The sequence below is a fragment of the Hetaerina americana genome, unplaced genomic scaffold (genome assembly GCF_022747635.1).
Source record: "Hetaerina americana unplaced genomic scaffold, ioHetAmer1.1.p SCAF_11, whole genome shotgun sequence".
NCBI lineage: Eukaryota > Metazoa > Arthropoda > Insecta > Odonata > Calopterygidae > Hetaerina > Hetaerina americana.
This window is the reverse complement of record NW_027286181.1, coordinates 20045342-20333699: the sequence shown is the minus strand read 5'-3', so window position 1 is coordinate 20333699 and position 288358 is coordinate 20045342. Positions and strand designations below refer to the sequence as shown.

Sequence of the window (288358 nt, the reverse complement as noted above, 5' to 3'; positions counted from 1 at the left end):
AAATGAAAACAAACGAAGAAGTGCTTGATATGCAGAAAGGGGAGGAGAGGGGTTGTTGGAAGGAATCAAAAAGAGGTAGGCAAGATGGGTACAGAGCATTTCGATTGGCTGTGGGATGTTCAGACTTTGATTGAAGGGAGGACGCAGAGCAAGTGATGAAGGGGTAGGAATAGGATATGGATGTTTGGACGAGATGAAGCCTGAGAAGAAGTATGCGGGATTGTAGCAGGGTCAGGGTCGGGTGTCGAATTGTATTTCGTCAGTAGAGGCAAATAAATATATCATAGTTCAGTCTGTGTTCATACAAAACCAACCTAAACCGGCACAAAACCACAAGTAATAATTAAGCCAAAATAAAACTAATGTCCATCCCTGTATTCGCTAAAATTTATAATAATAAATGGCTTTCAAGGCGCCCTATTACTATATTAGTACACTACTGAACCCTAAATATTTGCCGAATTTTCCAACGCCTGGACTGAACCAATATGCACAAGTCACGTGACTTTTGTACGCTTCGACACCAGTGTTGGCACCGTTTCGGGTGTCGCCATACGTTTCCCACCTCTATGTCACATCCCTACCTGTCTTTTTCGGAGGGGCCTGTGCGAGAAGGGTGAGAAGAACCATTTAAGAAAGACTACTATGCTCCTATGTACGTAAAATGGAAGACTAGAGTGGGTGCAAGAGGGAGGGGTGAAAGGGGCGAGGGTCTCAGAGCAGGGAAAAAAGCCTTCCGAAGGGTGACAAAGAAAGAAGCAGGTAGTTGAGGATGGGAACGACCTTGGGGAGTAAATATGGATAATTCCGGGGAAACGGCACTTCGATACGAGTTTAAAAAAAGAAAATATTTCTTTTTTTCACCTGAAAACCCTTAAACCTGAGTGGTAAACGAACTGCAAAGAAATTTTACTTACACCACGCGCTAATTCTGAATTTGAAAAATGGTAGCGAGACCAACGTTTTAACAACCAATACGAATACGAAAAGGTAAAATTGAACACAGTTAAATATCTAATTATTTATAAATTCGAAAGTTAAGCCTAAACTCTTCAGGTACATCACGCCAAATATAATCACTTCTTCCTTTAACATGACTTCCAATCCGGCTGATCTTCCTAAAGACTTCCACTATTACGGATGTCGACATTTACAACTTTTCGGATATCGATTAAATGAAACGAGTGCACGTTACTTTTGCTCAGGCTTCTGCAAAAATTTCCAGAATATTAAAAATATATTCGGTTAAGAAAAACCGTAAGAATTAAATAACTAAATGCCGAACACAATGGCAAGACATCACCGCTGAACTTCATCTAAGTCTCTTACGACCTTTAATTTATGAAAACCTGCGACGCATCTGCAATGTCAAAGACAATATCGTACGAAAATATTTTATTTATTTGAACCTGCTGAATGAATGTGAAGAAAGTTCACCGGAGAGGAAACGTAGAGGAGTGCTTAGGAGCGAACGGATTTGAAAAAGTTTACATCTGACGACAAGTTAATCAAATTAACAAGTCTGTGTGAAAATTCGGCCTCAAAATTGCTTTTTTGGTTTTGCCCACCATCGGATATTCAAGTTTCCAGATCGGATCCAACTAACTGTCTGAATTCCTCTACATTTACCACGTCACATAAGTCTATAATCTGGGCTCGTCATCTTACCCTAAACGGCCTGTACTGGGATCCGTAAGCATTGAAGGATAAGACCTATACGAATCTCCTCTTTACGCCTGTCACTTGGCGTACCACTCGGATTAAAAACTTCAACATCCTTGCCCTTCCCGTGCTGTCTACCGGCCAGACGCCCGAGCAACAGGTGGAGGAAATCCCATCGATCGCTCGGTAGGGAAGTACTTGGCATTAAAAACATAACTCGCAGCGTTGGGCGGAAAGTTCATCAAACGAACAGTGCTCTAACATTCGAATGAAAAAGTAAAGAGAGCTTAATTTCGCGTAAAAATTCAGTTTACCCTCACAGCACACACAAGATCTCATTAAGCGATCTAAAGGGCTTTCGTGAGGATCACAAATATAGTTAAGGTACTTATTATAGGGTTGCTGTTTGAGTATTAAGACTACTCTACCAGCAACCCTAGGTTTTTGATAGATAGAAATACAGAAGTTATGTTAAATTTCTATGTCCCACACAACGCCACATTAAATTAATACGCTAAAACCACAAAAACAACTTCCTGCCACCTTCTAATTTCTCCCAACAGTCTTCCCTTCTCCCTCTACTATGACTACAGCTTCTTCTTTGGCTAATATGCCTAGAAGACTCGCCAATAATAATATTTTTTAGCGTAATATAAACGCATTTAGCGTTTTGTGGCATAAAAATACTACTCTTTACATTTTCTTTTGTTGGGGTTCCGAGGTGAGCTAATTTACAGCACCGATGACCTTTACCTCACTGATCCGAATCCATTCCTAGTCACAAAGTTGATGCGAGGCTCTATTGACAATCGGAAATCCCAATACCATATGCCTTCAACCTTTGTAGGATTTCGTATCATAGGACAATCCTAAGACCATCGACATTAATCTGCAAGAGGACGCGTCTCGACAAGGAGACATTTGTTCAAGGAATTCCAACTCCTACATTCAAGATTATTTACTCGAGGATTTAGAGCACGCCTTAGTTATATCTCTCCTCAGAGATAAAAATTCCATTAAAATCGAGTTTGTTTGAAGCGGGAATCCACACGTGGATCTCAGGCGTACGCATGACGGTGGAAGACACACAGTTTACGTTTGAAAAATTTAATAGACGAGCATCACCTCGCAATCGACGAGAGCCAAACGACTCTCAACTCACGTCGAAAAAAAACAAAACAGATAAACAAAGGAATCGGCATTCGCGCAGGCGCTCTATTAGGACGCGTCTTTTTCAGACGTTTCTTTCAATTTTACATGTTACTTCTTCGTTAGATTCAACTTAATGTCTTTTCACGAATGCCAACAAGTAACGGGTGATGTTTCTCGATAACTAATCAGATCGGTTGTGGATATTGAGTCGCGATGCCAAAATGCATGCCCCTGGATGAATATAAAACCCTAATCGCGACCTTGGAAGGCGATTCTAACATGTGCTGTTATAGTAAAGATCCCCCTTCGAACGTGGTTACGATGTACTATACATCAATTATAACTGGGATAATTTTTTTTAAATAAACCTTGTTTCCATTTCAACCCACATAGTATTTATATGGTTTATCGGATCTTAAATACTCTCCACTACGGGAAGATGTGCTAATATACTTCATTGGACTGTAGTATCACTAAGAGTTGATCCTGACCACTACGTAGAAATAGAAATATTCTCTCTATCCGCGTCAATGGCGATAGTTGCATAGGGTAAATAAGTTTTCACAAATAGAAATGGAATGACTTGACGGCAGAGGAGCATGAAGGAAATAAAGTAAGGATTTTAACCAAAAATATTAGTGAAATTTAGATATGGAGCGTCGTTTTAAATGCCTCGGTACTCGATCGATGAGTCGAGAGGATAAGCGTGAGACAAGTAATTAAAGTAATGGGAAAAATAAATTCGAGAAAAAGGTTAAAGAACCCAAGACGTTTTAGAATTGGATGTGGAAGAGGCTGTTGGGTTAAATTCGACGATAGGAAACGTGGATTGAGAGCGTTTTGACTGGGGACGGAATGTTGAAGATTACGATAAGGGAGAGAACTTTGGGTGAGCGGGTAAGGAGAAGGAATGTTACACAGGAGGATTGAATGAATATGGAATTGAAGAAGGGTTTAGGGCAGTGTAGGGTGTCATGCTGTATTTTGTTACGTGAGGCTTGGAAACGTAGCAGTGGTTAGTCTTTGCCTCCATCAAAGCCCGTAGATTACAGTAAAAAATGATAATAATTACTCTATAAACTATATGCTCTGTTAGTTACCTAGCTAAAGATCAATTGAAATATTAGTTGACCCTTCGCCGTGGTAAGGTAATGAGCTTGAGCCCGTTCCCTGAAGTCTCTCTCCTTTTTAAAACTCTCCTCCACAAGCGAACGAACGATGATGACGAGAAAGATTCGACCCCGTTGCCACGCAACGAAACGTTCTGGGAAAAGGCTCCCAGGTCAGGGGGAGAGACTGATACGGAGATAAATAAAAATAAAGGATCGGGGAGAGGAGGGAAAAAAACAGAAGTACCCACCCGGCCGGTCCGCACTTGACACGGGCTTTCATTGAGTGACCCTTCCGCTAATGCACGGAATGAATAAGACGAGGGATAGAGAGGGGTAAGGAACTCAAAGCAATGCGATAATGCCATGATGATACAGAGATGTCATGATAACAACAATTTAGCCCGCGGAAATATCGAGGTCGCGACGATACATCGACGTGACGACAATGTTCAGGAACATCGATCGAAAAATGTCGATCATATCGAAGCAAATCTAGCGATATCGAAAACATTGAATATTGCCCATCATATTAATCAGTCTGAATACATATTGAACTTCGATAATATACAGTATTTTTAATCGAAAATCAACAGCATTGCCATTATCGAATATCTACTATAGCTTCTGTTAATAATATCACCTCTTTACACCATGTCGAATTTAGTAATACTATATTTTTCACATCGTAAAAATGATCATAATTATCCATATTTAATACCCACAATTTGAGTCATGCCTGCGAATAATACGCTTCTACCTGCGTACCACAAGGATACCATACTAAGAATTGCGGCAACATGGAAGGGTCCTGTGTCACTTCTCAAACTATCCTTTACACGAGCATGCACACTATCAACTAAACTATCTACGAGTACATAGTTCATATCGCGTATCTATTGTCCTAACAGACTTCATTATCATTTATGTCATAGAGACGGTATCCGTCGATATCATCCTGCCATTTTCGAGCCTCGACATATCGGGCCTTGAAAACTATCCATTACGACCACGGGTGGATGTTACAAAATATCGACATGGCGTCGATATAACGCACGTATTAACGCGCATCCCCATGATGATACGAGTGTCAACGTGCGATCGTCTGCGCTGGTAGTAGTGGGATTGGGAGGAGGGGAAGAGAACGGTGTTCGAGGGAGAGTGAAGGAGATATAGTGGGGGAGGGAGAGGCGGCACGTAGCATCTCCGCGGTTTGCGATGCGCACTTCGCTTCGAGAGGTCTCTCCACACTCTCTCAAACACACTCCCCCATACGACCACCTCACTCCCCTATTCCTCGGACACGCAGTGGCCTCCTCCCGATGCCCACGACCAACCTCCCCGTAGCTCGTATTGTACTTCTCTTAGGGTTTGTCACATAATCCAAAATTCCACCTGACTGAACTTCATTGGACGCTAGGGATTTTAATAACACATCCTGTGATCTCTGGAATCATATGCAGGTGATTTGGAATCATTGTTTGATGCTCCAAGATTTAAACACAAAAGAAAATGTACCATTGTAACGTTAAATTGGCCGTTTTTTTATCTAAAGTTACCTTAGCTGGTAGAATAACAATGTGCGTGTTTATTTACATGAGAATGTGTTTGTGTGTGTGTATATATATCTATATAAATATTTATTTATTGAGGAATCTACCGGTTAAGATAGGTTTTGGATGGACAGCTACTAAATAAATATTTTGTGACACCGAACACAACACAAAATCCAGTATCCTACCCTACCTCAGGTCCCTCTTCATCTCTGAGTACTAACATTCTCCCCTCTATTACGGTCTTCAGCATCCCACTGCCGATCAATACGCCCTTCATCCATTTTTCCTGCCTCCTTAGGATTTCTCCTATCAAAACACTCCTCGCCCACCATACCTGGTACTTCCTCATTAACTTTCCTTCCGGTCCATTTCACCTTCTCCATTCTTCTCCACACCCACATTTCAAAAGCCTCCAGTCTACGTCTACCCTCCTCCTTCAATGACCACGTTTCCACGACGTACATACCTGTATTATATAATAGTTTTTCCTTGATTTCTTTGTGCAATTAAAAATACAAACATCGATACAAGATCAATTTTGTTTTCAAATCAGCTAGGTCAATAGGGATACTTCAATTGCGATATTACATAATTCTAGGGTCAAAATTTATCGTCGCCTTGACGATGCGAAGAAGTCTAAAATGACAGCTCAAAAAAGAAGAACTTAAACGGACACATTTGATCGGAGACACGGTGATTACTTGATGGAAACAGTATCTGAGGGAAAAGCGAACGGGAAGAATTAGAGAAAGAAACCCTGGATGAGAGGCAAGGGACAAACAATGAAAGAGACCAAAGAAAAGAAATATATAGACATAAGCTCGTATAAGAGAAGACGTGAGTGGAGAGTCCCGTCAAGCCAATCTTACGTTTGATGGTAAATCATGATGATGACGGTGATAATGTAGACGGTACTACTGTTGTCTATTTAATAATGTGGAAGATATTTCGATATGAACTATAGCCACTGTTTGACATGCATTCTTAAAGTTCATATATTAAAGATCTACGACATTGCAACCTTCCATTTAAATCGATGAAGAATCTAAACCCCATGCGAAAATAGACCCGATGGCTGCACACTATTGATACTCGATGTTGACGATAGAGTTGACATTTTACGATATGATCGACATAGCCCAATAACGATATTTGTCGATAGTATCTAGATAATTTCACTATATGCACTCGCTCTTACCCTATATGATATATGCACTCGAAAATGTAGATAGACCTATACATATACTACAAACCACAATTACTGCCAGGTCAGTTTATTTCGTAGCCACCTCTATATTTCACACACAACGATTGGCGATACTGAAAAATTAATTTTACACTGTTAGTATGGCCTCGAGATACCGATTCTCAAAGAGTTCAGAGTTCGGCATGGGGTATGCATACCGGGGGTTACTGATCATATCAATTATCTCCTTAAATTCTTTTACTCGAAAGTACTAAGCGTAGGATTCAAAGAGAGAGATCGAGAAATCCATTTGAGCAACGGGAAAACCCAGAGCCGAGAGATGTGGGCACTCGGCGGCGATGAATCGAGTTCAAAAGGTAAATCAGCTAGATAAGTCATTTCGTTTTGTAATTCAATCGTAATAATTTAAAAAAATTATTACACTGCACTAAATTTCCGCGCAATAAGTGGAATGGGAACATAATATACTGGTCATTCAGCAAGCAGCTGCTCTGTATGTACGCACTTACGAAGGGTAAGCTCTAAATCCAGGGTATTGGTTCTACACTTACAAATACAATTCTTGTAAATGTTATTAGTGTTATCCAGCATCAGTTTACCGGATCCAGTAATTACACACACAAAATGCCATTTCTTTTACTTAACCTACCTTACTTCCCCATCAATCCCCCTATATTACCGTCTTCAGCATCCTAATGCCTATCAATATCACCTGCATCCACTTATTCCGCATTCAAATTTCCCCCAACAGCCGTGCATTTCTTCCCCTATCATGTCTAGCACTTCGTTTCTTATCCTTTCATTTTTTTCGAATATCTTTATCATTAAATGGAACGGAATCTGTCATTTTCGGGTTCGAGAAAATGAAAAAGACGCGTCCTAACGTAGGGAGACCTACTTGAAGGAGGGGGTGGTTTAGAGTTCTTAAAATAACCGCAACGTTATGGTTTCATTAAATAATGAATTAGAGAAATGCTCATGAGGGGTTTGTGGTCCTTGATCGTCTGTTTATTGTTTTATATTCAGAAAGTAATAATTTAATTTTTGGCTATGCCAACATTACATTTCTCTTAATTTATTTGTCGAGATTTGTCATTTATTTATTATTCCCTTTTTGATGTGTCCCTTTCGATCGCTCTTCCAACACTCCGTTCTAGATCGGTCTTCTGACTATTGTTGCCTCTCAATATCTTGCGTTCACTTTTCCGTTTTCGGATTTCTCCCTACAACATTTGCCATTTAGCTAGCACTTCATCTTATTTTCTTCCCTTTCCGTCCATTTTATTAAAATAATAATAATCCGCAATTTAAGTAAGGTCATTTTAGTTTTATACCTTTCAGTCATTTTAGTTGTATCCACAGTGTAGTGAATAATGTTGGCAAGAGAAATGCAGCTTGTTACTTCGTGAACTTACGGTTGTAATTGCCAACTGCTTACATCACTCAGATGAGGAAAGGTCACATAACTCCGAGTTTTTCCGAGAAATTACGCAGAACATTAGCACAACAATAAAACACAAAAGAAGGGATTTTCTTTGAGTACTCGGGGCGTTTGCAAAATTGTGAACACTGATAATATATTTGTAAATCAGTTCAGCTATTGACTTGGTGGCAAGAAATTTGAAATAAATACGAGTAACCATTGTATCCAAAGCAGGGAAAAATGATAATCTAAGAAGGGTAGAACTACACCAAGTTAAAGAAAGAATATATCACGACGAAATAAAGTAATGGAAATATTTTATAGAACCAAACTGACATATATATATATATATATATATATATATATATATATATATATATATATATATATATATATATATATAATCAAAACATGAACCGTTTTGGGCTAGGAAACGTAATTCCGAATAGAACCAACTTCATCAAAGTTGGGGCGATTACCTCCGGAAAAATTTCACGTCTTTAGGCAATGGTCCAGGCGATTACTTCCATTTCTGTTAATGCAAAAATGAGAATCGATGGGGTTTATGGTCTCAGAAAAAGGCGTGCCCATTAATCGATCCCTACGACAAAATGCTTAAGACCCGGAAAGAATTTCCTCGAAGTGTTGCTTGGATTTTACAGATTTCGAGAAATTTTAATTAAATATTCAAAGAAGTATCAAAATACTATAACCCTAAAGCTGGATACTCAGCTCGCAATTTCAGCAAAAGTTCGTGGAGCACACTGATTCCGTCAATTAGATCTGAATAATGATTAAGCAAGGAAACATATGAACTCGGTAAAATAATAGTGTGTGTCGATAAAAAAAAGGAAACTCCTTCACACCGGTACATACGTCGGGGCATTATATGAGCACAAAATTTATAATGAGCAATGAGCGGAAATCCATATCCATTATTACTTCGAAATACAACATGAACCTTTTCATAAATTATTTTTTTACAGAAATTATTTACAAATGAATTAACATTTGAATTACTTAACAAGTGAATTCAAATTAATTTTTTTAAATTATGCGATGTATCGTAATAAATACATACGGCTATATAGGGACCGAGATGTACGTTTAATTACGATATAGCCAGCGATATAAAATAAATACCAAAAAGATGAAGACGCATAGACATTGCGATATTTTCCGGGTTTATATAACAATATCGAAAACTTGTATAAAGTTTTATGGATCATATGATATGTCAAGTATATCGCTTACTTGCTCATGAAGATAGCATTCTACATAGCGTCTTATAGATTATAACGCCCACATCTGCATTTTGCAAATACCAAGCATAACGTATACTTCCTATATTGTCCGTCTAAAAATCGAAAGCATCGGCCATCGACAGAATAGTTCAATATTTCGAACAGACAATATCAGCATTTTCTTCCATACTGAGGCCGACATCTAGATTGGTATATCGATGTTATCGTATATCGTTTCTATCGTCATGCCTGTAGCGTGCATAGATTATGCCGTAATAACAACGATACCTTTCTTAGAAGATCATTATCGATCCATATTCGTTCCACAAAATTACCAATATCATTGAGGTCGAAATGAAAACAATGTCGTTCAAAAATTTCGATATATCGTCATATCGCCAAGCTCCACCGCGCATCCCTCGAACCCTATGACCCCCTTGCCCTGCGGCACAAAAAAAAATCCTCTACCCCACGCCACCCGCAGAATTCTCCCCCATCCATCCCCATCTCTACCCCCACCACCCTCCTCCCGACTCCAATAAATCAATCGGTGGTAAACCTTGTCCAATGAAAGCGGGATCAATCGGCCAATTGACCAGTCGATGAGCCAATAAAGCCTCAACTTGCCACATGGTTTCTCCCGCCCTCCATCCCCCCCCACTCATCCACTTCCCACCCACGGTCCTGAGCGTCGATCTTCCTCCTCCCCTCCTTAATTCCCCCATCCTCTCCCTCCCTCAGGAGTGCCCCCTTGCCCATTCGACTGGATCGCTTTCCCATGCGCAGCTCCGGGGGGACACTCCCGTTTCCTTGGAATTTGACCCTTCCAGGTCCTTGCGACGGTCCTATAGAACTCCCCGCAACTCCGTGAAGGTCCCGTCCAATCGAACCACGTCACGCGCTCTTCTTTGGAAAGATGATGAGAAAGCGGTCTGCGTTACGGGTCAGCATTAGGAAACGTGGCGGGGGGGGGGGGGGGCCAGGGAGTCGTCCGAATACCCTAGTGACTCTGCGGTAGGCACCATTTACCAAAACCACAGAAACATAACACGAAGGTTACGGTTGAGGTTATTGGTTCGCGGGTAAAATTAAAATATTCGGGGTAGAAAGAGGGGGCCCCCGCTCCAAGACCCCGTGACCTGAAATCGCACAGCAAGCGGGGGGACATCTAGAAGCTTCAGAGGTAAGTTCGTGTAGGGACAACAAAAATAGCTCTAATACGACCTATCTCAAACCGGCATCCCTTCGAGGTGGTGACGAAAGGGCAGTCAGTGCTTCCAAGGTTTATTAAACAAGTTCGACGACAAAGACAGCTGATCGAGCTATATCGTCAATAACTTCCATTTTAAAGATCGACTTTGCCGTCGATTTTGAATGTATACTCCACATAGCATATTGCCAATATAATCCATGAATGTTAACAATATACTCCATATCGATTTTCGACCATATATTCCGTATAGAACTTCGACATTATCGTCCTTATCGATTGTCAACCAAATCTCCCAAGTCGAATATTAACCGTATCCTCCATACGTATATCTATCGACAAAGTCGTCGAAATCGAATATCAACCATAACTTTCCCAAATTTTCAAGTACAGCATTAGGCTAGTACATTTATCATTATCAGTAAAGCATCGAAAAGGTATAGCAATCATGTATGTATATGTAGCAAAAGATTGCAATATTTCATTTTCATATCTCGTGGCGCATATTTTGCTGGAGATTTTTTCGTGTTTGTTCCTAGGTTTAATTAGCTCCCGCGAGACAGACGAATTCCAAATATTTCAGGCACCATTCCCTGCAAAATAATTAACATGTGCTCGATGCATAATAGCTTCATACTTTTTAAGTGCGCAGATATGCAGCTGCGTGACGGAGTGCAACAGATTTGGGAGAAGTAGTTGAAAAGTCGAAAACTGATTGAAAAACAATCCATAAGGTTCCCAGCAGTGTTGGTACATCTACCGGAAAGTGAGGGGTTGCTAATGCAATGGACTCCTTTTTTGAACATGTTTAAGGGCCTAGATGGAATTATGAGGGTTTTAAGGGGCTAAGAGAGCAACTTGACATTTGTACACGAGAGTGGTTGCTAACTTTTGGGCGTCCAATAAGAAGCGTGCGAAAAGGTGCCCATTTTATCAATTTTCATACCTCGCGACCAGCTCACAGGGGGAATTATTGTGTATTTATATATGCGACAGCAATGGTTGCCATTCCACTTGATACCTATCGCACGAAAAGCACGAGACAGAAGTCGTGCAGCCAACGCGACCGGCTACTAATTGCCCAAATAATCCCAAGTGTTCTGTGAGAACCTGTGATCTACCGACACGCTCTTATCGTTTCTTTCGAGACGACGAGTTGGGAGAGCTATATATGAATGTAAAGAGAACACAACCTCTTTAAATTTAAACTAGAGATCTAAGTATTTCGTCAAAGCTCACAGAAATAGAACGGTTTTTTCATTAAGTCGAAATTCGATCATGTCACGTCAGCTAAAGGGTTCTCCTTGTCCTTTACTCACTTCGGTTACAAAGGAAAACGGACGATTAAGAAATTTCTCGCTGATGGCTTTGGAATGATGCCCTGAGCCCTTGTCAGGGCAGGTCACCCAAGCATCCCATGGATCAATCAGTCGACGGGAAAAATTTGGTGCCAAGAAAAAACAATGTCCCCTGTCAAGCGACCCTTTGCGCGTTTAGTACAGTAATTTTCAGGCTACACCTCTAAAAATCCGTTTACAGAGATCAATCAAGAGTTGCCATAGACTGTGAAGTTAAATTTAGCAAACTTTTATGGGTCCGCAGTCATTTTTTTCTATCCTCATCCTGATCACCGATCGACTTTCAAATTTTGTAAATCAAGGTTTTTTTTCGTAGCTACATTCCTAACATTTTTTTGGGGATCATATGTAGTCCTGAGCGCTTCTTTATTGGAAGATAAGAATCGGCCGACAATATTACACCGCACACAATTTCAAAGAAGATCAAAACACTCCCGAATGTTTTCTCAGATGAATCATAAAACTCGTTAAATTGGGGTATAGGAATAACACAGAATCTTTAATTTACATATATAACAAATCCTTGAATAAATTTCACCAACGGAAGACACCATTTAATGTGAAAATCCCGGAAATCCGTCCTTAAAAATAGTAATAAAAATAAACCTTGACAAATCAAGATGAACGAATGACTTTGACGAAACGATGCCGAAAAGAGATGCAGAGATATCGGGGGACAACACGAGAACAAAACTTTAAAAACACGAGGCGGAAAAACAGTCACAACGGCATGATTTGGAAACTCGATGCATCGGGGGTTTAGGGTAGTCGAGCGATTTTTAATGTGAACTAATATATATTATCCCATGGATGAAATTTTTAAAAGTGGAGGAAAATCTAAAGACAGATAGAGATATCAATTCGTGGAGTGAAACGAGAGCGATTGAACTCCCTCTTCTACTTGGGCATCAGTATAACTTGGGATGGAAGAAGCTCGACATACATGAATACAAGAATAGTTCAAGCTAAAGAGCAGTTCATGAAAAAAAGACAAATGCTTTCTTAAAAGAATCTAAGGTTGCAAACAAGGAAGTGCTTCGTCAAAACTTTCATGTGGAAAAAGGCACTCTACGGATCAGAGACGTGGTTTATTGGAAAAGTGGACCAGCGAAGAATACAAGAAGCCTTTAAAACATGTTACTGGGGGAGAATAATGAAGGTTAACTGGACAGAGAAAGTGAGAAACGAGGAAGTATACCGATGAGCAGAAGAGAAAAGGGCCATGCGGAGAACCATAAAATAATGAACGAAAAAAAAGAATTGGACATACATTGAGGAGCAATGGATTAGTCAGAAATTTAATAATAGAAGGGAATATTAAAGGGAATATCTCGAAAAGGAAGACCTGGAGACAAGTTCGTAGGACAAATTATGAAGAATGGCAAACAGAAAAAGGAGAATAGAGGGGGATAGGAGCGAATTGACACTAATTAGAGAAGACAGAGGGCTGGGGTAAACCAATCTTATAATTGAAATACAGATGATTATGGATATGTTTCACCAATGGAACCATTTTTACGTGGGGATAACGCATGTGATCGCAAAAAAAGTTTATATAGGAAACCTTGACACTTCCATATCGACGGATGGGTTTGCATGCCACGATTAGGTAACTCAATACATCGCATCCCGAGTATTCGCATAATCCAGAATTAATTAATTTAAACATTCTATAACTACTTGAGTAAATTTCACCCACCGACGGGAACCATTTCTGTTTGCGGATCTCAACCTCAAAAATAAGCAAAATAAAATAAGAAGAGGAAAACCTTGACAACTTGAGATGGATGGAGGGTTTTCGCGTCAGTGGCATCACGAAAAAATGAGCGACGGCAGGCGGCAATCATAAAAAATATGTATATGTATGTGTATATATATATATATATATATATATATATATATATATATATATATATATATATATATATATATGTATATGCATACATATATATATACACATACATATATATATATATATATGTATATGCATACATATATATATATGTACATGCATACATATATATACACATACATATATATATATATATATATATATGTATATGCATACATATATATGCATACATATATATATATATATATATATATATATATATATATATATATATATATCCCTCCCCGGACTACAACCTTGACGTGGTGGAAGGGCTTGTGCGTTCCGATGACCCCTAGAGCTGTGCTGGCGGGAGTAATAAAAATTGCTCTTGGTAGGGTCACCAATGCCAGATAGGTCGAAGGTTAGGAGCCAGACGAAAGGCAGTCCACGCAGCGTCTGTTCCTCAGTGAAGCGGCTGCAATGGCGTCTGACCCCAGTGGGGCGGCCAGTAAGTGATGGTGTCACGTTAAAAACACTATTGAGGAAGGCAACGGGAAACCACCTCAATTATCATTCCCAAGAAAAATATGATGGACAATAGAGATATTTTGAGTCCTGGCAACCACGGGGCTCGGCCCAATCCGCCGTGTGTCGTGCCCGGCAGCGGGGGAGCCAAGGCTTCCGCGGTCGTCATCCCACGAAACCCTTGCAAGGGAAAACCAGCAGCAGCAGAACCGAAGACGCAGGAGAAGAAAACCAAATTAGTTAGAATAGGAACGTGGAATGTTAGGACAATGATGAGGACAGGGAAATTGGAGAATGTTAAGCGAGAGATGGAAAGGGGAAATATAGATATTTTAGGTCTATGCGAGGTGAGATGGAAAGATAGCGGGGATTACTGGAGTGATAAGTATAGAATAATATACAGCGGTGGGGACGAGAGCCAACGGGGGGTTGCCATAGTATTAAATGAAGAGGTAGGAAGAAGCGTAGTCAACATAGAGCAGGTAACGGATAGAATACTACTAGTGGAGATAAAAGCAGAACCGACGAACTTAGTTATTATTCAGGTATACATGCCACCGAGCAACCATAAGGAAGAAGAGGTCGATAGGATATACGATCAGTTAGAGGACATGATCGTGTGTGTTCCTGCAGGGAAACATTTGATAGTGATGGGGGATTGGAATGCGACGGTAGGCGAAGGAAGAGATGGTGATGAGGTGGGCGACTACGGTTTAGGCACGAGGAATGACCGCGGGGAGAAAGCAGTTGAGTTCTGCAGGAGACAGGGGTTAGTCATCACCAACACTTGGTTTAGAAACCACAAAAGACGCAGGTATACATGGAAAATGCCAGGTGACTCAGGAAGATATCAGCTAGATTATATCCTGGTTAGACACAGGTTTAGGAACAGTGTGATATATTCCCACAGCTTCCCGGGAGCGGAAGCGGACTCAGACCACAATTTAGTTGTTATGAAATGTAGCGTACGTTTCAAAAAGATAAGGCAGGGGCGGCGAGTTAGAAAATGGAATGTAGAAGCATTAAATGGGTTGAAAAGGAAGGAATACAAACAGGCGGTAGAGAAAATCATGGAGGATGGCAAAGGGCTTAGTACTATCGAAGAAAAATGGGAAATGATCAAGAAAGGGTTGTCTTAAGCCGAAAAAGACACTATTGGAACTGTTAACGCTAAAAGGACTAGGAAACCATGGATCACGGATGAGATGATTACAAAGATGGATGAGCGGCGAAAATGGAAGAATATAAATACAGAATTAGGCAAAATGAAGTACAAAGAATTGAACAATAAATTGAGGCGGGCAACAAATAAAGCAAAAGAAGCATGGTGGAAGACGCAGTGCGAGGATATGGAAAGTCTGCAGAGGAAGGGTGAAATCGGTGCGCTGTACAGCAAAGTTAAATCGTTATCGGGAAGTAAGAAAGGAAGAGCTATGTTAGAGATAGTTAGAGATAAGGCGGGTAAGGTAATAATTGACGCAGGAAAGATCCAAGAGAGATGGAAGGAGTATATAGAAGAACTGTATAGTAAAGAACTCAGACCAACAAAGTTAGACATTGAAAAAGAAAATGACGTAGAGGAAGACAGCTTAGGTCCAGGCATACTAGACAATGAGATAGAAAGGGCACTAAGGGAGATGTAACTAAATAAGGCCGTGGGGGTAGATAACATTCCCGTGGAACTTTTAAAATGCTTAGGAAAATGTGGGAGGAAGAGGCTATATGGGCTGATCCGTAGTATTTATGAGGAGGGAATCTGGCTGGAAGACTTTGTGAGATCAGTTTTAGTTCCTATTCCGAAAAAGGTAAAGGCCACGTCATGTGAGGACTATTGGACAATTAGTTTGATATCCCATGCAGCTAAAGTTGTTCTCAGGATCATAAACAAAAGGATAGAGAGAGAGTAGGGCAAATGATTACTTAGGGGATGATAAGTTTGGGTTTAGGAAGGGGAGAGGTACGCGTGATGCCATTGCAGTAATGAGATTATTAATCGAGAGGAATATAGAACACAACCAGGAGGTATTTGCCTGTTTCGTAGATTTCGAAAAAGCGTTTGATAGAGTGAATTGGGAAAAACTAATGAGTATTCTGCAGAAAATAGGAATAGATTGGAGGGAAAGGAGGCTAATCCGCAACCTGTACATGTCTCAGACTGCTCAGGTGCGGGTGGGAAACGGGGAGTCAGGATGGGCAGTGTTAGGAAGGGGTGTAAGGCAGGGTTGCCCATTTTCACCGTTGCTGTTCAACCTGTATGCAGAGGAAATAATCAAAGAGGCATGGGAAGAACTCGAGATAGGAATGAAAGTGGGCGGGGAATTCGTAAAATCAGTTAGGTTTGCTGATGACCAAGCTTTAGTTTGTCAGTCAGCCAAGGGGCTGCCAGCATTGCTGAGTGAATTGGAAATTCAGTGCGACAGGTATGGGATGAGAATCAATATTAATAAAACAAAGGTTATGCGATTTTCTAGAAAGAAAAAGGCCAAGCTTAACATTAAAATAGGAGGGCAAAAACTAGAGCAGGTAGAACAGTTTACGTATCTCGGTAGTGTTTTGGACCAACACGGTCAAAGTAGTAGGGACGTAAGGAGGAGAATTGCGCTAGGAAAAGAGGCTTTCACAAGGAGGAGGGAGTTGATGACAGGGACTTTGAGTAAGGATGTTAAGAAAAGACTCGTAAAAACTTTGATATGGAGCGTAGCTATACGCTAGCGTTAGCGCTAGCGAGCGTACGGTGCGGAAACGTGGTCATTGAAGCAGGATGATAGACGTAGACTGGAGGCTTTTGAAATGTGGGTGTGGAGAAGAATGGAGAAGGTGAAATGGACAGAGAAGAAAACAAATGAGGAAGTACTTGGTATGGTGGGCGAAGAGAGGGGTTTGTTGGGAGGAATTCTATGGAGGCAGGAAAAGTGGCTGAAGGGGGTGTTGACCGGCAGCGGGATGTTGAAGACTGTAATTGAGGGTAGAATGTTAGGCAAACGATGAAAGGGAAGGAACAGGATAGTGATGTTGGACGGGATGAAGGGAGGAAGAAAGTACTCAGAGATGAAGAGGGACCTGATATAGAGTAGGATGATGGATTCTGTGTTTTGTTAGGAGTAATAAAATATTTGTTTGGTAGTTGTGTCCATCCAAAAACCTACCTTAACCGGTAGATTACCTTAAAAAAATATATATATATATATTTTATTTATTTATTTATATACACACACGATAAAACATTCTCTCGCACGCATTTCACACGAGGAGGCGAAGGGGGGAAGCCCTCCCTCCGAAACGGACTTCCGAATTGCACGCACCACCCCCGAATGAGCTCCAACCCTCCCTCGCTCTCTATTCCTCTGCCAATAGACACGCACTCGCGTACCATCAGACCATCATAGTCCCCTGTCCCACCCCCTCCTGCTACACTCCCCTGCCACCTCTTCCCCTTCCCCTCCCCCGCCTCCAACCAACTCCTCCCCCACAAACCTCTGCCCTCCCTCCCGCCCCAACGGAGGAGAACGCATACCACCTCCACTGCCAAGTATAAAAGGTCGGTTCTATTCCAAGACGTAGGCGGCAGCGGCGGCGGGGACGTTGCGAAAGAAGACACGGGGGCGGGAGCGGGGGAGGAGGCTTTCAGGTATCGGGGGAGGAAGGAGGGGTGAACAGAGGATGAGAGCGATGGGAGGGGAGGGGATTGGACGGAACGGAATATTGTCGAAGGGTCGGGAGGTGGGGGGAAGGAAGGGCGGGGACGAGTGGGAGGAGGTTGAGGGGGGAGGATGCCCACGGCGGGGCGGGGAGTGGTTTTGGTGAGGGAAGGGGCGCTCATAAATAGTGACCGAGAGTATCGGAATTATTTCGTAGTAGCCTTGGTAGTAGACAGTAGTAGCAGTAGTAGTAACGCATTTGGTGCGCTGCGCTTCGGGAAGGCTTTAAAAAGAGGTCGTCCCCCGCCGTAAATCTCAATCGCCGTGCCCTAAGCCGCCTGACGAGTGCAGGAGTCCTACGGAACTTCTATTCTCGTCGGTCGTACGATACGATTGCCCCGAGATAATGGTGAAACGCCATTACCTGAGGGTGGGAATGGTGTGAAATCGTCGCAATCCGGGTCGTTGATGTACTTACATGCTCGCCAGAACTGAAAGGAACTTCTGGAACAGTTCCCGCGTCAAGTTTAAATTTCTGATCAGTTTCGTCAATTTTAACTGACGGTACAGTTACGGTGTCTCTGTCGTTAATTCTACAAATTTTTAAACGTTTCAATACATTTTTTTTGAAAATTTTTCAATTTCTTTTCCACAGCGAACAGATTTCTGGCCAAATTCGGGATCGAACTAAAGATGGAGAGAGAAGTCGTCCGGTGGGTGAAAAATTGTTTTTAATGGACAGGTAGATTCACATAATTGTTTGGATGAACTCTGTAGGCAGCCGCTAGAATCTGGAAGATTACATGCGCAACATGGACTAATAGTTTCATCGGTTATCCTAATATATTTAAATCTCCATTACTAGGCATCCTCTGTGTGGAAAACCTACTATCTATCTCCATCCCAGTTCTTTTTCCTCTATTGCCTCAAAGATCAGGTTTCCGATCCACACATCCCAACGCTTGACATCAGTCATAACTGACTTCTTTTTAGGCCATTTATTTGACACTGATTATTAATGGTAACTGACCAATTAAGTATTAAAACAACTGAATGCCCCCTAGTATATATATACATGGTGAAACATAATCGACTCCCTAGTTTTAAAAAAATCACCACAGAGCGCGCAGGTGAATTAGCGGAGTGAAAGTAGTTGCTTCAGCTGGGAAAAACGTCATTTTTAGTTATTACCATGCAGTGGTCTGGTAAGCATCGAGGCTTTGTCGTAGAAACGTTCTTTAAGAACAATAATAGTGTGGTGGCGACGCAGAGGGCGCTGTGGTCTAGCGATGAAGCGCATTTTCACCTCTCCAGCTCAGTAAATAAGCAAAAGTTTCGTTACTGGGTGCCTGACAACCCCCACGAACTTCAACCAAGACCTCTTCATAGCCAAAATATTTCCTTGACCGGGACTTGAGCACCGGATATTTCGACTTATATAAATATATATATATATATATATATATATATATATACATACATATATATAAATATATATATATATATTAATATATATAAATATAAATATATATATATATATATATATATATTCTAGATATTTCAAAATATTATCATTGATAAAAAAGAGAAAAATTAAGAAGGAGCAGAATGAAGCGAAATTGCTCCAGATTAATGTTTAGAAAGTTGCTTTAAATTCAAGTCGATAATGTTTCTAGTCCAGTGATTTGCGGGCAAATTTTAATGTAAAAGCGATGGATGATACTTAATGTTAGAAGATTGTGACATTTGACACTACCCCAATCGAGATAGATTCCCTTCACAGTAGAATAATGAACATATTATCACCCAAAATGATTTCAATAATTCTGCTATTGGAAAGGTGGACAAGTAGGTGAACAGTATTTTCGCAAGAAGCTTTTTTCGGTGCATTTCCCAACGTGGAGTGCCACGCTGGAGGTGTAAAAGTAGCGGTAATTGGATTTATGTGGGTGGTATCGGCCATGTCCCATCGTAAATTACACGAAGTAAACTCCATCACGGGACGAAACGACCTCAGATCCTCGGGATGAGATTAGCACTCACGGCGCATGGCTCTGGCGGACGAGTGCATTGCCCGACGTTCTAACAGGATCCGCTAGTTAAGAGGCATCGATACCTCTTCATACCTCAATGATCCACATCATTTGAATTGGAAATTTCATAAAAACGTGTCTAATCAGGGATGGATGCAGAGAATTTTGATTGGCGATGGAATACTAAAGGCTGTAATACAAGGGAGGATGTTAGACAAGCGAGGTAGTGGTAGGAAAAGGGTAGTGATGCTGTACAGAATTAAAGGATGATGGAATACGATGGAGGAATCGAATAAGTGCTTACTTTAGTGCAGGTTGTCATATTTTGTCTAGCCAGGCGAAGCTTAGAAAATTTAGCGCAATCCGTGACCATTCAAATATCATAAAACGGTAGATTTCCAAATTTCAATACAAGCATAAAGAAAGGGATAATATAATCGTTATATACGAAATAAAAAACTAATTTTGAATCAATGCAAACGTAAAATTTAAAATCCATTGTGACGTATTTTTTCAAATGAACTACACTTGGGCGTGCACATGGAAAGGGATATTGCGAATTACGTCGTAGTTATCAGTAGGGAATTCATAAGTGCAGGTTTCAATGAATGACATGGACGAAGTACTCTATGAATTATAATAAAATTAAGCCCGGATGTCTCTGAATTTCAAAAACGCAGAAGAAAGGAGATGCAGGTCGATGTTGCGTTAAGATGAAAGAACCCAGAACAACTGACATCTTTCTTCAGCTTCGGAAGTAGACTGGTAAGGGAAATAAGCAGCTAGATGGGTGCCAGGGGGATAATTGCGCCAGCGAAGTTATTTATCTGTTTACAACGAAGAGGTAACTACTATGGTCAAAGGCGATAAATATACAAGCAAGGAAAGGAAGTATTCTGGTGGCACTAGATGTACCAGAAACTTGGATCAATGTAAATGCAAACGAGGGAGGAAAATTACCCATAGAAATAATGCTGATAGAGGGGGAAATCATTCGAGTGAAGTACGAGATTCTATGGATCGGAAACGTGGACAATTGTATAAACAAACCGGGAAGGAAGAGAAGCCGTCCAAATACAGTTGATACGGAGGGAATTCATTCGTGTGAAGGATAGAACTACATAGATCGGACTGGTGGAACATTGGAAAAACGGGCCTTCGTAAAATGGGTCCCAAGAGGGATTTTAAAGATGAAATGGACAGATAACTCAAGCAATGAAGAAGTACGCAAGAAATTGAAGCAGGAAACTACAATGAGGAGCACGATAAGGAAAAGAAGAACCAGATGAATTTGGCACACCCGAAAAGGTAACGTTAGAGACGTGATAGAAGGGGGAAACCAAGGGGAAAATGTTCATAGGGTAGGTGAAGAAGGGAACTGGAAGGATGACCTATCAGGAATTAATTTAGCATTAAGTTAAAAGGAGGGTAGAGCTGCAGTATGACGGCTAGCCTTATAGATGTCAGTTTGGGAAGACATGGCATCTTGCTACTTCTTCTCGTTGTGAAGTATTTGAAAAACAAGGAATTTCCGGAACTTAGAAACTCGTAGTCCGCGAGAATAATGGCGAAAGCCGTCCAACAAAGCTACCTTCACTTTAAAGTACTTTGAACATCCAAATTATAAAGGACGAGACTGAAGGACGAGTCTCTTCGGGGGATGAAATACTTTCGTTAAAATCAAATATATTAGGAAAGTTTGTTGAAGACAAACGGAGAAAAAACGGAGCGTATATAATGTAATACATTGGAGACCAATGAAGAATTCACATGGAAAGTGAGTGAAGAAATATTCACCAGTGAAAGTTTCTAAGGGGAGGAGACAATCTATTTTCAAGGAGCAACAGACGGATTAAGATGGTAATGGAACGGAAAATGAACTTGAGAAACTACAAAGGGAGAGAAAGAACGAATTACATAAAGCAGAAAGGAAGAAATGAGAGGGGACATGAGCCTACTGAGAAAAGAAACGTGTTAACGAGGCCGCATTAGCAAATAAGGTGGTGAGATACAGCAGCAACGTATCAGTTTAAATATCGGTTTGGTATTTTTCATCAGACATATCAAACAGCGATGTTACAAAAATATCGAGGATGATTAAAAAAAAGATGCATCGTTGATGTGTGCATCCTCAATATTGTGTAGCGTTAAACAATTGAAAAAAATAAAAATGACAGTAATGAAAACAAAAGTAGGATTTCCGGGGTTGGTAGGAGAAGAGGATCGGTTGTAGGAAGAAATTCGCAGATGGCAGTATGAGTGTGTGCAAATTGGGAGAGGCAATGGAATGCAGATGACTGTTATATTGAGGGGAAAATGTTGGGAAAGCGATGCACAGGGAGGAAATGTATAGCCATTTTGGATGGAATTAAGGGAGGTAGAAAGTAGCTCTTTAGCTCAAGAACGAGCTATTTTAACATGTAGTAAGGGCTAAAGGGATATTTTGTGTCGTGTTTGAAAGAGCTTAAAAGATTAGCCATGCGTAGCTTATGCAGTCTAACTTTACCACCACTGTCGACATATCGCTGACAAATATGCGTCATCAATATAACGAAATATTTCCCATCTTCGATACTAGCCACCTTCATTTCGATGAACGAACCAGAAGATAGGACGAACCCGAGATAAACTGACTCTCCAAAGAGGTAAATCGCTGACGATGCCGCGTTTGAAGGACTGATAAAAGAATACTCCTCAAAACTGCACAGCATTATTTTAGAGATGGCGATCGCATTGGGCGCGTTAACATCAGCGGAAAGCTAGCCCATTACTCCGCTTTGAGTGAGCTATTACGACCCACTGCGAGCCCTTTCAACGAATCCCCCGTCGCCTGCATCAAAATACCAAGGGCACTCACTCAAGGCGTAGATCAGATACGCGCGAAATTTATCTCAGTGAAGTTGGCGTGATCAGCACACAGCCAGCAACCGCCCAGAAAAAAAAATCTGCGAACGTAGGAACGAACTATTATACCTAAAATGTCAAACCACGGGGAGGAAATGATGGCGTCCTAAACGCGCGCGATCCTTCGGTTAATCAGCAAGCCCCAAGCGGACGGTCGCCCCAATGCCCTCCGATGCGGCAGCCTTGGGGCTGACAGCCGAGGTGTGTACCTGCCTCTGGGGGAGGAGAGGAGATGGCGGGTGATTCACGGAGCTTGGCACAGGAGTGGGGGAAGGGGACGAATGGTTCGCGAGGGTGGGAAGGGGGTTAGTGTGTGAGAAGCGGGAGGGAAAACGTGGAAAGAGGATTGCGAAGGAGGGGCAGGAAGGAGCGAGAGCATTTGGATACTTCCAAGATCCTCCGTCTCAAAAGAAAACTTGACCCACTCATCCAAGGTACTATATTCTACCAATAGAAGGTAAGTTTTAGAACTAACTTTTGGAAAATATAATCTTCTACAATAATAGGAAAGTAACACACAATGCAGATCCGTATTCCAGATCAAAGAGAGATGATACTTTTCCACAAAATTTATTCGTTGTGATACAATGCGTTTCACCATGACACGGTACGGACATCAGGTATTCTTTTCACGTATGTAGCTGATGATGCCGTATCACGGTGAAACACGTTGCACCAAACCGAATAAAATTTATGGAAAAGTACGTTCTCTCTTCCATTTGAAATATGGATATAAAACCCTTCCGCGAAGTGAAGCCTGAACCTGTAAGGCTTACACTATGTAGACCTTTTCGTTCCGCAAAAAATACATTTGTTCTTCAACAAGTTTCACTCATCTGTACTCCGGAAGAGTGGTACATGAATTTACACGCTCACCACAACATATACTTAAATATGCTACAGGTAGTGAAGCTAGTTGAAGAATAAATGCATTTTCTGTGGTAAGGCGTCGTCCCTGGAGTAACTTAGCGTCAAGTTCATCATAATAGGAGTAAAAGAATCAAGACTAACTTCGCTGATTCCACTGAAATTGTTATAGCACACAACCATGGTTTTGTTTCAAGGTACTCTTAATTATCACCTTGACAATTTTCCCTTGCAACAAAACCATGGTTAAACATTGGCAACATTGTCAAGGTGATAATTACGAGTACCTTGCAACAACACCATGGTTCAATACAACGAAAATTCCGGCAGAAACTACAAAGCTAGTCTTGTTTCATTTACTCCTGGTATTTTCTGTGGACCAAAACCTCTGCATACTGTGTTACTTTCTTATCATTATAAGAGGTATTAATCAGAGTATCAGCTTATACCGTTCTCTGAGTATCGTGAGGGCTTCTTTTTGTCCGCACTATATTATTTTTTGAATCATTTCTTCATAACTTCTGCCAACATCCATGCTGTCTACTATCTTTCATCCTATAACTCGCTTACTCAACATCCTCCCTCAATCGTCGTCTTTAATATCCCACTCCCTTCCAAAACTTTCTACACTAACTTGTTCCGATTTAAGAAAAAATGGCAATAGCGCAAATTGAGTGTCATGTCATAATTGTTCGTGAACCGTGGTGGTTACTTTGCAATGGAATGATATGCCGGGTGAAACAATCTGTCTCAAAGAATATCATTTTAAGGATGTTTTACACGATGCTTATTTCAGTTGCTGAAATCCGATATTGAATGCAAACGCGGTGCTAATGCTTGGATGAATCTTTTTACACAATCCAATTCCCCTTTCGACTTTTGATTTTTGCAACTGCGCAAACGATTTGTTTTTATTTCGTCGACGACAGTTTGTACGCCACAATTGAAATAGACATTCAGTAGTCCTCATGTCAAATTACATTTTATTTCCGACTTTTTTCTATCGTTGTTCTAGATAAAGCTTGAAATATACATGAATTATTATTTGTAGTCGGCAGTTTAAGGAATATTTGGGTGCACACAGACTACGTACACGGGAAAAAACGATACATTACTTTGCCTCATCCAACAAAAAAAGCTGACATCCGACTTAATGTTTAACTAACCTTACGTATGCTACGGTTATGGGGTTGAAAAATTCTTTAAGAATTCATCATGAATTAAAATTCCCTAAGCATGGTCTTTCACGAACAGACAAATTTTACCGGTAAAATACTTACCTGTAGTTTTAGAACGAACGAAGTTTTAGAACCCGAATTGTTTAAAACAAAAATACACCAAGATGAAATATTCCCACCCTCACGGATGATTAGAAGAAATTTAAAGGAACTGGACCAGTATTTATTTTTCTTGAATAAAATGTTCTCTTGGAAAAAACTAACCAATGGAAAGAGACTAGCATGCACGGCAGTATGATGATGGAGCCTGGTATTTCGACCAAACTAGGATGCATTGACAGGATTATATTACCAAAAGGTAATTAAAGCATAATATCACTGGATCACTTAACTTAAACAAAGCCAAGGAAGTTTCAGCATATCTTACCTGAAAAGACAGAAGAAAAAATAATTAGTAAGTTACCGAGAAATAAATCCATTTTCAACATGATTCTACAAACCTTTCACTGAAATCCAATAAAACGGTGGAACACAAAAACAGGTTTTTCATGGTTTTAATCAGTAAGACTGCATACTTATTACACGCTTATGCTTTATAAATGAAGACAAATATTTGAATTTTTATAATGCAACCAATTCTGTAGCATAACAAAAAAGTCGACATTAAACATGTATGTTCATCGTTTTAAAACAACATAAGACAAAGTAAACGACATTTAATTCAGAAAATAAGATGGTTTGAATTCGTAGAAAACGCATTAAATGAAACGCTAAAGAGGCATAGTAAATAAATACTGCGACAGAGATGATTACACAACCCCTTAATCTTTGTCGATAAAAGGTACGCTTATACAGTGGAAAGCAATCATCCATAGCATTGATTCACACGGCCGTAGTACGTTGAGGATTTTTTGTCAATTATTATTTTGGTAGAAACCCGTTTAAGGAAGGTATCTTGTGGAATGAGACTGGTCATCGTCACATTTCTTAGCTTTGTCTAGAAAGATAACCAACCTGACTCCCTAATTGGCAATGTACCCTTCTTCAACGCCGCATACAGTCTCCATCCTCCCTTCATTCCTACCAACATGTCTACCCTTTTCCGTCCAGGCAAGTGAGGAAGGGTTAGATCTTCCTCGTTCGCATTGCGTTCACCCCTCTATCATAATATTCAAAATCCCATTGCCAATCAAAATTTTCTGCATCCTCCTTTCCTTCCTCCTTTTGATTCATCCCAAGAATACCTCTCTTTTCCCACCATGCCTTAATAACGTATTAATAATGACAAGGATTAGACATAAGCACCGAGAATTCGTTCAAAAACGAATGAGTACGAATCTCGTACAACGACACGCGTGTGTGTATAAAGTGGTTTCAAGGCATTATATTCCAAGTTAAAATCCACTATAGGAAGAATGCTAGGAGACAGATTCATATAAACAGACCCCAAAAAGTTACAAAAATATATCAAATTCATCTCATTTCAAATCGCATCGATGGTTCAGTAGTAGAATGCTCGCGGCCCATGTTCGGTTCTCGGCTGATGCCACTTTTTTCTCCAGCCCTCATTAATTTCTCTCTTCATTTTATTGAAAAAAACATGGCTCTACCAGCATTTAGTCTTATAGATCGTACATGATCCTTGTTACGCTACTGAACTGAGGATATTCAACAGTGAATGTAAAACCTCTCTGCTAAGTGTCGTATAAATCATTTTACAAGATTCTAATCTTTTTATTTTTTGGCGAAGGCGCAAACGCTTCATTCTGTCGAATGCAGTGTATTTGCGCTTGAATTCAAATAAGCATTTAGCAGTCGTCGTCTCGATTCCATCCATCACTTCGCACGAGAAAACAGCTTATCCTGTTAGGCGCAATGTTAATGACCAAACGATTACAATCCCGAAGAATATATAAGGAAATTTGGATTAAAGATTGGGTTGTTCAGTAGAAATAAGGAGAATATGGATTCCTATAAAAATAATTTTGATTCCGGTGCAAGGAAACTATAGTCCCTAGCAATGGCCCTGCTAATCTGTGCTTATTTTGCCGACCCCGGTGGCGGCGGGGTAACGTCCTAGTCTGCCATTCCAAGGGTCGCGGGTTCGATTCCCGCTTGGGTGAGTTTCCCTCCATCTAGGGCTTGGGTGTTTGTGAATGTGTCCATTGTTATCGTTGTTAATAGTTCGATGTAAAGGCCAAAATGTGCTGTTTTCGGACTAATACTGAATAAATAAAATAAATAAATAAAATAAATTGGTTGTTGAATGCAATACAATGCAAGAATCGGATAGACAAAAAGTATCGTTTTGAGAGAAAAAGTATCGTATTTATCTCAGTACGATGCTCTTTTAAGTATACTGATTTCAGGGCCGCAATAAGCATCGTGCAAAACGTCCTTTTGTCAATCTGTCCAATTACTGGATAGTTTTCTTAAGAGAACGAAAAACTACTACGCACGAAATTTCCCGTGGACTTCCTCTCGTTGGCCCTTCATTGTTCTTTTCAATTCTTCCTACTTCTTATGGAACTGGTTTCTCACCGAGGAGGCCAATGCTTGGGTTCGAAGCCTCGCTGTGGGAGGATTATCCAGTAGTATCCCGAATCACACTTGGGCTGCCATTTGGTCAGCACTTAACGTGGAGTACGCCATCCGCCGGACGAGATGTTCGACTGTGTGGTGACCCCTTAGCGGCTTTCTTCATTCGAGTATGCTAATGCGAGCGGTTTCTCTCTCCACCCTTTCGCCCCCAACCCCTGAAAACACTACCCATAACAGATAACCAAATTAACCACTTAAGAGCACAAATGACATTCCGCTTTTAGTGTCCTCCACTAATAATTACTACAATTACTCTTCATACTTCCTACATTGATGTCGCCCGAATACCCAACTATCTTCCTTCCCCTACACCGCTTGCCCCAAGTCCTCCCTTTAAATCACCGGGACTTACGTAATTTTATACTCCTCAATATTTTGTTCAGGCATTTATCCTCCCTTTTTGGATACAATTAGCAATCCAAAATAAATACTTCAATAACTTTATCTCTTCTTAATGTTTAGAGCCGTAACGCACGATTGTGAGGTCATTTAAACATTTTTAATGCAATTAATCAGGTAAAATAAAGATCATTTAACATTTAACCGACTAAACCTTCAAGACGTAACTTGCGGCAGAAAATCCCCAATCAGAATTTGGGGAGACATGCAGCTCCAGAATATGTTTCGCTAGCGATTTTCTCGACCAACAAAAACATTTTATTTTCCCACGTGATTTAAAATTAATAATCCCCTGCCACACACCCTAACGGTGGCTTGCAGGCTACTAAAATATCTAAAAAAAATAATCAGAGGAATCATTTACTAATCAGTGAGGTACAACTGCCGTTTAAAAATCACCATGGCGATGGGTAATGTTATCGTATTTTCAATTTCCATCTCGGATTGAAATTTATTACGAGAAGCTCTACGGGACACCGCGTAAGCTTAAACAAATTGATTAGCTTCAGGCGTGATGTAAAGGAAGTCGAAGATAATAAATAACTGATCGTAGCACTTTCCCACTTGATAAAATTAATTTTACGACCGAGTTTCGATGTATTACTGACCTGATGATGATGTAAAACATCGAAACCCGGTCGTAAAATAAATTTTATCAAGTGGAAAAGTGCTACGATCAGATATTCGCAAGTTTAAAATTGAGAACTACTTACTCAGTCGAAATTTATGTGATTACTTCTATTAATTAGTTATTATTACGAGTACATGTAATTTGGATTTTTCCCCATGGGATCCATGAAAAAACCGCGAGGAAGATATCGATAAATACGCCAGAGCGAAAAGACAAAAGACCCAAGGTAGAAGAAACTCGAAGACAAATGAAAGAAGACAGGAAGGACATCCGATATTATCCCAAGGAAATGGCGAGAAAAAGAAAACTGATGGCAGTAAAGACGTTAATCATTCAACTCAAAGACACAACGGAGAGAGAGGAGTGGAGGATACGTACGGATGAAATGGAAAACAACTTTTCTCCACCCCTCCTCCCTCTTCCTAGATTGGGAGCAAAAAAGGAAGAGAAACGAAGAAGGGAGCAAATGAAAGTCCCGATTCAAAAGCATGAAGTGCAGCAAAGATAGTGGGAAAGGTGGTGAGAAAGCAAAGATATTAAAAAGTGGATGGCAAGTAAGAAAATCGGCAACCAATGGCCTCAATCTCCCTAACGAATGTAAGATTAGAGAGATTGACTGCAGGACAGACAGATTTAAAAGGTCATTTTTTCCGAGAAAAATAAGAGACCAGAATTCTTGTAATCGAAATGCCCCACTAGTCGGCTTGACATAATAAGTATTAATCTACAAGGTAGCGACTGCGCATGGGTATACTAGTATATTTATAAATTTTTTTTGCAGGTTCCCCCCACCTTTCCCCATCCATTTGAAAAACCCTAACACCCTCATCCCTTACCCTTTCCTCCTGGTGCTGCACCCCCTGCCACACACCTTTTTGGTGGCTTGCAGGGTATTGATGTAGATGTAGATGTAGAATTAAGGCGGCGACTTTGATCACCAACGATGCACGCACATTAGTGCATAGATGCATGTTGCCTTTGATTTCTTTTAACATCTCTGAAAGCGATAAGCTATCACCTCAATCACTCAGCTGGATAGCGAAGTCACGATACAAGTAACGCACACACTCTCAGTGATTCCACAACAAATCCTTACACAGTCTAAGCATGCTAGTGAACTCCGTCACCCATAACAGGGCAGGGGATAGGGTTTGTTTGTTTCACTCGATATTCGACCAATTTCGCGGTGGATCTTTCGCTCATTCGACTCCGAGAAACGATAGCGAGCATTGATTCATTCGCCCGGTCGCTCTACCAAGAACCAGCATTGGATCGTCGATCGGATGAATCTGTAAAAGACTCCATGGGAGGAGTGTGGGTGGCTACGCACATGCAGCTGAATCATACGTGCTCGGTTGAACTATTCAGTGAACTACGACTAGAAGAGAACATGAGTGAGAACGTGGTTATTACTTTCCATAGATATCATTAAAACATATAGGTCACCGTTAATTTTCCCTTAGAGTTTCATCTGTAATCGAAGCAATATGAAATAAAAAATTCTAATTTAATTATTACAGGCGAGATATTGATGTCCATAATGAACCGTGCTTTTCCACATATATGAGGACGAAATGGTTAAAGAGTGGGAAGAACGAGAGATAGAAATGAAGTTCGGTAGAGAGTTCATCACATTAGTTTTGTTTGGGGATGATCAAACTTTAGTCAGCCAGTGAACCAAGGGGTTGCAAGCATTGCTAAGCGCATTAGAAAATCAGGCAAATAGGTATGGTATCAAAATCAATGTAAAAATAAAGGTTATTTGGTTTTCTAGGAAAAGAGAACTACATAAATATTTAAATAGGAGTTCAAAAACTAGAGCAGGTGAAACAGTTTACCTATCACCATACAGGGTTCGTCCGGAAAATAAGTGTACTGAGCTCAGGAAAAAAAATTTATTACACTTTTACATATCTTAAGCTAATATTCCTCAAAATAGGACCCTTGTGAGTCGATACACTTGTTCCAGCGGCGTTCCCATTCCTGGAACGCTCCCGCGAAGGCATCATCGGGAACCTCTCGAAGACTCGTCGTCGACCTCTTCTCTGCCCTCCACGAACATCTTGTGCCACCGAAAGATCATGTTTCTGGACATGGCTGACTCTCCGTAAGCCTGGTTAATCATACCGACAGTTTCGGTAGACGATTTCCCAAGCTTTACCGCAAATTTGATGGAAAAACGCTGCTCCAAAAACTTCGGCATCGCGTTCCGTGACGTGGGTCGAGCGTGGAGGTTCGCGTTAACAGAGCTCGTCACTACACCACAGCTCAGAGCCGACTGCCTTTTTCAGCGTCGCTTGCCAAAATACCCCCCTCCAATCGCAGCCCGTCAGAGCGGTGCTGGGCGCGCCTGGAGCGGCGCGCCCAGCGCAGGAGTCAGTACACTTATTTTCCGGACGAACCCTGTAGTGTACTGGATCATAATGGTCAAGGCAAAAGGTACATAAGAGGAAAATACGTTAGACAAAGAAGCTTTCACAAGGTTGATGGAATTAATGATGGGGGCGTTGGGCAACGAAGTTAAGAAAAGACAACAAAACAAAACTAAACTAAACAAAACTTTGATATGGAGCGTGGTTTTGTACAGCGCGGAAACGTGGTCGTTGAGGCAAGGCTTAGACTGGCGGCTTTTTTAAATAAGTGTGTAGAGGGATGGAAAAGGTGAAGTGGACGAAAAGGAAAACATCGAGGAAGCGCAAGGCATGGTGGGATAGGAGGAGATGGACGGGAGAAATCCAAAGGAGAGATGGAAGATGGATCCAGGGCATTATGAATGGCGATGGAATGATTTGAGACCGTGATATACACCTGTAGAGAAGACGACGTTAGGCAAACGAGGAAAGGGTAGGAATAAGAGGCATGCTGGACTGAATTAAGGGAAGGGAAGTAAGTGGAAATACGGGCGGACTCATTGTAGCACAGGATGTCAGCTTATGTTTTGTTAGGACAGAAAACAAAATGCATTGCTGCATCGACCGTGTCTATGCAGAAACCTACTTTAACCGAAGGATACCATAATAAAAGTTTAAAAGATTTAATCATACGTTATAAGTTGAGTTTTACCTCTGATGGATGAAAGTAATCTGGAACTAACTTAAACTACTTCTTTTTAGAAGTTGGTAATCAATTCTTTGTGTCTACGATTGCCAGCCATAGATCTTACCACAACATATCTCGTACGGTGAATATTACTTGGGAGTTGTTGCAGGAATATCCAACCCATCGAAGATATTGCATTTAGAAGTAACACTTAGCATGATTGGTAGCTACGAAATAAAAATCTGATAATTTTACAAGAACCTAGTCAACACAAGGCAATGTCAAGACAGACCAAACTTAAACAACAAAACAAATAAAAAAAATAGACGTCTATTCTACCTTTCACCAGCAATCCTCGACATATCTTTTCATCCGTTACTCGGTTTCAACTATTTGACTCCTCACCAGTGAATTTTCCCAGAGCTCTCAGATGGAGAGAACTTTCCTGTTTTGCCTTTTTTTTAACTTTGAAATTGAAGCTAGGGAATTCAAAATTGTCTGAACATTCAAATACAGATTTTTCCGTTAAAGAAGAGCTTCAAGAGACGGAATAACTTTCGATAAGCATTCCTCAGCTGATATCTATTTTTATCTCGCGCAACAAATATTAACAAACCTTTGGGAGCTTTTTTTTAGCTAAACTATTGTTTCGGAGTGTACGTACTCCGAAATTTCATCATTTTCTCTTTTTCTACGTGCCACGTCTTTGGTGCTCATGACAATTTTCTTTTGAAACGCTGTCAGAAGAGAACGAAGAACAATTTTCCTCTGCACTATTAGTTGAAGCTTGTAAAATTTAGCCTCAGAGAAACTTTTCCCAGTATAGGATGTGCACCCTTTCACCTTCCCCACCAACTATGTGTTTGTATTTTATACGTATTTCTAACATTTTTCCTTAAAATCCTTCCATAAAACCCTCTAAACCATTGTGAATAAGTTTTACCCATTTAGCGGGTCAAATTCAAGCACATATATATGTATATATAAATACATATACTATATATGTAACATTTCGGTAAACATGAATATAATATGTGTGTGTGTATATATATATATATATATATATATATATATATATATATATATATATATATATATATATATATATATATATACACACATGGAGTGTCCTTTCTTTGTGTCTCTATATTCTAAAAATCTACATATGTGTTTTTATATATTTGTGTGTCGCCGAAGAGCGTTCCATTTCGAAGATATTTTATATATATATATATATATATATATATACATATATATACATACATATATATTTACATATATATATATACATATATATATATATATATATATATATATATATATATATATATATATAAAATATCTTCGAAATGGAACGCTCATCGGCGACACACAAATATATAAAAACACAGATGTAGATTTTTAGAATATAGAGACACAAAGAAAGGACACTCACAATTTGTTATTTTACGTTTCGACAGCACGGCTGTCGTCTTCAGAATCTGAAGACGACAGCCGTGCTGTCGAAACGTAAAATAACAAATTGTGAGTGTCCTTTCTTTGTGTCTCTATATTCTAAAAATCTACATCTGTGTTTTTATATATATATATATATATATATATATATATATATATATATACACATATCCGCACCCACAAGTATATCGCAAGGTGTGTACCGGGCGATAGGGCTTAATTAGAGTGTACATATTGAAATAATTTTTTGCTGATGATAATCTGAGTAGTTAATAGCCGGCAGCCTTATCGGAGGTGCTAAGGCAATTAAGCGAACTGAGTGCCAATAGTTGGAAAAAACAATAGTATTTATGCAAAAAAATAATCATAGGCATGTCGGACGGAATGAAGGGAGGAAGGAAGTATTCGGAATAGGAGAGGGATTTACTGTTGTTTCGAGGGTAAAGCTGCGTTTTGTCAGGAGAGGCACAGTTTTTTTCCACAAATGTATTCTCTGTGCCCATCCAAAACCTATCTTAATAGGCAGAATACCTATTATATTTCCAACACCAACTTTAATCAAGCAGCCATTACCTACTTAACGGTAGACTACAGTTTTATTCCTAATTTCTGGTTGAGTATCTGAGCATTGAGTCTGAAAACGTTGCAGGGCACACACAACCGCATATTGTCAGGCTCACATATGACGGTCGTGTACACTTCCCTCGGTAACTACTCTTTACTGTTCATCATTTCTTACCTTCGTATGAACACGTGGATAAATGTTGCAACCACCAGTCCGCGAGAGTGTTATAAGCGCTGTCAACGTGTCGAAAAAATGGAACCCAAGCACTCGAATACACATGTACAGTGTAATGCACCCTGTATGAATCATGCTGAAAGACAAACTTTTTCATGGTACATTCAATTACCCCTTGATGTATGTACGCCTTTATGTGTGATATTGTTTTAGTATTAGAGCTAATCGGTATTCAAATCCATGTATAAACTAATAGTAATGCATATAGCATGGTTAGTGACTTACCCAGCCCCCGTCACACGCGTTTCGGGGCATGAGGTAGATGAAGATTTACAGAAAATAATCCTAGGTCGAAGTGAAGTATTACTATTCCCATGGATACCTAGCTTTTGGTTTGACTACTGAGGTGGGTGCGGATCAAACTCCACAAGCTATTCGATAACGACCAATTCGATATCCTAACAACAATAATAGCAATTTCCACAGCATGAGACATTACCACTTCGAGGAACGCCGGCTGAAAAAACTCACTTCCCCAAATTTTGGACGGCTTATTCGGGGAAAAATAGACATCCTTTTTTTTCTAAAAGCTTCCCTCAAATCACAACCTGGACGAATGTAAACAACCAGGAATATTTGTACAACTCAAAATTAATCCTGAAAGTGAATAATATGGAAACGGGGCAAATATGTTGGATATTTATTTAGAATGGTTTCTACGTTTCGTACATCATTGTTGGGGCGCTGGTAATGATAGGGAAACATCGAAAGCCCTAAAAATAAATGTTTTTACCAATGGGAAACAAAAAAAACCTCTATTCAGTCATGACTACTGTTATTTTCCAATAAATTTCACGTTCATTTTGAAGGAATAAAACTGGAAAAGTCGTGCCAACGACGGGAGAAAGCACCTCCATAGTGTTTTTGTGCTTTTTTTTCTCTCTGGAGCTACGAAAAAGAAATTGCCCCGTGAAACTTCAAAAATACCCCAAAGTCAATTAATTACAGTTTATTCCATTCTATTGCCCTTCGGAAGCCGGCGAATCTGCTGGAGTAAGATGGCACGTGGAGAGGACAGGAGAATGGAGGGCGAGGAGGGGTGGTGGGGCGTGGCGGGGTTCGTTGGGTGGGGGGGGGGGGGGGCAGTGGGGAGGGCGAGTTTCGGATGCGGAGCACAAGGCGAATCCACACGGTCTCCTCTCATCCTCTCCTTCCCGCCCACACAACCACCTTCCTCGCCCACACCCTTCCCCGCTCGCTCCCGCCCTAGCCTTCCTTCCCTTGCCCTCCCCCGCCCCACGACCTCCACCCGACTCCTCTCGCTCCCTTTGGAAAACCGAATAGACGCCGCGAGCCAAATCCCGGATTTTGAGATTTGAAGCACCTTTCCACGCGAGTGAATCGTCAGATTCGAGGGGGAGAGGGGGGGGGGGAGTTGGGAAGAGGAAGGGAGGTTTCTTCCTACATCCGTAAAGAAGGGAGGATATTTTTGAAGACGTGGGAGAGACGGGGGTGCGCGGGGGATGAGAAGGGGGGGACGGGGTTGGAGCGTTGGGAGGAAACGAGGGTTAACGGCGAGTGTATCCATGTTAGCAAGATGCGTAGGCCTCCGTGGGGGGGCTTCTCAGATCTACGAGTCAATTGGCAACGGATCTTTTTTGCAAAAAAAATAAACTATACGGCAAGTGCATCTTGCGCGTTAAGGGAGTCACCATCACAGGCTTTATGCAATTGTGTACTCAGCACAGTAGTAATATGGCGGGACCTTATGCGACTTCGAAGGGAAATGGCATGCGGCATTAAAGAGGGTTTATTGTAATGCAGTGTCAAATTATATCGCGTTGGGCGTGGCTATAAATTGTAACGGTGGTTATTTAATGCGTCAACCCAAAACCTGCCTTAACGGTATATATAATACTATAATTTATTTATTTATTTATTTATTCAGTATTAGTCCGAAAACAGCACATTTTGGCCTTTACATCGAACTATTAACAACGACAACAATGGTCACATTCACAAACACCCAAGCCCTAGGTGGAGGAAAACTCACCCAGGCGGGAATCGAACCCGCGACCCTTGGAATGGCAGACGAGGACGTTACCCCGCCGCCACCGGGGTCGGCAAATAATAATATCGGTGATATTTTCTTGTTTTAATATATAACTAACCGATACACGCTACCATATTTTCTGTGAATTCTCCGGGATGGGTTGAATTGGATAGATCCGACGAATAGAATGTTTTGAGGCGTCACTTTGTGGAGGCGAGTAATAACGGACAAGAAATACTTAGTATTCCACATATATTTTATTAAACACTACCTAGGTTTCGACTTTCAAAGTCATCCACTATCCAAACGGTTCCAATAAAAGCAACCAATGTTATTCTCGTTATAACAATCATCGAACTTTCTCCGATAAGTGATCCTAATGGGTACCCGTGCAGTTTGTGGATCGTAGCGAGTTGAATATTATTCACTGCGTACACTTCCATGTTTCACCTGGATTCCGCCGAGGTAGCGTCAGCGTCACTTCGTGGTCTAAGATGTTCCTCTTAGGATACAAAAACCAATTTTCTTCAAAAGGGAAACATTCACCGGAGAAAAAATTTATTATTAAAAAGTACAGAAAAAATTTGAAAGAAATACCCTCACTTAAAGCCCAACACTTGAAAAGAGCCGATGAAAGAAACTTTTTATGTCGATTAATTTATTCAAAAATAAACGCCTACTTTTCTCTAATTGAAGGCAGTTAAACTAGAAATCCATGTTCAAAATGCTCTCAAATGCTTTCCTCTGAAGGGGAAGTAATGACTTGCTCGACAGAACATTTAGGGCATACGATAAAGAAGGAATAAGAGCGATGTCGTTTATGTATACCAAGCAACAGCGATGCATTAACTGCGGTGTAATAAAATTAGGAAAAAATCCTGATCCATCATGATGCATGCCGCTGGAATTAAAGCGAAGTCGGGCCACTGTTTACATCTAAATACTTGAGAATCCAGGAAAAAAGCGCCGATTTTAACTTGCGAAGTAAACTTCATACCTCCCATATCGCCTAGAAATCGGAAGGCATGCACATCAGCATACCAATCAACGAACATCGATCAAATTTCAAACGAAACGATAGTAAATATTTCCTGGAATTATACGAGATGCAATGGAAGTAAACAGTGAACACTTTTCGCTACATCTTCAAGTTCGAATCATTCGTTTTCTCCCATTAGACCAAGGAACAGGTGTTCGACAAACTTTGAGAAACCGAAGCTGAAGTTAGCACGTTAAGAAAATACGAAATGGTCATTGTGAAATATTCGACATAAGTCTTCAAAATTACTACTCTCCACGACCGTACGCGTTTAGAAAGTTAAACTATTTAACCTTTCCGTAACGCTCAACGCAGAAAAATCAACATTTTGAGGAGCAGGCAGAGTTACAGTAGTGTGAGGGAAATTGGTCTGCTCTCTCCCTTCTAACCCATTCAAACCTCTTCATCAATCCATACGGTCTAAGAATTGCCGCTTCTCTGGCAACGGCGTGGATCATAACCATGCGAAAGACAATTCAACTCAGTCCGATGAGGCTGAACGGAAGGAAAACATCAATGGCGGCTTAAAAATGGCAATCCTTCACACAATCTTCAGTAATCGGCATCATAAAATGCGTAATCCGATTTATTGCTTAGCGAATGAGTGGCCGTTAAGGGAGTGTGTTATGCGAACCGAAATTTTCGAGTCATATACGAATTTTATAATTTAAACTTTTATTATTCATAATGTTGTCCTGCGACACACCTGATTCGAACAATAAACCAGGAGTACGAGAAATGAAAATTCCTAAAAAATAAACAAATCTGTAGATCGGGGTATCGAGGAGGTTAGTTCGTTGGACTGCAGCCCTGCGGGCCAGGGTTTGATTCCAAAGCAATTATTGGACACTTCCAACTTCATAAATTGTTCCATTTTTCGGGTATCAGATCACCATGGGAAACCGCAAAAGGCACAGTGTAAGGAAATGACCCATTTACCCTGTTAATGTGCGAATATCACATGCCGAATGACGCTTATTAAGTTAGTAAGAGGTGAACTTAACTCTCACACACAAAACCAACCTTTATCATTGGGTTCATTTAATGTTGCTCCTATGGAATGGAATATCTGAACTATGATTCTAAATGATCCCGTTAAAACTACGCTACTTATTTTTGGACGCTCCTGATGTCCCATGCGGACTTCCACAATACTCTTCCTCGCATGTTTCCGTTTTCCCCGGGTGGCGAACCATAAGTACACAATCGCAACTTTTTTTTAAACAGATTTTACACTATACTAAACGTCCATGCAGGGACTCAAATCTACGACCAATGAATTCTTTGCTGGAATATTGACCTGAAAATCAATTTTGTTCGAAAAAAATTATGTTTATCACCAGCGATCACATCGCAGCTACCGAATATTGCCTTTCGTGGTTTTCCAGTGAAAACGATAAGAGGTAAATGTGGACAAATCATCGTAATACTAAAGATAAATGTCAAAAAAATTGATGAAACTTTGGAGATGGAAAAATGCTAAGAACTTTACACAATTTTCCTTTTGCAAGTGCGGCGGCGACTTATCTCTCAGCAAATGATTTCGTTACGTAAACCCGTCACTCGATCGCCGTATACACAATGACCGGTGTTAGCGAGTGGATATGAATTTGATACTAAGTGACACTGCTGCAGTTGGCAAGTGAGAAAAGGGAGCGAATTTACCGGTAACATACAACTATTTTTCATGAGCAGCGAAAATTTAAAACCATACTAACTGATTACAGCTGTAAAATATGTAATAGCAAATCATTTTGTGCGTAGTAATAGTAAAGTTACGGGAATTCTGACAATTTCTCCCTCCCACCATGCGAATTTGCAAAAATACACATTTGATACAAAATACCAGCAGTCTACCAAATTAGGGTTGGTTTTCGATGGACTCTGGCAATAAACATTACCAGCAAAATATTATATTATAGCAAAACAAATACTGTACTCCTTATTGCATCCGCTTATGCACTTGCTTCGGTAGGACAGTTTTTGGAATATACAGCTGAGATTTCAGCATCAGTCATCGGTAGTTTTATCACCCTGTCTTTGATATTAGCGAAATGATATAATTTCATAAAGCTCTAGCGTAAAACATAAATGGTAATCGGTGGTAACCACCAGAGTCCGGCACATTTTCCTCATCTTAATAGGAAAGGGCCCGTACATCGCAGTCAAAATCACAGGAAAGAGTCAAGTAATTCATTGGTCAGGTAAAATGCTTCCCTTCCTTCTCCTTTCGTTACAATATAATCCTTATGATTCAGTGGAAAGTTCCCAATCACTTATCAGTCAACCACGACACTAATCCGGCAATCTCGCGGGCGATTCGGCTGGCTGACAGCTACCTCCATCTGCGCAGTCCCAACTGAAACTCACACTAACCCAAATTGATTCCGATACTGACGCCGGTGACAAGGAACAGGACTGAAATATCTTACTTAGTTTCGTTCCCGATCCTTTTCCCGGTTCCATCGGAACTCATTGGCAACGATTTAGAGACGAATAACACACAAAACCAGGTACACTGACAAGACGATTACGAAACGAAATTAATTTTTAAGATATTCACAATATTCCGGACTTTTTCTTAAGTAAAAAAAAGAAATTTAGTTGGCCATTTTAAACTGAAAGCACATCAGAGACGTAACGAATTAATACCTAGAATAAATATCCCGGGTCTTCTCCTTTTTAATTGAAAAACTTCCTGAATAATTTCATAATAATGCCTTCAATTCATGCACTGTATATATTACTTTATTTTTTATGCATGCATACGGTTTTACAAGGACGCGAAAGTTAATAGCAGGTACCTTAATTAAAGATACACAGAAAATATAAGTGAAATATTTCGCATGGAGTGTAGTTTCGCATGACTCGGAAATTTGGTGGTTGAAGCGAGAGAATAAGCGTAGACTGGAGCGTTTTTTTAATGTGGGTGTAGAGGTTAATATAAAAATCAATTGGACGGAAAGGAAAACATACGATGAAGGTCTAAGTAGGGTAAGGAAGGATAGCCAGCTGTTGGGAGAAATTCGAAGAAGTCAGGAGAAGTATATAAAGGAGATGCTGAGTGAAACAATGAGATGTTGAAGACGGTAATAGAGAGAGGAGAATTTTCCTTAAGCAAAGTAGGGGGAGGAAAGGAAATCAGCACATTCAAGTTTGACACAGAATACCACAACACTGAAGAGACAAGTAAAACCAAATAAGTAAGAATGGAAGGTGCAATGGAAGTGGAAATCGTACGTGACAAGAATGGAAGAAACAGAAATATTGCAAAGACTGCAAGGCATGAAAAATAACTAGAAAAAAGACCATTATTGTTCGACTACACATGAGATAGCCAAAGAATTTCGCAAAATAAAGAGGAGAGCATTCAGAAAGGGCTTCGGGGAAGGAGATGAGAAAGATCTCGACAGAGGAGAGTCTAAGTAAAATGCTCGGTTGATACAGTGTATTAACCAATATTGAGGATTAATTGGACACAATTCGAAGCCAAATAATCAACTGAAGACTATAATGACAGACGGGACGGACCGAAACCTTGGGCAAAAAAGGATCGAGGTGTGGTATAAGTATAGGACAAGTGAAGGCTTGACATTTCCACTAATGCCCACAACCGGACTAATCATGAAAAGGAAGAGCCAAACTGCAAGTCATGAGCAAACTACGAAAATTACGTGCAAGAATATAAGTAGAGATTCGACAGAAAACAAAACCGCTTTTGAGGGCAGCCACAAGCCAATCTAAGGACTGATTAACCATGACGATACAGATCACCCGCACAGCGGTCCACGCGGCAGCGATCGTTTGGGAAGGTTGTAAGTACTGGCAAAAATATGTCACCACGCTAGCCAGTCGCGACCCATAACTAATGACACGGCGAAATAGTCGAAAAGTCGAATCGACGAAAGCGAATTGGGACACGATGGTTTTTCCCACGTTCTGAGGCGCATGTGCACGCCTTCGCGGTGGCCATTTCCGCGTGACTTGGCACGACTCGGACTATTTCAGTCGAAATTTCCCGAATGCGACCTGGGAGTAGGAGGGAATGTGTGAGAGAGAAGGGATGGGAGAAGACGCTGGAGGGGGCAAGTAGTGGAGGAGGGATGAAGGGAAAAAGAGGGAGAGAATTTAGAGTGGAGGTGGGTGAGGGGAGGAGAGGGGGAGGACAGGGCAGAGATCCGGACGCGTTACGACAATGTGCTAACGTTAATTACGAAGAAAGTGGGGAAGAGAAATGTCCCAAGTATCTTTTTTTTTCTTTTTTAAATCGCAAGCAGGATCAAAGAAAGAAAAAGCGCTTTGATTCCCTGGCATTGATCTACACTTTAGGGCGATTTTACATGCGTATTTATATCAAGATGCCCCCTAACGGCTTGACTTGTGGAAACTTCTTAACATAAAGCCGCAAGTCTGAAGTGATTTCGTTTCTTCAAGAGAGCACTCAATTTCAGCTCCATTAAATCAAATGATCATGAATTAATCTCATCGTCGATAGTTATCGCAGGAAGAAAAAAAAAAGGTAAGGCACATTGGAAGGAATCATGGGAGATATAATGGGCAAGTATGCGTTAGTGAAGAAAAATTTAATGTTACGTGGGGGTTAGGTTTGCGTCTTGGGCGAGGCAAGGATATTTTACGGGGTGCTAATTTCGTGACCACCCAAAACCTACCTTAAACGATACGCTACCGAATAATAGTAATAATTACCGTAGATTCAAGATTTCTATCTGGTAAGTAATTTAATTTTATAAGACGGGAAGGAAATGCTTCCAACCAAACTGCCGCAAGGCATGCATATCTCACTGAGACGACCAATCGTTAAGCCCAAAATATAGAACTTCCATCATCAAAAATGAAATTACCATTGCCTAACAGGACGTCAAACGGTCAGGATAGGTTTCTGATGGGGGTCAAGGTGTTCTTCGGTGGGACTAAGCACTGCTACATCGCTAACCCCAGCCTAAAACACTTTGCACTAAATCCTAGAAACATGCATTACTATAAACCACAACATATTCAACTTAAATTACTTCCAGCCTCACTTAATTCTTACACACGAAATGTTTTCCCCAATTGCACAAATTCCTTCCCTCTGCATCAAAATCTTCTTCTAACACTTCCCTGCTTCTCAATATTCCCTGAATCCATTTTCTCCGCCTTCTTTGAATTGCTGCCTAATACCTGCTCTCTTCTCTCACCATCCCTGGAGCTTTTGTCTCCATTCCTATCTCCATTCCCACATCTCCCAAGTCTCCGATCTACACACTATCCTCTAGGGCTTAACGTCACACAAAACTACGCTCCATATCAACACGCAAACATTCCACGTCACATTCCCACTAGAGAAATATTTTCACAGAATTGATACCTCGAGGGCACATGTTGAGGGATATGAGAGCAATTTCAAGTAAAATCATCGTTAGATGCGTATACAGGGTTATTAATTTCCGGAGGAAAGTGTTAATATCAAATAGTTAACCAACGAATAAAAAAAATAGCACCGAGAATCACGATGCATATGCGAACATTATTCATTTTACTGTTCCAAAAAATTTAAACCCTAGGTAAAGAAAAACTCACAATAAATGTAGAACGGACGACTCGAGTTGCCTTCTTCGGCGGCACCACATAAATTCTTAGTGTGCGTAGAAATATGCATTCCTTTGCAAATTTCAACATTCATAGAAAACTGTTGAAGAAACAGACGCTCTGATAAGGCGCTTTAGTTCGACCACGATATTTTTCACTGGTTTCTTTTTTAACCATCATCTTTTTAATTGGGTTAATTTCATTTATTGCTGGTATCTGTTGATTGGCGACGGAATGTTGAAAACTGTGACAGAAGGGAGAATGCTAAGCATGCGAGGAAGGGGCAGGAAGACAATTGACATTTTGAACGGAATGAAAGGAGGTAGAAAGTGGACGGGACTGAAGACGGGTTCATTTCATGAGGCATGTCAGATTTTGTGCCCTGTTAAGCGACGCTAAGAAATATAGGGGTGTTATTTTTGTCTCCTAGTTTAAACCGTAGACAAGCTAAAAATGATAATCTATTCGATTAATGGAAGTAGGAAAAAATAGCGTGATATTACAAGTTGATAAGTAGAATAATAGTTGTTATACAACTGTACTTTTTCATTTGGGCTTCAAAAAGTTTAACAAAATTAAATACGACGCCGTAGAGGTCATTTTAATTAAGACTGCCAGTATTCGATCTGCCGAATTACTAAGCCGTAAACGCTGATCACTGATGTTAAATCGAGATCTCTGCAGAATACTACATTCCGACGCAGTTAAACCTTCGCTTCGATTTCCGATGGATCCACCTATCGTGCGGTATCATATTATGGCACAAAACGACGCGGAAGCCACACTCCACTCCCTCTGGACGTTCGACTACAAACGAGATGGAGGGGGGGGGGTCAGAGAACATTTTGAGCACAGCCCAGCCGCCGTTCCGACGAATGGCAGGGGGTAAGCGGCCCCTGAAGATGATGATGGACGTGAATCCACTGATCAATGGACGCCGTGGATCGAGAATTTAGAGCGGAGAAAGTTCGAGGAAGCTGAGTAAGTCGTCGGTAGATGCTTTTCTGAGTGCCGAGTCTTATTATGAGAATCCCGGAAAGATGAGGAAAGATTGGACTGCTTCATTGTGCGGGGGAGGGAGGCGGAGACGGGAGGGAGATGAGTACAGGAGGGCATCGGTTAGATACGGGGTTCAAAGGGCTCGGATAAGATAGCAGCGGCTGCCCTTGCGATGTGAGGAGTGGGGGAAAGGGGAGAAATGCGGGGGAGTATGGGGATGGAGGGAGAGAAGAAGGGCACGGCGAAGAAATGAATGCCGTAGCGAGCGATCGAACTTCTTTTCCTCAGCTCGAAATTTCGATCACTCCCCACTAACGACGACGACACGGAAGACTTCATCGCAAGGCTTAACTGGATCTCGACACGTTCCCTCGGTTTTCTTAAAGACCTATACCCTAAAATTCTTCAGCCGCTCTGCCCGGATGACTGTCTGCTGTCAAACACGAGATTCTTTTCTTACTTAATGATTGAAATCACTCCATTCTTCTAATGTTTTTAAATTCCGAAGGGGTTTTAATTGGGTCCAGGACCTGAACCAGTGGTTGGTATCAGGAACAGTTTGGGTACCTTTGCACCAGGAAATTCCCAATATTTTTTTCTCTAGGCATCGATAGCTCGATACCAATACCGAGTAGCGTTGCCTCAGGCACTAAATTACCCCTTAACGTTCCTGTCCTAGCTACTAATGCCGTGGTACCAGCAGTTTCTTGGCTAGGGGTACTAATAAAAAAACCATAGACACAATCAACCCGAAGGTCGGTTTGGTAGGTGATGGTAGAGTTCACCAGCAGTCCTAAGCCCGACGGCGTGTGAAATTCACACATCAGGGTAGGGGGGGCAGTTCCTTCCTCTGTGCCGGCAATGGTTTCCCGACAAGACCTGGTACCCGAAAAATCACATTGCTTAGGCGAAGCGGAAGGTGCCCAAAGACAAGCCCAGAAATCGAAACCGGAACCAATTCTGTCCTCGCGAAAGCTTCTTTCACCAATGCAACTCTTCTTCTTATGTCCATACTACTTTGACCATCTCCGTCTAGAATACTTCCCAGACAAGTGTTCTACAAGCTCTAGTTTATACTCAATAAATTCGAAGTTTGAATTAGATTTTCTATTTATCGAGAACTAGCTTTAGTTCATTAAGTTTTTTTACCTTGGGAAAGGAGGTTATTTATTTATGGCGACTTTTACGAGTGAAACCAGCGCCTATTCGGAAGTTATTCCCCCAGAATTTCGACAAATATGCCTTCAGTCTGCTGGATGACCTAACTTAAGACTTTCCATATGACATTTAAGGTTTCACGTCTATTTTCAATCAAATGTAAAGCTAAGATATTGCCACCGCGATCAGAATGGACACACCAAACTGACCGAAGAGTATCCCGTCGCTAAGTGACTAATAGTTAATATTTATCTAGTACAGATTCTACTTCCCTCGGAGGCTAGAATTCTAGAAGAGTGGACCGATTAGTAAATTTCTCGCAAACTTTTCTCTTTTAACGTACTCTTATATTCGACTCAAGCCACAGAAAATAACAACATGAAAGCAACAAAATAAACCGAAGTCAACACTAGCATGAAAGATTTTTTAAAATATCGATGCGTCATATGGTCGAATATTCCATATTAGCACGAATACAAAGCAACTTAATGACGCTATTACATCACGAATATCCTTTGCATAATTGAAAATCAAACAAATCAATACCTTCCGCCAGAAAAGTAATAAAAACCGCAGCAAATACACTTTAGATAAATTAGTTCACGTTAAATTTTGCCTCACAGTTTGTCGGGATTGGAATTTGGGATGTCAAATATTTTTATCGCGCATCGGACATATTATTCAAGTTCGGAAATAGGTTAATGCGCAAAGCTTATTTTCGTTGTCCACATCGAATTAACATCATAATAATGTACGACAGGTCCCCATACATTCTACATAAATATTGCATAAGGCTTTAAAAAAATTTAATGAGCACGCTTCACGCGGTTTATTGCATAAAGAGAATATAAAAAAAGGAAGAGATGCCGAAAAATTTATCGACGCGGCAGGGTGGACACGAAAATTTATGTCACCGACCCTCCTTATCTCTCGATTCGACCCCGGAATAACTGGTTTATGATTAACAGGCTCTCGAATTAATATGGCGGCCACTTCGCACTGAGACTCCCATCATTTCGCGCCACCTGTTGAGCGCCGAAACAATTAGTCAGCCCGCCGATAAAACAAGGTAAGGGAGGTAGGGGTGGTCGAGGCTGACGCTCTTCTCCACCTCTCCTCGCCGAACTTGTAACTAGAGCACCCGGCTACAAATACGAAAGCCTCGCGACGAGAAGACATTTATTTGCTTGACTAAGCACGCGGATCCCCCTATCTCTCGTGGAGAAGCGAGGCGGGGGATTGTTGGATTCCACACACAACCAACCAGTCAGTTCGACACACGCTGGTTCGCGAAGTTTAAAAGAAAGAGGGAGAGAGAGACTTGAACGCAAAAGCGATCGCGTTGAGGACAAAATCGTCGTGTCTGGACTCACACGCACGTTAAATGAAAACGTGACGAGGGAGAATCGGAATTTATAGTGACAATACGTTGGTTACGTCTTTGAGCGATCCCACGAGTATATTTTTCTACCAGGTGACTTAAAATTACCCATTTCTATTGAACGTCAGCATCCATGTGGAAAGATTATCAAGAAGTTGCGGTAGGAAGCACATTTTTGGCGTTCTAACAAGCATAGCACAGGCTAACGAGCTTCTGCTCCTTGCTTTTCCGGTAGAATGTGTCGTCTTTTCGACGAACATAAAAAGAAATATACCCAACAAGCGTTTATAAAGAACCAGGAATCGATTGCAGGCAACTTAAGCAAAGATGTAAATTAAAGAATATTAGAAAGCATAAGTTGGCGGTCTTTGAGACGTGGATGAGTAGCGGAATGGAGAAAATAAAATGGACGGTAAGGGCAACAAACGAAGTTTTAGGCATAGTAGGGGAAGAGAGTCGACTTAAGAGAGTTATTTGAAGTAGGCAGGACAAATGTATGCTGAAGACTGTAATAGAGGTGGTAATGCTGGGAAAGAGAGGTAGAGGGAGGAAAAAATATGCATTTTGGAATTAACAGTATGCAGAGCTAAAGAACGAGCTAATGAAATAAGTAGTGTGAGTTCTAAGAATTTTTGTGTCACGGTATTTAGGTGTACCGGAGTGCGTAGTCCCAGAATTTAACAAAAATCTACCCTACGCCGATAGACTATCACCAGAAAATTATTAGGGGAAAAATCAGACTTGAGTGTCGTAATTGTAGGGGTACGTGAGACGCCATCTCATTTCTGATATCACTGTCAGAATGGTGTAATGAAGATAACGAGAACATATTTATTTGCTCCGTCAATTTCTAGGAGTACGACAGAATACAGGGTATGGGGTGTAATTAATGAATGCATTGCAAACACTATGAGTTGAGTTTTGGTTTAAGCGACATATCTGAAAACTCTTTTAAGGGTCAGGACTTCACTAGTAAGGCTAACAGATGAAGATTCAGGCTAAACAGCGATGGCAGGTGGGTAAAATAGGGCCTTCCATTAGCATCCATATTTACTTTGCGAGGCTTATTTACATGAGGGAAACCTAATTTACACTTCCATTAACAGATGCCACTGTCTTAATACAATAAAACAGCATTTTTTAGAATGGTTACTCAGTTGAAGGCGGTAAACAATATTAATTTATTACATACGACCAGTTTAATCACCATTGATACTGAATCACTAACCGCGCAATTGTAGGTCAGATCAAGAATCTACAATAATTACAGAAATTAGTCGAAAGTGGCTTTAAAAACGTAGAAATCTTTTTACAGTTGGAAGTATAAAAGGTGAAGGATCTTGATGGTTCTTCATGAACGGAGAAAAATGCACTTTTGTTACAAGAAAAAATAAATACAGAGTGATTGTAAAGAAATTTGAATTCGAAGGGCTCTCTTTACTTTATCCTCTTGGCCGACGCGTCATCAGCACCAGGGATACGCTCACAAACCGTTTAAACTTATATTAATATTGAAAAAGGAATCCCCGCCAGGCTAGTAGAGGGATTGAACATAGACACGTTTCTCGGATCAAAGGTAAGGTAGATTAAAATGGGAAACTTTATTTAATTAGTTAAAATCAAAATTATTAATAAATGAAAGATAGTTACAAAATTACGTATTATTTATAGTAACGTAGATGTACTTCATTTATTAAAAAAAGGTTTCAACGTTAATTAATAATAATTCCTTGAAACAAAAGCGAAGTAAATAGCTAAATGATGAGAGCCAACTGCATCTGAGTAAGTAAAAAAACGAAGTTTCAATCTATGATTAAAAGGGTTCCAAAATAATCTTCCAAAGGTGGAATATCTGATGGCAAAGCATAAATGAAAATATGGAATGGGGGAATAACATGACCGTAAGATTATTGGAAATATATTCAATCATTACTTATAACTCTCGTGAAATACAGCGAAGCTTCGTAATACACAAAAATAAAACTCGCTTAGTGGAGCGTCTGCTGTGATAATTTATCGGTATTCACTCAGATATTATTTAACGCGTGAGAGTGGGCAGACAATGGAGTCCGTCCAGTATTTCACGCTGATGAAAATTGCTCTCTCCTTCGCATTGCAATTTCATCAGAAAAGTTCAATCATGAAGTTCGAATCCGAAAGGACTATTTTTAAAAATCTCCGATGACAGAAGAACATCGGTTCCTGCATCATTACACCTCACCACCTTCTTCTAACAATTATAGCGACAAGGATCTCGCCCATGGATGCATTAAGAAAAAACCAGCGGCGTCATCTCGAGTTACTGCCAACTCACACAGCGACCGACATAAATGCCACCTTAAATTTTATGATGAAAGAAAGGGAAATGTCCGAGAGTATTTTTAAAGTAACGGATCTCGCAATACTACTCGTGTTTTGCAATCCGCAATGCGAACTGCAAGCGAGCACGCCTTTCCCGGCCAGTTGTTACATGGAGCGCGTTATAACATAACGAGGACAAATTCTGAAGTCCCACTAACTGGACATGAACGGGGCACGACCTCTAAAAAGAGTGTGCTTGAATAGAGAAGGCGGTGCGGCGTTACATACACTCCCTACCTACACACAACCAACAAAGAGCCAAGGACGTTCGAAACGAGCCATTTGAACTAACCGTTTCTCGGTCCAAAGATAGATGGGAGTCCTTCCTCGAACGCATTCCGGCACCGCACATCAAATGCTCAAGGATTAGAGGAACGGGCGAAAGGGTTCGCAAAGATCTGCGCAATCAAACTCCACGCCTTCAGTGCCCTAGTCAAAAGCTGGCGTTCCGAACAGCAGTACGAAAACTTCTGTGCATTTGAGGATTAGAAAATTGACGGATCCGGAACATTCTGATCATTCCAAAGAATGTGTGTGTTGATATTGCCGACCCCGGTGGTGACGGGGTAACGTCCTCGTCTGCCATTCCAAGGGTCGCGGGTTTGATTCCCGCCTGGGTGAGTTTCCCTCCATCTAGGGCTTGGGTGTTTGTAAAATGTGTCCATTGTTATCGTTGTTAACAATTCGATGTAAAGGCCAAAATGTGCTGTTTTCGGACTTATACTGAATAAATAAATATGTATATAAATATACTATAATATATGTTTATATATATATATATTAACTATACTATTAAATTATATTATATTATAAATTCTACTATACATGTATATTATATCAGTCGCAAATTAAACCTTTTCTTCGGTAGAGAGAAGAAGGCTTAACTAACATATATGTATATATTTATATATATTATAGTGTTATACAGCGAAATATATAAATCCAAATATACATATATCATATATATACACATTTGTATTAACACATATATACCTTGAAGGAAAGGCTCACGGATGTGAATATTAATTTAAACGATGAAACGAGATAGCGCCAGCGAACAAAAACACAGTGAAACACAAAAAAAAGGACACTCACACGTATTCCAAGTTTTATGTATGTGTATGCATGTATGTGTTGGTATTCCAGCGGAACTCTTAAAAGGTTTAGGAAAATGCAGTAGGAAGAGACTACATGGACTGATTCGTAGCATCTATGAGGAAGGATTAAGGGCGGCAGACTTTGTGAGATCAAGTGTTAGTTCCGATTCCGAAAAAGGTAAAGGCGACATCATGTGAGGACTGCAGAACAATAAGTTTGATTTCCCATACAGCCAAAGTGGTTCCCAGGATCATTAACAAAAGGATAGAGAGAAGGCAAACGATTACTTAGGGGATGACCAGTTTGGGCTTATGAAGGGGAGAGGCACGCGCTATGCCATTGCAGTGATGAAATCACTGCTCGACAGGAATATTGAATACAATCAGGACGTATTTGCCTGTTTTTTTAGATTTCCAAAAAGCGTTTGATAGAGTGAATTGGGAAACACTAATGAGTATAATGAAGAAGATAGGCCAAGATTGGAGGGACAGGAGGCTAATTCGCAACCTGTACATGTCTCAGACTGCTCAGGCGTGAGTGGGGAACGGGGAGTCCGGATGGGCAGTGTTAGGAAGAGGTGTAAGGCAGGGTTGCCCATTATCACCGTTGCTGTTCAACCTGTATGCAGAGGAAATGATCAAAGAGGCATGGGAAGAACTAGAGGTAGGAATGAAAGTGGGCGGGGAATTCGTAAAATCAGTTAGGGTTGCTGATGACCAAGCTTTAGTTTGTCAGTCAGCCAAGGGGCTGCAAGCATTGCTGAGTGAATTGGAAATTCAGTGCGACAGGTATGGGATGATAATCAATATAAATAACTAAGGTTAGCGATTTTCAAGAAAGAAAAAGGCTGAGCAAAACATTAAAATAGGAGGGCAAAAAATAAAGCAGGTAAAACAGTTCACGTATCTCGGAAGTGTTTAGGAAAAACATGGTCAAAGAAGTAGGGACGTAAGGAGGAGAATTGCACTTGGGAGAGAGGCTTTCACAAAGGGGAGGGAGTTGATGACAGCGACGTTGAGTAAGGATGTTAAGAAAAGACTCGTAAAAACTTTGATATGGAGCGTAGGTATGTACGGCGCAGAAACGTGGTCATTGAAGCGGGAGGATAGACGTAGACTGGAGGGTTTTGAAATGTGGGTGTGGAGAAGAATGGAGAAGGTGAAATGGACAGAGAAGTAAACAAATGAGGTAGTACTTGGTATGGTGGGCGAGGAGAGGGGTTCGTTGAGAGAAATCTTAAGGAGGCAGGAAAAATAGATGAAGAGCATATTGATCGGGAGTGGGATGTTGAATACTGTAATAGAGGGTGGAAAGTTAGGCAAACGAGGAGAGGGCAGGAACAGGATAGGGATGTTGGACGGGATGAAGGAAGTACTCAGAGATGAGGAGGGACTTGTAACGTAGGTTGCTTGATTTTGTTTTATTAGGAGTCACAAAATATTTACTTGGTAGTTGTGTCCGTCCAAAAAAACCTACCTTAACCGGTTGATTAGTTAATAAAATAAATATATATATATATTTATATAAACATATATAACTAGGTCAATATTTTTCCGAACAAGAATCGAAACAATTATACTTTCCTGCATTGTTGCCGCATAAGAGATAACCATTAATACACAGTTGCGTCAGCTGGGAGCGAATAAAAGACGGCTGGAGACTGCCCCCCAAAAATTGTCATATCATGCACCTATATAACACTTATTTCATGAAAGAGGCAGCAGGCAGCGATAGTACAGGTGGAAGATGATTGCTGAATATTTATTCCAATAGATTTTTAAGTTTTAGATGGGAATCACTAAAACATATCGCGTAAATTTCTAGAAATGTTGGAATGAAGGTGGATAATTATACGTATGAGATTTATATCCTCAAAAATCGAGAAGCATTACAAGATATAACGCATTATAAAGACCCGACAACTTTCCAAATGGGGGAAATCCCGCTAAACACCTATAACCATTTGCGGGAAACAACTGGCGCAGTGCCTAGGCTCGTGAATTTTCCACGGCTAAAGCTTCAGTTTACTCACTGCTGATGGTGTACGTAGACAACGCGCGAGACGCCATAGACAACTATTAGTTGTTGTCATCATTATATAAGTTATTTAATATGTTTAAAGACTGGAAGATAACAAGTGGTAGAGAGATCACAAATGGTACCAAACGTTTCCCATATTTATCACACTCCTTACCTACAATCATTAGCCACGTATTCCTTCCCAATCAAGTCGTTCCCCTCGCTGCATCAGCAGCAAAGAAGGAAAAAAACAAAACTCATCCCATACATATACATACATATATATATATATACATACATACACATATATAGGTATATGATACGGTGGATCGCGGTAGCCCAAGTGTTGATCGTTGGACTACTGATCGGAGGGCCCGGGTTCGATTCCTGAGCAAGCCTCTCTGGGCACCTGCATCTCCACCCAAGCTATGTGATTTTTCGGGTACCAGATCTTCCTGGGAAACCATAATCGGCAAACGGAAGGGAACTGGCCCCCATATCCTGATGTTTGAATGTCACACGCCGTCGGACTTAGTAAAACTCTACCATCACCCACCAAACCGACCGAAGGGCTGATTACTGTGTTTATAAAAAAATAAAAATATATATATTTATATATATATGTATATTTATACATATGTATATAAATAAATAAATAAATATATATATATATATATATATACACACACACACATACGCACTTACATGCATAACAACAAATGGGCAACAGTAAGGAAACAGACAGGGGTGGGGTAAATTTTAAACGGGAGATCATTAGTCCCACCCTTTCTTTCAACACGTGAATTCCCAATTAACATTGCTTTCAGCTGATATCGGCCGATCAGGAGCTTTCCTTGATGACCCCAAAGTCGAGTTGGCGAGCACAACTCGTTTCGAGGTCACGGCAGAGTGAGGCAAAGAGGCTAGGATTCAAATGAAGGAAGTGAATCCAATAAATATGTACTCTCAACGGCCTCCAATAAAATACACGCCCAGTATATTCGTTCAAAAGCAACGCAGTCGAACGAAGGCTAAACGAACGGCGTTACCCGCAGGAATATATTATTTTCTTTAATTTCCATCAGTCAAACGAGGGGCAGCTGGTATTTTTCTTTTAAATTGATCGAGACGATCAGCAAGAGTATCTCTTCTAAGAGCTGGATGAAATATTGCGAAAATGATTGCTAATGTGAGCAACGTGCACTTGAGCAATCACCATTTTCATCATCTATTATGTCGAGGGGAACGAGGAACAATTCTCCAACAATTGTATCCGTGCGTCACCTCCAGCAGCTTCCAGACAACATAGGGATGTAAATTCTACCCTTTGTTGCGTATTATTTCATAGTGGAATCGTGCAATTCAAATCGATACCCAAGGGATGAATATTCAGACGGTTGCAATGCAACTTAAGAGGCGAGGATGCTGATGCGAAAATCTGAATAGAGAGCGTGAGGAAAAAATTGCAAAATCGAACCCAATTTAATCGATAATAAAAATACAACAAACTCAACCGGTATTATTAGCAAACGAATCATAACACAAAGAAGAAGACGTGACTAGTTTGAGAAATAAGAAAGTTGAGCTTTTTCGCATAACTATGTAAAATATGACAATCACCAGGGTTGCCCGGGTAGTCCCTATGTGATTTGGCTGGAGGAAGATTTTTCTGACATTGCACTCATCATCTTGGGGGTCCGAAATAAATTATACACATATTATATATATAATATATATGCATATATACATACATATGTATATATATATATATATGTATATATATATATATATATATATATATATATATATATATATATATATATATATATATATGCATATATACATATATATATACATACTACCTTGATCAAAAATTTCCCGGAATTTATTCAGAAAATTAAAAATACAAGTTTATTCATCTAAATCTATATTGTCCCCTTCAAAGTAATCCCCATCGACTGCAACACACTTATGCCAGCGCTTGATCCAATCCTCGAAACATTTTTTATATTCGGTTTTCGGTATGTCCATCAGTGCTTCCTCCGATTTTTCCATTACTTCCTCTCGGCTGCTAAAACGCGTTCCCCGTAATGGTTTTTTAACTCGATTGAACAGAAAGAAGTCACAGGGAGCCAAATCAGGTGAATTCGGTGGCTGTTGGATGGTATTTGTTGCATTTTTCGTCAAAAAATTACGAATAATGATAGCACTGTGCGACGGTGCGTTATCATGGTGCAAAATCCACGAGTTTTCTGCCCACATTTCTGGTCTCTTTCGGCGAATTGCTTCACGCAAACGTCTCATAACGCCCAAATAATACTCTTTGTTTACTGTCTGGCCTTCTGGCAAAAATTCATGATGCACTACACCGTTGTAATCCATGAAAACCGTCAGCATTGCCTTCTTTTTTGACTGAAAACGACGTGGTTTTTTTGGTCTCGGCTCATTTGGTGAACGCCATTCACTTGCCTGATGTCTGGATTGCGTGTCGTACTCATAAACCCACGTCTCGTCTCCAGTAATGATCCTTTTGATGAATGTGGGATCGGATTCAGCCTCGCAAATCATGTCTTTTGCGACGTCAACACGGTCTCTTTTTTGCATGAAATTGAGGTCTTTTGGCACCAACTTTGCTGCTACACGACGGAAACCCAAATCATTAACCACAATGTCTTGGGCGGATCCATAGGCAATGTTCAAGTCCTCCGCTATTTCTCTGATGGTTAATTTGCGGTTATTGACCAACATTTCTTTTACTTTATCAATTTTTTCACCGACTTTCGATGTCGATGGTCTGCCACTGCGTTCATCATCTTCGATTGACTCACGACCACTTCTGAACCGCTCGTGCCACTGGTAAACGACCGTTTTTTTTAGAGAATCGTTGCCGAAACACTTTTCCAACATTTCCAACGTCCGTGCGCCACTAAATCTGTTTTTTACGCAAAATTTAATACAAGTTCGTTGTTGCAAATTTAAATCCATTTCTGCAATTGTAAAAAATCGCCAACACACACAGAGATAGATGTACTCTTGGCTACGTAACTTTTGCAAATGTCAAGTTATGACACTAAGATTTAAAGGGAATATCAACAACAGATGTACCAATTTAAAAAAAAACAGAACTCAAATCGGAACGATGGGAGCGCCACACGGTGGTTATTCCGGGAACTTTTTGATCAAGGTAGTATATATATATATATATATATATATATATATATATATATATATATATATATATATATATCCCCCTCCCCGGACTACAACCTTGACGTGGTGGAAGGGCTTGTGCGTTCCGATGACCCCTAGAGCTGTGCTGGCGGGAGTAATAATTATTGCTCCTGGTAGGGTCACCCATGCCAGATAGGTCGAAGGTTAGGAGCCAGACGAAAGGTAGTCCACGCAGCGTCTGTTCCTCAGTGAGGCGGCTGCAATGGCGTCTGACCCCAGTGGGGCGGCCAGTAAGTTATGGTGTCACGTTAAAAACACTATTGAGGAAGGCAACGGGAAACCACCTCAATTATCATTCCCAAGAAAAATATGATGGACAATAGAGATATTTTGAGTCCTGGCAACCACGGGGCTCGGCCCAATCGGCCGTGTGTCGTGCCCGGCAGCGGGGGAGGCAAGGCTTCCGCGGTCGTCATCCCACGAAACCCTTGCAAGGGAAAACCAGCAGCAGCAGGACAGAAGACGCAGCAGAAGAAGACCAAATTAGTTAGAATAGGAACGTGGAATGTTAGGACAATGATGAGGACAGGGAAATTGGAGAATGTTAAGCGAGAGATGGAAAGGGGAAATATAGATATTTTAGGTCTATGCGAGGTGAGATGGAAAGATAGCGGGGATTACTGGAGTGATAAGTATAGAATAATATACAGCGGTGGGGACGAGAGCCAACGAGGGGTTGCCATAGTATTAAATGAAGAGGTAGGAAGAAGCGTAGTCAACATAGAGCAGGTAACGGATAGAATACTACTAGTGGAGATAAAAGCAGAACCGACGAACTTAGTTATAATTCAGGTATACATGCCACCGAGCAACCATAAGGAAGAAGAGGTCGATAATATATACGATCAGTTAGACGACATGATCGCGTGTGTTCCTGCAGGGAAACATCTGATAGTGATGGGGGATTGGAATGCGACGGTAGGCGAAGGAAGAGATGGTGATGAGGTGGGCGACTACGGTTTAGGCACGAGGAATGACCGCGGGGAGAAAGCAGTTGAGTTCTGCAGGAGACAGGGGTTAGTCATCACCAACACTTGGTTTAGAAACCACAAAAGACGCAGGTATACATGGAAAATGCCAGGTGACTCAGGAAGATATCAGCTAGATTATATCCTGGTTAGACACAGGTTTAGGAACAGTGTGATATATTCCCACAGCTTCCCGGGAGCGGAAGCGGACTCAGACCACAATTTAGTTGTTATGAAATGTAGCGTACGTTTCAAAAAGATAAGGCAGGGGCGGCGAGTTAGAAAATGGAATGTAGAAGCATTAAATGGGTTGAAAAGGAAGGAATACAAACAGGCGGTAGAGAAAATCATGGAGGATGGTAAAGGGCTTATAACTATCGAAGAAAAATGGGAAATGATCAAAAAAGGGTTGTCTAAAGCCGCAAAAGACACTATTGGAACCGTTAACGCTAAAAGGACTAGGAAACCATGGATCACGGATGAGATGATTACAAAGATGGATGAGCGGCGAAAATGGAAGAATATGAATACAGAATTAGGCAAAATGAAGTACAAAGAATTGAACAATAAATTGAGGCGGGCAACAAATAAGGCAAAAGACGCATGGTGGAAGACGCAGTGCGAGGATATGGAAAGTCTCCAGAGGAAGGGTGAAATCGGTGCGCTGTACAGCAAAGTTAAATCGTTATCGGGAAGTAAGAAAGGAAGAGCTATCCTAACAGTTAGAGATAAGGCGGGTAAGGTAATAGTTGACGCAGGAAAGATCCAAGAGAGATGGAAGGAGTATATAGAAGAACTGTATAGTAAAGAACTCAGACCAACAAAGTTAGACATTGAAAAAGAAAATGACGTAGAGGAAGACAGCTTAGGTCCAGGCATACTAGACAATGAGATAGAAAGGGCACTAAGGGAGATGTAACTAAATAAGGCCGTGGGGGTAGATAACATTCCCGTGGAACTTTTAAAATGCTTAGGAAAATGTGGGAGGAAGAGGCTATATGGGCTGATCCGTTGCATTTATGAGGAGGGAATCTGGCCGGAAGACTTTGTGAGAGCAGTTTTAGTTCCGATTCCGAAAAAGGTAAAGGCCACGTCATTTGAGGACTATAGGACAATTAGTTTGATATCCCACGCAGCTAAAGTTGTTCTCAGGATCATAAACAAAAGGATAGAGAGTAGGGCAAATGATTACTTAGGGGATGATAAGTTTGGGTTTAGGAAGGGGAGAGGTACGCGTGATGCCATTGCAGTAATGAGATTATTAATCGAGAGGAATATAGAACACAACCAGGATGTATTTGCCTGCTTCGTAGATTTCGAAAAAGCGTTTGATAGAGTGAATTGGGAAAAACTAATGAGTATAATGAAGAAGATAGGCCAAGATTGGAGGGACAGGAGGCTAATTCGCAACCTGTACATGTCTCAGACTGCTCAGGTGCGGGTGGGAAACGGGGAGTCAGGATGGGCAGTGTTAGGAAGGGGTGTAAGGCAGGGTTGCCCATTATCACCGTTGCTGTTCAACCTGTATGCAGAGGAAATGATCAAAGAGGCATGGGAAGAACTAGAGGTAGGAATGAAAGTGGGCGGGGAATTCGTAAAATCAGTTAGGGTTGCTGATGACCAAGCTTTAGTTTGTCAGTCAGCCAAGGGGCTGCAAGCATTGCTGAGTGAATTGGAAATTCAGTGCGACAGGTATGGGATGAGAATCAACATTAATAAAACAAAGGTTATGCGATTTTCTAGAAAGAAAAAGGGCAAGCTTAACATTAAAATAGGAGGGCAAAAACTAGAGCAGGTAGAACAGTTTACGTATCTCGGTAGTGTTTTGGACCAACACGGTCAAAGTAGTAGGGACGTAAGGAGAAGAATTGCGCTAGGCAAAGAGGCTTTCACGAGGAGGAGGGAGTTGATGACGGGGACTTTGAGTAAGGATGTTAAGAAAAGACTCGTAAAAACTTTGATATGGAGCGTAGCTATGTACGGTGCGGAAACGTGGTCATTGAAGAGGGTAGAATGTTGGGCAAAAGAGGAAAGGGAAGGAACAGGATAGGGATGTTGGACGGGATGAAGGGCGGAAGAAAGTACTCAGAGATGAAGAGGGAACTGGTGTAGAGTAGAATTTAGGGTTGTGTTTGTTAGTAGTCACAAAATATTTGTTTGGTAGTTGTGTCCATCGAAAAAACCTACCTTTACCGGAAGATTACCTTAAAAAAAATATATATCCATATATAAACCATAAAAACAGTAATCAACTCGAAGGTTAGTTTGGTAGGTGATTGTCGAGTTCACTAGGAAACGGTGGCTTGTACCACCGAAAATTCGAAAGCGTGGCAGTTTCTTTTCTAATTTGTGTGTTTCTGTGTTTTTTTTTGATTTTGCCAACGTTATATATATATATATATATATATATATATATATATATATATATATATATATATTGTATGTATGTATGTATGTATATAATGTATGTATATATGTGTTATTTATTTATTTGGGCAAATCCTGATTCACTCTTAAATCCTTCACGCTCTTGATCGATTGCGGTTGGTTTGAATATTCCGATTAAAGCAGAATGAAGCGCGTAACCATCCCTCTGTCTTATGTTTTCGCAATATTTATTGCTTTGCATATCACTTTCTTCTGCGTTGACCTTTGCTTCTTAAAAGGGCATGCATGGGTGAAGACTACGCATGTTCCACAATGGCGGAAAAGCTAAACTTTTTATTTATGATAGTCCCATTGCTGCCGTCCAATTAATATTTGAACGAACTGGAGTTCTAATCGACATTTGAATGGTCCTACGTCGGATGTCTCGCAGGAGTACTAGACATTTTATAATCCCCTTACTTTGTGGAAACTATCTTTCTCCAGGCAGCCGTTCGAAATCCCATAGAAAATATATTAATACAACATTAATTCTTAGTAGGTTTTTTCTACATTTATTGGGCTACTGGTTTCATTGGATTTTGTGGATCACCAATGTGCACAATCTCTATTTGATTTAAATATAAGAATTCAAGCACAATTTCACTGTTTCACTTTCACTTACTATGTAGGAGGAGGCCATGTCATCCCTAACACAGGTATATATTCTTGACACCGGTCCCTTTGCGGGAAATACAGAAGTTACAAAGACTAATGCCAAATCATACTAGGTAACAATGTCTATTACTAATTCAATTAATACCGCGTTGTTCTTAAAGAAGTCTTTCCTCTCTGTCACTTTTGTTACAGAGACTTGTACTCTTCGTTTCTTAAGATTCTCTTCGACCGCGTTTGCCGCTGCCTTCATCCATCTACCCCTTTCTTAAACAAACCATTTTACAATTCTCTCCTATCAACGCTTGGAGATTCAACTCACATTCATTATCCAAACTAGCTTTGCACACTAATATCATGACTATTCATTAGCAGCGCATCTAATCCGCATTCTTCCATGAACCACTTACTCATTACCAACTCTCAATGCCCTATTTTTTCATCGAACACACCCATCAAGTGTGTACCATACCAATACTTGTATATACCTACTATAGTGTTTACTGTCATAGACAAACACTGCCTTTTTTACATGTGCCACACATTATTACACAATTCGTGGGTGAAACTAGGGCAAGTGGAATCCTTCATCTTCCTAGGCAACAGAATAACTTGACATGAAAGTAGTTCGACCGACATCAAATGAAGATAAGCTCAAGCTGAGAAGATGTTCATGAAGAAGAGGCAACTACTATGTTCAAAGAACTTGAGGTTGGACACAAGGAAGCAGTTGGCCGAAAGGTTTGCACGGAGTATGACAATATACGGATCAGAAGCATGGGACAGTCAAAAACTAGGCCAGCCTTTGAAATATGAAGCTGGAAAATAATTCTGAAGATAAAATGGAGGGTAAAAGTGAAGAACGAGAAAGTACACAGAAGAAAAGAAGAGAAAAAGGAACTATATGGAGAACTACGATACACATGGATGGATGGACACTCATTTAGGCACAGTGGATTAGTCGGAAACATTATAGAAGGAAAATTGAAGGGGAGATCCCGCGAGGAAGACCATGCGACAAGTACTTGTACATAGGGCAAATTAGGAAGGACGTAAAACAAAGGCACTATCAGTGGGTGAGGGACTGAATAGAGGAAGATGTAGGGCTACAGTAAATCAAACTTAGGATTGACACCTTGACGATGATACTACTTGTAACCTTTACGCGCGCTATTTGATCTTTGAAGAGGTTCAGAATGAAACAACGGCCTCTTTTACATGTATTTTTCTCGCAGTCTTGTAATGTTCGAGATGATCCATCAACTATCACTGAACTCTGGCGTTGCATGCACGTTGAGCAATCACCCTTGAAACCTTAACCGTGTCCGGAAGAAGCTGTGTTGACGCAGATGATGGTCAAATAATTAATTCAATATTAACACACAAAAATTAACATTAAATCCGTGATTAACTCTAGCTTCGACTAATTACCAGTAAAGAACAATATGAAAATGAACAACCTTTAAAGAAATCTCTCGTCGAGGAACGCCTGACAAAAAAATATCATCCAACCACCAAAACCCGCAGGAACGCAGCAATGACCGCGGGGGTCGCAAGGCATCAAGCAGGGATTCAAGACAGGAAAAGGTGCCGACGAAAGTAATGCATTTCCTTATTTAGAGACGAGGAAGCGGTCGCTGCGGCGTTTCAATCTGGAAGGATAACCGCAACATTCTTCTTCATCCCGTCCCCCGGAATGAAGACCGTGAAGGAGGAAGGAGGAGACCGGAAGAGAGAGAGCATTAAAAAAATAAAGAAATGGCCCACCAGTTAAAAAAAAAGAAATCGCAAAGTCGCTGAATAGATTCGCAACGGCATTAATCACAATACAAGAGGAGACCAACAGATGCGTTAATTAGCGCGAATCAGTTAAAGGGAGAGGTTTTTCGAGCGGCGCTGGAGTGTTCTCGCCGGCTATTAATAGCGGCCGCCGCGATCCCACCCATAAAGCTGTAAAAGGTAATAAAAGAGGAATAAAAGTGAGTGTGCTTTGGGCTGTGAAGGACGCACAAAGGCCGTTGCATTGCTCCAAGCAAAGAGCAGAAGTGAGCGTGAGTGAGATATTGCGATTGGGATGCTGTGGGGAGCTGTGTGCGTGGTGCGAGGGGCGGGGGCCGGGAATAGAAAGGGAGGAGGGAGGGAATGGAGAATGGAGAGAGAGAGAGAGAATGGGGGGAGGGAGAGAACACCCACTCCACTAAAACGGCAGGTTTCACAACGCGAGCTGCACACCGGAGCAGACTATTACAGAATTTTTTAGTTCGATAACTATCGGTTGTTAGGTATTGATCAGTAGGCATCGTTAGTTAGGCATCGCTCGTAAGGTATCGATATTTAGGTATCGTTCCTTATGCATCGTTAGTTAGGTATCGTTAGTTAGATATCAATCTTTAGGTATCGTTCGTTTTGTAGGATTGGTTAGGTATCGCTCTCTATGTAACATCCGCCAGGTATCCTTCTTTTGGTATCCATCGTTAAAAGCCATCTGAATCGGTCGAAAATGAATCTTGACTGAGGAGGAAAAAAGGCCTAAATCTAAAATCCGTCGATCACAGGCGAACAAAAAGATAAACATCACGCGGAGCAGAGAGATCTAAATATAAAAAAGCAAATGCAATCTGATGGGTTCTAAGGAATCGACCATGACATTAGTGCAGGAAACATAAACCAACAAGGAATTTTTCGTTCATAATACTACATACCGATATCTTGGCGGGGAAACGCTTGGAATCACGAACTACTTGAAGAATACAGATAAAACCCTCATAACCAATGTTGACTCAAATTCAATCTGCCCAGCCCAATTTTGATATCATTCAACTCATAAATTACGACGTGAACAAAACTGACATAAAATACGCGTAATATCATCGATCAGTGGGCAGTGGAATGATTAGCATTAAAAAATTGTTCGAAAAGACAAAAAAGCCATTGAGAAGACTTAATTGCGTAACTCTCTCTCTGACTGAGATGAAACGCCCAGGAATGTTACAACCAAAATAACTTGGGAACCAAAGCACGGATCATTTCCCACGTTAGGTAACGAGTGATATGGCGCACATCTTTGTCGCATTTCACCATGCACACATAATCTTATTCTCGTGCAAAGGTCGTGGTGCACCAAATCTCAAGATCATCGTCTTTTTACTCAGGATGCGGAGATATCCAAACCTCCCCGCTAATGGATCTACAAAGGTGTACTGGTGACGTCAAAAAATGACGTCACGCACTTTAGAGGAAAGGGTAAGTAAGGAAAGGGTAGTTTGTCACAGGGTGAAGAAAGGGGAAGAGAGGGGGTCTAGACAATGCACTCAACCTATTCAGCTTCTAATATTAAATCGGTATAAGTCTAGTTGCACTACCATGACTGTGTAAATGAATATATGCCGTCGTGTGAGTGTGCTATTTTAGGAAAGGTATTTGAAAACGAATATTTGGGTTGGTTAATTGACAATTTTAATTTCAATTACCGCTTATCTAAATTAAATAAGAAAGCAAGATGCATGCTACTCCAGTTTCATCATTTTAAGGACATTATAACGACAGTTATGCCGACAATGATTTACCGCGGACTATTAGAGAGTGTCTTGACACATTGCTTGCACTGTGTTCTGTTCGTGTGGAATGGCAAATATCTCAAAAAAGATTAAAATTTGATCATAAAAAGTATTCAATATAATGCCCTTGAAGATAAAACTGAAAACGCCCAGTAGGGAATCGGGATGGTGCGGTAGCTAACATCTGGCTTCTGACTCTAGCTGGCTTCCAACCCGGAGGGCCTGTGTTCGAGTCCCGGAGTTGGCAGATATTTTTCAGGGGTATTCCGATCCCTAATTGAGGTGCTTTGTGGAGAGCACTTTGAGTGAGCACGCCGTCGAATGGGACGTTAAGCCGCGGACCCCTTGGGAGCCTTACGTTAAGAGTAGGCTAATGCCGACGACGGTTTTCTCTTCACCCTTCCTCCTTTCCCATCCATCCCTAACGGCGCAAATGACCTTAGCTGTCGGACGCCTCCCCTTAAAACTACCAACATCAATATTAAGCTTTGCTTAAATGCTAGCTTACAATGAAAATTCAAAACATTTTAAATAATGGAGGTAATTTCACCTACATCTACGTGCATTAAGGTATCGACGGGTATAATAATTCTCTACGCCTGCGAGAAGAGCTGTTAATAACAAGAAGAGAAATAAAATGAAGGTTACATGAAACTATGACAACATTATATGCTCCATAGAATTTTAAAGAATGACATTTTTTTCTCTAAGCTAAGTCGTTTGGAATCATTCCGATGAAGCAAATCATACATAATGCAATCACAAAAACAGATGACTACAGTGATCAAAAAGATCATCAGTCGGAAGACACTGAACCGTTTTTCTCGGTCATATCGCTTGCATTCGGCGGAATCCCGGTAGTCACACCATGTCAATATCATTTTTTTTCAAAGGCCGCGTAAGAGCTTACGAAACGACCCGCGCTAATGACGCACACGATAAAAAGTCACCGCGGACTTCACTTCCACGGTATGAGGGGTGGAAAAACAACGATGCTCTTCATATCTCTCGCAGGCGACGACGGACTGGCTGCATTCTGCGCGCCCCCCTGCCCCCCACAGCACAAACACACATTAGCAATGGGAATTAATGTCCCATATCGTGAACAGTTCACGGAGATGTAGTTCACCAGCTTGCTGAAATAGTCGAACGATCCGTTCAATCTTTTTTTGCGTGATATCTGCACAGCAGCCTATCGGCGAATTATGGACGAGAATTAGATGAAAACGAATAGAAACGATCGTAATTCAAGAAAGAATAAGAAACTACTAATAAACTAAAAAGAAAGAATGACCAACTACTCAGTGATTATAACTCAATTATAATAGGTTTTCTACCGGTTAAGGTAGTTTGTGGATGGACATACCTGTAGCCTACACAACGGTACTAAGATACCTCTCCTTGTCTCTCCTGACAAAAAGCACAACCTGTTATCCGACACTGAAATAAGGCCTTTGATTACGCGTACTTCCTTCAAAAGGGGTGAGGCAGTAGAAGAGACTCCGTAGTCTCAGCCTTGCCCCAAAATAAAGACGATTACCTATCCATTTATCCTCCATTCCACCCAAAATGCCTATCGTATTTCTACCCCTACCTCAATTTCCATCGTTCTCTCCCCTTTATCGCTGACTTCAACATTCAATTTCTAATAAAAAATATTCATTCATCCATATTTCATACAAATTTTACATACGCAAAATATGTCACAATAATAAATTCGACCAATTATAAATTAAGTAGAGTTTCAAAGTTAATATTAATAAATAAATCATGCCAAATTCTCCTAAATAAACAAAATATACCACAGATGGAATTGTCGCCAAGTTAAACACGTTCATCATATCGTGGCGATCTTACCATGACCTATACATATCGGTAAAGAAATAACATTTCTACATGCTAAGATGTAATGCCTAAATGTGTATTATTTTTATTTTTTATATTCAGCTAGGGAGTGAAAATAGTTGGCGAATTGAGGCAGTCAAGTAGGAGCCAACTCCGTAACTAGTACCGACGATGATGTGAAGCGGAAAAATCCGGTCACGTAGTGAACTGATCACTTTTCTCAACGCTGAGTTAGTTCACCTACGTGAATAAGAGTACTTCATTCTCCAATAGCACCTCCCCAACCGGTCCCCAAGCAAAGGCGGTTCCCTCTTCTCGGAGACATCGCGAAATACAGCATCTATGAGGATCTCATTAAATTATTTTAACCAGAGCAAGTTCCCTGGCTCGGAATATAATATTTTGGAGCACTCGCCAACTTTGAACTTTCATCATAGCGACGGTCGGTGGCCTTCGCGAGGAAAATACAACACTCGCAACACCGCTTAACGCAAATAACGATCAAGGTGTTTCAAAGTTTGAGCACACGCGGGAATCATCTTTCACTTTTTATGAACGCAGGTATAATTCACAGCCATTTTCATTCCAATCGGTTCAGAAAACTTCGTCTCGAGAGTGAGTGTGGAAAGTCCGTGATTACAAGCGTTAAAAGGAAAAGAAAGGAAACACTTCGCATATTTCGTAGCACCAAATCCATTAGGAAGTCGCCAGCGAGGAAGCATATGGGAATACTACCATAGGATGACCAAACGGAATTACTAGAGACTCTATCAAGATGACGCACTTGCAGAGAAGTATGAATACATGAATGCGCGTTGGATGGAAGCGATGAATAACCCTTTGCTTCAATTGGTTAACACGTGACAACGACATATGGTATATATGACACAGAGAGGGCTGAAGAAAACTTTGCATTGCCATTCAACCACCCACATAATTATGATTTTCGATGGTCTATCTGTGAAGTTAGGTTTTGCATGGACAGAGGCTGAGAGATTAACCACCATTACACTTTTCTTTAAGCCACACCTATCATGACACAAGGAGCTAGTAACATGGGTGTTACAATCAATCTATGTATGTTCTATCTATCTATAAAATTACCTTATTTACAATAAATCATTCTTCTATTCCGCATCACCTACCAGAAAACTCGTATTGCGATTAGATTTGGAGCCTTCAAAATTATTTCCTTTCGTGTTTCCTTATTCAGGAAACTGTCCGAAAAATGCCTACCCTCTTCTCTTCTCCACCCCGCTCACCCATCATTATCCCTTTTATCACGACCTTCAAGATCCCCTCCATTCACTTAGGACACTTTTCCGCATTTACTCCATAAACTTCATCTATTCGCCCACCCTATTTTAAACACATCCAAATCACTTTCTCCATTCTTAGCCCTGGATCTCAAAAACATCCATAACTACGTTCATGATCTTTTCTCAAAGACTATGTGATAGATCCATAAAGAAAGGCGTTCCATCATAAAAAGTATTAACTATCTTTCCTGCACATTTTTATTCAGCGTATCCGAAATCAATTTACTTCTTCTTCCCTTATCCCTCTTTCACCAACGCAATTCTTCTCCCCCTGTCCCAATCACAATGCTTCTTTACCTCTAATACAGGCCTGTATACTACCCAAATACACTCACACTCCTCCACATGCTCTACGGTTTATTTCCCCACTTAATGCTCGACTTAGCTTTCCCCACCTTTCGAAAATCTCCTTACTTTGGTTTTATTACTGTTGATCACAATCCTTTGATTTCCAGTAAACTTCTCCGCCACCACATTTCCATCGCTTTTTATATTTTTCCTCCGCCGTTCCTATCGTGCATGTCTCATGGCCGCAGGAGAGAGCAGAAACTACATTTAGATGTTTTTATGAAACGCCTTCTTATGTCTAGGCAAGTATCATTTGCAATTACCAGACGTTTCAATGCCGAGACAAGGGACTATAAAAATGAGCACCTCCACGCTGATAAGCATTAAGCTCAGCAGACGGCCGTCTAGCAAAGCGCTGTTACACCAGCAAATAGCGCTAGTTAACGAAGGGTCATTCCTTTTCCATAAAACCAAAGAGGCCGCTCCCACATATCTTAAACTCGCGGCTTCTCCATTTCACATATCGCGTTGGTAACCTAAAACTTCCCATTTCAAGAAGTTCGCTAACAAGTTTTTTTTAAATTTTTTGAACAAATTCAACATTTTCTTCTTTTGATGTACCTAAAATGAGCTTGTTTTAGGATCTCAGTCAAGGAGATGTTCAAGATACACTAACGAAGATGTGGGCTGCATGTTAAATTAATACATTTACATGTAAGTACGAACAGGTTACTCCAATTACACATATTTCAATAGAAATTAAAATTAAATATGGAGGTACAACTTGAAAATATACGTATCAAGAAAAAACCAAATAAAATTCGAAACACTCGTACAAACGTACATATGCCAAGCGACATAACTCGTAAGCGTTCTTTTGCAATTATGCGAGCATAGAAAATTGATGAAAAATTCGACAAAAATCAATGTGATTCTAACCACATAATTTTGGCATAGGAGAATATTTGTCAAGATATTTGTTTTAGAAAATGCTATCCAAAAGTTTATTTACGTTGCAACCTACAAACAGGAACCTAAAAATAAATGAGTTTAACTAATTCTTTAGTATAAATTACTCTAATTCAAACAACGCGGTCAGGGAAGACCTTGCGCCCCAGCCATGAAGGCTAAAATCATGTGGCCAACCTTAATACGCGAATATTTTAAGAATGTTTACGATTATTTTTCCCAGGAAGAAAGAGATGAGAAGCTGGATGACAAGTAATAAGAACATAGAAGTACAAGATGTCATCAGTGAAAGGATAAATACTATCAGGGGATAAATAAGGAAGGTAATTTCGATTGAGGAGTAAATGTATAGCATATTGGGATGCTTAAGACAGCTAGGGAAAGGAGATAGTTGGCAAATAGAGGAAGACTGAGAGAGAGGAAAGGCATTTTCGACAGCATGTAAGGGTAAACAGAAAATAGAATGAGTTTTGATGGAAGTGTGGAGTAAAAGACGTCAATGTTGTAAGGGAGTATCTTGGAGGTCGATGATGATACACAGCAATTTCCAGGTACCATTTACAAACTATATTATCATGTTAGATTAACTAAAAATGCCATAGCACATTTAGAACCTTCCAATGGCATTAATGGATTAGGTTAAATTATACGTACTTGAATTTACCTATGACATTAATGCATTACGCTCGTAGAGTGGAGACGGTTGGGTTAGCGAGGCAGTGGAAGGAAATGATTATCTTGATATAGAAAGTATGACTTAAAAAACTGATTTATTATAGTAGGTGTCCTGATATTATTAAGTGTCGTGATAGGCGGGTCTTTGATATACACCAGTGTCCAGTCCCTGGGAGTAAACTAAGAGCAACCTGTCACCGGGCCGAGTACTCTTTAATAATAATGAACTGACTCATATTTTGTCAACAGAAATGACGTGGTTACCACCCGAATGAATGTTACAAACCAAAAGAAAAAGACGCGAAATATAATATTGATTTTGAAGGTGAAAAAAAACATAGTTAGGCCACTGGTGCGTTTACTTTGCATCCCTAAAGCCAATTCAAATGCGATAATCATTTATACTGACCCACGGTAAACTCACGTATTTCATTTCATTTATAAGTATTAAGAGGAAAGAGATCGTCAGCAGAGGTAATTTGCGCCATTAGGGATAGGTGGGTATTTCGGTAGGTATAGTATCTAGAATGAAGGGAGGAAGTACGAAGAAAACACGGCGAAGCATTAGCCTACTTCTAAACGAGAGGCGCTAAGGAGTTAAACAATTTAACCGATATATCCCGTCAACACCGAGATTCAAACCCGGGCCATGGGGGTGGGAAGTCAGAAACTTAGCCACCGCACCAACCAGAACCCTCTTACTTGCTAACACCCACAAAACAACCTATGTTATTCTTTTACGCTGAATTTTAAACAGCAAAGGCAATCACTAAACTCCGAGGTCTTAGTGAAGAAAAATCCAACCCGATAGCCTTCTCGTGAAGCTCGTCTTGTAAGCTGCTACAGGCGGCATCTCCAGAAGTTTTGCTAACTCTAGTATGACAACCGCGAGGCATAATTAACGGCGGGGTGCTGGCTGGCAGGCAGGCAGTAATTTAGCTCAGTTGGACATATTGGCAGGGAGGTTTTTCCACCAGGACAGTTCGCTAAGATCAACCTTGGGTTAGACATACTTTAGACGGTAACTTTTAGGGAGCTACACGACGAAACGGAGACGACGTGGAATAGAAGGGAGAGAAAAAACTGTTCGTCGCACAGGTCGTCAACAGAAATAACTTTTAAAAGGGTATCAGTATGCGGTGGGAGGATCGGAATGCGACGGAACAAGGGAAGGGAGAGGGAAGCGAGGTTTTGCGGGGAAGGTTGGAGAGACGGGGGAGGAGGGAGTTCTCAAGGAACAAGAGGCAGGGTATGGGGGAGTAGCAGCGGGAGGAGGGGGGAAGAGGGGCAGTGGGGGAGAAGGGACGGAGAAGGAGGGGACCGTCGGAGAACGGTCGAAAGAGGACCCGGGAGTTTTGGCACCGCGAATCCGAGATGCAAAGCGACTCCAACGAGATCGTAAATTCAAAACCCGAATGTTATTAAATACGTCCAGTTTCACCGTAGACAAACTGCGGGTGGCGTTCTTTCTTCTTCGCGCCCTGGCCCAGCTACGAAGGAACCTCGGGCATTCGCCAAGGAGGTCCCGGGGAAATTCCAAGAGTACCAGACAACGACGCCGTCCGTCGCGACGATTTTGCGGCGAAATGATTTCCCTCAGCGGAAGGGCAAGGAAAGGGTTTGAAATGATGTTTACTCACTGGAATAATTACTGAAATCATGATATTCTACACACTTAACGCGAACCTGGAGTCCCCTACGAACCCTTTTTAAAACGTTTCAAATATCCTTTGAGATTAAATTTTTGGGCATTCGCAAATGGTTTTGCTTTGTGTCTTGGTCGGCGCCAGTTTTGATTTAAAAATAATACTGTTTCCGACGCAAAATTGGTGGTCTCATAAAACGCCCCTGCTCATCTGTGATTGGTCCTTGGATTCCTGGATCGGTTATTTAACAAATATTGTACTTATGCCAGTTTTAGGACTGAAAATTCAATTCCAACTCATTAATCGAATGCGATCCTCCCCTTTCACACCTACGATACGAATTAGAATCCTAATTCAATTAACATAATTAAATAAAGTTACCAGGAATCGAAACTGGGACCTTCAGTCGGTAGCCGAGCACTCCACTGAACAACCACAGTGGGGTGAATACCATTTTAATAATTTAAACCTCGCATGCGACCTTCACAGAGTTAGTAAAAACTATCAAAGGTGTTTTAAAATGATTGTCCTGTGTTTTATGTCCCTTTATATCAATTGTTATAGAATTTGGAGAAAAAACTATCAATGGTCGCAGCAAAAACTCTCACATTCCAAAGAAACCGCGGGGGATGCCGCAACAGAAATTTTTAACGGAGTCATCCGCTAATGTGCATTTCAATGCAACAATTTCAGAGTGTAAAAATCATTCGCCTTGATCGGGATTCGAACCCGGATCACTCAATGTCCGGTCGAGTGCTTTAGCCAGTTAAGCTATCGAGACTTCCTCTTGAACTCTGAGCTCGATAGCTTACCTGGCTAAAACACTCGACCGGACATTGAGTGATCCGGGTTCGAATCCCGATCAAGGCGAATGATTTTTACACTCTGACATTGTTGCATTGGAAAACTCTCACGTTTAGATTGAAGATTGCGATGGAGCCCTACGTTTCTAGAATCCTATACGCAGCGAGGGACTTATGGGTAACACGGCGAAAGTTTAATGGATGGTAACAGTTTAGTTACAAAACATCTGCATGGAAAAATAAGACTCCAGTCTATAAAAATCTCCAGTCTCGTGGGACCTCTAGAAAAATGTCTTCGCGCAGTTAATTCTCATGATCACCCCGAGTTTTCCTCTACGAGTTGCTCTCGTTTTTCCTCTTCTCGCAAATATACCATTTACTCTCGAGAGCTCACATTTTTCTGACACAAAAACGTCTGACTGCATTTAGATTGAAATGAGTTTCGCGTCAGGAAGGAGAACGGCCTTAGCACAAAGCAATCTTTATATTTACCATTGAATAAATCCGGTGCAGCATTTATTTCGTAATTTATAATTTTTCAAAGATTTATTTGCAATAAATCCAACACAGCGTCTTCTGAAAAGTGAGGTGATCCTTGTCGATCCCCAATAAAGGGTTTGTCGAGGGATTCGACCGTAGGAAAAGTTTTATTCGCTACATCTTGAAATTTCAACGCAGGCCAATACGATTCGATAAAAGCTTTCTTACAATTAATGATACTTAATCAACAGGAAAATGGATATATCTGACCGCAGCTTTATATCATATAAGCAATTTATTCGCCACATTCATTCAAGTAAAGAATTAGTAATTTAACTAGATCATCTATGTCTCAACGGGTCGCGGTAGTCCAGTGGGTAGAGCGTTGGACTGCTGACCGGAGGGTCCCGGGTTCGATTCCCGGACAAGGCACTCTGGGCACCTGCAGCTCCACCCAAGCTACAGTGATTTTCTGGTACCAGATCTTCCTGGGAGACCATAACCGGGACAGGGAAAGGAACTGGCCCCCCTACCCTGATGTGTGAATTTCACACGCCGTATAGGGCTTACTGGGTGAACTCTAACCATCACCTACTAAATCGACCTTCGGGTTGATTACTGTGTTTATGGTTTTTTTTAATCTATGTCTCCTTGATACACAAAAAGCTAAATCCAAGTTTGAGGCAGCGGTTTAGGAAAGTGAAAAGTTTCAATTGATACATGAAAGATATTGTAAAATAATCTATCTTAAATGCAAAGAAAAATTACATCTTTAAGCTGAGGAAAAAGGATGATCACCATTAGCATAAAAATCATGCAATGCAAACAATAAAGCAATTTACTATCCCTAAAAAACTTCTAGCGCATATTAAGCAAGATAAAATGAATGTCCACTATGCATGGGAAATAAGAAAGGAATAAAATAGCAACTCCTTCGGAAAAGATGCGATAGTGCTAGCAGATGTTCCATATTATACTATACAAATAGATTATTTAAGTAATATCGTCTGCATCGGTCCCGTCGACGATAATTACCCCGACACATCAGCTCCAAAATTACCCATGAACGCCCGGAATGTACAAGTTCTGCCCCAAAAGTAATAGGACTGAGTCGGATAAAAAAAATGCATTTCCCGAATGAATTAATTCACTCTAAAGTCTTCCAAGTAGCACCATTCAGCGTCCACACACCGCTGCCAGCGGGTTTTCCACGCATCGTACAGCTTCCGGAAGGCGGTGCCCGGAATTCTACCTGAGCTCCCTCGTCACGGCCTGTTGTAACGCTCCCACCGAGCCGTGGTGACGTCCTGTCAGCACGGATTTTAGGGAAGAGGAAGAAGTCTGGTGGGGCAACGTTAGGCCTGAAAGCTAGCTGAGTCATGGTCGAGAAGCTCTAGGCAGATCCGCGTGTGGGTTTCCTTTTGTTCGTCCGAGAGCACTCGCGGTACACACCTTTCTCATGCCCATGTTTTCGCTCACAACTGTATGTACATCACTTATAGGGATGCCAAGATCATCAGAAACCATGCAAACACTCAATCTGCGATCCCTGTCCTACAAAAGCCTTCACTCTCCCATGATTTTCGTCACTTTTTGAGGTCGAAGGGCGTCCCGAACGTTCGGCGTCTTCAACATCTTCTCTACCCTCCCGAAATAACCTGTCCCAATCAAAAATACCCGATTTCCCATGGCGTTATCACCAAAAGCTACCTTGAGCATGTCACGAGTCTCTTTCCCAGTTTTGCCCAGTTTCACGCAACATTTGATGCCGTAGCGCTGTTCCAAAAACCGGTTCACGACGGAGTGTAACGGGGTCACGTTATAGAGGTTTTGCAAACGAACGATCCGCACTAACAAATGCTGGGAACCAACTTCCACCGACTTCCCGCCTTCCTTGAGACTCCCCTCCCTCGAACCCAAACAGAGAAACTGCCGCTCGTCCGTCCGTCTCTTGGGGAAAAAATAAGTAAAACTAATTTTGGAACAGTCCTTGTATAAATATATTCCGATATCGCGTCGATACACCGTCATTAAGCACACGACCCCAGTTGGATCGGGGGGCCGTCGGTCGGAATGAATTGCGAGCGGAGGAGACTCGGCGAATGAGAGTCAGAAAGGGTAGAGGGAGAGCGGGAAACGGAAGATGCGTGCATGCGTGAATGTTCGTGTGCCCCTGGGAGAAGGGAGGGGCGTCAGTACTTTATTGCCAATTCCGCCACTCGCGAGCCCCCTCCTTCCACCGACCATCCGGAGGTGTGCACAAGGGTAGGAAGGAAGCCGTCATCATGATGATGCTAATTAATCTGCAGATGGCCTTGCAAAGTTTACTCTTGGCCCGCGGCCATTTCCGCGTGGCCGGGAGGGTGGGTGGTTGGGCAAGAGGAGAGGGTTGAATCGGAGCGGTGGAACATTAATTCGGGGCTGCATTTGCGAGCTGAGAGTGTTTAGACGGCGTATGGGGGGAGGGAGGAGGGTGTGGCGGAGAAAGGAGCCCTCTTCTCCGGGCAAAAGAGAGAAGTGGGATCGGTCGTTTAACGACGAACCGGGAGGGAGGTTTTACCGGGAGGGGGTTGGAAGGAGGCGGGGTCGAGAGTGCCTACAGAGCGCATGGGCGCGGGGGTGAGAGGGAGAGACGAGTGTTGAATGGGACGGCGTCCGACCTCAGGAAAGTGAACCGGAGCGCTATTCGATTATCTCGCGATCGTGATCGGCAGCGCAAATCAGGGTTTCATGCTGTCGACTGGATTGTGAACGGGCTCCCTGGGGGGGCAACAACTTGCTGAGTTGTCAAAATATAATCATCAAAATCAGTATTTCAATTCTAAGTTCATTTTTATGACATCCCTTCCATTCTTCTCTATTCGGTGATTGTTCCCTCACCCCAGGTAGCTTTTCTGTTTTACGTCCTTCTCAAATTGCCCTCTATCCTTGTCTCTTGGGTCTTCCTTTCTGGAATCTTTCCTTCAATTTTCCCTTCCATTATTATGTTTCTAATTAATCAATTGTGCCTCAACGTGTGTTCAATCCATGCAGTTCTCCTTTGACGCAGAGTTCTCCATATTGTCCAATCCTTTTCTGCCCTATATTCGTACCTTTTCCTGTTAATTTATTCTTCAGCATTCGCTTCTAGAAACATGTTTCAAAAGAATCTATTTCTCGCTGGTCCATTTCAGAAGTTCTATCACTCTCAAACGGTAGTTTATCCGTTGATGTAAGAATTCGATGTGCCCACGGACGACACATTGCTGAGCTTTATATAAAATGGCACTCAAAACCGTTAGTAATTGTAAAGTAATACTGTTTTAATTAATAATACTTGCATGCAACAATGCAATAAAACTTGCTTCGGCCTAAAACATTTCCAGCCTCCTACCACTCACCCAACACTCCCAATCTCATCCTACCCCTATCCCTACCTCACTCACCTAAATGTGTCCAATCCATCACGTAAAAATGTGTATTTCATTTGGACGATCCTTGATCCACCTTGGTTGATACTGCTAGATCCTCTTTTATCTGAGAGAAATACCCCCCGCCTCACGCGACAACTCATCCACCAGAACCCACAACGAAATGAAATCAATTTTTTAACACTGCATGCCTTCTGACGGTCTTCATTCCTTCTAAAAAGCCCAATATTTTCCAGTAATACCTCGCTTACTCAACATTCTCTCCTCTAAAACAGTCTTCAACTCTCCATTACCACTCGATATGCTATGCATACACGTTTCCTAACCATTTTGCTCAACAACAGTACCTCTTCCCTTAACTGCACAAAATCATTCTTCGTATTATACTTAATCATAATTCATTCGAAGTATTCCACCCAACAAGGGTTGGTTTTGCACGGACTATAATGGCAAAATATCTTCTACGAATGGCGTAATCTTCCTTTTCTTTTCTCTACATTATTTCTTTCTTAAATTCCTCCAAAATTTGCATTACTTCGTTCTGTCTAAATTTCCCACCCTATTCATTTCTCTACCCTACTTAACCAACACTTTGCCTCGTTATCACATACTTCAACATCCCATTATCTTCCAATGTTTCCATACACCCAAATTTTCAGCCTTTTTCCAATTTCCCCCAAGGCATTCCTATCTACACCAACCCAATTAAAAAGCTTACGGCGTTCGTCTTCCTCTATGGCCAAATTATCTTTACGTCACATACTTCTCAAAAGCCTCTTAAATGTATAATCATATCATTCTTATATAAGACTTTTAAAAACTCGCAGGTTGTCACAGAACAAAGATTCAGTCGCTATCACATCGCAGAAAAAACTAGCATCACATTGATTTACTTAGTAATACTAGCAATACTAAGCATCATATTGTGAAGTATTTTGGACTTCCTAAATACCGCAGCAGCTGCAATTGTAGATTGCATTATTTCCACTATGTGAAATATATTGCACATTTGCTGCTAATTAAAAATTAAGTAAAAATTTACTTTGACGATGCATTTCTGGCGTAGAATCACCTCCTACCACACGCCCAGGAGCAACGTTGAGAATTTAGTAGAAAAGACAAAAATCAGGGAGTATGAGATAAAATTAAAATCGGCGTGAGATAAATGAAGGATTGGACCAATTAATCTTCGGAATGAAAGATGTGACATATTTTTTTTTGAATTCACGATCTTGTAGGAACTCCATCTTCTCGTCTGACGATCTAAGAAATGATTTTGCGGGTTTTATGCCACGCACGCTCACCAGAGATTGACCGAATGGCCTAAAGTGACAGTCCACGACTTCAATCTCTTACATTGCCAGGAAAGAGCACTCTTCCCTGTCATCGTCAGCACAGAACACGGCACAACAATAAATAATGACTGTAATTTTTATCTTTATTTTATATAAATACTTTCAGTCAAAATGTGATAAACTTTCCCAATTTATAAGAGGCATTATAAACTAGAGCAATATTAGCTTGTCATATATTCCCCCTGAAATAAGGAAGTGTGTCGATGAGGAAAATGTTTGATCTAAATGAGTTTCGCTTGGGAGGAATCTGAGTGGAAAAAAGATATATCAGAGATCGACTCTCTAAATGAATGGTTCGTAGAATTTATTGGAGATATAGGTATCAAATGACTGATAAAAATATTGTAACTAGGCAGGATATTAATTTTTATTAAATACTTACTTCAAAACTAAAAAAAAGGTAAATAATCTTTGAAATGTTCTTCTTCTCAAGTTGAACTGTCTTCTGGCAAGTTTCTACTGGATCACCTCCATCATAACTCCGTCCTGAGCATCTTATTTCATTCATTTCACTGTAACTTTTGACATTTCTTATCACCATCAAGCATTCCAATCCTTCCTCTTCACTCTACTTTCTTTCCTTCAATTTTTCACTCTAATTCTCAGCAAGGAAGTTCGGCGTAATATACCTATGATCCAACCAACCACGACGCCTTCCTCTGATTGATTTCTCTCGGTAGTCTTCTTCCCTTTCCTATTCTCACTCGAACGTCCTCATTTCTCCTCCTCATCAGTCCACTTTGCCTTCAGCATTCTCTTATAAAATCACATTCCAAAACTTTCAATGTACATTTCGCATTTATTTTTTAACGTCCATGTTTGACTACTGTAAAACACCACATTCCAGACAGAAAGTTTAGAAAATCTCTTTATTATTTCAATTGGAATCATACTTGCTGCCAAAAGTCCTTTCACCTCTTCCAAAGCTTTCCTAAACATGGACATCCTCCCTGTTACTCCCTCGGTGCAGCTTCACCAAATCCTGAAATGATTTCACTTGCACGACGGTTTTACCTTCCGTTAATTTGTCAGAGATTGTTTATTTCCTACTTACTCTTAACACTTTGGTCTCTCCTATATTTACGCTCATTGCAGATTCTTTCCCCACTCTTACTACACCCTCCATCTTACACTTACAATCGTTACTCTTCCGATTAAAACCTGATCACTCAAACATGACGTAAGAGAACAATTAAAGAAAAGTCATAATATGAAGTTGTGTTCAAGCGTGTTCACCCATCATCATTCCGTGTAGAATAATATTATTATTGATGATCCAATTACATCTACCAACATTCGACGAAACCAGTGTCATTTGCATGGAATTAATAATGAGAGGAAAAGCATTTGAATAGACTTTATGTTTTTATGCATAACAACGTACGGAAAAGCACTGTACCTTCGACGTAAACATCGATTTTCTACATTATTTTAATCAACCCTCCACCTGCACACAAATTTGCCTTAATTTCCACAACTTTTTCCGTCATCTTGAAGATAGATCAAATTCATTTGAAATAAAACGCAATTCTCCGATAATAATGTTGAAGGAATAACATTACCTTCTTAAATTTAATGTGACTATATTTAAAATAACACCTTGCCACATTTATTTTTATCATTTTCTTCGTCCGTTCTGCGAATTTCCCCCCCCCTCCCCCCCTTTATAATGTTTGCAACCACTCACTAAAGGGACGGTTTAATATTCTCCATCTTCCATAGCTTTGCGTGGACCAAATGCGAAGAGATGAATTCATTTAATCCCGCAAATTCAAGGCGGTTGCAATTTTGCGGAGCGAAAAATGACGCCGGACAATTTACTCGATATACGCTCTTCGGGAAGGGGAGAGTGCTTAGAGAGAGAGCGCTGCACCGCGAACGCAGTCCATTCACTTAGAAAACGCCGATTAGGAAGCACCGTGGCGAGCAACGACTCTCGGGAAACACGACTCTTAGAAGGGTGATGGGAGAGGGGGGGGAGGAAAGGGGGGGGGGGAAAGGACTTATAAATCATTCATCGCAATTTCAAGGATGAGTTGATTTATACGTTTAAAAAGGCACGGCTATATTATTACTAGGAAAGGTCACTACACAATTCACGGGCTGCACATCGAGTATGCGTTCGGGAAAAAAACGTGAAACATTGGCATTTCGCCACAGGAATCCACGGACTCATTTTTCATTTGCCTCCCAAGATTTACATTTCCAGCCAAGTTTTTTTTTCATGCGCTGGGGGAGAGGAATGAAAACTATCCCCCCTGGATCAGGCGTCGAAGCGCGACAAAACTTAACGTTTCATTACGTTATCCAAGTAAGTCTACGAAGATGGGCGTATTAAAGAGAAAACACTTTTACCTCCACAACACCCGACGCTCTAGACATAATCCCAATTCACTTAATTCATTGGGGATAAAGCAATTAAGTAATTTTCCACACTTCCAACCTATTCCGCCGTCCACAGTTTCCGCGGCTTACTATAATTTTCAACCGTTGGACATTAAAGCAATCTGTCGAGGACCAACGTCGATAAATTAAACAAAAGTGTGGAAAGTTAATAGGTTTCTGTATCCTTTCAACCACGGAACAACCCAGTATAAAACCCAGAGACCGGTCATTACATGAATTTGCATCGGTGGGTGCATGCACGAGATGAGATTTGGAATGCATTAAAAATTTGCGAGTCGCCAGCGGCATGCAGTTTGAACAGATCGGGGAGAGGAAATTCAATAACGCTTACACCTAACAAAACGTGACGAACATATGCGTCATTTGGTTAAACCTTGCACCCGAGTTACGAAAGGTCTAGATTCAAGTTGCCCTCACTCGCTTTTCCTTCGCGTCCATCTACAATCCCTCGCTGGCCGCTAACGATGCAGGGAAGGGAATTTCGGAGCATCAAAGAATGCAATTTTTTCTCCACAGCATTTTAATAAGGATTCTTGGTGATTGATGTGAGAAGTGGACTCAGACTAAGCCGGAAAACTGTCGAATCAGGAAATATCGTCATCGCAAAGTAACATACTCCTCTCGAAAGCTCCAGAATTAGGCGAAAACCGCGAGATTCGTACGATAAGATGAGTTCCTTGTTATCTGTGCGTCAACAAGTATAATGTGAACCCTTGAAATACCAAATTTTCCAACGTACATAAACGTTGTCTGTTAGACCTGGTCCAATTATGATTAAACACTACTTGCAGTTTTAAATTAGTAAAGTACTATTGTTTGAAATGCCTTAACTTCCCTGGTGAATTGGAGACCAGGATCGTGTCTATTAAGACGAAAATCACCCCTTATCCACAACATTACGACTTGAGTCACAAGTCCTATACCAACTACAATTGAGTACGTATCAAATAAGAGGACTGTTACTTTTCCTTGCCTAGAAGTGTACGAAAAATGATCATTAGTGCCATTAATATGCAAAAAAATTTCTTGTCCATTGTTTTAGCCTACCATAGAAGGAAAGCCTATTTAAGTCAGAAATAGCACAGCCCATTAAGATTAATCGCATGACAGATTGCACAGTTCATAGATCGTTACACTATTACACAGAGCATAAAATGGGGATTTCCTTAAACAAGAGCGTTAAATGCGACCGGGATTATAGGAAAACCATAAGACTAAAGTCAACGTCCCCGTCATCAATTCTCTCCTCATTGAGAAATATTCTCTGCCCAATGCAACTCTCCACCTCATATGTCAGCATAACAAAAATCATTGGGTTGAAGACCTTCTCCCTCTCTGTCCTTGAGGGCTCATATTTTATACCTCCGCACGTATCCACTCGGTTTTTGGTGGATCGCGGGGTGCCAGGTGCATGAGGAAATAGAGGGAATATACGTAGAATGCTAGTGACCTACCACCCCCTGCCACACGTCCTTGCGACGGCTTGTGGGGTATTATGTAGATGTAGATATGTAAATGTGGATCCGAGATATCAGCATCCGATAGCTGAGATTCCCCAGCGAGACTAAAGAGTTACTCTCACGCGTACGACGCTGAACCCGACAGTCCCTCGAACCGAATGAACTTTCCACGCGGGAGCGGAAACAACGGGGGCGAGATTGTCCATTCCTCCCGGACGGCAAGGCGGCAGGGTAAAGGCGGGGGCGAGAGAGACAGAGAAAGAGAGACGGGGCGAGATTCCGCCCTCCTTTAATAAATACGGAGGCGCCAGGATCACTCTTCCGAGGACGCGCCGGTTTGATAGGGCGAAGCGAGAAAGCCCATTATCACCAGTCGAGGAAGTCGTAGATGATACGTTCATGTATGTATGTGTGTGTATATATAAAAAAAACCCCAGGCGGGAGGACCACTGAGGCGGGCGCCGACGACGGAACAGGAAATGCGAAAAGTTATCGAAAGAACGAACGAACCAAATTGGCAGACGGAGAAACTTTGGGGGCGAGGGGCGACGAAGGAAACATTATGACGGGTTTTTCCACGTTAGTTAGCTAGAGAGGAGAACGAGGAATGACTCTTCGCGACGACTCCTATCGGCGCGGTGGTTTCGAGATTGGCTTCGGCGATGAAAACTTTTGAACACAGCGCTCCCAAGGAGAACGAGGGGACATTAATTCCTCAGAGACGCTAGACCTTAAAGAGGTTGAGCCCCACGAGCTCTTAGGGTGATTGCCAGTTACCCAAGGAATGCTATTAAATGAAGAACAATGACCCGAGACTTAAACAACATTCTAAGTTCATGTTTTTCTTCAGGGTGCAAACCTAACTATTTCAAAATGGACCATAGAGAGACAGAAAAAAAGATGGGACTCTTAAAGTCCCCGTAAGAATTTCCTAGACTGGACTTATCCTTTTCAGTTCAAAACCCTGACTATTATTTCTTTATTCGGGTGAAAAACGTATGGATAAGTCTCGATAGCACGGAAAATTGGGATGAGCACGTGCAATTAATTTTGAATGAAACATTTGAATATCATTTCACATTATGGACTGTAAAGGAGAAAACAAATTTGGACGTTGCTCCCCACAGGATATAAAATCGTGTTTTCGGGTGGGCAATACCAACAAAAATTCCACTAGGCGCTTTAATATCTGCAAAGAACGTCATCTATGAATATAGGATGAACCATGCGAATTACATTGAAGTGAGAAATCTACAAATGGACGCTGCTCCCCTTCTGAAATGAAAGCGGGCTACACCGCTGCCTTAGATTGGGGAACACCATTGGAAATTCTAATGCAGGGTTGCCAATTTCTTTTTATATCAAAATTACCCGACTTTTCTATTTTTTTAATATCTAAAATAATGTTTTTCATACATCACCCCGAAAATTTAAATCTACAAGAATTAACATATTCCAATAATTATAGCTTACTTAACAAAATTTCAAACGCTTACTGCCCAGTTTAAAGCCAGACATTCGGCTGCATACAGAGCTTCATGAGGGATCACTGCCTGGTAGCATGAATTCCGAATTGAATTTCCTTGTTCTAGGTATCCAAGATGAGTTTTTGCGCTAAGTTCTCTTCATTGATTCCTGATCGCATCGCCTCTTTGCCAATACATCATCCACTATCCATTCTCCAAGTATTAAAATCCATCAACTTTCTCGATTTTTTCACCCGATTCATTTAGATGACCCTTCAATGCTTGTCATTGACTGAGTCTTCTCAAAGTAGAACAGTAAACCTACTTTACTCGTCTGCTTCTGGAGTTGGGTAATTTGTGTTTGCTTACTTCATTTTAAGGCCCTGAAATGATTACAACGTCGTCTGAGAATATCATGCGATCTCTCTGTATTCATTTACTCTTACTTCGCATTGGAATTTATTCTAACCTCGTGTTTATTGATATGAAAGCCATTAACTTATTCCATAAGAAACAATTAAAAACATAAAGCCTTATTTCAGACACCAGATAAAAAAATTAAACTACAGATTCCTCATAGTGAGATTGGTGATCCTATTTCGTTTTTCCGAGGAAGTATTTCGAAGTAATAAGTAGGGGCGCAAGAGCGTGGGTAGATATTCTCATCAAGCGTCTACCACGACAAATCTGCGAACACGAAGACTATCCCACTCCTTGGGACTTCCGATGACCTACCATCGACGCCGAAAGAGTCGATGATTCGCTTTGCTTTAGTCACCAACCTCCCTCTTGAAATAACGAAATGTGAAATCACTTCCTTGTGATCGGGCGACTTGAGTTTAGAAGCAGTAATCGAAATTTCCCCGTTCCTTCTTATCTAACCACGGGAAAATTGTGGAAAAGGAAAATTCCACCCAGCGGAAACGGATTCATTTTCCAAATTTTTCATCATCGCTCTTGATAAAGATTTAAATACATATATTAATATCGATAATCTACCTTTTAAGTTAGGTTTTGGACATACCTGTGGCATACGTGGGGAAAACGATACACTTCTTTGCATCATCAAACAAAATAAACTATGTTAAACTATTCTTCAATTCTGCATATCTCCTTACTTACTCTGCCTGTCTAACATGTCTATTCTAACTATCCTCACTTGCCTAGAATGTTTTCCCCTCTACAACAGTCATCATACGACATTCCATCTCCAAGCAAAATGTTTAGTATCAACATTTCCTCCCTTCCTGAATGAAATAAAAAAATTACCATAACGTACATGTAATGATTACTTTCTAGATAGCACTCGTAGGTAGATTAGAGATATAGTTAAAATTCTCCATATTTAAAAAGTAATCGTTACCGAGAACTTGGTTACGTTCGTTCATCAAGTCCATCTCACTGGTCTCAGCATCTATTTTTCTAAGTAGAGGTGCATATTATTCTGAAGTGCAATCGAAAATGTCTTTGAAAATTCACCAAAAAAAATATCCCTCGCATGGTCTTTAATTATCACATAAACTTATGTTTTTACGAACGAAATTCTGGAAAATACATTGATTAAACTAGAAATACAAAAGGATGAAATACAAGTATTTCATTCCTCCTCCACGATTATTAGACATTTAAATGAACTGGACCAGTTTTTACTTTCATGAATACCGATTCCTCGCGAAAAGAAAACTAACACATGGACTGCAATTCAAGGGCATGGAAGAACTACCACGCATGGCAGTATGTCAATGGAACGAGGAATTTCGGCATAATTATGATGCATTGACATGATAATACATGTATAACCAAAAAATAATGAAAGTATCATATCACTGGATCACTTAACTTAAACAAAGCCAAGGAAGTTTCAGCATGTCTTACCTGAAAAGACAAAAGAAAATATAATTAGCATGTTATTAAGAAATGAATCCATTTTCAACATGATTTTACGAAACTCTCAATAAAATCCAATAAAACGGTGACATTCAAAAACAGGTTTTCCATGCTTTCAAAAAGTAAGACTGCAAGAGCCTTGCATATTACCCGCTCATGCATTTAATGATTAACTTAAATATTTAAATTTCTATAGTACAAATAATTCCGTAATACAGTGAAAAAGTCGTCATTACATACGCTTGTTCATAATTTTAAAATAAGATTAAACAAAAGAAACGACAATTAATTCAGAAAATAAGATGGTTAAAATTCGTGGAAAACGCACCAAATGAAATGTCAACGAGGCACACGAAATAAATACTTACTATGATGCAACAATTTCAGAGTGTAAAAATCATTCGCCTTGACTGGGATTCGAACCCTTCAAATTTTCAGAGTTTAAGAGGACGCCTCGGTAGCTTAAGTGGCTAAAGCACTCGACCGGATATTGAGGGATCTGGGTTCGAATCCCAGTCAAGGCGAATGATTTTTACACTCTGAAATTGTTGCATTGAATGACACATTAGCGGATGACTCCGTTAAAAAGTTACTGTAGCGGTATCTCCCGCAGTTTCTTTGGAACTTACTATGATAGTGATGTGACAAGGCATAAATCTTTGCCGAAAAAAGGTGAACACGCAAGTCTCAATCACACAGATTACAGGCGAGAGAACAATCGTCATTAATTCACACAGCCATACTAACTTCCTCCATTTTAATCATTATTTAGGAAGCCAAAAGCTAGGTAATAAATCCTTCTTCAACTCCGCATACATTCTCCATACCCGCTTTATTCCATCCAATACGCCAATCTTTCTCAAGGCAAGCGAAGAAGGGTAAGGCCATCCTCGTTTGCCTAACGTTCACCTCTCTATCACTGTCTTCAAAATCCCATTGCCAATCAAAATTTTCTTCAAAATACATCTTCCTTCCTTGCTTCCTTTGGATTTCTCCGAAGATTTTCTTCCCTTCCCCCACCATGACGTAATATTATAATAATAACGAAGATTAGCTATGGGCACTGAGAATCCGTTCAAAAACGAATGAGAATTCTCCAAACGACACGCGTTTATAGAACGTTTCAAGGCGTTACACGTATTCCTACTGAACATCCTCACGGGAGGAATGCTATGAGATCAAGAGAGATAGCGAGTGGTGCGATGATCCTACTACTAACTGCAAATATGATACAAAACAATATTAATTCCACACAACGTCATCGCATCGGTGGTTCAGTGGTAGAATGCTCTCCTGCCACGCGGGCGACCCGGGTTCGATTCCCCGGCCGATGCACTTTTTTTCCCCACCTGTTATCAATTTCTAAATTTCTTTTCTTGCAAAGCATTTAATCTTAAATTATTCAGCAAAGAACTCTTAAAATATCTTTCATTTAATTCCGTCGACGCAAATCCTAAATTCTTCAGCCACGCCATCACCGCATCATCCATTTACTTTACTAAGAAATTACTTCCTTCCAAATAAAAAATCTATTGAATTGCACTCCGATTAGTAATGTACGGGACGAAACGAAAGACTGATATTTTTTTCACTTCATTTCAACCTGAAAAAGTAGGTTACAGACGAGAAATCCTTTCGCTTAAGGCTCCAAAATTCCTTTGGCCTGTTGCCTATGGAAAATAATCAAGTGAAAATAAAAATAAACACAGCAGACGAATGAAAATTCCGAATCGCACAAATGGATGTTAATGCCCTAATATGTAGCATTACGATCCAAATATATTTTCTCAGTAAATTCACTTTCGTAGATGTTTTTGTCTGGAAGAAATCAATAATGAGTGAATTTACCAGTGAACCCGGTTGTGTTCGAAATAAAAAATCAGGCATCGTATTGCTTTTACGCATGGAAGACAATAGCCATTTTTTTCCGACACCCTTGGGGGATGGATGAATCACTAACTTCAGGTTTCATCATCGGCACTCGAAGTGCATCACCAGCCTACGGATAAAGTGAGAGACACGATAGACAGAGAGAGAGATAAATTCTCGCTGAAATACAAAAAAGTACAATCTCGATGGCGACAGAGTGTTAGCCATTGACGTCCAGTTAAATTCAACTCCCAATGTTATTTTAAGGATGGTTCTCCGAATGAAAAAACCCTAGTAATATTCTGAAAATGCCATTGAAGTATCAAGAAAGAGAATTTTTATCTAATGAGAGTTACACTGAAATCCCTTTCCACGTTTACTGTTTTCACAATAATTCCTTAAAAAGAGCATGTTTAAAGTATGCTTTCATGAACGATCATAATGATATCTTCAGTATCAAAAACAGTAAAAATTCAAGTGGTACTCTTCCCTTAAAAGATAATCAATTAAACGCTAAAGCTAAATTTTCGTTTCATAAAAAATATGCACGCCTTCCCACGTTATCTTGGAGGAATACTGTTATTATTAGCAGTATTGTATCCGGTTAAGGTTGGCTTTTGATTGACCAGGGCACCATTCATTACCGCCCTCCTAAGGCAAAACTTCGGGCACAAAATATCGTTAATTCCTACACAACATATTAAAATTCTCGTTCTTTAGCACTAACTACCATCAACCTTTCCATTGTCACACAAAATGCCTATTGTTTTCCTACCTCTAAGTCGTTTGCCCTATGTCTTTCCTCTACGAGTCTTCTTCATTTGCATTTACCACCTTCAGCATCTCATTTCTTCTCACAATATCTCCTTGCATTCACTTGCCCTTACTTCTTCGAATTGCTCCTGAAAACCTTCTCTCATTCCCTACCATGCCTTGAAAGTTGTTTTCTTTCCGGTCAAATTAATATTCTATTCTATTCCACAAACACAACTAAAATACCTCCAACGGACGTTAATTCACCTTTCCTCAACGACCACGTTTCCGAGCCATAAAAACCCACACACCATATGACAGTTTTCACTTTCCTTTTTATCTTTACTTGTGACAGATATCAGCGCGGGGGGATGTCAGCGCTTATTAAGCCTAAACATTTTCGAAGTGGTCTCGTTGAGGGCCAATCAGCACTTGTGCTACGTTTGTCAGTTTGAAAATTGAGGCGTTTCTTGGTTATTTGCTGCCAAAGAACCGTTATGTATTTCTGATAATTCAGTAAGGTGAGATGCGATTGTTTGAGGACTGACTAACCAATTATAGTTTTAAAAAAAACTTAAATGCTGCGGTTGCCAAAACAATTTGGACGGTCCCGAGATATGGGCGTGGCGAAGAAGAATGGGGAAACGAGGTTGAGCGGTGAGGATGTGATATGCTGAGATTTTAAAACATTTGGAGGGCGAAGAGAGGAAGTGGTGGGGGGAATCCGAAAATGGCAGAGAAAGGGGGTGGAGGATATATTGAGAGGGCGGAAATATTGAGCGACAGAGGAATCGCAATAGAAAGGTAGAATATCGGAAAAGCGAGGTAGAGGCAGGAAAAGAATTAGTTTTTAGGACGGCTTGAAGGAAGACAGTAGTTACGAAGAAAGGAAAATGTGAATAATCCGGGGCAAACAAAAGGAAGCCTTCGAGATAAATACAAAATAACAACAGTTGTCATTGAGCGTCCAAAACCTACATTTATACAGGTAGAATGCCTTGAATGAAATGAATCAGGCAACAATCTTTTCCTCTTTTCTGGCTAATCGAACAACTTAGAATACACATGCGAAAGGAATCTACAAGCTCTGCGCATCGCCTCACCTACTGCAATTGCATTAGTAGTAATTTAACCACGCTTCTGGAAGGAGAAGTTTTGCTCTGCTTTTGTGATCCTGCCGAAGTCATCGTTTCGAACAAAAGAATCCCGACAATCGTCACCGCGGCCGACGAACGAAATTAAACGCGGCGACATAAAACAATCGCCGACTGCGGCGCGGTTAATAGTACGTAGTTGCGGGCGGAGGAAATGGGAGGATGACCGGGTGATTCTCGTCGCTCCGAGTCACCGTCCTTGCGTTTCAGACCCCTTGGGACTTCAATCATGGTCACGGAGCTTTTGTCTTCGTAATGCCTTAGGAGCGTGGTTGTTAAAGAGATATGCCAAGGAAAAAATAGCGTCGTCTTTTTTCTTCCCTCCTCCTATTCATCTTCCTCGATTCACTATTCCCCTTTCCACAGAACTTACCCTCACGGCCGCATGTCTATAGAGGAAAAAATCCTATCCATCCTACGGGCACCATCTCCTTGCCATTCTTGAGTAGATGAGAGCGCGAAGGAATCTTCCCCGCAGAGGCAGGCATTCGCTAGGGTGGGGGGAGGAGAGGGGGGGTAAGGTAAAAGTGATTCGATCACTCTCCTCCTCGTCGATTTGAGAATTTTTTCTCCATTTAGGGAATGACTGACTGACTGACTCGAGTTGCCAGGAGGAATGGTGACTCCTCAGCTGGTTATGGACTGCGAACTCGGCAATTGAATAAATGCGCATTTTCATTGTCCGCGACCCCCCCCCCCCTCATCCCTCTGCGAACTACCCCCGTCCGCATTACGATTCGAATTACTTATTACTCGACGCGAATCACCCCGGCGTTCGAGTCACTGTAGACGCAATTAATGCGAGCGAACGGTCGTGCATCAGCGTTTCGCAAGGCGAGATGAATTTCTGGAGACGTCTAGCATCGAGCGCATCGCGGGAAACAAAAGGGGATGGGATAATAAAAAAAAAGAGTCGATTTATTTTTTCCATGCAACCTCACGCGATAAAAGGGACACGGAGTGTTTTTTCTCCGGCGCTTAAATGAGTCAGATCGCACAAAATAGCTTTACTCACTAGAACACCTTTACATCGACCAGTGTTTCCCAAGTAAAAAGTATGAAGTACGTGACTGTAGGATTGAAAAAGACTGAATGTTGAGTAGTTTTATTGAAGAATGTAATGATTTCTTATTATTTAGTTATGCATATAAATTTACGTATTTGTATCTATACCATCGCTCTAACCTTTCTACGTAATTTCTTCCTCACTCTGAAGTGCCATGTGCATATTAACAGGCTTTCATTTAACACCCAAGCATGTTATGATTACATATACATACGTGTATGTATAATTATATATATAATAAATATGTATATATATACACATGCATACAATTCCTCGCACTGAAAGGCCGAACTGAAGAAGGTTTCAGAGAATGTTTGTGTGTGTGTGTGTACATATTAAAAAGAAAAAAAAAAGAGATGTAATTGCTGATAACACTGATTTGCGAATGAATATCTTCCGAAACCAAAAATGAAGAGTTTTATGGCAACGGGGACTGTGGCAAATGAAATAAACATGGAGTGAGTGACTGAAGACGTCAACGGAACGTGCTGAAAAGGATAATCTCAAGCGCATTTTGCAATATTGCATAAGTGAGCCATGAGTTGAAATCCGCCGCCCTTGAACCACTTGTTCTCACCTGATCATGTTCTCGTTCGTTTTCCTCAATCGGTAGCCATTGGTTCCCAAAACATTTTCCCTTATAAAGTAAAGTTAAAAAAATCACAAAATAAATCAAAATCAAAAAACATTAAAAATAAATAGGAATGTCTCGGTGTTATGCACAATAACCCGAAAATATTTTAAGCGCAATTAATGGAAATTGGGGAAATGGTAGTCCAGTGGGTAGAGTTTTGGACTACCGACTGGAAGGTCAAGATTCGATTTCCACGGACACCCCTAGACAACCTCAGCTTCACCAAAGCTGTGCTATTTTGCGGATCCCAGAACTTCCTCTGAAACCATAGCCGGCACAGGGAAAGGAACCGGCCCTGTCACCCTAATGGGTGAATTTCACACGCCGTTGGGCTAATATTGGGTAAACTTTAGCTTGACCTATCAAACCGACTTTCGGTTGATGACGACGGTTTTTTTGACCGCAATGATACTTCAATTGAATCTTTACCGTTCATCAGAGCTCTCTTCAGGAAAAATAAACTTTTTACAGTAAAATTACCTTGTGGAACTTATGCATCATTAGTCGGGTGCCACAATCCACGATTTCGTATCTTTACTTACCGAAAGCAGTAAACTGACTTTTTATTGAGATTTTGATATCACAAACATAAGTATGTTGATCGAATTAGTTTGCAACAAAATAAATAACATTTTGACTCCTCAAAACTCAACGTAGACGTAACACTGAAAGGGAATGCTATTCATGTACATACGTGAATGCTTTACTCGCATATAGTATATCTGACAGCCACACTAAGACCTTTGATGAAAGTAGAATCCAAGGATTAATTTTTAAAAAATACGGCGAAATTAACTAAAAATATTTTTTAAAAGGTGTACATTTGAGATTGTACATTCGCAACACGGAGTCAGATATTCTCCTGTGACATTACTAACTCTCCGTATCAATTGAGATACACTCAATCTATAAAAACAGCCACAGGAAATGACGTATCTAAATCCCAAAGCTAACGGCAGTGAATTTCATAAACTCAACAGCGAAACCGGAGAAACGACATATCAATCGAAATACTACTTAGATACAGATATCTCAAGCAGAAGGGAGAATTAATTGCCGAGGGAAGCAGACTGCAGCGTTTGTAGAAGGAAGCAATCCGGTTCAAAGGCAGGCAAAACCCAACGGCCGCTGAAGGCAAGGCCATCAAGCCTTTTCCTTCGTCCGCCCGATCGAGTGACTCCGAAGCTTCCTTAACTCAACTCATTGAAAACCTACTGACACTTCCCCTATTTCGACACACTATATGAAAAAAAACTTTCCAAATGAGTAACTCAAGTATTTAATGGTGGAGGGAAGCGAAAACAGGTGGACTGTACAAAACAGAAGTGAACGTGATGACTGATATTCCGACGCAGGAGTGGACGAAAAGAGAATCCCATTAAAATTTGGGTGCATAATTTGACCATCACGTGTACATATAAGCAGCGTAGTATTCGATTAAAGTTGAAACTATTTTACTTCCATTTGAGGTAGTAATACCCTCTACGTCATCATTATCATCAACATTTTATGATAATAATCCTAGCAAGTTTTCGCACGATTTTGCACTCGACCACCCTGCAAGTAGATTACCTTCTCGAATTGGACCTATCAGCCAGAGGTGTAACAAATTCATATGAAATTACTTGAGGAGAGGGATATCAAGGCCATCAACCATCAGGACGTTTGTTTTACATGGTATCCTGAAAGCCAACGCTAGGATGTGCGGCAGGGGGTGATTCAACACCAGGCTAGCAACATCAAAAATTGTGTCCTAATTAATAATACCAATAAATATGCAAAGTCATTCAAATAATATATATGAAAAAAACAGAGGTGCAGGCACTATGCCATCAAACCGTGAAGTACTTCTCTACTCATAAGAGTAACAAGGGCAAACAAATACGATTGGATGCAATATTTCGGTGAGGAGATCCTATTAATATGTCATTACTGCCGTACCAATCCTGCATCTTCGGCAGAAAAAAAAGCAAAGCAATTTGCATACCATGCAAAGCATGATATAATAAATTTTAACACCTGTCAAATAACCTTTAGAATGGAGGAACGGAAGAGGAGTGAGTAGCGTTCGCGTTTTGATCGGAGGGTGGCGAATATCAATCCAGGGGATGACCCTGAAAAATCGCATAAAAAACCTAGGGGGAAATTACTGATCGTACAAACGAAGGAACAACAGCCCCACCCTACTCTGAGCGCGTGGATTTAACGGCAATAAAAGAAAATTGATGATCTTAATTATAGTTAGCATCCCGCGGTTATCTGTCCGTCATTTATCAAAGAAGTCATCGGGGTTGAATAATGCAGGCAGTTATTTATTAATATAAGTATAACGTACAGTTGGTTCTTAATGGACTCGGGTAATAAGAACTACTACGAACCCCACCCAATAGGCCACAGGATACTCACAAACCAAACTTGTTATTAAAACATTTTTCAACTCCACCTACTCTCTTTCTTCCTTAAGCCCATCCAATATGATTTAAATTTTCCGCCCTTAAACTCGCTCTAAACTCAACATTCTCTCCTATATTTCAGTCTCCAACATTCCAATGCAAATTTATATTAATTTCATTTACTTCACCAGCACTCGTTGCATTTCTCTCCAAAACCTTCTCCGTTCCTCTGCGAAAGCCAGATACTTCTAATATTTTTCCATCCGGCCTTTAAACTTTTCTCTTCTACTAAAGATATCCCTAAGACTCGGAAATGTCGATTATCCTTTTGTCTCAGTGCCATAAAGATCAACGATATCCACATCAAAGTTTTCACTTGTTTTTCTTCATGTCTTTTCTCCAAGTCCCAGGCATCAACTCCCTCCCTTTTGTTAAAGCCCGTTTATTTGACGCTATTCTTCTCATGACGTCCTTCGTCCAGTTGGGCTATTCTTGTGATTCTAGAACCGTTTAATAACACGCACAGGTTATCCGTGTGCCACACTGGTTTTAATCCGCGGAACAATGTCCTATAATGTCCGGGGAACCTTTTGGAAATTACAGTAACAATAAACGTAGGGTAAGTTCTAAAGGGACAATGAGAGGGAGAGTCATTCACAGTAGTCGTAGGTGATGCGCCGACCTCCACTCATCTCTACACGACCGATGCTGCGACCGGAAAACTGCCCCGGTCACCGGGCGGGACGGCGTGGAGCACCTTCCCCTACGACGTGCACTCCTACGGGAATGGGCAATTGCCTCTCTCGCAGCACGGATTTCGCAGACTGTGGACCCGGGAGGGGGGGAAGGCAACTTAGATAGAAGGGGTCCTCCTCCTCCCTCCTCTCCCCCCACAGCACACGACTCGACTCGGTAGGGAGCGGTAGCTCGAGGATGTCCGGCGGATAAAGTGGTTGCGCGGGATGACACATGACTTGCGGAGGGTGCGGGCCGCAATAAGGGTTGATAGGGTACCGGCAAGTTAGAGGGAGGGGCGGAATGGGGGGAGATGGAAAGGCATACTGCCGTGAGGGGGAAGAGAGGGTCAAGAGGTGGGGCTCTGCGGAGAATGACAACGGACGCGTGTGGCTGGAGATAAGGGAATCCCACACACACGCGCGCGCGCACGCACACACACACAGACGCACCTAAATACGCAAGCCTGAGTACCATAGCGGAGTTGCACGCTCCTTTGTCTCCTGGTTAAAGCACTCTTTGCCGCGGCGGAAGGGTGGCGTTTTTCATTCCGCGATTCGTGGCCGTGGCTCCTCGGTTGGGATCTCTTTTGACTTCCGTCTACATTTCCGCGTACGGATCGCAATTTCTATCTCAGACCCGACAATTCATTAGGCTGTCGCGTTGACCAAACCGTGCTGGGAGGTTGTAGAGATTTTTTCAGGGAGTTGATAGACCAGCGAACAGAGCGTACGAATACAGACCGGGAGCTTCCGGATTCAAGTCCAGGTAACGTAGACGGACTGAAGAATATACTTATCAGAACAACCATCGGTTTCAGTATTACGTGGACACACTGCATCCTAAGAGGGACTTTTTTTATGAATCTAATCCATTTGATACTATACGACTCGGAATATTTCGCGACATCTTCGTGAATTATCATACAGACTCTTCAGGTAATCGGAAACAGCATCTAAACTGAAAACATAGGCATATCTCGGTTTTCCACTTAAAATTTTCTCAGAAAAAACCATACACACAGTTGTCATACCAAAGGTCGGGATGATAGGTAATGATAGAGTTCATCCAATACTAAGCCCAACATCGTGTGGAATACATTCATCAATAGGGTAATAAGGGGGACCAAGTTCCTTTTCCTGTGCCTCCTATGGTTTCCAAAGAAGTTCTGTTAACCAAAAAATCACACATCTTGGGTGAACCTGAGGGTGTTCAAAGGCGTGCCAGGGAATCGAACCAGGACCCCCCAATTGGAAGTCCTTGGGCAGTTCAATTCTCTATCCCAGGACTACCACGTCCCTGACCCTTACATACAAGTATTTGACATTCACAAGTAATCATTCTCCTCTGTAATTTGAGGTACCAGTAGGTGTCAGCTCTTACGTGGCTGGCTGACCATGGAATTTAAGAAAGCGAAATCAATTTTGGGTAGATGAGGGATGGAAAAAATGTGCACACTATAGTCAAGTCCTAAAAAACCAAAAAGGTCATCATTTACTGCTCAAGAGTTTTTATGCATGCGAGGGAAAATACGCAATTACTTAGAATTCTTACGCGCATTTAAGGTTTTCAGTCATACTATACAGGAAAAAACTTCTTTTTTTCGTGAAAAAACGTTGTGAACAAAATGAAATTGTGACGTTATTACTGGAATCTTTGGCAAGAAGGTAGATACTATTAAAAATGCTAGATTATATATAAATATGATAAGCAAGGTTTAAGTTACTAGATAAATATAATATCAAGTGCTTTACGCTAACAGAAAATAATGTTAGTACCACATCGTACTGGTTTGCGGGATCATGACATTAAGTTAGGAGAAATGTCTGCAGGACAGGACGATACAAAATATATCCCTTATCCCCCCAAAAAATCAGTCATCTACAGAGGATGAAACAGCAAGTGCGTAAATTTGAAGATTCGGAGAATTAAATAATATCCAAAACCCGATATTACTCTGATGGCTGGTGACCTAACACCCCCTTCCACACGTTCTTGCAAGGGTAAATAAATTTCAGATTAAGTTTCAGAAATATTTTTATGCAGTCTTTCACACCTATCATTAACGTGCACACGCAATTGCGCTTTCCTAAAGCCATATTTTAATCTTTTTCTCAAATAAAAAAAAGAGGCGTGTTCTCGACGGTTATGTAAACAGACCACAGGGTAAGTGGATATCCGGAATATTTCCGTCTACGGGAAACGCCTCCCGCAAAATCTTTTCCTTCTGGCCTCCGCTTGTAAGATTCAGCGAGGAGGAAACGGTTTCCCTAATCCGGGCGAGATCACCCCTCCAGATAGCGGCGCTGGTTAAGGCCGTCCTCGAGCCCGGTAGAAATGGCGTGCGTTATACGGGAAATAAATTTAAATAAGAATTGAAGAAGTATTTATACTGGTGTTTCTCTCATTCATTGTGGAAGCAATTTCAGGAAGAGGGAAAAACAAATCTTAATATATTTTGGTAAGACGGTACCATTTCTCTAATTTAGTCTCCTTAGTCCGGACCTGCCGTTGTTACAATGGACATTGACTATTTATTGGATTTGGCAAGTTAAAATTGAGAGTTTTAGGCGTTAAACGAATACGGAGGCTGAGATATATTCTGTGACTTATTTAAACCTCTCACGGAGAAGTGTACATTCGTGCATTTGACAGAATCTCTTAGAAAAACTGTAGCGATAGGTAGTAAGGTAGTAAGAGCGGTAGAGTAGCGAAGTAGCGAAGCGAGAGTAGCGAAGAGGTAGTAGGCGAAAGGAAATATTGGAGAGAAAGACAAAATACGTGAAACGGTAGCCCATTGTACCGGGGTTAAACACAAAAAAATTTACACACAAATAATACCTACAAGGATTGGGGAAACTGGGTATATGGCAAAATATACAGTTCTCATCCAATTCAAGACTGTAATGCAAAATGACGACGAATGCCTTTCCAGATAGTATCAGAAAAAACCTAGGCGTTAAATTTATGACACAAAAAGTTATAAATTGACTGCCGATTGACTGTTTTACGTTATTCCATCTCAATCGGGTAATGATATAATTATTTGGTAAAATGTTGAAATATATATATATATATATATATATATATATATATATATATATATATATATATATATATAGTATATATATATATAAAATCGCGGATACGTGGCACTTTCAAAATAGCGCGTTTCGTCCACAAGCCACAAGCATGGATATTTTTTGTCCAAGGAACTGGATACTACTCACAGACGATGATGATACTGAAACGTAGACACACACTCCGTGCTGATCATAGTCTACCGTTCGGATAGCTTATAGATGGACATACAGTGTAACCACCGCTACATTTCTAAGCCTTGCATAACACAACAATTAGTTACACTACATACATGGTGCGGCAGCATAATTTCCCCTTTTCAAACGCAAAACGCTTTAAAAAAGGAACTTATGCCACCGCACCCTGTACTATGACAAACCCAAACTCCACACACTTCCTGTCTTCTTTCATTTCGTCCAACATGCCCACTATCTTATTCTATTCTGCCTCATTGGCCAAGTATTTAACCGTCAACAGCAAAATCTTCAGAATGACATTGACATCCGCAACCATTTCTTCTGCCTCCTTCGGATTTCTCCCAAGAAAGCTCTCACCTCTCCTATAATGGCTATTACTTCTCCATTTCGTTTACTTTCAGATAATTTAACCGTTCCAACTCTTCTCCACACACTCATTTTCACAAACCTTCAACTGAAACTTATTCCACGGCCTCGACGAACAAGTTTCCGAGTCACACACACAACTGCTCTTCAATTCACAATTATCAGCTTCTTTTCTCTACATCATCATTCAAGGTCCTTGCTATCGAACCCCTTTAATCGATGTAAGATCTTCCCTACCAAATGTATTTTTTTTCAATCTTCCAACTACTTTTTCCCATTTATCTCTAGAGCAACTCCTGAGGACGTATTTCTTATAGACTTTCGAAGAGTTGTCCTGGGTATTCAAGGTTTTCCGGGATGTGGATCTTAATACTTGAGTTCCCAATATAAAAAGCTTCCCGAAGCAAAATATACAGGAAAACCCAGACTTTAGATTTCCTGAAGAGGTTTAATGTTCTGTACACCCCAGAACACTAATTTCGATTCGACCCAGAAAATGATAAAATACATTAATGGCGATGGTTAATCAATAAATTTAGCGACCATTCAATGAGATTTATGGAAGTGCATTATTGCCAATGAGGTCCAATTCCTAATCCGCACACACGAGCATAGGTACTAACTCGGAGCGTGTCAGGACTTAATAAGGGTTCCCGACTGGAAATGTGCACTGCATGACACGATTTTCATGCATAGAAAGTAGGATCGACATACGTGTATATGCATTACGGTCTTGAAAAACTCAAAAACGACGCGGTGCACTCCCAACTTATCCCTACCAGGTGATTCAATAATTACGTGTCAACGGTATTGCAAATTATTTCGATTTCTTAATGAAATTATCCTCTACTGAGAAAAACCACTAGAAGTCCCTTTCACAAATCCAGATACAGTGATCTTTTAAAGTACTCGATTTAGTTCACCGAAAGCCGGGGTACGATTTGGGAAATAAAATTATTTTAGTTATTTTTTGCCTCTCATTAATTCAAGCAGCGGAAAGTGGTAACAATCCCCGGAGTAACTGTTTTTGTATTGAGATACTGAATGAAATTAAGGTCAAAAGTATAATATCTCGCATACCGCCTCAGGGGCATGCGATGTTGGTATGACACCCAATGATACATATGAATATACTCAAATATATTGATCAATTTGCTCATATACATACACAGACGTACGCACAATAAACATATTGTTTGTGTGTCTATTCTTATATACATATACAACAAATTATTAACATATATGCTGTTTATATGCTAATAAACGACGAACCGTGCTGTTTTCGGATTAATGCCTAACAAAAATATAAATATTCATGCCCATATAAACAGTGAAATAATGAATAACTGCAATTTAAAGAATAAATTTTGTTTTAAAAATCAAATAATTGAGTACTTTGATCTTGTTGTAACTCTATATCGTCCTAAGGAAGAACGAAACTATTCTATCAGTGACGGTATATACCTGTATGTATGTATAAAATTTGTTTAATGAAAGTAAGAGGGAATGTACACAATGGTTAGCGACGTACAGGGTTTAACACTGCTGAGAAATTACAAAAAAATATTGCGCTAGAAACGACACATCTAGATCACACGAGTTATGGGCACAATAAACGTATGGCCTTAAAACTTCCGGCACGTGGGGTGAACGCGACCGTGTAATTATCGCCGCGAAGCCGGGGAGAAGTTAATCGTCGATAAAATAAAAAACTCAAACGATTTAACGATATCTTTTAATGTACTGATATTAGGACTTTGCAAGAAAATTGATTTTCGCGTCTTACGACAGGTTCTGGCGCATTCAGAATCCGCCACAAAAGTATTACAAAATGGGATATATTGTGAGACATTGGCATGGATAAAAATGTAATCGCTATCGTTTCATCAATATCAGGTGTATGCGCATATTAATATATATTCATTTCGGTATGTATATATATATATACATATTATTATTATTATTAGGTTGGAAACTGGATGGACACAGCTACTAAATAAATATTTTGCAACTCCAGGCAAAACAATATGTGTATATCCCTGTATATATATATGTGTGTGTGTGTGTGTGTGTGTGTATATATATGCGAAGGGGTGGCGGGAAAAATAAATGAAGGACTCATTCCGACTTCTTCTTCTCTCTTCTCCACCACCCCACTCATGCCTCGCATTCCTACTACAAAACGATTTCGCATTCCCCAATTCTTCACCCGCCCCTTCCCGACGCTCCCCCCACCCTCACCCGATAAGCGCCTTCCCGTTCCACCACACACTTACCCAACTCGTACTCGATCCCCTCGAAGCAGAATTAGACCTAATTAACCCCTTTACAACTTAATGTTGCGCGAATAGATACATATACAAAGTACGGTATGATAATAAACGATAAGAAAACAGAGGCCAAGAGGTTTTCTAGAAATAGAAAGGTCATTATAAATATTGAAGATATAGGGCATAAACTAGATCAGAAAAAAACATTTCACTAGCCTCGTAAGTTTTTTAAACGACGTTGGAAAAAGTAGAATGGACATTGAATGAGGGATTACATGCTTAAATTAGTAGTAGTCTACCAAATTAGGGTAAGTTTTTTGAAGGGCCATGGGACTACACATTTATGTACCCCTAAACCCTAACTAACATGCACAAAATATCCTTAAAACCCTATACCAAATATTATAATAGCTCTGCACACGTTCTACCTCCCTTAATTCCATCCAAAATGCTCGTTCTCTTCGTACTTCTTCCACTTTCTCAGCATTCTTTCCGTATAACACTCTTCAAGATCCCATTGTTTATCTGTATCCCTCTACCTCAAAGACCTAGTTTCGGGACCATATAATTCCACGCTCCATATCAAACCTTATGCCAGTCTCCTTTTTAAATTCTTATTCAACGTATCCCTCATGAACTCCCGAGTAATTGTAAACGCTCATTTGCCAAACGCAAATCTTCTTTTGACGTTCCGATCACTCTTCTTACCCTTTATCCAAAACACTTCCTAAAATAGCACTCCACTGCAAATCGTAATTTAACCGCGATTTTTAAAAGAACCACATATTCGCTGTTCTTTTGCCGAAAATATCTTCTGTTTTTTTTTGTTTTACCTGGATTAACAATAAATCGCGATCAACGATGGCCAGATAAAGGGCGGACTGTATTTTTCGCAGTTTAAGAATTCTTTCGGATTTTTTCACCCTAAGACACGCGCTGAAGTGTTGCTTGGTATCCCATTTGGGTATAATGCGGCTACTGACTGGAGGGGCTGGGTTTGATTCCGGGTGGTCTTCGGAAAACTTTATCAACACTGTGATTTTATATGGTACTATATTTTCTTTGGAAACCATATAAGGCATAGTAAAATGAACCGGCAGCCCTACCCTGTGAGACTGTCAAACGCCCTTGGGTTTAGAATTAAGGGAGCCCCCTTGGTTTTAGTTATATCATCAAGGAAAACACCCTTAGGGGTGTTTTCCATCCAACATCACTGAGGTTGCGTGCGCCAAAAACTATTCTTTTCGGTGAAAGTCAACGGTGATAATATCTAAAGTGTGAATTTTACTAAAACAGGCAATCTACAATGGAATTTTAAATGTTTTGCACACTAATCCTTTAGACAAGACGTAAACTAAATCGCTTCAGGAATACTGAATGCACGGCCAGTAAATTGTCGTATTTAGGGATGGAAATATACACATATTCAAAATCCGAAGAAACTAATAGCAAAATAGCCTACATCCCATATCTGGAAATTTTCACGTAAGGCAGAAAATATGTACGGTTAAAACATGATTTCACTGTAACAAGAACTTTTGGGTGTTTAATCTTGGGCGGAGCTTAGAAATGTAGCTGTAACCGTGAATATTATTTCCCTGGGTCCTTCGAAAATAGACATTGACCCAAATATACAGCAGCTAATTTTAGTTGCCAGTGCTACTAGAATTTGAGTAACCGACGGAAATTATACATTTTAGTGACTTTTTGGAGATTAAAACAAAAGCGTAGAACTTCTTTTTTCAACGATTCCACGAAAACTTTGGTTTTTAAAACGATGTGACCGATTGAAGACCTTGTCACTTACTAGAAGTAACTAACTACTTACTAGGTCTTGTCACATTTTCTAGACGAGATGTTGCCATCATTTTTGCAAACTACGTTCTTCAATATACAACTAAGTTAAGCAATATTTGACATAGCATCTTTCATTTAAGCTTATTTCTTGTGTAATGAATAAATCAATAAATTAAAAATGAAGACCAAGGATAGACTACGAGAAGCGAGTAATGGAAAATGTCGGTGCGGGGAGCTTTGAGGTAACTGAGAGATTGGCAGGAAGAGGATATATATAAATAAATAAATAAATATAGATAAATATTCTGTTCCTGAACTGAACTCCTGTGTCCTATCCCTATCCTGAACTGATATAGATTTTTAAAACATAGAAACACAAAGAAAGTATACTCAAATATATAGTTATGACGTTTCGACGGCACGGCCGACATCATCATCATCATCAGAAATATTTTAAGGAAATATTTTTGCATTAGTGATCTGCTTGATTCCTCCTTCCCCACCTCTCCTGTGCTCGTCTTTTACTACCTTGATCAAAAAGTTCCCGGAATAACCACCGTGTGGCGCTCCCATCGTTCCGATTTGAGTTCTGTTTTTTTTGTTAAATTGGTACATCTGTTGTTGATATTCCCGTTAAATCTTAGTGTCATAACTTGACATTTGCAAAAGTTACGTAGCCAAGAGTACATCTATCTGTGTGTGTTGGCGATTTTTTACAATTTCAGAAATGGATTTAAATTTGCAACAACGAACTTGTATTAAATTTTGCGTAAAAAACGGATTTAGTGGCGCACGGACGTTGGAAATGTTGGAAAAGTGTTTCGGCAACGATTCTCTAAAAAAAACGGTCGTTTACCAGTGGCACGAGCGGTTCAGAAGTGGTCGTGAGTCAATCGAAGATGATGAACGCAGTGGCAGACCATCGACATCGAAAGTCGGTGAAAAAATTGATAAAGTAAAAGAAATTAACCATCAGAGAAATAGCGGAGGACTTGAACATTGCCTATGGATCCGCCCAAGACATTGTGGTTAATGATTTGGGTTTCCGTCGTGTAGCAGCAAAGTTGGTGCCAAAAGACCTCAATTTCATGCAAAAAAGAGACCGTGTTGACGTCGCAAAAGACATGATTTGCGAGGCTGAATCCGATCCCACATTCATCAAAAGGATCATTACTGGAGACGAGACGTGGGTTTATGAGTACGACACGCAATCCAGACATCAGGCAAGTGGATGGCGTTCACCAAATGAGCCGAGACCAAAAAAACCACGTCGTTTTCAGTCAAAAAAGAAGGCAATGCTGACGGTTTTCATGGATTACAACGGTGTAGTGCATCATGAATTTTTGCCAGAAGGCCAGACAGTAAACAAAGAGTATTATTTGGGCGTTATGAGACGTTTGCGTGAAGCAATTCGCCGAAAGAGACCAGAAATGTGGGCAGAAAACTCGTGGATTTTGCACCATGATAACGCACCGTCGCACAGTGCTATCATTATTCGTAATTTTTTGACGAAAAATGCAACAAATACCATCCAACAGCCACCGAATTCACCTGATTTGGCTCCCTGTGACTTCTTTCTGTTCAATCGAGTTAAAAAACCATTACGGGGAACGCGTTTTAGCAGCCGAGAGGAAGTAATGGAAAAATCGCAGGAAGCACTGATGGACATACCGAAAACCGAATATAAAAAATGTTTCGAGGATTGGATCAAGCGCTGGCATAAGTGTGTTGCAGTCGATGGGGATTACTTTGAAGGGGACAATATAGATTTAGATGAATAAACTTGTATTTTTAATTTTCTGAATAAATTCCGGGAAATTTTTGATCAAAGTAGTATATGTGTTCCTATCCCTTTTCCTTGTATCTATTTCCATGTGAATCAATATTTGTTCGCCTAAAGGCGGGTTTTCGTGTTTGAATGTGTATGTGTATGACTTGATTTGAAACCAACTTTAGAAATGATGAACAGTAGTGATTTTGAATAATATAAAGACATTATTACCTCACAGTACGGAGTAATGTGTCCGGTTGAAAAATACGGTTCTTTAAGACCAGAATAGGACGAAGAGAACCAGGTTGACAAAAGACTTCAATCCTCCGAGGCTTTGGAGTCAAGGTCGCTACTATTTACCTATTCCCTTGCATGAGCTGAATCCGACGATAGCCGTGATCGTGCACGCGCGACCGTTATCCCTCCCCATTATTATTCCATTGATTTCTCCAACAAGAAATTGAAATTCACTTTAATTCCAGAGACATTAAATATCTCGACGTCACTATCACAAGGTATATATCCTGGAATTTAATTTGTGGCAATTCTCCAGCCTCCCCTGCACTTTGCCAAACTCTTTTGTTTCTTTGTATGATTTTTTCATTCCTTTTCCTCACGTCCATCCGCGGTGGTTCAATCGATTAAATCTCCCACAGTGGCCTCATGCATTTCCTATCCAAAGTCATCATCATCCAGCCACGGTGGGCTTCGGAGTATGATCTTTCGACTTACTATCATTACAATAGTTGCATGTTCGCTCTATGCCAGGAGGTAACATGCATGTTGATTTACATATATGCAACAAATTTACATACAAACGTCACTTGTGTATCCAATGCCATAAATTGAAAACTGGCACGCTATAAAATGAGTGAACAGAAAACAAAAAGAGAGGGAAAGTAAACTGTTGCAGCAAACAGTTGCGGTGCTTTTTACTTAGTTAGGTAGTTAATTACCCATTAATATTTTTTTAAATGTTTTATTAAAATATTTAAATTACTTGGTCAAGGCGAAAATAGTTCTGCAGGTGGACTGATTCAATCCAAGATCGTATTACTGAGGCATGACATTTATTTATATAAGTCCTTTGTGTCCGACATTTTACGATACCTTGTGCTGATGGTTATTCCTTTCCATGAAACTTGATTATTCCACGGAATTCCTTGGCTCATTGCTGATCAAACAATAATTGGACTTACAGCCAAAGGATTAAAGATAATGTAGAGGGCTCGTAGAATTAATGCGGGATGTAAGAGGTGAAGATTAATCTCGAAAACACCAAGGCAACAAGACTCTCAAGAAGAAGAAAGGCTAAGTAATGCATTATAGCTTAAAAGGATAAACTAGCGAAAGTTAAGTTGTTTACATACATAAGCAATATACTTGGGGGATACGGGCGTAGTACGTGTAAAGTTAAGGTATCGCGAAAAGTTCTGCATTGACGAAAGTGGCATTTGCAAGAAGGGAATTAATGAAAGGAATACCATGTGAAGGGACAAAGAAAAAATTAAAAAAAGGTTTTAATGTGAACTATAGAGTCGTAGGATTTCAAAACCTGGTAGCTGACGGAGGGAGATCTTAAATTTAAAAAAAAATTTGAGAAGTAAGATTCGAGAGGAATCGAGAAAATTGCGAAGGAAGGAAATTAAGGACTTAATTAAGTTTGAAATATGATAGGAAAAGAGGTCAAATGGTTGAAAGCGAAAATGAAGGGAGAATATTAAACAAGCAGAGAAGAAAACGCAATTGTATCTACACAATACCCGGCAAACCACAGAGATGGACCAGGGGCGGAGAGTGTTAGCGCAACAGCCACTCATACAGATACATAACGTAGTTCATGTACACATTTTCATATTATTATTATTGGTATTCTACCAGTTAAGGTTGGTTGTGAATAGACACAGCCTACGCAACGGCACAGAGACAGTTCCCTTGCCTTTCCCAAAAAAACACAACCTGATACCAAGCCCTACACTTACGAGGATAGCCTAAAATGTTACCGACCCAACAAATTAAAGACACATTTTTTTCTTTTTTTTCTCCTTTTTCAACATAGTCTCCTTTTAAGTTGATGGACCTCTAAATCAACTAACCTCGCCGAACAGAACACAACCTGACACCTCAAAAATACAATAAACCATTCTTTGATTCCGCATTCTTCCTTCCTTCCGTCCAACATGCCTATTCTATATCTATATTAGCTGTTACACAGAAACACTCGGGCACATACACACTACGTATATTATGTAACAATTACTGCTTGATCAATTCGTTAAATTTAGTCTTTAAGTCAATATATTCGGGCGCTTGGGTTCTATTTTGCTATGAATGCGTACCGTGCGACTGAGGAAGAAGTACTTGAATCCGTTGGTGACGATATCTCTCTTATTCCATCCCGGTGGTCGAATCTACCTTTATAATTTCGTGTCATTATAATTCTCGCGGCATCGCGAGAAAAAACTGACGTCCTGTACTTTCCATAAAATTCCCAAGTCTTAACTGCTCTCTTCATAAATCAAGAGGCTCCCAACCTGATTCCTCCAACATACCCGAAACGCTAACTCAGTTTTCGTAGCAATTTTTGAAGGAACCTAGATAATTTCTTTCTTGAAGTAAGATCTGGTGCTTTCCCGGCGTATTTGCTTGATGAAGTTTTCTCAGGTCTTCCACCGGGTCAGGGGTTCCATGTTGGCCGACGTATCGATGCACGAGTCGGTCAAATTTCTTTCTTCTTTCTCGTTGATTAACGCCCACTACCCCGGATCCTAAATACTTCCTTCGTATTCCAAACGAGGCATAATTTAAGGGTCGTAATACCCCTCTCTCACGTTTGCGTCATATTTTCCTAAAACCCGTGAGACCTGGCGTCTTTAAAGACGAACGGCATATTTTCCTGACCTGTGTGCCCCACGATAAGTAAAAACCTCATCGTCAAACCCACGTATCAGACCTACTCTCAGATACTTCTACTCAATCACATATTTTACTCATCGTATTTCCTTCTTTTCATTCCAAAACTTCAGTGTTGTACATTTTCTGGTATTCAATTCCAACTCCTCTTTCTTTACATCGCTCCAACATCTGGCCTAAATCGTTAAAAAGTAGCACGCAGTCTGCCCCGGTGTCCTCAATTCCCCATTAATTAATGTTTCGTATGCAAATAATCTAAGATTACCTAGGATTGGCAATTTGGACGACATGAATGCAGCTATAAGGTGCTAAGAGCCAAAGCAGGAAATGATGTAGGGCAAATACGCGCCGCGCAGTGCGTCCTAGTCGTTAGGAATCACCCAAAAGCTACCTTTGATAAGTAGATCACCTTGAATGAATGACTCGGTAACTACCAGTGACGCGGCGGTGTAAAACCACACTCCCTTCCTCAATGACAGTCTCGAAGGTTCGATTTACACTTCACCGTAGCGTATTAGTGTCGTACGAGCGATAAGCATACTTCCATGCAATGTCTGTTTCGGTTATTCTTCAGACATCGTAATTCACAATATTTCGTTCCTCTGTCATCACAATTCATTAAACTTCTTAAGCTGCCTTCAGTTTTGGATAAATTGAAGATAGGGGTGGTAGCCAAAACGAACAGAGCATCGAGCTATTAACTTGAGAGCCCGTGGTCATATCGGGGATAAATCTACAAGATACCCTGCTAGCCATGGGTGTTTGGCAGGGCAGGATATTCAATGCCAGCCATGCAACATTTAACATTAAGTTTCCGTGGTTAGTTTCCAATAAATTTAAAAAAAAACATACACGCAGATATAAAAGTGAGGGTCGGTTGATAGTAGAGCTCCCAAATACTCTAAACAATAACCCTTCACCCAATTACTGGGTTCCCGGGAATCGAAGCCCAAGGAGTGTGAAATTCACACATCTGGATACGCACGTATTTTCTTTTTCTGTGTTGACTGTGGTTCCCCGAGAAGTTCTAGTACCAGAGAAATCACATAGCTTGGATGAAACTGAAGATGCCCGGACCAGAGGGCCCGAGAACCGAACCAGGGCACTGCAGTCAGTACTCCAACGCTCTACTACTTTACTGTACCTCAAACCAAGAGACATGTTAATTAAATAATGGAGATAAACTAACTTAAGCCTTAATAATTACGCATTTAAACAAATAATATGATGTAATAACAACCGGAGAGGGTCAACGCCCCTTGGATCTGCGCATGGCTTAAGCTGAAACCACAACCCTGGTGCGAGGTGGTAAACCCACACAGTATTACCACACGGGTGGTGTTCTTGCCCAAGCCAAAGGAAGGCTCTTCGCGGAGAGCGCGCGGTGCTAAACACCCCTCGATGGCCCACCGCCTCCTCCTCTCCCCCATCGCCCACGTACACCTCCCTCTCTCTGAAATAGACTCCCACGCACCTACCTCCTCCTTCCCCTACCGTCACCTCCCACACACTCCTCCACCCCCCCCCCCGCCCGAACCGCCGGGCCGTCCGACGTTCAATCTCCCCCGCTCCCCCGGGGGCTGGCCGCCTCAACCGATTGCTGCTTCTTTGGCGTCCGCCAGCAGTGGCGGCGACGCCCCGCGTCCACTGGCCGCATTCTTGGCACGGACAATTGAAGCGAGAGCGCTGAGGAGCGATGAGATGTCTCTTTCTTCCTCTCCAACCTCTCCCTCCCTCCAACGCCCCCGCTTTCCCCCACTCCTTCCTGCCTCCCCCTTCCATTTGCATCTCTCCTCCCACCCCCGAACTTACGAAGTCTTGTGCAACGGACCCCTAGACATCCTCCACCCAGGACCACGAGATATTCACTTTTTGACCGTCGGCATGCAAGGCATATATTATCTAAATAGCAACGAATATCAATGCATCAGGTAATACCGAGTCAATCTAGCATTACTGAATCGATAACATCGTCTGAATCGAAAATTATCTACCGCGTGATTAAAATCTCACGCCTATCGGATGATATCGATTGCACATGAAAATATCGAGGAAATAGAATAGTATCGAATTCGTCCCTTAGAATCAACGATGCATCGAAACTATAGAGTAATACTGTCTGTATCGACTGATATATGTAGTGTGAGTCAAATAATACTATTTTTGGACCTGGTATACCTGATAGGTATATCAGGCAACATATGAGGTACCCCAGACCGCTGTTGTACTACACAGAAGGCCCCGATTCGATTCAAGGTAAACCCCATGAGGACCCTCAGCCTCACCCAATCTGTATAATTTTTCGGATACCAGATCTTCCTCGGAAACCACAAGCAGGACCCCCTAACCTTATGTGTGAATTTCACTCGCCGTTGGCGTTGTAACAGGTGAGCTCTCACCAATCAAAAACCAACCTCCGGGCTAGTGGTTGTCAGGTGTTATCGAGAGTGAAGAGTAAACACGATCATATCGAATAATATCGAAATTATCGGGTATCGAGCACAAACTTTCAAGTCATCCATATGGTCCATGGTCATATTTTTACCACAGGAATATTTTATTGATTGCCTCAACATAAAAGATTATCGTACAACTAAAACTTTTTCATAGCATCCAGAGTTTCACCCACGGACACATCGATATGACAAATCTGACACGCGACAATGATGTAAAATTTACAATATCGAAAAAATATGATAAATCGTAAGGTCAGAATATTCCTCATATCAGTCGTATCCATATCCTAGTAAACGAGAGCACTATCGACATAATGATGATGATGTATCGATGAATTGGATTCATTGAGTCTCGATGTTTCTTGAAGAGACATCGTGCCGTTAGATACAGAAAAACTTAGAACTCATCTCGATACTTCGTCTTATTGCACACATATACCTCCCTCTCTTTCAGCCCCTAGTTTCACTTTGGAAAAGGCGTCATCACTTCATGCAGGGTCGTGGAAGTACCTTGATCGCATCGCTAACACCGTCATCAGCTGTTGCGATCTCTCGTCCCGCGGCGAAGTTTTTGTCGTACCTAACCATCGATTTAACCGCGAGTCGAGATCATCGTTATGCACGGGGAAACGCGTCACGCATTAATCTCGTTCGACCGGGAGAGAGAGAGAGAGAGAGAGAGAGAGAGAGTGGGAGAGGCGGTGGAGACGCGAACTCGAAGTCTTTGGTGTAATCCCTAACTGCTACACTACCGGGGAGGACACTGAAAGAGCGATTCGAATGGAACATCACTTAGGTACAAGGGAACGGTAGGAATTCATATCTCGTACATACAACTTCAGGCTATTTCGATAATTTTTAAGGTCAACATGAGGTAATTAAAAGTTAAGGTAGGTAATAAATACGTGCATATATTCGTTCGCACTAAGTATTCCAGGAACACAATAAGAAATTAAACATTACTAAAACCATTAACTCCTCGGATGCGGAAGAGAGATGATGCTGATCAATGTGAAGACGCCTTGGAAAAAAATGGTAGAAATCGTTCACCTAACTAGGAGGTAGCATAACGTGGGACGAAAGCCAAGGATATTAAGCTAAGACGTTACAGTCCAAAGAAGAAATTAAAATGATCGAAGATGAAGTATGTAGATCTGGAAGAAGGGGGGAGGATGCATTCATGTAGATTACGGAGAGTACTGAGTGGATCGGAAACGTGGACCAATAGGATATTTAACCAGAGAAGCATAGAATGTGTCAACAACTCGTGCTGGAGTCGGATTTTGAAGATCAAATGGGCAGAAATATATTAAGAAGTATATAGAGGAGTAGAGAGGGCAATAGACTCCAGCGATCAAAGCAAGTTTTTGATGGACTAAGAGACCAAACAGGAATACATTTTTAAGTGACACTAAGTGTATACCCTTGACCTATCTTCATCCCGCCCATCATGCCTATTCTTTTCTCCCCTCTACATCGCTTAGTCGTCATTTTCTTTTCTAAATCAATTTCTACAACAATCCAAAGTTACGCAATATACTCTGCATTCTCCAAATTTCTCAAAAAAAACCTACTCTCTTCCACTACCATATCGCGCAATTCTTTGTTTTTTTTCATTTTTCTCCTTTTAAATATTCCATATTCCTCCGCACCCAAATCTCAAAAGCCTTCAATCCACGCATACACTCTAAATCCAATGACCAAGTTTCCGAGCCACATAAAACTCCAACAAAAATTATAACATTTTTCGCGAATCTCATTGTTTTTACTTTCCATTCCCATTAAAAACTGCAATTCTTGAGAGGGGAAAAAATGTCCCAGTTTATTTCACCTCGGACTTCATAAAGATTTACAAAATTGGAGCAATCGTGATTCGAAAGGTATGGGCAGGTGAGATGATGAAATGGTCGGAGGTGATGCTTCCAGTCCAGACGATGCAAATGAATTCTTCTTTCGCCAGCATTCCACTGAACTTTTAAATCGGTTGCGCAATGCCTCCCCCTCTCTCTCTCTCTCTCTCTAAGTGCTTCGGATTCGATTCGAACAGAGAGAGAGAGAGAGAGAGAGAGAAATGAACGCGACAGTTAATTTGGAAACGCGCGCGAACATCTGGAAATTGAAAAAAAAATTAAGGAAAAAAAGGTTTGGGTCATCGGGACGACCTGCTGACAAGTCCTGGGATGGGGACGGATGGGGGAGGGAGTGGCATTTAGGGAGAAAGGGGATGGAGGGAAGGAGAGAGGGAGGGACGGGTCCCCTGGCCGCCCGTGACGCTAAACGGGATGAAGCTGCCCCCAGACACGGCACACCGTTTACGACGGTCATCGACAAAACCAGTCCGCGCGCCGTAAGAGGTGTGAGAAAACACACGAAGGAATCGTACGGCCAGCACGCCTGGGAACGTCTTCCCTCACTGGACGGACAGGATTTTCCTCCGGAGCAGAAGAGGAAAATTATTTTTTTTTAATATACCCACCATCGGCTTCTCTACTTCATCTTCCACCCCTTTCGTTTGTATTTCCAACAACCCCCTTAAGTCATCCACGTGTCCGACCCCAGAACAAACTCCCATCCCCCCCTCGCCCACTCATCCACATCGTGTCACTGGTCCTTCACCTCTATTCATACAGCTGAACGCATATTTCTTCCTCCCGTCCCCCCGCCACAGGGGGCGTTGCTTTCAGCAATGTCTACATACCCCCCCGGCCCCCCTGTTGAGTGACAACGTATCACTTCATTTTTCTCCTTTTAGATGGTAGGTAGATTTCATTCCCCGTGGAGTACCTACACGGGCCACTCGCGACGTTCTAGGAAAGATGAGTGGTCAAAGCTACCATTGATCCAGTCGTTCCGGGGGTCCTTGATTTTTTTCTAAATAGAGGCAAAATCTTATCTCCTATTTGTCAGGTCAAGTCCAGCTGCTGTTAAACGTCTACATATCCTTAGGGCGGTCCGTGAATAGCCTCAATTTCTTACGTCTTTAAGCAATTTGGCTTGTTAATTTTGGTCCTTTCAGGTTTTCAACAGAGGTAGCGGCAAGACTGATGTTATGGACATGAGATATCATGTTTGGCTTCTGGCAATGATCTAATTTTCCGGTAGTGTAGCTCTTGTTCTGTGGTAGCACTAATTAGGTGAACCGACCGACTGCTGAGATCTCTTGCACCATTTTGGATAGGCTGGTAATTTGGGTAGAGGTAGGATTTTCACGGAATGGAGGAAGAATTCGTGGATAGAAACACATCGATGGCATTAGTCAACTCTTAACGAACTGCGTCAAGGGGGTCACACAATGTAAAACTCCCCATTCGAGAGACGACCTGCCCCACCTGAAGTGCTTCCCACATGACAATTAAGGAGGGTTCGGGATAATATAGCTAAAACATTATGCCACCACCGGAATTTGAACTCAGGCTCTGGCCACATCATTGTTTGGTTCTCTCACTCAAGATCCTTTACTATGGAGCAGTAAGGGCGAGTGCATCTTCCAGTACCTGAAAATACTGCTAACTAAACTACTCGAATTGTAACTTGTAACGCATGTCTTTCAACTATAATTTATCCGTAATGATTTGACCATAATTTACCTGGAGTATAATAGGATAACGAGTTATCATTCCTTGGATAGATTTGCAGCAGCGTTCCAAAAAAACCCTGATCCCCGCCAATCCCTTCGATCCATTATAGTTAATTTCAATTAGGTAATCCATCAACTACTTCTCGTACTTCTGCCTTACCCTTCCTCTGAAGTTTTTTCATCGAAGTTTCCTTCGATAACTGTCTTCAGCAAGCTATCGCGTCTCAGGGTTTGTCCATTTAATTTTTCCACTCTTTCTTGTAAGTTACCCCGCTAGAACTCTCTCCACAAACGATTTTCGAAATAGTTATTAAATTTGTTATCTTCCGTTCATTTTATTTTTACTCATTCTTCTGTAACATCACATTTCCATCGCTTGCAATAATATTTTCTCTTTTGAGGAAATATGAAAACGTAAACGCACCCTTTCCTTGCTAAATACCGCCTGTTTCAAGTTATATTTTTTTAATGATAATTTTTTTAAATACGTATCGTATCGTAGTTACATGCCTCCGCAGAATAATTTGCATTCCACTAAGCGCGCCTAATAACGAACATACGCATGAAAGGAAAACAGCATGGACGACTGGATTTATGCTCACGCCCCCTGCCGGCGTTAAAGGTTACGGAGACCTCGTCCCTCGACCTCGCAGCTGCGTATTACCAATCGGTCACACCTCTGCTCCCGGGCTTTCCCCGTTTCCTTTTATTTCTTCCACTCCTTCTACTCCGAGCGGTGCGGCCAAGTTAGGTCCCGAACGAGTGGGTGGAAGGAGAGAGGATCGGAGGGTGGTGGGCAGAGGAATGGAAGTCGAAAAACTGCATCGCACACGGCGATAGGGAGAAGGCTTCAAGACGATGCCGGGGAAGGCGTTTTAATGTCTCTGCTTTCTCTCTACCCGCGCTCCCTCACTCTCTCGGTGGCCGAGAAACTTGGATGACTGCACGCAGTAACGAGACGGGATCTTTCAGACAAAACCGCGACGAAAACGAGTGAGAGAGAATTATGAGCCATCCCCCTTCACAAGCTCCATTTTGAGTAAAATCACTGAGGTACGAAGCGAAAAGAAAGAGATTCTAAAGAAAACGTTACCGAACATCTTCGGGGATCTTTGATGGCATTACATCTATTTAAAGGTGTATTTTGGACAAACGGCTATTTTCTTTAGCATTTCACTATAAATTTTTCGAGTTTGTCCTATATTATTTCCTTCCTCCGCCCACTTTTTCAGCCTTCTTCAGAATTCCCTCGGGCGAATTCCTCTCACGGCCGACCCTATTAAAAACCTCACGGTTTGTTTTCCTCTCCAACTTGTTAGTTTCACTTATTTTCTCCATTCCTCCTCTCTTCGCAGCACCCACATCTAAAAATTCTTCAAACTACTCTCATTCACGCGACCAAGAGCAATCTTTACCAACCTCTTCCTTGCTTACTAAGCATTCTACATTACATCAGCCTTCAGCATCCCATTGCCAATCAGAATGCTCTGCATTCGTACTTTTTGACTCCTTTGCATTTCCGCCAAATATCTTCTCTGCTGCCCCACCATGCCTAGCACTTCCTCGTTTCTTTTCCTTTCCGTCCATTTCATATTCTCCATTCCTATTCTCAGTACCCCACACTCACCCAGAGAAGGAAGGCTTCGCATTTATGCTTTCTGTGTTTCATATAATTATTCGATTTGTTTCTCTGCCTCTGTGCAACGAAATATATTCTCGGTGACCTACGGTTGCACATCATCTTGGCGACGGCAAAATACGAACCATTGAAAAGAGCAAGAACTCTTCAAGTCCAATTAAAGAAATTAAAATTTGTCGATCAACAGAAACGAGAACGTGAATTTGACATACGATCTCACTTGACGGTATTTGTGAAATATTATGCTGACTAAAATCAAAATTAAATTTGTCGTCAATTCTCGTCTAACCCTAGTCTGACAAAGCCAAAAAACACGATAAAACTGTTAGGTTTCGAAGTCAGAACAACTAGTGTATAATGTGAGAAATTATTCATTCAGTTTCAACTTGAATTAACTTCTCCGATAGCCACCTTTAAAATATAATAAAGTTCTTACATTTTTTTGAGGTCTTCTAAAATCCAATTCGTTAAATCACTACTGGTATTTTCCAGCTTCTTAAATTTGATCTGGCATTCACCCAAGACTAATATGTGGTCCCAACCCACATCAGGGCCAGGACACGCTTCGCAACCTTTAATTTGACTTTTAAATGAACGGACTTATGATTAGAATGAAGTTAATTACGTTAAGTTTACCATTCGCCTATTTGGCGGGATGAAAGAGAAAGAAGAACTGCGATTACTCACAAGATATTCAATTCGACTAAGAAGGGAATCGAGATACTGCGGTGACTATTGCAGGTATTGGCTTCCAATCCCAAAGATTCCGAGTTCGAATTTCGACGGTGACAGGATTTTTCAGTCGTATTCCGTTACCTACGTACTTACTGGGTACTATGCGGAGATCTCTTCAAGTTGAGCACGTCGTCCGCAAGATAGGATATTTTAAATGGTGCGAACCCTTGGTGTCTTTCGTGAAGCTTAGGCTGATTCTGACGCCGGGTTTCCCTCCATCTCTTCTTCCCCCATTCCCTGAATATCCCGCCTCTACCAAAATAACAATGTATTCCAAATAATGCAAATGACCACAGCTGCCGGTCGCCTTCTCATAATAACTACTACTACTCTTAATCGAAGAAGAATCTCTTAACATGAGCGCAATCCGGAATGAGAAGCTGAAGTACGGTCGTCACCCACAATCGCAAAGAAATCAGGTATAACTTCACAATAAAGTGTGACACCTTCACACCGTCCCTTGAAATTACCTCTTACTCAGATTAAGATTACTTTAAGACTTCACAATGCAAAAGAGCAACTTCTTCGCAAATCGTGTCAGCAGAAAATAGTTCATTATTTAATTAAACCCACTGTGAAGTCCTTATACGGAGGAGATATTTTTGGCTCACAGGATGCAGTCCAATAACGTGGCAAAATTCAAATAATCGACGCTCTCCACATTGGAATGCATAATAAAAGCTGGATGGTCACCCGAGGCACATCCAGAGGCTAATGTGGGCGTAGCCTCGACCGACGACCTACATAACCTGCGAGAATTTTAAAAACCGCTTTGCGCTTGATGTAGTATGCATGTACTTAGCTCCCCACTCATTTCTACCTCAGAATGGATACGGTCAACGGCAAGACCGCTTCCGACGACGCCCTAAGGCTGCCGGCGAGAGATATTGTAGGCGGAAACCTACACGGAAGGCAAGGTCTTTCTGTTCTATGGGGACTGTTCAGTCACAAGTTGTTACATTTTATTCGCAGAATTTATTGCGTAAAATTTTAATTTTATGTCATCTTGTTATAGCTTTATGTGTGATACATAAGCGGTGGATCCACGCGAAATAAATCACGAAAGATTAGAATATTCATGATGATTAGGTAGTGTAACATCCGACCACTTACACTGAGTCTGTCAGAAAAACGAATCTCTTTTGAAGTAAAACTTACCAAGGGGTGTAAAGATGTTATCCATGGGTTAAAATTTAACAACATTTTTAGTTTTTAGCATAAACCGTATTTAATTGTAACGTCAACGTGAAGTGCGACTGGCGTCGACCTCTTTGGATAAAAAATATATTGATAATTCTACGAAAACAGTTTTGATTCAACTTTGCAAAGCCGCTCCCTTCGTTAAGCGTTGAGGCAAGAGGCTAAATGGTATAAGTTATCGGAAGTTGATTAGGAGAGATGGAACTACATTGATTGCCAGACCATTGATCGGAAAAAAATCAATTTCCGTTGCATGAGCGGCAGAAATGGAGTACGCGGATGAGGAATCGTTAGTGACGCGGATGAATTTGGGAAGCTATTCGTCGCGTTAACTTCTTGGGCTGGTTAAAAGTCAATGGTAGGGGTTCTCTACTGGGCTTCAAGCATATCACACGGCAATCGAAGGCGTCCGTGCGACGGTTTGGAACGTCGTCTTTCAATCATTTCTGCCAACTTCACCCCCTGCCACACACCCTAGCGGTGGCTTGCAGGGTATTAAAATATCTAATATCTACCTACGTTCTACAACATTTGGACATGCCAATGTGATACACATTATCCTGTGCAACTGTAATATCGTCATCATGGACAAATATTTCGTCCATTTCTCTGACAGATGACAAAATAAGTATATTGATCCGATCAATAAAATAAATATCAAGGAAACAATTTTTTTTAAATAGAGCGATATATCGATTGGACGATGATTAACGTGTACGTGGTATGCAGTCAGAAAGGGTAGAATTCGCATCCAATGCAAGGCGAGAAAGAGAGAGAAAGATAGAGCAGCAAAAGAGTCACGTGATACTCCTCCGTTTTGAGCGACGTTTCAAAAAAATTACCAACGCACAAAAGAGTTTTATAAAATAAATTACGCTAAACAGTAAACTGAGTCGTAAATTTGTAATCATACACACCCTGCGCGTGGAATCGCAAAGTTACTCATTTTATTTCAATGCGCTGTTTAAATTCCATAAATTACGCCGGAGCCAGCAAACTTCTCTTTTATTTGTGCCGGATGTCAGTGATTGATTCGAAGTGTTACGCAATAATGAAGATATAAGCACAGATTAAAAATGTTGCGCCTGCCGAAACCAAAAACTTGATGAAAGAGGATAAGCGAAGATTGGGAAGCTTTTGACACGAGGATTAAGTGAAAAACATGGTGAAGGTAAGCTGTTGGAAAAGAAGATCTGTAGAGGGGGCGTTTCACCGGGCCGAGTAAGAGAGGGAATTATTTGTGGGGGGAGTTAAAAAAAGAGAGGAAAAAAGTAGGTGATATTAGGGGATAAAGGGATATCGAAACCTGTCATACAAAAGGAGAAGAATATTATGTGAATATGGTGGAGAATTGAGGCAACGGTGATAACGTGCTTCGGTGCGGCTACTGACTTCATAACCTGAGAGCGTGTTCGAATCCTGGTGGTGGCAGTGGATTTCTCAGAGGTATCCAGATCCTTACTTGGGGTGCTACGTGGAGTGCACTTCGAGTGGAGGACGCCGTCCGTCAGATGGGACGTCAAATTGTGTGACCCCTTGGCGCCTTCCGTAATTAGAATAAAATGATGCGGATTTCATTCGGCGCCCATGCCAGTTTTTCCCTTCCACCCTTCTTCCCCTTTCCCTGAATGTAGTGTCAGCTCGTGTCTTGTTAGACGAAACTAAGAAATGCAGCGATGCCCCTGTCCAAGCAAGACATTAACGGTAGACCACTCAATAATAATAATAAATTATAATGGTCAAAATGATACCTATTCTCATCATTCCTACCACATTTCCCAACTCCAAATCACTCGGCCGGGCATCGAGCGATCCGGGTTCGATTCCCGGTCAAGGCGAATGATTTTAACACTCTGAAATTGTTGCATTGAATTTCCAAACCTTTTGCCAAGATGCTGTGTGAACTCTAAAGCAGCAACACTACATTGTTGGCATGGATGCAAATCCCCAAACATTAAATCAATCTTCTCCATGCATCTATCCCGCACACGTAAGTTGGTGACATTCTGGACAGTCAGGGTGACTTAGCTGTCCGTCGCCAACCTTAATAAATACCACCACTCGGGGACTGCATGACTGGAGTTAGAAAGTTCCGAGGATGAAGGTGTTCAGATGGTTACTTGCGGAAGCACTTCTGAAGTCCACGAAGATCTCTGTGTGTGTGTGTGCACATAAATAATAATGTTCGACCCGCACCGCGGCGCTCAGGCATTCGAACACCGCACTCCGTTCGCCTCCCTCTCTCCTTTGCCGGCGCCGATGACGTCGCCCGAGTAAATGTTTCCGTTAGCAGTGAAGATCGCCGACGGCCCATCAGATAAGGGAAGGGGGGACCCAAGCGAGAGAGCGAGCGCTACTGAAAGACTGTCTATTTTCAACACTCGCGCGGTGTGTGGACGAGGAGGTCCTCGAGAGGAAAGAGGGAAACGGTGACAATTTCCTCCCTCCTCCCCATTGAGAAACCACCCTCCTGGGCACGCCAGCCCTGCAGGATATCGCGGATTTTTCCACCACGAACGGAGGGAGGGACGGAGGAGGAAAAAAGAGTGTGGGTTTTCCCAAAATACGAAAAAAAAATTATATAATAACCTGGCGCGAAACTTTCTCGTGGGTCGTTGCGCAGGGCAGGAGGAGGGAGAGGTGTTCTCCCATGTGTGGGAAAAGGTCACCGATGTCTCGCCAGGCTCACCTCGGGCGTCGGGGGAAGGACTACTCTCTTTCGTTCGCGAAACGAAAACGAGAGCGGAATAGGTTTCGGGCCAAAGCCCGAAAGGCTGCGGAGGCCTCTGGCGAACGGCGAGCGGCGGCCCACTGACCGAGGGGGGGAAAGTTTTCGGGGCCCGCGAGAAAATTTTTCGGAAAAGCGATTCTTCGAAACGACATTCTCCGTGCGAAAATGCTTCGATCACGGCCAAGCGCAAACCATTGATTTGACAAACTCGAAAGTCTGTCCAAGACCTGACGTCCTTCGGAGAGGATGTTTTTTTGACTGTGCGATGGGCACTTTTTTTATATTATTAAAGGCAGCCTACCGTTTAAGGTAGGTTTGGGATGTACACTGACATTAGTCTAACCACTGCTACTTGCCGAATTCCCACAAGACACAACTCGACATCGTAAAACCATAATAAACCCTCCATCTTTTTCCGAATACTTGATGCCTTCGTTATCCCGTCCAACATGCCTATTCTTTTCTTCCTCCAACCTCGCCTGCCTTAAAGTTCTTCCCTCGATTCCGTTCTTCAAAATTCCATCGCCAATCAAAATGCTCGGCACCCACTTTTCCCAACTCATGTAAAATTTCTCTTTACAACCAAACTTTCTTCCTCTACCATTCCTCCTTTGAACTCCTTCGTTTATTTTCCTTTCAAAGCCATCCTTTTCAACACGCATAGCTCAGCAGCCACCAACCTACTCCTATTAGCTTGCCTCAAAGGCCAAATTCTGCAGTAAACAAAAATAAGCTCCTTATAAACGTTTCCACTAATGGATAGATAATGCCTACATAAAAAGTCACGCCATTCTTTTCGAAGGGATTTCAAAAATCAATTTAGTAGTATTTATCTAATTCACGTGAAGATAAATGCTAGATTTCCTGAATTTCATGTGTGCTACAGTATACTCATATCAGTCGTAGTGTTTATCAATACATACTGCTTTCTAAATTACTAATCACTGGGATAAGCATAAATGTCTACTAAATGAGGTATAATGGGGTGTTTAAGGAGTTTGTGTGAGTGAATGAGAATGTGGAAATAAAGGGAGGGAAAGGGAGGCGAATTAATTGCCCAGGAAAGAACTTTTATTGGATCTGAAATTAACAATGACACGGGCCTACCTAGTTTTTGCGCTTCAACAGAACTGATAAGCTGGGACAATGGGTTCAAAGAGAACCTTAAGGCAACAAACATTAGATTGAATGAAGCTTCAGCAGAAATTATGAATTGAAAGGAGAATTGGGGAAAGGCATACTGAAGGAAAGAGAGCAGTATGAAGGATATTGAAATGGAGAGTATTTCCTGAACATGGGACTTTTTTTGACTTGGTCTATCCCAGAAGGATGAATGGGTGAGGGGCTCACATTTAGCATATGTTAGTTGCGTATCAAATGTTACAATTTGTAATTACGATCATTAGTACATTTTGAATTCATACACACTTGGATGGGAATTCAACTGTAGTTTTTCACAGCTCCTAATAACCAGTACGTTCTACGTATCACGTGAACTTACTCTCAGTTGCCCTGCTATTGTATGCATATCCTTCCCATCTTAGGACTACTTTCATGTCGTCCAAAAAGCATATTCTCTTCCGTCTTCTAGTACGCTTGTCCTACATTCTCCCTTTTTCATCACGCCACTTAACATCCGATCACCTTTCAATTTTTTCCTCCTATCCACGTTCCCTCTCTCAATACGTTTCGCCAGGCAACTTCTTCACTTCCTCTGGCACATTTAGTGCTTCGTCCTTAGCATTAATCTTAATTTTTCTCAATTGCAACGTTTATTTTGAGTCAACAGTCCGCGAAAAAAATAAATCAAAAGGAGAAATGAAATCGAACCATGCAGCATTTTCGGCCGATGACTTAAAAACCTCGACTAAAATTTAAAAATTTCGAATAGGAACGGTGGTCGCCCGTGATGTTTGCCATAGGCAAATCCAACCAACGCGTGTGGCTCCTTTCTGCCGCACACCATATTGGACAAAACCGGCAGCGGTCCTTTCCGAGAAAACAAAAGATGGTCGAAATTTCGAAAACCTTGAGGCTCCGCAGGGAGCGGACATGTCGGTTGGGAAAGAGGCAGAGAGAGAGAGAGAGAGAACAGAAGGCAGCCTGGAGCCATAGTTTCCAACTGCGTCCGTTTTAAATCGTCCCAACGTTTCCAGGCGCTTCGCGACGTTGGACCCGCCGCCCGCGGGGTCGAAGGTCAAGTCTTTTTCCTCGTTTGTCCTCCCCCACCCCACTCCTTCCTCTCTCGGCTTGAACCAGAACAAACGGGATGGGCACGTCTTATCAGCAACTTAGGGAGGAGTTGGGGGGGGGATGTAAAAGTCCCAGGGGGGAATCGTCCTCCGCGGAAGGGAAGAGAAGAGAAGAAACACACTCGAGGCGCACTGCTAGACTTCAATGTGCCCGTCGAATGGTGAGGGAGGAATGAATTGGCTCGCCGGACGAAAATTCAAATTTTGTGTCGGTTGCATCGAAGGCCACGAAGATACTTTCCAAATTCGACAGCTCGAAGCGTTAATTCTTCAATTGTTATCACCAAGAGTGCTGACACATCGCGCAGTTGCCCCTCCCGCCTGCTCTAAGATCAATATTTCGAGAATAACTGTTAATATGATCAGTACTCCAGTCAAGTTATGGTAGGATTGATTAGGGAATTTGATCACGTGCAGCGTGGAGAAGCTAGACTTGTTAAAAGTCTTAATGATGATTAACTTAGCAGTGCATCGATATTATTCGAGGAATGAGTTCCGAAATAATTCACTGAACGAAGGCCAAATTGCAGATTAAACCCCTAGCATAATTTGGATGCATGTCTCTTTGGATATCATTTTTTAATTTATTATTAACACAATCGTACTACGGTAAGAGAGATCAGGCAAATAAAATGAGAGAGGTTAAGCGTAGAAAAAATAGCCTTGAGATGTCATTTTTCCCACGAAGTTTACGGGTTAAAAATTACTGTATCCCGACCGCTCCAAGGGGGGAAAAGTATTTTTATTATTTTCTTTTCTTAGTAGTCGAACATGCTGTGATTAATTCATCCAGCCCTTATTTTATTACCCTACTTGTTACTAGCAGCTCATCTTGCATTCAAAGAGAATTATTTCACCCTCAGATATCGTCGTTCAGCTACCTATACTCATCATGATCTACGTTTAAAAAATTATTTTACACATTTAACTAATAATCAAGAAAAACTTTAATTTTGATATAGCATGTCTTTTGTAGATTAACTAAAACAGGATTTCCCTAAATAACTTTGCAGTTTCCACATAAAAATTTTTTTTAACGTTGAAACTGCAAAGTTATTTAGTGAAACTCCTGTTCGCAATGGATTTCCACAAAGTCTCGGCCTCAACCATCAATCACATAGATTCACTACCTACCATACGCATAGACGATTACTTGCAGGTAGCTGAAAATGTGTTAGATGTTCCTAGACCCTAAAAAATACTGTATTCTTAAGGCTTTACCTTTATTTCTTATTTCTTAAAGATTACTCGCTCTTTTAATTCTCCGCCTCCTTTCTGCTTTCCGTAATTCAATCCAAAATGCCAATTCTTCTCTTCCCTCTACATGACTTTTGCCATATCTCCCATCTATCTACATATATCATAGGCTCTGGCATCCGAATGCTCACTATTTCCTGCATCCAATTGTCCTGCCTGCTTCGACTATCGATTATTACTTCGAGTGAGTAACGTCGCGCAAGAAAAAAAATGCATTCATGCCTCATTAATAGAGCCGAAATGAAAGTGTCGTAGGTGGTATAGGGGAGCATGTCTTGTTCTCTCAGGGGAAATATGGAATGTTATTAAACTATATTTAATGATCGAATATGATAGGGTAACCGACTTACAGAGAGAGACAGAGGAACTTCTGCACGGTAAGGTTTTGGATGGATACAAGAATAACTGCCACTGCATTTCTAAGACTCGCCTAACATGAGTCAACCTGAAAGCTGTTGGTACGAGAAAGAATTTAGGCCGGTCTATATTTTCTCTTTCAAGACTTCAACAGCCACCAATCAAATGCGAGCAAGGCGAGAAGTCGTGTTTATTAATAGCGATAAGGTGAAGGTGCACGAGCTGTAAACAAGGTGGCGATGGGCAGTAATACTGACGAAATACCAATAAATATTATATTCGCGTAGAGGTCGGAATAAAGACGGTACGTAAACTCCTGATAAAGAGGGTACTGGCCGTGTTCGTACTTACACAGCAGCAGAGATAAGAACTTTCAAAAGGTAGCGAGTCAACTGTTCGCTTTTATCAAAGTTGTACCATGCCAATGCATAAGTTGCGTAAGGGCAATGGATAGGTCGCATTGTATTCGACGTACAATCGAACCAAGAAAAACCATAAACACAGTAATCAACCCGAAGATCGGTTTAGTGGGTGATGGTAGAGTTCACCCAGTACTAAGCCCGACGGCGTGTGAAATTCACACATCAGGGTAAGGGAGGTAATGCCTTTCCCTGTCCCGGATATGGTTTCCCTAGAAGATCTGGTACCCGGAAAATCAAATAGCTTGGGTGGAACTGCAGGTGCTCAGAGAGGCTTACCCGGGTATCGAACCCGGGCCCTCCGGTCAGTAGTCCAACGCTCTAGCCCTGGTCTGCCGTGACCCGTCGAACCAAATGCCTATGGTAAATCGCCTCATGTGGCATGGCCTAAATCGGTGGTCATTTACTGAAGTATATCATATCATTCATTATAAAACAAGGCGACACGAGCTACTTAGCATGCCGGCTCACAACATGACAGCCCATCCAATTTTTCTCGGCTCCATGGCAATCACAAATCTTCATCATGCGTTTAGAGACCGGATTTAAACGTGCTCGTCGTGGTTGGCGAAGAGGAGGGCTTCAGAAATTTGTCGGTGCGACGGACATAATATAGCGAGTAATTTTTTATCCACCCCATCCCTTGCTCAACTCAAAACAGTCCCAAGAACTCACCCTGAAATATTATTTTTAAATTTCATTCTTCATCAATATTTCAATCCCAAGATTGATTTACTGCAAGCCCTCCATTCTTTTCTCTTCAACTTTGATTGCTTCATTCCGTGATGGCTTCTCTGTTTAACGTCCTTCTTAATTTGTCCAAGATACTTGTCTCTTGATATTTCTTCATGAGATATTCCCTTCAATTTTCCCATCTATTACGTTTATAAACTAAATGGAATGCCTCAGGCGTTACAGGGAAAGGCACTGTCACCTAACCTGAATACGTAGCTTTCAACGAGCTACGAGACTTGGTCATATATGTGCGCTACGCTCAGTCCATCGATCAACTTCGCCTTGAGACGACTATTTTTTTATGTATTCATTGTCACTTCAATAAGGAGATTATGAATAATATTGAAGAAGAACGGGAGGGTTGAAAGCTCCTTGTTTCATAATTTCCGTACCGGAGCGGTCACGGAAAAAAGGAAAAACACCTTCAAGGTTTCGGTGTGTGGTCAGGTAGGCCTTTTCAACTAGTGCCGTGGCAAAATGTCCGGGAGACACCACGGGGATGAGGATACAAAGCCGTAACTAGACCGAAAGGGTCGATATTTTTAGGGTAAAGGGCGTGACTTGGGAGGAAAAATCATTTCATGAGGTTTTTAACGCAGTTGATAGTCGAAATTTGGGGCTTGGAAGCCCAGTGGATACATTGTTCGGCCCTGAATTCGGTTATCGGTTGATTTGGACAACCGAAACTGTTCGATTTCTGGGGTACCAGATCTTTCCGGGAAAGAGAAGATTGACTAAGGGAAAGGATCTGCTTCCCATTTATACCCCGATGGTTTGATTTCACGCGACGCTGTTAAGGGCTGAAATGCGAGGCGGGCTTTGCCTTCGGATTGATCAAAGTTGATCCAGGCGGTATTTGTAATGCGTGGATAAGAGCTTTCTTAAACGTATCCAGGAGACGAAAAAGAATGCGTGGAACTTAGCAGAGATGAGAGAGCATTAAAAGTAATAACGGGAGGAAAAGCGGGAGGGAGGAACAGAGGAAGAGAATGAGAGAGTGGAGTAACCAAAAACAACTCCATTTCGCTAGCCTGAAGCGTAAGCATTCCTTCGTTTCCTCAAATGCCATGTTTTCCTTATTTTTGGGCACTCGCCAGTTGGAAAAAGATTATGACACAGCAAGAATTATCGAGGAAACTTTCCATTTTAATACGAACGTCAATAAATTCCGCGGACATGGCGATGGACGTAGGCACAACCAGACCTGAAAACCTTTTGGATCCAGTTGGATGGACCACGGCGTCATTTCGAACCGGACGACAACACGTGAAACATATTCTCGAAATAAACCTACGACAGTGATGAATTAATATGGCGACAACCTTGCCCACCATCCCTCCACAACGTGAGCTTTCTACATAGGCATGCTCCCCGGCGTCCGCCCTGAAAGCCATCCATCGGTGCATGGCAGGTGGTGCAAACATCAAGTGAAGGGAAAGTGTTGAGAAGAATTGGATTTGAGGGTGCATCTTATCTAATCCTTTGGGATCACTCATTTTTCGATGAAGAGTACCAAAAAAAAGCCTATTAGTTCTCGCCAGAGATGGGAAGAGTGCCGAAAATAGTAACTGGGCTTAGTAAGAGACACTTCTAAATTTGTAATGAGTTACAGTTATCAGTAACATTAAAAGTACCTACTGGGCACAAATGAAGGAAATACAGAGGGAACGGATTACAGAGGAGGACCTAAGAAGACTAGGAGAAGAAGGTGATGGAAAATTCTATGCAAGCATTTATGAGGGAACGAAGAGATTGGTAGGGAACAGGATGTACGAGGGTCATCCGGAACGTAGTACCCGTTCGTGCCGCATGAAGTGCTGACGACGCGAGTAGCCGATGGACGAGGTCAGATAGCTTCAGTGGCTTGTCTGCCTTCTCTGAGCCAAGTTGCGTGACGCTAGCATTGCCTGTGTTGTTTCTGTGATTGTTTACAATGTTTAAAAAAATTGAGAACGCCGCCAGTTGTGAAGTGAGGGCAGTGATTAAATTCCTCAATGCAAGAAACGTTCGCCCATGTGATATTCATCGCCAATTAAAGGAGGTGTATGGAGACAATGTAATGGACGAGTCGTCTGTTCGGCGGTGGTGTCGCAACTTCAACATGGGGAGGGGGAACACACACGACGATGAGCGTTCGGGGAGACCGTCTGTCATTACAGACCAACTGGTGAGCTCAGTTGACGAATTCGTGAGGAACGATCGGCGCGTCACAATTGATGACATCTGTGAGCATTTTCCCAATGTTTCTCGAACAATTGTTCATGAAATTGTTAAACACCATCTGCATTATGCAAAAATTTGTGCAAGATGGGTCCCTCGCGTATCTCAATGAGCTGGCGGCGAAGGACTATGCAGCAGGAATACAGAAACTTGTCACACGTTATGACAAATGCCTTAATTTGCTTGGAGATTATGTTGAGAAGTAGTTTAAAGTATCCTCTTTCAAATAAAATTTTTTATGTTTGTTAATATTTACTTTTGTGTCTTTATTTCACGAACGGGTACTACTTTCCTGATGACCCTCGTAGATTGGAGGGATGCTAACAATCAATTCTCGGATTGATAACCAAATAAAATGTGTTAGAGTTACTCTCGATAACATTTTAAGAGGACGCCTGGGCGAAGAGCTGTTAGTCATACGAGCTTGGTACACTGATTTAAATAAAAATTTGTAGTATGTACAGCGGTTGAACATTTAAATGAAGATCACTAGAACTGCTTTAAAAATGATTACTAAGTTGTTTAATATCGAAATTATTATCATTTGCTGGCATTTTACAGGTTTCCTATGGTACTTTGAGTTTTTGGGGAAAGATGGTTTAGTGACTCCTGGTTTCGATTTAACACCAACTTTTCTAAAACAGCTAAGCACTGAGCCAAAACTAAGTTCCGAACGTTTTTTTCGAGACAGAAATTAAAAAAAATATCACCAATTACGTAAACGTAATGATTACTTTCTGAATATGAAGAATATATGTTACAGAAAAAGTTAACATTACTGATACCTAAAAAGTAATGGTTACCAATTACTTTTACTCATTAAGCTCACATCACTGGCGGAGACATCTATTATTCTAAGCCTGGGTACATATTCCCTGTAGTAACGTCAGCAAATTTTTTAAGAATTGAATGTATTTACGGTTTTACAAACGAAATTATAGGACATGAATTGGTTAAAACACAAGGGTGAAATCTTTCGTTCCATCTTCGATGATTACTCTAAATCTAAATTCCTCCTACCAGTATACACTTTTCTTGGGTAAAATATTATCATGAAGAAGTAGTTAAAATATTTATTGCCGTCCATGCCCAATGAAGACTACGATGGCATTATGCAAATGAATTACTTAACTTAAACAGAGCCGGGTAAGTTCCAGCATGTCTTACCTGAAAAGACAAAACAGTAAAACAATTAGCATGCTACTGAGAAATGTATACTTCTCTCAAATAATTCTCACTAAAATATTAAAGGAGAAAATCGGTTGGAATTAGTAATATATTCAACAGTTAAGAACAACAAATAAGAAGTCCTCCGAAATGGAGGGAATACATGGTGGTCTGAAAGGTTTCCGACCTATCAAAGATACCAGACATTTTCCCTGAAATTTTCTGAATTTTTTGGGGTCGGAAACTTTTCAGACCACCCTCATATATATTGAGGTTGGCATTCCTCTTTAAGAAAAATATTGATTTGAACTTTGATACACAAAATTAATTTTAATGCATTTTTAAGCATTATACTTGGTTATCGGTGCTCACACAGTTATTCAAGACACATAAAAATCTTTTAATTATATAATCGTGACTTTCTGGTTATTACATCTCAGTAATTACATTGCTGCCCTCTGTGAATCTGACTAGGAGCCGATAGTGATTGCATGAAAACAGCTATTACATAAGTAAATACCCTTGAAGTAATCTCTTTTCAGAGTAGGTGAAGTTTAAAGCGTGATAATAAGTCATTTCATCCACTATTTTATTAATTTTCTTCAAATTGCGCTGACCTAACATACGAATTTCGCCTCTCTCACATCCATGCATTGCTTCATCAGTTCCCTTTTTACTGAAACTTACACTTAAAGTTCATTGTCTTAGGAGTCGTGAACACACTCCTGACTTTCCCGATCTACCCCTTTCTCTCAAAAATCAAATTTTACTTTTTCTTTTTCTCCCATAGTTTTATTATTCAATCTTACCCGTCCTCTCAAAACAAGCAAACGAGTGACGTAAGCTTGCATTAATCTCGAATAAATACGAATGAAAACGATATTGTGTCTATAGATTGGAACATTTGACGAAATATTTTGTGAACGTAGAAGACAAAAGTATTTTTATTGATGCTCATTTAAATTTATCAACAATCAACATTTAGTAAAATGGAAAATTGTGCAAAAAATCTTTAAAGACCAAACATAATTGATATCTGGCATGACAAAGGCCTCAAACCGAAATAAATAAGTCCATATTTCAAAGTCCACAAATTAAAACTTTCTTAATTCTTTAAAAGGAAATATAGCTATTTCTGGTAACATTGGCCGTTTTAAAATAAAAAAGAAAGATAGATACCGTGGATTCGTGATACTGTTTTCAATGAGTTCGTCGCGTAGTTTAACGTCGTGTCGCAACTGCAACATAACCTATTAAATCCAATCGTGAGAGCACTGCTACAGCCATGCGAACCACAGATTTCTCCGCGTCGTTCACGGGAGGAACCGGGTCGCTGACGTGCTATCATATCCAGAAGTCATAGTAGCGGTCGGCAATCAAGAGAAAGATGAATGTTGCAGTATTGGCATTCAGTAAGGGGACAAAGTTTATTTTTCTAGGACTTAAATGTCCTTTGGAAAATCATCCGACGCAATAATATAAATCAAAAGACAAAAATATCTCCATCGCACGCATGAATGAAAAGACTATGAAATATGGAGATTGCGCGCGCGCCCCGGCGGTTGCCTACGACCTCTGTTATGCAAATTGGACAAATACTCCATATAAGGGGAGCGAAAGCGTGAGTTTCAGAGAAGTTATTACTTCTCTTTACGTTGATTTCGTGCATATCAATTCAAAATCGATTCATTGTTTCTAAAAGTTCGTGCCACAAGCTACAAGTGAAGCCACAAGTGTTTTCATAATATCACTGCTCAACGAAATCATATAAATATCCCCTAGAAGTTTAATGAGTGCGATCACAGTGATGCCGTTGTGTAAAACTCGACTAACCGCTGCTAAGAACATGTTTCAGTGTTTGGGTATATCCGAAGGATTGCACGAGTCAAGGCCACATTATTATTTTATTATTATTCGGAAGACTGCCGTTTAAGGTGGTTTTTAGATGGACACATACACCTAAATGTCTTAGCCTCGCCCAAGACACATCCACACCTCACACCAATAAGCCCGTCTTCAATTCCATATACATATATTTTTACCCTTCTTAATCCCATCACGCATGATATACATATTTATCTAAAATTGGTCAAAAGCTAGTCCAAAAACTTGAACATTTTTCCTTACTTAAATATAAAAAAATGCAAAATTTTGTTTTTGGGCAAGCAACTAATCAACAGATCGCTTTAACGTTAAACTGAAAAACAAAAAATTTCCCTAGGAAAATAACTGGTGTTCAAAAAAAACTAAATCTCCTCATGTATCGTGGGACGCGGTTTATATATTTTCCTACTAAAACAAAATTAAATGAATTGTTAAATATTAATTCTTTTAAAATGAGAATCTTGAATTCCTTCATATTTTAAATAATATTTTTTACGAACATACCAGCATCAGCTATACGAGTCCAAGGCCACATTACTATAAAAATAGCGAGGAAAAGGCAGTTGTTGAAACGCTCTTCCACTGGATAAAGCTACAGTTAAAATTGAACTCTTATTTCAGCGTTCATTCTTAGCACTTGCAGCTCGCCTCGTATGCTTAGAGAAGTAGTATTTTGCACTTAGATACACCCGTGCAGGTCAACTGTAGTTAAATATCACCTACATTAGTTGACACATATTGCGTATTGATTGGTAATCAAAGATAAAGGAAGACTTCATTTTGATGCTGCATTCTTGGCTTGAAATCACCGTCTGTCGCATACCCTAGCGGTACATTGCAAGGTGCCATGTAGCATAGCTGATCAAAATATTGATTTCACCTTTGGCTTTTTTTTAGACATCTAGATGTCTTAGGGTGTGCTCAATCTGATTCGCCATTCAGCCATAAAGGGTCCCACATACACTGCAACAGTTGTCAAGTGACACATACAAATTAATTTTTTTTCCACAGGGTGTGGAGTAATCTCGATATTAATGCACTATAAAATTCAATATATACCCTAGGAGAAAAGAAACTCGGACTTGGGAAGCTGGAATCTAGACTCCATTCCACAACGTCGACCACTTTTGAGGCGACGGAGTAACTTCAAAAAATCGCATGGTGATACGTACGTAATGGCACTAACATAATAAGTCGTTAGATGCGGCAGTGATTGACGGAATATTGTGGCGCGAAATTACGGCACGCTATTTCCAGGCGTCCTTGAGACATGCACTTGTATGGGATTATCAAGGCTTTCCAAGATTTAACAACAAAAACTCTCGGGGAATTGCCGGGAAAATGGTGAGACGGAGGGAGATAAAAATAAAGATGCATTCTCCTCCCCGCCCCTCGCCCACAACCATTAAATAAAATGCATCGATTTTTTCCCCTCGTGAGCATGAAGTAACATTATTAAATAGCTATAATAAATAGAAAAACACAACGCCAATGGTAAGTTTATCGATGCCGGAACTGAAGAACGCGGCTAGCATCTCAAAGGTCATTAAAATAATATGGGAACCCACATTGCTTTGAAGCGATCATGGATTATATGCAGTAGTCTAGTGCGCTGGGATAGGTTTTAAATGAATGCCAGCAGTAAGCCCTTCTGCACTAGTGAACTTTTAAGCCCCCATTTAACAGAACGCACCAATGCTAATATTGCAATAACTCTTTCTTTAGCTCTGCATTATTTCCATATCCCTTTATAACATACACAATGTCTAGTCTTATTGTCCATCTGAATCGTATAGCCATCATTCTCCTGTTTCACATGGTCTTCAGCAACTCATTTTCCCTCAGCATGTAATACCTACTACTATTAGACACTGTAGCAAACTTAATCTGTGAAAATTCATGCAAAATTAAACTATTGTTAATATTTGGTAGCATACCGGTTACGATGAATGGCTTTCGGATGGAAACCGACTGATCATCGCTACATTTCTTAGCCACATCTCACAGTATAGTTCAAATTCGCATGACCTCCCTCCATTCTGCTCAACAACCTTATTATTTTCCTACCCTTATCTCGTTTGTCATCCCCTATATCTCCGTCTTCTCCGGTACTCCATCGCCAATCAAAATATCCTGCATCCACCTTTTCAGCTTCCTTTCTCTCCCAACAATCCCCTCACCTCCCCGTTCACCATGCCTGGCAACACTTCTTTGTTTTACTTTCAGGCCGTTTAACCTATTCCATCCTTCTCCACACCCACTTTTCGAAGGCCTCCAATTCACGCCGATTGTCTTGTTTGAAGGATCATGTTTCCACGCCATTCAAAACCACTCTTCATATAAAAGTGTGCACTAATTTTATCATAACATCTTTACTCAACGCCCGGTCATCAATTCCCCCTTCCTTGTGAAACCTTCTTTGCCTAGCGCAATTTTCCTTCGTGGATCCCTAATATCTAGGTCCAAAACACTTCCAACAAAGGTAAACTGTTCTACTTCCTGCAGCTTTTACCCTACAATTTTAACGTTGAACTGAAGTCTTCCTCTTTCTAGAAAAACTTAAAACCTTCGTTTCGTTTACATTCATACTCCATGCATAGAGAACATACTGATTTCATAATGACTTTTGCTAACTGGCTAATTAAAACTTGATCTTACGAATTAAACAAATGTACAGTATTTTTTCGACGCTCTCCTCCGAATGCCGACGTTTTATTCCCTCCAAAGTTTAAATGGCTTAGCGCGATCAAAACGAGAAACTGTAGTCAGTCACTCCACCTCTTTTGAGTTGGCGTTCAATCGCTGAACTGTTGCTTGAGCAGGCAATCCAGTCTCTTAGAGTGAAGGAAAACACTAAAGAGCCCAAGTATCTGATAGCCAATGAATGCGAACAAATAAGCTTTTAGGTTTTCCCTATTCCTCGGCGCACTCAGGGGAAAGGATATTATAAGCATTTCCGAGTAACATTCATTCGTGAATAGACGAATGTGCAAGGGGAATCTAAGATTCATGTCGACAGTTGTTAATTAGAAATATTCGTTTCTGAAGCGACACCGTGAGAAATGCCAACTGTTCTCATCTCCAGATGTCGACTGTTATCACCGGATTAGGATGATAGTGACATAAAGAGTTAAGCAACCTGAAGGGCCCGCCAAATAGATAGCAATAGTAGAGAGGTCTTTCCAATGATTAAAAGGCAATTTTTGTTTCCTTGTCGCTCTCATTCTATTGCACTTAGTTTTCATGAACATTTTTTTGCACTTTATTTTTGATCGTGTTTTAACCATGGGCCGAGAAATACGTAATATGCACCTATTCCTCTTTTCAAATTTTCATCTCAATTTTACTTCATCTTCAAGTTACATATAAGCCTATGAAATTGTCCTTAGGCTAGGCCATTATAGTCTGGTATTTTGCCAGCATATAAAATTCAAGAAAAAATTTGCAATGAGCGCTAGATAGCAAATTCTTCTCATGGACATGAGTTTAGTGATGGTTCCACATACGACTGACGACAAATTATTACTGGTACACACCTGTCTCAATTTTTTTTACTAAGAAAAACTTTATATTTTTACAAATGTATCCACGGATGTGCAAAATAAGCAAAATATCTCGCATTTCTCTTGCTACCACCGCTATGCGTATATTTTGAAACCAAGTTTATCATTGGTTGATTACATTTCCTTTTGACTAGTAATGTAGCATTTCATAAGTATCTCAAACGAGTCGGGACACCGCCGACATATTTGTCGAAGTCTAATCTTAGTATTGGCTTCCCCAACCTCAGATAATATAGAAAGCAGGCGAATTGGGACGCCGATAATCGAAACTCTTACGGCCGAATCAAAATGTATTTAAGAAACTGAGATCTAATGTAAGACTTGTATAGCAAGGCGACTCAAATTCTCGCAACATTCGCAATAACTTATATCGTACAAGACCAGCCAATCAGTAAGCGTTTCCCTAATATTACGTCGCCTAATGGGACCTCTACGTCCAAAAGTTTCTCTTGAACTGACTGAGGGAAAGGTGACTGATGCTCTAAGTTGATTCCGAAGATATCCTGAACTATTCTCTCGTTTGATTCTATGTCAGTAAAACTGTTTAAACTTCCAACGAGGGTACTATCATTTTTGATCACTCGCAATGGCATATGGCCTCCCTTGCAGAGGATGATGATTCGAAGAGCGCCTGTCCTCGCACGTGACTGGGCAACTGGAGGATTTCAACTAGAAAGATGAACATGGGTCATCTATCGCGTAAGGTGTAAGTTCATTTGGCACAACGTGAAATGACCCACTCCTATGCATCTTCAGGGTGAGGAACTAAAAATGGAACATAGATTTCTTGAACAGATATTTAGATGTTGAAAATTGCTTCAAATAATGCTAGTGGAGTACCTAGGGGGTGATTGAATGTGGTGCCCTTAACGTCCTTATTTGAACATATGATTTGTCCGGTCTCCTGGTCATCATCGCTGGATCTCCCCTTAATAATGCTTCTAACAACTCCAATGTACCTCAAGGTGTGATCAATCCATCAAGATCTTATTTGCCGTAGAGTCCTCGAAATTGTTCTCTTAATTCTTCTACGCATACTTCCTCATTCCTCAGTTTGTCTATTTGATCTTCAGCATTTTTCTCAGACACCAAGTTTCTGCCAAGGCTTCCCTTCTTCACTGTTCTATTTTTTCGTTGTTCCTCGTCCCTTATCCGTAGAATGACACGTTCCACATGTTAACTATGTTGCTCCCTGGTTGGTAACCACCGGTTCTTTGAACATTGTAGTTGCCTCTTCTTGGTTTAGAGTAGCGTTTCTCATGTTCTTATATTATTAAATGTGAGCTCCGGTCTTTGCTGTGCGTATGCATGTATTTCCACGGAAGGATGATTGCAGGCACGCGTTCTTGCATCCACAAGGCCGTCGGCCGGGGAGCGGGGAGCCGGGGAAGGAGGGATGTAGACGCGGTGGTAGCTGACCGGTGACGCTAAGTTGGCTCTCACCGTTCTATTCTTGGTGGAGGTGAAAAGTGAAAATGACCGTGTTTTCGCTCCGGAAAGGGCGGTGGAGCGGGCTGACCACCCTAGGGCATGGCGAAGCAAAAACGCAGGGCGCGACCCCTCCCCCAGGAACCCATCCCGCTGGCGACATATCGAACTCGTCCGCGGGCTCTCACCACCACTTCCCCCCCATACCTCCCTCCATCGGCCCCCGCCCCCACAAACTCCAGGCGATTCCTTTCGACACTCGTGAATGCCACCCACACCTCCGCGAGAGATCGACTCCGAAAATAAACTTCCATTCCCTTTCTTGTTATTAGGCCCGTCGATCGATCGGATACCACTTGTCTTTAACCACGACCATCACACCTGGAATCATTCGCATCGGAGATCTGGGATGGGGAGAAAAAAGAGTTCGCATTGTTGATGGATTCGCCCACGACGAGCGGTAGATTTCGCAAGCATTTTTTTGTGTCCGGGACAGTAAATATGAACCATTGATTGTTTTTCAACTTTTGTATTTTTAACACATATGTACTAGCTTAAAATGTGTAAATGTCGAAGCCTGAATCGGCTCACATAGAAATTTTACGTAGTCCATACAAAGACGTTTTCATTCAAGAAAAAAGTGTTGACCTTGTTGCTTTTATTTTTGCAAGAGGGCGTTTTTTAACTTATATTCCTTTGTCCCCTACACTATAAACAGTTCAAGAGCTTGCGTTGTCTAGTCATCAAAGAGGTGGTACAATTAATTTCCGACGGCATTTGAACATCAGTGCATTTAGTAATAGGATGAAGATTGATGTAAAAAAACATACTATTGAGGGAATTGGGCCGAGTGCCATAGATAATATACCGTTCCAGTCCCATAACATGTACTCGTACTACCGAAAATACCGTACCAATACCATAGAATAAAAGAGCTACGTACCAAATAATATATTATTGAGGATTACGAGAAATAGGAAAGCTAAGTTAAACGTTAAATTTAGAGGGCTTTAAGTATAGAATGTGGAACAGTTTACCTATCTCGAAAGTATCTTGGACTAAGAAGGTAAAAGTAATAGAGGCATAAGAAGAAGACTTCGCAACGAAGCAAGGAAGCTCTAACAAGGAGGAGAGAGTTGGCGACATGGACGTTGAGTAAGGATGCTAAGAAGAGCATAGTTAAGACTCTGACAAGGAGCATGGTTTTGTAAGGCGCGGAAACTTGGTCAATTAAGCAAGATGATAGGAGCAGATTGGAGACTTTTGAGATGTGGGTGTGGAGAAGGATGAAAAAGTTTAAATAGACGAAGAGGAAAATAAAAGAAGCACGAGACAGGGTTGGGGAGGAGAGACGATTGTTGAAAGAAATCCAAAGGAGGTAGGAAAGAATGACACAAAGCCATTGTAATAAGCCAAACTCAAAAGAGGCCAATTAAGGCGCTATCTTCGAACGTTCACCTCTTAAATAAGTCTGTTATAAGTCACCTCATAGTAAACCCTATACGGCACGTTAAATTCACTCATTTGAAGGGCAATAGATGGGGGTTTAAATAATGCAACTCCTTTTCCCCCTTGTAGTTTCCCAAAATCAGGAATCCGTGAAACCACAGTGATAAGGGTGTCCAGCGGCCTCTCCCGGAATCGAATCCAGGCCCTCAAGTGGAAATCCAGCTCTCCACTCATTAGACCACCGGGTCCATTATGTACTTATAAAAACACGGGAGTATATATGTGTGTACTTAAACAAATTATATAACTTTGACCATTCATGTCAATTATACTTTGAATTTCTTCATTTTCCTAAATTCAATTCTCCTCTGAATGCGCACATTTTTAAAATACGACATGGAAATCTCTTTGAAATGAATTTATTTTAAATGTACGGCCATGTGAGGAGCAATGATTCAAGAACGAATGAAAAAATATGCTATCCTTACACAAATAGAGGTAGATCACATCGCTTTTCGGCCAAAATGTAGATTTAAAGAGAGTGCGAGAATGTCCGCATCGCACCAAGGTTATCTTAGTTAAGTTCGTGTAAATATCTAAACTAATAAGGCAACCTCGGCGATACACCTCTTTCTTCACGTATATTCACATGGATGGTCTTTAGGAACTTGTTCGCCATTTTTTACCGAAATATTTAGAAATTCAGAAATCGATCCGGCCACCTTGAACAAACTTTTAATCCCCTTGATTACATTACCACTTCTTTTTTACTCCTGAAACATTTACGTCCCACTTCCTTCGAGCATTTCTGAGACTGACTTCGGAAGAACGTTTCGGAGATGAATACCTACTGGAGATCTACTGAGCTGAAAGACTTGGGGACGGAATGCGTCGAGGCTCTGCAGCGAGAGTTTTCCAGAGGCTGAGCGCCAAGGCGATAGGAATATTCTTGCACGAATTGGCCGATTCCATCACCTCTCACGTGCTAAACGTATGAAAACGTCGGAAATGAAAGTTACATTAGCTAAGGTTCACCCCACGACCTTGCATTTTCCGTCTGCCACGTGCTGAATAGATCGGTCTTCGCGACCGGGGGAAACTGATTTACGCGACACGCCGCGGAAGACCGGTGGGCAATGCTCTCAGTAACGTACTCGAAGGTCGACCGACGGTTAGATTCTCATCGAGGTAATAGGCGTCGCCCTACCCTGAGTGATATGTAAACGAATAATGGTAAACTGATTCGAATGAACAATTTATGCGTAATTTTGCTTCGGTCATACACTATATTAACCTAATTACGTGCCAAGCGTCTGGAGCCCTGAAGGGAAGAACTTCCGAATCAATCGAGATACAGACAAGAACCATTTTCGTGAAAATTTCCAATGGCATGTACTCCTTCCACTGAAAATCATGTTTTGGGAGTCACTGGAAACACGAAGCTTACATGCACAATTTAGACTCTTAATTAAATTTTAAACAATGAATCAAGTTTAACGTTGACTTGGATGAGAAGTGGGAGTGGAGACGGATGCCAAAGGTAAAATTGACGGAAAGTGAAACGAATGAAGATGTACTAGACATGGTAGGGGATGAGAGGTGATTGTTGGGAGAAATCCAAAGGTGACAGGAAAGGTGAATTTGGGGCATTTTCTTGGGCGATGGAATGTTGAATACCATGACAGCCTGGAGAACGTTAGAAAATCGAGGTTAGGCGAGAAAAAGCATAGGCCTGTTGGACGGAATGAATGGAGCTAGCAAGTGAGCGGAATTGAAGGGTTAATCAACGAGGGTGGGCTATCACGTTGTGTCTTCTTAGGCAAAGCTAAGTAATGTAGAGGGATCGGTATTGTGTCCATCCAGAATATAACTTAAAAAGGTAGACCAAAGATAATAAATAAAATAAGTACTTTGTTAGGCAATACCACCGAGTTAACGAAATTCGACCGTCAAACAGATTGTTTTACAAAGAATTCTTTCTACCCTGGCACAATTAATAACTTCAAAGGCGTATATAATCACGTACGAAAATTCGAATTACCCGAAAATAAAAGAATATCGAATGCAAATAGTCACGAATAAAACCAATCTATAGAGACCGAACACCCCATACCAAACACTTTTGGGATCGAGATGGTGCGGGGGCTCACGTACTGGCTTCCCACCCTGAGGGCGCGGGTTCAAATCCCGGCGGTGTTGAATATTTTTCAGAGGTATCTCGATCCCTACTTGAGGTGCTTTGTGGAGGGCACTTTGGGTGAGTACGCCGTCCGTCGGATGGGACGTTAAGCCGCGGACCCCTTGGCGCCTTTCGTAAAGAGTAGGCTAATGCCGACGCCGGGTTTCTCTCCACCCTTCATCCTTTCCTGTCCATCCCCTATGGCGCAAATGACCTCAGCTGTCGGTCGCCTCCTCTCAAAACTACTACTACCAAACACTTATGTCGGCTTGAAAGGGAATACGTACAAGATGCGATACGTAGAGGCATCGACATACGGTAGCCATGACTTCAGCCGCACCATTTGCAAAAAACTTTTTGCCCCACAAAGACGACATAAAAATTTATTAAATATTCGATGAATAAATTTAGCAGCTGAGTTAACCTAAACTGCTACGACCGTATATCTTCAGACCGTATGACTTCGTGGATCTTGTCCATGGAGCCTAAATAAAACCATGAAATGCGAGGACGAAAAGACAAATAGAATTTAAAATTATGTTGACTATACATAGAAGCCTTACAATTACTTTCTATATGTTTGGATCTATGAGTCTGTGAACAGCACTATTACATTAATTGTGACTCAATTCAAAATTCATCATTTATATCCTACTTAAGTTCCAAAAAATGCATCAATATCTATGAATTATTAGCAGTTTAATAGGCAATAGGATGTTGAAGACTGTGATAAAGGGGAGAATGTCAGGGCAAGCTAGGAAGGGTAGGGGTAGGATTGGGATGTTAGGATAAGCGAGAAGGAATAGGATAGGGATGTTGGACGGGAGGAAGTAAGTACGCGGAATAGAATAGGATCTTATTTAAATGACAGATGTTAGGTTGTGTTTCGCCAGGAGAAGTTAGTTATTTGTCGTTGTACCATTGTGTAGCTTGTGTCCACCCAAAACCTATATTAACCGGTAGAATACCAAGTAATGATAATAATAATAATTCGAGTAAAAACAGCAGTTTACTGTGAATATACGAATTTTTTTCAAAGGCAACTTGGGAAATCAATCGTCCGCGGTATTAATTTCGTCAGTGCCTTAATTATTTCTTCTCGAGAGTCAACAGTATTGCGCACGAGAATGTTAGTCTAAAAGGTTAACTATAATTATATAGTTATGTTATAGCCCTAGTCAAAGGAGCTTAGGCTTCTAGTCCATACTTTCAGAATACCATGCATGAAGAAAAAATTAAGGACAGAAATGCATTTTTTACGAAGTATACACACACTTACACAGTGTACGCCATTTGAGATTAACAAGGAAAACGCATTCCACCCTTAGGCTATTCAGGAATTTTTCTCGGGTTTCCAACCGGGTCAGGTTTCGGAGTACCGACGTTTCGATGGCTGACTCTGCCATCGTCTTCAACCCTGAAGACGATGGCAGAGTCAGCCATCGAAACGTCGGTACTCCGAAACCTGACCCGGTTGGAAACCCGAGAAAAATTCCTGAATACTATTCGCCGGGAAAGCCTGAGATCCTTCATTACCCTTAGGCTAGATGGAAAACCTCCTAAGGCCATCATCACTCGATCCTATCGCCACAAGCGTTAGATTCAATTAAAAGGCACGAGAAGAAATATTTTACTGGAATTAAACCTTCAAAAACAATAACACTCAATGGAGGGGAGGAAACATTTTACTGCAAGGTTGAACACATTAGAATAGTTGGTAAAACTGCCTTGGGATCAGTTGACCAATAAATTAATGCAACCAGAACGGGACTGAACGAGGGACACGTGCAGACCACAGCCGGTTCCTGATGCAAGGCCAAGAGTACGGGCATGGAGAATCGAATCAGATTAAAGGGAAGAAGGGGTTTAATATTGTGAATAACGTGAACATTTATTTTCAAATACTCTGAATTGATCGCGACGAATATAGTAGAAACCAAACCCCGTATCAATTCGGAAAATTTTAAAGTCTTCCAAAACACACGAGAGAAATTTTGTATCACCTCGATATGCTAATCACGTCGCCATCTTGTTAAATTTACGCATTACGGTAGCGAAAAAAGATGCCATCTCCTTAAAAATTTCGCCATCAGTTCTTTCCTCTAAAACCGGCTTAAATAAAAAATGTCGGTATGGTCATCTTTCTTCAGAGCTACTCGTCGAAACCAAGGTGGTGGAATCCTAGTCTATAGTTCTCTAACAAGTATTTATTTGACTTACCGAAACCGAAACTTTTACGCAACAAACCTTTCAGGAGTGATTCACAACTCTCCCGATAGGTAAAACCTTTTCCTGAAACCTAAAAATATTAATATTAAATGCGTATTCCTTACTTTGTTACACAGTACTAACGAAGTACTAACGCAGGTTGACAATAGGCGGTGAGCTGTTTGGATGTGTGTAGAGAAAGTGCCCTTTTTCATTCACGCCAGTTTGTTTGTTTGGAACGGTTGGCGCCGGATAACTGGGATAAACTAAACAAATCAATAAACGTTTTCCCAATGGAGAAATAGATCTAACGTTTGTTATATTGTGTAACTTTAGTCTCGAGTCAAATTCCCGCGATTTACGTCATTTCTTAGTTGCAGGAATATAATCTCGAGTCCAATTATAAAATACTGGAGAAAATTCGAAGGTTTATAAAAAGGTGGGGACTCCGGTATCCAATTTGGGAATAATTATTGTTTGGTAGTCTATCTTTTAAGGTAGGTTTTGAATGGATACAAACTTAACACTCCTGCATTACTAAACTCCAAGTAACTCTACACAACTGGATACCCTAAGCTACAATAAAAGCTTCCTCAATCCCGCACGTTTTCTCCCTCCATTCTGCCATACGTGCCTTCAGGTCTCCCAATCTCGCTTGGTTAGCATTCTCCCCTCTGACACACAATCTTTAAATTTCCACCCCCATTCAAATATACTTTCCCTATAGACCTTCATATTTTCCCATTTACTTTTATTTTCAAGACGTAAAATAGTCTCACAGATTTTTTATTTAAATCTGAGAACCCAGAGAGAACAAAACAGTTCAACAAGAGTACCAGTAAATGCTTCACTCTCTCGTTCTCTATATTGCTTTGACTTTCGACAAAAAAGACTTCCACAAACCATCCCGCTGAAGTCTTTGGACCGCTCTCATCAACAGTCATATGAACGCGCGGGGAAACACCTAAAAAAGAAGCATCCTCAAGCTTCAAAATGCCGCGGCTACCTGAAAACAAAAGTTACATTCCCTCAAATCATTATAATCATCATACTTTGCCGTACAAACACGAGACACGCAGAGAGAATCGTGCATTCCGTGACATTCATGATCCATAATTAATTCTCCAAGAGCCACTCTCAGCGCTCGCATAATGGAGTCCTTGGCAGCAGGAGCATTATCAAGGGCGAAATATTTATTTTTTTAATCACTACGTGATCTTCTGAGCTCCTCCAAAGGAGGCTCCAAACCTCCTCTTCCTCCCAAACCACTTCCGGTAAAGTCCGACTTCCCCCTGCAGGAAAACTTTCAAAAATGTCACCTCAGTGTAAACGCCTTGTTCCCTGCGCTTAATCAATAACTCGCGAAATTTTTCCAAGCTTATTATGTAAAATGATTTTCATGTGAGGGAAATCTTTGGGACATCAACAGGTTGAGTTTCTTGTATTAATCGATTAAAAGAAAGCTCTCGAAGTGGAATAATCTCAATTCCCAAAATAGAAGATAAGAGAGAATAAGCCTAAATATCATTTTAATGAAATAAACACACATTACAACTCGAAGCCAAAGTTGAAGGCCAAAAATATAAGGACTAACCGAAGCGGAAACTGATATGAGATGGGATATTCGATGAGTTGTCTGCACATTAATAAAAAGAAGGAATGAAATCATTACGAAGGAAAAATAAAAAGAAAAACATACCAGGTGTGGTAAAAAGATATTAAAATTCTATGCTAGTCAGATTACGCCACATTAATGCGTCAAAATGAATATGATTTACAATCAATTAACCTATCATAGAAGGCTGCGTGACTGCAGAAACGTAAAATATTTTTGTGAATACATATACTCGGGTGCGTGTGTATTTATATATATATATATTATATATTATGTATATATTATATATATATATTATATAAATATATTATTTTTATATATAATGTATAACACTTAGCCCTAGTGAACACAGACAAAAACACAGAAACACGCAAACAAGAGACTCACTGACTTTCGAATTTTCGGTGGTCGTAGCCACCTTCATCAAAGAAGAGAGGGATAGAACTCTCTATCCCTCTCTTCCTTGATGAAGGTGGCTACGACCACCGAAAATACGAAAACTTTCATAGTAAACCCTATCAACGGAGTTTCTTCTTTATGTGTGTTTCAGTGTTTGTACTACTGCTAAGTGTTATACATAATTATTCACGTCCGTGAGACTTTCAAAAAGTGTTATAATATATAAATAAATATACACACACAAATATATATATATACATGCATATATATATATATATATATATATATATATTCTATATATGTTTGTGTGTGTATAGATATACATTTTCATACAATTGATATAGTTGAATAACTTATTCAGCCGATGAGCACACAAGGCAGGCTATACTACTAGTCACCCTGGCCACTGAACATTTTACACATCATCATTTAACACGCGACATTTCCTTCTCCTGGACGTATTAGCGCCGTAAGCGATTATCTCCATCGTCAGCAGTCATCAATCCTAGGATTGGTTTGACTTCTAGGAGTGGTCTTCACTCTCCTATCTACTAACCTCGTCATGCCATCATATTTCTTCGTTTTCACGTCTTCCATAACCTGTTTTCACACACCTCATCCTGGAGTCCTCTCTTCCGTGGTTCTCACCCGTCACTTTTCTCTCCACACTTGTCTTCGGTAATCCGTCTTGCCACGAAATGTTCCCGATGAGTTTATCCCCTAGAAATATCTGCATTCCTGTAGGTTTCCATCTTCACTTCACTCACTACTTCGCTTCCAATCTTCCTCTCTCCTCTGCTCCCGATCTCCTAGTCTCACATTCGTAGAGAAACACAGGCCGCGTGGAATATCTAGATGAAGTTTTTCTCGATTTCGTTGGTATGTGATTTGCGGCGTGAGAGGATTATATTTCTCGTATGAGACCTCCTTTGAGTTTGCTACTCTGCTTAATGTTCTGCTTGCATATCCATCCTCGGTTATTTTATTTTCTAAGTGACAACAAAAAGACAAGCCCACTTCTTTGGTTTCTTGACTAATTAGTTAAATACATCTGCAACCTTCTGTTCTGCAATGGTTTTCATCTTCAAGTTGTAATTTTTAACCTTCTTCAAATTGAATTACGTATAAAATGAAAGAATTTAGAAACCCTTCTGCCAGAAAAGTGCCTGAATGCCAGTTTAAAAATAAACAGTTTGTAAAGCGCTTGTGATAAGAGTAATATCAGCAGCTAATAAGATTTATCCACCATTTGATTAATTTTTTAAATTTCACTGGTTTCTTCAGAAGATAATAGAAAATATGCAAAGAAATCGGATTTGCATCAATTTACCTACACAAAAATACAAACTGTTCAATTTAAACAATATCTCAAATAAGGAAAGTGTCAAAATAGAAGGGCTCACTTTGTAGCATAAGTTTCACATGAAAACTCTTTCAATGAGTAGAGGGCATGTCTCCAGCAAAACTCGACACCACACCGACGGATGTAACATAAATCTAAATAAATATGTCACATATCTAAATGACATATTACGCTTGGATCACATTGCACTCACAACCGTTGTGGAATACTTCCCACTCTTTGGGAACAAAAACCATTATATGGCGATTAGACGACAAGGGGGCAAGACACCTACGTATTCACATGATGTATACAGACTGCCTTACCTCTGCGGACTTCTGAGGGACAGGCATAAGCTTAGCAGGCTTAGGAGGAAAAAAAAATCCTTGATGAATATAAAAAAACCAAGTTTATCACCCCGAGGGTCGGTTTAATAGGTGAGGGCAGAGCTCACGTAGAACTAAGCTCAACGGCGAGTGAAATCCACACATCAGGGTAACTAGGAGGGGGCAGCTCCTTTCCCTGTGCCGGTTATGGCTTCCGAGGAAGTTCTGGTTCACGAAAAATCACACAGCTTGGGTGAAGTCGAAAGAGGCCAGAGGCATCGCCCGGACTTGAACCCGATCCCTCCGGTCAGTAGCCCAGCATTGACTAATACGTCCCACTGGACTAATACGCCTTCTCACCACAGATAGGGCAGAAGAATTTGAGACATCTGCGGAGCTGCGATAAAGAAACTAGGGTAGACCAAACGAACAGTGGGGAAATATTAGAATGAAAGGAGAAAAATTATTTTAGGTTGGTGGGACCTTAGTTTGAATGTGCATGTAACCTTTAAGTATTTTTTTATTAGTATTTCCTTATTTGTGATTTAATAAGCTATGAAAAAAGTCCATATCGACTCAAGTCTGGTGATTTTTAACAGAGACGCAAGGTGATAGTTTTTAATCCCGATTCGGTAGGTAAGCGAGGCAACGACGAGGGGTTAAGGGAAAGTAACTTGACTGCAGAACAGAGAGATGTCATCATCATCGTCAGTAATTTACCAATTAAAGGCAAGTTTTGGAAAGTGTCTTAAAGTTGTTATGCATTTCCTATTCCGTGCACTTCCTCGTTTTCCCAAGTTATTTCCTCCTTTAGTTCTTCGTACTTCCTACCTTCCTTCATGACGTCTAAAAAAAACCTATGCTCATCTCCTCCCCACTTAACTAACATTCTCTTCTCCATTACGACCTTAAACATTCCACTTCCCCGAGGTATTTAAGCACACGTATTCTCCACCATCTCTTTCTGTTTTCTTCAGATTTCCCATTGAGCCCTCCTCCCTTCTCCCACCACATCTAAAACAAACATTTAGATCTTTATTTTTCCCTCTCTGGTCAATTTATTTTCTCAGTTCCTCTTCAAAAGGAATGGCGAAATAAGAAATCCTTTTCCAATCCCGAAGTTTGTAACCACAGCAAAACAAAGTGGTAGTTTGAACTCTTCAAGAATAAAATTTTACCGAATACCTATGGTCACCGTGTATGCATACCCCGCCAGGTATCTTCGTGGAGGCTTCCGAGTTAAATCTAGTTCATGTACAGTTCGAACGCCATCCGTGCAAATGGAAAATTTCTGACATCCTTTTCATTCATTCTTTAACGAACCCGGTATTTCCTCACAAACTATTTTCGACAGTGCAAAAATAAAATTAGCTCATATTCTGTTCGCTTTTTTTAATAATTTATTTTCCTTTTGATTAAACTATAAAACCTAGGAACAGCAAAGAACACGGCTTCTTCATAAAAACCGCACGACGACCATATTGTTAGAAAAATTGGCTGTGAGGTATTTAAATGATGGTTCGCTAACACTTTAATGAACTTCCAACTTAAACATCATCATATCATTTATAGTATCCCTCTTTTGAAGCGGTATTATTTAGTAGTCTACGATTTAAATTGGTTTTGAAATGGGATAAACTTAACACTCGTGTGTTTCTTTCTTAGGCTCGCCTAACAGCACACAACTTGACACCGAAGCTACATAAACCCTTCTTCAATCCCACATTCATTTCACCTCCCTTCATTCCGTCCAACGTGCCTATCCTGTCCACCCCCTACTTCGCTTGCCAAACGCTCTCCCCTCTATCACAGTCTACAACATTCCATTGCCAATCAAAATACTCTGCATCCAACTTTCCTTCCGCCATTGGATTTCTCCCAACAATCTCCTTTCCTCCCGCACCAGGCCTAGTATTTCTTCGCTTGGTTCCTTTCGGTTTACTTCAACTTTCCCATCCTTCTCTAAACCCACATCTCAAAAGCCTCCTATCGACGCCAATCATGTTTCAACGATCAAGTTTCCGAGCCGTACAAAACCGCGCTCCATATCGAACTTTTCGCTAGTCTGTTGTTAATATCCTGATCCCCTATCCCTGAGTCCCATACATCAATTCCCTCCGAGTGAAGGCCTCTTAACCAAACGTAATTCTTCTTTTTATGTCCCTACTATTATCACCTTTCTTCAAAACAATACTATGATAGGTAAACTGTCTACCAGCTCCAGTTTTTGCTCTCCTATTTTAACGTTTAATTAGCCTTCCTCCTAGAAAACCACATACCTTTTACCCTGTTTTCATCGATTCTCATATCTCATACTTATCAGAGTAATTTTCTAATGCACTCACCAATGATGGTAACCCTTAGTTCTCTGGTCAAATTGAGCTTGGTCATCTGAAAATCCGCGGTCTTATCCGTAAATTATTTTTACTAATAAATAATGCCCACAAAAGCTGTATTTTAGTAGTACTTAAGCAGTTAAAATGGAGAGCAAGTTACGACTGAAATGATTTTTTTTAAAAAGTACTTCTTGAGACACTTCTTTTATAATTTTTCCGTATATTTGGCATGGCCACTTACGCGTCACTCTCCACGAGCCCCCAAAGAAAGTTTAAGTTGATTAAATGAATGTATTACAGATATTGAGAAAAAGTGATGATTAACAAGCATCATCATGGTTATGAATCTATTGGATTCTGAAGAACTGAACTTTAGGAAAATATCACCGGCCGCTGTAAACGGCGTACTATTCCATATTCAATTTTATACGCTGAACTGGAAGGTGAACACTTTGAAATAAAATAAGGAAAACTATACTCGTAACCACATTAAACTTGATCATTTGAAACAAAATATAATACCACCATTAGTATTATATATATATATATATATATATATATATATATATATATATATATATATATATATATATATATATATATATATGTGTGTGTGTGTGTGTGTGTGTGTGTGTGTATATATATATATATATATATATATATATACACACACACACTCACACACATACGTATGATGATGATTTTTTCAAGGAAACGAAATTTGCTCCTACGACGAGCGGAAGGGGTGAAATTAAATCATACCCTTACTTTAACGCATCATATTAAGTATTAATATTCATTATGGTCTACCAAATCGGCAGTGAAATGCCATTTTTTCAACAAGGCGTAATATAGGCATAACGAATAGATCAAAAAAAATAATACTTAAGCAGCGAACGGAAAAGGTAAATTCACACAGTCGGGACAGGGTTAGGCCAAAGTTAAGGTAACTGGGTCAGAGTTAAATTCCTTGCGTAGACAAGGCAGTTACTTGGGCAGCACTTCTTCTTTCTACCATTACTCCCGAGTCTCACACCCTCATCTCTCCCCCTAATCCATCCTCGCCCAAGGACAAGCGCCCTCGGAAGACCAGCCACTCTCTCTCGCTCGGTCGCGAGCGCGTCCCCAAAATGCCTCCCGATTTCCAAACAGCTGGAAAGACGGCGACGTCCACACATCCGCCTTTCCCACGCATCGGATTCTGGGCTGGGTGGGTGGGAAGGTGTAGAGGGGAGGAGGGGGCCAGAAAACACACGCGCGCAAAAATAATACGCGAACGCAAGAAGTTAGTTGCCCAGGGGGTTACGAGAAAGAAAAATTTTCTAGACTGGGTAGCCTAACCTGTAGCCATTTTCTATCATCATATTTACTGTCACCGTAAGACTTTTTTTATTTCCCTTTCACACGAGGGTTAGACATTCATTCATCTTACGTAAGGTGTTCTACTAAGTAAGGCTAAAAATGGATAAAAATGCGATTGTGAGGAAATCGATCTTCGTTTAAAAAAATAATATTTACGAAGGGCCGTTCACTTTTTGAAATATCCTGATTTTTTCCCGACGAACTGCCACGAATCAGAAAGTTGAACATTCGGTTGCATTTCTACGTAATGCCTCCGTAGACGCACACACATTTTTCCCAGCGTAGAAACTACGACACAAAGGTCGCCGAGAACGATATTGCAAGGGTCAATTTTTGGCCCACAGGAAAACCCAGCTGGACCGTGGCTTCATGAGTTCGTGTCACCGTCCCAATCACCAAAGCTCATTTTCGCATCCATTAAACTAACACCACATGTCTTACACGATCGACGATGAATCTAGATAGTGACAAAGGAAGGCCAGTGGAGAAAAGCGATGACCACACACTGTTCTCGTGCACTAAACGAAGCATTTTTAAGTATTGAAAACGCTTCGTATTCTAGCGACATCTACACGAACCCTTGGCACTGCTCGGTGTAGCAACCAATGTCTTGTATTTATTAAGAGGCACGCATACTGTGAGCTCTACCACATCTATTTTTCTATCTACCCCTATTCCCCAGAAAAAAATTGAGACATCTTAGAACTTGAAGGCACCTACTATTTAATAATAAGCCATGCAAAATTAAATCACCCTAGGAACTTCTAGCGAATTAGTTTATTATTTCTCTTCATTAATTACAGTACAATGTAAATAGCATTAATTTTAACATACCGGATTATTAACGTCTTGTATTATCACATGAGGGGCACTTCACAGCCGTGAGATTCACCAATCCAACATTTAAATCCTGTAGGACGTGCAGGAAGGTTTTGCGAATATCACAAGAGTAACAACATTGGTTATTAATTTTAAAAAATTCACGAATAGAACTTTTTTTTCCTTAAACAATTAAGGAATTAAATAGCTTATCTTGTACTTTTTTTCTCCAGGAATGTGCTTCTAAAAAAACCTGAATGCTTTTACTAAGAGATATATCACCATAATCATTTAAATCGGCTAGTTTCCTCTCATTATTTTAGTCCCGGCATTTTTTTCATTATTCAGAATCTCATTAACTTCGCATTGCTCGGCAATATGGCAGGTGGAAAAGTATTCCCATTTTAGGAAGTGTTTCGGACAGAGGTGGTAAACGTGGAACGCATGTTCGAAAGAGATTTGCAATAAATTAAAAAGACCTGGCAAAGGTTATGTCATTCATGAAAAAAACCAATCATCCAATGGATACGTACGGAGAATAATAGTGAAAACACTGACATGGAGCAGAGCTTTGTACATATCAGAAACGTGGGTCGCTGGCAAGGAGGTAAGTATAGATTGCAGGCTTTTGAAATTAAGAAGTGGAGAATAATGGGATGAGTGCAATGGAAATTACGAAAATAAAAGGTAAAAACTGAGCTTTTGTCATAATAAGGGAGGAGAGAGGTTTTTAGGGAGAAATAGGCAGGTCACACAGATGCGAGGCAATATTGAGACGCGAAGTCGAACCACAAAATCTAATACAGAGTATTATGTTGGGTGAATGAAATAGAGGGAGGTAAAAATTAGGTATGTTGGAAGGGATGGCGGTAGGTAGAACGCATGAGGTGCTTTAAAGAAATGGTTTTATGTAATACGTGATTAGAAGGGTATTTTGTGTCGCGTAAACATGACCTTAGAAGCGTAGCAGTGCTTACTCCGTTGATATTTTACATATCTCCTCGTCCAGTAAACCCATGCTAATAACAACAGATGATCATTCTGATGGTGCGTGCCTGAATGCATGCGCCCCTTATCAAAATCCCTATCCGCAGAGTTCCATGTAGATGAATAAGGACACGGTGACAGGAGGAACCTGGGGGGTAGTGGTCGTGTGGGGAGCGCGCGACGGAAAGACGTATCTCACAAACCTTTCTCAACCTGTTGCCCGGCACCAAGCCGGAGAAACAAAGATTTGCTATAACATCTGTTATCGACGCGACATTTCGCTAAATCTAATCACCTACTCATCTTGATAAATCGTACAACCCGAGAATGATAAGTGATAGCAAACATTACTGCTCCCCCGTTATCACTTTCATGACTCTATCAAGCATTAATCGGTGGCTTGTAGGCAAGCACTATCTAGTGTATTAATACCGGGCATTGGTACCGAGAAATACCTAGGTTTCGTTCCCACGGTACTGATACCGACCGCATCAGTTCCCTCGGTGACTTTCTCTAATAATAACCTAGTACCAGATCCACTAGGCTACCAGAACCTATAATTAGTATCTCAGATACTAGTATCGAGGTACCGATATCTAATTTCTTTCCCGAAATACCAACATGTTTATTAGATTTCGAAATCAGAATCTGAGCCGTAGATTCCCAATCTTTGAGTGTTTCAGATTTTTTATAATATGGACCAAATGTTGGAGCATGGGTAGTCCATGGGTAGAATGCTGGTCTGCTGACCATAGCACCCGGGTTCGACTCCGGGGGAGACCAATGAATATGCCATCAAATTAACCCAAGCACTGCTATTTTCTCGTTATCAGATATCCTGGGAAACCACCTGAGGCAAAGGGAAAGAAATTAGTCACCCCACCCTGTTATTGCGTGAATTCCACACACCGTATTCGGCTAAATACGCTCTACAATTGTCTATAAAACCAACCTTCGGATTGATTACTGTCTCCTGGTTTGGGACCATACTTTAAGAGATACATTAAATGGCCTGTCGTCAATTTTGCTTACTGGTTTCGCGACTCTTAAATAAATATGCTAACAAGGTGGGCCCAGTACGGCCATTTAACTGCTAAGTAGTTAGACAAGAATAACTTTTGTATGATAAAGAGCATTGAAAACCAGCGTCCTGAGCAAGTTTTCAAACACAATCAAATTAGAGCATTGAATTTAAGGTGCTCTATTTACATCCAGGCTAGGCAGATACCGACCGCCAAGTCATCAGATTTCTTTATGACATCGACAGATTTAAGCCATCAATTGGCTGAAATTACGATAATTCGGCAAATGTATCTTAAAGAGTCCTTTTCATTACAAATTGTTTGCTGAAAAATATCGGCTTCAAATTGATAATAACATCCGACATCTAAATATGAAATTAGGTTGAAACCGGTTTTGAGAAGAATGAGAATTAGTTCGCCAATTTTTTTTGTCCCATCCTGCACTAACCTCTTTCACGGGTCAATCTACGAGGACACTGCGTTTCGATTTTTATATTAATTTGGCTTAAATTTATTTCGTGAGCCGAAATTGCTCAACTAACGCTTTCTTCTATTGATCTCAGGCGCAAATACAATCGCGGACTGGTAAACGTGAAATAATAAACCAAACCTTCACTTTTTAATTGCATTCACCTACAAATCGTCCGATGAAGCAAGTATTCTTTAAGATGGATTCAAACATTCTTTTTATCTATGTTCTCTACGGAAGGCTGGATATTGAGAGCGAGCACTTGGCTCTTTCCGAACGGTTAAATTCCATCTACGACGGCTATTCAACGAAGATTTTTTTTGCTTGCATAATTTATGGCGAAAAAAATGTTGCTTAGCTAAACTTTTACCTTAATGTGTAATACATATGCGATCCAAGTTTAACTGGTTTCTTTCCAGTATTGTGTTATCTGCAGCCGTTGCAAATTTAAGCATGTTCAGTTGGACTACGGCAACGATGTAGGTAAACCGCCGCGCTGCATTGAAATGTTTCCTTCGCTAGAACAAACCGTCAGCCGAAGCCTTTACGAGGAGCATTACGGAGAGTTGATTCTCCCCTATAACTCAGTGAGGAAATATAGTCGAATGACTTGGAAAGTACCAATAGAAACATTGAAAATGTCATTGGATTCCCCACACATACTGGCAAGAGAAAAACTACATTTGAAACGTGTTTGTGGTCGTTGAGTTCTGCGAGACCAACTGCGAGTTCGCGATTATCTCGCAAAAATCAATTTGAGGTGCGTTCATCATCCTTTCTATACATAGTACATATCAAGCCCCCCCCCCATTTGACTTCTTCCTTTTACCCAATGTGAAGAAACACCTTCGTGTAAAGAATTTTTGAAGAAGCCAGACTCAGGTGAACTCAACATGTTTCAACATACAATGGCTTAAGGTATCCGGCGTAATAATGGGTTCAAATACACATTAAGCTAAAAATAGAATATAAAATAAAATATCTTCCAGATAAAGTATTGGGATGAAAATGTAATGTTAACTCCACATTAAATAATCTTTGTATTTTACATTTCAAGCATTTTCCATCTCTGTAATTACAAAGTTCATTACAGTGTATTCTTTCAGTTCTGAGTGATGATGCGTGACTTTCATTTAAAATTAAAAAGTTCACGTCAAGAGAGAAAGAGAGAGAGAGATAGAGATAGAACAGGCGTGGTAACTACGAGACATAAGAAGTCAAGGAAGTCTTTATTGCTTTAGCATTACGTTCATGCATCAAATATTTTCAGAGAGAAAGAGGCACCAATCCATCGCGAAATGGCGATTGCTGGTACGGAGAGGGAGAAGAACGATAAAGAGGAACGAGATTTAAAATTGCTGACCTTAACCTTATTTGGAGGGGGGTAGGGGATAAGTTGAGGGGGAGTTGTAACCTCAACAGCGAACGGTGGGCGAGAGATGCATCCGAAAATGGGAAGACACAATCGTTAAGATTCAGTGCGAGAGATCCCTTTTGAAAGTGTAAGATTTTTGCACATGGATTCGCGACCCACCCTCCACTCATTTAGCGCGAAGAATGGAACAAAGTGGTCGGTACTATTAATAATCCGGTGAGTCAGCGGAGATTTCCAGGAACAACCATCGGCTGGAACAGGCTCCAGCACCGCCAAGGGAAAAAGTGGTGGGAGAGAGATAGAGAGAAAGGTTTTCTGCTCCAGTGTGACACGCATTCATCGGTGCAGGAGGGAAAGAAAGAGGGACAAACACAAACGCGCGTACGGGGTTCACGCTTGGGTGCACTTGGAGCGGCGGCTAATCGAGCAAATCGCTCGCATTTCAACCCCGCACCCCCCTCACCCCCTGCGTAAGAAAGCCTCGCCCGAACGAAACGGAATCTAATGCTAATTGTTGCCTTCTTTAAGCTGGAAGAAGTGACGCAAACCCGAGGGAGGAGGGCGTCCTTCCGTTGCATATAGAGTCAAGAAAGGGTATAGACTGACTGCGCATGACGTCACCCTAAGCGACACCAACAACGCTGCTCAAGGATGCCGTTGTCACGTGACCTGCGGCCATTGTCCAGGCGTTGGCAACTCTGGTGCATATTTAGGATTTCCTTTATTTCCTTTGGTTTACTTATATGATTGCCGGGAGCCATTCCACATAATCGATGCTAATGCCAAAGCGGTCGAGTCACAAAATATAAAGAAGTGAGACAAAACACTTCGCGAAACGAAACATTTATTTCACATTGTAAAAGAATTTTTATTATACTAGACTAACTTAAGCATTTCTTCTTAAGAAATCTGTTTATGCGATATATAAATAACGCTCTTCGGTAAGATTCAATTGATTGATGAACGTGATGTTGGTGTGTAATCACTTTTGCGTGCGAGCAATTTTTGAAACTTCGCGCAAAACTAGCCAATGTCACGTGACATCTGTTGTTACCGCTTTCTCTCTCTTTAATGTGCACTCTACTTTTTCTAACTTTATGGTTCATCACTGATCGCAGTTTCGATGCGCCGCGATCGGATTTTAGATGCTCGCTAATGATCCCCGGAAGACCACGGCGAAAAATAATGCGAGAAATCTATATTCTACAGGTATAGCTCCTCTCGTATGCGTTGAGAATTATGCCTCACTTAAGTAGCGCTACTTAGTCATCGTTATTTACATTCTTTGAATAGAAAATATAATGCAAATAAAAATAAAATAGGAAAGATAAGATAAAAATCCATGAATATAATGTAAATAAAAATTCAGGAAAACTAAATTTTTTATAATAAAGAACGGTTAGAAGTAATTTTTCACTACATTTATTTTGCTACCAAATAGATCTATTGTACTACTACTAACTAGATAATTGCTACTAACCGTTCCTTATTACTTTCGAACTCCACCACATCACGCCTGAAACTACTCAATTTGTAAATTTTTGATATTGTATGCCTGGTATTGAGTCACCTTCTGCCACAATCCGAGTGGTGACTTACAGGGAACCATATACAATTAGAAGTTCAGACGAATATGATGAGACCATTACAGAAAATTCAGTGAATCGGGTTGGTGCATTGACTGGTGCACTGACTACTGACTTCCCTTCCACGGTTCCAACCTAGGCAGTGACAGAATGTTTCCTTCTCATCTCCCTACCTTACCACCTACTATCCTGAACTCTAGTGGGAGTGCCATGTGAATGGAATTTCCAAGTTGAGTAAGCCGTCCGCTGGATGGGATGCTAAATTGTGTGAACTCATAGCGCTTTTCGTTAATAGGAGACTTATGAAGACCCCGAGTTTCTCTCCAACATTCACCGTCCACCTCTACCAAATTATCCAACTATCCCTGATTGCGCGAATGAACTCAGACGTCGCTCGCCTCGCCTAATAACTTCAGCTATCAATATAGGTTTCAACTTATAGTTAGGTGCTGTGTACACCGACGTTTTTGGCACTTACTGTTCTGGTAATCGTAGCGAATTGTACCAGGGAAGATGATGTTACCGACTTCTGGTCCACGCCGCACTCTTATTTCTCTAGTTTTACCCGCGTACTTTGATCTACCGATATAATGCGTGGACCCGATGAATTCCTAAGTCGATTTGCATTACAAGTCAATAGGAATTGGATCAAATGTCTAAAAACTAGGGTATTCTCCTCAAAAATTCTCTCTTGGGCAATGCCTTTTTTAAGCGAGTCAATTTTTTTCTCCGGTGACAATGATTTCAGTCCGTCACAATCCGAGAGAATAATGAAATTTTCAACCCGTCACTTCAACAGCTTACCTCTCTAACGCTCTATTAATGATGCTACCTCGCCATAAAAAAAAACTATTATCATTTAATAAAATGTATCACCAACAACAGGGAGACCTGTTTCGAATTTTGGTAAGATTTGTCAGTCATTTAAGTCAGTATTCCGATCTGTGAATGGTTCATAAACCTCATGAAATAAATCTCTTCATAAAAGACAGACCAAAGTTTCGAACTGCTGTAGAACCTCTGGATAACCACAGGAAAGGGATGACGACTCTTAAGCCTCGATTATTACGTCCTTATTTCAGAGCCAGCAAAAATATTTCGAAAGGTAAGCTGATCCAAAAATAATTTTTATCTTGCCTTTGTTATCACCATCCAATGGTACGGTATCTCTGATAATGTTCTTTATTTTTTATATCCACGTACGCACGCATCACACAGGCATTTACTTGTACTCAGGAGCATTGTTTTTTCAGATTTTAGAGTAAAAATTTTACATTATACATAATTGTGTTTCGCAAGGTGTAAATACACAACATAAAAGGTCCAAAGCAAGATTTTCTCAAATCTTGGGATTAAATAATATTATCTGTGCCACTATTTTGGCAATTGTAACGGAAAAGCTCGGATATCACAAATTGTGCGCAAGGTGGGCACCGAAAATGCTTACCGACCAACACAAAAAGCAAAGAATGTTGAGTGGAGGAGAGATTATGGACTGATATCCTCGGTCCCGACCTTGCACATGGCGACTATTTCATCTTTCTGCACTTGAAACAGTAGCTTGGTGGAAAACGGCTTGAAGACGACGAGAAAATTAAGAGTGCCGTTGTCAAACAGGTTCAATTCGCAGGCGGCGAACTTGTACCTGTATGCAAACGGATTAAATTCGCTACGAAGTGTTCTCAAAAGTGAACGGCGATTATATAGAGAATTGAAGCAGGTTTAAAGGACACTAAAACTATCAATAAAAAAGTTTCTAACAAACAAATCTTTTATGACCAATCGTGCATAACACTTCACACCGTTCCCTTTCGGGGTTGCCAGAAAATGGTTGTATTTAGGTCCAGAAAATTTACTCCAACTAGTTTCTTCCACACAGCCTTACCCTAACAAACGTCTTTCGACTCTGTCATATAAAGACGTTTTATCATACGCATTCTCTAGAGACTCCTCTAAACTGTCTTACCTTTAAAGAGTCTCCTCGAACACCTAGTTTATTTTCCATTCTTCCACGTCCGAATCACAAGAGCCTCTAATCTACGCTTATAATCATACCTCGATTACCATGTTTCTGCTCCGTGTATAGTCATGCTATATGCCAAGGTTTCAGCGAGCAGTTTCTTAACGTCTGCATCTACTTAATACCTCGCAAGCTACCGCAAGGGCGTGTGGCACGGGGTGTTAGGGCACCACCCGTAACTCCGAAAAAAACCGCATGCAAAAGCAACAAATGTATACAGTCCACTAACAAAACATGGTATACATTTATGCAAAAACCCATACATTCCACACACATGCAAACACACAAACTACCAACTAACATACACATGCAACTACAAATATACCTGATATCTTTGCAATCTTTTGTTCCGACTTGTAAATTAAATGTTTTTAGTATTTCTAAAGTGACTTCGGTTTCTTACTATTATGGTTCCTGATTGTTCGGGGAAAGAATGAGTAGTTGTAACTATCTGTATTGGAATCTATCTCCTTCATTTTATCTTTGTGGTCTGATCTACCAAAGTAGTGTGGGGCCTTTAGCGTCATCGCTGAATTCGTTTGTCCTGGACCTTTTTTAAAGTCTAAGTCTCACTTGTTCTCTTCGTATTTCGAATGGCTCCCAGCCTAAATCCCCTAAGAGACCTGTCACACTTGTGTTCTTACTATAACAATTTTTAACGAATCTGACGGATTTTCTCTTGACGTTATCCAATTCTTTTTGCCAAATTTTCGCCCAAGAATACTACTACTAAGAATACTAATGGCCGGACGAAAGATTCTCAACAAGTCAGTGAATTTTAACTATAGAGCGTCTATTATTTTGAGAGCCCAACGATGCGAGCGAGATGAAAGCGGACACCCTTTTTTCTTATCGTCAAGTCGTATATACATATGTATACTCTTTCCTATACAAAAGGTCTGCGTCCCACTGATGCTCACACAATAATTACCCTTATTCGAAAAATTCTCATCCATCCGCGACCCTCCACGATGGAAGGCTTGGAAGGAATACTTGGATCGCAAGAAAGGTATTCCTGAGAGCTGATCATTTCACTCCCAATTTGCATCTTCATTTAAGGAGAGACATTAATTTAATTACGAGTGCCGCGATAATTATGGGCACGGCCCTGGCACTATTGGCGGATCGAAAGGCGGGGAGACCGCGGAAGCCAATCAAGAGGACGACGCTAAGAAAGTTCGCAACGAATTCCACGGTGGGGAGACATTAAGTAAGGTTGGAATTTTTCTCAGCGTTTTGACCGTGCTATCTTCCTCAAAATGCTTAATATACAATTGTTTGAGTGTTTATTTCTGATTGTAGCATTAACTGCCATTTGCATATACTTCACAGTCTACAAAGTACTATTGCCTCTCAATATGCCCAATATCCACTTCGTCTTCGCTGACCTTACCTCAAAAACCTTTTCCCTTCCCCTATGCTTGGTACTTAGTTTGTCTTCCTTTCTTTCTAATATATTTTCTCCATTCCTGCCCACTGCAAGTAGTGTTAGTTTGCACTGTACGACTATCCTCCACCTCAACGACCAAGTTTTGGAGTAATAGAAAACTGAGAATCATATCGGTGTTTATAGAAAATATGTATTACATTACACCACTATCTTCTCTTCGCGTCTTTACTTCATAAAAGCTTCGGTTTTCAACGTAATTCTTTAGGTACACCTAGCAAAATTGTCTTCTTACTTATAAATTTTCATCATACATTATTATACACACTTCCTTAATATGTGGAATGCTCGACCAGCCCTAATTTATGTTCTCCAAACTTGAACGCTCCACTTTTCTTAAGCGACAACATAGCCATAGTGTGTAGTTGTTCAGTGGGTAGATCGCTGGGCTACTGATCGGGTTCGATTCCTGGTGATATCTCTAGGAACCTTCAGCTTCACCAAATCTACGCGATTTTTCTGGTACCTGATTCTCTGAGACACCACGCCCGCCACAGTGAAAGGAGACTTCCCTCAAATTATTACCATTATGCGTGAATTCAAAGGCCGTAGAGCACTATTAGGTGAGCTCTACCTTCACCCTGAGGTTTGGTGGTTAAAGCGGCAGGGAAATATGAAACCAAACGAGCCAACATAATTGAAGGAGTACCTGATCACGCGAAAACATGAGAGCCACGGATATATTTTGAGTGTTCGAGGAGGAGAGTCACTTGAAGAGATGAAATCCGTGATTGTACAGGAGGACTGGCCGGATCACAGTGTAAACTCGAGTCGAGGGGAAGGTGCGAATTGGATATTTAAAGCTTTGCTCTGGATCCGCGTCGTCCTGTGTGCAAATCTGAGGTGATCGCGGAATGTCAATGACACGCGTCGGAGGTGCGTGCCAATCCTGCTATCGAGAGAGACGACTAAACCTGGTCGGAGACGATTTGTGGGTCTTAAAATGTTGTTAACTAAGAATGGCTCAAAAAATTAATCAACGTGGTCAGAGGATAATGTGAAGACTTTCGAGACGCGGGTGACGAGACGAATGGGAAAAATGAAATAGACGAAATGTAAAACAAACGAAGATGAGATGGTATTAGAAGAAAGAAAGTCGTCGGAAGGCATTCAAAGAATGCATGAGAGGTAGGTAAGTGTATATTGAAAGTCTATGAAATATTGGAGACAACATTTGTGACGCAGGTAACGTTGGGTAAGAAAGGCAGAGGAGTATAAACGAATTTTGGACGAAAGTTGGACGGAGGTAGGAATTGTGAGAAGTTATGTTTTTCATTATGTGGTTTTATGATAATTCGTGTCGTATTTCAGGGCTCAATCGCCGGGTCTATCCAAAGCCTACCCTAATAGGAAGAAAATAACCCGACAGTTGAATTGATAGGTGAGAGTGGATCTCACCACTCACATCTAAGTCCAACAGCGAGTGAAATTCACACATTATCATGGTACTATTAAGGCGGTCCATTTCCTTACCCTGCGCCGCTTTTGGTTTGCCAGGAGATTTGGCACGCGAAAAAACACACAGTTTGGTTGAATTTGAGGGTGCCCAGAAGCGTCCCCAATAGACTAGAGGGTATAAGACAATCACCCCATCCTCCACCCGGTATTCTAATGTCTCCGGGAATCAAACTCGTGCCCTCCGGTCAGTAGCCCAGCTGTCTACCCACTGGACTATGACGCCTCTCATCAGGTACACCACTGTTAAAAATAAGTGTCCCAGTTGGCCATCCCGTCACCTCACTTCAAGTTCTAGCGCTAATTGGCTTCTAACTCTTCTACACGAATTACCCATGAGTGATAATTACCCATTTTCTCACCGAAACCTAAAGCCCACAGCAAATACTTTATATTCACATTTTGATTATGGCCGAATCTTAATGCTTCCAAGTCCATTCAAGGAGGATTGGGCAGACGTGACACCAGGTTCTTCATTAAACTTTTTCACCCTTTCCTCTTGGCGAGAAATGTAGTTTTGTGGTGCGGACTTCACACCTCCATCAAAGCCTTCGAAACGGGAATGCATTCGGTGAATGTTGGACAAATACGCGGTAACGGTGCAATCCACTCCTAACGATACCAATCGATTTGTCAAGTTAATGGAATTGAGAAGCAGAATCCTGGATAACGTAACGATAAACAGAAATTGACAAAGCAAAATTTGTGTGAGCGCTTGTTGTGCTTGGATCCATCAACAAACTCACCAATCGTGACGAAGATAATGCTAAAATTGTCGGAGATTCGGACGTGAAAAGACAATGGACGGCCTCGTCTGTTGCGGGGATGTTATCTGCTAATCCGTAGATCGCAGATTCGATTCCCGCCTAGTTGGGTTTTCCCAAAATAGAGGATTCCACTCTAGATAAAAGACTTTTTTTTAAAGCAGGATCCGGAAGAAATATTATCTTTTAAAGCAAGAAAGGAGAATGTTTCAAGAACCGAAGACTAAGAAATATATTAAGATAGACAAGAAGATAGAAATGCCTAAAATGTTAACTATGCAACTTCAAAAAATTACGTAAACAGTCAACTAATTGTAAGACAAGTAAGTATTCATAAATCCCAAGAAACTGCGGGAGATGCCGCAACAGTAACTTTTAACGGAGTCATCCGCTAATATGCAATTCAGTGCAACAATTTCAGAGTGTAAAAATCATTCGCCTTGACCGGGATTCGAACCTGGATCCCTCGATGTCTGGCCGAGTGCTTTAGCCAGGTTAAGCTATCAAAATTTCAGAGTTTAAGGGGACGCCTCGATAGCATAGATCCGGGTTCGAATCCCGGTCAAGACGAATAATTTTTACACTATGAAATTGTTGCATTGAAAGTATTCATAAATATCCAGTCTAAATGAAACACATACTTCAAATCTATTAAAAACAATGCAATCCTGATTTACCATTTTTGGGGTTAGATATGTAAAGAATCCCATATAAAAATGCGTCTCGGTTGTTTTAATTGTCCTTATATTGTTTAAATCCCAAAATAAAAGATGAAACCCTATTAGTAATTGCAATGAAATAACGAGTAAAATATATCAGCACGGTTTCAAAGCTTATGGAGCTACTTGAACGCTTAAAGGAAATTCTGGTCACCCAGTTAAAATCAGACGTGATGGACGGATCATTTATGATATGGCCACAGTGTCGGTGGTCATAAAAAAATGGGAGATATCAGTTTTCAAGAGCGCGGTGGGAAACGAGACGGTTGACAATGGACTTTGGAACACGGGAAATGTATTCTTAATTCGGTGGTGTGTCGTTTCGTAAGCAGATTCGAATAGGCCGTGGAGGTTCAAAGCAGGGCGATGTATTTGGACACACCCAAACAAAATAAACCCATTCGGATTTTTTCAAAGGCTACCCTAAACCGGAGAATGTGGAGGAAGCGAGATAGAGGGAGGATAAGATCGGGCTAACTCGACGAAATGAAGGGAGGTAAGACGCAGTGTGTTGATTTCAGGATTTATTGCAATCCAAGGTGTTAGGATGCTTAGTGTCGTCTCGGGCGGGACTAGAATTTAGATGTGTGTACATAGAAAAAAACAACAAAAAAACATGAAGGTTATCATTAATAATAAATTCATTCCGTTGGAGAGCAGCAGAAAGACGATTTAAGTGCACTATACGTATGTGTGGCGACAGGACCAGATTCAGACAACGACAGACAGTGAGCAGGTTCGTGAGATGACTGCATTTTATCAGGAGGTATTTCAGTTCAAATTAATGTCTAGTGCTTGCATAAAATTATTCGAATCGCATCATATTTACGTGTAGCATCGCACGTTCCATAACTCACCATGAAGAGCAGACTCATTGGACAGAACGAAGCAGAACGTTTACCACTCTAAATGAACGCGATGCTTACTTGTTGAGCCAATTGAATGGAGTGTAAAATTCGCTGCGGTCGACCGTGATGGAGATGGCCCGGTAGCGGAGACAGGAGTCGACGCGGGGAGATAAAAAAAAGGAAGTTTGACGACTTATTTGAATATTTCCCGATATCATTCATTTCCTCCGCCTACCTGTTGATGTGCGGTGGAGGAGACTGGGGGAAGGCGGGTCGGAGGAAGTGGATGCGTGAAAGGAGGAGGAGACAGACGAGTATTCCTTATCGATAACGCCTTTTTCCCTTCCATTTTCTCCATTTGAGAGGTCGATGACTACGGAGCGCGTGTACCTCACCTCGGGGAGCCGTGCGAACGGGATGTGAGGGGGAGGGAGGAGGGTGGTGGGGGGATACGTGTATATCTTGGGCGTGGAGGAAAGAGGGAAGCCGGTGGGAGACGATACGATGGGAGAAGAGATTGCGGGGGAAGATGTCGCCCGCCAGTTAAGGCGTTAGAGATAAAAGAAAAATAGAAGAACGAGATCGACGCCGAAGGAAGACGGGAGACGCGGAATTCAACTACTGTCGCTATGGAGTGAACGCGATCCAATTGAAATACCGCCGGGACAAATTGTTCTTCTCTGGAAGACGTGACATAGCAGGCATTGAGCCGTGCTTAATTCACCATTTCCAACCCTGCCAGGTTTGGTTTTCTTAATATACAGGTATATAACCTTCCTTCCGCTTCTTTAAAGATCTGTATGATATAACCCACCCATCTCACGTAATTATCGGCTATCATTTATAAATCAATTAGGATCCTGCATCTAAAAATAAAGAAACGAATTAAGATTTGACACGTGTAATAACGCGTTTTCCACCACGATTACTGATAAATTCAACCACGTTCTAATAGAGAAGAGGATCGCGTCCTTAACATGAAAAAATAAATAGTAATAAATGAGATTCATTCTCAATCCTCTCCCAACACTCGTAAAGAAGCGTAATGAAATGATGCAATGATGCAATTCACTTCCTACCCAAAAAGCCTTACGTAATTAAATGGTAGCCGCTTTTAAAAAGAAACTTATGCCGATCTAAAATTGGTACACTAATCATATAACTGGTACCCTACCATTAAAGGAAGGTTGGGTATGGAGACAATAACTGACAACGGCTACATACCTAAGTCTCGCTTAACACGATATAACGTGACACCCTACACTATAATAAACCTTTCATCAATTCCAAATACTTTCTTCCCCCCTTCATTCCGTCTAACTTGCCTCTTCTTTCCCTCCTCCTATCTCGCCTGTCTAAGCATCCTCCCTCCATCGCAATTGAAATATTGATGCTTATTTAGCGAACGGAACATTACCATTATTTGATTGTCTACCGTTTAGGGTAAGTTTTGGATGGATACGAACTTAACACCCTCACATTTCTAAGCCTCGCCGTAAAAACAAACAACCTGGCATCCGGCATTACAATACACCCTTCTTCCATTCTGTATACTTCCTACCTCCCTTAACCCCGTCCAACATGCCTATCCTATTCCTACCTCTTCTTCCCTTGCCTAACGTTCTTCCCTCTATCACCGCCTTCAACATTCCATCACCAACCAAAATACTCGGCATCCACCTTTCCTGCCTCCTTTGGATTTCTTCCAACAACCCTCTCGCCTCCCCCACAATGCCTAGTAATTCGTCCTTTATTTTCTTTTTCCTCCGCTTTACTTTTTCAGGCCAATTCAATAATTTTCACGGTGAACTTTATGGATCCAGCGCAATATGCAATATGATTAAAGTAACTTTCTGGCGTAACGCTTAGAAACATTTCCATGGTAAAATGATACAATAACTCACTTAACGTCGTTTACACACACATTTATATCACACGATGAGTAACGCTTCGGTACTCACAATAACTATCTACTCTTTAAGGAGTTAGATGAAGTTAAATTTACATTTAGATTTTGTGAAACGATTAAGTCACTTTATTTTTGGCAGTCTACCGTTTAAGGTAGGTTCCGGATGGACATAGAATGGGTATTGCTTCATGTTTTAGCCTCACCGAACAAGGCAACCTGATAGCCCATACTCTGATACACCATACTCCAAGGTATTTTCCCTATAAAACAGCAGTACACACGTAGATAAATAGAAAGGAAGTTTAACGTTTGGACGAATTAGGAAAAGGACACGGAAGCTTGTCTATCAATTCAAAAGTACTTTATTAAAAAGTATTGTACACTGAAATGTGAAGGTGAGAAGATAGGCGAAGTGGGACAAAAAGGAAGGGAGAGCCAGAGGACGAAGTTTCAAGGTATGGTGGGAAAAGAGAGGGAGAATTAGCCACTGGAAATCCGAAGAAGGCGCAAAAATTTGGTGTGGATATTAAGGTGTAGGGTGAGATGGACAATCGTGAGGAATAAGACAAACTTTGTGAATTCACAAAAATTTATTGATACGGTACTACCTGTTTCATGACAGAGGGGACATCTTTAGACCTGAAGATGTCACCTATGTGATGAAACCGGTAGCACCGTATTAATCATTTTTTGTGAATTTACAAAGTTTGCCTTATTCCTCAAGATTCACAGGTTCCCAAGGTTGAGCCCGATACCATTGAAAAGACTGACAATCCATGGAGTCACTTTTATACCAATTAAGCTCACAAGAAAACTAAACATTCAATGTCAGAAGTCATAGTAGGTAAAGGGAGTATACATATACTTAATAAGGTGTCCCGTACTAGATATTTTATAGGCCTATTGGTATTTTAATCATAAAAGGTCTATCTGTGCCCGATGAATTTCCATAAAAAGCCTCTAGCATGCCAATCACTAACAGCAATTTGTAGGCTAAATCCGTCAGTAATTTTGGCTTCCTCATCTCGGTTTGGGATCTAAACTGCTGCGTTATTAAATCAAGCTGTGAGTTTTCTTGATCCCTAAGCTTTCCCCAGGAAAGAGGATTGAAAGCAAAAGAAAAGGAACTAACGGGCCTCCTTACCCTGAATACGTGAATTTCACACCACCAAACGCTCAGTGCCCAGAAACCTCTACCCTCGTTACATTGTGTTTTAGACAGGCTGATTTGTTGCATATTGTCCAAGGTAAAATTTCTCTGCTTCCTGCAGTCATTTCGCAACTGAATTAATAGGTAACCATCAGAGGCGAATCACAACATTATCTCCGTGATCCGGCCGGTTTCCAAGCAGTAATAACCGATTCATCCAGAGAGATATTTTATTACCAAACTCAGATTAGAGACTTTAACATCATCCATGTTATCTAAATATTATGCTATTAAATTATTTTTATTTGCCCATATATGTAAATATTATCATTACATTCAAAAGCCACCCGGATTAGTCATGTGGGGAACTACCATACTCACCTGCTAACCCAACGATCGCGGGTTCGATTCCCACCCCGAAAATGGGTGCTGTGACCAGTCTTGGGCACGGATTCGATGGTATATGGCCACTGGAAAACCTGATGAACAGCTAAAAGTGGTTTATCTGGGTCCAAGGGGCTTTTGGACCCCTAAGGGCGTTCGTAGGGAAAACTAATTGGAGGAGTAAATGAAGGACGACTTTACAGAGTCCACTATTATATTTTTCACGACCATGGTTTCGTTGCCAGGCAACATCATCAGACATTTACGCCTAGTATTAAAGACACACCAAGTAACGCCTGAGACAGTGTGTTACAAAACTAACTGTGATATCTCAACGGTATGAGGGTGAGGTCTTTGAGTGCGAATGTGACGGAGGCGAAGGAAGCATGAAAAGCTTAAGTATTTTAAAAGAAATCTTTAAAGGGATTTAAGTTCCCTTAAATAACTCATAGTGTTTCTTTCGACATTGCCAAACTTGAAAGGGAATAGCGTATGGGTAGGTATATATGTATTTCGATATAATAGCTTCACTCGTAACAGGTTACAGCTAATATCAGACATTGCTAGAACAGGAATCTGGCGAACACTATCTGAGCACCTGGAAACATTAATATATGACATATTTCAATTTAACCAAATAAATACAAATTACATCCTAGAATCCGGATCTACCTTGAGGCCAGTTTAAAAATTCAGCGTGACCATTAAATATAAGATCAAATAAATAGATGAACTACGATAGAAATTAACTCTAATTAAAGGAAGAGCCGTCTTCCACGTATCATCTGGTTTCTTACTCCACCAATCTACTCGACTAATTCCGTATCATGCGATGACGTCTAACTAATGAATTCAATATAACCTTTCCCATGCTGTCAACCTTCATTTTCCGATGCTAACATAATGGTGATGATGGTCTCCACGTTAAGAGAGTTCCGCACCTCATAGCTCAGCGGACAAAAAGGTGCGTGGTTGATGGGAAGAAGAAGGCCGGGAAATTCCCAAGTCGGTGACGGCAATACGTGGAGTGCTAGATTACGACGGCCGGGGGAGAGGAATAATACTATATACGAGGGTCATCCGGAAAGTAGTACCCGTTCGTGAAATAAAGACACAAAAGTAAATATTAACAAACATAAAAAATTTTATTTGAAAGAGGATACTTTAAACTACTTCTCAACATAATCTCCAAGCAAATTAAGGCATTTGTCATAACGTGTGACAAGTTTCTGTATTCCTGCTGCATAGTCCTTCGCCGCCAGCTCATTGAGATACGCGAGGGACCCATCTTGCACAAATTTTTGCATAATGCAGATGGTGTTTAACAATTTCATGAACAATTGTTCGAGAAACATTGGGAAAATGCTCACAGATGTCATCAATTGTGACGCGCCGATCGTTCCTCACGAATTCGTCAACTGAGCTCACCAGTTGGTCTGTAATGACAGACGGTCTCTCCGAACGCTCATCGTCGTGTGTGTTCCCCCTCCCCATGTTGAAGTTGCGACACCACCGCCGAACAGACGACTCGTCCATTACATTGTCTCCATACACCTCCTTTAATTGGCGATGAATATCACATGGGCGAACGTTTCTTGCATTGAGGAATTTAATCACTGCCCTCACTTCACAACTGGCGGCGTTCTCAATTTTTTTAAACATTGTAAACAATCACAGAAACAACACAGGCAATGCTAGCGTCACGCAACTTGGCTCAGAGAAGGCAGACAAGCCACTGAAGCTATCTGACCTCGTCCAGCGGCTACTCGCGTCGTCAGCACTTCATGCGGCACGAACGGGTACTACTTTCCGGATGACCCTCGTACTAACGCTCAAAACACCGAAGTGCGTTGCAACCGCCATATACTGCCGGCTGAGGTTGATTTTTGTTAAAATGTCACACCGACGAATACAAATAGTCATATTATTATATATTACTAGTCTATCGGCTTAGGGCATGTTTTTTATGTACCCTGGCACTGCATACACTACTACTATGCACACATTCACATGACACAAAATATCGTTAAAACCAAAACTATGTACAACAATAACTCATTCTTTGGTTCTGCATACTTTCTACCTCCCTTAGTTTCATCCAAAATAAATAGCCATGCACATGTTAATGCGCAATTGCACAGCATATATCCGGTTTAACTAGGTCTTCGATGAGCAATGCACTGGTTCGCTTCATCATTCGCAGCGAAAACAGCACTCACTTTTACGACGATATCCGATTCGCAACAATATATCAGCAGAGGAAGCAAATCCCGCACATTTTTCAATAAAATGTAATACGATTTCGCATTAAAAGAAGGAAAATATTCATAAAATACATGCGGTAGACACCACCACAACCACAGGTTGAAATTGATGGTGCACACGACTAACCAATAATAATTCTTAAGATTAACTCGTTTACTATTCATTCTCAAAGCAAGGGAAATGTGATACGAATCGGGATATAATTTCATTTTCATGGGTATTCCATCCGAGGATTGGCTCGTACTAGCTCTCTCAGCTATCTTGTTACCCTTCCAATCTATTCATTCCATCATAGTTCCACAGCCCTCACGCCTTCCATTACATCCATCTCGTAATTCATCCTTCTTCTCTACGTCGTCTTTGATTATGGTCGCCAGGAGGCTATCATTCCTCGGGGTGTGTCCAACTACGGGCTTAGGGTAAGTTTTTAATGAACCCTGGCCGTGAACATTCGTACTACTACCACAGTACACGTAAGTCCTAAGTATCAAGACAGAAAATATATCCAAAAACCCCAATTTAACAGTAACGCATTCTTTAGCTCTGCCAACTTGTTAAAGAGCAAAATCGAACTTTTTATTGTTCCACATTACTTTATCATTCTGATTGCATTTTTAACATCTTAGCGCTATACCCAAGGGTAACAAATAATAACTGAATTACATACGTCGGTCGCTCAATTACTCCTTAGAAAATCTTAGAGGTGGCCCTGGCAGAATCGGAGAAGGTTTCCTTCTATTAAGCCTAGTTTCTCAGTAGACTGCAGTTAAAGTCTCAGCTGACGAATTGGTTTCATGGTAGATTGAAACAAGAAAATTTTGCTTATTTAGAAAAATGCAAAAAATGAGTTTCGTGTCATAATTATACACATATTTGAAAGGTTTCAAACAGATCGAAGCTGAGATGGGTGACGTTCATGGCACATCTGTTCCTGGTTTTGCGACTGCTTACCATCGGGTAATGAGTTTAAACGTGGTCGTGCCTCCACAAATGATAAAAATCGTTCGGGACGACCAGTGGAAGTGACTTCCTCCGAAATGATTGACTAAATCCACGATATGGTTTTGAGTGATCGACCAATCCAAGTTCGCGAAATAGTCCAGGCCACAGGCATATCAAAAGGTACAGTATATTCAATTGTGCACGATGATGAAATCGGTCGACAAAGTGATGGCCAAGGTTTTTTGGGATGCACGCGGAATAATCTGCATCGATTACTTGCAAAAAAAAGAAAAAAAACGATAAATGGAGAGTATTACTATGCCTCGTTCTTGCACCGGTTGAGCAAAGAAATCAAGAAAATACGTCCTCATTTGGAAAAAAATACCTTCCTTCAAGACAATGCGGGGGTATTGCACCTGCATTTAATTTTAGTTCGAATTATTAAAAAATCCACCTTATTCACCAGATTTGGCCTTTGTGACTATTTTTAATTCCAAACTTGAAAAAAATGGCTCGGCGGAAAACGATTCACTAAAAACGAGGAGGTTATCGCCAACAGAGATGCCTATTTTCCGACATCTTCCGAATTCCAACTCTTTGGACGACTTTAAAAAGTCGGAGAGACACTGGGAGAAGTGTTACAAGCGAAAAGTGTATTACGTTGAAAAATAAAAAAATTCAACCCAAAATAATATATTTTTCCCTTTCTTTCCTAAAGACTTATTAAGCGACCCGCTTAGGCTAGAACAATAGACAGTTTGGTCTTCATTATACCATTCCAAATCTTTGCCTTCTTTCTACCTCCCTTAAAGATTCCATCATAATTCACATATATCATAATAGGAGTAGTCACGATTCCTTTCATTATTTGCCATTCTACCATTTGAGGTAGATTCGGATGGACACTCACTGACCACGACTAATAATTCTAAGCCTTATACAATGCATAACTAAGGCCGCAAACTAAGGATGATTTTTTCCACTACAATGTTATTATAACCTGAAACGCGTTTCGATGTTACTAGGTTATCTTCAGATGTAAAATACCTGAAGATGACTTAGTATCATAATGTCGAAATATTTTGTGAGTTTTACAAGTACAATGCAAAGGTACACACCTAAGTCAATTACTATCATTCACGAATTTACAAAACTTCGTCGGTCTCAAGTCTGTCACAGTAACCGAGACTCGTATAACGTGGCAAAACGTGACACCTCACGTTAGAATAAACCCTTCAATTCCGTATATATTCCACCTACATTCATTTCGTCCGATATGCCTCTCCTTTTCATATTCCTGCATCGCTTGCCTAACGTTCTACCCCCTTTAAATGATGTAATACCTACTCTTGCAGAAATGAAGCATACACCAAAATAATAAAATGAGTAGCGTATCAAAATTATCAGAGAAGCTAAGTTAGGAATCAATCAGATTAATTATTTTGATTGAATTGGGAGCACGGCTATTAAGCGATGACGTTGGAAATGTATTATTACTCTACTTGGTGTACTACGGTAGGAGCGATCACGTACATTAAATTAGAGAGATTAAATGTAGAACAGATAGATTTAACACGCCATCCAATTAACGGCAAGGGATCATAATAACGTTGCCCGAGAGAGCTAGAGGGGGAATGTAGTTTCATTTTTTCATCCTAAGTAGCTTAGTATGTTGTCTTTAGCCCATCTAACTTACGTTGTTGCCCTTATAGTGACCTACAGCTTTTTCTATAAGCGTGGAGAAGTGTAAGCAAGCATTCTATCAGCGGCTTGCAAGGTACCAAGTAGAAAAAGTGCAGTAATAATGCAACTCACTCCCGCAGGCCTAATGAAATGTTTGAAATGAGAGAAGTCAGAAATATTTACTGAACGCCAGAAAAATCACTTCTTTGTTGGCAACGATGATAAATCTTAAGAACGGAATTTCCGTATTATAAATCGTTGAGATATGAATGCGTAAAACAGCATTCGATTATAACAAGCATCCGGAACGTCTATTCGGATAAGATACCGGAGTTCGTTCGAGTATCGGAAGGTTAATCACTCGTCTTGAACGCCGATTACGAGACGCAGTCTGAAGGCCAAACGCTCACCACTCGGGCAACGCCAATCCTTCCACGACCATCCATCCGCTTGGTACAGCTCGACTGGCTGTTATATGGTTGTACATGTATGTGTATATTTATCCATAGCCGGCAGCAAAAAGACGTCTTTCGTTTGGAGTCGTTTGGCAACGAGTAACAACTCGAAATACGGCATCACCATATTCAAAACACAAATGATTTCTTAGGGGGTCCGAACAGATGAAAACCACTGGAGGCTAAATCGGGACTGAACAGTGGATGTTCCAAGCGTTCCAAAATGAAATGTTCATAGAAGCTCCTTCGTTTGTTTTCGAAACGTTTTCGACTTATTCATTGACTTACCCTCGCATATTAGGGGAGGCGACAGACAGCTTAGGCCATTTGTGCCATTTAAGAAGGATGGGTACGTAATTCAGCAAAAGAAAACCTGCGTCGGCATTAGCCTACTACAAAAACGAAAGGCGCCGAGGGGTCACACAATTTAACGTCCCATCTGACGGACATCGTACTCCACTTGAAGCATTCTCCATGCGGTACTCTAATGACGATACGGCTGAAAAATTCTACAAGCACCGGAATCCGAACCAGGGTCCCCCGAATGGGAAGAAGTTACTGAACCAATCCGATCTCGAAATACCTTAGCGATTCTATTAACGCTGGTATCATTCATTCTCCATGGAGCATATAGAACCTGATTTGGGTTTTCCTTAAAGGCTAGCGATGATGACTAAAAAAAATTTCTCCTGTGAAAACAAGGCGCTGTTCCGCTCATTATTATCACCCTGGGAACCGGTGCAGTGTCGTCATGTCTTCTGGCGCGACGGACGGGAAGTTAGCACCGAGATGAGAAGGGGGACTCCACGCGTTATTTTTAAAGGAAACTGATGAAAACTCTGCAACTGTAACATTAGCAGAAACACTCGCCAATGAACGCACAGACGCGCAAAATTACGGGTGGAAAATCCATACGTTAACTGACCCACTTTCGGACCCTGGTCCCTCCTTGAATGACAAACCAAGTGATTCCGTCAGTTGAGAAGCAAAGATTTCTAGGGTTTTATAGGGGTTCGAATCCCGTACGGTAGTCGTATTTATTTTTTAGCACACGCAATATTCTCTCGTACTTTCGCAAGTTCCGACTGGCAAGGTGGCGTACGCACGAATTCCGAGAGAAAAAAAAGACACGTGTTCGGCGCGTGGGAAAACGCTTCAAGAGTAAATGAACGGAGTGTCAACTGGATTTTTTTTTCGTTCGAGACGCCGAGGGAGGAGAGAGGACCACCACCAATCCCCTCCTCTGTTCCCGGCGGCGACGGGGCGGGAGGGGGAGGGTAGAGATAAGGGGCACGTGATAGGCGCGAGGGAAGGGGCGATGTGAGGAGGGGTGGAAGTTTCCAATAATGCACGGAGAGAGGTGGGGGATGGGTACCTGTGTCTCGGAGGACATTGGAGTGCGGATACGTGAGTGAGAAGCATGATGGCAGAAAAACAAAGAGAAGGAACTTTTTTTTCATGTTGAGGAACTTAATGCCCGATGGGTATCGTGAGAATACGTTACTGTCTCATTTACAAAGCGGCGATTAAGCAGAGAGAGAGAGAGAGACTCTTAATATAAATCAACTGGAAATATTGACTCGGAAATGGCGTGGTGGGAAATAAAATGGGCGTAAAAAACAAGAGAAGGAATTAGGGCGTTTTAGAATGAACTTTTCCCGGAAAGGTATCGCGTGAAATCGCATCTGTTGTAGTCACATTTCCAAAGCTGCGATTACGCACAGGTTTTCTTATGATATTTTTGGAGTGTAAATGTAATAGTTTTGTTTTTTCCATGACAATTATAGATGGTTCCACACGTTATTTTTGGATATACTGCAAGACAGCATCTTCAGTAGTACGGCAAGAGACAAATCTTTTTCTCGTATTTCTCACTGTAAAAAATGTTGTTTCTGGACTCAAATACTGCTGAAATTGATGATGTACATTTACATCTCGGTTAAATGTTACAACGATTTGATAATTATTAGGCGACTTGTTGTACCCATTAAGTCTTGTATTTAATAAGGCAAAATGTGCATGCTTATACACGAAATCCCGAATTCCAGGACTACTATTACAGGACTAACATTACAGGAGAACTACTATTCCGTTTACATTGACTAAATAAGTATGTAAGTTGAAAATTTGTTTTCTTTAATAGGCGATGGCTGTCTTCCCATGCGCAAAAAAACTTCGCGAGTTAAGGTGTGTATAGTTTTACCATTGACGCGATCGATTTTTATAAATTATCTCTCTGCTGCGAACGTAATATCGTTCGTTTATTGGGCAATATTATGATCATATTTCCGTAACTTATGGTGATGATATGATTCAATATTACGTTCAAATAATCATTTATACGTAAGACTAATGACAAGAGTGTTACAAATTCTCCAGATCCTCACGCTAATTAAGCCCGTAAAGACTTGAATCAAAGAATAAAAAAACAATACCATGCGTAAGTATATGTCTCAGACTCCTATCATACTCCAAAACCACTTCGGTTCGTCGCATTAAACCATCGGACGAACCTGATCACCTGAAAACCTACAGAGGGTCAACGAGACGATGACCGTGGGCCGAGCAAATTCGCTCTCAGTGCAGCAGGTGCATACATAAACGCTCGAATCTAACGCCTCCTAGATGCGTCTCGCATCGGAGGAAAGAGAAAGCTCCGCCCCGAGCTGGCATTAACCTCCTACGACGACGCATTGAGGCGCAGATGTTGCGAAAGGGACATAAATGGACCCCGGGAGTCGAATGTAAATGGATCCGGTCATCAGTGCGCTCCCGGGCCCAAGGGTAAAGAGAAAGAGCAATCGATTAACAGTGGAGGAGGGAAGCACGCGTTCGGAGAGAACATAAAAGAGAGGGGGGAATGAAGGGAGGGAAGGAATGAAGAAAACAAATGAAGAATCCTTCGCGCTGCATTTGAAATCCTGATAACGACACAGTAAACGAGTTCGATTGACTGGCTCGACGAGAACCTACGGAAATGATTCGCACGACAGAATTATGAGTGCGCTTTTAATCAACTCTGCTGTTTATCTCTCTCCCTCCACCACCAACCATTTCCCTCCCTTCTTCAGCCCTGGAAACTATACCACGTTGACTACAGAAATGGTCAAATTCTCCAAAATAAATATTCCGGCCGTGATAGTATGGAATTAAGAGAGAGAGGGAGGTAAAAAAGAACAGGAATATTTTTTCCGGGTAATGTTATAAATGCGTTTATTATCAATTATTACGATCAGCGCCCACCATAGTGACTCACTCACCCAAAATATGTTGCAAATGGAATTATCTCCCCTTCCTATGGCAATGGCAAAGAATGTTTAGGACATCCAATAATTTATCTGCCCACCACTCAAGTGAGAGACGGCGATAAACTCTGTCGACGTGGGAGAGGGAATCATGCAACCCCTGACTGAGTCGAAATTTTAAATGGGAAGCTTCCCATTCGTTAATTAGATTACATTTTCGGCGAAAAAAATGCATAAAATATATGCATCGAAATCTTTTCATTCCGACTCACGCCAATAAGCTATTATGGTTTTAACAACCTAACACGCGTATCGCCAGTAAATCGTATATTTTGCAAAATAATTACGTTCACAGCGGGTGCATGCCTACTAAATAGAAAAAATATGACTTGTGAATAGAAGTGAACTTCTGAAATCATTACTTCATCGAAGCGAAATTTGCCTACGCCAGGATATGTACCCAATGGAAATTAGAATTTACCTTAAAAATGTGCGTTGTGATGAATTTTTGGAGAGAGACCATTTCCCTCCAGAACGCCTACTGCATCGGGAGTACCGAAATAGAAAGTGTAGACTCGATTAAATACTAAGGCGTCACCCTCACTCACGACCTCTCTTGCGTGAAACATACACGGGGAATATTTGGACAAGCTAACAAAAAAAATAGGATTTATAAGAAGAGCATTGGGGAAACGTGTTGAAAAGGTTAGAGATAAATGTTATCTTTTGCTCGTTAGGCCTCATTTACAATATGTTGCTAGTATATGCGATCTTCATGAATTTGGAGAGATTGCCAAATTGGATCCCGGGCAGCGTAGAGGAGCTAGATTTGTGAAAAGATTTTTATGACAAACTGAGTAGAGTACTAAGGTACATCCTATTCGGTACCTATCATATCGTACCCCCAATCGCACTACGAGAGGAGATATCATGTCAATAACATTAGAGAGATTAAGTGCAGAACAGATAGATTTACGATGCCATTTTTCCAACGTAAAATAAGGGATCAGAATAAAGTTGTCCGACCGTACTAGGAGGGAAAACCTATCATGGGTCAAAAGTAGTCTGGTGTGAAATCACTCCCTGCCACACGCCATAGCAATGGCTTGAAGGGAACTAGGTAAATAGAATAGAAATAGAAATGCTGTGGGTATGGTATACTAGAGGAGAGATTGTGGTAAAAACAGAAGAGAAGGGAGGGAGTGGGAATAAGTGGTACGTGAAAGAATGTGGATTGAATGAATGTACCGGTAATGGACAAGTATGAAAGAAGTAGGATTCCCTGTTTGCGTCATATTGAGAAAATGGATGAGAGTCGAATGACAAACAGGTATATGAGCGGGGAAAAATGAATTCTTCGAGAGAGTAAGGGCCGAGGCAGAATTCATGGTTGTATATGGTCGAATAGGAAACTATCTGATGTCTCAGGAAGAGAATGTTAGAAGAATACGCATGAAACTATGCATTTAGGTAACGGAGGCGAAGTAGTTCGCAAGGACAGTGCGGATGACTTAGGTCAAATTCAGTGCAATTTCTAAAATTGCCGAAACTGAGTGTTTTTGACTTTGCCCATAACGAAAGGAACCGACGCGAAAAATATATCAGATAAAGCGCAAACATTTGCTTATACAAGGTTATGGCATGTGCTTTAATTACATATGGATATCAATTGATAATAAAATTCATTTAGATCTCTCTATCGCATTGTCAATGGCTTACTTGTGATTTGTCGTCATCGTTTTCGCAAAGAAAAGTATAAAAGAAGAGTCCTACACGGGTTAGCTCCTGTTGACAGAATAGCTAAGAGTCGAATCACCAAATACAGGCTTGAGAGAATAGTGCATGGTTTCACTGATGAAGGGGTAGACCAGGAAAGAACGATAAAAATGGGATATTATCGTAGACTATGAACAAAGGACTCACGAACGAAATAGTACGTGAAAAAAAATGTACGACTACGTCAGAGGAATGTAATTAGAATGAAGTCTAATGGGAAAAATACCTATTAATTTTACATACTGTAATGGATGGAGCCGCATTTTTTTCGTTCGGTAAGAATGAAAAAAAAATATTTCTTTTGTTTTACTTGATTGAGGAGTATGTTTAAATTGCCCAAACACCAAGTTTGTGTTCAAGTGGTTACAAATAAGTATTAGGATATTATTTGAGGGGTTCCAAATAGTTACCGCTGGGCACATTTTCAAATCTTAACATATGTGCGTAATTACTATAAATATTTTTTCGGATTAGTTTATTATTGGCATTCGCCGTTCTATGGTAATACACTGTGGAAGGACAAAACGCATTAAATATATACAATCGAGTGACCACTAGGTATTCGTAAGCAACCTGGATTATTAATATCATCTGGCTCAGACAACAAATGCCCGATAGGTTATAAGACGCAGTATTGGTCTGGTCATTCAAGTTTATAATCGACCTAAGCGGTTACCTTCTGATGTCAGCGAATGGAAACAGGACTTGTTGACGGCGGCATGTTGCATATTTCACGGGTCAGCAAGTATACGATGGAGAGACACAAGTAAGTAGATGGGAATTGACACTAATCGATTTCAAAGAGTGATTTGCGTTCACAAATGACTACGCGAAAGCGATACGTTGATCTGCTGGAGTCATTTTGCATTCCAACGCAGAGCATAAAATACAGGGGAATGTCGAGAAAATGTATGTATTCTATTCATTAACTGTGGGCAGTGGCCCTTTGATCATCGCTCGTAGAATATGTCAAAAGACTTTATGGCACAACTAAATCTTCGAACACTCGTTTTATCTAAATTATTACCAAAGCAATCGATCCGAAGAAATGTTGAAAAATGGGAAATAAATTTAAATAAGAATCAAAGAGGGATTTCTGTTGATGTTTCAATTGTGGACGCAAGTTAAGCGAAAGGGAAAAACAAATCCTTAAATCTTTTGGTCAGACGGTACCATTCCTCCAATGTTATCTCTATTCCCCGGACCCGCCGTGGTCACAATGGAGAATGGTCAGATAGAGAATTTATTATAAATTAGATTCCGCAAATAAAAATTGCGAGTTGCATAGCTTTACAAAACGTAGACATTCTAAGAAGCAACATCAATTTCTTATTTTATGCTGAAATTGGACCAGAAACATTACTTCATGCGGGTATATTTACATTCTGAATTAAAAGAAAGGAGGCTAGCATGCATTATGCGACTTAGTTAAACCTCTCGAGGAGAAGTATCTAAATTCATTCATTCACCTCTACATTCATGAAGTTGGCAGCATCTCTTAGAGAAATTGTATCAACATATAGCAAGAGACCAATCGAGACGAAACATTACTAATGTGTACTGTAAATTCGTGGCACGGTAGTCCGTTGTACCAGATTTTAACTTGCCAAATTTACTCATAAATAGCTACAGGGAAGGAGTTAACAGGGTATATGGCAAAATATATAGTTCTCGTCAAATAAAAGACTGTACTGTCAATTGACGACAAATACCTTTCCAGGTAGAAGTAACGGGGGAAAAACTGCGCAATATATTTCCCAGAAAAAGAAACCAAGGCAGGATCTAATAACTAAACTAACGAGAAGAATATCCAGCCCACACAGATATTCCAGTGAAAGTACAGTAAAAATACACAGTAGAAACGAGAGGAGTGTGCAAAAATCTATTGCAACTCATCGGCCCCGTCTTTGGAGATTATTTGTGACTAGGCATTACACGCGTGGATGTGGATGGGTAATTGAGTGCAAAACATTACCTAACTTAAAATACGAAGCGTTCTCCACAAGACAACCAAGCCAAACGAATCCCCGTATTTGCACTGCAATATTGTGTGTGAGTGGTGCGTTCACGGGCAGAAACAGCCCTGGGGAAGACAGGTTTCATAGACATCACAATAGGTTATCAATCCTGGGATTATTTTGTGACGACCCAATAGGCTATCCTGCTATCTGTCAAATCTCTTTGATAGCCCATATATTCTTGCTGACGTCTTCCCTCACTTGCATCTCGCAACTCATCCTTGAACTTCTTCCGTTGGTCTTTTTTGTGTTTCATTCCACAACGCTTCTCAGGACCATCCTAAGCTACCCGTGTCCAATCAGTTTTCTTCCTGAAGGTGTCTCCTGCCACACCTCTCCTCCCATTTATATCTAGTGGCCAAGTATACCTTATTAATCACTCGGCCAATCCATTTCATTTCCGCAATCTTTAGAAAACACCACGCTTATTTTCCCTACTACTGCATTTCTGTGTTACTAACGTCGTAATGTCACATTTTTTGAAGTTTGAAGGTTTTTATGAAGCGAAATTTATGATATCATCGTCATTAGTAACAGTTTATAGATTTCCTAGCCCACTTGGGCTATTCTGATTTCCACTTTCATCTTACCCTTCCACCCTTAACTTTTATTCTGTGTCCTCGGCGGTCTTATCCTTCCACAGTGACCTGAATGCAACACATTTTTTCCACAATTTTTAAGGTGGGTGCTCTCTCTTGCTCTATTTAAAAATAATATTCCCCTCGTCACCTTGACCTTTGTAAGTCGGTGCTTCGATCTAATCCCTCCACTAGGGACAAGCTTCTGTTAGCTTTCGATCTTGCTTCATTCCGTAGTTTCTGCAAAGGTCGGAGAGACGAAACAAAACCACAGCGATCAACCAGAATGTCGGTTTGACAGGTGAGTAACGATAGCTCTAACCTATGACTCAGTCCTTACGACGTGCGAATTTCAAAACTCAAGACAATAATTGGGGGAGGGGGAAACAGTTAATTACCTGTGCCAACCTGACTGAGAAGATACGTAGTACCCGGAGATCAGATAGGTGAGGAGTTAAGTGTACTGGTTTATTTTTTCATGAGTCATGGTTGAAATTCCGGCGTGGACAGAATTTTTCTTCGGTTTACCAATTTCGGCATTATGATGTCATGTGGGAGAGCACCTCAAGTGAAGTACGCCGTCCGTCGGATGGGACGTTCGACTTTTACCTCTTGGTGCCTTCGGTTATTACAGTATAGGCTTTAGACACTCTTTTCGCCGTTACTAAGTGGAAGTCCTCCATTATACGTGCATAGCGTACAGACAGCAGGGAGACAGGAATTCCACTATTAATATTTATTGACGGCCATGGTTTCGTCACTGTGTGGCATCATCATATTTAGATGCCACAGAGTGACGAAACCATGGTCGTCAATAAATATAATTGTGGAATAGCTGTGTTTCTGTTTTATATACAGAGTATAGCCCAACGATTACACCGGGTTACTCTCCACCCACATTACCCCATTCAATGACAATCCTACTTCCACACAAATAACCCACACCTATTCGTAATGGAACTTAAACATGGAGAGTAGGTTTTATGTGGTGTAGAAACTTGGCCGTTAAGGCAAGAGGATGCAAGCCGATTGGAGGTCTTTTAGATGTGAGATATATAGAATAACTGAAATCATGAAATGGACGAAAAGGAAAACCTAAGTTGAAAATTTTTAGACATGGTAGGTAAAGGTGAAGGAAGGTTGATGAGAGAAATGCGAAGAAGGCGGGGCAAGTGGGTGCAGGAGATACTGTCAGAGGCAATGGGATGCTGTAGACTGTAATATAGAGGGGTGAATGAGGGGAAAACGAGGTAGAGGGAGTAGGAGAATCAGTATCATGGATGGAATCAAGGGAAGTTGAAAGAATGACGCGCTAAATAATGAGTTATTTTAACATGTAGCATGGGGTCAGAGGATAGGCTACTTCATGATAGTTTGGTCTTAAAAGAGCAGTACTGCATACATGTAATCCCACGGTCCAACAAATATTTAACGTACGCTGATACACCAATACTAACAATATTAATCCTTAAAGGCACAAGTGGCCTCACCTGTTGGTCGACTACCTTTCCCAATAATAACACACCTGGTTCTTGACAAAAATCACACAGTTCGGGATAAAACGCGAGAAGGAGTAATCGCAATAGGTAAACGGGTAAGTGGTAGCGAATGAAAGGGAGAAATCGGAGAAAGAGGAGAAGAGAATTCGCAAGGGAATAAGAAAGACCTTAACAAGAGAGGAGGGAAGGTGGTGGGCGGAGAGGGGAAGTAGAGAGAGAAGGGCATTAGGTGAGAGATCGGGTCGAGAGCGAGAGAGCATAGCGTAGTCGTGGAACGATAGAGTGAGGCAGGGAGCCGCTCGGTGCCAGATAAGGCGGAGGAACAGGAGGTGGGAGGGAGGGGGAAGTGAGGAGGGAGGGAGAATAACGGGGGGGGGTGCTTTCGTAACGCCTCCTCCGAACGCGGCATTGAAGAGAGGCGCGGCGGTGCCACAGCGCGACAGAAGAGACAAGAGTGACCGTCTCTCGGCCTCTCTTCCGAGGGGAGGGATTTTCCCATGGCAACGCGAGCGAGAGAGAGAGAGAGGACATGCGAGAGGGGGGGGGGGGAAGATGACATGTGATGGGACTCGATCTGCGCAGCTAAACCTCTTCTTTACAACGCCCCGCTATCTCCGAGGCCCCAAACCGCATTTCCCGCCACGGACAGTTTTTGGCCCCCCTCCCACCCACCCTTCCCTGTTTTGGAGGATGTCTTCACGTCAAAGGACCGCTGGGATCGTTTCGCGAATGACTTGAGGCAGCCAAAAAATGCATCGAGGTTGGACGATATGCGGATCGGATTGATGTGGTGGGTATAATACCATCTTCACACACCCCGAGGTACGAATCCTGCGATTCGCATAGTTTTTCGTCCTTATCCCTATCTTTACTTGAGTGACCCATGGGAATCACTTCCGGGGGAAGTATGTTGTACATCGTATGGGACGTTTTAAACTGTGTGACCACTCGTCGTCTTTAGTTACGAGGGCTGTCATGACAGTAACTGACGTTTCGGCTTAGCATGGCGGTGGATATGGCTAGGGCCACCATCTTGGTGTCTAATCGTCGCTGCACTAAGTAAGCATCCTTCTGTGGTAGTGTGTAGTAGACTGTGGTCCTTATACTTTGCCAACTGCGAACTGCTAAAATGTGCGCTGCAATATTGAAAATCCCGCGAGTTGTGAAGTTTGATCTGTGATTGGGTTTTTACTGGCAAAAAACCACAAGCCAATTGAAATTCATAGTCAACTCTGTGAAGTATACGGAGACGGAATAACGAGTGAAGGCGGAGTGAGGCAGTGGTGCATTCAGTCAAAAAATGGCCGCAACAATGCTCACCACGAAGACCGCAGTGGTGGGTTTAGCCTTGTGGCAGAAGAACTGACAGTAAAAATCAACGAAAAAATTCGAGAATATCGCCGATTAACGATTACGGATCTCTCACTAGACGTGGCTTGCAGCAAAGCGCTTTGACAGCGACGCAAAATTACATACTGGTGTAAACAAGCGGTTAAAATGTAAGGTGACAGATTTCTTCAGAGACGAAATTGAAAAGCTTGTGTATCGTTGTGATAAATGCCTCAATTTGAATGGCAAGTATGCAGAGAAATAGTTTAAGAATATGTCTTTGTATATAATAAAACTTCGTCGTCACTAAATTCACATTTTATTCTAAACGTAAGTTACTTTCTGGATAGCCCTTGCTGACAACTCGCAGGATTTTCTGCGCAAATTTTAACAGTTCGCCGGGAGCAAAGTAGACGGACCATAGTCTACACTCCACCAGATCAGGATATGTACTGAGTAAAGCGACGTATACACCTATTTACTGCCACGCTAAGTAGAAACGTAAGTTACTTCCTTGACAGCCCTCGTAATGGACTAGGCAAATGTCGACGAAGGTTTTCTCTCCATCTATTCCATTCCCTGAAAATCATATCACCCTTCCCTTTTCGCTGATACTTTTAACCTCTATTCATTCCGTACGGGATGCCTAATCTATTCCTTCCCCTACCTCGCTCACACAACATTATTCCCACTTACATCACAGTCTTCTTCGATATTCCATTCTAGGGTCATGTTCGGGTAAAACCATTCTGGTGTGTATTCACCCCCCGCCACACACCCTGGCGGCGGATTGCAGGGTATGCATAAATAAATAAAAATAAATAAATTACCGCTCATTACGCCTAGAATCCACTTTCTCCTGTCTTCTTTTTTTATTTCTCCAAACAGACTTCTGTCTTTCGCCAACCTTGCCTAGCACCTCTTCGCTTATTTTCTTTTCTGTTCATTTCACTTCTTTCCGGCTGGGAGACTCACTGATACTTCCGTGTCCAGATGTGTGTGTTCTTACAACGTACGCCGCAATCTCACGGGGACAACTCGGGGTGATCGCATTGAGAGGCGTTCCCTTCGCCAATCCCCATCGAATGACAGCCAAGTGAATGGTCACAATGGCGCATTACTCATTGGCACCTATGAATGGATAAGTCGGAAGGAGCCACAAATGACTTACTGACGATAAACTTCAAGTTGCTGTAATCACGTTAGATTTTTATTATGGACAGTCCTTCTGTACTTCCACGATAAATTTCTTTCGTCAAATTTATTAGTCCGAGAAGGAAATGACACACTTGACAACACACTTCCGACATTCTATAGCCGAAGAAAAATGTAAAAACTTAATTATATTTTATTTTTCAAACCCAGATTTTCTACAGTTCACTATTCTCATTGATTAGAATTTAGACCCATCGAATTTTATATGATCTCAAATCGTAGAATAACAAATTCAACGATCACTCTGAAGTACATTGGCGGAGGAATGTACTTTCTAGTTTATTAATAGATAATTTTAGGATAAAAAGACCTGCTTCGAAGCATTTAAAGACTTAAGAAGTAAATTTACAGAAATACAAAATCATCGATAGCTCATTTTAAAATCATAATATACGAGGGTCATCCGGAAAGTAGTACCCGTTCGTGCCGCATGAAGTGCTGACGACGCGAGTAGCCGCTGGACGAGGTCAGATAGCTTCAGTGGCTTGTCTGCCTTCTCTGAGCCAAGTTGCGTGACGCTAGCATTGCCTGTGTTGTTTCTGTGATTGTTTACAATGTTTAAAAAAATTGAGAACGCCGCCAGTTGTGAAGTGAGGGCAGTGATTAAATTCCTCAATGCAAGAAACGTTCGCCCATGTGATATTCATCGCCAATTAAAGGAGGTGTATGGAGACAATGTAATGGACGAGTCGTCTGTTCGGCGGTGGTGTCGCAACTTCAACATGGGGAGGGGGAACACACACGACGATGAGCGTTCGGAGAGACCGTCTGTCATTACAGACCAACTGGTGAGCTCAGTTGACGAATTCGTGAGGAACGATCGGCGCGTCACAATTGATGACATCTGTGAGCATTTTCCCAATGTTTCTCGAACAATTGTTCATGAAATTGTTAAACACCATCTGCATTATGCAAAAATTTGTGCAAGATGGGTCCCTCGCGTATCTCAATGAGCTGGCGGCGAAGGACTATGCAGCAGGAATACAGAAACTTGTCACACGTTATGACAAATGCCTTAATTTGCTTGGAGATTATGTTGAGAAGTAGTTTAAAGTATCCTCTTTCAAATAAAATTTTTTATGTTTGTTAATATTTACTTTTGTGTCTTTATTTCACGAACGGGTACTACTTTCCGGATGACCCTCGTAATAGATATAAACGAATGCAAACAAGTCGGTTACCTTTGAGGGTTTCATTGATCATTAAATGAACCATAACATCTTTTTTTTGGCTTAAGTACTAATGCATCCATAAACCTCTTAATATCTTACGAATCTTGCGTTCGGGGAACTTTTTAATGCATGCCTTTCTAGTGAAGAAGTTTCCTCCATTGATGCCAAATTTCGCACTATTCGGCCTTAGCTGGCTACTCACAGTCAGTCTCTCCACAGTAGAAGTACGACAACGTTGGACGATATTCTCGATTATTATTAAATCAATATTTATCGAATGATATGATCCATAACAGAAATTTCAGTCACATAAAATGGACGAAGTACCACCTTTCACTTTCTGGAGAGTAAAATATGAATAAGTGAGATTGAAATCTCAATTAAATAGCATTCATTATGCAGATTAAAATCTTTGCACTCACCGAAGTCACTCGGAGGGATACTGAGAAATCAGAGCACTTTGACAAGCTCATCACGATCAAAGAATCTTTTTGAGCTCAGTTAAAGACGGAGAGGCGAGACACTCGGATATTCAATTGCTGGAAAGGTGATGAGGAAGACCCCCTTAACGAACAAACCTTAATTTTACAGGATTTTTGCTCCTAAACCAAAGGCATTAGCAGAGCCCATTCATTTTCAACAATAGTATGAAGATGTAACGTAATACATCAGTAATAACTACAAAAAATCGTTTCATTTTACGTTTTTTGGAAAAGAATCAAAAATGTCTTCACGTAGATCATTTCATCCCTTGATAACTTCATTTAAAAGAGAGTTTTTCCTTATAAATCACGTTTTAGAGCTAGCGAATTCATATTTCATCATGGTTGATTCTACTATAACAACGGCTACAGCTGTGATTATACTTTCAGATTATAATATTTAGCTTTTCCATTTAAAACCTGAAAGATATTGCATTAATGGGTTACCTTCCTTTTCTCCTGCAAACTCTCCCAATTCATTTTGTTGATCACCTCCTTTAACGCCCTCCTTTTTCCGACATTTTCATATCACAAACATAATCCCTCTTCTATGATGTTTTTAATTATGATTGCAAACATTTGCTTGAAGGGCCCCGCAAAATAAATTCATAATCCAAAATCACCCTGATTTATTGAAGTACGTCTTCCACTTCGCTGTTATAAAAAGAAATTTAGGGTGTTTTAAATAGAATTAAGAACACAAATGGCAGCATATACAAATACGATACAGTATTGTACGATGGATTTAAAGTTGAAGAAAAACATATATTTACGATTATCTATGTGTTAATAGACAAATATATCACCCAGGAGTCGGTTTACATCGAACAATCAAACAGGTCCTTCAAACCTTTTTCATTCCTCCAACAAGGATAGGGTTGGTGCGATGGCTTTACACCCCGAGGGCCCGTGTTCAAATCCCGGAGGTTGCAGAATTTTTCAGTGGTATCCCGATCCGTATACTGGGGTTTCTATGCGAAGAGAACACTGCAAATTGGAGTAAACCGTCAGTCGGAAGGGGCATTATATTTTTCTACCCCTTGGGATTGTCCCTCCTCTTAAATGTAACCCCGACGCCGGGTTTCTCTCTCCACCCTTCTTCCCCCATTCCCTGAAAATCCTACCTCTAACCAAATTACCCTCATATCCCCCTAATGGCGCAAATGACCTCAGCTGTCGGTCGCCTCCACTAATAACCACTCTCTCGCGAGAAGAGAGACAACGAGTAAAAAGATATTACAGAAGTCACGCTACCGTAATGGAGTCCATGCGAACAGTTCAGTCATTCGGTCCGATAAACGAACATATTTCTTCCTCCCCCCGTTTCGACCAAATATGTGTATCTTAACACACGTTGGAACTGGGAGAAAGCAGGGCGCAACCTTTTCTAATCGCGCACGAAGACGCGCGCTCATTTTCTTTTCGCAGCAACGCGACCTTCCGAATATTCCCGAGACGATAATCACTCCCGTCCAAATTGTCTGGGTTTGTCTTTCAACTTATTCGTGAGGGGAGGGGAAGAAACTAGATTCCTGTGTGACGTCAAAGGAGAACCGGCGTCGCTTCCGGCTTGTCACCCCAACCAACCGAGTTTATCACTCCTCTTCCTTATCTCGAATGAACCTGGGAACTCCCAATGGGTAATTAAAATAAAAAACTATACATAACATTGCCCCAAATCAGGCGGCTGCAGATAAAAGTAAGCTGGGAGGATTGAGGAATCCCATACTGCAACGCGATTATCATTCTACTTTTCTGACTGCTGGCGACATGCAATCCGCGTCCGTTACCGGCGATATGCTCGTATTATGAATTGTCTCGGAAGACGAGTGCAAATTCAAATACCACGGGGGGGAAATGCTCAGAAGTGGACTAAGATTCAACATAGATAACCAATATATCCGAAATTTGCCAAATTGAAAAGTTAATGAAGGGAGGGAATTGCCAATTTCTGTAAACTGTAAGGCGAAATTGTTATGTAAAAACAGTCTGTTCTCATTAAGAATTAATTAGTATCCTAAGTACTCGTAAAACAACTTTGGTGCCTGGTTTTCCTACATTCTTAAGAGTGCTGGAGAGACGAGGGTATGGAGAAGAATTGACGACATGAGTTCGACACATGAAAAATTTATGCGAAGTTTCAAATCGGGAAAGGGAAGAGAGGAAGTTGCTGGGGGCAATCCGGAAAGGCCGGGAAAAAGGGTGGAGGATATATTAAGAGATAGCGATATGTTAACGACCATTATGGAAGGCAGAATATTAGGCAAAAGAAGTTATTGAAGGGAGGAAATGAGCGTTTTAGATGGCATGAAGATTGGGTAAGAAGTATCAAGGATTAAAAATTATGTGGGGCAAATAATGTGAAGTTCACGCCACACATAAATGATATTTTTATAAGAACCGTCCAAAATCTCCTTTACATATGTAGTAGATGATGGAGCGTTGGAGAATGGAGATGTTTGTTGGTCAAGACAAACACAGAAGTACTTTTCAGAAGGGAATAATGGTCATGAAACTGCATGGCTTATTCCCAAATCATTCAATAATAATAATGCAGAAGGATTTTTAGATGACGAGTGACATCTAATTTCACGAGCCTAATATGAATGACCCTTTCGCGAATTCCCTTTGTACTATTTTCTTGTAGAGTTAACTTTAAGTAAGTAAGTGTATGAGCCGGCAACTATCAAATTAAATCAAAATTTTAAATTCCTGCTCTGACTCTATGCAAGTGATACATAAACCAGGGCCGGTTTAAAACACTAACGAACTGTGTAGACGGCGACCACGATTATGGTGGAGCCTAAATATTTTAGAATCATTTAAAATATTTTCACCTTGATATTATTTAGTAGTGTAAGGGATATAAAATATTACGTTTTATAAAAAATCATTTAGGCAGTTATTAATTAATTTGATTTAAGCATGAAAATATATTTTATGCTACAACCGTTTCAGAGATTTCTCTCAAGTTACCTATTCACCAGGTTTATGACGTAACTGATTTCAGTAATTCCATAACACTACCACCGAAGTCAGAAGACATTAATTCAATATTACATGAATCTAAATTCTAAGCTAAGGCAAGGCTAACATTTTTTTATCAGTGAAAAATAAATTATCAATTTACCTATTCGGAAACTTACTAACTAACTGACTACGTTCTGAAAGACAGTCAGACCTGCTCCTTTTTTAAAATCTTTTGCACAAGCTCAGCGGCGCGTTAAATTTACACGTCAAGAGTACTGGAGGTTCAGTTTCCTTCCCCATCCACCAAAATTGACAGAAAGCAAGAAGAAAAATGATTCACTCATTTTTTCTGTCAAGGTGGTCTGCCTATTTAAAAGTAGGTTTCGGACGGCCCATAAATGACTACAGGGTTCGTTCCGCAAGTAATGCTATTAAATTTCCCGCGGTATTGGTCGATTGGAATCAAACCACTTAGAGTAGGTGGGGGATACGCTAAGCTTTGCCGCGAAACCGGTCTCAGTGCTCTTCAAGCTGTGGAATCGGCAGGACGTTAGTTATTGTAAACCTCTGCGCGCCGACGGTGTCACGAAAGACCAACCGAGCGGAAATTTCAAGTGAACTATTGCAACGTATTGAAAATAAACCTGATTATTTGGACAACGTCATCGCTGGTGATGAAACCTGGGTTTTTTAATACGACCCAGAAATAAAACTCCAAAGCTCTGAGTGGCACACCGACCAGTCCCCCAAGCCCCAAAAGGCAAGAACGAGCAAATGAAAAGTGAAAACAACGCTCATTGTCTTTTTCGATAGTAAAAGAGTGGCCCATAAGGAGTTTGTTCCTCAAAAACTGACAGTTAACGCTGCCTACTATGTGGATGTGCTGGGAAGACTCCGAAAAAGGGTCATCAGGACGAGAAAAGACATCTCGGCTACCTGGCAACTCCATCACGACAACGCGCTACGAGTCCGCGAGTCCCTGCCCAAACACCAGGTGCCAACGCTGCCCCCCCTTTGGTCCTGACGTCGCCCCAGCAGACTTCTTTTTGTTCCCTCGGATTAAGGCAGCCCTGAAAGGAGCCCATTTTTCGTGCATACAAAAGATCCAATCAGCCGTGAAGAAGACCTTGCGAGAGGTCGCCGAAGACGCCTTCCAGGGCGCGTACCGGTCATAGCAGAGTTGCTGAAAATATGTGTAGAGACTCAAGGACAGTACTTTGAAGAATATTAAGAGTTTTTGTAAATCTGTTCAATAAATTACTTCAAAAAATAAATGCAATAATTTCAGAACGCACCCTATATTCACTTCTAAATGTGGCGATAACTTCCTCTTTCTTTGAACTTAGATTATTTTTTCTTCATTCCTCATTATATTCGCGAACACACAGCCTCATCCATTCCTGCACTAACCCTGTACTCGAAGACGTCACAATGCAATGAAGCCGGTCGTATCACAATAAATTCTAATTCTTAAAATCTGCAAAGTTTGAATACGATTTTAAGCGTATATTCCTCACGCTTGGACTGAAACCATTTGGCTTGAGGATCCAGTCGGAAAATTCAGCGGGAAGATTAGGTAAGTAACATTCAAACTCAACACAGAATCAGCTTAATATCACCGTCAGATTTCCCGAACCGCAGAAAACTGGTCGAATCCCCACGCGTCACCGACCGCGTTACAGGGTAGACCAGTCGACTCCACGAAACTTAAAAAAAAGACGAGGGATAAATCAACCATTTAACGCTCATTCCTCCATCAATCCGCGACTCCCATATCGATCGGGATATGTCGCAATTAAACAGTAATGAAACACGGCATCACGGAATTAGTCGATGACTCGTGCTCCCTATTACGATCACGCGGGGGCGGGAGGGTTGAGGAGGGAGGGAATATTTCCAAAAAGGCGGAATTTTATCTAGAGAATTTGGAAACGAGGGAAGAGATGGTGGATGGGTAAACGGATGGAGTTCAAGGACGCTGACGCGTGGGTCACGTCACGTGCTTCGACGAAAATCTTGCGCTTTTTTCGATTACACCATCGAGGGAGGGAGGGGAGATGGGAGAGGGGGATCGGCATCCCAAGCACAGGAAGAGCCTCAGAAGTGAGCGCGTGTGCGTGTATGGGAGATGAGGCGGTTTCACGGGACTGGCCCAGCGTATAGGAAAAAAGAATTGAAATTCGGGTTTTGAGAAACTTCATTTTTATCAAGAGATTTCTATTGGTATACTGTAGGTCCTCCGCACTGGACGCATTACTGCCACATTCCCAAGGCCTGCCTAGAATGATATCCTTATCACAAGACCCTTACTCCATACACTACAATGCCCTTTTTATACTACATCAATTTCGACATGAAATATCGTTACTATAGTTTGTATTCTACGGGTTAAAGTAGGTTTCGGATGGACAAACCCTACACAAAAATACTCATTAATTCCTTACAACTTGTCTATCCTATCCTCTACCTCTTCCTCGTTAACGTCCTAAGTTCTCCCCACTATCACAGTTTTCATCATCCCACAGCCAATGAAAATTCTATGAAAGAATCATTAACAGTATTTTTTACGTCTTGTAAAAGCGATTTTCAACTATAAAAAAGCACGAGGAACCAAGGCATGACAAAAACTGGGGAAGATCTAGTGGTTGTCATTATTAGGGAAGGTGACAGAGAACTAAGATCACGTGCGCCATTAGGGATAGGTGAGTTAGTAATTTAGGAGGGGATGGATATTCAGGGAATGGAAGAAAGAGGTGCGGAGAGAAACCTGACGTCGGAATTAGCCTACTCTTAACAACAAGAACAAAGGGGTCCCCACACATCCTCAAACTGCATGAAATGGTTCATCGATTCTGAATACTTTCCATATCCCATCATTCCATTCAACACATCGTTCTTATTCCAACCCCTTCGTTGCATGATTAACGTTCTTCCCTCTATCGTCCTTTGGATTTTCTTCGATAATGGCCTTTCTTCGATAATGGCCTTTCTTCCATCACAATGCCTAGCACCATGCAGCAGCATATGTAATACAAAAATTTTATGCTTTTCAATTTTGGTTCAAGGAATTTTCTGACGTCAAAGCTGCAATATCTTGAAATTTTCTTATCCTAGCTCTTCCGAGGTATTACGGAGTGTTAGTGACCTTTTGATTGCCGGTTAATAACCGCGGCCTAATTAAACCAGACAGGAAAAACGATAGGACAACCTGAATTTAAAATAATTAAGCACGAGCGCGCTGACGCCCATGATACCTGACATGCAAAGTTGAAACGTACGTACCTGAGTGTTATCTTAATGCTTTATGCATTCCCTAAAGAGGGTTTTTCTTCACCACCGAATACATTTATTTGCTGCAATGGGGTGCCAAATCATCTGCACCACTAATAAATGTACCTACTAAAATATTATGGCCTGGTGAATTAACATGCCTAGAACTCGTTTGTATTAGTCTAGTCCATTTTATATTTTTAAACAAAATCACGACAGACTCCCAAGTTAATGCTTATTCTCTTGCCTCAACGTCCAAGTTTGAGAGTCATAAGAAACAATACTTCAAACCTAAGTTTTCACAAATCACCATTTACGTTTCTATTTAAAGCCCTTGTACTAAGGTTCATTAACTACCAACTATTTGAATAAGTTTCTTTACCCGAGGTAATTCAAAGAGGAACGTTCGCTCTTAGGTTCTGATTTCATAAGAATAACAACAATGTTCATCGTAAAAAGTATATTAAGGTTTATTATCACATTTTTATTTAATTAATACTTGGCAGGTGTTCTTTTAGGTAAGGTCGTGTGAAATTTCATGCTAAATATGAGTTTTAGTGGTTTTCATTGATGAGGCTGGGTCGAAAGCAGTACTCATTGCAATATCGGTGAAAGTTTAGAAACATTAAGCATTGGGAAACGGGTTTTTATTATTTTAAGGCTTAAAACATACAAAAAGCACTTATTCCAGGTTTATATACACAATTACGCTAAAGACTAACGTTGTGAGAAAACGGGGGCACCACCATGGAGTAAACAAATGAAATGATGCAACAAGGACTCAATCGTTCCCTGGTACCACGTTTTGCTATCGTAAGTCGTTGGCCTTAGTTTTAGTCAAAACGTACGTTGTACAATTAAGTCTTATTTTGCGGAAAAGTGCTCGATCCTTACGCGAAAACTGTCATCATATTCAATCCATTCCATTCAGTCTAGTTCGAGTTAGTCAATCCCGATTTTTGGGTAGCAACATATAATAAATATTAGCAACAGTACCTAGTTTTGGATGCCCATACTATAGCGAGAGCGAAATGATTCTTGGTCATTTTGGAATAATATTACCCATTGACGTCACAGTATGAACATAATACCTAAGAAATAATTCCAGTTGGACGTGATGTCAATAATAATAATCCGCTAATCACCAAAATTAACTTCGCGATTGGTGTAAATTGCGGCTGTATTGAAAAGTGGGTACTTTCATGAACTATTATCAAATCGTCATTTTGGAAAATATATCTGAAAAAATTAAAGAAGAATTATAATAAACTCATCCTACCCGAGTGCTATGCAGTACTTCATACTTTCCCTCCAATGCGAAGGTTATCCTCCTCGTAAGTTATCTTTTGGCAACGCCACACACAATGGCGACACGGTGGCTTGATGAAGACGCGAAGTGTATCCTTTGAAACTAATTATCGGAGTAATAATGTCGAATACCTAAGATGATAAAAATTTATTTTAATGGTTCAATACATAATGCCATCAATTTTAGATTTTGAGCAACATTCATCGAGCCAAACTTGAGAAGTAACACGTGTGTGAAGGGAGGTAATCATTTTCCCGTTATGATAATGTAAATCAGAGTGAAATTCACCCTTTTTCAAACCTGTACGTATATCTTCGTTAAAAGTTCGGTGACCCAAAAATACTTTCAAATTACTCGATAGGTGAATACATACCCAAAATTAGATGTGGCATTAAATGTAGCTAATCGGGAATGCTAAAAATTAGGTTCCTTCTCGTTGCTTTATCTTCGTCTGGAGAAATTTAGAAACGGGCGAACTGTTTTACCTGCTCTAATTTGCGCCCCCCAACTTCAATGTTTAATTAAGCCTTTCTATTTCCTAAGAATCTCATTAAATTCATTTCCTTGTACTTCATACCCACAATATGATGTTGGCAATCGAAGCATTCACTGAGTTGAAAATGTAGACTACAATCTCATGAAAAAATGGTAAAACAAGATGTCCAATAACAATTGCTGAGTCCTTTGTTTTATGATAAGGCTTTTTTGAATTTTCCTCAAGGAATTTTCTCGGCATATGGAGCGTTTTTTTCTATTCTTTAAGCGGCCAACCACTTAGCTCAAGCGTCGACTTGTATATCGGTGTAATTTGACGATTGGCGAGAAGGTGTCATTAAGAAAGAAATGCGGTATTTCACTTGGAATCTAACGGAGCTGGAGAGTTCCTCAAGTACAATTGGTTACCCAGGAATTGATCAAATAAATCATTATTTAATTCAAATATGCCAAATATTTGATTTGTTTTTAAATCATCCTACGCCTTCAAGAAAAGGAATCACCATAAATGAGTAATTCGATCTCCGACAAAATTACAAATAAAATATAACAACTGACCTGATTGAGCTACCAACCACGTCATTGCAATGCATTCACATTACTAAACAGGCATCATAGCACCTCCTTCCTTCATTAGGCTTTTCCATATTAGAATAAAACATGACATGAGCCTAAAGTTGCAAGAATCCCGGAGATGTCAGGATTTAGCAATGGTATCACCGATCCCCACTTGGGATATCATTTGGAAAGAGCTCTTCAAGTGGAGTACGCTGTCCGTCGGAGTGGACGTTAAAACGTGTGACCCCTTGGAGGATTTCGTAAACAGTTAAGTAATGCCGGCGCCGGGTTTCTCTCCAACTTTCCTCCATTCCCTCCAATATCCTAACCCAATCTGAATTATACAACAATTCCAAATGGCGCATACATGTATGACCATAACTGACTGTCGCCTAGCCTGAAAACTATCAACTCCTACTCGGATATAGTATATATGAAACTAACAACATAAAGCTGTTCCGGCAGGCATCCATCGGTGATGGATTATCAGGCAAGCGATCAAACTTCGTGTGTTACCCATTTTCAATCCTTAACTTTTCTCTCCCTTTCCTCACAACACTCCCCTCTTCCCCAACTCACAATCATTGGCCATCGAATGATGTTCATCCAATCTCACAACGTTCTCCGTTTACGCAGTTCGACAATAAACCCGGACCGAACGATTTGGCGCGGAATTTCACGGCAAGTTGCTCTCTTATCACAAGTCGGATCCCCATCTCGAATACGCAGGCGTGAGGGAGGGTTGAAAATAGAAGGGCCGACGCGCGCTTTTGGCAGGGGAGGGGGATTTAGGTGAGGTGGGAGGGAGGGAAGGCAAGAAGGGGGGGATGGGAGGGTGGGGAGGAGAGCAGAGGTGATTTGAAAATCGTACGGCGTGCCAAATGCCAATACACATTTTCTTCATAGGCACGCGCGATCCAACTTGGCGCGCGAGAGTCTGAGCATACTTATATACCAGCCTCAACCGTCCGCCGCACATTCTCGCCAAAGACTTCATAATGGCCATGGATCGAGGCTGCGCACTCTTATTTCGTACCACGTCATAAATCAAGTTAGGAAGCTCGTGCTGATGAGGAAGCGATGGCTAGGGCATCATCTCCTTCCCCTCCCCCGCCCTCGTGGGGAATGAGTGACTCACGGGGTGAATTGTACATCTGAGTCGCCTCGCGGTAATTTTTTTCTTTCTTCCTCCCCCCCCCCACCTCCGTGAACATTAAAAGAATATATTTCCGCATGCGGACATACTCAGACGAGCAGCAAGCAAAAAAAATCACAATGCATTCGGAGGGCGGGAGATACTTTGAAGAAAAATAGTCCTAGTCCAGAAAAGTGGCTGCGAACACATAAAAATACCTAAGATGCTCATTGATTCCAGACATACAGGGTGCGGAAACATAATTTTCTTTTTTATAAAGCAAAACCCCTTTAAAAAAGGTAGTGTTGGGTATAAAAACGAACTGTGTGGGCAAAATGAGTCGCTTTCATCTATCCCTGCAAGCCACCGCTAGGTTGTTTGACAGAGGGTGATTCAACACCAAGTATGCAGCACAAAACACTACGTGTTTCTTAATTTTGGTTAAATATGCGTAAAATAATTCAAATAATTCTGATCATGGTAACTAAATGTGCATGCAACATGGTATCTAAGTTGGATATACTTCTCCATGCTTATAGAAGGAACTGTAGTTTATGAGAAGGGAAATAAATAAAGTTAGATGAGCTAAAGACAACATACTCAGGTACTTAAAATGAAAAAAATGAAGCTGAGATGAGATAACATCTTAAATCTATCTGTTCTACACTTAATCTCTGATTTCATCTACATGATCTCGCCTACCGTAGTACGATGGGGCTAATAATACAATTTCAACATCATCGCTACAGAGACATCCTTCTAATGTATGCATAAGATTTAATCTATGATTCAACCTTCGCTCCATGAGTAGTCCCAACCATTTCGGTACGCAACTCAGTTTACATGGCACCGTTTTACAAATCTAGCTCCTTTAAACGGCACGCGATCTAATTGGCAATCAATTCAACTTCTTAAGGATCCCATATACTAGCAGCGTATTTTATATTAAGTCTAACCAGCGAAAGATAACGTGGCTCTATAATCTTCCCGTCACATCTCCACAATACTCCTCTAATAAATCCTAATTTTTAGCTAGCTTGGCCACATAATCGTATTTATTTCGCACGAGAGAGGTCGTGAGAAAGAGTATAACGCCTAAGTATTCAAACGAGTCAACAATTTTGGTATTAAAAAACAACTACGGTATTTTTTATGCAATAGATGTTCGCAAGAGAGATATTCATATTCCAAAACTTCACCACAACACACTACTTTTTCTAGTCTACTTTTAATTGCCAGCACCAACGTTGTACTTCATTAAGGTCATTAGCTGTAGCCACGTTACGAGTCTCTAACCATTAACCACTGAGGTAATACCGCCGAAGAAAAGCAATATTTTTCGAGATAAAGAAAACAATAAAAGTAGGTTTTGTCTTGACCCCTCTTAATGAAGTGATCAGCCTTCATTGATTGCAATTCAGGGGACCTTAAACACAATTTCACTCAGCGCCCGCCTATTACATTTTACCACCTTGATCTAGCCATTGATAAAATCAGACAGAATTAAGAACATAAAAAATATTCATTATATTTTCCACCTAGAAAAGCGATTGATAGAATCAGACACAGACATAAAGAACAGAAAAAATATTCATGAACAAGATTTTATGTTTCAGGAACAGTATTTAATATGTCTCAGGTGCGTACATTATAAGCATCGAGATATTGTAACACTTCTGGCCAGGACCTTCTGTTTAATGAACAAGCACCTAAATGCTAAAAGCAAAAGTTCTTAACAGGCATTGATAAACTACAGACAATCGCGAAAAGAGATATTTGCCCAAACATTCTCTTTCCATCTTTAATCTTTCCGCAAAGAAATCAAGCCTATCAAATCAATAAGTTACACACGGTAACCGGCTAAAATAGTTCCATAAAACAAACATTAACTAGGTCAACGAAATTGTTTCTACGATGCTTCCGCAATAGCTTCCGCATTACTTCGTTGCTCTTTGCCACCGAAGGACTTCGTTGACCCATCGCTTACGTTGTCTCCTTGAGGAGGCAGTCACGTCCGGTTCCATAGAACGTCTCCAGGGGTCATATGCACATCGAAGGAGTACCCGAAGGAGCATTTAATGGTCAGTTTCTCTCAAACGGTCAAAAATGAGGACCCTTTGCTGGCGTACAGATAAATAACACCCCTATTCAGTACTTGGCACCTGATTACACGACGAGTCTGGCTATTTGTGATACATTGTCGTTCTAGTTTGGCACAGAACGGATTGAGTTATGAGTTTATATTGTAAGCTAGCCATCTCGTGAAAAATAGCTCTTCCCCGACGATCTTAATTTACAATTAATACCCTTTACAAGAATGTTAAATCGCTAAATTAGACTCCAAAATAGTATTATAGAATTAAGGGTTAGACGGATTTTAAAGAATCTTGTTCACATCTTGACAGTTGACTTAAGTGTTCATGGTTGAGGTATTTGTTCTATATAGTATTGATATTTACTTTAGTTCATTATCCCATGTACTAGCATCATGAGACATATCGTACTATGTTAGGTGAGATCATGCCCATCAAATTAGATAGATTAAGAGCTGAACAGATGGATTTAAAATGTAATTTTCCCTATGAAAGAAAAGGGATCTAACTGAAATTACCCGACCTCGCTTGAGGAGGAAAAGTATTTCACGTCAAAATTGGTCTGGTGCGTAATCACCACCTGCCACACACCCTAGCGGTGGCTTGCAGGGCACTATCAAAGTATCAAAATATCAACGGTATGCATGTGGTCTCCGGAGTAGGGCCGATAGCAACCCATACTTTCTAATCCTACCTAAATGGCTTTGCTAACAGTCTCCCCACCACGGTACCAGAACTTTGATTCTCAACAGTTTAGATTAAACGTTCATTAATGTGTAAATTCCCAAACCACAAAGATGACCCCCGTCGTGGTAGCAGTAAGGAAAATTCCCAAGACACTCGAGCAGTAGAGGCTCCGGGTGAACGCGATTTTAATATCGCCCGGCGAGGGACTTTTGTTTGTTGTTCGCTCTGTCCATCTCCTGGCTATTTAGAGGGAGACCTGTTGAGCTCCATCGCTCGCTCCCCTCTTCCAGAGAGAGGGGGGAAGAAAGAGAGAGAGAGATAGGAGTGCGCTCCTGGAATGATGCCCAAATTTTGCATTGATTAACTGCTGCCCGGGATTCGGGGAATCGTTCCATCGAAGAGGGTGAATATATTATCGGATAATTTCCGCCTGTGTTTTGATTGCAATGAGGAACCAACCGCTTAAATTTGCGTTGCGGATTTCAACGCTGATTACGAATAAAAAAATCTCCGCGTTCATTGTTTTTAATTTCTGCGGGGTTCTTCGTTTCGTTTTCTGCAAAACCTCCACTGTTGCTTTTTTTCTTCGGAAACTTTCCTCGGGACGCTACTTGATCGATTTTAATTTACCAAAGTGTTCATGCCTTTGAATTATTTTTTCATGTACCATAGTTCGGCGATTGAACCAACGCTCACATTACCCCTTTGCACTGTTTGTTTCGAAAAACGAACCCGTGGAGTAATTGGTGGTATTCATCTTTACTTACTCACCATTTCATATCCATTGCTGGGTCATTCCATCATGTTAGATGGCCAGAAAAAATACGTTCCCTGTTCACTAACTCCAAGCTGCACGAAACTCAGAATTTTGTTAGTACCTACCTGTAGAGAAAGTGAATCCTAATCCTTTTTCATATTTTTTCATGCTTCCATTTTTAGCTGCAGCTATTGAAATATGTCAAAAAATTACAAGCAGAATGATTTAAATTAGGATCCTCATTTATTTAGAATTTAGAAAATGAGATGATACAAAAAAAACCAGATCTTAAACGGACTAATTATTGGCAGTCAACGCTACCTAATGCAAATGAAACAAAATATGGGAATTACTTCAGCATGCAAAGGCGACACACGAGTAGCTCTTGTCATCCCAAGGCAGCGGTTAAAGAACCTTCCATGGTGCCTCCCTACCATACAACTCCCTAAGACCACTTCCTCATACTGCTTCCAGTAAACGCCACATCCCACGCTGAGGTTGCGCGCTCCACGGAGAGAGACTGCATATATGGTAACCTTGGGCTTGCCCCGTAATACAGCATGATTATGGAGGACATTTCGCAACTGATACTAATCAGCGCAATTTTAGGGTGAACGCACAGAAATTTCTGCTCGGTCGACGAATAATGGAACTGGTTCAACTTTGATGAAATTAAGAATAAACAAAAAAAAAGATAAAGCGCGAAAGGAGGATTTGGCACAAGAATAATAAATATCTGAATTTAAAAAAAAATGAATGCACGGAAACTGAGGGGCAAAATCCAGCAGGAATGTCCAAGCAAGGAGTAACGGTTGGTTAATTAGCGCTCACTTAGTAGTACAGTTTTTTTTGCGAACGTTGATTAAAAAACAAACACAACGTCGGGTTGTTGATGATTACTCACACAAAAATGTTTTTATGCCTAAACTAATGCGACACAAAATGCCTACTAATTTGTAAAACGTTATGACAAACTGAGTAGCGTATCAAAATCATTCGAGCGAAGATAATATTACAGATTAATTCTCTAGCCTCGATTAGAAGTAGATTTTCCAAGTGATGATGTTGAAAATGCATCATTAGTCCCATCGTATCGTAGGGGAGATTATAGTATGTTACTAAAATTACAGAGATTAAGTCCTGAACAGATTGATTTAAAAAGTCATTTTCCCCTTTGCCTGCCCATTTTTCATTTGTTAAATTTAGTATTTCACAATCAAAGGCATCCGTTTTTTTACCATCTAACTACGATTTCCGCAGATTCAAATGGAAAACTTTCATTGGTATTCATAGCTAATAACCTCGTCCTCAGATTTGAGCAAAATCATTTTTGAAGGACACAGTGTTAACATTAACTCAAGTAAGCCTGACTTTACTTGCTTTTGACACGACCCCCATGCAGGAGGAGAGTCATCAATGTCTACTCTCCGTTAGGCGCAGAAGACGGAGAATATGTTTTAAAATTCATTAGAACGCTTATTGGGTTCAAAATATCGTCTTGCAATAGTTTTTGACAGAAAATACTAGCAAAATTAGTTCTTAAACCGCAAAAGAAAAGTTTTGGTCCAAAGTTTATCCTTTCACTCTACTTTTCAGATCATATAATTGACGAAATAAACACTGCTCACTGTATTCCACGTTTTATCGGTCCTTTCTGCATGCCTATTTTGAATTATTATGTGTCTAAGCGTCATGTGTGTGAAGTTAACTTTCTAAGTAGACTCATATGTGCGTTTATTCTGGCCCCTTTAATTAATAAAACATTTAATGACGAATGAGTTAGTGAATTTGTCAGTGATGGTGGTATCTCTTTACATTTTATCTCGGCGATCAAATCTGCGAATATAATTTCGAGCCATAAATAATATCCTCGTTATGGAAAGAAAAATTCAGGTGTCCTATACCTTTCAAAAAGTATTTGTTACCAATCTATAATTTTTCCCGACTATTCGTTTTCGTTGTTTCCGTGATGGTGTTAGAGGCGTTCCTCTGATTTAAAATCATCTAATTTGATCGTTACAGTATCTCCCATTTTTCCTCAAGGCAAAAATACCAATTTTTATAACATACCAAATAAACAATACGGGGTGCTTCGGAATTTGAATTTTCTATAGAGACTCCAAGACTATTTTAGTCTTGGAGTCTGACCCCTCAACACCCACCCATCGTCCCCTCTTCTCCCAAAGGACATTCCCTGAATTCAGAAGCATTGTCTAAACTTTCAACACGGGCATAACTTCAAGGAATTCTACAGTGGACACCTTAAGTGCCCAATTCAAACGGTGCGTACATGCGGGCGAGAGGATGAAAATAAATTATCATTTTTCAATATCATGTAATATTCACGCCGTTGCATTCCGAGGCTGTGTTGAGGGGAAGGCTTAGCAGTAACCCAAACCGCAGGAATCCCGGCAGGTCTCTCCGAAACACGTGTCGAGGGAGGCGAGATAAATACATTGTCTCGAGGAACCGGAAGTCTTTGCCGTCCATCCCTTTTTGCGCGCACATTTCGAATTCTGAACGCGGAAATTTTGGCATTGGTGTGTGGCGGCGAGTTGGGAAAGGGTCGCGTAGTGAGGGGATTCCTGGAAAGGTACCGGACAGGTGGGTGCGACCAAACTGCCCGTTGGAGGATGAATATAGTGAGAGATGACAAAAAAAATAGAAGAGGGACACATTTCGGGTCCGTATACAACCGGAGAAGATCTCTCAATCAGGAACTCTCGATCACTTAATATGGTCGCAGAACCACATTTATTCTGAAATTGTCGTCAAAAATTGCGGTAGATAAGAGGTTAAACCCAAAAGAAAGGTCTCCAATTTTTTATACATAGAAAAATCGTATGTTTTCAACGATTCAAACATCTTTTTAAAGTTTGAAAGTTAACCTTTTTTTCTAGATAATTGCCACTTCGGTAGGTGCATTCTTGTAGGAACTGGGACAGGTTTTTACACACCCATTTCAAACCAGCTCGCCGTCATGTCGTTGAGGAAGCGTTAAACCTTATGTAGAATTAGAGAGAATAACAGTGGATTGTTTAAGCTTTGAAAGGATGCATCAATAATTGAAAATAAACGTTTCTTTCTATTTCTAGAAAAACTACAGACCTTAATTTCGGATATTAACTGAACTATTAACAGTCGGAGCTTCCCAAAACCTAAATCTAACAGTCAGAATACCTTGAATTGAATAGCGAAGTTCCAGGAGTGAAAACGTGGAATTGGGAACATAGTGACCAAATAATGGCACTTCTCTACTTGATTACAGCGTATAATCAACAAGGTTTCTATGCAGTGCATTATCTTCAGATCCATTCACCTGATAATGATTCGTGCCGATAGAACCTGGTCCGTGATACATTTTCATCCTATGACAGTGCCAGTATTTGATCATTACCTTGAATTGAAGTCCAAATGCATTGCTCTTAACCCACTCTTCGAAGTACTTCTTCACTTCTTACTCTATCAAGTGATTGTATTTTGAATATTCATCAGTGAAGCCAGGATTCCATCACCCCCCAATGTTCCTTCATCATCTGCTCCCTTCTTTCATGCCTCACACCCGAAGAAAAGTGAACTCCGTAAGGTATACGTTTTAATGGACCATTTTTTTATGCCTAAGCTAATACTATTTAACATCAGTCGTTGTTTCTTCTGCCATGAATAATGATTCGTAATCCCTATACTGTCCCCATTTTTTTTCAATCGTAAGTGATCTTTCTTCTAAAATTTGGCCGGCACCGGTGGCGGCCTCCTTGTCTGCCAATCCAAGGGTCGCGGGTTACACGAGTATTCCCGCCTGGGTGGGTTTTTCTCCTCCTAGTGCTTGGGTGTACGTGATCGTGTCCATGGTTATCACTGTTGATAGTCCGATGAAAACGGCCACAAAGTGCTGTTTTCGGACTAAGGCTAAATAAATACATAAATAAATGAAAATATAAAATTTCTTCCACATTCTCTAACATCTTCCACCAGTAATGCATGAAGATTATCTTCCCTACTTTTACTAGATGCCAATGCCATGGTTTTAGTCACCATCATACTGAGGTTGAACCGGTTCAAACTCCTCTCTACACAGGCTAGTACACTAATCAGGCTTACTTTCATCTGTGTAAGTAAACCTTACTACTTTCTTCGCAAGTCGTATTATTCTTACCCTTTCTCCATGCATACTTACGCCAATCATTATCCATTCATAGGTCACACTGATTGTCTCCTCAATATAGATATTTAATTTCAACGGAGATAACACATGACCCTACAGTACTCATACCCTTAATTTAGCCGCTTAACCGCTTTCACCAAATCTAATCAACGCACTCTGCTCTCACGAAAGGAAAAGGATCAGTTCGATGAAAATAGTAGCCCTGGGCCAGCGCAAACTTCAAGTAGAAAGGTTGGGGCTTTATCTGAAACTCCCGAGGTCAATGCGTGAGTCAGAGTGATAATTAGCGCCTACACACTTGTAAACCTACGCATTTGTTAACAAACGAACCCTTTTCGAAGATAAAGGCTCCTGCGAGAAAGGGTAAAAGGACAACGGACAAGGATGACCCATCGCTATCAGAAGAAGATACTGCTTGTTTGAGAGTGAATCAGCTTTGCTTTCATCGATGGGTGAATGGAAAATGCGGTTGGATGCAACTTCGAGTGGTACCATAAACGCAAATATATACCTGCGTCAGAAAATATAGCTTTAGCAATAAAAACTGGCGCCCTAATTTGCGTCGCACTATTTTTTAAATCTGGTGTTCCGAGTCAATGAAAGCGTGGTTACGTTTATTATATGCGACCGAAATACTAGATACATAAAAAAACCGCGTAATTTAAGGCTTACATACAGGTAGAGTGATAATGCAACCGAGCGTTCCCTTTTGACGTGGTACCCTGCCAGGCACTAATAGGGTGTGTGGCAAGGGGTGATTACACAAGCGCATATATATTATACAAATATATGTGGGTCGCGGTAGTCCAGGGAGTAGAGCGTTGGACTGCTGACCGGAGGGTCCGGGTTCGATTCCCGGGTAAGCCACTTAGGGTACTTGCAGCTCCACCCATGCTATGTGAATTTTCGGGTACCAGATCTACCTGGGAAACCATAACCAGCACAGGGAAAGAAACTGGCCGCCCTACCCTGATGTGTGAATTTCACACGCCGGCGGGCTTAGTGCAGGGGTGAACTCTGCCATCACCTACCAAACCGACCCTCGGGTTGATTTCTGTGTCTATATATATATTACTATGTCTACCATATATATATATATATATATATATATATATATATATATATATATATATATATATATATATATATATATATTTACAACATATATATAATAGACAGCAATATATATATATAGAAATTTATATATATATATATTAGAATTTAATATATTATAACAAATTTTTAATCCTTGTACTTGATAACCTGCAAGGCTCTATTGCAAGTAGATTTTAAGCGAACGCGAGGCGAGCGAATTTTAAGGCCTACGAGGAGAATTTAAGCGAACATGACTGTCAAACCAATACATATTCTGGTCACAAGTATCGATAATGATGCCACTCGGTTAGAAAAGGTAAGGTACCCATCCAATAGTCAAAGACGGAGAGAAACCGGTAAAAACACAGTCACGTGACCTTGGTTATGCTCTGGTCCTCGGTTCTAGTAATAGTGAACCTTCGGGAAAACCGTCAGTTATTTATCGCAAAAACAACTTTCCAAAGAGAGACTGATTTAGCTACTCTAGTATAAAATGAATACTTAAAATAATCTTCATATCAAACTAGATAAAGACACGCTGGAAGTGGTGGAAGAATTTTGATATGTAAGACAAGCATTAGTAGCGATGGAGAAAGAAGACAGACTGTGGTAGGTAATGTAGTAGAGATAACGAGAATGTCAATAGAAGAACCCTTAATAGCAAATAGTATTCGCAAATTAGGAAGAGGTTCATTGAGGATTTAAGTGTTTCTTAAATGCTGATGAATTAAGGTCCGAGTATTAACGTTGGTTTTGTTTTCATTTGCGAAGCAAGCCAAATGAAAACGAGTAAAAATTTAAAATTTCTTAGAATTAATTTCTTTTTTCATTAAGATGATGCTATACGCATAAGCATCTATGCAAAACATGCCCTATTTTCAAACCCAAAATCCCATCCCTCTCCCACCCGCTTTTTAACTCTCTCCCACCAATTCCCTCCTCTACTTGCACATCTAGCAATGTAGTGTACCTTATGAAGTGCCAACTTTGCCCTGCATATTATATTGGGCAGGGTACCACACCCCTCAATATTAGAATTAACAACCACCGAGCCCCATACAAAAATTCTTCCGTAATTGATATGCTCCCTATCCCCAAACACGTCTCCGAACACAACACTCCCTTTGATAAATGCAATAGTGTATCCATCATAGCATCCCTCCCACCCTCTGATCCTCCACTGAAACTCAAAACATTAGAGCAATCCTTCATCTGGCTCTTGGAATCCTGGCATTGGCCAGGAATCAATATCAGGCATTAATTACTCTGCTCCAAATACTACCTTGATCAAAAAGTTCCCGGAATAACCACCGTGTGGCGCTCCCATCGTTCCGATTTGAGTTCTGTTTTTTTTGTTAAATTGGTACATCTGTTGTTGATATTCCCTTTAAATCTTAGTGTCATAACTTGACATTTGCAAAAGTTACGGTCGGTTTTCGGTATGTCCATCAGTGCTTCCTGCGATTTTTCCATTACTTCCTCTCGGCTGCTAAAACGCGTTCCCCGTAATGGTTTTTTAACTCGATTGAACAGAAAGAAGTCACAGGGAGCCAAATCAGGTGAATTCGGTGGCTGTTGGATGGTATTTGTTGCATTTTTCGTCAAAAAATTACGAATAATGATAGCACTGTGCGACGGTGCGTTATCATTGGTGCAAAATCCACGAGTTTTCTGCCCACATTTCTGGTCTCTTTCGGCGAATTGCTTCACGCAAACGTCTCATAACGCCCAAATAATACTCTTTGTTTACTGTCTGGCCTTCTGGCAAAAATTAATGATGCACTACACCGTTGTAATCCATGAAAACCGTCAGCATTGCCTTCTTTTTTGACTGAAAACGACGTGGTTTTTTTGGTCTCGGCTCATTTGGTGAACGCCATTCACTTGCCCGATGTCTGGATTGCGTGTCGTACTCATAAACCCACGTCTCGTCTCCAGTAATGATCCTTTTGATGAATGTGGGATCGGATTCAGCCTCGCAAATCATGTCTTTTGCGACGTCAACACGGTCTCTTTTTTGCATGAAATTGAGGTCTTTTGGCACCTGCTACTTGCTGCTGCTACACGACGGAAACCCAAATCATTAACCACAATGTCTTGGGCGGATCCATAGGCAATGTTCAAGTCCTCCGCTATTTCTCTGATGGTTAATTTGCGGTTATTGACCAACATTTCTTTTACTTTATCAATTTTTTCACCGACTTTCGATGTCGATGGTCTGCCACTGCGTTCATCATCTTCGATTGACTCACGACCACTTCTGAACCGCTCGTGCCACTGGTAAACGACCGTTTTTTTAGAGAATCGTTGCCGAAACACTTTTCCAACATTTCCAACGTCCGTGCGCCACTAAATCCGTTTTTTACGCAAAATTTAATACAAGTTCGTTGTTGCAAATTTAAATCCATTTCTGAAATTGTAAAAAATCGCCAACACACACAGAGATAGATGTACTCTTGGCTACGTAACTTTTGCAAATGTCAAGTTATGACACTAAGATTTAAAGGGAATATCAACAACAGATGTACCAATTTAACAAAAAAAACAGAACTCAAATCGGAACGATGGGAGCGCCACACGGTGGTTATTCCGGGAACCTTTTGATCAAGGTAGTATATTTTCATCCCCCCTCCACCCCCATCACCTTCTTCATTTTCCCCAACCTTTTAACGCTACCCCTCCAAAACCTTCCCTTCCGAATTCTCTCCCCACCTTCCCCTTCCATCCATCGCTCCAGCCCTCGTATTCCCTTCAGTTCTGTCCCTCTCTTCCTTGATAAGGGTGGTCACGACCACCGAAAATTCGAAAAATAGTGAGTCTCTTTTTTGTGTGTTTCTGTGTGTTTTTGTCTGTGTCCACTAGTGCTAAGTGTTATACATTATAATTAATTATATATATATATAATAAGATACTTCTATATATATATATATATATATATATATATATATATCTTGTACGAAAGTCTCACCGATGTAAATAACAATTGAAACAAAGGAACAAGATGGCGTTATCACACAAAATTATAGAAAAATACATACAAAAAGGACATTCACACGTATTTCGAAATTTTCGGTGGCAATACCACCTTCCTCTGCGGAAGGACGCCATACCACATATTAAAATAACTCAAACCTTCGCTCTGCATACTTTCTAACTGTATTAATTGCACCCAATATGTCTATTCTGTTACCCCCTTCACATCGCGTTCCCAATATTCTCCAATCTATATTACTCTTCAGCAGTCACTCACCATTCAACATTCTCTCCATCCACACTCGCCCTACAGTCTTAGAATTTATCATATCAGCTTTCTCTCTTTCCCTAACATACCTTGAACTTCATCGTCTGCCTTCCTTTCCGCCCAATTTATATTTGTCCATTCTGCTCCAATGGCGCATCTCAAAAACTTCCAATCTACGCTTATCCTCTTGCCTCCCCGACGAATACAAGGACTGACACGTTAATAAATACGAAATAAAAAATAGAAGAGAACAGAGAGGGAAAGAGAGAGATAATGGGAGAGACGGAGAGAGAGGAGACGTGGGCTACATACGTGTCTTTGAAAAATGGTATATTGCGAGGTGTCACGTGACGAAACACCTCACGTGACAAGGCAGCCATCCTATGACACCCTTCCTTCCTCCCCCCCCTTCTCATCCCTGCCACAACTCCCTAGTTTCCCGACCTCCCTCCACCTCCGTTTTCTCCCCCATACATATCCCCCCCTCCCCTACACCATCCGCCACACACATACATCCTACTCCTGGACTCGCTAATTACCAACCGCCGGCGAATGCATTAACGAGAGTGCCGGTCGCAACATCACCACTTTGCGTGAGGCTCTCATTCAACTGTTTTTTTTCCCTCCCCCCCTCCCCTAGTCCATTTCCATATTTTTTGCGCCTAGGCGCAAGCCGCCGCGCCGACCCACAATTATTACTGTCAACAACGATCGGAAGATGGTGATATTTCCGATTCCGCGAACCCTTTTAGATAACGAATGTCTCTCGGATCGGTGTATTTTTTTTTCGTCACAACGCGCGACCGCGTGAAATAATGAAGTTGGCACCCGACGCTGCATGTGCGATGAATATATATATATATATATATATATATATATATATATATATATATATATATATATATATATATATATATATATATATATATATACACACAAACACACACACACATACATATGTATGCATGTGCTCGTATATGTATATATATTTTTTTAAATATCAATTCGGATAATGCTTAATACCTAGTACCTTAACGATTTAACCCATACTTTTGCCTTCGGAAGAATAAAAATTTATAACAATAAAAAAATCTTCCGACCAGACCCATTAAGCAATGTTAACATTTCACGTGCACCGCCATAGTCATTTCGAATGTCTGAAATACACTATCCATTACTTTTTATGGGACTTGTAAGTCAGTTTGTTTGATTATTTCCTATTCCTAGGGTGAGGGAAAGCGATAATATGTGAATTTACTGCACATTGGGGGGGGGGGGGGAAGGTGTGGTAACAATCAATGTCCATTGATTCTAACTGCCGTGCATGTTGTCCATTGCAGTGTACCGCAGCTGTAAATGATCGGGGCGAATTGATCTTTAAAAAAATTTTTATTATGTATAATTCAAGCAGGAATGGTTGACTCCTACTAGTTCAACGTTAATGAGTTGATATTTGAAATAACACTAATTATGCAATTTTACCGATTATTGTAGGTTTTAGGTATACACACTATCCACCGCTATATTTTTTAATCTTTACTTAACATGACACAGCGTGACACCCTATAATATAATAAACCTTCCGTTAATCCCACTTACTTTCTGCCTTGTTTCACTCCGTCCAATACACCTGTATTTTTCCGACCCCGACCTCGTTTAGATAATGTTCTCCCGTCTAAATCACATCTTCCATGCGCAAATGCTATGAGCAAATCATGAACAGTATTTGTAAACTTATGTAACAGAGGTCTTTAACTATTAAACAGCAATAGGAAACAAAGGTTAACAAAAAATTGAAAAGATCTAGTGCCAGTAGTTATTACGGAAGATGACAGACAGCCGTCAGGGATATGTAGGTAATTTAGTAGAGGTAGGATAATCAGGGAATGGTGAAGAGAAGCGTGGAGAGGACCTGGCATTGGCATTAGCCTACTCTTTAAAAACAGGACCAAAGGGGTCCCTAATTTAATGTCCCATCCGCTAGATGGCGTACTTCATCTTAAGGGCAACAGAACCCTAATTAAGGATTGAGATGCCACTGAAAATCCGGAGCATCGGAAAATATTTTGTCTCAAAAAATATTTTTCCCATTTCGAGAACGTAAATTTGCAAGCTTTGTATTGAAATTAATACTGAAATAACTATAAACAGGTAATGGAACAATAAATCAGGAAAGGAAATAACTTTCTACGAAAAAAATATTTTAAATAAATAATTTTGAAATCGCTTTCGAGGAAAGATACTTATTCATCTTAAGGCCATAAATCTGCATATTTCACGAATTAATTTCACATTCCTACCCATGTTGCCATTTTAAACACCCGAGTCCTGAGGTAATATTCTGCGATGAAATATCTCATAATAATGAAACCAGACGTGCCCATACATATGACGGGAAAACTTCAGGCACATTTTTGATTGCAACTAAAAGAGATTTATTCATCGGACTCGATGCATTTAACCAATTAAAACAAAGGCAGATTTTGGACATTGACTTAAAGTGCATTTTCTTAGGCCCCTCATGAGAACTTTCTTTTGTTTGCTCATCACTATTTCTTTATTCATTTATTCATAACTTCTGCCTGTCATCGTAATGTCTTTAATAAAGCTTTATCTCTTCCTCCCTCTACTCTGCTAAACCAACATATACTACAAAGGTAGTATATGTTCGGTTTGTATACGTCCCCTAATTAATTCACAATCTTTCAATATTTTCTCCGTTTGTTAATTATAGTCTGACAATTTAACCAGAAATCGTATCGCGCGAAATATCATCTTCGACCGTTTCAGTCGTGAAAATTTGAATCAGAAACGCATAGAAAAACTAATTTCAGGATTTTAAAATGTATTTTCCAAATTGAATCAGGGTAAACTCCTTTTGAAACCAGTTTTCAACGCAAAATTATCAGGTTTTAAAAACGCCCTCCCCTAACACCACCATGACGAAAGAATCGCAAAAATACCCACAGATGTCTTCATTCTATTTCGCGGAAGAAGAGAGGGAAATTCATTCATCCATCCATCCATCACGACCTACGGCGTCTTGGCGCACGTCGGCGTGGAAGAATAATTGAAAGAGCCTGGCCGACGGAAAGCGAACGGCTGGGTGGACGCCGAGCCCATCGCCGGCCTCCCTCTCGACGCCACCCCGTTTGCACGTGACGGAAGAGTTACCTCTGCACTTCAGAAGGATCCAATCCTTCTCACGGGAGGTTTTCATTACGATAAAGAGGCGTGAGCTGAAGAGAGGGGGGTGGTGGTGTCCGAGGGAGTAATTGGCATGGAGATGAATCGGATTCATTCTCGATTTCCTCATAAAAGAGGGGTAAAATCCGAGGAGGACAAAGAAGGGGGGAAGGAAGAATTAAAGAGAGGGGACTGCAGACGTTCCGCGGTGGCGGGGTGGTCCGATCACGTGCACGCACTTCCAGCGCACAAGATGGTTTAAACTCGAGGGACTAAGAGAAAATATAGGGATTAATTTATAATTAGTTAAAGATACATCAACAGTTAGAGCCAATTAGCACAATACTTCTTCCAGTATCGAATATACATTTCCTTGAAGTCATTCCGTTTAAAATGAGAAACGTTAACCCATTAATTGATAGAAATCGCTTCAGGGTATCAGGAGGGGACGGAGGCACCATTCGGAAATGCCAACCTGGATAAGCATGCACATAAATATATATCCATCGCATCCCATATTACTATTAGGCAATATACCAATTAAGATAGGTTTAGGATGGACACAACTACTAATAAATGCTCTCTTTCTCCTAATGAAACACAACCCAACATCCTACAACTACAACAATTCCCTCTTCATCTCTGTATACTTTCTCCCTCCCTTCATCCTTCCCTTCATCCCGTCCAACATCCCTATCCTGTTCCTGCCCTTTCCTTGTTCGCCTAACATTCTCCCCTCTATTAGTCTTCAACATCCCACTGCCGATCAATACGCTCTTCATCCATTTTTCCCGCCTCCTCAAGATTTCTCCCAACAATCCCCTCTCCTCTCCCACCATACCTAGCACTTTCTCATTTGTTTTCCTTTCGGTCCATTTCACCTTCTCCATCCTACTCCTAACACACATTTCAAAAGCCTCCGTTCTACGTCTGTCATCCTGCCTCAGTGACCATGTATCCGTGCCGTATATAAGTACGCCCCATATAAAGGTTTTGACGAGTCTTTTCTTAACATCCTTACTCAACGTCCCTCTCATCAACTCCCTCCTCCTTGGGAAAGCCTCTTTGCCTAGCGAAATTCTTCTCCTTACGTCCCTACTACTTTGACCGTGCTGGTCCAAAACGCTTCCGAGATACGTAACCTGTTCCACCCGCTCTAGTTTTTGTCCTCTTATTTTAACGTTAACCTTAGTTTTTTCCGGAAAACCGCATATTCTTTGTTTTATCTATACTGATTTTCATCCCATATCTATCTAATTGAATTTCCAATTCACTCATCAACGCTTGCAGCTCCTTGGATGGCTGACAAACTAGAGCTTGGTCATCAGCAAACCTAACTGATTTTACGAATTGCACGCCTGCTGGCACATACATATAGGGAAAGGAACTGGACCCTCAACCCTTTAGTGCGTATTCCACACGCCGCGCCGTCGGACTTAGTATTGACCGACCTTCGGGTTGACTACTAAGTTAATGGTTACACATGTATATACCCACAAAAATACTTACATACACACGTATATGCATGTATTTATATGTCTATACATTACACACAAACATTACTATTAGCAGTAGTCACCCGGATTACGTTGTTTAGGATGAAACCTGGTCATATGCACTACCATACTCTTTAGCATTAACAAACTTAAAATAAAATTGAAATTCCTCGAATAGAGGAATTTAGAACTCGTGCATAAACTTCCGCATCTCCCGCAATGCCATGCGCTCTCTCTCTCTCTCGGACCTACTCGGCCGGACCTGTTGGCGGGAGATGTGGAGAAACATCAGGCGGAAAGCGATAGGTCACCTTCGCCTCCAGGGCACGCCCTCTCCATCCCCCAAGGAGGGGGCAGGCGCCCCGTCCCGCCTCGCACTGTCGTCCGCCCTTCCGCCCCCCAACTCTCTCCTCAACGCACCAAAAACAAACGTCCGCATTCTTGCTCAAAGGGTATGTATACGAAGCGCGGGGGGGGGGGCGAAAATTGATAACCCTCCTTCCCCTGAGTTAAAAAATCTACTAGCACACTAAACTCTTCCCTATCCTCGACATGATGGAAATCGTCCGTCGAAAAAATAATAATAAATACGCATGAAATACATTTTCTCGTCCCGTAGTGTCAAGTGCGCCAAAACCATCTAGTGGACGAAAAGGCCGTAGAAGACCAGCGGAACGGGAAACGCTGGGCCCGAGGCGATATTCCGAGGTTGGTCCGGCCGTGGCGAGCAAACGGTGCTTCTTCAACCGATGGAATTTTCCGTATTCCGGTATTCCGCCGGTCACGTATTACGTAATTGCATTTCAATGTTGGATGAGCCTCACATGACTCGCCCTGACAACCCCAAAGAACCTAAAGCCGCGTAATCACAGTCCTCAAGTCAACATAAATTATATGATGGGGCGAGCGGGGTTTATTAGCCTCCAGAAGTACAAAGATATCCCCTCACGTCGTTCCCGGCAGGCAAAGCAAAAAAATGAAGTATTTTTTTTCAAGTTTTGAAATACGGTATACATCAAATTAAATGCCCAACACCACCTTGCAACAAAAGCACATAACGGAGAAATCCTATATGGAGAAATCAATACTGATCAAATTTCCTTAATTTGTAGTCTTAAGTGCACTCTATCAAATAACGATTACAAAACAACGCCTCAATATATAAGTTTTTATTGACATTGACATGGAAAAAACCCAAGGTTTTGGAGAAGACAATAAGGCAGTTGGAGACTACCACCAGAAAAGGTCTATATTAATTGAGCAATAATACATGTCCTCCCTGGGACAAACTGATATCATGTTTGCAATTATTCAAGAAAATATTATAATACTTCATTATATTATAATACTAGAGAATGCTGGATAATACTAAGATACTAGAGAATACTATAATACAAGAGAATACTATAATACAAGAGAATACTATAATACTAGAGAATTATATTACAATACTCTTCACATGAAAGCACATAGCGCCTCCATTGCTTAAATGATATCATTTAATTTACGTGAAAAAGCCAAAACGGCAATATTTAAAAAAATTGGCGCATTTAAATTAACCAAAATAAATTTCAGAGCACATTTAAAAAAATAATAAGGACCTCTCAGAGTGCTTTGAAACACTATTGACTTCATATCTGTTTTCGACATATGCATGAATGGGTGTTACTTTGATTTCATGACTCTTCATTAACACCCAAGTGACACATTCGACTCGTGTGGTCACGACTGAACCTCCTTAACCCACCTCATCCTCCTTTATCTCCCATTTTTTCTCCTCCCCTCGCCCTGACATGCAATCATTCCACAATCATTCTTAGCCTAACGTAGATGGCCTCGCTAACGAAACGGCGTCGCGACTTCCTCCTTTTCCCCTCTTCTATCGCTTTGATCCTTCATCAAAGCGATAGAAGAGGGGACCTTGGGTCATTCACAGCCTACCCTTACCTTCCGTTACGCCACATCTTTACTTAAGGGATCACCCCTTACCTCACGCGTGCTTCAGGTTTCAGTGAAATCTCCATTAATATACGCACGGTCCTGTAGGCGATCGAGTCCCTTGAGTTCCCATCTAACCCTAACTTTCACCAATCCCTTTCCTCGTCCCTCACCACCTCACAAACATTGGCCACTGGAGACATGCCTAAACAAAATTTTAAATTACCCAAATGATTTGTCTTTTCACTAAAAACCCCGTCACATTCGTTAATTGAATATCTTATTATAAAAACGTCGACTATTCCTTGTCCCGCGTGTTTAATATGATTTTATGTGTATGCGCCTCCTCCTCCCACCCTCTGACCCTCCACGTAAACTCAAAACAATTGAGGAAGCCTTCATCTAGCTCCTGGATTCCTGGAATTTCCCAGGTATCAATATTAGACATTAATTACCCCGATCTGCGCAATTTTATCCCCCTCCGCCCCTAATAACTTCCATACTATCCCCGCACTTCTAAAAATCCTCCTAAATCTTCCCCTCCCCTAGCCAACCTTTCGCCACCTACCCCTTCCATTCATCGCTTCCAGCCATTGCCTTTCTTTTCCTTAGTTCTGTCCTTCTCTTCCTTGAGAAAGGTGGCTGGGACCAACGAAAATTCGAAACCTTGAGTGTCTTCTTTATGTGTGTTTCTGTGTTTTTCTCTTTGTCCACTATTCCTAAATTCATATACATTATTATTCACGTCTGTGAGACTTTCAAAAAGTGTTATAGAAAATAAATATTTATTTATTTATATACATACATATATACACATTTATATATTAATATATATACAGATATATATATATATATATATATATATATATATATATATATATATATATATATATATATATATATCCAAGCTTTAGTTTGTCAGTCAGCCAAGGGGCTGCAAGCATCGCTGAGTGAATTGGAAATTCAGTGCGACGGGTATGGGATGAGAATCAATATTAATAAAACAAAGGTTATGCGATTTTCTAGAAAGAAAAAGCCCAAGCTTAACATTAAAATAGGAGGGCAAAAACTAGAGCAGGTAGAACAGTTTACGTATCTCGGTAGTGTTTTGGACCAACACGGTCAAAGTAGTAGGGACGTAAGGAGAAGAATTGCGCTAGGCAAAGAGGCCTTCACAAGGAGGAGGGAGTTGATGACAGGGACTTTGAGTAAGGATGTTAAGAAAAGACTCGTAAAAACTTTGATATGGAGCGTAGCTATGTACGGTGCGGAAACGTGGTCATTGAAGCAGGAGGATAGACGTAGATTGGAGGCTTTTGAAATGTGGGTGTGGAGAAGAATGGAGAAGGTGAAATGGACAGAGAAGAAAACAAATGATGAAGTACTTGGTATGGTGGGCGAAGAGAGGGGTTTGTTGGGAGCAATCCTATGGAGGAAGGAAAAGTGGATGAAGGGGGTGTTGACCGGCAGTGGGATGTTGAAGACTGTGATAGAGGGTAGAATGTTGGGCAAAAGAGGAAAGGGAAGGAACAGGATAGGGATATTGGACGGGATGAAGGGAGGAAGAAAGTACTCAGAGATGAAGAGGGACCTAATATAGAGTAGGATGATGGATTCTGTGTTTTGTTAGGAGTAATAAAATATTTGTTTGGTAGTTGTGTCCATCCAAAAACCTACCTTAACCGGTAGATTACCTATAAAAATAATATATATATATATATATGTATATATTTATTTATATATACACACATTCGTATATCGAATGACATTTTTTCGATGCAATACATTAATATCCCATTAAATTTCTTCATAGGATTTTACGTTAACTGGATTAAAATGGCCGTCACATTTAAATTATATAGGTGTCTGATGCTCAAGAACTTCTAATTATTAAGCGCACAGCATGAAGCATCCTCTAACCGCCGAAAAATAGAGAAACCTTGCTGCCAAAACTTTCATTTTTCCGCATCCGCCAGCACTTGCGAGTGAGATATTGCCGGGTTGACCTCTCTCCTTTCTCGTTACGAAATCGATCCTACTCTATACAAGAGCTTAAAAAATACCAATGAACAGTATCTCGAGGTTGTAAACGTAAGACTTACAACAGGGAAGGGGAATTGAGAGAGGAGGATATGAGATAAAATGTTTTAATCAGCATACAGCGGATATGCGCCAGGCTGTTAATGAAAGATGACCAGTCCTGCGGTGGTGGAAAAGCGGTCCGAGAACGGAAATACGACGTATTCAACGGATTCGAATCACGCGTTTATGTCCACGACAACTATCACACACAAGACATTTTGAGAAATCGCCGCGTCATTTAAGTCGAAACTGGAACAAACGAGTAGTAAGTCCACTGAATAAGGGGAACCTGGACTATGACTCGTACAAGGATCATCGAGTATTTCCGTCAATTATCAAGTGATTATAATCAATACTAACGACATTAAGAACCAAGGTGATAGGGAAGAGATGATAACTCATGATAACACCAAGTAAATGAGGTTCTCCAAGATTCACACAAGGCTTATAGTGACACTAAACTCGGTGGTCATAAACTAGAGCAGCTAGAGCAAGTCACTTATTTACGAAGCATTTTAGACAAAGCTGGCACTGGGAAAGCATGGAATTAAGTAATGAAATATATAGATATAGAAGGAAGTTGATTAGAGGGTTCATTAGTAAAGATATGCATCATTTAAGGAAAACATTGTCATGAATCGTAGTTTTGTATTGCTTAGAAACTAAGACATTGAATGAGGATTAATCTCAAGGAAGAAGATCCTAAGGCCAATAAAAATAATTACGAAGAACGATTAAAGAAAAATTACGAATTTTATTGGCCTTAGGATCTTCTTCCTTGAGATTATTTCTTTAACAGCCAATAGCTCCACATCTTCCATATTGAATGAGGATGATACTACATATTTTTGCAATATGGGTTTAAATTATGTAAAGTAAAAGAAAATGGACGGTAAGCAAAATGAACGAAAGATTAACAAGAATAGTAGGGAAGGGATGAGGTTTGTTGGGAGAAATCTTAGAGAAGCAAGAAAACTGGATACAGGGTATTTTGATTGACGATGGAATTCTGAAGACTGATAGAGGGGATGACGTCAGTCAAGGGAGGTAGGGGGAGTAATAGGATAGGTGTGTTGGATAAAAGTACTTTTCATAAGCCCTTTTTGTGACAACGCCCAGTTTAGTGAAGCAGGAAGGCAATAATATACGCGCATACCAATTAGACTCTTAAAAATGGAATGGTAAATCAATTTTAGAGTAACTCCATTCAAGTAGTATTTACTGGAATTATTACAAGAGTAAAATATTAAATATCCCTGAATCCTTACGTATTGAAGATCTACCTTGAAAATTATATGTATATATATATATATATATATATATATATATATATATATATATATATATATATATATAAATACATATATATATATATATTATATGTGTGTGTGTGTGTGTGTATATATATATAAAAGCACTCGCGAGATCAATATATAACACTTCAAAAGCACAATAGAACTTAAAAATATTCATAGAAAACACGTAAAAGGACATTTACATTCAACCGGAACCCAAAAATTAAACATATAATCATATAATCCGTTAACTCTCCCCAATTATAAATAACAGCCAGTCCACATCACTTTTATTCCCACAAATATATTATATGTTACATATATAATGTACGTGTATATAAATGCATGTCACACTGTGCACAATTTATTCACGCCCCTCATTAATCGACATACAAAACATCATTCCTCGGGTCATTTTTGGTCAAACTGAATCACAGACCATGACGGGACGCATTTATTGAGACCAGGAGGTAGGTCTATGAGGGAAAGGTCATAGTCTGATTATAGGAGACAACCAAAGGGTGATGCAACGCTAACATTAGAGTGTCACGAGGAGATCGGCGAGCATGGGCGTGGGATGCTATCTTTTGTGATCATAATCCCGTGACTGTCGACGCTTGATTAACTTGACGATGGTCAGTCATCAATCCTGGGATTGGTTTGATTCAATCACTCTGTTTTCTCAGCCCTGTCGTAATTTTTCCGGCCCTTACAATAAATTGGATTGACAGAGGATCAAATTAAGAAGCAGTCCGAAGAGAGAATCCTTATTGAGTAAACTTGCAAGAATAGAGATGGGAAATCAACTGGGCACATCCTGAGGCACGATAACTTACTGAAGACCGTAATTGGAGGAAAGTTGGAGAGAAAGATTTTAGGAGGATTAAGGAGGATCCATGAGGAGCAGGCAATGGAAAATGCCGGTACGGTAAGAGTTGAGAGGGAATGAAGAGATTGGCATGGAAAAGTATATGGACTGGAGAGGTAAAATAAATCAATTTTCGTAATGATGACCCGTGGTAAGGATAGCGAATAAGTTGGCAGACTTGCGTGATCCATCCATCTACTAATACATAACACGACCCTAACAATCACTTACGACATCATTACGTGAATGAATTTTAAATTATTGTTTGAGGATTACGATTCCCTGAAAGACGATATGAAAAATATGGAATATGGATCCATTCGCAGAAAATAAAAATGTACTGTTCAAAAGTTAAGGAAGATTTTTTTCGACCCATGCTTCGATGTCACTTCGTCGTCATCAGGTTTATTATGCTGATAGGTCCAGACTAATATAGCTACCTACTTACTTTTTTCCTTCCCATTTACCCCCGCTCCTTCCTATTTACTCCCCCTAAAAATAACACAACCTACCCCTCTAACAGTCTTGGGAGGAAGCTCTCCAAACTTGTACCTATCAACGTTAAGCACATGATACTGATGAACTTATGTCGAAGCCAAGATCGAAATAAATCTTCGTTAACACATGAACAGCGCATTGTTTATTGCTATGAATCGATCGTGTTCCCCTTCAACAACACATCATGCCAGACTCGACACATTTGATCCATTCAGGTGATGTTCTACGCACATTAATACGGCGCAATACTATACACAATATTTCCACAATTATTTCACACCAACAATAATAAATTAAGCCGTTCAATTCTGAAGTCAAAGGAGGTATCATCCGACCCGTTAAGCTAGCACCTCAAAATGTATCACGGGAAACGCGAAAGTGATTGCAACTATCGTTATTTTACGCATCCCAAATCCAATCTCACGGCTATTACACTGGTTATGCCTCATTTAGTCCATGGTGCCAGTATATGGGATCCTCATGACGTTGGATTGATAGTCGAATCAAATGTTGCGCAGCGTAGACGGGCTAGATTTGTGTCATGACTGAGTCAACTGAGAAGCAAATTAAGATTATCAGAGGAGATAGGTTGGAAATCACGGATTAATTACGGATTAAATCTCTTGCATTATTGGAAGGATGTCTCTTTAGAAATGAAAATTAGAGAGATTAAGAGTACATGTAGAACGGATAGATTTAAGATGTCATATCTCCCACCAACGATAAGGGATCACATTAACGCTGTACGACCGTGCTAGGAGGGAAAAGTATTTTGGGTCAAAAGTACTCTGCTGTGTTATCGACCTCTGCCATACACCTTAGCGGTGACTTGCAGGATACCACCTCTTTGTAAAAGGTTTGTATAAAAAGCATTGGTAACAATTTTTACCTGATGTGTGCGTGAAGTGATGAATTCAGACTGTCGGTTAAGCGGGCGCATGATCGCAGATCGTATTGGCATTGATAACATGATAGTGCACACCATTACAACTGAAAATTTGGCGATGCGAAATACCTGCTCTGAACTCGTCCCGAAGATCTAGACGGACGACCAAGAGTAGAATCGGGGCGTCTGCTTGCGAAGACCTTCAATGGCATCACGACGATTCCCCAACCCCCTCACAGTTCCGACTTGGCACCAGCAGACTATTTCCTATTCCCCAAAAGTGAAATTCTCCCTCAAAGGACTCCACCATGGGACCGTAAGTGCCGTCAAAGAAGCTTGCTCGTGTACCCTTAAGGACCTTCCGGAATCCGCTTACCAAGGAGCTCTCGCGTCGTGGAGGTGTCGCTGGCCAAAGTGTGTCGACGCTCAAGGGGTGTACTTAGAAGAATTTCGAGGTATTGTAGCAATATCTTAAGTAACTCTATTTTTATTAAACTTTTCGCGATACTTTCCATACAAATCATGCATGTATGCTCAAATTAATAAATGACCATTCACACTCCTGGCGTCACAACAAATACACAACCGTCGCAACCGACACAATTGAGTTTTATCATTAATAAATTATTGCGATTAAGTTCGATGCGAAATGCTGCAATTAATATCGGTCATAGCGAGACAAGGGTGGAGGATCTTCTTTCCGTTCCTGGGCCCAAAAGAATCCGGGGATGTCCCCGGAAAATCTCATCCTAAACTGAGTCTTCGTCTCCCGTCGCTGCATTCTCAACTAACCCCCATCCACCCCCATGTGGAACAGATCGAATTTAATCCGCTCTGAGCGAAGAGGCGGAGGATACGGCGGCCGTTGCCCAAGGTCGCCTTGGGTGTATGTGTGTGTGTGTGTGTATGTCACAATGCCCAGAACTGCGTGCCGACGCCGCCCGAAATAGAGACGAGCGACATAAATAATGCAGAAATGCCCTTTTTAGCCATTCACCCTGAACTGAGTTGGGTGGGGTGGGAAGGAAAGGGGTTCCGTATTGAATTTGCGTCCCCAACCGACTCACGACGGCCCCCCTTCGGCTCCTTATAGCTAATGAATTTTAAAAAAGCATTTTGATTGAAGAGCCGCGGTCGAAAAGAGAGAGATACATAACTATGGACGTTGAGACATCAATGATCGACACTCACTGTGCCTCGGGTGACATTCATAATCATATCCCGGGGGGCTATCTCGGTATTACACTTCGCGGTCGTTCTTTTGGACGCATATATCGGCGGTGCAGTAACCCGGCGAGATTCAAAGCGTTCGACTACCTGCCTCGAAGAACCGTTGAGTACGTAGTCTGTGCAATAAATGCGCAAACTGGTGCAGTCTGGCGGCGCGGACTATAACCCGGCCCGCTAGCGGCGCTAGTTGCCTTGGACCCAATGAGCCGTCTGTGCTTGGCGGATCGTCTAGCTGTGCGTATGGTGATAGTTATGTTAGTTTCCGTTGATCTTATTTTTACTGTTTGTCGAAAATGGAAATTGACGAAATCACGGAGAAACGAATCAACATCAAAATTTTTGGTGAAGTGCGGTAAAGGTCATCAAGAAATTACTGAAATGTTGACAGCTGTTTGCAGTGATAATGCTCTGAAGAAAACATCTGTTTTCAAGTGGATTGAGCGATTTAAAGATGGCCGACAAGACGCCACGGATGATGCAAGGCCGGGACGACCTTCAACCCCCTGTGTTGACGACAACATTGATCGTGTGCGGTCTCTTGTCCTTACCGATCGTCGAAAAACTGTCCGCATGATAGCTGATGAACTGATTTTAGAAAAATCAATAGTGCACACAATTTTAACCGAACACGATGGATGGATCCTTCACCATGACAATACACCAGCACATTCAGCATTGATTGTTCGCCAGTTTCTAGCCAAAAATACAATCACTATCCTTGACCATCCTCCTTATTCGCCAGATCTCACCCCCAGCGACTTTTTCCTAGTCCCTTAATTTTTCATGCTGCATGTCTGGTGTTAAATCACCCCCTGCAACACCCTGGTGGTGGCTTCCAGGGTACCATGCAGATATAAAACAAGAAACCATCTCTGGACCGGGATTAGACCATACAGACTCACACATATGGGCACCGTTACCCATGAAAATTATCCAGTCATTATGGAAAGATCTGAAGTCGAATCGAAATCTTTTCTTATTCTCCCGAACACAACCCTTAAAAGCTACAATGGCAGAGATAATCCTATTTCGTCCTAGTTACCCATGGTAGTTACGCCGAAGGGCAAGTTCCAGACGAAAAATCAGAGGAGTCTGCCTTCCAGCAGAAAGGCAATTAAAGTGGTGGGGTCACGTCAAAAACACAAATGAAATTGGCAACGAGGAACCATGAAAATTATTGAACCCACGAAACTATAACGGAAAAAAGTTTAGAATAAGTCCTGGCAACTACAATTTTCGGATGAGTCGCGATAGTAATGTGGACGGTATGTAACTGTCCACATCATCAGCGTATAAAAAACTGTAAAGGAAAACGACAGAATTTATGCGAATCGCACGCTTTTGCTTACCGAGGTAAACACTTAAGCATAACCTTCCATAAGTAATTCCTTTGTGGACTTTAATTCCTTATAGAGCCATTAGAAAATAGCGAAAAGAATTTAATCTTTTGGTGTGGAGTAGTGGAAAGCCCAGTCTTTCGACGGTTGCGTTGGAAAAGTAGATAAGGTTCCGAGGCACGTATAAGGGACTTGATTACCCAGTGAAAGGTGACTTGAGTTTATTTCAACGCCTTGGTGAGGTAGGCAACTTTTATGAGAAAAACGGAGGCTTCAGAGTGAACCAACCGGACTGCATGAGCAGATAATAATACCAAGGGTAATAACAAAGGAGTTGCCGGTGAACAATAAAACAAAAGATAATTAACACACTAATAGGCATAGTTTCCTTTTTTTATTGTCCCTCAAGTGACTCGTTTGATTCGAGGGCAAAAGACAGAGATGACCGGAAATAGCGGAAGTCGGAACCGGCGGATTCGAAATATTCATTCACTACTATGGCAATTTAAAAAAAACCAAAAGTTTTAAAATCATTGGTTCTCGACCATTTCTTATTCTCATAAACCTTTTGCCATTGATCCTTATGCCAACATATTCTCGAAATCAATAACTGGAAAGCACATCTAGGTTCTATAAGCAAAATGATACAGCTGTAAGGGTCCTTAACACACACACAGCAAGGCACATCAGCTGTTCATGCCCTAAACCCGAATTTATTAGTTCCACTTCCCTAGTTAAGGCAGATTTAAGAGGGAACAATGAAAAAAAATTGTACACTTCCTAGCACGCATCTAAGTGGCAATACATACCCTACAACTACACCTTAGAACATACCATTTGACAAGTCTCCTGAGTTGTTTTCTACACATTTTCATATTTCCCCAACAACCAATCGCCGAATATGTACTCCTTTCTGTTTTATCCCTCCAACCCAGTAATCCCTCTTCTATTTCTCTTACAGGCAGTTACCCCTCGTACCCTGATGAAGGTGGTTGGGACCACCGAAATATTAAAGTGAGCCCTTTTAATTTTTATTAATCTTTATAAAACCAATTTTTTAACCATGTTTAAGCGTGTTCATCGAACATGTGTTTGCACGTGTGTTCGTGTGTGTGTATGTATGTATGTAGGTGTGTGTACATACATATATATATATATATATATATATATATATATATATATATATATACACATACATATATATATATACATACATATTTACAAATATATATACATTATATATACATACATATATGTATATACACACATATACATATATATATATATAATTGATATGTGAGAGATCCTGATCCCGGGTTTCAACACTAGAAAGACTCAAGTCCACCCGGTCGCATTCCGAAAGCCGACCTTCAAAATGGTAAATTGGCTTCCTCCTAAATCAATTATGACACCTTCCAATTCGAACGAGGCGAGGAATGAAATAGAAATAAATATTTCTATTGGAGGGTGTTGATACGGAAGAGAGGAATTAAAATAACATGACTTACAGGTTTCCCCTCCCTCCCCCTCCTCTCTTAACCCCCTCACCCTTCATCACCCATGGCACGTCGACGGCGATTGACCTTCCGTTATAAAATCTACCAGACACCGCGGGGGAAGCCACCAAGCTCGCCTCGCTCCATATCGCCATTCTTTCGTCCCTTTTTTTTAACAGCGATACGATTTCGCAAGGGAATGCGATGATAAGCTCCGTAAGTGACTGGCACATTTTCCAGATCTGGCGCGCGGGTCACGACTGAAAAGGATGGCTCTTCGTGATACGGGGAGCGAACCACTCCGGAAGGAATATGCAATAACCATAGAATTTGACCAAGAGTCGAATGAGTTCGCCACTGCAGGGCGCGTGCAGAATTATTACACACGCATTCTTGGCGGAAACGTCTCGTAGCGACAGCACTTATACGTATTCGAGTCACAATCAGCACATAGACAAAACGGACATACACATTCATGGAGATACGCACACAGTACTTAGATAGATAAACTTTTCCACCGGCAATAGTTTTTTTTGCACAACTATACTAACAATTCAACTATTTCGAAGTGTAAAAATCATTCGCCTTGCCCGGGATTCAAATCCGAATCCCTCGATGTCCGGCTGATTGCTTTAACCAGTTAAGCTACTGAGGCGTCAACTGGCTAACGCACTCGGCCGGAAATCGAGGGATCCGGGTTTGAACCCCGATCACGGCGAGGGATTTTTACGCTTTGAAATTGTTGCATTATAATGAGCAATCACAGACGATTCCGTTCAAAGTTACTGTCTCCACATTCCCCGATTACAATGATTCTCATCCTGTACCCATCACACTGATTAACTAATGCAACACGCATCATCCATTTTTATTTTCTATAAAAAAAGCAAAATCTTCATTAAAAATTGAACTTATTTTCTGATTGAAAATTAAAGCATTAAAAAATAAATAAATTTACGCGCGGACGGTTCGACAGACATTCTTATTTCTACGAATACTTTTTCACGATCGCTCGGTTAACTTTGACGCTGTTGTCACATTCAGAGGAGTAATTTGTGGCGGCGGCTTCCTTGAGAAATCTAGAACAACAATGGCTGATCATCTTGCTTAGCCAAATAAGTGTTTTGGTTCAGTGTTTCCATCATATCACATAACCGTATAATTACACCGAGGTATTGAGCTGTTTACACACAATTAATATATCCATACACCTCATATTTAAATGAGTCTAAAACATACTTCTCCTAGGTAGAGTAGGAAAATTTTTTTAAAAATCCACTCTAAGACTGTCTTAGTTTACTATAAGTTATAAAAAACTTGAGACGCACGCGTAGCCCTACGAAACCGCGGGCATATTTTCTTTAGGAAAAGGATATCAAAGCGTAAATTTTAAGGAAATGGGGTACTCCTGAGATAATATAAAAAACTCCAAAAATCACACCTCGGACCTCGATGAGGATGATGAAGGGAGTACCCGGGAACTTTCTAAATTTGACAATTTCGTAGTTGTTGCACGTACGTCATAGCCTCTGAAAATATCGTTTATCTTACACAAATACAGGCATATAACAAGGCTCAAGGGCCAAAAATTTGTCAAAATATCGTTTTCACGTCAAAAGAATATTTCCAGGGTCGGCTATTTCGACTCTTGTTCTAAATACTTGAGGGTGAGAAAATTGTTTCCCTTCGTTCCTCTCTGTGGATTAACCGCCCGGATTTCACAAATCTCGCACCACATTGATTTTACAATAAAATACGATACCCAGATATCGAATTATTAATGTATTATATAACCAATAGAATGATGGTTCAAACAGGCGTTGACATGAGAGATTCTGTGCATTCCCAACGTATCTGTTGGGTGAAATCCCCTCTTCATTGCTGCCGACGTTTCGAAAACCGATTCGCTCATCATCCTCTGGTCGGGTCGGGTCGGAAGCCCAGTTTCTTTCCCTTAGCCGCCTTTGGTTTCCCAGGAATATTTTACACACGTAAACCGAACAGTTTGCGTGAAGCGGGGGATGTTCAGAGGAGTCTCCCGAGATTGAACCCGGGATCTCCGTTAAGTACACAAGATACCTTTCAAACTAAACAGCTGACATATTCTAATGACTATAGTTCATAGTTTCCAATCCAATTCAATACCCTGTAATAAGTTTGAAATTGTGTTGATTGGGTCCGAGACTGATCTCACCTCGTACGCAGGAGCTGCAGGAAAAACCAACTTTTCGTGTTTGGGTTACATACATGTCCTCCTGCGTTCGCGCGTAAACAAAAGCGCGAAGTAATTATCGAAACGGGACACCTCTCTCCGTATGCGAGGGAAAACACACCCGACTTCCGAATCACAGTCGCCCCGGCTGCGGGAACCGTTAATTTATCCAGCGACGGTCGCAAAGAGAGATCCTCGTTATCGCGAGAGTTAACGCTCTTGTTTTTGAGTGCGCGTTGTGGACTCCACAAATCCACGAGAACGAGTCGAACGGTGCGTATTTGAAAAAAAATAAACAAAATAAATGAATGAAACAAAAGAGGGCATCGTGGCCTTTCCTAAGTGGTACGACGTGTGTGACGCCCCCCTCCTTCGCGCGGATGATGTGTGTACCCCGATTCGATGAACTGCCGAAGCCCACATGGCGGGTCCATTATGCAATTTAAAGTAAACAACAACAACGTCGACGACTGCAAGGCATCATACGGGTGCTTTGCGGCCGGGATTTATTCATTTTTTTTAAGTACGGGCCCCGTTTCTCGCGGAAGCGTTTCTCAATCGCTCGGCTCGCGAATATGCTCGTTTAAAAAAAAATAAGAAACAATAATATCGACGTTTCCAATTTTTTTTTTCGAGGTTTCGCACCGCCGGAAAATGTCATCGGGGCCACATTTCGTCTGGGATACGCATTCGGATTATTTCGATGGACTAGGTTCGTTCCGGTCAAACAACTCAGAAACACCACGGCGACGTCCGGCCACTGAGAACGTTCAAATCTCTCAATTCTCAAAGTGTCAAAAGTGACGATCATGTGGACGGAACGGACTTACAAGTCCTGTTATCCATCGATTAAGTTGGCTTGAGTTTAAAACCGAACTCGGGAAACTATTGAGTCACAAGGTGACGACTGTCCGTGGATATGATTGGGCTACGAGCAACAATGCACTGCAACGAAGCCGCGCTGGTCCTTCGGGAATCCGTTCGGAAAGAAATCGAATATTTCAAAACGTCCATTTTTGACGTACCTTTGGCTACACGACTTCGACAACACTTCATCTCTCGTATTTAAAAAAAATTATATTTTTTGAGGAGTCAAATCATCATGATTTCACAGGTTTAGACGGTATTGCGCACTTACTTGACTGGGCCAACTGCTCAAAGACTAAGCTTAAACTACATGGTTCAAGAAAATCGGGATTCATACAGGCCGTTTCGATCACAATCTATTTAGTTGTTGTCCAGGAATACGACTTAAAATCCTTAATAATTTAATTTGGCATATACTTACTGTCCCGTTAGGTCGAGTTTAGAAAATCAACAGTAAATAGCTCCTGAATACAACAAGAACCTACCTTGACCGGTAGATTACCGTTAATGATAATTGTATCGTCAACCCACTACCACCTTCCATATACTAAACCGTGTTTGAGGCATAAAAGTGGATATTCAGTGTGAATTCACCACCTATTTTTTTGAATATCGGTTCCGAATTTTAGGCATTCCCCAAAGTCACCGTTTCATTTGTATGGCGGGTGTACGTTAACGGAAGCAGTCCTGAAAATTCATTAAAAAATCGGTCATAATCGCAAATTCATCCGACGACTAGAGAAAAACCATTTCTGCGGACGCCTAAGCAGAAAACATTAACAAAGAAACTCGCCATGAGATCATGAAATTGAATAATCCAAGTTAGCGATGATTAATTCTCCTATAGCGTTTCAGCGGGAGGGATAAGTTCGGCGAGTGTAAGACGGACGGGTAAAGTATCTGTGTCTCATGAGGGATACGATCATGTGTGATTTGGTTGAGGGCCATCCAAACGTCCAGAAAAAACGACTGGACAAATTAAATTTCAGCATTAGCGAAACTTTCAGTACGTACACTCGGATCTTTCACGAAACTGACCGGTATTCTTTGTATCCCGCATAGTTCCGGAATTAGGTTTGAGGCGATTACCGACAGGTATGTAGCATCGCAAATTACGTTTTTCTTAATTTTTAGTAACCAAATATGCGTAAAATAATTCAAGTAATGTATATCACTATAACTAAAGATTCCAGCATTACGGTTTCTACGTAAGATATACTTCTTTACGCATACTAGAGGAGCTGCTAATAACAAGTAGGACAATAAATAAGGCCAGATGAGATGATGACAACATCCTGGCAACTTGAAATGATATCCAAGGGCTTGGGTGTTTGTAATTGTCATATGATTGTTAAAAGTCCGATGTAAAGGTCACGGTGCTGTTTTCGGATTAAGGTGAAATACAAAAAAAAGGAAAATAATTTCCCACCCTAGTGTGGTCGCTTACAGTTATTCTGATCCATTATCGTTCGTGGGAAAAATGACATCTTAAGTTAATCTGTTTTACACTTAATCTATCAAATTTGATTGACATGATCACTCCTACCGTGGTACGATGGGGCTACTAATACATTTCCAACATCAATACTAAATATACATACTTCCATTTAATGCAACAGATTTAATCTGCAATTTAACTTTCCTTCCGCAAGTAATTCCCACATTAATGTCGCTAATAACATAGATGCGCCTATGTGCTTATCATCATAACGTTTTACCAATCTAGCTTCACTACACATGCTCGATCTAATTTGGCAATCAATCCAACTTCATGAGGATCCCATTTACTAGAAGCATATTCTGCTAAATGAGTCCTAACTAGAAAGATAGTATTGCTTTTAACATTCTCGTCACATCTCCCCAATATCAGACAGCAGTAATCAATAATCGGAAAAAGGACAGTTCTCATATGGAGAATTCAATCAGGACTAATAATAAAAGTTATTCTAATAATTAGCCATTTCCGATTGTAAATTGGCGAAATTATAGTTTCGCTAAATTTGGAAAGTCCCTACTGGAACAGCAACTTGCAGCGCAATGGCCGATTCACCCGAGGTGAAAAGAATGAATAAACACTGTGCGCAAACAAATTTGAATTCGAACGCAGACGTAACGCGCGTCACAGACACAGGGGCGTGTACGCTACAGCGAGTTGCGTATTGGAAACCTTCGGAAGCCGACGTGACCTGTTTTTCGCCCATGCAGGCCGCTGCGCATATATCACGCGCATGGTCCACGCTCATTTGCCTTTCGTGACGTCGAAAAAACTTCGCGCGTTTCCAAAGCGCGCACTACGACACCGAAATCACGCTTACGGTATCCCCCATCTTATTGGTGCCATCGCCACAGCTGCCTCGCGTTCAAGCGCGCATTAGAAAAAAAAAAGAAAATTACGCAAAGATGAAAGAAGAAACGTTTTGAAGCGGCGACGTCATCATTCTCCTCAGTGTAACAATGCGCTGGAGATCCGCTATGACGAAAACATAAATCATGGCTAAAAATATCAACAAAGAACGAGAAAAACCAGAGAGCAGAGGTGAGATGAAGAGAGACGACTCATTGACGATCCATATGACATACATATGGAGCAGAGGAAGTACAAGATAAGGCCTTAAAATAACTTTACACGAAGGAGAAAGGTGCATACGAACATTGATGGATACCCCTACCCACGCTGGGAAGTGAAACTTGTGTATGATATGATAAGCGTCAATGTTTACAACAGGCCCATCATCAAAATTTCAAATCTAAGGGTTGTTTACAGGAGCCCGCTATTCTTCTCTATCCAGCGTCGACTCCCTCACCCCCTGATAGCTTTTCTACTTTAGGTCCGTCTTAATTGTTTTATGTACTTATCTCTTGGCCCCCCTTGCGGCAGCTTCCCTACGATTTGACCTTCTATTATGTTTCAAACCATTCCATTGTGCCTCAAGGTGCATCGAATCCATGTATTTCTTGCAATTCCCTCAATGATTCGAGAAAATGTAATTTAATTGCCTTATCTTGAGAAGTTTCAATTAAGAATGTGCCCACTAGTTTCGTGTTTACATCTGCCTTTGGATCAATGGAAGTATAACTGGTAGTCTAATTTATTTAACAGAATCTGACGATTGTAGTTCTTCTGAGTGAACTTTGGTGCCGATTAAAATTTCGTATAACAACATTTCACATACCTTAAAACAACGCGCATATTTCCTCGGGTCATTCCTGATATGCCATGGCCTTATCCTTCCCATCAAAGAAGTTCGATGTCATTTTCCATTGAGCACCCTTTGTCTGAAGAGAGCTTCAGACAATTCTGGAGTTCAAGTAATATAAAAGTCCTTCGCGAACATGTCTTTCGTTGCAGGCAGTGTAATTTCTTTACTCTTTCGTTTACACGAAAAACTTAACCATGAAAACGCGTTTTTTATAAGCAACGCAAAATATTTCATAGGAAAAATTTCCCATCTACCTACCACACCGCAATCTCGTCCGTAGGCTGTCTACGACGTGAATACTGAAAGACATAGCTAAAGAGGAAGGTCAAGGACGGATTACAAGAGGCAAGAGATGGATGAGATCGATGGAGAACAATATCACGCTTTCTATGATCCTGCCCTAGGAGTGATAACATAGATATTAAGACTGTGAACTTATGACCGAGCATTCAAGGATTACGGCAACGCCTCCTCCATAGATGCATGCATAAACCTCCGCGAAAAAATCCACACGCTTCAGGCACGTGAACAAGAAGAAACAAAGATAAGGGGGGGGAAATTAATCCATAAAACCCTTAACATCCGCTTCCGACGGCTTCATACCACCTCATCAAGATGAACTATTTAAACCCCACATTACACTTTTGCTACCACAAACGTCTTCTAACTATCTTTATTCCTTCAAAAGAGTTCATTCCAACTTTTCACCGGTAAACCCCCAACATTCTCCCATCCATCACAGTAATTAACACTTCATCATTATCTACCAACTTGCCCTGCACCCACTTATCCTGCCTCTTTCGAATCTCTGCCAACCACTTTCTCTCTTCCTCGTCTGTTTTCCTATCAGTCCACTCAATTTTTATCCACTCTTCTCCACACACACATCTAGAAAGACCCCAATCTACCTTACACCTCTACCGTCCGACGATCAAGGTTTGGAGCAATACAGGGTTTTCAAGACTCCTCCGAAATCTCATGAATGTCTCCCGCCAGTGCCGTCATTCAATTGAAACGAGAAGAAATACTCCCGGATTTTAATACTACAGATAAGTGAGTAATTTCACAGTGAAGGCAAAAATATTTCGATCCAAAGGAGAGTTTTTCTAATGCAACCATGAAATCATCCACCCTACTATGAGGGCGATAAAAAAATTCTATATGCATGAATTGGAACAACATACAGAGTTTTCCACATGCAATAAGACTACGACTTGCTTCTGCATATTTTTTAATTTCATTAATTCCATAAAAACTTTGAGATAGAGCGTAGCTATGTACGGTGCGGAAACGTGGTCATTGAAGCAGGAGGATAGACGTAGATTGGAGGCTTTTGAAATGTGGGTGTGGAGAAGAATGGAGAAGGTGAAATGGACCGAAAAGAAAACAAATGAGGAAGTACTTGGTATGGTGGGTGGAGAGAGGGGTGTGTTGGGAGAAATCCTATGGAGGCAGGAAAAGTGGATGAAGGGGGTATTGACCGGCAGTGGGGTGTTGAAGACTGTAATGGAGGGGAGAGTGTTAGGCAAACGAGGAAAGGGAAGAAACAGAATAGGCAAGAAATAGAATAGGCATGTTGGACGGAATGAGGGGAGGAAGGAAGAACTCGGAGATGAAGAGGGACCTGATGTAGAGTAGGATGTTGTTTTGCCAGGGGTCACAAATTATTTAATTAGTAATTATTTCCATCCAAAAACCTACCTTAACCGGTAGATTACCTTAAAAAAAATTGTTTACTTTGTCTGTGGCAGCCGCTCTAAGGTTAGACGTGTTTTTATGAGGTCGGCGATTTTCGTTTGTTATGCTGGTTATCGATGCTGGATTTTGTGTTGTGTTAGGAGTCATAAAATATTTATTTGGTAGCTGTGTCCACCCAAAAACCTACCTTAACCGGTATATTACATAAAAGAATATACATATGTTTGTGTGTGTTTTGATTTACATCTATTCATATTTGGATTTTAATTGTGCGGTTGAGAGGTCTGGTAGTCTCACCGTGAGAAAAACACATCAACAACATGTCTATACCTATCTGGAGGTCCGAGTGACATTTCCAAGTATTCCACGATAAATGGTGGGCGGTAAATTGATCTAATAAGAAAATGGAATTGTTCATGTAAACAATTCTGCGATGACTGCACGGACCACCTTTCTGGAGACAATGAGTACTGTAGCGGGGGAAAATGGACAATATTTGTTTCATCGCAGTTGAGCGAGCTGTGTCAACTGATGACGCATGTGCTAGCACATATCGTCGAAATAACATTTATTTAGCTAATATTCGACTTATAGCTGGCATTTCCCGGTCTCTCTATCGCATTCTAAGAATTGTAACGGCAGTGAAAGTCTGTAGATACTCTAGTCTTAACTCCAAGCTGGTTTAGGACACTGACTATCCTCGTTTAGATCCTAATCAAACACTCGGATTGTGGTATTTTAAAAATAATCCTTAAATGACTTAGGGGTTATATGATCCTTATCACCGTTAAAATTATATAAAAAAAGGATTGAAAAGGCATACACCTGGAAAGTCAATGGCGAATGTCGTCAAAGACTCACGCAAGAAAGGAAAACAAAAAATAAATGTCTACATATGACAGAGGCAAAAGAAGTATGCAAGGATGAGATGAGTATAAAATAAATTTTGTTTAATATATTAGTGGAAAGTGAGTTAGCTTCCAGGTAAACTCTAAAATAGGGAATTTTAGACATTTTTGTTGGGAGGGAGACGGTTGTTGGAAGAAATCAAAAAGAGGCAGGAAAAGTTTATGCAGAGCATTTTGATTGGCAATGGGATGTAGAAGACAGATAAAAAGGGGGGGGCATTGGGCAAAGGGAAGGATTAAGATAGGAATATTAGACGGAATGAAGGGAGAAAGTACGAAGAAATTAAAAAACAATTTATTGTAGTGTGAGGCGTAAAGTTGTCTCTCGTTAGACTAGGGTAAGAAATACATCTGTGATTAGACTGGGTTTATCCAAAATCTATTTTGTATTCCTTTGAATATCTTAACAATAAAAGCGAAATTCCAAAAATAAATACTTATTAAATTTATAAAAAATTAATATTAAAAAATCAAGAATTTATTACCTGCTCCGATGCTTTCCCCGAAAGGAAATGGGCTCGAGGTATCTAAATCAAAGAAACTCCGGGAAATACCGCTGCAGTTACTTTCAGTGAGACACCCTTTGGTAGGCTCACAAAATGCTATAATTTCGCAGTGTAAAAATATGATTCGACTTTACCGAAATTCGATTCCGGAAGAAAAAAAAAAATTGTACAGGTACAGGTTCGGATCCCGGTAGAAGCAAATAATTTTTTTAAAAGGCGGAAATTCGTATTTCTATGGCGTGTCTAATTTTTCGAAGAAGTTTTTCTCCGCCATCATCATATACCAAATGGAGCCCCAAATATCCTAATATTTAATTAATAGTTTTTATAGTTAATATAATAATTAAAGTTAATATAATAGTTAAAGAATTTATTACCTGCTCCGATGCTTTCCCCGAAAGGAAATGGGCTCGACGTATCTAAATCAAAGAAACTCCGGGAAATACCGCTGCAGTTACTTTCAGTGAGACACCCTTTGGTAGGCTCACAAAATGCTATAATTTCGCAGTGTAAAAATATGATTCGACTTTACCGAAATTCGATTCCGGAAGAAAAAAAAAATTTGTACAGGTACAGGTTCGGATCCCGGTAGAAGCAAATAATTTTTTTAAACTGCGGAAATTCGTATTTCTATGGCGTGTCTAATTTTTCGAAGAAGTTTTTCTCCGCCATCATCATATACCAAATGGAGCCCCAAATATCCTAATATTTAATTAATAGTTTTTATAGTTAATATAATAATTAAAGTTAATATAATAGTTAAAGAATTTATTACCTGCTCCGATGCTTTCCCCGAAAGGAAATGGGCTCGACGTATCTAAATCAAAGAAACTCCGGGAAATACCGCTGCAGTTACTTTCAGTGAGACACCCTTTGGTAGGCTCACAAAATGCTATAATTTCGCAGTGTAAAAATATGATTCGACTTTACCGAAATTCGATTCCGGAAGAAAAAAAAAAATTGTACAGGTACAGGTTCGGATCCCGGTAGAAGCAAATAATTTTTTTAAACTGCGGAAATTCGTATTTCTATGGCGTGTCTAATTTTTCGAAGAAGTTTTTCTCCGCCATCATCATATACCAAATGGAGCCCCAAATATCCTAATATTTAATTAATAGAGATATTTACAAACTTGAATATAGCTGAGGGTATTGACGACTACAAAACAATATAGTATCAGTGGGAATGAAAACTAATAGCGTACAGCATTTCCGTTCAACGAAGGGACTCTTTAACTTCACTGACATGAAGTGGAAACAACAGTCACAGCACGATGTACAGGCTTGTATGTGCAAGAGTTTTTTTGCGAACACAGAGTCAATTGAACGTTTTTAACTTAAACCATCCAACCTAAGCTTATGGTCCTTCTTGTTACTAAAATCTCGTCTCTTATGTTTAGGGAAGTATGTCACACTTAAGATGCCGTGGCGCATATACCTGTAGTTGTCACGATCAACATCATTTGAAAAATACATACAGATATAAACAGAAATAATGTACCTGAAAATTAAGAAAAACTTATATGCTTGATGTTGCATGCTTGGTGTTTGAATCACCCGCTGCCACGCGACTTAGAAGAGGCCTGCAGGGTACCATGCAGGAGTAGAAGTAACCTAGTAGCTAATACTAACACACACATTTTCACTGATTCTGCCAAAGTTGCACGATCTCAAATCATTAAATAATTTCGATGAGGAATATTAGACGTCTCAGGAACAGAATAGCACGTGTGTAAGAACGTACGAATCTAACCACGGTGGCAGAAGTATCATAGTAGATTTATGTGAGGCGACCGACAGCTAAGGTCATTTGCGCCATTAGGGATGGATGGGAAAGGAAGGGTGGAGAGAGAAACCCGGCATCAGCATCAGCCTACTCTTGTCGAAAGGTACCATGGGGTCCGCAGTTAAATGCCCCACCTGATAGAGGTTGTACTCAATCAAAGTCCTCTCCACAATTCACCTCAAGTAGGGATAGGGATACCCCTGAAAAATATGTGCTGGCTCCAGGATTTGAACCCGGGCCCTCTCGGTGAGAAGCATGCACGTTAGCCACCGCACCATCCCAATTCCCTCGGTAGCGGAAGCGTATGGAAATGGCAAGGCAGTGAGGAAGATATTAGCGGAAAGGATCAGGTTCCCCAAGCCATTAATCAGGCTTTTTTGTCCCTACCGTGTCCGCACCGAAAGGCGGCGACGTCTATGTATAAATATACGTATTTGAATGCATGCGTACCAAGGATCGATGCAGGGTTGCCAACTTCATCGCCCTAATGCTGCGAACTCCAGTCGTAAAAAAACCTCACTTTGACGAAAACACTGAAACGATATAATGCATTCTGATTCGAAAAAGGCAAACACACGAGAGAGAGAGAAGCAGGGAGAGAGGAGAAAGAAAAAAAACAAATGAGCGGTTACGAAAGCATTAATGTGTTTCGCCGCGGGGACGACTATATAGTCCGGCGCTCCCCCTCCAGCCGTGGGATGTCGTCGGGAGCGGTTTCTGTCCCACAGGCGAGCGCGGATAGAGAGGGACGACCGCCGCGCCGCATCGGCCACCGCGCCATTAGATATAACGCGCATTCCAATAAAGCGCGGCCTTCACGACGAGCCAGCGAAATGAATAAATAAACAAACGAGAATCGGCCAAACATCATCTGGAAATAAAATGAGCTGGGCGCAACGAGGTGGGGCTTCTGTGGAGGGAGGGAGGGAGGGTCGGAAGGGAGTGGTGAGTCTCTCTCTCTCTCTGCGTTAACAAGCCCCTACATCTTACCCTCCTTCATCCCCCTACACACCCCCGGCACCTTTCGGACGCCTGGTCCGCCCGAATGGCCAATAGTTGGCAACCTCCTGACTTGGCGAAAGCTGCACCCGACTCGTCCTCCCTCTCCCGATAGGAAATGAATAGGCAGGGGCGGGCGATTGCGAACGTTTTTGCACGCATTAATGTATCGGTAAACAGTAAAGAGACGATGAAAATAATCCTCTCTCTCTACGTTTTATTTATTTATTTATTTTAATTCAAAACCCCAAACAAACTTTAGTGGAGCTCATGAATGGAACTGAAAAGATAAGCTAAAGAGGCATACGTACGTGGGAGTAGTTGAAATGTATAAACAAAAAGAAGAAATGCTTTAACGAGCAAGGTACGCACTACTCGTTCCATGCACATAAATGTTCATTGGTTGGCGCATGTCCCAAAACACCTTCGATTGGTCCAGCTATTTAGGAGCACCTAAAAACTTTTAATAGTTACACGTATTCATGCTCGAGGCTAACGTTTTAAAACGAGTGCCATTCAAATTAATATTATCTCGTGGTGTATGTTTTGATTTCATCTAACGATCGGTGAAATAAAGAGATCTTAAGTATGCGTGAAATAATTTCCGAATTAAAAGCTCGCTGGATCACTTTAAGCGATAAATAACATATAAAATGATTGAGTTATTTTTACAGTCGCTACATTTTTCAAAGCACACTCTTTAGAGTACTCTGTCGAGAGGTGGAAGGTTAAATTAAACTTAATCATGTCGAAGGACATGAACCTTTGAGTAGATTTGGGTAAACACTTGCGCAATTGAGAAGAATTCTGGCCGATAATAGTTATCATACAAATTAAATAAAAAGATCCTCAGCCAAATATCAATTTTCGAATCATAATAATATATAAACATGAATATTAATGTTATTTCTTATTTGGGGACACATCACGCCAAGACAGAAATGAATAAGGGTTTCAAATTCTTTGCATAGAAAGGGTAAAAAGATACAAAGTAGCATAGGCTGGGTCCGATTTGGATGTACTTTTCTCGAAACGTCGGAAGATAGAGAAAATTGACATTTTCAAAAAAAAAATGTTTGGCTCGGCACATGTTAGACTCAGAATTAAGATTTCAACTCATTCACTTCTTTGAGAGCTAAAATTATTAAACTCGAATTCTTTCTCTAGCTATGATATCATTTACAAATGTATGCCATGATTTATGCCGACAACTGCGCAGAGGTATCGCTAATAGTTAACAGCTGCTGTAAAATTCAAGATCCTCGGAATATTCCTTGAAAAGTTGACTTTATAAGTGCACAATTTTTCCTGCAAACCGCTACTGCGTAATTCGATTTTTTCGGTTTATTTCTTTAAGGGTTAACTTTCAAAGCGCATCAGTTAGGTTTTTTTCAAATAGCGTTCATTATGCCTGGCAAAATCAACACTAATTAACCCAGAGCATCAGCAAAATTGGAAGCCCATAGACGCCACTGCGATGAAGAAACTCCCCACGTACATAAAAAGTTCTATAATACCAATTAAATCCAGTTAGGGCTGTACGGACAAATTGGTCCGGCGAATCCGGGCATGGCTACTAGTACTAAAATAACAATAACGCAGAGTTACTCTATGGATGAACAGAAAAATGAGCCTAACGTGACTACGGAGAAGGAATATTGTCAACAACCCTTTTTTTGAGTACAGAATATAACCAATGCTTGGAAGGCTTGTGGTGTCCGCAAAGTTTCGAGCCATCCGAATTATTTCTCGGGACTGGAAATTGGAAGGAAGATGCGGTGGAGCATCAAATAAGCACATGTAGGCACTCGGCAATATTAAAATACATTATATAACCCCACCGTACGTGGCACTGCGTTCCTATAGTTACCGCTAGAGTGAAAAGCGTCTTCAATACTCTAAATGGCGTCGTTTATTGTACAAGAACGGCGCGTTCTCCACTTGCGTGGTTTAAAGCCAATCGATACTCCAACTGAGTAAGACATCCAGTAATGATGCGATGGGTAAAAAAGATGGGCTGCATTCATGTATGCAACTGTTCAAGGAAGGTCTAATGTATCTTAGTCTACCATTCCAGCTAACCTAAGGCTTGAAATGGTCACTACCTTAACACCCCTATTTTTCTTAGCCTCGGCTAACAAGACACAAACTGACACCCCACACTTCAATTAACTGTTCTTGAATCACGTAGGGGATCGAGATGGTGCGGGGGCTAACGTACTGGCTTCCCACCCAGAGGGCCCGGGTTCAAATCCCGGCGGTGTTGAATATTTTTCAGAGGTATCTCGATTCCTACTTGAGGTGGTTTGTGGAGGACACTTTGAGTGAGTTCGCCGTCCGTCGGATGGGACGTTAAGCTGCGAAACCCTTGGCGCCTTTCGTAAAGTGTAGGCTAATGCCGACGCCGGGTTTCTCTCCACCCTTCATCCTTTCCTGTCCATCCCCTATGGCGCAAATGACCTCTCAGCTGCCGGGAGCCTCCCCTAAATACTACTACTACTCAATCCCGTATCCGTTTTATCTCCCTTAATTTCATCCAACAAGCCCATCTTCCTCCTCCTCTCCCTTCCGATAGGGTCGAGCTTAAAATACGGGAGCACTCGGTCGTGAATGAACGACGTAGATGGATGGCTCTTCCGCGCAGTTCACAGGGTTCGTGTAGAAAGATGTCACTGCAGTGAGATTCACTGACAATACTTAACAATGGTTCACTTTAGCGTAGAAGAACGTTTTCTCCACGGAAGTTGTTTAAAGACAATCGGAAATCATCGTCCAATTGAGTGAGTCATGATGTGGTGATGTAATGGATGTGTATAAACTGTTCGTTCGTGAGTGTTTAACAGTTGAATAAGGCCAAACGTCGTCGTCTGACAACGAAACCAAGGTGTCTCGGCCACGGACCATCCAGCTTTTCCAATGTGGGAAAGGAGAAGCATTCCCATGGTAAAAACGGGTAGGTCTCCAGGAAAATAATGTTAACAAGTAACCGAAGTTTTAACTTTACGCATTGGGTAAGTATTTTGTGACAAAATAAATCAGGAGATCTTAGCTAGATCACATAGCACGCATATATTTTTAGAAGGGATACAAGTATAGAATAGAATAAGTATGGAACATTTCAGGTGCGATGGGGTCTGAACCGAAACAATAAAGTGCCAAAAATATCGAATTTCGTTAAGGCATGGTTTTCATGACGAAAAAAAAATTCTACGTATTCATCGTGGAAATTCAAATGACATAATTGAACATGGATAGGATAATGATTTTTTGTTTTAATTACCTTGCGGAAATAGCATTTTTTACTACATATCACTCATGGGGGAAATTTGAAGCGGGTAGAATGGAGAATAAAAAAATTTTTAAGAGAGAAGGGATGTTTTAAGCGGAGATAGAAGGGAATCTATAGCTTTGGTCGCTGAAGCAAGGAAGTATGTATACTTTTACTTGTTTGCAGAAGGGAGATTTTTGAGATAAAGAAGCGGAGACAGATGGAAAAATTGAATGTACAGAAAGGGAAACACACGAATGGGTACTTGTGCATGTTATGAAAAGAAGAAATGTTTCTGGCAGAAATTCTACAGAAGGAAATTTGGATACAGGGCATATTGGCAAGCGGAATGTTGTATGCTATGATAAAGAGAGGAGAAGGAGTTTGGGTGAGTTAGACGTCGAGGATTACTGGGCATGCTGGGCAGAAGAGAAGTAGAACGTACATGGCGTTTAAATAAGGCGTATCGTTAAGGTGCCTTTGGTTTTCCTGGAAGATGTACATATTAGGTATTCGAGACATTACACAGCTGTGAAGCTGGATGTTTCCAAAGTCACCGGGAATCGAACCGATGCACTCCTTTCGGAATACAAACGCTATCCATACCACGACCGTTATTTCGCAACCGATACTTTCGAGTCATCCTGTCAATTTTTCTTCACGACTAACTAATCCACTTTGGTAGTTCATTCAGTGATTAGACCGAACGGAGAAAGTGTACTCACGTTGACCAACTCATTTGGTTTTATTATAATGAGAAGTCTGCTGGTGAAGATAGGTTTGTGATAAACTCGGGGATAGTGTTCGCTTCGGTCCTTAAAACCGACCAGCACTGCACTTAAAACCGTCTGCACTAAATTAAAACAGACCAATTATTACATCCATATAAAATTACCTCGCTTTTCATCCATACAAAATACTTACATCGCTTGGATTCGTCCTATATGCTCTGCTCCTAGTTACCCATCATTTTTCCCTTGCCCACAACCCTCACTGTCATCTTTCCATCCATCGTATCGTAACTCAATACTCACTCCACCCCCCTTTGCTGATTTCTTTGAGTTTCTCCCAAAAATCTGATCTCTTCTTCAACCATGCCACTTTTTCGCTTTCTTTATTTTCCAGGTCAATTAATTTTTCCCGCCTCCTGCACACGTGTAGGTCAAAAAACCTCCTAGATAATTCTCTATTCCGAACGACCACGTTTCCGAGTCATAAAAAAACTACACACAGCATTTTTTTCTACTTATTCTATTCTCAGCATCAACTTCCTCATCGCTTTCAATTCTTCACAGGGGGATATGTGATTCCATCACTTCTTGTACATTTCATCCATCCATTATTCACGAAACACATTTCAGAGACTTTTTCGGCGAATCCTTATGAAAAACCCGGTTTGGTGCAAGGCCGTGGTTCTTTTGGCAGGGCAGACGAACGTGACGCAATGAATTTTTTTTCGTCAGCATCGCCTCCGGAAAGCCAGTAGGGAAATCGGGCGAGCGGTTGCGGGGAAGCGCCATCTCAAATAAAACGCGCGAGTCCAGGTTTCCGCTCCCTCCGGACGGGAGAGGAAGGAAGTAGTAATGGGAAGGGAGGGGAGGGAGGGCGTTTTGGAATGTCATACCCTTGGAATGGCCGAATCACGGGTGTCTGTCTTGTAGTGAGCGAGGGAATGCGGTTTACAAGACAAAACGCCACCACTTCCTTCCGGATTCGTGACTCGGAACGACCTAATCTCCTCGTGCCACCGACTCAATATAAAGGACGGAATCAACTCAATTTCAGTAAGAGAATTTGCACGGCGATTCCCCACTTAAGGCGACATTGAGTTAGGAATAAAGAGCGTCATTAGCTCCTAACTTCGTCGGAAACGCGATGGCTTAATAGCATTGGAAGGTTCGGTGCGCAAGCTTTCCAACACCCAAGCATATTAGAAACGTAGTATCTACGTTTACGGGGATATTTTAAATGAACGAAACATGATAGGGTTTTCACGACCAAATCCCAGGTTTCGTTCACAAAATATACATTTGAAATGCATGTTCAGAAAATTTTCTAACATTTTGATGAGAATGCAATCATTTCTGAGCTATTTCCAAAAATGCCAAACAGTTGAGGACTTGTCTTTTTAATCTTTTAATCAGGTACATCGCACACTTAAGGACTAGCCCACTAGAAGCATCATTGTCACGATGGCGTATTTATGATTTGAAATTCAATCATCTTAATACCATACTCATAATTATGTACATGTAAATGACTTCTGCACGATACCTACCCCGCGATTTAGCCACGTGACTTTATTAGGTGGTGGTGGTCAATGGCGGACGTGGTCAAACTTTCCCCCATTTCGACCCACTAAGGGTGAGTCCCACTTGGGTCAGTAGTTGTCGTTTTTAGGTGAGGCGGACGACAGCTGAGGTCATTTGCGCCATTAGGGATGGACAGGAAAGGATGAAGGGTGGAAAGAAACCCGGCGTCGGCATTAGCCTACTCCTGTCGAAAGGCGCCTAGTGGTCCGCAGTTTGACGTCCCATCCGACGGACGGCTTACTCACTCAAAGTACTCTCCACAAAGCACCTCAAGTAGGGATCGAGATGCCACTTAAAAATATCTGTCACCTCCGGGATTCTGGCTCCCCACCCAGCGGTGGGGAGCCAGTACGTTAGCCACCGCACCATCACGATCCCCTTGGGTCAGTTATTGTAGTAAATCATTTCGGAGAGGATTTTTCACTGATTCCTATGCAATATTTGTATTTACAACGTACCCTGCAAGCCATCCCTATAGTGTGTGGCAGGGAGTGATCGCAAACAAACCGTATTTTGACCCAAAATACTTTTTCCTCTTGCGCAGTCGGATTCTGCTCCCCCATCGTTCGTGGGAAAATAACATCTTAAATCTATCTGTTCTGCATTTAAATTATCTGCTTGCAACTAAGTCTCTCTTAATTTTATTTACATGATCTCTCCTGCCGTAGTATGATGGGGTTGATAATACGTACATTTTCAACATTATTTCCAAAGAGACATCCTTCCAATTTTTGCACGAGATTAAATCTGCAATTTAACCTTCGCTACGTGAGTGATTCTCAAACTAGCTCCTATAAAGATTTTGATAAGCTACTCAATTTGTTATAACAACAAATACAAATCTATCTAGTCTAGGCTACACGCGATCCAATTCAGCAATTAATCCAACTTCATGAGGATCTCATACACAAATTCCCATTTAAATACCTCCTCACGCAATCAAGTAGTAGTTAGTTCAAGCTAAGGATAATAGTTATGGTGTATTTTTAATTTAATTCCGAATACTTAGTATATCTTTCACTAAATTTGGTCAAGTTTCAAATAAAGAGTTTTCGAAAGTAAACTCGAGGGAAAAGTTCACAGTTTTTTCTTGCAGCGAAATCATGACCGGGGACCGATTTTCTCTACGCCGGAATTACTCATAGTCTCTTTGTGTTCAAACTATCAAATATGACTCCTAGCAGTCGGCAAACGTAAACAAAATCATTAATTTAGCACAAATGCCAGATATGGAAGATAGAAAAAAATCCGAATTACGACAATCAATTTACTTAACTAGATAATTTAAAGCAAATACGCCGATTGTTTTTTAAGTGCTGAGACTCACCTGATAATAAGTACAAATTTTTACGAACGGCATTCCGGAAGATACCCGTGAGCCCCTCCTTCGCAGGAGTTGATTTTTACCTTTGCACGAAACTTCTGAATTTCACTCGGCAGGTTTTCTTACGCCAGGTAAAAATTACTAAGTCCATCGTATTCACTTAGAACAAAGATTACCGGCATCATCTCTCCAGCATAATGATATTATAGCCTTCATTCGCTAACGCTGTAAACTCGTATTATGTTATTGACATTGGACATTGTTGTTTAGAAAGATGGCTGCGAATAAACAAACAATTGAAATGGATGGAAATCAGACATCTTTGGTGCCCGTATTTTAATGGTAATGTCGAAATTTAATTTAAAAATTGTATTTAGAGGTATTTTTTAATTCTGTTTATTTGCTGGCTCAATTTGTATCCTGTTTATTTATTTTTATTCGTGCAACCGTGCACAATGCTTTGTGATGCTAGTCACAAATTAGTTTCCTCACTTCGAGGCTACTCAAAATTTATTGTTTTTGTGCTAATACTTATTAATAGGTATATAACTGATACTTACTCATGAGTTAGTACGATAATTTACTAAACTGCACATGTATACGCGCAGAACGGGAGGAGGAGTTTGTGGCTAGAAAAATGTTGGGATCATTGTTGCCTAGATAAAACTAAAATATCATCGCTCAAATGATATCCTACGGTATTACTAAACAAAGTCTCATTTACTGAAGCAATTCGTCATTTTTATCAGTATTATTAACAGTAGTCCACCGGTCCAGATAGGTTATTCGCCGCCAGGGAATTATTTCACAATTTTAAGACCTACCTTACACGGCCCTAAACATTTGAAAACCTTATACTAGAACCTAGTTGATATCCGTTGATATACGATACATCTCTTACATTTTATATACATCACGTCTTCTTTGAGAGGAAAACAAAAGTTTTACGCGCATATCTAAAACAGCTTATGAAATATGGGTTTGGCGAAAAATGATGGTAATGTCGTTGCATACATGAACATGCAACATCATGACTACCTTATAAATTTTGTCCAGCAATACTGGAGAGATTATCCATCACCTTTTACCTTTAACGGGGTCATCTAATGACAAAAGATTAATATACACTCCAATCAAAAAGGTACATAATACCTTACCCTTCCGTAGGACATACAGGGCGGGAGGGATATGAGGAACTATCACTCCATTTAGAAAAAAAAGAATTGATGGCTCCAGATCTGAGAAATAACTGATATAATCTCAAAGATTGCCCAATTTTAAATTCTAACCGAAGCCGACTATTAGACTTCACGTAACACGGCGTACGCCCAGAAATCCAGAGGACGATTGCTTCACTTCTTACCAAAGAATGTCCAAGACCGGTACCTTATAAAGAAACGATGGGAGTGAGATCGAAAAAAAAGGAATACACCATTCGCGCGCTCTCCTGCTCAGTTCAAGCACTATCAAAAGTGTTACCTGTGAGGGAAATTGAATAGGAAAACGTCAATTACCTGGGTGAGGTCATGCTCGTGACTATAGGTAATATTGGGGGGGGGGAATACATTGGATACCCTTCTCTAAGCAGATTCCTTTTTTCATCCATCTTTGGAAGGCTACCATTTCTTTTTGTGAACACACATTTGCTGTAACTTACACTCACCCCCTAATCGAGACCCTGAAACATTTTTTTTTAGTGTAACCCATCATTTGCCTTTACTCAATTTGAAACTACATTATTCTCATGGAGGATAGCGGTCATTTTTTTTCGTACCAATAATTTATTTTGTATGCAAAAACAACGCCCCATGTAATTATGTTGAAATACCAACACAATTTCTGAAAAGCATCATAGGATTCGATTAAACGGCTACATACATATAACATGGACTTCCGCTTGCTCGCTCTACATATATAATTTCCTCCAACAGTACTTCGCACTTCTGACCGAATTCATTTCGTCCAAATAGCCATTTTTTCTCTCTTCCTTCCTCTAACCAACATCTCGTCTTCCACATCGGACTTTCAACAACCCACAAACTATCAGTTACCAGTATTTCCCCCATCTACTGATTCTACCTTTGTTTGCATTAAAATTTCGATTTATCACCCAACTTAAACCTATAGTTAATAACGCAAGTAAATCGGGTGAGAATGACGAATTTATTACAATTTGCGAAATTCGATGGAGTTATCCCGCGGGAGCCATGGAAACGGTGTAAACATCAATATTTGTGCATCAAATGCTACTACGTTTTATGTACAATCGAATTACGTCACCAAGACGCATTTCACTTTTTGTCTGGTTACATGGGAGTAATCTCGGGGGATCACATGGAGTAAATATTTAATGAAATGACTTGTGAGTTGGGATTCCTATGGATTCATGATAATATAGTTGCAAATAAATTTTGTTTACTGATCTGTTTACTGCTAATTTTGTTTACTAATCAGTGAAATTAATGCAACAAAATGAGGTTTTATTCAATGATTATGATACATATTTTTAGATAAACTTAACTAATAAGCGTAACTAATAATTCACTCACGTGAAATTAAATTTTTATCGATGATGACGAAAGTAAAACTAGATTTCAAATATTGCGAAAAAAACCGCTATTCGCTACTGTAAATCTTGGACACATGTTAGTATTTAATTAAATTAGTACTGACGCTTTTTATCAGTTTTCGTAGTAGGAATAGGTCATAATTTTCAATGAATATATTCACTCATAGTAGAATTTTCCCTGAAGTCAAATTTTGTGTTAGGATGATTACCGTATTAGGGTCCATTAGAAAACCAGTGTGATTGGCATGGTATGAATCTCAATGTAAACAAAAAAATGTTTTTAGGAGGAGGAAGGTTAAGTTAGATGGTAAAATAGAAGAGAAAATATAGATCAAGTAGGAGAGTTTACCTACCTAGAAATTGATTTGGTCCAAGATGGACAAAAAAATACGGACATGAGAAAAAGAATCGCGTTAGCAAAGAAGCTTTCAGGAAAAGGAGAGAACTGAGGAAAGGGACTTAGATTAAGGATAATAAGAAAATACTCGCTAAAACTTTGATATAGAGCCAAATTTCGTTCAGCGCGGAAACATGGTCATTGGATCAAAATAATAGGCGTATGTTGGAGGCATTGCAACCGTGGGTGTGGGGAAAAATGAAAAACGTGAATAAGACGAAAAAAAATAAGCGAGGAAGTGCTAGGCATGGCGGGGTTGGAGAGAGGATTGTTGGGAGAAATCGAAAGGAGACAGGAAAGATGGATGCAGAACATTTTGAAAGGCGATGGAATGCTGAAGACTGTGATAGAGTGAAGAAAGGCGGGCCAAAAAGGAAGCGCTAAAAATAAGATTATAGTCATGCTGACGGGATCGAAGGAAGGAAGTATACGTGATTAAAGAAAGATGTATTGTATTGTGGGGTCATCCGGTTGTACCTCGTACGCAAGGCTAATAAAATGTGAGGGAGTTAAAGCTTGCGTCAATCAAAAACTTCTACTTCAAACCGTGTACCACTAAATAATAATAATAATGTCCCGTCCACGAAATAGCCATCGTATTTAAATGCTTAAACTACGAATCTTTCTAGGGGTCATCAAAATGCACAAGTCCTTTCAGCACGTCAAGGTTGTAGTCCATTGGGAGGGAAAGTGTACTACATATTACAGAGGAAAACTACATGAAAACTTCATCAATATTAAACTATTTTGGATTTTTGGGAATTACCAATGAACGGCTGCATTTTCATCAAATTGAAAAAAGGAGTCTCAACATGCATTTCAATTTTACATATGTTACAACCGTCGAACGAGCATTTAAGCACATTGGTGGCGGCATTTATCTCAAATATTGTGCGTCGGTGGTCCAATCCGATAATGAAATGCACCGATGGTCAGCGGTCCAATCTGCTGATGCAATAATTACCTAGGTACCGCAAAAAAACTTAGGTGTCCTGTACCTTTCAAGAAACCTCAAGAAAGTCTTTCCTGCACTCTTCGTGAATCAAGGAGCTCCCATCAAAATGCCTCCAACAAAACCAATACACACTTAATTTTTTTTTCGAAACAATTTTCAACAAATCTAGCGGATTTCCTCTGAATCTGTTCCAATTCTTCAATTTTGAGTTTTTTCTCGTGGATCGTCAGGAGTCGCAAATGTCAGTGTTATTATTCTGATTGGAGTGCAAATTAATTGATAACAAAAGACAACTGTCATCCGTCGATTGGTGAAAAAAAGTCCGCAAAAATTCATTCCGAATCTCCGATGACTTCGTGCGTCAGTCAGATGGAAGAATATCGATGCCAAAGGCATACGGGCATTCTCACAGATTTCGGGAAACCTTAAGACATGGACGGATTGCTTCATAAAATTTCCGGACGAGGTCCGGATGATGTTTGTGTAATTTTTTAAAGCCGCGAGCAGTATTAGCAGTAGTATGCACTGATTTGAATATAAATAGACTTTCGGAAAACATGAACAAACAAACATTACAGAATAAGCGTCAACCTTCGATTGATCTATAACAATTATTCATCGGGGAAAAAAGCAGTAGTTTCACAGCAAGTTTGAGGATACTAAATCTTAATAAGAATGATGCTCGATTGCTATGGCAGTTGAGAAGAGGCTACGTCATATGATGCGGGGGAAGGAAAGGGAATAAAATATTATTAAGGGTTTTATTGCAGTCCAAGAACCCTGCGTTTTGTAGAATTATACGAGTCTTAGAAATTAAGCAGTGATTCGAATATGTGCCCACATAAAACGGTACGCTGCCATAAATAATTTTCGATTATTTCAATAATAAGCGGTGATTAATCAGAGGCTAATACGTATGGCACTACAACAATAACAGGAAGAAACATTGGGCAATAGCAATCAAAGGGCAATTGTACAAACAGAACACGAAGCGTGATTCCGTGAGGACGTTTTGATATAACGCGGGATAAAATTGGCTTTGAAATTTATCAAAATTTTAGGAGACAGAATTTCGCAGGACAAGTGGATATGCTTACGGTGTTATGAAATGTGTCTTCTCGTCGTCCGATAAATATCGCGGAAAACTACAAAGTTCATTTTTGTCACGGATTATCTAGACAAGGATGAAAGATGGGCTGGCTACTGGCTGGTCTGATAATGTTGTGAGAGATTGGATGAAAGTCAAATATGTTTTTACTATGCCTTGTGTCTTTGCCTTTGAACAATTCGGGTGAATCAACTCACACAAAAACACACACACACACTGCTGGAGTGGTGCGACTTACAATTTTATAAATCTAAACCTCACTTAATTTATCTTTATTCCATTGTTCAGGTATGGTTTTGTTTGTGCGTTGGAATAACAGAGGTAGATCTTAGATTAGAACTAGCACTGACGAAATAAGCGAATTATACATAGCGCAGGTGAGTGATACAATATTATTAGCAAACGTTCATGCCGAACCAACGAACTTGGTCATTGCTCGGATGTACATACCCCCAAGCAATCATAGGGAGGAAGAAGTCGATAGGGTATACAATCAGTTAGAGGACATTATCGCGGGAGTCCCTGAAGGGAAACATTTGATAATGACGGGAACGCGGAGGTAGGCGAAGGAAGATACGAAAGTGAGGTAGGAGACTACTATGGTTTAGGAACATTGAATGACCGCGGGGAGAAAGCAATGGAGTTCTGCTGGAGACAGGGTTTTATCATAACGTACACACTTGGTTCAAACATCACAAAAGGCTTATGTATGCATGGAATATGCCCCCCGGATTACAGAGAGATATCACGGTAGACTATATATTATGGTTAGACAAAGATAAAAGAACAACGAGATTAATTCGCAGTTTCCCGGGAGCGGATGTGGATTCAGATCATAATTCAGTAATAATGAAGTGGCGGATGGAGTGTCACGATGGTCAGGGTTATGGGGGATGGGGCGAGACGGGTGTCCATTATCACCTGTGGTATTCAACATATATTTGAAGGAAATAGTGGAAGAGGCATGGTAGGAAGTAGAACTGAAGATAGGAATTTTAGTTTGTCAGTCAGCCAAGGGATTGCAAACTCTATACTGAGTGCATTTTAAAGTCAGCGCGATAGATATGAGACGAGAATAAATGTAAATAAAACAAACATTATGATGTTTTCGAGAAAGAGATATATTAAGTTAAATGTCAAAATAGGAGTTCATAAACTAGAGCAGACGGAAGTTTATCTATCTCGCAATTGCTTTAAATATTTATTACCTCCATTTTACAACGGTAGGAAAGATCGCGCTAGTAAAATTAGAGAGATTAAGTGTAGAACAGATAGATTTAAGATGTCATTTTTTTTCACGAACGATAGGGGATCATAATAACATTGTTCGACCGCGGTAGGGTCATGTTCGAGTAAAATTTTTCTGGTGCGTATTCACCCCTGCCACACACCCTGGCGGTGTCTCGAAGGGTATAATAAAAAAATAAATAAAATAAAAATGGTCCAAGTAGTAGAGGCTTAAGGAGAAAAATTGCGTCTGGCAAAGAAGTTTCACAAGGTGGAGGGAATTTATGACGGGCTTTTAGCACGGACGTTAGTTGTCAGGTTGTTTTTAGTCAGGAAAGGCTAAGAAATTAAACGTATTTACATATCAAGGAAGAAAATTAGCAATTAAAATTAAACATGAAAAAGTGCGTAGTGGTGTTTTTTTGGAAAAAGAACAATTTCCTCCCGAACGCCGTCTACTGCATCGGGAACACCGAAATGAAATGTGTAGACTCGATTGAATATTTAGGCGTTACCCTAACTCACGATCTCTCCTGGGTGAAGCACATACGGGGAATTTGTGGACAAGCTAATAAAAAATTAGAATTTATCACAAGAGTTCTCGGCAAATGTAATGAAAAGGTTACAACTAAATGTTACCTTTCGCTGGTTAGGCCTCATTTACAATATGCTTTAAATATATGGGATCCAAACAAAGATGGATTAATAAGCAAAATGGATCGCGGGCAGCGTAAAGGAGATAGATTTGTAAAACGTTGCTATGATAAACTTAAGAGCGTATCCAAAATATCAGAGCAGCTCGGCTGAGAATCACTCACGGAGCGAAGGTTAAATTACAGATTGAATCTCTGGCGTAAATTGGAAGGATGTCTCTTTAGAAGTGATGTTAAAATTGTATCATTACCCCCATTGTACTACGGCAGGATATATGATGTCAATACAATTAGAGAGATTAAGGGTAAAACAGATAATATTTAAGATGTCATTTTTTCCACGAACGATAAGGGTTTATTAGGATAACATTGTCCGACCGCTTTAGGGTTAAAAATAGTCAGGCCAAAATCAGACTGGTGTATATTCACCCCCTAACAATGGATTGCAGGGTTCCATAAAATACAAAATGGTAGGACAGATGAATCTGTAGACCGAGAAAATAATAAAAGAATGAAAGCGGCTACAGATACTTTTGAGATGAAGAATATCATAAGTAACAGAAGAGTAAGTTTGAATTACTAAGCCAATTTTTCAGAGGTCAAAGAGGGAATGCAAGGTCATGAGAGTACGGAATATATTAGTAAAAGAATGTTTCCCGACAAAACTTAGTCTCATGTTTTTTTACTTTGCCTAACCAGAAGAGGATTTTATAATTTCGTGGATTCCGATGCAGAAACACGAATACAAGTAAGTACGCACATATAGTTTACAGCAATCAAGCCCACAATCAAACTGAAGTGGCATCGCTGATTAATGGCTAGTGGTTAAAACGGACTCGAATGATCATTTCACACCCAAAAACACTAGTCATTCCCTGAGGAGAGGCCACAATCGGGCACAAATGAGGCCCAAGCTAGGCAAAGGTCGAATCCACTACCCTACTACAAGTACTATACGTATAGGACCATTTCCCTGGAAGGTCGAATACTGAAACTAACCAGAGAGGAAAGTTTGCAATGGGAAAACAGCTCACTTACATGACAAAAGACACGAGCGAATGTCTCTTTTTCGGGAGGCCCGTCACAAAACTTGCTTTGGCTCAAGGAGATGGATATAGGTAGTAGAAATGAATAGCCCTGGGAACTACACCTTTTGAAATTCCAATTAATAAAAAATACTAAACTACTAAATACTTAAACGATATAGCACTGAGCTAAAATACCAATTATATACATCATGAAGCGGAGCACAAGTTCTCTGTATTCTGCGAGACGTTTAAGGATGTAATACGGTCGAGCACGTGACAAACATTCCGACTCAAAGGCGCCAGTCTTCGGAAGAGAGAGAGTGCTTCATTTACCCACAATTCCAATAATCGTCGTCAATAAACATCAACAACAATGTATGGGACGTAATGCGGGCGGACATTTTGGCTTCCATGAGATTTGACGGCTAGAGGACTGGAGAGACGACAGAAAATCGCAGAAATAACTAGACGGCCTTTCCACGGTGCTGCCAAACGTAAAACGTAATTATTTACAAACTTAAATGATTAAGACTGCCCGCCACACAACGTCACTGCAAGGGATCGGCCCTTTTTTTCCCGTTCCAAACAGCACCAGAGGAGTCGTCACAGGGAAGAAAAAAAAATCTCCGTCAAGATATTATATATATATATATATATATATAGTATATATATATATATATATATATATATATATATATATATATATATATATATATATATATATATATATATACGCGCATTCTTCTCAATACGGAGAAATGATTTTTAAACTTCGTGAGCGAAGCTAGGGAACCAAAAACTCATGCCAATACACGCACATCTTCGCGCCACGCTCCTTACACCATCGTGTACGATAGGGAAAGAACTCGTAAAAAAAAATAGGCGAGACGAAGAGTTATTGCACTGCGGACTTCCGTCGTAAAAGATGGTGGCAATGAGAGAAACTGAGACGCATTTTCAGTACCCGCCATCCCGCATGAGCACCGGGGGTCGGTGATTCCTGCCTGACAGTAAATCCGAAAGGTAGTGTAATGATGATTAATATACGAAATAATATGAACATTCTGCTCGAGAAAAATAAAATCAAATTCCTTTTAACACTCGCCTTGGAGAATCTAATTCAATATCATACCCCTCCACACGGCACAAAGTTTAATTAATGATCCATCTGAGACACTTGTGTGACCTCAAACGCGTGTCGATAACGCACGAATGAGGGAAGATTTAAAAACGCAATAAGGGGCGCGAATGACAACTGTTGACAGTCGTAGATACGATCGCAAACTATTCACAATAATTCGGACAGTGACCCAGCGAGAGCAAATATAAGAGTCACGTTCCAATGAAATGTACGTACGTGAGAGGTAAAAACTCCAAAAACGTTCGGGGAAGAGTCCGCCAAGCGATTCAATCAAGAAGAAAGCGATTAGAACGAAATAAATAATTCATTTTTGCGGAAGGACACAAATCGATTCAATAGTGTCAATCGAGGACACATTTTGGAGGAATCGGATACGATAAATATATATCAAGGAAGAGTTTGAACTGAAATCATGTCCTAACTATCAAGACTATTATTATGCTGTTCTTTTAGGGACTTTCTGAGAGTTGTGTCTATATATAAACCATCCGAAATTCCACACAATACGACGTAATATATCCAAAACTCATCACGAGAATCGCCGTGCCTAACACTCCCACGGATGGAAATATTTCGATGACCCAACCAAAACTCGATGAAAAGTCGACAGCCTTTGAGTTAACTGTATTAAAAATTTCACGTACCTTCCAACCAGCAGAACTGTTACTGTCCCCTTTATCCTTGAAGTAGGGGACATTCTGCACCATCCACTCGTAAATCTGCGACAGCGTCAACCTCTTGTCCGGGGCACTCTGGATGGCCTGAGTAATGAGATCCGCGTAGGACATGTTGCCCCACGCATTCCGACGACTCGAGTTCTTCTTGGGGAGCCCTCCCGGGGCCACCGGGGCGCCGGCGACACCGACCGCCGTTGGAGACACGCCGACGGCCACCGCGCCACCGCCCGCCGACACCATGGAAGTCGGCGGGCCGTCCGGCATCACTCCCTGCCCGCCGATGACCCCCATGGTGCCGACCACCACGCCGCCGACCACTACGTCCCCGTCCCCGGGGTAGTTGTCCGGCCTTGGTAAAGGCCATGTGTTCGAGCGGGCCCTCTGCTGAGGCTCGAACCCAGGCTCCACGTCCAAGGGGGAGTCCATCATTGCCACTGCCGTGAAGTCTTCCGCCACACTGATACACACGTATTATTTTTCTCTCTCGTTACAAATTCCTGGCGAACCCACACGAATCACCGTCCTCCTCCTTCGCTGCCCTCCTGTAATATCTCTTCCCCTCTCACTCACTCACCTTATTTATCTTCTTCTCGCCTCTTTTGTTTATCTCTCGTCTCTTTCCGATTCTTTTTGATTCTTTTCTACCACGCGGAGCTGTAAGGGGGACAGGGAGCGGGAAGGCCGGGGGCTTCGGAGGCCGGTTCGCGGGCGATGGGGTCACCGCGGAGGCGACGCATGTCCAGCGAAGCCCCTCTCCTAGCTAAGGGGCGGCACCGAGTTGATAAGGAATAGGGGCCAGGGGGGAGGGGAGGGAAGAAGGTGATGTGGAAAGATTCTTGCACCAACTCGAAACTTATAAACACGACAAAATGAAGAAAAACGACAGTGGATCGAGTTCACCACGACATCCCATAGAAATCAACACAAACAATTGAAGACGCAGGAGACACGCCGGTAACTATGGGGGGGCTTCCAGGCGGCGGGATCGTAAACAAATAGATGAAAAACAACAAGCGGGAGGAATGAAGTTGTTCCGAGGTACGTATTCATGCGAATTCACCAAAGATCCCCACCGACGGATGAAAAAAAAACAAAAGGAAACGGATTCGCGCGTAAAGACGAACTGGAGATCACAACAATTCCACCGTTCACACTCGCGCACTCCAACTCCAAAACGTAACACTGCTCTTGCTTTGGGAGGGGGGAGGATAGGACTGTTTACGCCGGACGACAACAATCGCGTAGCTGCGTTTGAACGCGAGCGTACGTACGTATTCGTAACGTAGTGCACGTGACAGGCTTGCCTCGTCGGGACGGGGTCGGACGCGAACTCTTCGGAACACGATGTGTGACTGCGGAGGAAGAGGTCTCGGCGGCGGAGGAGGGGAGGGGAATGGGCAGAAGCGGGAGGAGGTAGGGGAGGGGAGGCCACTTCCCCTACCGCGGTTGCGCGCGCTTTTCCCCTCCCCTCCCCCTGCACTATCTCTCACACCGTTCTACTCAAAGTCCTCCCTCCCAACTCCTCCCCCGCCCTCCTCACTACTATCCAAAAGAGCTCCTCCACACACCCCCTCTTTCTTTCCCTCGCTATCTTCTCCTCTCCCTGTTCCCCTCAGCATTTCTTCCTTTCCTTCCCGTACCCTCTTCTCTTAACTCGGCCCCTTCCTCCACCTCCTCCTTCTACTCTTTCCCCTCTTTCCTCTCTTCTTTTCTCTCTTCTCTCTCTCTCTCTCCCCCGCCCATCCCCAAGGCAACGAGTCCGAGGACTGCGAGTGAAAGGGTGTGGGGGGAGGTTCGGAAAGGGGCCGGAGGGGATAGAAGAGAGGGGGGAAGAGGAGGCACAACTCGGCCTTGCTGACGTCACTCCCGTATGACCAAGACACGAGAAACGTACACACACACACACACGCGCGCGCGCGCACGCACACTGGCGCGCGCGAACAAACGCACACGCCCGCTACACGTGTGCATGTGAGCCTGACGAAAGAAAATCCAACTCTTTTTCCCGTTGCTTATCCTTAAAAGAAAAAAAAACCCTTTAGCTTCTTCGCCCACCACACGGGGTCCAAGGAAACCTCATGCCACCTCTGGCATGGACCGTAGCACGGCTAATAAACTTCCCTCATAAAACCTTCCCCCCCCGTCTTCGCCTAGTCAAGTCGTTCAGGCTGGTGCAGGCGTACCAAAATAATTAAATGCCCTTCACCCTGTTCACGCAGTTTTGCACTCGGTATTCGTGGTTCCCAGAAATGGCTTTTTTCCGTGTGGGTAGCATGGATATGTTTCTTAACCTTGGGCCGTCATCTCCGTAAAGGCACAGCTGATGACCAGCAGGCTCTGTTATAAGAAGGGCAAGAGAGAGTTATCAAAAGATTCATGACAGTCGAACAGTTACGCTCTAATTATTATTGGCAGTCAACTGTTGAAGTTAGGTTTTGAATGGGCACAGGCTAATCATCGCTAAATTTATTACCATCGTCAAACAAGACACAACCGAACTACCCGCAATACCGCTTACTTGCCTACCTCCCTTCATTCCGTCCAACAAGTCTATCCTATTCCTGTCCCTTCACCGTTTGCCTAGCGTTCTCCGCTCTACCTCACAATCTTCAACATCTCATTGCCAATCAAATTGCTCTGCATCCATATTTCTTGCCTCCTTCGGATTTCACCCAACAAATCCCCTCTCCTCCAATTTCAACATGCCTCGTTTGCTTTCCTTTCTTCCCGCTTCATATTTTCCTTTTCCATCTTTCTTCACACCCACATTTCAAAAGCATCCCAACCAGGCCTATGATCTTGCTTCTACGACCATGTTTCAATGCCGTACAAAATCAGGTTTCATGTCAAAGTTTATCGCTCTCTTGCTGACTCAATATTACTGTCATTAGCAGCCCAATAATGAGAGATACAGGAAGTACAGAAGATACGAAGACCTTGCGAGAGGTCCCCATAGACGAGAGGCCCTTACCGGTCATGGCAGGGTCGCCGAAAAAAATGTGTAGAGGCCTAAGGATAGTACTTTGAAGAATTTCAAGTGTTTCTGCAAATCTGTTCAATAAATTTATTTTAAAAAATAATAGTATTACTATCGGAACGAACCCTGTTGTTTTCTTGATTCAACATATTTTTTTACGTTTTTTAAGCAACAGTCGCGCCAAATTCACTTAGTATGTAATTTACTGGTAAACCGTACGCTTTAAAATTAAGTGTATGAAAGGAAGGAATTATCGTAGACATTTCTTGATACTTGAAGCGTGAATTTTGCCCAAGGGTTTCTTTAATCATTCCGCGTTTCATTACTTTTGATAAGAGGATGGCGTAGCCCGGCCGGGAAGGGAGCACCCTGGGCTACAGACAGAAGGCAATTCCCGAGCACGCATCTGGGCATCCTAAGTTTCACCCAAGCTGCGTGATTTTTCGGGTACCAGTTCTCCACGGGGAAATCATAGACGGCTCAAGGAAAGGATCTGGCCCCCTGATGTGCGAATTTCAAGAGCCGTTTTACTAGGTAAGCTCTATACTTACCTATCAAAAGTTCGGGTTGATAATTGTGGTGTGGTTACACCACGTATCTCGGATTGTTTTCTCCTAGATCTTTTGATTGAATTATGTAAAACGTTCATCTCGGTAACTAATTGAAAAATTAGGAGTCTGGCAATAAGTAAGAGGTCAGCGCAATCTTATCGGTCTCCCGAGACGTCATATCTGACTGTACGACAACATATCTAATGTCTTCGTGGTTCTTTATCAATTCAATGGCATATCAATCAAGCCAGTGCAGTTAATCAAATGCAATGAGAATGATTTCGGTGCATTTAATAGAACTCCTCAGTATCAGTGACTTTAAGGTCCTTGAACAAACGGAAATGCACTCGTCTTTATCTACTTCGCGATTAAATTGTCAAAAGGACAACCTTCTTTTCTAATCTTTTCATCGTAAAAGCCGCAGAAACGATCAGAAACACTCAGGGCAGGGCACGAACATAATGTCATTGCCTAAACTCTAGGTTCATGAATTAGAAAATCTAAAATTTTTACCTGATATCGCTGGAAAAAGGAAATTTACCACCTCGACGACACTTGCGGTGCAAGTTTCGAGACACGCGACAGGCAATACTCGTCGAAGAAGCTCCATTTTTGAGAGCAAGTAAAAGCTTAGGGGACTGAACATATGGGATTTTTTTTGGTGAATATTGTTTCAACTCTAGGTTTTTAAATGGTAGTCAACAGTCTACGCTATGTTTTCGATGGACGAACAAGTTTACCAAGGCTGCATGTCCAAGTCTCACCAAGGCTGCATTTCCAAGCTCACACATAATGCAGTTTATACGTGTACTTCAGGAATTAGGAATACGATCTGCCTTCCATCATCCTGTCCAACCTTCCTCTTCTCTTCCTCCCTACACCCCGCCTGCCTAACATTCTTTCCTCTATCGCAGTCTTCAACATTCCATTGCCAATCACTATGCTCTAAATCCACCTTTCCTGCCTCCTTTTGATCACTCATAACATTCCTCTGTCCTCCTTAACCATGCCCAGCACTTCCTCGTTTGTTTCCCTTTCTGTCCACTTAACCTTTCCCATCCTTCACCAAAAACACTTCTCAAAAAGCCTCCATATCTCCGCACATCACGCTTCTTCAATTATCACGTATCCGGGCCGTGCAAAATCACCATTAAAATCACATTTTTCACTAATCCTTTCTCGGAAACCTTACTCAATGTCCTATTCACAAATTCTGTCCTGTTTTCAAAACCTTCTTTGCCTCACACAGCTCTTCTTCTTATTTTAATATTTCGACCATGTTCGTGGAAAGCGCTTCCTCAATTGTTAAACTGTTCCAGATTTTATGCCATCTGATTTGAATGTGTAAATTGTATGCCCCTGATTTAGCTTTCATTCTGACTTAACTTAACCTTCCTATTTCTCGAAAATGTAATAATGTTTGTTTTTTTAACGTTGATTTTCTTCCCATATTATTTTCTAATACGCTCATTCTAATGACCGTAACCCTTTGGGTGACTAAAGCCAAATTGCTTGTTTAAATTTGGATTATTTTTTTCGTTAATTCCCAAACTAAATATTTTGGTCCTTTCAGGCACACAGCAACACTTCACGTCACATTTAATGGTGGATAACTTGTTTTTGGGATTGTATCATCATCACATCTTAATGTTGACGTATCTCATAATATCTTATACGAAACGCTTTGAAATGTGCCGTCAAAAATTACACAGACTGAATTAATAACTTGATTAATACCTAAGCAAGTCTCAGCACCATAAACGAGGTGTGTTCAGAAAATAACGGGAATTTTTAATTTCGCGGGTTTGGGAAGACCGATTGTCAATTTTTTTTATTATTATGTTGTTATAAATGCCCCTAAAGTATGATACAATTTTCAGCTGCATTAATTGTTTACTTTGTCTATGGCAGCCGCTCTAATGTTAGGCGTGTTTATATACGCTCGGCGATTTTCGTTTGTTAAAAAAAATAGATCAAAGAATTTGTATAAAGCCTTAGTTTCGACGTCATATCCGTAAACCTATGTTTCGTTAACTGTTATAACACGTTTCAGTCATTCTGTGCATCGTCGTTGACTTCACTTAGTGACTCATGAGCTACTTTCATTCGTCGCTGTTTTTGTTCAAAATTCAACAATTTTGGAGCAAATTTTACTGTCACGCGTTTCATACCCAAAATATTCGACAATATTTCATGGCATGAACCAATTCCACATGCCAACATCATCAGCGACCTCTCTGATTATGACTCGGCGATCATTCATGACCGTTTCTTTCACTTTTTCCACGTTTTCATCGGTTGTTGATGTGCTAGGGCTTTCGTCATCTTCAACGTCTTCACGGCCATCTTGGAAACGCTTACACCTCTCGTAAACTCTTTTTTTACTCATAGCAGACTCACCATAGGTATTTGTTAACATCTCACACATTTTTTTACACTTAATTTCTTTTTCTACGCAAAATTCGATACCCATTTTTTTCAATCTTTTTTAACAAACGAAAATCGCCGAGCTCATTAAAATATGAATAACCATAGAGCGGCTGCCACCGGCAAAGAAAACAATGAATACAGCCGAAAATGTTATCATTCTTTAGGGACATGTATACCAACATAACAATATATTTTGACCATGTCTCCAAACCCGTGAAATTTAAAAATTCCCGTTATTTTCTGAACACACCTCGTATACGCCAGAGATGTGCTTGCATGGTGAAGGAAAATCCAAAGGAAAACAAAATGATGTAACTATCACAAAGTAGTAATTCCAGGTTTTATTCATTAAAGTAGACTAGAATAAAGTAGGGTATTTGGAGAAGTTCACGTATTTAGGAAAGCCATTCAGGGGTAAATGGGTGTAATAAAGGGGCAATAGTTGTAGAATTGCATTAGAGAAACAGACATTTGCAAGAAAGAGAAAATTGATGACGGATACACTGAGTAAAGATGTAACTAAAAAATTTATTACCTCAATATGAAGGTTAGTACTTTATGAATATGAAAATCTCTACGTGAGGAAAAAGGATGAGCGTAGACTGAAGATTTGGATACGTCTGAGAATAGAGAAAATAAGTTGAACAGAGAGGAAGACAAACTCTTGAGTTTTTAAATAGGCTGGGCGAAGTTGCTAAGGAAATCCGAAAATGGCAGAGAAAGTGGATGGAGGTAATTTTGAAAGGCAATGAGATGTTGATACAGCCGTGATAGAAGGATGAACGTTTGGTTAGCGGAGTAGCGGATGGAAGGAAGAATAGACTTTTTTATAGACAGCATGAAGAAAGGAATAAAATAATGCGAAGAAAGGGTAACCAATTGCAATACTAAGAAGTAAATCCGTCCAATTCCTATCTATAAATGGGTAGTATTCCTTTAATGGAAGAAAAATCATCCCAGCAATCTCCTTTTATAGCAAATATTGAGCCAATATAAAAGAAGAAAAAATAGGGAATGCCTCTTATTAGACGGAAAGTTGACGAATCCCTGAAAAAATTGAAGGGATAAGATCGCTCAAGGAGTTAATGGAATTCCTGGTGACCTAATTAAATACGGGGGAGGAACGTGATTCATCCAGTTAGGGTATACATGATAACATGCATGAACAAGAAAGAATCCCATTGGATTCCAAGAAAAGGAAGGCAACATGGTTTCAATTGTGGAGAAAAAAAACAAAACGAGATACGAGCAGTACCATCTTCACTCACACTTCTGAAATACTTACTAGAATTATGCACATGAAAGCATTGAAAGCAAAATGAATGGCATGGTTATGGAAGACAATTTCGGCTCGATAAGGAAGGATGGAAAAGGAAAGGAAACATTTTAAGCTTGCATGTCACTTTCTTCTTCAGGACTTCGTAACATTTGCCTTCTTCCATGCTGTCCAAAAAACCTATCACCTTCCGTTCTGTTCTACATTTAACCAACAGCTATCCTTCTATAACAGCCTTCGACATCCTGCCACTATTCCACGTATCCTTTGCACGCTTTTCTGCCTTCTTAAGAATTTTCCCAGCAACCTTCTCTAAACCATTTGGAAAGAAAATCACTTTGTTACCTAAAATACTTCTATCACTGTTCATTACCTACCTGTCAAATGGTGACTTACCATTTAGTAGTTTTCAAAGCGAATATTGCATGCCTGGTTTAGAATCACCCCCTACCGCACGCCTTGGCAGTGGTTCGCATATTATTATGGAGATGTAAATGGAAAAAAAGAAAATTCTCAAAAAATCGCATTTCTTTTTTTAAGGAAGGAATTGAATAGGGTTCGATCGGGAAAGAAAAAACTTTTTGGCGCTTTTTTGGGATTGTTTCATGTCAATGCAACAATTTCAGACTGTAAAAATCATTCGCCTTGACTGAGATCCCAGTCAAGACGAATGATTTTTACACTCTGAAATTGTTGCATTGAAATGCACATTAGCGGATGACTCCGTTAAAAGTTACTGTTGTGGCATCTCCCGCAGTTTATTTGGAATTTGTTTCGTGTGTATTTTCATGGTCCTTAGTTTTTTTCAATATAATTATTTAGAGCCAATGAAAAACTTAAAATAAGAAAGCAACGACAAACTCCCAGGAAGGAAGGAAAAGATGATTCAGGGTTTATTGACTAGCAGCGGAATGTCGAAAACTGTGATTGGAGAGAGGTTAAGATAATTAAGGAGGCTGTGGGCGAATTCACTTTGCAGAATAGTGACTTGTGGTAACTGAATTGCTTCGTAATAGTATTCCACACTTTTCACTCGCAAATTGTAGAAAATTACCAAATGGTTCATTTACAATTGGTTAAAATTGACTTGGCACGTTGGACGGAATCAAAGGAGGACCAAGGTACGTGAAGTTAAAGGAGGGTCTATTATAATGTATAATGTCTGTTTATTGCAATGTGTAGGGCCCGTCGAAAACCCAAAGATATCCCATGGTATATCAGGATCTGTCAGTGTCTTAGGGTTTACCGTCCAAGGATTTCCAAAAAAACTTCCTATAATAAATAAATACGTACCCATTCATTAACAATTAATATTTTCTTATCATTATGCCAAATTCACCGAGAATCAATGGCTCTTTTTATCTTTTTTCATGATGCAATAAGTAAATATAACTGATGTGTTTTGTCTTCCACTATATGAACCGCACTCTTGTCTAAATAGACAGTGTTCTGGTAAGTCTTCTAGGCTCGGGAAGACTTAACAGTTTTATAATATCAAGCACACTATCTCTGGTACATATTAAAATTTAGCCCATCCAAGGAAGAAAATATTTTTTTTTAATTTGACAAAAAAAACAAATATTTTTTCATATATTTATCGACCGTCATACAGCCATTAATAAAATTAATAACTCCTCTGTCACAAGGATATTTCATCCCTTAATAATAACAAATAATCATTTTGAGATTTCAAATATTTCATCATGTTGAGGACAGAAAGTGAATAAATTATTCCACTTTCAATCTCTTATCCATTGGGGGCCTTCCCCAAGTGCCTACTGATCTACCGGGTTCGTAACTGGCCTACCATGATAGCTGAAGCAGGTGGAGTGGAATCACAGACCTGAGCATAAGGGAAAGTTCAGGAGTACGAGCACAAATGGAGTGATGTGTGACTTGTATGAAAAATAATGGCCACGGGTATTAGAGCTTCCTTGAATATTCTAAAACCAGCAACATGTGTTCGAAATAACTCGCAATAATAAGAGTACTCGTAGTTTTCCAGGTTAGGGTAGGATTTACTGGACCATGACACAACAAAATACTGCACTCCTGAACCATAACTAAGATGAAAAAATATGTACTCCCAATACTATATATTACCATAGCTCATTTTTTATCTCTGTATTCTCTCTACTTCCCATAACTGCATCCAATGCCGACTCATGTCTTCCCTCTATCTCTCTCTTCCAGCATTCTCCCTTTTGTATCACCATCTTTAGCATCCCATTACTAATACCCTGCATACATTTCTCATTCTTGCATTCCTGCATTCTTCTATTTTCTACCTACAGCCGTTTCTCTTCCCCTACCATCAGTAGAACTTCATAATTTATTTTAATTTCCGCCTATTACATTATTTTCTCGATTTTTCGCCACGCCCACATCTCAAAACCTCCAATCTACTCTTTTCCTCTTGCCACAACGGCCACGTTTCCGACCTATCCTCCGAACCATAGAAATAACGAATGCAATACAACCCTACACCATGAAATGTGTCAGTGAATATTGACGATATTGGTGGTCCACGTTGTTATTTCCTTGCTCGTTATTAGCGCCAGATCAAGCTATGCGAGAGCATCAAGTGAAGTCTAATATTGACACCCTTTCCATCTAAATACGAACTTTATTTGCGACATTCCCTTGCCATTCGATAACTATTAGGGGGTGGTAAAAATTTAAGACTGTACAATAGAATTTTTTCTTGTCTTCAACATCTTCAAAACTTTGATAGATGGAACGTAGTTGTGCCCGGTGCGGAAACATGGGCGTAGAGTGGAAGTTTTTCAGATGAGGCGTTGAAGAAGAATTAAAAATGTGAACTGGACAGAAAGAAAAACATACGAGAAAGTGATAGGTATAGTGGGGTAAGAAAGTGATTTGTTGGGATAAATCTGAAGGAGGTAGGAGAAATTGATGAAGTCTTTTGATAGGAGATGGAATGTTGAAGACTAAGGCAAGTGAGGAAGAAGCAGGAAGAGGATAGAAATTTTGGATGAAATGAAGAGAGGAAGGAAGTATTCGACATTGAAGAACGGTTTAATTTAGTGTGAGGTTCCAGGCCGTGCCTTGTTAGACGAAGCTAAGAAATGTAGCGGCGATGATCCGTATACGTCCATCCAAAAACCTCTTTTAAACGATAGATTATTACTGCTAATAACAATAACAATAATAATAAGAAGATACAACATACAGGTATTCCAATATGGGATAAGGTTATCGTGATGGCTTTTAAATCATATAATTTGTTCGGAAAATAAATGACGAATTATTTTATCAGCAAAAAAAAAACGGTCGAAAAATGCCAAATATTTAAATTTTGTTACGAAATCTTACAAATTGGTCGGTTTTGGCGAAGTGGACGATTCTAAGTTAAAAAGAGGGAAAGAAAAAGAAAGATGGTAAAACGAGGAGAATAACACGGGAAAGGAAGGCAGGAGAGGAGAGGGTGAGAAGGAATAAGGGAAGAAAATAGTATTGCACAAAAAAGGGAACCACTTGAAGACCAATTACTAAATGAAGGCAGATAAGAATAATTTCAGGGTATGGATAGGAAATTTACTTTATGTTTTATGATGAAGGCCTTGTCGTAGAGTAGTGTTACTTACTTACTTGGGAAACGATGGATTCCACGATTTATGAGTATCATGGTGGCATCAAATTGAAAGAGGAATGAGAAACAAGAATGGACAAGACGCGATTGGGGATGGGAAGGTGAACGCCTTTTTCTTTTTTCTCCTAAACTTTTCCGTTTTCTCCTCTCCCTTTATTCTTCTAATTTTTAACTAATTTCAACATCCTTTTCCATAAAGATTTAAATTGTGAAATAATGATGGACTACAGCTATACAATTTCTATTTACGAGATATGACAATCATATTGCAATTGTATTTAGTATTATTATTTAGTATTGTATTTAGTATTAAGTGGGGATTATTATACCAATGAGCGTTGTGAATAAGACGTAACATAATCTGCCATTATGTTTGGATGCAGAATTTAAAGGTAAATTGGTGTCAATTTAATAAGATTAAAAAAACAATTAATAACGTTAGACTTAGTTCTAATAAGAAAATTAAGCCTAAGATCTTGTAGGTATAAGCAGAAAATTTACATTATTATTGTACATAATCCACAGGATAAGATTTGGATGAAGGTTATGGATGGATACAATGACCAAATAAATATCTGGTCTCTACTAACAAATCACGTGAGTTTTTGCATGAGGCTCGGTGGTTGTTGATTCTGATATTGAGGGGTGTGGTGCACTAGATGGTGGTGGTCAATATCAGAATCAACAACCACCGAGCCTCATGCAAAAACTCTTCCCTAATTGATATACTCCCTATCCCCAAACACGCCTCCGAACACAACACTCCCTTTGATAAATGCTATAGTGTATCCATCATAGCATCCCTCCCACCCTCTGATCCTCCACTGAAACTGAAAACATTAGACCAATCCTTCATCTGGCTCTTGGAGTCTTGCAATAGGCCAGGAATCAATATTAGGCATTAATTACCCTGCTCCAATTATATTTTCATCCCCCCTCCACCCCCATCACCTTCTACATTTTCCCCACCCTTCTAACGCTGCCCCTCCAAACCCTTCCCTTCGGAATTCTCTCCCCACCTTCCCCTTCCATCCATCGCTCCAGCCCTCGTATTCCCTTCAGTTCTGTCCCTCTCTTCCTTGATAAAGGTGGTCACGACCACCGAAAATTCGAAAAATAGTGAGTCTCTTTTTTGGGTGTTTCTGTGTTTTTGTCTGTGTCCATTAGTGCTAAGTGTTTTCCATTATTTATATATATATATATATATATATATATATATATATATATAGAATAATACAAAGGACATTTTTTCCCTTAAACTTTAGTAATCTGTAATGACGTGAAACATGGAAATGTTTTCGGTATCACTCATAGTAGCCATGATAACCTATAAACGGTTTAGTAGAAAACATTTTAACATTTGTATTTGTATAAAAATATTAGTACGAGAATTAATATTTGGTACTATACCATTTAAGGTAAGTTTTGGATGTACACCACCTATGCAACTGTACAACGATATATTCCATTGCCTTTACCAACAAAGCACAACCAGACATTCGACGCCGTAGTAAGCCCCTCATAAATTCCGCATGCTCCCTCCCTCCCTTCAATCTGCCCAATATGCCTATCCTATTCCTACCCCTTCCTCGTTTGCTTAACGTTCTCCTCTCCATATCACATTCTTCAACATCCCATCGCCAATCAAAATGTACCGCATCCACTTTTCTTGCCTCCTTATGATTTCTCCCAACAATACCCTCTTCTTCAACACAATAAATAGCACTTCCTCGTTTCTTTTCCTTTCAATCCACTTCAACTTTTCCATCTCTCTCCACACCCATATCCCAAAAGCCACCAGTCTACGCATTCTACTTCAACGATCATGCTTTCGCGCCATACAAAACCACTTTCCACATCAAAGTTTTGGCTAGTTTCTTCTCAACATCCTTACTTTACGTTCGTGTCATCAATTTCGTCCTCCTTGCGTAAGCTTCTTTGCCAAAAGCGATTCTTCTTCTTAAGTCTCTGCCACTTTGACCATATGGATGTCGAAAATTTGCGTTCTTTGGTGTTTGACATTTCATAGAAGAGTGAACAAAGTAGCTTGACAACGAATCAAAGAAGCCTTGGACATCAGGACCATCAGAAAGTTTCCAGTGCACCGAAGGAACTCCTACGGAAGCGACCTCGGCGTCCATTGAATCATGGCTTCGAAGTTGTGAAAAATATGTACGCCTGCAGTGAGATTATGTCTAGAAATAGCAGAAATTTCAATTTTCTGGTGTAAGCAATTGCTCGTAAACTAAATTAGGAGCATTTTTAATGGTTAAAACACCTTGTAGACTTGAATTACAAAAAAAGGTTTCATAAGAATATTTCATTAAAAAGAATCTATCCTTTTCGTAATATTCCGTTTAAATTATGTATCATCCAAATACCAAAACTGTGTTTTGCGTAAAATTCTCACTTCATAGTTCACTGATCTGTTCTGGACTACTCATGTACAACGCCATGATTATGACGTTTTTGAATATTCCACTTAAATATTAAACATTAAATTATTACTGACCTCCTCCATCATTAAGTTCCTCATTCATTACTGTTTTTAGAACGATATATTAATTTTCGATATGTTATTCTTTCCACATGTATCTTATTGTCGGCCTCGAAATATTTTATTGACTCCTTGCTCCTAACTGAACACCCAAACAATGTGAAAAGACGAAAATTTACGCATTATCTACATATCTACAAATTTTACCCTGTCTACGTGTAGTTTACACGCAGAAAATACTTGTCTACGCCAATATCCACACCACTTACCGAATCGCATAGGTGTCGCAGTGGTAACAAGGGACTTCTTGGATTGGGACGATCGCGCCATCTCTCCGGGAAACTTCAAACTACACCGCTATCTTAGGGGTGGTTCCGCCCAGGGCAGAAGCACTATCGCAGTGGTCGGAGAACTGGGGTAAATTACCCCAAAATGGGATGGAAATGGAGATATCGGGGATAATGAAGGGTCGTTAAAATATAAAATGATGTTTCACGGGCGGAGATTAAAGTGCAGGCCCAATTCCATGCGGGATTATTTCTTGCGACGGAGAAATCTTCCGCCAATAATTCACCTAAACATTCATCCGTATTGCACGCATTGAATACATCATTACAATTGATTGCCTTTTTCACTGTTGAATGATGCTACCACTCAAAACGATATTTTTGTTTATTTTCCTTTGGGTGGGATGTTTCGATGTCCATTGAGGGGAGATCGCGCCTTACGCTTTCATTGCATTACGAACGTATTCGTCCCGTGGAATTTTCCAGTCTATTTTCTCTAACATTAAATACTAAACGCGGTTAGCCTTTGGTGCAATGTCGCGGATTTCATTTGTTCCGCCCGGGGCGGTCCTTGTGCTCGGGGACACTCTGCAAAAGCCCCGGGAGGCACAAACTCAAGCTACTCATCTAAACCATAGAGCTGCAGTGTTTACTCTTTAATTCGTTCAAGGTATCCTAAATATTTAAAGGTGGGTTTTATACGATTCCGAACGACTATTATCTTCTACGATTCAGTATTTTCTTCCGGTTGTTCTCCTTATTTAATTCATTATTCTTATTAATTTCTTCATGCAATGACGTTGAAACTTCTTAGCCATAATGTCGAAAATGTATTATTACCCCCATCATATTACAGTAGTCGAGAACGTGCCGATAAAATTAGAGAGATTAAGTTTAGAACAGATAGATTTAAGATGTCATTTTTTCTACAAACGAAAAAGGATCAGAATAGCATTGTACGACCGCGGTAGGGGTCAAAACATTCTGGTTGAAATTAGTCTGGTGCGTAGTCTCCCCCTCCCACACACTCTAGAGGTGGCTTGAAGGGTACTAAAATATCTAAAAAAAATATCTTCAGTACTTCAGCCTACCTTCAGGTTGTACACAAAGCCTACGAGGGTGGTCTGAAAGGTTTCCGACCTCAGAAAATTTCAGAAAAGATGTCTTGTATCTTTATTTGGTCGGAAACTTTTCAGACCACCCTCGTACTATTCCCTCCTCCGCCTACGTCGCTTACCCAACCATTATCCCCTCTATAACAACCTTTCAAAATTTCCTCCTTCCACTTTGTCTGCCTTATTCGGATTTTACCGGCAACTTCCCCTCTTCGCCCACCCTATCTAAAACTTCAAGATTTCATTTTCATTCTGTCCATCATACGCAATTTCTCCATTTTCTTCCACCACATCCACATCTCAAAAGTCTTCAATCTTTGCCCATCCTCTTGCCTAAAACACCAGTTCTAACATTCGTACAGCACTAAGCTCCATACTAATGCCTTCATCAAAATTTTCTTCAAATCTTCTTTAACGATAAGGGATATTGGATGGGAATGGGCTCTCATTGAACGAATACGTAAGGCACAAAAATATTGGACGGAAGAGCTATCAGAGCGCAGGTTTTCAGAGCTGCAAGTCAACTCACAAGGTTTCTGAAAAACAATTTCAAATGTATCGTAAAAAACACTAAACTACGAATTTCCTGAAATTAAATGGGATAAATAACTGGAAAATATTTATTTACATACGAAACAGTCCTGTTCAAGCTAACTACGAGAGTTTGAAAATTATTAAAATTATCGAGAAACGGACACCAAGTTGCGCTAATTAATCGGAATTATGAAGAAAAATGTCAGTCCACAGTCAGTCTATCTTATGATTGAAATACTGATGATCGTTTGGAGGAAATGAGATCTAATTAGCAGCATCATTTTCAACGACACTGCCTCAGGCAAAACTCTTTACAAATTCCTCATGGTAGGAGTGAATGAACTAACTTTTCATTTTTCACGTTTTTTTTACGATCACGACCATGGTTTCGTAGCAAGGCTACGTCTTGGGTTGAATAGGCATCCCTGGTACGAAGCCATAGTCGTGAACAATTAAAAATTCATGAAGAAACTGCAACCTTAGCTCATTTACTCCCACCATATCATTTCCAACCAATTTCCTTGAGGCCCTCCAAATTTAGTCGTCCGTATATCACGAATATGATATAAGTGAATTAGATGCCGGAAACCATTGACGTAAGCAATCCATTTATCTCCGAGAAATGCGTGGCAGACAGCTCAAGATATCGATGGTTGATTGTAGGCGATATGCTCGCAGCTATGACGTAGATGTGCGCTAGTTATATCAGAAGTGGTGTTCGAGTTTTGTAATACCTACCATAGAAATTTAATACACACACATACACATGTGTATATGTGTGTGTGTATATGTACATAAAATTCTGCAGAGTAAGGGTGAAATTGGTGCGCTGTACAAAGTTAAATCTTTATCGGGAAGTAAGAAAGGAAGATCTATACTAACAGTTAGAGATAAGTCGGGTAAGATAATAGTTGACGCAGGAAAGATCCAAGAGAGATGGAAGGAATATATAGAAGAACTGTATAGTAAAGAACTTAGACCAACAAAGTTAGACATAGAAAAGGAACATGACGTAGAGGAAGATAGCTTAGGTCCAGGCATACTAGACGATGAGATAGAAAGGGCATTAAGGGAGATGAATCTAATTAAAGCCGTGGGGGTGGATAACATTCCCGCGGAACTATTGAAATGCTTAGGAAAGCGTGGGAGGAAGAGGCTATATGGGCTTATCCATAGTATTTATGAGGATGGAATCTGGCCGGAAGACTTTGTGAGATCCGTTTTAGTTCCTATTCCGAAAAATGTTAAGGCTACATCATGTGAGGACTACAGGACAATAAGTTTGATATCCCCCGCAGCTTAAGTTGTTCTCAGGATCATAAACAAAAGGATAGAGGGTAGGGCAAATGATTACTTAGGGGATGATCAGTTTTGGTTTAGGAAGGGGAGAGGTACGCGTGATGCCATTGCAGTAATGAGATTATTAACAGAGAGGAATACAGAATACAACCAGGAGGTATTTGCCTGTTTCGTAGATTTCCAAAAAGCGTTTGATAGAGTGAATTGGGAAAAACTAATGAGTATATTGAAGAAAATAGGAATAGATTGGAGGGAAAGGAGGCTAATCTGCAACCTGTACATGTCTCAGACTGCTCAGGTGCGGGTGAGGAGCGGGGAGTCCGGATGGGCAGTGTTAGGAAGAGGTGTAAGGCAGGGTTGCCCATTATCACCGTTGCTGTTCAACCTGTATGCAGAGGAAATGATTAAAGAGGCATGGGAGGAACTGGACGTAGGAATGCTGAGTGAATTGGAAATTCAGTGCGACAGGTATGGGATGAGAATAAATATTAATTAAACAAAGGTTATGCGATTTTCTAAAAAGAAAAAGGCTAAGCTGAACATTAAAATAGGAGGGCAAAAACTAGAGGAGGTAGAACAGTTTACGTATCTCGGTAGTGTTTTGGACCAACACGGTCAAAGTAGTAGGGACGTAAGAAGAAGAATTTCGCTAGGCAAAGAGGCTTTCACAAGTAGGAGGGAGTTGATGACGGGGACTTTGAGTAAGGATATTAAGAAAAGACTCGGAAAAACTTTGATATGGAGCGTAGCTATGCACGGCGCGGAAACGTGGTCATTGAAGCAGGAGGATATACGTAGAGTGAAGGCTTTTAAATATGGGTGTGGAGAAGAATGGAGAAGGTGAAATAGACAGAGAAGAAAACAAATGAGGAAGTATATGGTATGGTGGGCGAAGAGAGGGGTTTGTTGGGAGAAATCCTATGGAGGCAGGAAAAGTGGCTGAAGGGGGTATTGACCGGCAGCGGGATGTTGAATACTGTAATTGAGGGGAGAATGTTAGGCAAAAGAGGAAAGGGAAGGAAGAGGATAGGGATGTTGGACGGGATGAGATGCTGGATTTTGTGTTTTGTTAGGAGTCACAAAGTTTTTATTTAGTAGCTGTTCTAAACACACATATTTCAAAAGCCTCCAACCTGCCATCTTCTTACCAAAAACGACTAAGGTTCTGAACTATTGAAAGCGACGTTTCACATCGAAGTTTTCATTAGTCTCTTCTTTACACTGTAACTTCAAGTGTCTTCCATCAACTCCCACTTCTTTTTTAATGCTTCTTTACTTAACAAAATCCTTCTTCTGATGTCCCAACAACTCCTCCCTCCTTTCTGTCTAATCCATAAGACTTCCTAAATAGATGGAACTTATCTTCCTGTTAGGTCATTTCCCCTAACCTCAACTGCTTCAATCTTTATCTCATCCTTCCTTTTTCTTGATAATCTCACTACCTTCGTTTAAATATGATGAATTCTCATTTCACACCTAGCACATTAATTGTGATAGGCGTCAAGCAGCGGTTCTATACCTTTGGCTGACTGTCCAAACAATGTCTAATTATACGCAAAGCTAATCGTTTTCAATTGTCTACAATGCTTATTACGATGTCTTTAAAGCCTTGCCGAGGCCTAACCATTGTTAATAATTAATTATAATTTGAATCTTGCCCAATATGCCATTCTAGTGCAACAAAGTTAACAGCTAATGCGAGTTACGTGTCATCATTTACGATCAACAAACATGTCCGACTTTTTCGATTGTTTCCATTGTTGAAATGACGCAGTTGGAAGCTAATTGCAGTACGAATGTTAGCGATGGAAATACGGCACTACTGTCGCGAGTCCTGGAACGGTGTGTATCTTCCTTTTCGATCCCAGTCGTAAATCTTCGAATGAAATCTCCGATCGATCGCTGAAACACCCGCCAGTGTCTTCCGATCGAAGAATTGTCCAATGACTGTCCGGAGACAATTGAAGTTGGGCCCTCCGCATTCCCTCGAGCTGCTTGTGACCGGGAGATTGTTTTACGACGGGTGAGTTGTCACGCCGCCTGATTTAGCAGCACGCGTGACAGACAGCCCAACGACTGCGGCGCGGTGGTTAAAGGAATCATTTCCCCTCTTCCCTCTCTCTCTCTCTCTCTCTCCAGGCCCCTCCTCCATCCCGGCCGTCATTATGAGGGTCGTAAATTGAAAAGAGGAGGCAGGAGGCGAGAGTGCGTACGTGTGCGTGTGTGAGGGCCTAAGGGGATGGCGGCGCCGACTCCCGGATCCTACCTCTTCCCAATGGAGGCCCATTTGCGTCAATCACAACGGCCTCTCCGAACTCGGCCAACCATCCGCCGTCCGAAATTATGTAGATGCCGAGCGATATATTCATTTCCCAACGAAAATGAATATTTCGTTTAGCGCAGGAAGCAGACAACATGATCGGTTTGTTTACATGGAAAGATAAAGTGAATTAAAATCGTTACGAACTGCTTCCAGAGTAAACTCTCTATTATTTTTGGAAGGATTTCGATGTCCTATTATATTGTCTCCAAAAATAATGTTCCCATTTGACCAAAATCCAGCCCTCTATTCTTCTCTACTCAGTGTTCATTGCCTCACCCTTTGATATCTTCTCTGTTTTACCTTCTTATTTTTAATTTAATCTGTGTATTGGTCTCTTGGTCTTCCTTTACGGGATCTTCCCTTCGATTTTCCCTTCTATCATGTTTGTAATTAATGCATTGTGCATTGAAGTGCGTACAATTCGCCTAGTTCTCCCTGCCATAGAGTTCTCCATGTCATCCTTTCCTCTTTAGCTTATCCTTATACTTCCTTGGTCCCCAATTAGTCTATTCAATCTTCAGTATTCTCCTCCATCACTATGTCTCAAATGCTTCTATTCTTCGCTAGTCTACTTTCCCAATGTTCCATGTATCTGATCCGTAGAGTGCAATGCTCCACAAGAACTTTCAGGCGAACTGCTTCCTTTTTTCAAACCTTTAAGTTCTTTGAACAAATTCGCTGCCTATTCTTCGTGAACGACTTCTTAACTTGTGATATTCTTCTCTTGATGTCTGTGGAACTTCTTCAACCATCTAGTATCCTACTTCCCAGATAGATGAAGGATACCACTTTCCCTTGTGTCACTCCTCGGATTGTGACATCTGACTCCGCCAACTCTCCTTCGCACGCAAGGATTTCAGTTTTCTTCCTGTTGATATTAACATTATATTCCAGAAGTACTTAGTCCATGGCATTCCGAGTTCCTTGTTGGTCCTCTCGCGTCTCCGCTATGTCATCTGTGAACCGGAACGTTTTAATGTCTTTGCTATTCTCGCCGACCGCTTTCATGCCCAATCATTGTGGTTCTTTCATTGCCTCTTAATTAGTTAACTTAATTATACGTTGAATAGTTCTGGCAAGAAGTTGCATCCATGCCCAACTCTTTTTTTATTTTTGCTTCCATTTTTTATTTGTAGGGTTATTACCTAATTCTGATGGAAAAGAATAGGCATGTTGGACGGGAGGCAGAATGCATGCGGAATAGGGTTTATTTAAGTTGGAAGTCATAGTGTGTCATAGATCTATATTATTTTATCTATGGCTAAACGAAGCTAAAACCTGCATCGATGTTCCGTCCTTATATATCGAACACCTTCCCCATACAATATTGATTAAGGATATTTAAACAATTTTATTAATTATGGAAAACTTTCTGCTTTATAGTTTTCGTAATACGAGACAGTCTTCCGAGTGCATTTTATTCATGCTGACATCAAAACTGAATCTACCTTGTAATACTTAAACTAATTAGACCGCATCGCACTCAAATCTGCCAGTTGTTCTATCATCAGGCCATTTTATTGTCGTATCATTAATGACAATGCTACGCGGGGAGGAGAAAAAACGTTCACATTCGGGCTAAGAATCTATGGCTACATTTAGAAAACATGGTGTTTAATTTTTTTTCATTTCGATCAATGTCATTTAATGAAAAATGTTAGCTGTAACCTTCCACCATTGTACTGTCGGCTGTGGGGTTGTTTTTTGTTAGGAGAGGTATGTAAATATACCGTTGTTCCGTTGTATGGACTGCGTTCACCCAAAACTGACCGTAATTGGTAAGAATACCAATCGCAATGGTGTCGATATATTTTCGAATCGCAGAGCGTGACGAGGCAGAATGACACATTCTCGTCTCCGCGGAGACAAAACGATGTCTCATCGTGTTCTCTTTCGATCTAATTTCAACGGCGAGTCGACTTTTAATATACTGTTTTCAATACTAAAATAAGCATCTAGTAAGCGGCCTTTAGAAGACCACGGTGTAGCTAGGATACGCCCACACATTCCTCTTCCATCTTTCACAACTCGCTGGACATTGAGGCACACATATTTTAAAGTGGGCGCCGCGAAAGGTGACAGTAAAATTTTCATTTGCATTCGCCCTCCCATGTTCTCCACAGGGCATGATAGCCACGAGACGAAATAACTCAAAGTGAAGAATGCACCATCATTGCGTTTTTTTTTACTACCTTGCCCAGGGGTATAAAACTTCATGATTTTCATTATATATATATATATATATATATATATATATATATATATATATATATATATATATATATATATATATATATATATATATAATCTCTATAGTCCATCATATTTTTCTTGGGAATGATAATTGAGGTGGTTTCCCGTTGCCTTCCTCAATAGTGTTTTTAACGTGACACCATCACTTACTGGCCGCCCCACTGGGGTCAGACGCCATTGCAGCCGCCTCACTGAGGAACAGACGCTGCGTGGACTACCTTTCGTCTGGCTCCTAACCTTCGACCTATCTGGCATGGGTGACCCTACCAGGAGCAATTTTTATTACTCCCGCCAGCACAGCTCTAGGGGTCATCGGAACGCACAAGCCCTTCCACCACGTCAAGGTTGTAGTCCGGGGAGGGATGTGTTTTGTTAGGAGTAGTAATATATTTGTTTGGTAGTTGTGTCCATCCAAAAACCTACCTTAACCGGTAGATTACCTTAAAAAATATATATATTAATATATATATATATATATATATATATATATATATATATATATATATATATATATAACGATTGTACGGAAAAACTCACACGAGCGGCACAATAATGGGCTGACACAATATAACACAAATAGAAAAATAAAATAGTAATACTTAAAAGGACACTCACATGGTAAATTGTTTAAGCTTTCGGCCTTCTCCGAGGCCTTCTTCAAGTAAGACTTACTTGAAGGAGGCCTCGGAGAAGGCCGAAAGCTTAAACAATTTACCATGTGAGTGTCCTTTTAAGTGTTACTATTTTATTTGTGTTCTATCGTGCCGTCCAAATATATATATATATATATATATATATATATATATATATATATATATATATATATATATATATGTATGTATGTATGTATATATATGTATGTATGCATGTATATATATATATATATATATATATATGTATGTATGTATGTATATATATGTATGTATGCATGTATATATATATATATATATATATATATATATATATATATATATATATGTATGTATGTATATATATGTATGTATGCATGTATATATATATATATATATATATATATATATATATATATATATATATATATATATAAACAGGGTCCGTACAATAAGTATCGGGACTCGTTCCAAACATCAAAATTTATTGCAGTTATCATTACAATTACTTAATAATCTACGAAATGCATTCCTCCTGCATCGATGCACTTAGTTTGGCCCGTCTGCCACTTGTCAAAAGCCCGCTGGAAGTCGGTTTCCGGAATGCTGTTGAGAGCCTTTTGTCGTCGGATGATGGAGTCGATGGTATCCTTTGAGCTCCTTTTGAGCTATCCTTTGAGGTAATAACGTTGTTGGGAAAATCTTCATCTTCCTGGACGCAGTCCAAAATTTCTTGCGAAATTTACACCCGCGACAGTTTTTGTTCCTCGTTCAAGACTTTCGGCGTCAGCTTCGCGTACGCTTTCCTCATCGCAAGATCCTCTGTTACAATGGTGTGGACGGTTCCGACTGAAAGGCTGGTCTCCTCACTGATAAGGGCGATGGTTAAACGCCTGTCAGAGTCCAAAACGTTTTTGCGGTCGTCGGGTGTCCGACGCGGTGCTCATCTTCGACGAGCGCCCGGCCTTCCTTATTGGGGGGAGTGTCCTTAATAACCTACGCATTACATACCACGTACATTTAGATGAAATGGTAAACAAAGGTATGGAAAGAGCAGGAGATAGGAATAAAAGCCGGTGGGGAATTTATAAAATCAGTAAGGTTTGCGGTTGATCAAGCTTTAGTTTGTCAGCCAGGCAGAGGATTACAATGATCGATGAGCGCTTTAGAAAACCAGTGTGATAGTTTAGGGATGACAATCAATGTAACCAAGAAAATATTATGAAGTTTTCAAGATGGAGAAAAGCTAATCCAAGTTTAATATTAAAATAGATAGATGCTCATAAACTCAAGCAGGTGGAATTGTTTACGAGTTTCTCTTACGTATCTTGAAACTGTTTTGGACCAATATGGTCAAAGTTGTGAGGACATAAAAAGAAGAATTGCGTTGAGCAAAGAATATTCCTCACGGATGCAGAATTTTTGACAGGGTATTGAGTAATGATATTAAGAAAAGATACGTTAAAACTTTGATATGGACCATTGTTTCGTACGGCGTGGAAACTTGGTCGTGTAAGCATGGTATTAGGACTAGACTTGCGACATGTGGATGTGGAGAAGGATGGAAAAGGTGGAATAAACAGAAAGGGAAACAAGCGAGGAAGTGCTATTCATGGTGATGAAGGAAAGAGGATTTTTGGGAGCAATCCAAATGAGGCTGGAGAGATGGATTCAGAGCATTCTGATTGGCAATGGGATGTTGAAGACGGGAGAGGTGATAAAGAGGGGAGAACGTTGGACATGCGAAGAAAGGGTTAGGAAAAGGACAGGCATACTGGCTAAAAGGACAGGAGATAGCAAGTAATTGGATTTGAAGAACAGTTTAATATAGAGGAGTAAGTCTGGTTGTGTCTTATTATTAGAACCAAGTAATATATAAATGAACGGTAAGTGTCCATCCAAAACCTACCCTTAATTTCTACTTACATTGATATAATCCATAATAACTTAGTTAGTTCTTGTTGCATATTATTTTTCCCTTTTCCTTATATTTGTGTTTCCTTAACATATTTTCCGTCTTTCAAATATTTTAGTGGTGGTAGCCATGCCACTTTCGGATTTCTACTCCCTATTGTTTCTCTTTAACTGTCGCCCGAAAGGAAGCAGATTTGGGATCCAATGTGGATTTGTCACTCGCCGTCTTTACATACCGCTTGAGTACATAATGTCAAAAATGCAAAGGAGGCCTATTATTACATTTCGTTTACGTTATAATGCTGACGTACAAGTAATATCCTCCTTTCTTGCGTTGATCCTAACATGAATGTGTGATTAGTCTACTATACTTTGATACTAACATGAAAGTGTCATATCTCAATAAAAAAACTATCAATAAAGAACTTGAACTCGTTCTAATGCTGAAATATTTTGAAAATATTACAGTTTTGATGTCATGTAATAAGCTATTTATAACGATGAAGTCGAAGTGAAATCGCATGTTTCTGAGTTCATTATGAAGGGCAAGGAATATGGCATTAATAACATTTAACCGTGTAATCGGATGAACGATGCTTTTAAAATACATACCTAGTTGTCCAAAACATGAATAATTGAAACGTTTCACGTGATCAATGGACAAACTTTCGTACCGTGAATTAAATGACGCCATTAAGGTAAACAACGCACGAAAATTACGGGTACCCTGGCTAATTAACAAATACACACAAATGGAACACATTAAATTATATTAGGGCGTGGGACAATCGCTAAATACACATAAGCATTAAAAGTTGATAATTACTGTCTAACTATTAGAATATAATCAAAATAATAATGGCTTCCCACCCAGAGGGCCCGGGTTCAATCCCGGCGGTGTTGAATATTTTTCAGAGGTATCTCGATCTCTACTTGAGGTGCTTTGTGGAGGGCACTTTGAGTGAGTACGCCGTCCGTCGGGTGGGACGTTAAACTGCGGACCCCTTGGCGCCTTTCGTAAAAAGAAGGCTAATGCTGACGCCGGGTTTCTCTCCACCCTTCATCATTTGCTGTCCATCCCCTATGGCGCAAATGACCTTAGCAGTCGTTCGCCTCCCATAAAAACTACTACTACTCAAAATAATACGTCAACCATGGCATAACAATTAAGCAAGCGATGTGAAATTTCGAGAAGTGTGAAAAAGATTTATTGTATATATATATATATTGTTATTAGATATATTATTGATTTATTTTCAGGGAGATTTACTGTAGAACGGAGGGATTTAAAATGTCGTGTTTTCCTTGAATGATGAGAGATCATAAAATATATGAAAACAATCACGTAGGAGATAATTAGAATTGGTAAAGTATACATTTGTCGACATCTTACATGCTTCTTCCTACATGTTATTATTTTTATTCAATAGACCCATCTTTTTTACAGCTATACAGCATGATTTGAATGTACGTATCCTGTTGTTAAATATTGATGCATGTAAGTACTTTCTTTCGTGTGATGAAAATTTATCAAGTGCATGATCAAAATAATATTTGTGTAGAGGTAAAATGATTTGGTTTCGCATGTGAATTTATTCAGGTTTGCGTGTGATGACCTAACACCCCCCGCCAATCGCCCTTGTTGCGGCTTGAGGGTTGTTGTGAAGATGTAGAAAAAAGTGACCTCACTCTATTCGTTCATTGAATTTTGAAAGATATAGTGCATAACAGTCGTTGGGTTCATCGAAGGCATGATGCAAAAATGTCGTCATTTTCGGAGCTCAACAATACTGAACAGCCTCACTGGATCGAGAATCCAATACTGTCGATGAACTGCAATTTCGTGACGTCTCCCAACTTCCCAATTTGAACATGCGTAGCATTCAACCAGAATCCGATGCAGTCGGGCAAATTGATTCACAGAGGCCAGCGGTTCGGATATGTATAATGGGTGGCGGATGGGGATGAGGGAGAGGTAGTGAAGGTAGTGATCTGTGGGTGTTTAGAGAGGCTTTGGAGAGAGGTTATAGGGGTATAGAGGTGGTGGGATGGATGGGGAAGTTTGCAAAGGACACCGAGGGTGTTAGATGGGGGTAGAAAGACGGGGGGGGGGGTTATTGGAGGATCGGAAGGGCCCTTGAGCGATTGAGGGCAAAAGGGTTCCGACTGACTCAGAGAGTAGCCAAGGGGAGAGCGTGAAATTGGGGTGCAAATAGAATCTTTTCTCTCCCTCTTACATCGTTGCCACAGCTAAGGTCCATACCAGGGAAGGAGCGAAGTTGGGTATTATCGAAATGACCACTGTACAGCGCTTCACCGAAAAGAATAATCCCCTCGGCTGGATATTAAGTGAAAGAGTATGAGGAATTAATGACAAAGTAGTCAAGTGGTATCGCGAGTTACTTTCCCATCGAAAACAAAAATAAATAATGCTATGGAATTAACTTTCATTTCGTCAAAGCATGCGTTCCGCAGGGTAGCGTAATCGACTCTAGTCATTTATATCATAGATGTTCGTTTCAAAAATAACAGTGAAGTTCGGACCTTGGACAGATTCAAAGTGCTGCGGGAAATGCCACTAAAGTAAATTTCGACGTATTCATTCGCTAATATGCATTAAAATGCAGATACTTCAAAGTTTCAATTATAATTTGCTTTGGAGGGTATTCGAACCCAGATCCCTCAATGTCTGCCCGAATGCTTTAGCCATTTAAGCTACCGAGACTTTCTCTTGCCCTCATCAATTTTGGGGGCTCTTAAAGGAACAAGATGTCACGACGAAATACCATAGCGGCTGTTTTTGCACTTAGAAATTTCTGCATTTTAAAGCATATTAGCGGATGACTCCGTTGAAAGTTACTGTCCTCCGTAGTTCTTTGCATTCGTCTAAGGTAAAACAACTTCGTGTTTAAAACGTTGACTTGTGGGCTATGGCGCTACGTGCATGACTGCGAATACCTGTGACATTGTATGTACGGTATGCCTCTCTTAAAAAAATAGGTCTCTTACAAAAGGCCCCTCTTCAATTCAGCGTACGTATTTTTCATTCCGCCCAAGATCCCATATCTACCCCTCTATCACAGTCTTCAACATTCCGTTGGCCAATCAAAATACTCTACATCCCCTCTTCCTGCCAACTTTGGATTTCCCTCAACAATCCCTTCTCCTACTCCACCACCATTCCTAGCACTTCCTCCTTTGCTTTTCTTGCTTTCAATTTCAGCCTTTCCCTTCTCCACACCCACATTTAAAAAGCCAACAAATTCACCACGTCCATCATCTTGCTTCAATGACCAAGTTTCCTCACTGTACAAAATCCTCGTTCATATCGAGTTCATATTTAGCGAGTATTTTTCATAATCCTTTCTCAACGTCCTTGCCATCAATTCTATCCTACATGTGAATGCTTATTTGATGCCAATATTATTTTTTAAATTTATAATTTAACTCACTATTACTAATGAGATACATAATTAGTTATTACCAGAGATTGGTACGTAGGGGAAAGAAACTAGGAAATGGTGACTCCACTACAGTATCTAGAATAATAATTCCAGGTAACGGAAACTAAGGAGTGAATACTGGTAACTTCTTGGTACCGAGATACCAGTAACAACTCATGGAATGTAATATTTGATTTAGTTTTCTCCTTCGCTCGTAGGAACGGCATAAGTTCTGAAAATGTCTCCGAAGCATCTAGAAAAAGTTTTTTTCCTGTGTCAAGTTTTAATAACTGTACTTTCCCGGTAGTTTTCATATGACTCGCCATTGTGATTATATTCAATATACAGGGTTCGTCCGGAAAATAAGTGCACTGACTACTGATTTTTTCCCGCCGCTCCAGGCGCGCCCAGCACCGCTCTGACGGGCTGCGATTGGAGGGGGGTATGTTGGAAAGCGACGCTGAAAAAGGCAGTCGGCTCTGAGCTGTGGTGTAGTGAGGAGCTCTGTTAACGCGAACCTCCACGCTCGACCCACGTCACGGAACGCGATGCCGAAGCAGCGTTATTCCATCAAATTTGCGGTAAAGCTTGGGAAATCGTCTACCGAAACTGTCGTTATGATTAACCAGGCTTACGGGGAGTCAGCCATGTCCAGAAACATGATCTTTTCGGTGGCACAAGATGTTCGTGGAGGGCAGAGAAGAGGTCGACGACGAGTCTTCGAGAGGTTCCCGATGATGCCTTCGCGGGAGCGTTCCAGGAATGGGAACGCCGCTGGAACAACACTTGTGTATCGACTCACAAGGGTCCTATTTTGAGGAATATTAGCTTAAGATATGTAAAAGTGTAATAAATTTTTTTTTCCTGAGCTCAGTACACTTATTTTCCGGACGAACCCTGTATGCAGATTCACATAAACCATGTTGGTGTCTTCAATAAAAATGATTGAAAATATGACAAAATATTATATTTATTTTTTTAATTAACACTTGACAGATAAATGAAAACTTTTCGTTTCCTGACCAAAAAACACGTAGATGGATTTTAGCGATAACTTGTATCTTAGATATTTCAAATATTTAAGGATATCTTTTTGTGAAGGGAAATTTGCGTCTTGAATTAAATACGTTTTTCTGTTGTTCATAAGTCCCTTTGTTAGGGTTTAAAGTTAATTTAGTGTTAATTATGAACCCACAAAGAAATATTTTGACTATTTTATAAAAAAATTAGATGAAAAGTATATACAGGTTCTAGGCATAACCTACGACCTCATTCATGAAATACAATTTGACTTCTGATGTGTGCAAGCAAAACATTTTACTTTCCTTATAAGGATAATACTTCATCAGCAACTTTGATTCACCTTCGCAATAAGGCACGAATACAATGGTATTTCATTAAAAACCTTTCAGAAAAAATAGACACGTTGCAGACATAGTGTTGTAAATATTACCAAAGACAAATGAATGCTTTTTATTAAATTACATACAAAGCCAATGATAAAAATATTTGTATCACAAGTTCACCATTTAGTAAACTTTTAGCAATCTTGAAAATGCGCAAATACGCGAATTACATAAAACTGTGAGTTAAACCTTCGAGTTTCCATGACAACGCATCCAAATATACATACCCACTTTCACATTTCTAAAAATAAAAACGACCAGATTTCCACGAAACCCGTTCAAAATTCCAGATCGAAGTTTCGAAACTGTTAGCGCCGAAGAAAATGTGAGAAAAACGTATCCGAGTCAGGCATTTTTGCTAAGCCAATGTCGTATTTGCGCCACGCTGCATGCAAATGACTTCGACACAGCGATTTTTTCCGAGTAATGTTTCGAGAACTTAAAATCATCAACTTTACCACTGAAATTTTTTCACTTTATGGAAAATAATACCGCGTATTCAGAAAGCACTTACTTACTACGACCAGTATTCTGTACCGCCAAAAAAACACGCTGAATACCAAAGCTTTTCCTTAACATTCAAACTCTAATTCCCTGTCATCGATTACCTCATCCTTGTGAAAACTTCTTTGCTCAACGAAATTCTTCTTCTAACGTCTACACGATAACACTACTTTGACAATTTCGATCCAGAAAAACTCCGAAATAGGTAAACTGTTCCGCCTGCTCTAGTTTTTGCCCTCCTAGTTTAGAGTATGAAGAGGATGACAGAGGGGAGAGAGGTGGAGGAAGATTCAGGTTTAGGTATAAGTAAAACAGATACGAGAATATTTCTAACTCTACTGACTGTACAGATTTGAAAGTAAGATGAGGAAATAGTGCCTACTTAAAGACTGCTTCTGATCAATCTAAGGATTGAGAATCAAATAAGAAATCTAATTATGGCCTACACGCAATTACCGCCTCAACATTCTAGAATCCGGAAAACCAGTCTTTTTAGAAGGGACATTCATGAGGGCGATGCATATGAGCCCCTTAGAATATGGGTAGATATATTATACATACATGTGTGGGTATATATGTATACACTATACGTATATGTATATTTTGAATATATATGTACATATATGATAATTGCATATATATATATATATATATATATATATATATATATATATATATATGTATAATTAATATATATGTACATATATGATATTGCATATAAATACATATAATATATATATAACCATAAACACAGTAATCAACCCGAAGGTCGGTTTGGTAGGTTATGGTAGAGTTCATTCAGCTCAAGCCCGACGGCGTGTGAAATTCACACATCAGAGTAGGGGGGCCAGTTCCTTTCCCTGTCATATATATATATATATATATATATATATATATATATATATATATATATATATATATATATATATATATATATATATATATATATATATAATGTATGTGGGTCAGGGTAGACCAGGGGTAGAGCGTTGGACTACTGACCGGAGGGTCTATAGGCACCTGCAGCTCCACCCAAGCTATATGATTTTTCGGGTACCAGATCTTCCTGGGAAACTATAACCGGAACAGGGAAAGGAACTGCCCCCCCTTTCCTGATGTGTGTATATTAACACGCCGTATCAGGCTTAGTACTGGGTGTACTCTACCATCACCTACCAAACCGACCTTCGGGTTGATTACTGTGTTTATGGTTTTTTTATCTAATGTATATACCTGCATATATAATATAATACATATAATATATATTTAAAAAAATATATATATATATACATAATATGTATACCTGTATGTGTGTGGATATGGAGAAAGATTAAGAATATGGGCTGACTAAAGAGGGGGAGACGATAAGTGGAGTGATAGTTGATGTACGGGGCAGAGAGATTTAGGGGAAACTATTAGAAGTCGGAAAATTGTATGGAGGAGATATTGAGAAGTAGTTTTGCGTCAAAGGCGGCGACAGAAGACAGAACGTGAGGCAGTAAGAGGAGATAAGAGAATAGGATAGCCATTTTGATCTGTCTTAAGCCAGTGGGAAATCTAAAGAAGGGTAGGGGAGAGTGTGGGGAGAAAGATGTTCTTTTGAAGTTACGCGGGGAGGGTTCAACAGCCCGTGGAATTTATTAAACGCTATTTAAAATCTACCAACAAATCCGCTACGACAACTACAAAAATAATATTCAATCGACGCAATCATTTATACTTTTGGTGAAAGAAATTTTAAATAAGAAGATTGTGTTTTAATGTTGTGTAATCTTTCCATCGCAGCATTAACTAAACAATTTGCAATGTTCCACCATTAATGTATTAATATCCCACCATGATTTGTACATGTAATTCTCGTTAACATGTGATAAATATCTGGTGACCACTCTCATACCTATGGTTTGCAGGGGATATGGTTGGGAAGGAAATGGAGGGGAAGAGGGAAGGGGTGGAAATGCAAGGGTGGGCGACTCAGGGTAATGGGCGGACTACGGAGTTTTACACCACTATGGATGTTCTTGCGGCGACCGGCGGGGTAGTGTGTATTGTAAATGTACATGTATAGTATGGTTAGCATCAATAGCTATGCCATCTTTGTTCCCATTAAACTATGACACGTTATCAGAACAGTGGGAATACGGGAGCAGTGCGAGATATATGAGATATTTATTAACGGAAAAAAAGCAATGAGAGTCTCGATAAGCAGAACAACTAAGTTAAGAATTAAACCAAGAGGGAATGAACAAAAATAGATGCAGCAGTTATTGTGTCTAAGCAGTGTTTAGGAGTAAGTGGGACAGTTTGGAAAAGAGTTACAGTTACAGTATTATTCTATTCCTCTATTGTTCGAGGAAATAAATGGTGTCTTCAATCCATCTGCATAGTTTGAAATGAAAAATTGAATCAATAGGGAAGGAGTATGGATCGATACTTTCTACCATTGAGGCGGGAAACATTCGAGGAAATAATTTAACGACTTTTAAAATAAATAAAAATTTTCATAGCACGTGTCCGACATCGAACCTGCGATCGCACGATATTTCGTATCTATAATTTTTAATTTGTGATATCATTGTCATTAGTATTCAACCGTTTCTAAGGTAGGTTTTGGATGTACCCAGAGTATACAAAGTTAGAACGATACGTTTCTTTCCCTCACCAAACAAAACACAACCTGATATCCGACATTAATATGAACCCTTCTGTAATTCAGCTCTCACAAAATAAATACTTAGATGAGATGAAAAAACTCTCTATCTACAGGGACATCTAAGAGAGCACTTCACAAGTTCATTTTCCTCAGGTACAAAACTTAACCAGTTAACCCTCCCTCATTCCACTCAGCTGCTATACAGATCACTGTTTCTACTTTTTCTTTTGTCATCTCAAGCAGTAGAATTTTGCATCATTATTTTTGGTTAATGCTATGTTTCTCATTACTCCTCATGTGTTGTCAATATAATTAATTCCTTCATTTCAATTTCAGCAACTTAATAATATGCATACATGTAAAAAGGTTGTTACAATGTATATGTATCTTTCCTCTAATTAATAGGGTTTCCGCAGGTTTTTCACACCCCCCTTCTCTTCGCGGGTGTTTGCCTGCGTGGATTTTTACCAGGTGAGCAATGCCACGCTCTCCCTAGCTTCTCCCACAAACCTCATTCTTTGCTTAGACTTTCCTTATTTTATTGTTCTCTATCTTCACTGTAAGTTACTTTGAGTAATGTGTATGTGTAGGTGTATCCTTAATTTATATATGTATATGAATGTATGTATATATGGATGTATATATATACATATATTCACATATACATGTATATATATATATATATATATATATATATATATATATATATATATATATTCCTTTTCCTTCTGATGTGCAAATATTTGCATAATATTTATGTATATATATATATATCTATGCCTGTAATTATAAATTTTATGTCTGATATAATATGTATACGATGATGGGTTAAATGGAAGAAGAGACAATTGGGTTTCAATTTCGCCAAAATAAAGACCTTTGTCTATCTATCTATGGAAGACTGGCTGAAAGTTTTCCGTCAGATTGATTTTTAATGCTAATTATTTATACAGTCAGCGTCGTACAAAGAGTCATGGATCTCACAAGCTCTATGTCGTCCTTTGTTAAAGTATTTCCGATCACGTCCATCTTATGCTTAACTTCTTTATAATTTTTCGCTTTTATAGTTCTATTGTTTCATTTTGTCCAATATTTCTTTCGCGAGACAGTCCACATTTAGCTTTAGGTGAAATTTACAATAAAACAATACGTTGTAAGATTCTCGAAGAGTGGGGAAGACTATTAAATCTTAAAATTGGAGGGAATAAAATACGCGTAAGACGATGGGAGCTGCTTTGGCAATATTGTACAGGATATGACGCAGCAGTGGGGAAATTAGGTGAGAAGCTGTGTAGGCAAAAGAAACATTTCCAAGAAGAACCTATAACAGATTCGATAAGCAAAGATTTGAAGAAAATGTTAGTTAAGACTTTAACATAGAGCGTAGCACTGTATGGGTGAAAGATCTTGTCTTTGAGGCGATTGGATTGGCGAAGATTGGAGATTTTTGAGATGTGAGTTTGGCAGAGGTTGGAGGAAATTAATTGGACAGAGAGGAAGACAAATAATTACATTTTAATGGGGTGGGTGAAGATACAGAACGTAACCAGAAAAAAAATCGGAAAAAGGTTCAGAAATTCGGGGAAGAAAACTTTGAAAGGTAGGGAGATGTTAAAAAAGAGAGAATGTTCGATAATCGGGGCAGAGAAAGGAAATAATAAGTTGACTTTATAGACAGCATGAAGGCAGGCATAAATTACGAAGACATGAAGGAAATAATGCAGGACAAAGAAGAAGAATTTCTAGCAATACGTATAAGAAAATTAACGACTTGAGACCGTCCAAAACTTATCTTTAAATTGACAAAATACCCTGAATGAAATTAAATGACAGGTAATGAACTCATTCCTTCGATAGATTGAAAATAGTAGTTTCGTTAAAGCGTCAGGCAGATTCCGTTAAATCAGGGTTCAATTATACACAAATGTGTCCCCCGTAGGCTTTGACCAATAATTTTTTCCGTAATGGACAAGTTTCTGCTGTACTCAGGGTTCGTTATAGACATTTTCACTTTATATGTTCTGATAAACCAAGAGTGATTCGTGGAATGAAACCGTTTCTCTATTATAACTATTTCACACGTTTTATAAATCATTAGCAGGCGAGTCCTGCTCGATTTTTCTATTTCAAAGTGACCCTTCACCTGCACAGAAAAAGAGTAGTCGAAAGGTGTCTCATAGGACGGGATGCATTCAGTTATATCCGGAGCGGTTTGAGAGTTAGGCGGATAATTTTTATGAGTTCCAAATCCAATTCTGTGCCATATACTGAATTAATCGAACTAACCTCCGAAAAGGAAATGTTTCATTTGACGGAAGAGTGAGACGGCATGTCATTGAACCAAACGTGTTTTTTGGTTCCTCTCTGGTAACGTGACAGAGTCACCGAGTCTCCCGTTTGTTGTCAGAGCGTTACTCATTCCTCATCGAGCTAGTTTTCTCATCCCTTCCAAATTTTCCATCGTTCAACTCACACCTTATCGCCGATGGTCCATTTCGATAAAGGTCATTCCTGGCCAAAGCTATCGAGCCTTAATTTTAAATGACTAGTTCTGGATCCACGAACGGCATTGTGTGACGGCACGTACGTCACGACACCATTCTTTCTTTGTTTACACATCAATAAATCGTATCCAAGGTAGCAACTATTGCATCGTCTGCAACTAGGTTTGGCTGAGTCTGAGTGACATTTCTTTTCCCAGTGATGAAAAGGCTTTCAATTAATTGCCACGGTTTGAAATTTTTTTTGAAAACCCGAATGTGATGAATTCTTTTGCTTAAACATTTTTGTTAATGTATAAAACCTACCTTAAGCGGTAGAATACCAATACTAATAACAACAAGTTGCCCCAAATTAAGAATTTCTTCAACTAAGAATGCTTGATAATGGGTTATTGGAACGCAGTGTTAGGGAAAGAAAGAGATGGTAGAGATATGGGATAGTACGGTTGTATGGTTTAGGAATTACAATGATTGCGGAGAGAAAACAGTCGAATTCCTCAGAAGAAGGTATTTGATAATAACTAACAACTTGCTCACACATCATAACAGTACACACGTAAGATGCTGGAAGATACAGGTATATACCAGTTAGATTATATCATGATTGACATATATTTAGAAAGAGCGTCTACTAATTATTCAGTTAACCAGAGATTAATGCAGATTAGAGACATAATTTGGTAGCCATGAAGTGAAATATCAAATTCAAGAGTATTAGGAGAATGCCCAAATGGAATATTGAATGTATGATCGAAGTAAAAAGGAAGAAGTACTAATAAAGAATCAATAATTACCCAAGTTAGGATAGGGATATTAAAATGGTTGGCGAAAGGTGGGTTATGTTGAATAACGAGTTACAAAAAGCAGCTAAGGAAACATGGATCAAGAAGCCATGGATCACGGAAGAGATGATTAAGTGGATGGATGAAAGAAGGAAATGTATGAATGTAAACACGGAAATGGGCAGAGGAATGTACAGAGAACTAAAGAATAAACTTAGACGAGGAACTAATCTGTCCAAGGAAATGTAGTTGAAATATCAATGCAATAATATGGTGAAATTTCAGATCAAAGGCATAGTAGAAGCGCCCTTTACGAAGATAAGTGAAGTGTCAAGAAATAGCAAGAAAAAACTATATCTTTCACAAAAATATAAGACAGTAAAAATATTAATAGTGCTAGAAGGGAATGAGGAATGATGGAAAGGATAAGTAGAAGTGCTAAATTGTAAAGATATTAGGCCAAGAAGTTTCAAAATAGACAGGGAATGCGACGTAGACGATGATAGACTGGGTCCAGGATATTTAGATAGCGAGAGAGAAAAAGCGTTAAGGAATATCAAGTGGCAAGAGGCAGTAGGAATAAACAATATCCCCACAGAAATACTAAAGTGTTTAGGAAATAAATTTTAGGAATGGATATTTCGAACGCAAATGCAGTGTTTATGAGTAAGGATTATGGCCAGAAGGTTTCCCATGGTCAATTTTGATCTCGGTCCCGAAAAAGTGTAAAGCAGCTTGTATGCGAGGACAATATGGAGATTAAGTTTATTTTACATGCAGCAAAGGTAAGTTCTAAGAATTATTAATCAACGTTTAAAAACAAAGAACTGCCTCGTGAAAACAGCTATCTAGGTGAAGAAGAGTTTGCGTTTAGAAAAGGATCAGTAATGCGTGACGTAATTGCAGTGATGAGGACATTAGTAGAAAGGAAGATATGTTCTGTCTCTCGTGGATTTTGAGAAGGCGTCCGACTGTGCAGAGAGGGCAGAGTTAATGGTGGTATTGCGGAATACGTGATATGAGTGGGAGGATAGGCGGTCTATTCGAGACTTATATGTGAATCAGACCCATAGATACATACAGCGGAGGGGGAACCCGGACAGGTGGTGATTGGATTGAGCAAGAAACATTGAGAGCTTTACAGGAACAATTAAGGAAAAATGGGATGAGGACCACAAGAAAAGAAAATGAATGCGATTCTTAAGAGGTAAAACAGCTAAGTTAGACATTAAAATCAACAGGGAATGATTTAGGGCTGGTTGAGCAGTTCTTGTATTTGGGCAGTATTTTATAGGTAACTGGGAATTGTAACGTAGTAATTGGAGAAGAAATTGCATTATCGAGAGGGATACTTACGAGGAGGAAAGTATTGATAACGAGCACATAAAGTAAATATTAATAAAAATATTTAGAAGCAATATAATAAAAGCAATAATTCATATAGCAAATGCTTTATGAATTTGAGAACTGGTCTTTGAGGCAAGAGGATGAGGGTGGATATTGGAGGTTTTTGAGATGCAAATGTGGCGGAGAATGGAGAGAATAAGTTGGGCAGAGAGGAAGATAAACGCCGAGGTTTTAAATAGGGTGGAGAAAGAAAAGAAGTCTTTGGGGAAATACGGAAAAGGCAAATAAATTGGAAAGAGGTAATGAAGATAGTGGTGTTTTGAAGGTCGTGATTGAAGGGAGAACCTCAGGAAAGCGGGGAACTACAGCGTCCCTTCTAAAAGTAATGCGTATTCTGTGGGAAAATAGATTTATGGATTCTACTCGTACAAATGCTTAAACTTCTTTCAAAATACTCTCCTCCTGCATACACTCCTGCAATACACTTGCTGGGACGTGTCTGTCACGCCTGGAAGGCACCCTGAAACTCCTCGACGGGAATGTCTCTCGGGAACGTTGTAACATACTTTTGGATGTTTTCCACGGTCTCCCAATGCTTTACTTTCAGCTTTCTATTCAATCGGGGAAACAAAAAACAAGTCGTACGGAGCCAAGTCGGGACTGTAAGGAGGCTGGGGGACCAGCGGACCCGGAAGTTAGTAACGATGAAGGACATGTGGCTTGGGACATTGTTATAATGGAGCTTGACCATGTCGTGCGCCGTCTTACAAAGTCGAAAAACACCCTTCACGCGGAGGCACGTCTTTTCGCTCAGACTGCATGGAGCAAAATGGCAGTCGACTGTGTTTAAAGGGCAGACCCCCACCACATTTTCCGACAAGTTTTACCGCCCTGCCATGGACAGTCTCGTCACAATAAAATCATGCACATTGCTTTGATAATGGTCCACGTAAATGAAGGAAGAGGATGGGTTCTTCAGACAGCATGAAGACAGACAGCAGTAACGAAAGAAAGAAGAAATAAAGTAGACGTTCTCAAGGTACTAAGAAATAAATAGGGGTCAGGAACCATTGAAAAAATACCATTAGAATAGAAAGAAAACCTTGAATGAAATGAAGCTGAGGTCCAGCTAGAGGCCGACCCAACATTCGAGAACCGATTGTAAACGCTTCCGGAAGTCAAGAGGTCGGCCAGAAGCAATTTCTTAGTTCTCCCTTCACATTCCTGTTCACTTCACTAATGATAGACCCAAGGCCAAAGTACAAAGCGACTTTTAGTAATTCTCCCACCAGCATATCATTCATCATCCATGCATATTCGGTACAAAACGCGCTTTTGAAATCCCTTTTTGAAGATAAAGCTGTGTACTTTTCATTTACCAGCGGCGATGTTTGAGGAAGATAGAACACTCGCTTCAAACCGACACTGCTTCTGCTCCAAACTAGTTTTCATCACCTTATCAATGAATAAGCAAAGCCAAAAAAAATGGATTCCATTCATCAGTGAATAGGAAACGCGTTGTGAAATTCCAAATTGTCTAAAGGTGTAAATAGATTCATCGCCTACAGAGAAATCAAGGCATAGTTTGGATTTCAATGGCCGGAACAAAGGAATGTAAAATTTACCCATTCAATATAATCTGAAGGCGGTTCCTTTCCCTGTTCCAGCAAGCTACCAGTTCAACTGTCAAATAAGATTCATGAAAGTCGTAATATGTACTTAAAACAGGAAATAAGTTTTTTTCAATGCAAATAAATTTTTGAAAAAGAACTAGGATTTTTTCGTAACATTTTCAAAGCACTGTAAATCCAAACAGGGGGGGGGACGGGGCATGGACGCCATAGCAATAATTAGGTCACTAGTAGAAAGGAACAAGGATTAAAACCTGAAAGAACAAATTTTGTCCCAAAATAAGCAGCATAGATCTGGGAGGGACATTTATAGCAGATCAAATTATATATTGCTAAAATTCTTCATAAGAGCTCCCTTATTTATCAATACACTAATGCCAGGGGCTCCACCAGTTGTGGTATGCTTCCTGTAAGGCATCAACAGGACCCTCGTTCGGGCACCTCGTCATGACCTCTTTGACATAATCCAGTGGTCCAAAATGGAACTCAAAGTGGTTATACACGGTAGTAATTTTTAGGGGAGGCGACCGACAGCTGAGGTCATTTGCGCCATACGGGATGGACAGGACAGGATAAAGGGTGGAGAGAAACCCGGCGTCGGCATTAGCCTAATCTTTACGAAAGGCGCCAAGGGGTCCGCAGTTTAACGCCCCATCCGACGGACGGCGTACTCACTCAAAGTGCCCTCCACAAAGCACCTCAAGTAGGGATCGAGATACCTCTGAAAAATATTCAACACCGCCGGGATTTGAAGCCGCGCCCTCTGGGTGGGAAGCCAGTACGTTAGCCCCCGCACCATCTCGATCCCCGGTTATACACGGGTCGCACTCACATACCCATGTCTCGCCACTAGTAACCACCTATTCTAAAACATTCGGGTCAATTTCACCGTAGTCCAAGGCAAGACTGTCACACAAGCAGTCTTCTGACAGCACCTTTCGGACCATCTTCGCACACCTTTCTCATGGCTAAATATTCTGTTAGAAAGCAATGCACTGTGGTTTTCTGAATATTTCACTCAATCTTATTTTCGTATTAATTATTCTCATCCTATGCACGTCACTTAACTTGTAACCTAAGGTTACCAATAGTAGACAAGCATTTCCATTTCCACCCAATATCTTATAATTAGCTATATTTCTTCCTTATTTTAAGTTGTCCACTTACTGCATGATTTATTAGGAAGATTTTCAATGGCCAATGGTGGCAAAATTATTTAAAGTAAAAATATTACTCGTGAACTGTTGCATAATTTGCATTTGGAGTCGAATATTTCACAAACTTGATTAATTACAAATGCATTACCGACAACACCACCACCCGTTAATGTAGATAAAATGTCATTAATATTATCAGAAATGATAAACTTTAACTTTTAGTGTGTCTAACTTAATATTTATAATATACGTATTAACCTATTCAGGTGAACGTATTTCGATTGACATTAATGAATTATAATCGACCAATTAGAGTTATGCATTAAATTTGCCAGCATTAAGAAAGAATTGTGCAAAAATTATTTTCCGAGGGAAGGCCATTTTTTTAATTACTCCAGAGAATGAAACGTACTTCAGACATTCCATGTCGAAATTTTCAAAATATCTGGAATAATTGACCCGGAGCCACCTTAAAGGCACGCCCATTTCAAACAAGAGGTCCAATAATGAAACTATCCCGATTCAGGGGAATACTGGGAAATTTTCAAGCGGAATCGACGAACCATGGGAACGGGGGTAGGGGGTTTGAAAGGTGAAGAGGAGAGGGACCGGGTGAGGGGCCAATACAACCCACTCCCCACTCCTTTTCCTGGCTATGCTCCTACCTCCGATCTTCCTGTTCCATTCCTAAAGTGAAACAATTCTCAAGGAAGACGGAAAAGTAAAGACAGAGAGAAAGGGAATGAGGGTGGAAAAGAGAAAGAAGATTAGATGGAGGAAGTTAATCTCCTGCATGCCCCGCTTGCCCCCTGTTGGGGGGGGGGTGAAGGGCCGAAGAAGGGGAGGGGGGGTAAGGGCCCCGCGGAGAGACCGCAGGACGTAACGGAGCTATCAATTGTTTTTTTTTTCAACCCTCCCCACCACCCGATGGCGTGTGTGGATACGATGGGTCTGTACACTCGTGTGTATGTTATAAGAGTTATTGCTCGTTCACGTGCGGATTTTCTCACGGTGTATCAATCCATCCATCCCCCTACACACCTCCGGGGGTGGGGGGGGAAAAGGGTGGTGGGAGCGGGGGTGAAAGAGCGAAAGAGAGAGAGCATGAGGGCAGGAGTGATGGTTGCTTCAAGAAAGATATATATATATATATATATATATATATATATATATATATATATATATATATATATATATATATATATATATATATATATATATAGACAATGAGGTAGCGGTAGTCCAGTGGGTAGAGCGTTGGACTGCTGACCGGAGGGTCCCGCGTTCGATTCCCGGGGAAGGCACTCCGGGCACCTGCAGCTCCACCCAAGCTTAAGTGATTTTTCGGGTACCAGGTCGTCCTGGGAAACCATAACCGGCACAGGGAAAGGAACCGGCCCCCCTACCCTGATGTGTGAATTTTCACACGCCGTATAGGGCTTAGTACTGGGTGATCTCTACCATCATCTATAAACCGACCTTCGGGTTGATTACTGTGTTTATGGTTTATATATATTATACATAGGGATATATATATATAGGGATATATATATGGTTTTTATATATATATATATATATATATATATATATATATATATATATATATATATATATATATATATATATATATATATATATATATATATATATATATATATATATATCATAAACACAGTAATCAACCCGAAGGTCGGTTTAGTAGATGATATAAATAAATATATATATACATATTTATTTATTTATTTATTCATATATGTAGGTGGAAAGAGAGAAGGTGAATTTTTGGTTCAGGGGAGGTGGTGGGGGCTGCTGCTGCTGTCGGTTTCTGAGAAATAGGTCCTGAGAGGCGGGGCACGAGGCCATGAATGGTTTGGGGATGTAAAAAAGAACGGAAAGATTAAGCACTCAGCAAAGGAAAGTAAACGTTGGGGAAAAACATCGATTCACGAATTATTGCTAAAAAGTAGGATACCAAGCAAGATGAAATTGAGTAGCTTCAGGCGTGATGTGGTGGTAGTCGAGCATAATGAATAACTGATAGAAGTACTATTCCACTGGATAAAATTTACTATACGACCGGGTTTCGATGTATTACATCATCAGCAGGTAACAAAATGAACTTGTGTGCCGTCTTATATACATTTAAGATTCCACACAACTTCATTTTGTTACCTGATGATGATGTAATACATGGAGTAGTAGTAGTATTTAGGGGAGGCGGCCGACAGCTGAGGTCATGTGAGCCATTGAAGATGGGCAGGAAGGGATGGAGGGTGGAGAGCAATCCGGCGTCGGCATTAACCTACTCTTAACGAAAGGCGCCAAGGGGTCCGCAGCTTAACGTCCCATCCGACGGACGGCGAACTCACTCAAAGTGTCCTCCACAAAGCACCTCAAGTAGGAATCGAGATACCTCTGAAAAATATTCAACACCGCCGGGATTTGAACCCGAGCACTCTGGGTGGGAAGCCAGTACGATAGCCACCGCACCAATCCCGATCCCCGTTTGATTGTGATGGGGGATTAAAATGCGACCGTATGCGAAGAGAGAGATGGTGATGGAGATGACGGTTTAGGCACGAGGAATGACCGCGGGGAGAAA

General features: G+C 40.6%; 1 protein-coding gene and 1 non-coding gene across 2 annotated transcripts; one reads left to right on the top strand and one right to left on the bottom strand.

The window, feature by feature from the left end:
- Nucleotides 1-82196: 82196 nt before the first annotated feature.
- On the bottom strand, nt 82197-247962 carry foxo (forkhead box, sub-group O). Its single transcript, XM_071599671.1, has 2 exons — nt 246602-247962; nt 82197-82253 (listed from the first exon to the last, which is right to left on the bottom strand). The coding sequence occupies exons 1-2, from the start codon at nt 247061-247063 to the stop codon at nt 82197-82199; spliced, it is 519 nt and encodes a 172-aa protein (XP_071455772.1). The 5' UTR covers nt 247064-247962.
- Nucleotides 83529-83600, top strand: TRNAG-GCC (transfer RNA glycine (anticodon GCC)). The gene has a single exon. It is a non-coding gene; the product is annotated as a tRNA-Gly (tRNA).
- Nucleotides 247963-288358: the final 40396 nt, after the last annotated feature.

Excerpts from the sequence above, each read along its gene's own strand:
- foxo (XM_071599671.1), bottom strand. The coding sequence starts at position 247,063 with ATGATGGACTCCCCCTTGGACGTGGAGCCTGGGTTCGAGCCTCAGCAG. Across the intron at positions 82,254-246,601 it reads ACAGTTCTGCTGGTTGGAAG|GTAAGACATGCTGAAACTTC; the intron begins GTACGTGAAATT and ends TTGTCTTTTCAG.